Below are 288358 nucleotides of genomic sequence, written 5' to 3'. Positions count from 1 at the left end.
GTCAGCCATGTGCTCTGAGCTGCCTCGCCCCCTTTTGCTGAGCGTTGGCCAGTGGAGAACAGCAGGTTGTTTGGTACCTTAGTGAGACCTTTAGCTTACCACTTGGGATAATAACAACCATAATAATTATAACAAGTATTCTATCATACTTTTCACTTTTCAAAACAGCTGTTAGATCTTAAAGTTGGAAAGGCCTACAGAGTGAGCCAAACTCTTTCACTGACAAACGAAAAAAAAAAAAAGATGAAGCCCAGAGCACCGAATATCCTGAGTGACCCTCACAACACTGCTGTGGGTAGACCAGCTGCCCATTTCACAGAAAAGGAAATCGACTCTGAAAGTGACATGTCCCAAGTGACTCAGCCAATGTGAGGCAGAGCTGGGCCCAGACTTCCAGTTTCCTAACCCCCGGGTCTTCGGTGCCTCACCTGCAGGCTTGTCTCCTGGGCCAAGGAACCATTGAAAGAGGTACCTAAGAAAGTGGGTCATCTGTGACCTCGGATTTGACCTTGGCCTCTCCCAGGGTGCAGTCCCACTTCCTTCCAAAGGCCTCCCTGCTCTGGGGGTTTTCTCTGCTTCCCCCCTGGGGGCCCTTCTTCTTCCCAATCTGCCTATAGTCCTACAGTCTGAAAACCCTGAACACCCTAATCTTCTATTAGAGACAATTTCCAGCTTAAGGTTGATGAGTTTCCTATCACTTTAATGACAAGTACATTTTTTGAAGCTTCCTATAGCGGCAATTCCCACGAACGGGATGACATTTGAGCTCTCTAAGTGAAGGGAACATTTACGCAGCTCTGTATGGCCCTGCTTGGCTGGAGGGGCTGATGGGGAGCAGGGACCCCAATCAGGAAGTGGCCGCAGCTGAGCCTCCAGGGACACTGTCCAATCAGCAAGATAGTGAGGGCGCCCCCAGGTGGGAAGGTACAAGATGTCTGCAGTCCTTGGGGCACAAAAGGGAGAGTCAGTGAGAGAGACAGAAGAGACTGGACTCCAGTGGCAACTCCCCAGCCTCTTCCCAGGCAGGTCGGTGTTGACAGCTGCTCCCCGAGGGCCACACGCAGCAGCGGAAGAGTCCGGCTGACTGCAGCAAGCATTCTCCATGGGCTCCTGCTTGCCATGGAGGAGTCTAGACAAACCTGCCATCCAGGTTTTCAGCTTGAGGAATTTACATCTGGTTGGAAGTTCAAGAGATAAACCTCTGCTACTGTTTTTGCCTGCCTGACATGAAGTTCATTTTCTCTCTCTCTCTCTCTCTCTGTCTGTCTTTAGTAACAGCACCTTGATTTTCCTGAAAGGTCCCTCACCCCCTCGCCCCCGCCTTCATGTGGTTCTGCCCCCTCCTACAAGGCTTTCCAACCCAAGAAGCGCTCACTGAGTCCTTTAAAACCAGATAAACAATCTTCTTCTCGGAAGTCTTTCTTGACCCTGAAACGCAGTGACCCACTTTCTCCTGCGACATCCCCCCTCTGCACTCGTCACCCTGTACCACACTGAGTGTGTCAGCTTCCCTTCCACACTCCGGGCTTTGAGGAGCTAAAGCTGTCTTCTGATTATTTTTACATCAGAAGATTCTAGCACAGTACCTAGCACATGGTAGGTGCTCAATAAATGTTGGATGGAGGAAGGAAGGACAAGATTCACTCACAAACTGTAAATAATCGTGTAAGTACCAACTGAACAGATCAGATCCTCACACTCGTGGACATTTTCTCAGCCCCAAGTGCTACAAACCATGACCCGCCAAGGCTTTATTGCATTTATTTTCGAGGCAAGATAAACCCCTTCTGACAGATCCTCCTACTCGTATATCAGACAGACAATACAAGATTAAACAGTCAATGCTGGCACGCCCCCAGTGACCCTGAGGCCAAGCTACAGCTGGTACTAAGGGGCTGAGCGAGAGAGCTGCACCCCCGAACTGGAACGCTGCTCAAGGTCTCGCCCCGGCTCGGGGCTGGGCCAGGGAAGGCAGCCTGCAGAGGAGGAGAGCGGCACAGCTGCCCTCCGTTGTCTTGGTGTCTGGGTTAGAAAAATAAAACACTTGGCTGAGGAAACAGAGAACCACCCGGCTACAAAAGGCTGATGCTTAAAAACAAAATACTTTGCTATAAGAAACAGCTACACCATAAAAGAGATGCCTAGCAATTTAGGGCATTTCTCCTCTTGTAGATGCATGAAGTCAATCAATAAACATTCTTCCTCCACAGCTCAGCACTGCCAGGGCAACCTTGCCTCAACGGAAGAATGTCACCTTTGGTAGGAAGGGCGTGAACTCAGCCATGTTCTCAAGATAAGCAAACTCCAACTGAAAGGCAATTTTTCTTCCCCTTTTCTACCCCCTCCTCCGATTTAGAAAAACTATTGCATTTACTGCTTCCCCACGTTAGGACTCAGAGAAAGCTAACGCAAGAATTATTTCTTCATTGAGATTCAATATTCCTCTAAATCTACTTTTTGTTGCCCCAAGTCAAAGCCAGTTATCTTGTGATGGAAAGAAATTGTTTCAGTGTTATATGATTTGTATCTGGTAAATCCATGCACCCTGCTGATTATCATCATATCCCTGTCCTTTAGCCGTTTTCAAAATGACAGTCTATTGATCCAGCCATCTCCCAGGTTTTGAAGTTCATGCGAAAGAACGTCTCCAGTGTATTGTTCATTCCTGCTGTTCCTTGGGCTGCAGGGTAGAAGTGCTGCCTTTCATATTTCATGTACTTCCCCTGCCCCTTCAACTGAGGACAAATCACCAAGATTCTTTTGATGCCTACCAGGCACATTTTCAGGCACAGACTTGGCTCCCAGCATTTGCTGAGCTAAGTGGAGCTGAGTATTAACTGTCACTTCCAACCTCCATTAAGACTCTGCCCTTTAAGTTAAGGAATGACAGTATTGTGGGTCTTCTCTGCATAGGTGGCTGGCCTAGCAGGACACCCAGCATTGCAGATGCCTTCTCTTTTGTTTGAGCCTTGCAACCATCCAGTGGGGCTGGGAGAGGGTGGCCGCATAGACATCTTACACAGGTGGGAAGTGGGTTGTGTTGAGAAATTCTGGGAGCGACAGAGCTGGGCTCTGGCCCGGCAGTGCTGGCTCCAGGCACATCGTGCTCTTTCCTCTCTGCCTTACCCCCAAGTCCGTCTCCTGCATCATTCCACTGCAAGCCATCGTGCTTAAACAGCACCTTGCCTCTGCCATTCGGGAGCTATGGGACCTTGAGCAAGTTTTATTTTTCCAAGCCTTGGTTTCTCCATCTGCTACCTGGAGCTAAGAACGCCCAGTTAGCATTCCTCGGGGCTGTTGCACAAGCTAAATGACGTGATGCTGCTGAAGACTTTTTTTTTTTTTTTTTTTGGCTGTTGTTACTTCTCTATCTGACAATGTAAGAGAAAAGAGATCAGTGTCCCTGACTAGAGAGTCTGGTAGTGCATGTTTTAAAAATTCTTGCGGGCACACTGGTTGAAAATGGCTGCTTTGGGGCACCTGATCTCACTTTAGAAAAGAAGGGAAAACTTGTACTTGTTTCCACGGCGCTACAGACGGCAGACTCCCTTTTGTGCTCGGTCAGTGGACGCTTCCTAAGGAGGAAAGGAAGGAAAGGAAGGGAACTAACATTAATCGGACACTTCCTGGGTAGGCCCTAGGTGCTGGGTACTTTCCCTCAGAATGTCTCATTCATTCTGGACGCTCACACGAGGGCACCTGCTAAGAAATCAGAGCTCCGAGATGGCGAGTGATCTGACCACCTCGATTTGGGGGACAGTGAACCCAAGGTTCGAATCTAGTCCCTGTGATCCCAAAACCTACACCCTTTCTGACGACACTGCTTTTCTCAAAACAAAATCCTTACTAGTCAAATACTGGCAGAGTAGAAGAACAATGTTTTGGTGGGAGATGCCGAGTTACTGTAATCTCCTGCTAAGGGTGGGAAGCTGGACTCTGCGACCTGCTGCAGTTCTGTGGCCCACCCCTCTGGGAGACTCCCCTAAACCCCCACGACTAACATACAGTGCTCAGTTTAGACAGCATTTTCATGTCTGATCCCTGACCCTGCAGGGAAGGCAGCAGTGTTATTGACCAACTGTACAGATGAGGGGACTGAAGCCTAGAGAGAGGAGCATGCCCCAAATCACCCAGCCTGTGGGAAGCACAGCTGAGATTCGCACGGAGATTCACTGCCTCGAACCTCGTGTTGCTCCCACTGAGCAGCGGCGCCCTCTGCAGACTCCGTCCGGGCCCCACTGCCTTTGTTCTTCTGGGGTCAGGACCTCGATCTCTGCTTCCGCTCAAGACCTGCCCCAGCATCTTTGTCCCAAATCGTCCATGGGTTTGCAGTCTCTTCCACAACTGTACACTTTTTTCCATTTTGCTTCCCCTCCCCAAGTTAGCTCCTCTGTGATTCCACTTTGAGCATCTTATCTTGGGAGTCAAAATATTTTTTAAAAAAAGAAGTTTGCCTGCAGTTTCTTTTCTGTTGCCAGCAGTTTCTTTCTATTCAAGCACTAACTGAACGCTGCTCACAGATGCCCGTCCTTGTAATAACCCGTCTCCTAGTGCCCGCACCAAACAGTGTGTTTTTAAAACATCATCACAGCCCTCGGAACAAGGCTGCAAGCCATGCGCTATTTCCCATCCTTCACAGATGAAGTGGCCAAGACCTAGACGCCTTAACTCACCGAGGGTTACAGAGTTAGGAAGAGGTAGATGGAGATTCAGACCCAGGAGACTCAGCCAAGGCCTCATTTTTATCAGGCATCACATCTGAGAACCATGACCACACTGACCGTGAAGTGGGTGGGGTTTTCCTCAAACAATAGAGTCAAAGCGCATTATTCAAAAACTGGAAGGGAACCTTCACAGCTCCCCCCCCCCCTGCTGCCTCTGTGTCTCTGCCATGCAGTGCAGCTGGAGACTAGCACAGTGGTTGTCCCAGCCTAGTGACAAACTGCTCGTCCTGGGTGCAATGAGCAAATCGCCTTCCAGAGCACTGCAGCCTGTAATAGCAGTAACAGCTCTCATCTCTGAGCTCTCACCGTGGGCCAAGATGCTGCACTCAGTGCTTCTTAAAGCTTTCGGATCTTTGGAGGTAGGTATGGGGGGATCAGATTATTCAAACAATTCCTGCCCTTCCCTGGGGGATCATACTCCCCTCTCCCATTCACTTGGAGAGTGATCGGTGATATTCTCTCTCTCTCCCCTGCTTCCTCCGCGCCCCCCCAGCCCCATCCATCTTCAGCCACTGCACTGTCAAGGCTCTAGACTCGGCTGCATATAAGACTGGGCCACAGTGAACACGACAAGGACCAGCAGAGCCAGAACCAACCCACAGGGAACATGCAAATACACTTTTGCGGTTTCATACAGCCTGACCTGGTTTAAACTGACGTGACAATGGGGGAAACGGAGGCACTCATTGGCTTGTTGCCCGAGGTGGCACAGCCAGCAGGTGGCGGTCCTTCTAGGCACAGCCCGAGCGCTCATTCCCGTGCTCCCTTCGGCCACCTGCAGTCACTCGCTCTCATCCGGCTCCCTGGTGCAGCGCCAGGTCCCCTGGTCAATGCCAAAGGCGGCCCCCCCCTTGTCCCTTCACTGGCTTCTCCATCGCATGGGCACCAGGAGCCACTTTCTCACTCCTCGGACGCTCCTTGGGGGACCTCCGTGACCTGCACCCCTCTCTGCCTGCTCCTTCAGCGCCTCTCTCTCCCCCAGAGGCAGCCCAGTAGTTGCAGCACAGACTTGAGAATCAGACAGAATCCACAGGTCAAATCCCGGCCCTTCCCTTCACCAGCTATGTGGCCGTGGGCAAGCAGGTCATCCTCTCTAAGCCCTGGTTTTTGAACCAGAAGACAAATCAAAACACCTCCTTCTCAGGCTGCTGGGAGCATCGTTAAACTGGCCGGCCTGTGCGAAGGAGACAGGCCAGTCAGGGGACCACTCATGCCCTTGACTGAGAATCTCTCCTCCTTCACTTGCCTGAAAGCCCCTAGACCCCGCCCCACCCTTCTCCCTCTGTGGTCAGTTCATCCAACAAGTTGAACTAAAGATCCAGACACAGATCTGTTATATCCACTAGCAATCGTTCGACCTCCAAGTCTATCTAGAACCTGATCTCTACTCACCGCCTTTTCAGCTTCCAGCCGAAGCTGGTCACCCTGGTCTCTCCTCTGAGCACTGCAAAGGCCTCCCAATGGCTCGCCCAGGCCCCACGCGGCACCCGTGGCACTCCTGTTACAGCTCCAGTCACATCCTGTCCCTCCTCCACTCCCACCTCCCAGAGGCTTCTGCCTCCTGACTCCGAAGGCCTATGGGCTTCATGAGACGCCCGTCAGAGCTGACCTCCTCTGATGCTCCCCCTGGCACTCACACAAGCCACCCTTGTCCCCACGCTCTTCAGTGAACGCCTCGAGCGGTGCCCCCTCTCAGGGCCTTTGCCCACATTCTTTCCTTCACCTCAGGCGCTCTCGCCCCAGAGATCTGCGCGGACCACTCGCTCACTCACTTCTTCACGTCTCTGCTCCGATGTGGCTGGATCAGAGGGAGGCCTTCCCTGACAGCAGTTACAGAAGCAGCGCTCCGCCCCACCACCCCAAGGTCACGTTCCAGACCCTCACCTGGCTTCGTTCTTCTTCATAGCATTTTTGCCACCTTGTACCTTTGTTTGTTTACTATGTGTCTCCTACTAGAAGTTAAGAACCTCTTTGATGTCTGCTGTTACCCCAGTGCCTAAAATTACTGCCTGACGCATGGTAAGCATTTGGAAACTTTTATTGGATGAATGACTGGATGGATAGATAGTACTGGACTCTTGAACTGTTGTTAAAAGCTACCATAAGGCCAGAGAGAAGCAAGGAAGGCATCCAGTAGTCAGCAGAGCGAAGCAGGAAAGTGGAACAGATATATGGAGGAGAGCGGAAATGAGGTGTCTTTTATCCCAAGAAAGATTAATAACGGGGCTGCCATTCTTGACTTTAAGGTCACATTTCAGGTGGTCCAGCTGTTTTGTGCCCTTGGATATAGTAACATTACAAACTGCACACACACACACACCACAGCACACATGCATGGATACCACATACCACCCACACCCGTACACATACACACTACACCACATCACATACCACACACTTTACTGAAATGGCCTTAAGTGAGTTTCTGAGTCTTGCCGCTGAATGACCCCACACAATGGCAGTGTATACATGCCCAGCACAGAACCAGGCACACATTCCTGTTCACTAGTGTGAGCTCCCCTCCTCCCATTTAAAGCCCTGGCTAGAAGCAGTTCTGAGGCTGGGCACTTGCCCCCACATACATGTTCTGTAGTCTTTGGCTCCACCCTGCTGCATCCCCTCTTTGCACAGCATTTCCAGTCCCTCCCACTGGGAGGGACTCCCAGTTCCTCTGAACTTGCTTTGTTCTCTGCTGCTCCCCCTGACAAACTGATGCCCCCTCCCCACTTCTCTGTCTGATAAGAATGCCTTTGATGTGCAGTCATTCTGCTCAGAAACTCAGAAGTCATACTGAGCACCCATCACCCTGACGTCTGTCCACAGAGCCTGTTAATTCCTTGCAAACATTCCTAGAGTAACCTTTCTCATCCATTTCCCCGACTGGATCTTACAAGCACTTCATCCAGGAATCCATCTCTAAGCCCAGAACCAATCAGGTCCCCGTTTATCTCTAATAGGCCTGTGCTCTCCTTTCATAGCCTTGGCCATGGTTTGTAATTGCCTATTTTCGATGGTGTCTCACTCCCCCACTAGACTCTGAACTCCACAAGGACAGTTCTCAATAAATGCTATTGGACGGATAAATAGAGCTATTTTTTCCTTTGTTTCTTTGTCCTCATGCTGAGCTCTCATGTAAGTTTCCTGAAGGATGGAGCTGCCTTTACTGCTACCTGTACCTACCCCAGCCCCAGTGCTTAGCACGAAACCGAGAGCAGACTAGATGTGAGAGAAGTGCAGGCATATTGATTACTGGTACCCTGTCAATCATTCAGGCACTGAGTTTGTTTGGAGAAAGGCAAGATCTCACTCCCAAGTGACCAGCCAGGTAACCAGGCCTTGCAGACTCCAGAGCCCGGTACCCAGGGAGTCCGTGTCCGCACAGCGGCCCACCAGGCAGGCGGAGTCTCTTTCCTTTGCCTCCTGATAGGGCAGTAATTAGAAACAGCAGCTCCGCCACATTGCATTCCCCAGGGCTCCCTGCTGGACGCCCAGAACATGTGTAGCTTCGAGACCACCTGCCAGGAAGAGAATAGAGGAATCATTTGCTGAGCATAGCAGGGGTGTCGCGAAGGGGATGAGGCGCTGCATGGCAAATAGCTGTCCCATCTTCCCCAAAGCCCTAAATAATTTCTCCACTTGAAAAAAAAGAAGAAATGCACAATTAATTTTTCATATAGATCATCCCACTTAGAAGCTTAGGGAAGGGCTGCACAACCAAGAGCCGGGCTGCAGGGGCCCCAGGCGGCGGCTGAGACAACGCCAAGGACAGGGAAGTAGAGGAGGACGCCCTGCAGCTTTTACGGTGGCACCTCACGGACGTGGAGTGACAGAACAGAGGTGCCTGCTTGTGCTCTCTTACCTCTAAGTCTCGCTTTGGGCCCTGACGTGGTCACTGTCCCTGCCGTCTTTGCCACCACAGCCCTGGGGGAGGGCTCGTCCTTTTCTGCATGAGGAAACTGAGGCTCAGGGAAGTTGGGCACCTCAGCCAAGGTCACCCAGACAATGGGAGGCTGAGCAGGATTCCAAGTCCAGCTGGACTCCCCTCTGGCACACCTGCCCAAGGCGCTGATCCCCGCAGGTATTTAGGGAGATGCTGGGGGACCATCTGTCAAGGCGGTATGGCCGGCTGGCCCTCACTCCAGCGGACTTGCCCAATCCAGACTTTTCTGCACCTGTTAACCGTTTACACTCTCTGCCTTAGCTCCAAGGCAAAGAGCAGACAGGGGCAGAGGAGAAGGCAAGGCGGCTGCCTCTGCCGCTGCTCACGGCCTGCCATCCACCGGGGTCCCTCCCAGCACGACGCCCAGCACTGCTGTGGAGTGTGTTACCACGAGGAGAAGGCAGAGACCTCAGCTGGAGACACACGCCCCCGGCATAAGCCCTCTAGCACCTCGCTGGCTGCGAAGGCTTCGCCTCTCTGCATTTCGTTCCTAGAGCTGCTGGAACAAAGTACTGGGAACTGGGCGGCTTAAAACAAGAGAAATTTATCATCTTCTAATTCTGGAGGCTAGGAGTCTGGAATCAAGGTGTCATCAAGGGTCGGTTCCTTCTGGGAGCTCTGAGGGAGAATCCGGTCCGCGTCTCTCTCCGAACTTCCAGTGCTTTCCCCGAAACCCCTTGTGTCCCTGACTTGTATGTGCATCACCCTAATCTCCGCCTCCATCGGCACCTGACGGTTCCCCCGTGTGTCTCTTCCCGACTGGTAAGGACAGCGGTCAGAATGGACTAGGGGCCCACCCTACTGCAGGATGAGTCACTGAGGCCACTGCCCTTTTTCCCCAATAGGGCCCTTCTGTGGTACGAGGGGGGCCAGGGCTTCAACGTATCTTTTGGGAAGATACAATTTAACCCTTTGTGCCCCTGTGTCCTCTAAGGAAGAAAACAAGAGCACGCATTTCATAGGTTGTTTGTGAGGACTGGCTAAATTAGTGGTTGGAGAGGACTCACAGGAGCGCCTGGTATTATAAATGTGCCACAAACGTTATTTGTGATTAACAATGTCATTATAATTGTGCAGGGGCTGGAAGGGTCCCTTTTCCTCAGAGACACTAGCTGAATAGACTGTATTCGCATGTAGAGACTAGCTCTTTTCCCACAACCAGAGGTTTAAATGTTCAGTCGTGAGGGGTCTTCACTGCGTATAAAGGAAATCTAGTGAGGGCAGCATGGGCAGCGAGGGGAGAAGCAATAAAAGGGAGGAGAGGCATTTCCGGAAACGGAAGTGGGAGTCCCAGGAAGGCTGGGAAGCCACGGTCTGCGTGACCGTAGGGAATTCGGGAAGCCTTGTTTTCCGACTTTTCTCTGTGTAACTTCTCTATTCCTTCACCTGTCTCGGTACAGATCCTTACTACCTGTGTGATTTGGGGTAACACTTAACCTCTCTGTGCCTCAGTTTCCTCATCTGAAACAGGGGTGAGAATAGGGTAAAATGAGCTAATAGCATGAAGAGCACTTGGCATGGCACAGAGGAGCATTTAGCGTGTGTTGGCTGTTATCATTCTCGCTGCTTGGCTCTTCCTGCTCTTCTGTCTACAAGGTGGAAAACACAGCTACTGGACCACACCAGAGGTTCCCCCACCCTGCCTTCGAGAGAGCAGTCCAGGCTGTGACGACTATCCTCCTGGCTGAAGAGCAAATACCTCGTTGCTGCAGCGCCTCTGGCTAGCCTGGGTGGGGAGCCTGCCCTTGGGGTCAGTCTGATCCATGTCCAAGGCCATCCCCTCCCTTTGCCAAACTCCTTTTCCTACTGGAGAGGCCCCACAAGGACCAGTTTTGAGTTTGCTGCCTAGACCTTCTGTGTAAGCCAGCCCATGTCCGCACCGCCTTCTCTGCTTTCCCACGGCTCCCAGACGAAGGCCCGTATTTGTCACTCTGGTTTATAAGGACCTCCCAGCCCTGCCTGCCTCTCAGACCTTTCTCAGGCTCCCTTGGCCTTGCCTGATGTAGTGTCCTTCTTGCTATTTCTTCAGCACAACAAACTTCTGGCCTCCCCAGGACCTTTGCACATGCCATTCCTAGAGTACCTTTCCCCAAGATTCCCACACGACCATCTCTTTCTCACTGTCAGATCTCTGCTCCAGTGGTACTCACCTTCCCGGGGACATCTGCCCTGACCTCTTTATCTAACAGCAGCTCCTACCACCACTCCCAGGCACTCTATCCCCTCCCCCGGTTGTCATTTCTTTATAGCAATCATCGCTACCATTGTTTGTCTTAGTCACTCTGATGGCCCCCGTGCCCAGAGCAAAGTCTGATATATCCTATACACTAATATTGAGGAAATGGACAAATGTATGAATAAATGAATTCTGAGCCTAGTATCACATGAGTGGTAGAGCCAGAAGTTTCTCTCTGCTTTGGCCAGTGCCACTAGTGACTCCTTCTAATCTTGCACCACGCACCTCAGGACCTAACAACACGTTGTCAGTCTCTGCTGCACCATTACCTTCCCAAACCCCCATATTTTGCAAGATTTATGTCTTCTGGAAATTTGGTATCAGGTTTCTGTTTTCCCATTGCCCTAGTATAGTTCTTCAGTCACGATTGTAAACATCACCAATAACATTTATGAATATCAAAACCAAGCTGGATTTTCCCCCTTCGGTCCTGTGCAATCACAGAAATTCTCCAATCTTACAGCGTATTATGTAATTTTATCATCACCCAAGGATGCGATGTCATTTATTTGTTTACATAGATTCCTGTTATTCAAATATTCCTTTATCTGCTCTCTGTAATAGACATTCTTTTTCTGCTGCCTTAACTGTATTTTATCAGGCATCTTGGTTTTGTTTTATGCTACTTGGCCTCAGGATGCGTTTAAACATCCTCACACATACTTACATATATTGGAAGTCATTTATACGCATTGCCACTTGTCTACTAGTTAAGACCATCGTGGATTATTTTCTTGCAAAGAAAAACTAAACCAAGTGCCTTTTTCCTGCATCCTAATGTGTATACACCCAGGCTCTGGAAGGTTCTCTTCCTGCCTATCACCTTCCCCATGATGGACCTATCCTAGCACCTCTCAAGAGAAAGAGAAAGTAAGAAATCTCCTCGACCTCCCAAGAGAGTCTGAGCAGTACAGTGGCCAGAAGTGTCCAGGCACCGTCCCAAAGGGTTTTACAAACTCTTCCAATTACAAAGGATAATTGGTCTCTGGTCCTCAGAGCATTCGGGAAAGGGAAGAGGCCTGAGACACAACCCTGCCCCGTCCCCCGCCAGCCCTCTCTCCTTAGTTACTTTCTGGAGTTGGGTTCCTGCAGGTTTGATGGTTGAATGTTTCCTCTCTGTGTCCCCACAAATTGCTGAGTAATCAATCCACCTACAAAATTAGAAAGTCTAGTTCGAGTTAGGTTGCTATTAGAAAAAAACGGACCCCACCAGAGTCCTGGAGGTCTCCTCGGCAGGATCTGTCAGGAGAAGCCGGTCTGCCCCATGACTTCCTCTTCTGCCTTGCACCTCGCTGTGGCTGAAGGGTCTTCGTCTGGCGAGCCCCAGGGGTGGGGGGCCGAGACCTCATAGGTCTGGGGTCACTTACCCGCAGTAAATGCAGAAATGGACACCACTGCCCAGAGCAGCAACTCCCTTTCAATAGAAAAGACCCGAAATGAAGTCCCCTCTTCAATGAATTGCTCAGGGGACTGTCCTTTTCCAATTTTCCTTCTGGTTTTATTGTTTTTCTCAAATCCTTTTCCCTTTGTCGTTCTCTCCACACAGCCCCCCTCCCGCACCCCCCTCCACCCCAGGTCTGGAGCTGGAGAAATTCTTTCTTCTCTTGCTGAACCCTGCTGGTTTGTGGTCATTGGGACCGACGCTTCCCTGTGACCCAAGTTTGCCAATCATTTATTTCTTAATGGGAAACAGCAGGCTTAGAGTGGTGGCATTGTCTTCTTTCCAAGTCATAAAATTTTCTTCCTTCCTCTAGGACACCGCATGGGTCTCCCAGTAGACAGACGCAGTTAAACCCCAGCACGCGTTCTGCTGACGGATTCCGTGTTTACGGAGACCTGTGACCTGGTGGCTGAGCGGCCACCATTGGCTAGGGGTGCAGTGTTTTCATCTGAAGAGTGCGCCCTTCCTTCCTGAATGCAAAGCCTTTACAAAACTGCCATCTTCTCACAGAGAAGGGGAGAATGGTTTGTAAAAATGGGGGAAAAGCTAGGCACAGAGAGAAGATAAGATGGCCCGAGGTCAGATGTGGGAGTCAGAGACAGAATAAGAAATACTCACCGGACTTTTTCCAAACGTGTGGCGGCAGCTGCGGCGGTGAACTCGGAGCACGGCCCCCAGGGCGGGCCGTGGCGGGGGCGCAGCCGGAGGGAGCGGGCCTGGCGCCCGTCTTCGCTTGTGTTTTCTCCGGGCTTTCCACTGACTGGACCTCTTCCCGGCCCCGGGCCACACTGTCAGTTCCTGAGAAGCAGTCAGGGACCCTGTGCGTTGAATGACCTGCCACGTCACCACCAACCTTGGCTGACAATGCTGAAATCATCATTTCCAAACACACGTCACCATCAGGGCCCCAAACCAGGGCACCTGCCATTTACAGAGAAGAGGCTGCTCACGTAAGCGGCATCATAAAATGCAAAGGGGTTTAATTGTTTTATTGTCGCTCTGGCAGCAACACAAAATGACTTTTAACAAAATATTTAACAAGGTTTTTTTTCACGTTGAGTCCTACAAAATTCATCTTCTGGAGTAGCTATCCATGCACGAACAGTTCAGAGAAAATTTATGGAAATATAACCCAATACTCATAATTAAAACTGAGTAAAACGTTGATTTTGAAAACTGTCTTTTCTGTGTGCATAAGCAACGTGTACCGATGTGTGCAAACCAGCGTGTGTGCCCTGTGTTGTTGAAACATCGCCCCCCAGTGGTAGGATGAGTGGGGTGAGGGGAAGGCGATCGGCGTGGCGGTGCCGAGCCAGGCCCTGGCGGCGGCCTCCTCGGGTCCAGCCCCAGTTCTGCCACTTATGAGCAATGGTGCCCTGGGTGGTAATGTGGCCTCCCTGAACCTTGGTTTCGTCTCATGTAAAATGACAATAGTCATCTTCTCCCCTGTAGCACAGAGGCCTAAATGAATTAATTTATGTGAGTCTCTCAGCTCCACGCCTGCCACATACGCACTGGAGAAACAGTAATGATTATTATGAAGAGGAATGTGACGAATGGCAAATATGCCCATGCAAATCGGGACGGGGGTGCAGCCGGGGAGGGAGGATCGGCAGGCAGAGCTGTACTGGGCCGCGGCAGTCGGAGGAGGGAATACTTTATCTACGAATTGCAGACCGTGCAAGAGAAAGACGGTTGTTGACTTAGAAGAAAGCTCTATTCAGAAGAGTTCAAGAGACAGGCTGCCAAATTCTTTGAAGGTCATGACCCTAAGACCTATGGAGAAAACTCTTTGTAAAAGAGAGAGAGAGAGAGAAACTGTGAGCAGCTACTCAGACCACTCCAGCCCTTCACTGGTGTCACAGTATTTGTGTGGCATCTTGGCAAATGCAAAACTATCTAGGGACAGACTTCACTTAGGGCTAGAGGCCCCTCTGTCCTTTGGAGGTCATGCCAGGAGCCTGCTACTTGCCCGAGATCACGCTGTCTTGTCTGTCCGGAGCTGGAGACCCACGGGTCCTCTCCTCAGAGGACTTTCTGCGGTGGAGCAGCCCCCTGCCCCCTAGTCTGTAAGTGAGGTTGGTGATGGGCCACGGACAAATGAGGTGCTTGAAGAAGGCCCAGAGCTCATGGTTTTGAACAGGCCATGGAATAATTGTTTTCTTCGGGAGAAACTGATAAAAAATATAATTTTTCTTTTGTCACCATGTTTAAGATTCTCAAAGTTAAATTTTAATCTTTTGTTTGCCACTATGTTAACCCTCGTGATTCAAAGATTTGCTTTTTCTTTCCTTGGTCCTGATTTTCTATTTTATTAGTCTCGATATTTTTATGTCCTTGATTGTAAACTGCCTGGAATTCCTGTTGGAAGAGATGAGATATAAACCATAAAATAAAAATAAAGAGAAGACACTCCATAAAAGTTTGCTGAACTCATTGAAGTGTCCAATGTTTCCCTGTAAACCAGACTGCTTCTGAAAAATGAGTAAGCACAAGAGAGAGCAATAACCAAAACACATCCTTCTTATTTTCTTGTTTATGCATCAAAATTCCACCTAGGAGAGCAATCCCATTTCTCCTCTTTCCTGTAGCCATAATGCAAATCTTCTTTTCCTTATGAGAGGATCCAGGAGTGCGTGTGCCTGCGATGCTTCAAGAGGCTGATGGTACAAGTTACACGCCATCTGTTCATCCTCTGCCCGGAGGCATGTGCCATTTCTCGTCGGAGTGAGCAGCCTGAGCGGCTAATGTCAGCCCTGTCTCGTATCATCCTTCTACCACCACCCTGCCCTGCCTCACGGAGGGAACAAAGAGAGAGGGAGAGAGACAGAGAAAAGAGAAGAACAGAAAAGAAACAGAAGCACACCTGCATCCTCTAGGTTCAAAGAGATCTCATCTGAAGCCATTCCTGTGGTTGCTATGGTGATGGACAATTCTGATCATGGGGTGCAGGAGCCGCTGGTGCTGGGGAAAGCACTGAGTTGCTGAGTTATGGTCAGACGGGTGTAGAGAGAGTGCCAGAGTGGCTCCCCATTTGAGAAAATGACTGGCTTATTCAGCCCACTCTCCACGCTCCCGCAAAAGTGAAGTCAGCCGCTCCATGCTCAGATGAAACATTACCTGGCCCTTCTCAGCACGCTCTGAGGCTCCGGTGGCGTCTTTTTTCCATTACGCTCTAATGGGCCCTCCAAGGATGCACTGAACAAGTGAGCAATTTGCCTCTGAGGGATTCTGAATTCAGGTGGTTTGAAGAGGAGCCCGATTTCTCCTCTGATAGACTCCTGGGGGACTGCTTTTCCTACTGCTCCCCCAAAGCAGTAAACTTCTGAGTCTGGTCCACACCAGGACCGGCTCTCACCTGTTTGTTGAGTAACGAGAGTCAGACAACATTGTCAGACTCAGAATTTTAGGCAGACAGAGTTCAATGTCCCACCACACTCTGAGGCCGCCCTTCTCCACAGCTTTTCCTCCACGCCTTGCCCGGCCCTCTCTGCACACCTCTGTCCCCTACACAACTGTGTGCTTTTCTCATTTCTGAAAAAGATTTGCTAAATCCATTAGATAAAATTCACGGGGTCTAAAAACCGAACCTCTTGTCTGCACTGACTAAAGTAAACTGGCAAGGTGAACAATGAACGATAAATGGAATGAAGACAGAGGGTGTCTCCATCCCGAGGCTGCCGACCAGGAGGGAAAAAGGAAGGGTGGAGCCAACACATATTTCCCGCCCATTCTCCTGACTGGCTCTCCCGCAAATGAGGGAATGCCCGAGTCCCTTTTTTCCCAGCCTCCCTTGAATGTAAGATTAGTCATGTGACATTACTCTGGCCAGTGATGTCTGCTGGGACCTCCTGGAAGTTTACTGTTTCCCAATAAAAAAGCACCACCCTTTTGTTTCTTCTGCCTTCTTTCATATTTTAGAGGAGAAATGATGGCGTGAGCAGACTCAGACCAACCATGAGAGGAATGCCAGGCCATCTCCAAAACCACATCAGCAACAGCCTCTCTCCAGACCTGTTTGTGGAAACGCATCCCCGTGTCTTCGCACCATAGCAGTCGGATTGTTCTTTCACTTTCAGCTAAATGCTTTCCTAGGTGGTGCAGGCTCTCAGTTCCTCATGCTGACCCTTTCTCGGAAACGCAAATGTGTGGGGAGAAGCCAATACGAAAGACAACAAACAGTCATCTCTTGGAAATTTTAATCTCAAAGTTGTATCATTTAAATCATCTGGCAAGTGCCCTGAGGTGTTCCGTTCATCATGTCTGCTGTTTCTAAGCGCTGGCTGGGTTAGGGCTTTCTTAGGACCTCGGCAGTTCTGCTGCATACCATAGCACACAGAGCAGTACTTCAACTCCTCCTGGCCAAACCGTTTTGGAAGGGAGGAGAGAAGGAGAGATGGAAAGATATGGCAGAATGATAAAGTAACGTAGTCCTGTAATGTTCTGCCTGCATCCATGAAAATCCTCTTTAAGAAGCAAAATTCCTAAACGGTACAATAACGAAGAGAGAAACTGGACCCTAATTTTCTTTTTCCTTTTTCTGTGACAAGCCTCAATCCCAACAACTCAATCTGCTGTCGCTTTGAGAAATGTTCCACAAAGAAGGGACCTGAAGAGGAAACAAGGGAAGGTCCAACCCCCAAACTTGGTAATGGAAGGTTTACAAGACTTGTTTTTCCAAACCACCTTTATTGCAGTGTCTTCACCACCAGTGATGCTGGCAAATGTTGATCTTTCTGTTCCACCTCCTGGACCCTGGACCATGTCTCTATCACATCTCCTAACCACGCAATAATCAAACAAATCAACTCCTGTCCCCAGCTCTCTCATCATTTCCATTTCTCCAAAGCTCTTCTTCAGCTTTCTTCAAGGGCCTTTCTCTCTCTCAAGTTGTGTAGGTTCCTCAGGAAATTCTTTTTTTTTTTTTGTCATTGTTGTTGCCCCATATGCGAACCAGGGCTCTGAGAGAAATGAAGACCCAGAGCTCCTGCCAGAATTGTCGTCTTGGTCCTGCTCTCTGACCTAGAGGAAATTTTTCTCAGACGTTAGACACCAACCTTGTGCTTTAGATAAGGACAACTTGATACCTTGAGCCCCCAGTGCTAGAGAGCCTGAGTGCTGGGCCATTGGAACAGATCATAGGGGACCAGCTGGGAGCTGCTCTCAGAAGGACTTCCCCTTTGTGTCCCTTTAGCCTCTGGATAGAAGGAAAATCTGACACAAAACACACTTGAAAAACAGTCATATGGCCTGTTCATAAAAGGAAAGGGTAAGTCTTCTAATGATCTAATGAGGGACAATTATGTAGTCCTTGATTTAACAGAATGTATTGACTGACTACTATGTGCCAGCTACCAGGATAACAAGCAAGGCTTGGACCTTCTTCTCAAGTACCTCACAACTCAATGGGAGATGGAGAAAGAGACACATCATAATGTGATATGATAAGTACTATGATAGAGATAAATATATAGGAAGGACATGTAAGCTTCAAGAATGCTGAGTAGAAGTAAACCTACTGAAAGAGGAAATTCAGAGGAGAGGGAGAGAGGGACCCAGTCCTGATGCAAGGGTCACTGAGCTAGGAGTGTGGGCCTCGAGTGGGATAGGCTGCTCAGAAGGTGCTGGGTGCGGGGGCCGGGCGCGCTGTCACTGCCCAGGAGCTGCATGGGGTCAGGGCCCATGTCTGCCAACACCAGGGCTTTATGTCGCCTGCACCCTGGAATACTGGAAAAGCCTCTCCATTTAGACCGAGCTGCCGATAGCAGGAGCGAATGTGTCTTGCTCCAGGTCCGTATGTGTCTCCACTCCGCCACGTTCTAGCTGTCCTGCAGTGTGTCTCCACATCCCCTCCCTGGGTCACTACATGGGTAAACGAATAGACAGCCAGGCCGGGGGTGAATCACACCGGCAGAGTCATACTTCTATACAATCATTTCTTTAATGGCCGAATGGCCAAACACCACTGCATTCATGTGCCAGGCGTTTTTGAACCGGTTCCCCCATGTCGGCCCTTTGGACTGCTTGTTATTGCTGATGCTGTGATGAACACCCATTAAAGAAGCTTTCCCCAGTGGTTTATGCAATGCATTCAGATCGCTCATCCAAAGGATCCTTATTGTTCATCAACCTTCAAAATCTACTTTAGCTTTATTATAACCTATACCAAAACTATCAACAAATCCCACTTTGCCCAGTTGATTAGAGGCCTGATTTTGCTTCACTGTCATGTATAAGCAAATGGTTTGATTGTTCATTACAGGAATTTCTCAAAAGCCCATCAGCTTTTCAGTGAAAACACCGACTGACCGTGCCCTGAGGTTCTTTGAATCCCTCACCTGCCAACCCTCCCCTGGCTCTTCCCACCAGCCCTGGATCACTGTGGTGGTTCTCACCCGGTCCTCACCACGTGTCCTCTCCCTCTTCACCTCCACTCAGAAACTTGCCCTAAACCAAACTTCCATTGCCAGTAAGTTCCCCTTTTTGAGACATTTCCAAGCATTTCCGAGGCGGCAGTCTTCTTCTGGGAGTAAGCAACAAACTCCGCTTAGTCTTAGCCAACAGGCTGCATCGGGGACACCTGGGGAGCCAGCTTTTGTCAGGGTTCACACATGTTGCACTCTGATGTCTTCAAGCTACCCTTTGGAAAGGTTATACTGGTTGGTATCCCCAACACTGCACAGGTGTACCCATTTTTCCATGTCTCACCAATACAGCTGATATTTCTTATTATCTTTTATATTTGTTCATCAGAGAGGCAGAAGAACCGAACCCTCAGTGTTATTTGCATTTCTCCAATGTCTGGTGCACTGGATCATACACTGTGACCTCTGACATCAGTTTGGATCCTCTTTCCAAGAGCCATGTCAACCTTGGTTCTGTGCTTCGATTCCACTTCTGTGAAATTGGGTGTGTTAGTCTGAGCTCTCTAGAGAAACAGACCCATAAGACATACTTTTTTTCCATAGAGAGAAATACCTTTTTCAAAAAGAGAGACAGATTAGTTGATTGATTGACTGATGTACTACAAGGAACCGGCTCACGTGACTGTGGAGTCTGAGTAGTGCCGAGACCTGCAGCTGACTCACTGGAGACTCAGGAGAGTCCATGGTGTAAGCTCCACTCTGCGCCCAAGTCTGAAACAAGAGAAGACTGATGGCCCAGCTCAAAGACAGGCGCATAGAGAGAACTCTTTCTCAGTCAGACTTTACTCCATTTAGACCTTCAATAGATTAGATGAGGCCCACCCACACTGGGGAGGGCGCTACCAATGCAAATGTTACTCTCATCTAGAAACACCCTAATGACAAATCAGAAATGACGTTTAAGCAACTCTCTGGGCACCCCATGGCCCAGTCAGGCTGACACATAAAATTAACCACCACATGGAAATAATAATTGGTCCTACAAAAGAAAGGTTGTTTTCAGAATTAAATAACACAGATACAGTGCTTAGAATAGTGTCTGGCACACAGTAGGCACTCAATAAAGTACTTGAGAGATGGAATTCAACTGCAAAAGTCATTTAGTGTCAGAAGAGAGTCTATTAGAAACGTTGAATTTAGCTTTAACCTCTTGAAAGATTTTAATTTCACCATTTTCAAATTGCTTTAATGACACACCCCTGGCAGCCCTGTGCTCAAAGGGCAAATGTGCACCTTAGTCACGGGAAGGTCAGTGTCTGGGGAGGGAAGGGGCGCAGTCAGTGGGGAGCTTGCACTGAGAGAGGGGATCAGAAGATGAGTTCTTCATGATTGACCCCATTAGAGGAGAATTTTCTTCTAAATGCAAAGCCTGGGGCCCTGCACTAAATGACTTAATCTGAATGACAATGTTGTGGAGAAGAAACTGAAGACTCTTGTTTTTTTCATCACAGAGGAGGCCTCTATTCTTAAAGAAACAGCAAGGATGCCATGCTGGGAGAAAACAGAGAGTACCAAGCAAGGCAGGATTCCTGATGATTCAATGGCTGTCACGGCCCAGAAACTGCAATAAAAAGACATATAATGACAGCATCGAGTTCTCCAAAATGGCCCTGTACCTCCCCAGGAACGGTCTGAAATATTCAAGTATTCACGTACACAGGCTTTGAACTGGAAACGACATTGGAGGTCTCAGGCCCCAGTTGAAACCCATCCAGTGAGTGACTCCCTGCCCCCCTGCACGTGACTGAAATTCAAAGTTGTACGAGAGGCTTCCATCACCCACCTGATCAGGCCACGTTCCCATCTTTCATCCCTCCCAGATTTTGGAAAGAAACCTTAACATCTGTCGCATTCCCAGCCACCTCTCGAGTGCTCTGCCTGGGGACACTGGTGGGAGTTGTGCGGGTGTGAGGTCTAAGTCCTGGGGACGTTCAATTCACCTGGTCCCATCAGTGATTCTGGCTTCTGTGTCTGTGACAAAGGGCTTTTTCTGCTCTGTGACACCTCTCCAGGGGACACCCTTCCAGGTGACACCCATCTACATTTTCAGAGAAGGACACTATTTCAGATATTTTAAAGACGAGAAGAATTTTAAATGGAGTATCAACAGGTGTTTTATTATCATTTTACTTATTAATTAATGGAGTCAAGATTTTTTGTATACTGTGAAACCTCGGTCTCATTCTCTGGAAATCGGAGCTCAGACTAGATGGAATCCCAGGGGAACGCCCTCAACCATTTGTTTGGAATAATGAGACTATTCAGTGTGGGAAAGGGGAAGTTAGAGGCCATGAGAAGGGGGAGGAGGAGGCTCAGGAGGGAGAAGTTTGGGCAGTTGTGAAGTTAAGGGGGCTGCAGACATCTAGGCGGGGAAAGCTCATGCAGTACCCACCCCCGACCCTCTACTCCCTACTGTGTTCGGGGCCTCCAAGCCCACTCCAAGTTCAATGTTTTCCCTGGAGGACTCACATGATTCCAATAGTCATGCTCATGGCTAAGATTCATCCGAGCAAAACAACATAAAGCAAAATCAGCAGAGGGAAACCATTCCCAGTTCTTAAGAGTGTTGTCCTGTCAAGTAACACAGGACACAATTCCTCCAGCAACAACTAGTGACCACATGCAGGAGGATGATAGGGACTCAGGGCCCAGGATTTTTACTGGGGATTGGTCACATAGGCCCTTCTGCCTAGCCTGCCCCCAAATGGCAGACTTCCAGAAGGAAAGCAGTTGTTGAGCATAACCGACATTATTTGCACACACACAGGCACAGTGAACCCTTAGGGTCAGAACTCCCTGAAAGCCAAGTTCCCAGGGGCCAACCTTGGAAGCAAACCTTTCAAGAGAGCAGCCTCAGGCCTGCTATATTAACTCTCTCTGCATACTTTTCTGAGCCTGTTCAGTGTCCCCTGAAACAGTGGCCCCCACCAAGAGTCCCACTCAGAAGGCTAAGGCCACCGCGGGACCCCTCAGAACAGGGCAAACGACTCTATTTGGCAAAGTCATATGTTTGCACACACATACATTTCAGGTGACTTTCTCTTCCTGGGTGTCAGACCTGCTGACTAGACTTCTTTGCCACACTTCCCCCTGCCCCGCTTCTCCCTGCGTCACTGCACTGCTCTGCTCCTGGAGCCAGGTGCACTGGCTGGGTGAGCTTTATGTTCTACCTGGCCATCAGGAGTGCTTGTGGAAGCCCCCCGGCCGTTCCCACCCCTGGGGAGAAAGAGATCACCCACCAGGTACTTACTGGGCATCTCAGGACACATAAATGGACTGTAGAAGTCACCGGCAGGAGGGACCCTGATCAGGGTAAATCACTCTGGAAGACACACCTAGAAGCGGAAGGCAAGGGTGAGGGAGAGACCCTGGGGGCTGGGTTCAAGTTCTGGCTCTCCTCCTTACTAACCGAGGGGCTCCGAACTCTATGTTTGCAAACTGGGGGTGGCAAAGTCCCTCATGTTTATTGGGAGGATTAAATGAGATCCTCAACATGCAGTTAGCTCTCTTGCCCTTCATCTTTTCTCTGTTCTAAAGAGCACCAAATCATCCCTGCTTCTCCCCATAGCTAAATTCCAACATTAAAGGCATTAGAAGACAGCTCTGGAGTGTAAGCAATAACCTGGCCTCATCGTCCCAGCAAGGATTATCGACCCAGACCGGGTCTGTTTGCTCCACAGAAAAAGGCTTGAATATAAAAGGTTCACACAGAAATCCCAGAGCCCCAGAAAGCTAGATAAAAGTTTAAATAAGTTGAAGCTGAGAGTTCATCATAATCAACAAATATTTATCATAGCTCTAGTCCTGGGTCGGGTGCAGCAGGGACTGTAAGAGAAGTGGGGGCAAGACCTTGTAGTGTTTTTTGTTCCTGGGGAATTGGAGTTCTGTTATGAGGAGAAGCCTTGGGTACTAGGGGTAATGAGATAATTGTACAGAGTAGAATAAAATCAAAAGCCTGGTTACGGGGAAGACAGACTCCGTGGTGTGCTCAAGGAGAAAGTGGGTAAGGGGCAAAATGGTGACTGGGCCTCCGTGGTGGTCCTCAACATCCCCACCTCCTGGTATCTAGACTTGAATAATTCTGGTAATCCTCACCCATGTGGGCTGGACCGAATGACTTAGTTTGAACAAACAGAATCCAGCAGAAGTAATGGGATGTCCCTTCTGATATTAGGTTTATAAAAAGACTGTACCTTCCCTTTTGGGTGTTCACTCCTGCTGGCTCTCTCACCTGCCTGCTTGCTCCGAGAGGAGTTCGTTGCCTTCTTATAAGATGCCCTACGGAGAGGCTCACATGGTAAGGAACTGCCCACATGGCCTCCTGCCAATGCCAGCAAGGAGCTTGGAAGTGGTTCCCCCAAAGTCAAGAGGAGGCTGCAGCCTGGGCTCACAGTTCTTAGTTTTATGAAAGACCTTGGACCAGGAGCACCAACCTAAGCCACACATTTGCTGACTCATAGAAATTGTGGAATAACACATGTTTGTTTTTTTAAGCCACTAAGTTTTGAGGTAATTTGTTATGCAACAGTAAGTAACTAATACAGCTGAAAAGGATGAGCAGGATTACAGGGGGTGGAGCGTGTTGGGGGAAAAGGAGATAGAAGAGCAGATAGAGATGGAAGAAAGAAAATAAATAAGAATGAATTTCAAGTGAACACTGTGGTGAGGAAAGCTATTGAGGAGCCCAGCTCCCAGCTAACATCCTCTGTGCAACTGTGTGAGCAAAGGCTTTGCCTGGCAGGTCCGGGGGACCTGTCCTCCCCTCAGCAGCCTGCATGCACCTGCCTGCACCTCGGTCTCCAGAAGAAGGTGCAGTCAAACACTCAGTGTCCCTGCTGGTCACAGTCTTCACATATTTATACTCCCAGCTCAGAAGCCTTGGGCAGAAGTCACCTGCAGGCACCCATCTCTGCTGAGGCCTCTTAGCGGGGCTAGGGCATAGGTGTGGAAGGGAAAACCATGAACACACTTTCCTCGTTCTGTCTCCGCACCCGGTACTTTTCTTTTCCTAGCCCTTCCCCCTCACTCTGCCCACAACTGCAATGTCCATAAAACTGAAGTCATTTTTTCAGGAGCTTCCTCAACTACTAGACCGCTCCCATATCCCATATTTACACTGACACCTGACCCTGGACTGATGTTCATTTTCCTGGACGGGGGGGGGGGGGGGTGAGGTGAAGGAACAGGGAGGAATCATGATCTTTTCCAGTTCCAGACTCTTGCTTATACCATCGCAGTAGGTGATGAATTTTCATTTTTGGCCTGTCGATTTAATCAGCGGCTCCGACACCTCAGTGCTCTCTCCCGGCTCAGCTGAGCTCCTGACAACTGTCAGAGATACGCAGGGAGCAAAGCTTGTGACCGAGGCTGGATTCCAGCTGGGAAAAATGAAAAAGAAGAGCTCCAGAAAATCTCAGCCCATCACCGAAGGACAGCAATTCCAGAGGAGACCAAAGCCCCCCTGGATGGCAATGATGGATGCAAAGCGTGTTTTATATCATCTAACTGTCACCTTCGATAAGTCTCCACTTGGTTTTTAGGGCTACATCTGCTTACGGACAGGTGCAACCTCTGCCCTCTAGGACCAGCTGTCCCGATGACTTTGCTGTGCAGATCTGCTCCTTGGACCAGCAGCATCAGCAGCGGCAGGAGCTTGTTAGATATGCAGACCCGAAGCCTCCACACACACCCACTGCATAATCTGCATGCCAATGAGACTCCAGGTGATTGGTATGCACGTGGAAGTTGGAGCAGCGCTGGCCTAAAACAGACTGACAGACCCACACACTTAAAAACAAACAAAACCAAAGCCCTAAAATGATTCTGTTAATAAGAAAAGTTGAGAATTGGGATCAACTAATTAGTTTCATTGCTCGCTCAATTATTTTCTTATTTATGTATTTAAAAACCATGTGCTAAACATCTGCACTGAACATACCGAGCCGAAAAATGATACGGCCTCACCCACAACAACTTACAGCTGGAAGGGGTGTCAGACATGTAAACGGAAACAAGTGTTATAGGTCCCACCACGAAAGCAGTTGCAGGTACAGAAGGGCCCAAGCAAGGGGATGTTCCACTCTACACAAGGCATGAGGGGCCAAGTAAGGCTTGAGTTGGGTCTAATAATATGAATAAGTGGTAACTCAAGCAGGGAAGGACATTCCAGGCTGAGGCTTATGAAGCTTGGCCTGCTTGGCAAATAGGTTGGTATAGCTGAGGAGTGGGAATGCAAAGGAGGTTTGGCAACACAAACAAACAAACCAAAAAAAAAAGCAACGTTGGAGCAGCATACAGGGCAAACTTGCCAAGGCCTTATGTACCCGTGCTATGTAGTTGGATTTTACCCTACCAGAACCTGTGAACAAAGTCTTAGGTTGCTTTTGCTTGCAAGTGACAAAGGAGTGCCCACCTAAAAGTGGCTTTAGTTACAAGGAGACTTAATTTTCTCATGAAATATGAAGTACAGCAGTAGAAAGCTTCAGGAGCTCATCGACATGGGGTTCCAGCCAGCTTCCCTCCACCATTCCAGGGTGGGAGTCGAGGTGCAAGCATCGTGGCTTCGACACACAAAATCCCAGAGCAAGAAAGGGAGTTTTTCTCACTTGTGTCTTTTCTATGAAGGAAGATCATATTTCCTAGAAACCGTCAGAAGTCTTCCCCTCAAGTCCCGTTGGTGAGAACTGGGTTACGCCCTCTGCCCTAGCTGCAAGGCAACCTGGGAGGGCCAGCATTCGTCACTTTTAGCATCTTTCTCAGGAGGCCAGCTCTGCCAGCAAGGAAGAACAGCGTTAGGAATGGCTGAGGAGCAGCAGCTAATAGTAACTGCCACAGGTGGGAGAAGCGCGTGATAAGGTGGGCAATGCTGGCGGCAGCATGGAAATGTGCTGACCGCGGAGGGAAGAAGGTAATAGAAGGATACTTTGAAGGTAGGTCATGGGAGATGGCCAACCATTCGTGGCCCCTGGAGGAGCACATCTCTCCATGCACTCAAGTGAGACATCCCCTGGAGCCCTCAAATATAGTAAAGGGAGCACTTTCGGGCCTGAGGTGCTACATGTGCCACTGACTTCTGTGTCGTTACGATCCCTGTAATCCCAGCTCAGCCTGCCAGAGAAAGAGGCCTGGGGAAATTAGGACTGCGGAAGACACATTGGAATTCATTTCCCTTAAAATGACAATTACAGTCAATATGGCAGAGCTTTATATTGGAAAGCTCAAAAAGGCTTCCTTGGGCCCAATAGATGTAAATGTTTAAAATGGTTCACAGACTGGATTTCCAGGATGCCTTTCAGCCCAATGTCTCACCAGCTTTCATAGTTACAAGTTACCTGGAAAGATTTTTCAAAAGGCTGAGACATAAACCTCTGGCCTTGGAGATCTTGTTCCTGGCTGGGGGAAGAAGACTTATACACATGGATGGTACCAGATAATGCTCTGATTAGAGATCTTGTGATTGTAAGGGGCAGGGGAAAGTAAGAGGCAAGGGAAAACAGATTGTGAAAGTCATGCCAGGCAGAGGTAGGGAATTAAGTGACGCGTTGCCTCACAATACCGGAGGTCACCAAGAGCTGAAGCCTTTCCGTTTCTCTGGGCAACATGGAGCTAGCTTATGCCCATGTGTCCCTGTACTAATTCCATCCTTTTGCAGGCTTTTAAAAACCAGACTTTTCTGCACAAAGCCCAACATGGCCACCATAGTACCCAGATTGGTGCAGTGCCTTCCGAGTCCAGTGTCGACTGATCACTAACCACAATTTTGGCATTTGAAAGCAAGCCATGCCATTGGCAGATGATTAGTCTATGAATGGGATTCTGTAGGGTCAGGGGTCTCTCTCTTCTCCCATCAGCTGTACCTGGGGGTTCCATCAGGCTGGAGAGAGAAGCAATCCCAGATGTGACTCAGCCAGCCAGCCAGGATCCAGTACGTGTTGGAAGGGATACCTAGAAAGAGTAAGGTGGAGAGTTTGTGGAGCAGACGAGGAAAGAAAGGAAGAGTTTTCTCATCGTGAGACTCTGCAGTTTTCTCAGTGTGAGGCTCTGAAATATTGCTCTCTTTTTAAAAATCATCCCTTTTATGTATAATCTTCCAAGATGACAGAGCCAGATCCCCAAAGTAGGAACATAAAGAGCATCTAACTTCCCAGGTAAAGGGTCACTGGAACCGCATTTCCAAGGCCATGTTTTCTGAGTGTCCAAGTCGCTTCGCCCCTCTGAACCTCATTCCCTCACCTAGGAAATGAGAGGCCACACTGACTGATTCCTAAAGTTCCTTTGAGCTGGGTCATTCTGTGACTGTGAACTTTTGCCTTAAAGAGAGCTGCTGGGAAGATAAACAAGTAAGGAGCAAGTCTTCTCATCACAGGACAAAGATGCCATCACTCATTTGTTACACTACAATGTTTTATCGGCATTAATGACCTCTCATTTTCAGAAAATAATGTGGCATGGGAGGAACTAAGATCTTAACTCTGAAGTGTAATTTAAAAAAGTAAAAGACCCAGAAGGAGACCTCTGCTCCCTACTGCAGTCTTCTGCTGGCAAATTAAAAAAAAAAAACCTCTATCTGAGACATCTGCAATGATAACCCTGCATATCACAAGCAAGGAAAAGCTGAGGGCAGCTTCGGGGTCTGGAGCCTAGAGAACTGCAGTTAATGAGGCTGGGTGGCTCCCACGTGTCTCTGGAGGTCAGTGAAAGAACTGAGGCCTGGAAGGCTGGCACTGCAGCAAGCTCATCAGGAGGGGTTACAGACGGGGATTATCATCACTCTGAACTCTCACTTGGACTCAATCTCTCAGCCTGAAGCAGCCAAGCACCCTGGCTGCTCACCTAGAAGGGGTAGGTTCCTACCTTGGAGCTACTGCAACCACTTGACATCCATCAGGACCCAGTGGTCATCTGTGTCAAGCACAGTGGACTCTCTGACATGGGAGTAAATTAGCCTGACCTTTAGGAGAAAATGGAAATATGCCAGCTTCCTGACACAGACAATAGGCACGTGGCCCCTGTTATGAAGAATAACCTTGCTGTATTGTTTTTCACAGAGGTAGAGAAGAGTCCCCCAAAAGAGCTGGGAATAAAACAGAGGTCAAAGCAAAGGCACACAGCACAAAGTTTAATTTCCCTCAGCTTTCCATGATGCTCTCACAAGACCGTCCTCTTGGAATCTGATTTATCTCCATTCTTTCAAATCTTGTGTGGATATTGAATTAGATTAGAAAGAGAGCCAAGGTCTTTGTATAATTAAACTGGAGTTGGTGAGAAGGCCAAGAGTACTTGACAGGTTGAGCCATTTAGGAGGTGGGATGTAAAGGGACAGGGTTCTTTCTAAACAAGTGTCCAGGCCAGCGTGCTTGGGGAGCCTTGATGGGAATGATGAGAAGAAGGGGGTGGGGAGCAGTGTCTAATCCAGGGAAACATTTACTTACAAGCCTCCTCTTGAGTGAGCAGCATCGTTCAGAGAGTACAGTGGGACCCAACCCTGGTCAGGATCCTCAGCCTTGTTTCCAGACGATCCCTCCAGTCTAGGGGACATTTGTTGCCATTGCCCGGGGCAATGCTTAGCTAATGTGAGACAAATGGAAGGGACTAGAAAGGAGACTGCTCCAAATGGCCTCAAGGCTGGTGATATTTTGATCAGCCTGCACAGCTTGAGGCCTTCCTGGTTCCCTTGGCAGGGCTGTACAACATTTTGGAGTGCAGAGGTGGCTCGGACTCCTGGAAAGACTCTTCTGGCCTGGTGTGCGGGCCCACAAAGGTTTCCAGCTGTCAGGATGGGGTTTAAAGTCCATGGGAACAAAAAGAGAAGGTCCTTCTGCCTGCACAAACCCAACAAGTGCACCTCTTCCATGAAACCTTTGACCTCTTCCACCCTCATGGATCTGTCCCTCCTTTGAACTCCTAGTAGAATTTCTGCTTGAACACTTATGGGTCTCAGAGCTGAGAGAATGTTACTTACAGATCATCCAGGGCATTGAGGGTTGGGCTAACAGCATTTCACAGACGAGGGAAGTGATGCTTAGCAAGGCGTAGTGACTTCTGGGCTAGTTTGTGGCAGAGGTGGAATTAGAACCCAGGCTTCCTGATCCCTCTTTGGCACGTAGCGTGCATTGCCAAGCGTCACCAGTATGCCTCACTCCTGCTTTATGTCTTATATGGGGGGCTTTGAGGGGCAAAGGAAGCCCCTAGAAGCCTGAGGTGAAAGTCTACTGTAAGGAGCGCTCCATTCTCAGAGTGGTGAAGGGAAGGCCGGAAGCACAAAACCTCTGCGCTGTCTCCAAGGAAGACCAGGGAGCGGCAGCCTTGGTCACTGCCTTGCTCACTCGATGCCCTGAGAAACGGCTCCCTTCCTTCTTCTAAGTGCCCCCGTCTCAGTGTGGCTGCCTGGAGTCCATCCTGTCTTTGTGCCCAGCTTGTATTTGGATCTGTACTCTTGGAAGGCAGGGGTTCCTTCCCCAGGTCTCAGCTGTGGGATGGGGAAAAAACCCACTCTCAAGGTCTGGTCTATTTCCTCTTCTGAATTTTGTGGATTATCTCCTCTCACTAAAGAAGAAACATCTGCCCTGAGCTTCTTTTCTAGATTAAAAGGATTTACTCTTTTAATGCAAGTGAATACAGTTATAATAGCCAATCCTTATTAGTGCTGCAATATGCCAAGTAGTTATAAAGACTTTACATGTACCACTCCATCCTCCAACAACCTCATGAAGAGGATGTGAACTTGCTCAAGGTCATCCATCTGATAAATGGCAGAGTTGAGATTTAAATCCAGACTGCCTTGTTCCAGAGTCTAGTGATGTAAGCACCACAATTTAACACTGTGTTGCTACACAATATACAATGCAATGCTAGAATACACACACATCTTCATGTGATGGAGCCCAAGGTTTTTGTTTTTTTCCAAAAGGCTATTGGGATATTTTAGTTCTTTTCTTGAATAAAGGCCTAAAAAAGCTATTCTGGGGCTTCTGAGTATATAGGAGGTGACTCCTGCAAACACCTGAGTTAGATCCTGGAGGGTGGGCCTCTTATAGCACAGGCTTCCCTTGTTAGGTGAGTGTTCTAGAAACCCTTCTGTATCAGTGTATCAGCTGGCAGTGCTGTGAGAGTCTGTGTTTGGCTTCAGTGAACTTTTTTTGAAAACTCTTTCAGCATGTTTGCCCACATCATGACGGGTGATTTACCAGTGCACCTGCCCACACCACGCTGAGTGTTCAGCAGTTTTTGGACAATGACAGCATGGCCCCCGTGCCCCACCTCCCTATTCACCTGATCTCGCCCCTAGTGATATTTCTTTGTTTCCCGAGGAAAAAAAAAGTCCTCAAAGGGAAATGTTTTTTTCCAAGGTGGAACAGGTGAAACAAAAAGCAGAAGCACTAAAAGGCATCAAAATCAAAATATCAAAACTGTTTTGAGCAGTGGAAAAAACATCCCGATAGGTGTACTGCATCAAATGGAGAGCACTTTGAAGATGACTGAAGTTTAAATGTGTAAGAATAAATACATCTTATAAATAAATTCCATGGTTTTTTAGGGGCTTCCCCCGTTGTACTGCTGAGTCGGGCACCACGGATCAGGTGAAGAGTTTGTTCTAACATTTTCTGAGCACTTGCTAGTATGTCAGGCACTATGCTTAGCACTTGGCAGAGATTGTTTTATTTACTCTGAACCACAGTTTTGTGAAGGAAATCCTGTGTAATTACCCCCACTTGATGGATAGGGAAACTGGCACACAGAGAAGACAAGTAACTTGTCCAGGCATCCTCACTGTAATGTCGGAGTCCGCACTCCGAGCACCGCCATGGCACCTGCCTCTTCCAGAGCAGCATGCGGAACTGCAGCACTAACGCGATGGCTCTAGGACAGGGTGAAAGACCTCGTAGGTTCAAGACCGCCTTTCATAAGACGGCTGTTTCTCAGCAATCCATTGCTTTGCCCCATCCACCTTCCTGGCTGGTCACCCAGCAGAGAGGGGCAATGAAGTTCATCGTGGACTGCACCTATGGCTGCAGCAGAGGTTAGTCAGTTACTTTTAGCTATGGCTGTGGACTTGGATTGCATCTCAAGCCAAGAAGACAGAAGCAATTCAGTGGGGCTGAGGAAGGTCCAAGAGTAATTCCCTTTAGGCGATGATTCATTGCAGGTGGGCGGAGGCGAAGCAGTGGTGCAGAGAGGCGTGATTACGTGATGGTGAACCGTAAGGGTGTTGGAGCCAGGCTTCTTGGGGTGTAAATCCTCCATCTGCTACTTACTAGCTGTATGACTTTGGGACAATTATTTAATCTCTCTGTGCCTCAGGGACCTCATTTATAAAATGGGAACAATAATGGCATCTACCTCGGAGGATAAACAGATATTCTATTTATAAAGCTCTTAAAAGATTATGTGGTACTTAGTAAGTGCTGTGAGCTTGCTAACTAAGGACAGACAGCAGACCACATCTTCACTTGAAACGTTACGCCCTATCTTATCTTTGGTGTTGTTGGGAGAGAGGTGGGGTGCTTTTTTATTTTTAAACATTAAGTTTAAATGTTTAAACTTAATGTATATAAAATGTATATAAAATAATGGATAATGTATCCATTATTTTTAAACATGGATAAATGAAATAGTGTTTGGGCAGTAGAACTCACACTGATGGCTACTTGGAAGAATCATGAATGTACAAGCTCGAATAGGGACTGCAGCAGTCTGATCCTCACTGCCATGGTTTTCTACTTCCAAAAGAGAGCCTTGATTAAAGCATTCATTCCCCAGATTACTCCTACCTTTACTCCAGAGACCGAGGGGCTATACGCAAGAAATGAATTTATTTTCACCGTGTGGATAACATATTGTACCTCTCTGCCATTGTTACTTGAAGACCTTCCACATGAAAACAATTTAACAACAAATGTAAAAATTCAACAAATACAGAACGATCTTTCAGTACAGTCCTTTCAAGATGCATGTTCATTCATGCTGTTAACCTTGGAATCACAGTTCATAGGATCCAAATAGAAACAAGTTGGGGTGACTTTCAAAGTAATGTCACGTCCCTCACTTTATTTAGAATCCCACTAGAACTGGTAAGTTCATTTCATAGGCCCTTTCCGTGCATTAATCATCGGGTGGCAGGAGTTAATGAAAATTTTTCCCGTTCTGACGTCCATTGCTGGCAACGAACGCCCCCAAACCTCCCAGGATGTCATCATGATTGCACAATACATGAGGATCTGGAACTTTCCCAAAGGCTTAAAAAAATAAAAATAAAAAATGGAATTATATTTGACACCTCCTGACATCTATATTAATACTGCATGACTAATAAAAGCACATCAGTGGCCTGGACTGAACCAGCGATCAGCATGTGCCCAGGATGCAAACGAGTAAAAATGCAGTAAAAGGAAGAAGTCTTTGTTGCCTATAGACCACTTCCTGTCAGAGGTTAAAGTTCAAAGTCTGAATGATTAAAGTTCATTTTCTCAGTAGAACTATCTTCTCTCTGGAGGACGATAATAGTAGCATCAACAAGTATTGCCATGATACCGCCATTTTGTTTTCTTTGTATTCTTGTTACACGTTTGAATGTAAAAAGAATTATCTGGTAGTCGTCTCTTTTCTCTGCAGCCAGAAAGCATGCTCTTAGTGCCAGGGCAAACTGATCGGACTGAGAGCACTGGGGGACCAGTCTTCTGTTAGAATGAAGAAACAGATATGACCATCGCTATAACCATGAGGATGAGCGGGAATATTTTCACCAGTCAACATGACTTGAAGAGAGACTACTAAACTTAAATAGAAGTTGAAAATTTTCTCCTTCATATAAGGTACTTGGTGGGTCTTCCATGTCTATAGCCCACTGTGTAATCGAATTTTGAACAGTCTTTTCATTTAAAGTCACCCCAGGAGATGGGTTATTTTGCAAAGCAGACAGTTCTTTCTGTCGTCATTTCTGCATTGCCGCCTTGGTGGAACCATCCCCTCAAGGCTGGCGAGGCCAGAGCTGAGGTGGGATGCTTTGGACAGGATGCAGAGTGGGGAGGGGGAATAAACTGTGTGGCAATAAAGCAGAGGAGGTTAGAAAGTCCAAGCTTTCCTTGACTGATTCTCCCTCAAGTCATATTCTAAGCACCTAGGAAGTTGAATGACTCTCCAATACTCTTTATACTCTTATAGCTTCTATCCTGGTTTAGTCCCACATTCAAGTTCACCTCGATGGCTGAAGGTCCTCTAAATGGCCTCATCCCCATCTCCTGCTGTCTCTGCCAGGTGCCAAACACAGTTTCCCAACTGACCTTCCAGGGAACACACCACTCCAGTGCTTAGAAACCTTTGAGCACCTGTCTCTGCTCTCATTATAATGATCTTGACCTACAATTCAGGCTCTGTACAGTCTGTTCTCAGGCGACGTTTCTAAAACTGTTTCTCTCAACTTCTCTTTCAGCAGACTATTAACTAGCTAATAGACTTATAGCCAGACTATTAGCCACCATTTCCCCAGGGATCTCTTCCATGTTCCCATGTTTGACCCTTTTCTCATCTTCAGATGTCTAAATCCTGCCTTGCCATCAAGCTTTACTCAGATACTCCTGGATCCCCCAGCCAGAACAGGTTGCCCCCTTCCTTTGAATTTCACGGCACTTTGTACCTTGCCTTCCATACTTACCGCATCCTGGTCTAGTTATTTATGAAGGTAGATGATCTTCTCTGCTGACAGAATGCAAGCTCTTCATGGCAGGAGGTGTCTAATACACATTTGTGTCCACTACAGGGACTAGAAGTATTCCTCACAAATGCTAGGCACTAAACAATTATTCTCTGGATGGATGGATGGATGGATGGATGGATGGACAGACAGACAGACGGATGGACAGATAAGCTTTCTTGATGCTGAAAAATTTTCCATGGGGAACTTTTCCATGGGGAACATAGGGAGTCCTCCCTCTTTACTTTTTCAGAGGACACTTTAGTGCTGTGATCCACACTAAGTCACAAAGTAAGGATGACACCGAGACTCAGAAGTCTCGGTTTTGCTTCCCAAAATACATGTGTTAGGTGGCCTGCAAATTTCAAGATGGGACCCTGGGGGCAGAGAAGTGAAGGGGCTAATGCTTAAGTCCAAGACCTAAAGGAAATCCCTCTTTCCTGGTCGATATTCAATCCTTTACCAGGATGCTCAGGATAATGTGAACTGTCCACTTCCATTAGAGATTAGGCGATAGGTGCCCCAAACTGAAATTATTTACCAATTACTGGAGGCACTGACTTTAGAATTCACAGTTGGAAGAGAAGAGAGAAGGCACTTTTATTGATACCAACCCATTAAAATAAGTTCTCTATCCACAGAAGACCCTCATGAAATAGGCATTATTTCCACATTTTTCCAGATAAGAAAACTTTAAAAGGCAAAGTAATTTGTCCAAGATCACATAGGTATAAGTGCAGAAGCCTAGGTTTAAGCTTAAGCCAGACGTCCAAGTCCCTGCTCTTTTCACAGAGCAATACTGTTAAACTCTGTTAAGTGTTATTGCGGTTTCACCTGAATTAAATTATACCAGGTCTGTCCAGAAGGTATCCAGTCATTTAATATGAAAAATAGAGACATTTATTGAAGAAGATATGAGATACAAGAAACATTGTACAGAAGACAATGATGCCTCATTCCCCTTCAAATTAGGCATCTTGGAACCTCACACAGTTCTTCCAGTCTCCATCAGTTGCTCCACTGTCTTTTCCTGAATCTCACTGATGGTTTAAAATCTCTTCCTTTTAAAAGGTGATTTTAGTTTTGAGGAAAGGCAGAAGTCACAGGGCACCAAATCTGGGCTGTAGGGGGCTGAGTCACCTGGGTGATTTGATGTTTCCCCAAAAAACTGCATGAGATGTGATGCATGAACAGGCACATTGTCATGATGAAACTGCCGACTGCCAGTTTCCCATAACTGCAGCCTTCTGAGTCATCCAGATAATTTCTGTGGAGGAATGTTCAAGCTTAACACAAAATTTAATGCAGATTCATTGCTCTATAGTACACATGCTTACTCAATGGAGTCTATGGCCTCCACTGACCAGTACAGTGAAGTTCTCACTGTTCATGCATGTACATTCCAGTCCACTCTCCTTGGCTGCCAGGTTACTTCAATGTCACACAAACCATTCTCATTATATTAACAATGGCTGGACTTTTTCTGGACAGACCTCATCTGCTTCCTTATATTTATACCTCGATCCTCCATTGCTCTAGGTGGCATCTTCATTCAACATTTCCACTTAGTTAAGGTAATTAACCCTAACTGCAGTAACAAACCACTCTCAAAATCTCAGTGCACAACACAATACAAGCTTATTTCTCACTCATGTCAAGCTTATTTCTCAATCATAATACAAGCTTATTTGAATATGGTTGGGCAATTCCCCTCCAAGTAGTGACTCGGGGATCAAAAATTTTTTCCAACTTAAGGTACTGCAACCTTAACATATAGTTTATAATGTTAACTTGGAGGAGGAAGAGGGTGAAGACATTTGCACAGGACTGGGTGTTATACATCAATCGCCCCATTGGTCAGAACCCAGTCATATAGCCTCAACTTAAGTGCAAAGGAGAAAGGAAAATGTGGTTTTCATGTGTGTCCAGGAAAAGGAAATTGGATTGGGAAGCATTAGCCAGCCTCTGACACACCCACTATATCAATCAGTGTTCTCACAGGAAATAGATGGCACACCTAGCTGGGATTTTGAATTATTTTTAATTTGTATTATTTCTTATACTATTATATTTGTCCCAATTTTTCCCCTTTGACCCCCTTCACCTGATACCCCCATTCCCTCCAGCAATACCCCCTTTAGCCCATGGATCATACATATAAATTCTTTGGCTATTCTATTGCCCACACCGTTCTTATCATCCCCCTATTTTGTACCTATAAATTTGTGCTTTTTAATTCCTGCACCTTTCCCCCCATTTTCCCCTTTCCCCTTGCAGCTGATAACCCACCAAATGACCTCCATGTCTTTGATTCTGTTCTTGTTCTTCTTGTCTGCTTAGTTTGTTTTTTGGATTCCATTATTGACAGTTGTAAATTTATTGCCATTTTAATGTTCATCATTTTAATCTTTTTTTCTTATATAATTCCCTTTAGCATTTCATAAAATAATCACTTGGTGATGATGAACTCCTTTAGCTTTACCTTGTCTGGGAAGTACTTTATCTGCCCTTCAATTCTAAATGATAGCTTTCCTAAAGAGAGTAATCTAGGTTGTAGGTCCTTCCTTTTCATCACTTTGAATACTTCTTGCAAGTCTCTTCTTGTCTGCAGGGTTTCTTTTGAGAAATCAGCTGATAGTCTTATGGGAAGTCCTTTGTAGGTAACTCTCTGCTTTTCTCTTGCTGCTTTTAAGATTCTCTCTTTCTCTTTAAACTTCAGCATTTCAATTATTATGTATCTTGGTGTGGACCTCTTTGCATCCATCTTACTTGGGACTCTCTGTGTTTCCTGGACTTGTATGTGCATTTCCTTCACCAAATTAGGTAAGTTTTCTTTCATTATTTTTTCAAGTAAGTTTTCAATTTCTTGCTCTTCCTCTTCTCCTTCAGGCACCAGTATAATTCAGATGTTGGTACATTTAAAGATGTCCCAGAGATTCCTAAGCCTTTCCTTTAAAAAAAACAAAACAAACAAAAAAAAACACCTCTTTTTTCTTCCTGCTGTTCTGATTGAATGCTTTTTCCTTCCTTGTGCTCCAAATCGTTGATTTTATTCTTGGCCTCATCCTCTTCACTGTTCATTCCCTATAGATTTTTCTTTATCTTACTTAATGCAACCTTCATTTCTCCCTGGGTCTTTTTTATTCCATTGAGGTAACCAGTGAGTTCCTGGAGTATCCTGATAACCAATGTTTTGAATGGTGCACCTGATAGGTTGCTTATCTCCACTTCATTTAATTCTTTTTCTGGAGTTTTGTTCTGTTCTTTCATTTCACATTTCTTTGTCTCCTCATTTCAACAGCCTCCCTGTGTTTTTTTCTCTGTATTAGGTAGAGCTGTTTTGACTCCCTGTCTTAGAGCTCCTGTTAAGTTGTGTTAGGCGGAGCCTCAGGTAAATTACCAGGGTGGGGCAACCTGTGTCACCACTCTGTGGCTCTGTGTGGGGGAGGGTTTGCAGAGGGACAATGCTGCTGCCTGGCCTCTGGAGTTTTGCCCAGGAGGAAGCTGTCTCCCCACTTGGACTTCACTTTCTCCCCCTATTCCACTGATGCCCTTCCAACTGTTCCCCTGGCACTAAACCCTAGAGGGGGTGGGTCTGCATGAACCCTAAGTCTGACGTGGGCCCTTTCAGAAGATACAGTTTCTTCTACTGCCTCAATCCCCACTCATTTTTACAGCCAAAAGTTACGGAGATTTATCTTCCTGGTGCTGGGACCCTAGGCTGGGTGATCTGGACTGAGGCTGGGATTTCTGGCTCCTGAGGTATCCCTTCCACTTTTTATTCATCATATGTGGACGTGGGACCACCCATTCCTGTCTTCATGCCTCTCCATGCCTCTCTGTTCCTCTCAGCATCTCTGCGCCTCCTACTCAGTTTGGATGAATGTAGCTTCTTTAAATTCTTGGTTGTCAAACTCCTATGCAGCTTGATTTTCTGACAGTTCTGGGTGAAATTTGCTTTGTTGTCTAGTTGTATTTTTTGCTGTAGTTGTGCCTAGAGGTGAGGCATGTTTACCTACACCTCCATCTTGTCTGGAAGTGGGATTTTGAATTTGATGAAGGTACTATTTACAGAGGTATGAATGGGGTTAAGAGAATCTATGAGGAATTTTGAGGCATCCGGGAACTAGCTAGAACAGGAAGTTTACACTACCCTTATTCCAAAGGCAAAGAGAGGAAAACATATTCTTAGGGTCCAGTAAGATCTAAAACCATGGAAGAAGGGCTTCCTGACAGAAGCTGTAGTTGTTTGTAGAGGATAAAACCACTATCAGAACTATGTACCTAAGCAGGAAAGAAATGGAGGAAGAAATACCCTGAACCCTCTCTGTCTTTCTAACCTCTGATGTCCTGATAAGACCTCCTTATAGCCAAAGCCAACTGGAAGGCAGAGGACGAGAGAGCCTGTGTGATGCAGTCCACAGGGGTCAGCTTCCCAGGGCACAGAAATTGGCAGACAGTGAACCTTGGGGTAGGAATTCGAAAGACTAAACAGCACCTCAACTATTTCATCTGAACGTCTCCGTTCCCTGGGAAGCATTACCCCTAGATCCTTCCCTGGGTTCTCCCTCCCCTAAATTCTGCCTATCCACATTCATTTCCCCAGCTGGACACCTGCATTGCATGCCCCACACCCTCCCCTACCCACACCAAACCCTCACAAATGGGATAGGGGAGAATGCAGAATGACCAAGAACCCTTCAGGTTTTTTTCCCCGATATGACCTGTAGAACCCAATACAGGCTTCTATAGCAACTCATTATTTTACTCCGCAAGAATGAAACTCTCTGTGAGACGAGGGGAGAGGACCAGGGCCTAGAGAACTGTTCTGAGAGATCTTGACACTCCAGGCCAAGAGAACCTCAGCCCCTCACTCCTCTCCTCCCCCTACCTCCACTCTGTCCTTCTCCACCTTTAGCTACCACCCCCCTGAGACCTGCATCAGATATGTTCACAGGAACTCGGTGCTTTTGCAGGGTTTGGAGAAGCAGCTGCAGTAATTACAGTGGATTTCTGGAATGGAAACTAATGGTGCGGGTTCAGATCTAAAATGCTTTTGATCCTCTTCATTATTAAAAGACCATTAAAAGTACAACACATATATGCATATTACTGGACATCAAATCTACATTGATGTGGAAAGAAATTAGGCTGATAATTGTCCCTAAGGCCATTAACTCCAGTGAGTAAGAACCCCATGTGGTTATACAAAAGGACTTTCATTGACCCCGATCAGTTCAGCTGAGACAACACTGATTAAGCTTGGGCTATGTACCATCTTAATCAGATGTCTACTTCTGTGACTGCCCTGATTTAAAGTGTGACTTTCAAGGACGTGCACTCTGGTTTGCAGGCTGATCCCTGGGAAAAAACTTACAGGCCTTGAAAGACCACAAAAGTTTGTGGCAACAGCAATGCCTGGCTTAGGGACCCCAGCAAAATGGGCAAAACCATAATGTGTAAAATGATAAAATAGACTGAAGAACCATCTAACAGACTGTGCTGCATGTAATAGGTGGTCAATCAATGTCACTTTAACCAAGAAATTAACCAAGGGCCAAAAGGATATTCTCTTCACGGGCATCACGTAAGGGTAGGGATTAGGCCAATCTTATTGGCTTAGATCCTAACGACCTCTCCTGATCTACCACCAAAGAGATTTTCCTGAAGACTTACCATAGGCTGAGCCCTCCTCACTTAGTCCCGTACACCCGCCTTCCTAATCATTCAGCAGAACACAGCAGGTCCAATCCCCACCTCCTCCTGTCACTGCCTTACCCCTGGGCCTGACTCCTTATTGTCCGTGCACTCCATTTGTCACCAAGGGTGTAAGGTTAGGTGACACCAGAGTCCTATTTCCAGATACCCTGAGATAGTAAAGAGGAAGAGGGAAAGACCAAGGTGGGCAAGAAAGCTCTGAGATTCATGGGCCACAGATTTCTCAAGAGTAAAGACCGACAGTGGGAGACAGCACAGAATAAACAGTGGTGCAGAAGGAGCCTCACACAGGGAACAGAATATTGAGTACATGGCACATGGTTATAGTGCTTAGATCCCAGACAGATTTTCAGGACCATGCCAGACCCAGTCTCTGCCAAAAACAGAAATAGGTAAAAAGCCTGCAAACAGTATAATTTGAGCTGTAACTAGTAAAGGCCCTCTCAGAGGCCCTCAGCCTCAGAAGCAAAGGCCAAGACATGACTGGAGTTTATGGAGAGGGTGATAATTGCAAGCCCAGAAGAGACCGGAGGCAGGAGGTCATTCCTATAGTACAGACTGTCCCTGTATCGGAGGCCACCTCTGGAAGGTACTGCTGGGTTTTAGGTCCACCAATGGGGCAGGTTAAATATGATGGTGCAGCTATCACCATCAATTACTGTGATATCTGTAGATACTAATATGGAAAATCACCCCCCAAAAAGAATATAAAATAAAAATGCAAAGGGACATAAACTTAGTATGATATAACACCATTTGTGTAAAAAGAAGTAAAAAAAGTACATAACCTCATATGGTTATGTGTGCATACATTTCTTATAAATGATATGTAAAAAACCAATACCATGGGCTGTCTATAGGGAGAGAAAGTGAGTGGCTGGAGGTCTGAGGTAGGAAGGGGAACTTTCACCTTCGTATTTCTAGAAATTTGAATTTAACTATTATTTATTCAAAATGTAAAATGGTCTAAAATTATTTTTAAGTGAATATGAAAAGGAGCTATTGTTTATTGAAAGTCTATCAGGAACTTTGCACATATTATCTAATTTACTTCCCTCAGTCTTAAGGAACTCTACTTTTTATTTTTATATCATTTTTAAAATCTTACAAATGTAATATACACTAAATGCAGAAAATCTGAGACACTCAAATATCACTTGAAAAACAAACAGAAAGCAAACCCAGCTGTAATGCCAACTACCTCAGAGATAACCACTGTGAAAATGTTGGTATAAAGCCTTCCAGGCACACGGTGGTCTTTGTAGAAATGGGGTCACGGCGTTCAGACTGTTCTGCAACTTGTTTTTCTCACTTCCCACCATGTCATGAACATTTTCCCGTGTCAACACTTATTCTTCTACAAGATAATTTTATTATTTGGTAACATGGTTTAATATGGAGGTATCATACTTTCTTTAACGAATGTTGTATTTGCAAATGCTGTTGTGAACATTCTTTTATGAGGCAGTGGATCAGACACCTCTCTTTGCATTTCACACGTCTAATCTATCAGCAAATCCTGTTGACTTCATGTTCAAAATGTCCCCCAAACAAGACCACTTTTCCTCCACTATGACTGCTCTGGCCTGGCCCATCTCTTGCTCAGGCAGTAATAATAATAATAACATCAAATACAGAAGTGACATTTGCTGTGTGTTGTTACAAGTGTTTTAATTCATTTAATCCTCATCACAACCCTATGTTCTAATGTTTCACATTTATTAATGCATTTAATACTTACACACCCTGTGACGTATAACTATTATGCCCATTTTGCAGATGAGGAACCTGAGACACAGAGTGAATATCCAGTTTGCCCAAAGTCATTCAGGTAGTAGGTGGCATAGCTGGGATTTGAACCCAGGCAGTCTGGCTCCAGAGGCTGCTCTTAATAACTATGCTCTATCACCCCTCTAGATAATTCTAGTATCTCCTAACTGGTCTTCCTGCTTCTACCTTTATCCCCACAAGCTATTCTCAAAACAGCTACCGGAGTAAACATTTTTACTAACATAAGTCCAATGATGTCTAAGGGGGGTGTAAATAGTGGTGGAAGGGGACCCGACTTAGGGTGGTGATCACACAATACAATATACAGATGATGTACTGAAGAATTGTACACCTGCAACTTGTATAATTTTATTAACCAATGTCACCCCAATAAATTCAATAAAAAATAAAACAAGCAACTGTATAGTTTGTTTGTTTTTTAAAGTTCGATGATGCCATTGCGCTGCTAAAAAGTCTTCAGTATCTTCCCATTCCTGTTAGACTAAGTCCTGAGCTGGTCTGCACCACCCAGTCTTCGATGACCTCTTTGCCTCTCCTGCTGCCACTCTCCTTTCTGGTCACACTAGCCTCCTTGCTGTTCTTAAGCAGGCCAGGCCTGCTTCTGCCTCAGATCCTTTGCATTTGCTCTTCCCTCTGCATGGAATGCTCTTCCCTGCTTGGCCGTCTTGCTCACTCCCTTACCTCCTCCAGCTTCTGCTCAAATGTCAGTTTCTGAGCGAGGCCTTCTCAAGCCCCCTGTTTAATGTTAACCCTCTGCCTGCACTGAAGCACTCTTCATAGCCCTTCTCTGCTCTCCTTTCATAATTCTTATCATTTGACACCCTGTAAGTGTCATGTGTTTATTGTCCATCTCCCTCCTTGATTCTAAGCTCCATGAGGGCAGGAATCTTTCTGTCTTCTGTTCCGTTTCTAAGTCTTTGAACAGTGTCCCTCAGCGGTGCTATAGTCCTGCAGCTCACATGGGTAGGTGCCCAAACAGGGGCAGCTTTGAGGGACCTACTCTGACAGCCAATTGCCCCTCACCTCACTTCTCTTCCATCATTTTCAGGTCTTTCTTCCTTATTTTGTCACTTGCTAGCTGGGTGAGTTCGAACAAGTAACTTGCATACTCTGAGCCACAGCCTCCTCATTTATATAACGGAGTATATCAATACCTGGCTCATGGGATGCCTGTGTGGATCACATGGGATGTGCGTAAAGCACCCAGTAGGCTCTCAGTGAGTGAGTGGTGGCCACTGCTGCTACGAGGCACAGAAATAAGATGGAAGGCGGGCTGCGTGGCAGAAATGACCCGAGGGTCTTCTGGAGGCTCATAGCCCTAGGCCTCAGGCAGGTCGCTTTGACCTGGGGCTGAGCACACCAAGGGAAAAATGCCTGGTGGTGCCATCACCCCGGTTCCCCCTCATGGTCCTTTGCCCAGCACACAGCACGCATTGCTGCATCTTACATCCTTTCCTAGTCACCCCATTTTTCTATGAAAGCACTGAAGATGCAGATGTTATGGCCCCTCTGAGTTCAGTCTAATTGCCAAGCTCGTAAGTGCTCGGCACCGTGCTGGCAAATGAGGCAGTGGGGATACATAACATTTAAGCTCTGGTTATATTAATAAGAAAACATGGCCTAGTGATAAATAAGCCATCTCAAGATGAAAAATAGTATTAGGAAGGATACCATGGGAAAAAAAAAAAGAAAGACCGAGGTGGAGAGGAAAGGAGTAGCACGGGAGGCGGGATGGGGTGCGGATCTCCACTTGCTTCTATGGGAGCCCACACGGACAAGAGCATACGCTCAGAAGCCAGACCCAGGCTTCAATTCTGCCTCAGACCCATCAGCTATGTGTGTCCTGGAAATGATTAAACTCAGTTTTCTGATCTAGAAAAGTGAGACCAACAAAAATATACCTCCAGTAAACTGCTATGAGAATTAAGCATTGTGAAGCGTCCAGTACAGTTCCAGGAATGTAGTAGGTGCTTAGCAAATGTTATTTTTTTCTGCATGCTCTCCATTCCCATAGCCTCATTGTCACCCAGAAGAGGTGCCCTATCTGGCCCAGACTCTTAGCCTCACCCTCACCTTGGGGCAAAGAAAGAAGCTAAGCCTCTGGGAAGGCCAGGAGGTAATGGCCATGTTTACCCGCTAATCCAGACAGAGACCGTGCTGCTCACCCATTCAACCAAACGGCAGTTCCCAGGCCCCTAGGACACAAAGATGAATAAAATGTGGAGTCTACCTTAAGGGAGCCAGAGGCTGAGAGAGGGACACAGACACATAAACTCAATAGTTATGGAGTTGGGGCTTCATTTGTATCTGTGAACTCCGACATCAAAGAATCTGCTTCATTGTCCCCACCATCTAATTGGACCTGGAGTTTGAAAAAAAAAAAAAAAGTCCTCACTTTTTAGAGGTCTGAGCAAAGCGCTGCCCAAGTGCAGTGGGGAGTAGTGAACTCTGCTTAGGAGAATTGGTAGGTAGCATTTGAACAGGGTAACATGATGAGAGCTAACGTTTATGAATATTTACTGAGAACTAACATGTCAGGCACCAAGTGCTTCACACATATTAATTCATTCGTTTCTCCCAACAGGCTTGTGAGGGAAATACTGTTCACATTTTACAAGGATAAAGTCACATAGTTTGAGAGTGGCAGACAGAGTCTTACTCTAGTCCCCACATTCTTAATGTCTATGCCAGATTGCCTCTCTGAATCTTGAATAAATATTATGGCCATTCTGAGATCCAAGGTCAGTGTATTCCTCCTCTCCCTCCAACACACACACACACACATAAGCTGAAACTGCATGCAGACCGATAGAGACAGGCTCACCCCTCTACTCAGGCCATGTTCATTAGCATCTACTCTTTGCGAGACTCAGAACTATGGGACTTATGTGTGCGGGTGGGGACAGCAACCCAGAGCCCCTTTCTGCCCCCATGAGCTTTGTTTTGCTGCAATCTCCCTTGGCTCCAGAACCTAGAAGGTGGGATATTTAAAGTTGGAACAGTTAGCTAGGCTTCTATCCCACCTCTGCTCCTGGTACACAGGAATGATGGTACCTGAGAGGTTTAAGACACAAAGAAGGGCTCAAAGGATCTTCCAAAGCAAGGGTATTCTCTCTCTCTCTCTTTGAAGACTAGAGCAATTCTCTAAATGCAATCTTACATGGAGCAGACACAGCGGAACTGCTGTGAGTTGGTGGTTGGGGGTTCTGAAGCCCTACTCATTCAACACTCTCTATGTCCTTTTCCATCTTCTCAGGCGGCCCCTGAAGACTCTCTGTGGAGTGCAGTTTAAAACCCATCCTAGGTGGAGCACTGGCCAAAGCTTGCTGCTGCCCCGTCCTCGGGTCTGCTGGCTGTTGAGGACTGGCAGCATCTGCAGCCACGTGAGGTCAGAAACCAAGGGACTCACTCCTTACTCCTGTCATGTGGGGGTTTCGTGAACATTTACATGATCCTTTGCCCTAATATGTGCTTTGAATTGCCTGGAATAGAGAAGAGATGCAGGTTCTGGGCTACAATCAAGGGCAGGGGAATCCAAAACGATGGGCCAGGGTGGGGTGTGGAGGACAGGGAGATGCTAGTGGAGCAGATAATAGATATTTTCTCCTTGTGGCACATACAGGAGTGGCCACAGTTGAGTGGAGATAGAAGAAAATTAAATCAAGGAACCATTCAGAGTGAATGAAGGCCTCACAATTGCTTTTATCCCAGACGATCAAGGATACTATCATTAAATTCTGTTCACTAGGACATCTTTTACAAGGGCGGGCAAGAGCGGACTCTGGTCTGTTCTCCTCAGAGTGGGGGCCCAGCTCGGTAGGTGATATGTCATGCTGTTCAGATACCACTTCTTGCTGGCACTGACTCCCCATGGCCAAGTCTAAAATATTGAGGCAGCGTTGCAGGCTGGCGAGGAGACGGAGTCAGACCTGATCTGAATCTTGGCTCTGCCACTAATAATTTGCTTGACTTAATTCAGTGACTAATTCTTTCAGTTTCCTCTTCTACAAACGGGCAACAACACTGGTTTCTCCCTCACAGGATTGTTGTGAGGAATAAATGGGTTAATACATATAAAGCACTTAAAACAGCACATGGCATAGAGTGGCTAGTCAATAAATGTTAGTTTTATTATCATCAACATTATCATCATTTTCAGAGGTACTTAATTATAGCTTTGGATGTCCTAAAAGGTCAAGCAACCACTAAGAGTCTCCTCCCATGCTCCCATGTCTAGATAGGCTCAAAACCTAGTTTGCCTGATTATGGGCGATTCAATACTATACTTAAAAAAGACAGCATAATAAAGGCTTATCTCTCAGTCACGTCACAGTCTGTTTCAGCCGAGCGTGGGAGGTGGTTCTGCTCCCTGAAGTCACTCCCAGAGGCTCCAGCATTGCCTAGGAGTTTTAAGTTCTTCACTAGTTTTTGCATCCAGCCGAGAGGCAAGGGATGAGAGACAACTTAGAGGATCAGGCAGAATAAGGGTCACACTTGGAAGAGACTGATGTCACTTTTGTCCGCATTCTACTGGTCAGAACTGAAGTCACGTGGCCTGACCAGGAAGTGAAATCTAGCCTGGGCCTCAGGGGGAAAATGAGACTTTTAGGGAGTTCTGGGCCAGTCTTCACTGCACCTTTCAACATTTTTTATACTTAATTAAGATAGTGATAAAAATAATTTTATTATGGAAAATATTGAACAAAGACTAAAAGAACCTCCATTGAGATATCATCCAGCTTAGTTTTCATCTCATGACCAATCTTGTTTTATTTTACTTGCACCCAACACCCCCTTCCTCCCATATTATTTCAAAGCAAATCCCAAATATTACATCGTTAACCCTGTAACTATTTCAGCACAGAAGATGTCAAGCACTTGCTATGGGCTCGTCACTGTGCCTACATTAGGAATACAATGATAAGATAAAATGTTTGTCTTTAAAACGCTGTGGCTGTGTGAGGAGCTTATAGACCAAAGCTTATTGAGATAAGCTAGACCAAATCACAATGAGAAAACAGAACTCTTATTTGGGAAGACACATCCTCCAGCATGGGCTCAAATAAATATCCCAAGTGACCACAGTAATTAACAACCTGAGTTTCCCCTGACCTCCCTACCTCACCACTGGGTTTCCGCCAAGCATCTTTGCTCTTCTTGAGAAGCCGCTCCTCTGAGAGCTATTGTAGCACAGCAGCCCTGCACCTTGCAGGACAGGAGCCCCCTGTCAGTCCTAGAGTCTGATAATGGAGTGATTGCTGGCTCCTTCTGGCCCAATCAGCTCCTGGGACTTCTATTAAGCAATGACCTCAGGCTTTAAGTCTGTCTTTTCTTAGAGGTGGGAAAGATAAGTGGCCTCCAGGGGTTAAGAGGCAGAACCTTAATCAAAAAGGAACTGAGTGTTGACAGCTCTGCTGGCTCAAAGATCTCTCTCATCAGAGCCCAGGAACCTTAATGGGCCACTATCCTTGCCCCGGATGTCCTGCCACATATCACCACCTGCACACCAGTCATGCAGCCTGCCAGGCAGAGCCAGGAACACCATCTATGTCCTCTACCTCCTTCAGCTTTCCCCACCCAGCAGCAGCCTGGAGTGTGAAATTCAAATGCAAGTGGACTTGGAAATCACACAATTAGGTAAAACGCATATGTAATATCTGTATCTATAGATCTATCTCCAACTTCAGTCACAGGATATTCACCTGCATGGGGATGGTGGGTGATCTGGAGCACAGCAGGGTTATTGTTTCTGCTCAGAGGAGTGTCTTGTGAAGCACAGGAGGCAAACCCAGAGTTCCTTCTGCATGTAGGGGTTGGGCGGTAGCCTAAGCCGCCATTTATTATAATCTAGCACCTCTGGGTCAGTGCAGCAGGCTGAGCTGGGAACGGACACTCTGTTAGGACTCGCCTTCCCATGGAGGCAGGCAAGCGGGGGCCCAGAGGGAGGGCCCCTGCAGGTATCCGCGGGGCACAGGGGCAGTCTGCTCCCATCAACTCACTGAATCCTTATTTGTCTCCCTGCCCATCTATTTCCTGTTATGCAAGTTGGTTGAGAGTGAACAGAAAGAAGTCTGGGGTGCTAGTTCTAACATTTTTGAAGACTGGGGTGGGGGAACAAGGTTAATTAAAAACTATGGTTAGTAATAATTCACTCTTAGAGTGAGCCTGGAGGATGGAACTTTAAATCATCAAATACTCTAAGGATAAATGAAGTGTGACATAGTGTGGCTGTTCACTGCAGAAGAGCAAGACCGGATAGAGGCCAGGATAGATTTACGTGTCCGACATACCTGGGTTCGAGCCTTGGTTCTATTCAGCGACCTATCAGCCATTTGCCTGGCAGGCAATTGAACTCAGAGTTTGCTGGGCAGGACTAGACTGCAGCCGCAGCACAAAATGCTGTTGGTTGTAAATTCTTGGGTAATAATAAAACTTTTAAAGCGATTTATTGTAACTATTCATTTTATAATAGTTGAAGTCACATCTGAATACTATTTGGATGGCTCCCTGTGAGATTTCTTGAACACAGTCATTGTTATTTGGTTGCATACTTTACACATCAGTCCAGGGGGACCACGTCACCTCTTCTAATCCTCCACTGAATCATCTCAGTCAAGTTATTAGCCCCAGACAGATGCCTGGAGCCCTCTCCAATTTACCTCAGAATGCCAAACAAATATTAGAATTTTCTACGTGTGCTATCATGTGCAAACAATTGGAAAACACTAATTTAATCTCTGAATAATTTCCTCAAATGGAAGATGGGAAAAATAGTATATATCTCAGTGGATTTTGTGAGGATGAAATGAGTTAGAATATGGAAAGCACTTAGAATAGTGTGTGGAACATAGCAAATGAATAATAAATGCCAGTCATTATTTTTCTTTGTGAGATGTGGATAATACCACCTACTTCATATGGCTGATGTGAAGATTACACAGTGAGGTAAAGCATAGTAAAGGCTTGGTTCTACACCCGGCACACAGTAGGTCAGCAGATGCAAACCAGTGTTACTAGCCCTCTAACCAGTGCAAATGTACACAGCTTTTCAGGTCAGACTGTAACTTTCCAGTGCAGTTCGCATGTGCATGACCTCCGGTGAGACTGGGAACACTTTGAACTGAGTTCCTTCTCTTCAGGCCCTCCTCCAGTCTGGACTATAGGTGTCCAAAACATGGCTGGGGGGTGGTTTTGTAGAACTCTAAGCCTTTACAGAGTGATATTATGTCTGCTATTTTATTTAACTTCTCAAAACAACTTTAAGCTATTTCCACCTTAGAGGTAAGGAAACTGAGGCCTAGACAGATTACGTGGTTTGCCCGAGAGCAGCAGCTTTCAGACCTGGAAGCAGAGCCACGGCCCACTGACTCCAAACAGAGCATTTCCATCAGACCACGTTGCCACCCCAGGGCTGCTGCAGACGGTTGCACAGGGGAGCGCAATTCATGCCGTAGATGTTGCAGATTGGTATATTAATGAAGTACTTCCATGGCAGATGGCGGTAAGAGTTCTGTTATAGAAGTATATTAAAATCATTGTCTAAAGGAGCATTTTTATCCTATTTGTACAAAGGCACACTATAGAGACCCTACCACAGAAAAGCAAAATTTTCCCCTGATGATTAAAACAGTAATTTGGGATGCTGAGCCCCTTTGGATTATTGATTTGAGTCTAAAAGATAGACTTATATAGTGGCCAGCAAACTTTTTCTGGAATAGGCCAGACAGTAAACATGTCAGGCCTTGTGGGCCGTACACTTGCAACTACTCTGCTTTGCTGCCGTAGCCTGAGAGCAGCCGTAGACGATATGTAAGCGAACAAGTGTGGCTGTGTTCCAATAAAACTCTGCTTAGGGACAATGCAGTGGGTACAAACTTGCCAATGCTGACGTACAGAACTATGGTTATGTGAATTATCAATTAGAATTTTTTGAGAGAGCATTACCTCATTTAGATTGAACTTGTTAATAGGTGAGAAGCCAGAACTTGGAAATGGAACTGATTTCAAATCCCTTGTTCTTTAATCCTAACATACACCAGATGTTCTCATCTTGGCAAGTTGGTGACCCGCCAGTATGAAGCGATCAATTGGGAAGTATGTTTGCAAACAATCTGCAATGTGTGCGCATGTGTGCGTGTATTTATATACATTTTAATCCTCACTGAGGACATGCTCACTGATTTCAGAAAGGGGGGGGGGAGAGATGTGAGAAACACAGATCGATCACCTCCTTCCCATAGGCACTCTAACAGGGGATCAAACCTGCAACCTGGGTATGTATCCTGACTGGGGATTGAACCTGCAACCTTTTGGTGTATGGGGCCATGCTTTGACAAAATGAACCACCTGACCAGGGCAATTTTTATGGATATTACTTAAAAATAAATTGAAATAGCTCTGGCTGGTGTGACTCAGTGCCCTCAGTTAGGGCACATGCCTGGGTTTCAGGCCAGGCTTCTGGTGGGGGAGGCACATGAGAGGCAACCACACACTGATGTTTCTCTCTCTTTCTCCCTTCCTCCTCTCCCTCTAAAAATAAAAAATAAAATCCTAAAAAAAAATGGAACTAGATCAGAAAGGACTCACACTTGTTTTGATTTCTTGAATGGGAAGGAAGATCTAATCCAGAGGGAGCTGTCAGCCCCTCGCTTGGCCTCCAAGGAAACTGACTGCTCGGTTCTCTTGGCATTTATCTCCACAAATGCCTATTCCCTTCACTGAGATGAATACAGATGTGTCCTATGAAAGAAGCTTTACCAAGAAACAAAGGTAAGAAAGAAAACAAACTAATGGGAGATCTACAATAAGACCTAGTCACCTGGTCTAGCAAACTGCCCGTGTTCCTTTCCCTACCAGACCAAGCTGGCCAGACTGCTAACCACACAGCTTCAGCTTAGCACCACTTATGACCTTGTCGGAATATTGGCCTCTACAACATGACCATAAATCCATGACCTTGATAGACATATGGGGCTGGAAGTTAGGGGCTATCTCACCTGTCACATGCTTAAGGTTCCTTTCCTTTGTCATCCAATTCTCCTTGGACAGCCTTGCGAGAGCAGGCAGGTGTCACCTATATTAGCCTGTGTTCTTTATTATCAACAACATAATTTATTAGGAAGTTCTTTTCTATGTTGAGGCAAACTTATCCTCGTTGTTACTGCTTCTGCACACGTCTACAGTCACATAAAACAACCCTGTTTGCTTTTTCACATTGCAGCCTCACCAATATTTGGAGATGCTACCTCAGAATACCAAGCACAGGATTTAAGGTAAGATTTAACAGTCCAATACCCTCCCTGCCCAGAGACTTCTGTTTTTGAGGGGCCGGGGGAGTCCCAGCACACTACTGGCAACACCAAGTTTATGGCCAACTAACTTAGCTCTAAGTCTTTAGTTCCATCTCCCACAGGCTGAGCGGAGGCACACCTGGCCTTCTGGATCTAAGAACACACTCCATCCATAAGCCGTGCGGTATCTTAAGTGCTCCAGTGTTCATTATCTACTGCAGTGATGCTTAGCCTTGAATACATGCTAGACTTACCCCTTCATTTCAATTTTTAAGCAACTCTTAGGGATCCTGATTCTCTTAAACAGTATAATTTGCCATTATCTCAGCCTTTAGTCACTAAAAAATTTGATAACAATGCAATAACAATAGTAACAATGGCTCAGATTAGTTGAGTTTTTGCCAGGCATTTGGCTACGAGATTTTCATGGTATTTACCCCTCACAAAAACATGATGAAGTAGTTATTATAATTAATAGATAAACAAAGGTATAGAAATGCTGTTACTTGCTCAAGGCCACAGGGTCGATTGGTCGAGAACACAGGGTTTGAACCCAAGCAGATTGACAAGAGAATGCATACTTTTAACTGCATCACACTATTCCCATGAATGTCCTTTTTCAAAGCATTAATAAACTGTGTGAGCAAGTCTGTATGGAGCTCTATGGCAAACCAGCATGGCTTGAGTTAATCAGACCTGTTGAATAAATACAGCTAATTCTTAGCACAACTACTTGTGCTCGTGCAGCCTCAGTTAGTCTGTCTTCTCCACAATAACACAGTTAAGTGCCATGCTGAAATCACAGAGGCAGGATGCTCAGGTACAGTATTCCTTGAAGTGGTTAAATGCAAAGCAATTGGCATCCTGGCCACACCACTCTATAATTATTTAAGCTTTCTGTGCTTCAGAAGGTAATTAACAGTATCTACCTTGTGATTATGATGATTATAAAGTAACCCAGGTAAAGTGCTTAGGAAAACCCCAAGTACATAGAAAGTGCTCATTAAATGTTGGCTATTATTGTAATTCTCATATGGAAACAATAAATAGTCTGGTGTGTCCGGTTCTCAAAGTTATTACTTTTTAAATAATCTAGTCTAAAACCTTACTCATGACTTGTCAAATTTATCAATCTGTATGTTAGCAATCTCATTTTTCAAAAAGTATCTGCTCATCATTAATAATTCAGCACCTCATAGTTCACTGCGCTTTCTTAAAGACCACCAAGAGTCCTGATACCACTCTATACTTGAACCAAAGACTTGAAGCGTAACCTGATGCCTTGATATTTGGATGTAATGGAGAAAAAGAGCAGTAACTTCCCACGGGGGACAACTAAATTTGTGGCCTGTTGAGTCATCACCAGTCTGTGAGCCTGAGTGTAGAAAATCAGGAGTGCTGGTCAAGGCAATTGAGATTTGGGTCCTCAAGGCCAAGTCTGAGGGGGGCCCAGGGTGTGAACCATCGCAGCACAGCTGTCCTTCAGCATACTTGGTCACTGTTGAGCCCAAAGATGAGAGCCAGCCAAGCAGACATTTCCAAAGAACTGGGGTCCATGCAGCAACTGAACTTGAAAGCACTGTACAGCTGTTACCCCTCCTACTAATCCTTTTCACAGGCAGTCATGAAGTTTGATAAGAACCTTCTATATCCAGTCCAGAGGTTGTAAACTAATAGACTATAGACCAAAAGTAGCCACAGATGCTTTATTTGCCTCCCTTTAGTTATCTTTTAGTGAATTTAAAAATCTGAAGATTTAGCATAAAAATAGATTTTGCTCATCTTACAAAAAAAAAAAAAAAGATATGGCCACATTATGTCCTTTGAACAAGAATCAGCCAAAGCCAAGTAGTAGCTATTCACTTCAGATATGCAGAATCCAATCAGACATTAACATTTGCAAACCCTGATTAAATCCAACATTTCGTTCCACAGTTGAAGAAATTGGAGCTCTGAAAAACCATTTGACCTGTCTACATTTAATGGCAGTCAAAATTAGAAGGCCAGATGTTCTGAATCCAAGTTCAGTGATCTTTCGTGAGTCCTGTTGATCTTTCCCCTAAAGAATTTGAGATAAAGGGACAACACCATGGTTCTCCTTGGAACCATGACAAGGAGAAACAAAACAGAGAACTAGGTCTTCTGCTTTTGCAGCACTACCCTGCATTCCCTGCGCTGGGCTAGAAATTCTCAGGGGCTGCAATCCACTAGGGAAGTTACAACAAGCCAGAGACTCAAAGTCCCAGCATTCCTCAGGCTGCTGACCATACCCACAGTCTAAACTATTCCTGCTCTGGGCAGAAAGCACTGCACATTCCCAGCCTCCAGAGATGCTCTCAAAACCAGCTGGGTTACGCCCAACATGCTACTTTTTCCTTTGCAAATGGCCTTTTCCCTACCCACACAGGCAGTTAGTGGGAACAATAGCCTCTACGGGACATGGACTCAGGGAAGGGGGGGAAGAGGTTATAAAGAACAGTTACAGATGACAGGAGGTCAGGAGCTCTGAACTCTCTTCCTGGCTTTCTTCTCAAAATGTCAAATGACTATGGCCACGGCCTTCAACACATTGCTTTTAAAACGTACAGACTCGGTCCAAATTGACATAGTTTTATGCAAAGGATGCCCTAGCCATGCTCCTCTTGAGTATATTGACATTGATTTGTAAATCTTTGAAATCTTTAGCGTAAATGACCATGAATACATAATATCACAGCTTCATTGTATCTCAGGTCCAGGAATGTACTATATAAAACTGTCCAATGGGGTATTGGGTTCCCTTCATATCTCGACAATACCAAGGACACACTTATAGTCTATGCAAGTAACTAGGATTGGACTGTATGAGGAATGGAATAGTAACTGTGGAGCCCTTCACATGAGATCATACTCCATAAAAGTAGAAGGAATACAAATCAAAACTGCCTTATTTATGGAGGAGAGCAGGAGCGGGTGGCAACTGAACTGGACTGAAGATGACAAGGCCGAATAGCTGAGCAGGCGCTGAGTCAGAGATTCTGACTTGTACAAAGGACCAAAAACAAGCACACTATCAAAGGGCAAGTGCTCAAACATGCATAATGTCGATGACAGTTGAAGCCAAAGAACTTGCCAAGGTCTGCCTTTGCCCTGCCAAGGATCCTGGAACAACTTCCCCACGTTTCCATGAGAAAGACTGCTGCCAGGAACCAGTAAGTAGAGAGGCAAATTTCCCTTTGTGCTTCCCTCTGGGCAACGCATTAAAAAAAATTCCCTAGAGCCTCCATGTGGCATAAATTAAGGTGTTAGAGCCAAGTTCCAAGACTCATCAAAACCCAAGCCACACATTCATTCTGTTCAGGTCTATCCATCCTGGCTATTGCCTGGCCTCCTGGGAGCACAAGTGAAATATCAGGCTGTTGGCTGTGGTCAGAGACTTGTCTGCTATCCCTCAAGTAGGGAGATTTATTCTCATGGAGGCAGAGGAGATTCTTCTAGATGCATTATTTAGATTCTAATACTTTTCCCACTTGCTGAATATACAAGGACAGTATTTTCTCAGAACTAAATGATGATGACAATCATTCTATGAGATGGATTTTTAAATGTGCTTTTTCTCTTTTGATCCTCACCCTCCTCAGAAGCTGAGTCTGTTGATGTTCTCAACTTTCTTAAGTGGGAACACAGGAAACAGGCTAGGGTCTATGTAAAAGAAAAAACTAAGCTCAGAAAGGGAAGAAACTAGTCTCTTAGATTTGGGACACAAAGAAACACTGAATTAGGGCTGCGAGCCCACTCACAACAGGCATGAACTCTCCAGCGGGCACTAAATCAGACTTGAGTGGTAGGACAGGAAACCCTTGGGAAGACACTTTCATAACGGCTTTGTCACCGATACACAGAATTCTGGTACTCACATTCAGTGAGTCCAGGCTAGTAATTTGATTCTACACAAGGCTCTTTGAGAAATGAGTGTTGTAACCAGGACAAGACCTAAATCTTCCTAATCTGGGAAGCACTGGTCACTCAATTCCAACCATGCAGAGTTTTAAAGTACCAGGTCCTCATGGAGAAAATACCACAGGGTGAGGATACAGCAGCCCCTCCAAGGCAGCAGTGTGTAAAGGAGGGATCGTCACCATGCACATGACGACTTGCAAAAAATGTAGCTCAGGAAAGCTTTTCACTAAGATGTGGTCAGCAGTATTCATTAGCCCTTCGCACCTGCAGGTTGAACCAAACAGTTAATACATTTTCCTTCCTGATTGGAGCTACTGCTCCTTAGCTATTAAGGCTGGAGTCTGAACAGAAGGCTGTCATGGGACTGAGATCCCCCTCCCCAACTATGCTTTCTCATTTTAAGTCGCTGCCTCAGAGTTTCACCTCCTGTATGGTGTTTAAGTGTCTACTGGATAGATCTTCCAAAGAAAAACAACTATAAACTCCTGACAAAAATACAAAAATACCTGAAGGCATTGGTGAATAAACAAAAGAGCAGGCAAGTTCTGGAGAGAGGCTGAAACTTGGAAGAAGAAAATGGCACAAGGTGAGTTGCCGGTTTTATGGCTTTTAGGCTGATAGAAAACTGCGGCCTCTCTGGCTGAAGAATCAGAGCAACCACAGCTTCTGGAAAGTGAGGGGAAAAATCTCAGAAGAAAGAGCCTGAATTCGTGTATAAACTCTACCCACATCTCTGGCTCACCCCTGAACCATACAACCATACGTGTGAGAGAGGCATCAGCTAAAGCTAAAATCATTGAGATCTGAGCTGCTGCCCAAGACAGTTTACAGTCTAAGTTCAATGAAGTTAAATGCCTGCTAACAAACGAACAAAGAAAAAAAATCAGTACTCTTCAGAGAAATACAACAGAATGCACAACATAATCATGTATAACATTCAGGATACGATCTAAAATTACTCAACATTTGAAGAACCATAAAAACAGGACTCTCTCTGGAGAAAAGACAAACAAAGAAGTCTCACTCTGAGATGATTCATATGTTGGATTTAGCAGAAAAGAAACAGTTATTATAACTATGTTCAATGAAGTAAAGAAAAACATGTTTACAATGATTAAAAACAGGAATGCTACAGAGAAATATAAAGCAGTTATTACCAGTAACCACGGTTATTTATGCTCTGATGGCAAGTGAGACGGTAATAAGAAAACAACTCACATTCAAAAGTACTCCTGCTCAGTTGGAGATTTTTGTTTCAAGTGACATTTATGTGTACCAAAACTAAATTGAAAATTGCTTACTGACACTATAGGTACTTTTTGCTCTTTGGGAGACTTGACTGGAAAGGAACAAAAAAAAACTGAGCGAAGTTTGGTGGGGAAATTTTGCATACAGGTATTTTCGTTTAGCGAGGATGTAAAGGACAGAGATTTTCTGGCTGGGGTTCCGAATGTTCAACGCCAGGCCTGCTACTGGTTCTTACAAGGATCCAATTTTTTTTCTTTCAGAAGGCAGAGCTATGTAATGCTCTTGCCAGGCATCTAAAGGAGGCAGGCTACAGAAAATAGAAAAGTGTTTTTATGAAGGAAAAAGTGATCTTGAGAGAGAAAGCATGGAGAACATCAAAGCCTTGTCTTCTGAAGTGATTCTAACAGGGAATTACTAAAAGGAAGTAGTTGGGAGAGATAATCCCAAGACCCATTTGGGATCTCACACTGGTTCTTCTCTCCTTTGTTCACTGAATTTGATACCCTGTGAGACTGTGTTTCAGAAAAAGTGCCAGCTTCCCAACCCAAAAATTCCTGGTACTCTCAAAAGCAGGATATGATAGAAAAGAGAAAAACTGGTTCCTGGATAAAACAAAGGACACAAAACTCACAAAAAAAGTGGCAATAGCTATAGGAAGAAAGGTTACCAACAGGCCTGAAACTATTAGTTTTAGAATAAAGGTGACAGTTTCTCTGAGGGCAAGGAGCATAATTATTTAAATCAGTAAAAACAAATAAACAATGTCCAAACGAAGAGAATAAAACCTCCCAGAGTATTCTTAGCAACCTTGTAATATGCACCAAGTAAACTCAGTTTCCAGTGTCGAAAAGGAGCAATGACGCTTGACCCTGATCTGATTAGTCACTCGATCAGAAACAGGAACAAAAAGCAAAAAAAAATTATAAAACTCCTCTTTTTATCATAGTTTTTTAACTATAAAGCTGACCGCAACATTATCCAATGATGTAAAATTCTAGAAACTTTACAAAATTCCTCTTTTTAAAATTTATTTTTTGTTATCAAAGAGAATGTCCAAACACAGAATACTAAAGAATCTGCTCATGGCCTCCTTTTACAAAAGTTCCTAATGGAGTGTGAATATTTTATTCTGATGTATCTCCTTCACTTACTAAAGATGAGGTGAATGAACTGATGCAATTACTTAAAAAAAAATTCCAGACAAAACATCCATTCTCATTCTGCATCTGCTGATTAGAGTGCATTCAGTGGTTACAATACCACCACTGGCAAATAATTAACCTCCCCACCACGGGGAGCTATTCAAATGTTCTCCTTAGGTCTCAGAGGTCTCTCAGATATAGGCACCATGTTTGAAGTCTCACACAAAACTTCTGTGTCACTTAAATTACACAATGTGGCAGTGTTTTTTTCATGGAGACACAATCCTGAAAGAAGGCGCAAAGTAGAAAACAACCTGTTTTCATGTTATATGTGAGTACATTATTGGACCACCCTTGGGTTGTGGGCATCGCAGCCCTTGTTGGAGAGGAATTCCACCAACGAAGCATCATCTGTCAGTTCTAAGGTGCTCCCGGGGCTGACTGAGGGTGTTGCTCATACAACCAAGTGTGGTTAGGTCAGGGCCTTCCTTCATCTGCTGTTCGGCTCAAATGTTTTCAACTGCGTTTGGTTGTCCTGCTCATCCATCGTAAGCTCTATTTCTCAGCCTCGGGATATGTGGGGTACTTGACTGTCTCTATCTTCTCTCGGACTTTGTAGGAGGGATATAGGCCCGTCCTTCCCAGTTTCCTGTTGACACCTTTAGAATAGCCATCCCAGTGATTTCCAGCAACACCAATGACGTCTCCAGGTTCCATAGGAATTTCATCCGCAGTCCGAGGTTGGTGGGGATAAATAGCAATCTGGTTGTGGGCATTCTGGCCCCCAAAATAGTAGATGTCATCCAAAGAGTGGAAGTTTGCCGAGGCATCAGGATGCAGTGTTTGCATGATTTCATAAGCAACTCGACAGACCTTGGGAAAGAATGAAAAAAATTATTAGTATACACAAGACCTCCTTCCCTGCAGTCTAAAAGCCTTTGGATAAACCCTTGGATAAACAGACTAGGACTAGACCAGCACTAGGACTGAGAGAATGAGAAGTAGTGGATTCTAGTCGCAAGTTTTCACTCTATATGCTCTCTGATGATGGGGTAATATAAGTCTTTTTTTTTTTATCTCTGTGCTTATATCTTTTATATATAAAAGGTTATTACAATTAAGGCCTCTGAGAGAAAAATATACACTTTAAGAATATGAATCCGCTAATGTTACTAAACATTTATTAAGAGCCACCCACTACTCCATGTTGGGCACGGGTGGCCCAAAAATGAGTGAGACACAAATTGTGCCCAAGAAGAATTTCAGGTTTAGAATTAGGATTATAAATACTTCCCCCAAATGCTTGCTGCTCCCTTCCCTTCATTCAGTTAATCAATTACACACTCTCTTTCTGCTAATTTGGACTTGGTCTCAGAACTCTTTTCAATAGAAACTTATATAATTACTGACAATCGATTAGCACTGGCAAGTAAGGTAAAACACATCTACCATTTCTATTCTAAAGAGGTTTTTTTAAAGGTTTATTTTATTCTCATTCAAGAGAGAGGGGAAAGTGCAGGGGAGAGAGAGAGGGAGACAGAAAGGGAGAAACATCTATCGGTTGCCTCCTATGGATACCCTGACTGGGGATCAAACCCGCAACCTGGGCATATACCCTGATGGGGAATCAAAGTGGCAACCTTTTGGTTTGCAAAACAACACTCCAACCACACTGGTTAGGGCTATAGTCTAAAGAGTTTAAAGTGTGCTATGCAGATAGTAGCATTCTAGGACTGAAATAAGATGGACCAGTCTTCGGGGAAGATGCATCTACATGATGCATTTAGGGTTACTTGATAGATTCCTCTGTCAAAGAACTTCTGGCCAGGATGGAGGCATAGGTAGATATACTTGCTTCCTGGCAAAACCGAAAGAAGAACAACAAATTAAAAAACTAAAACAACAAGAACTGCCAGAAAATTGAACTGTATGTAAGTCCGACAACCAAGGAGTTAAAGAAGAAACATTCATCCAGACTGGTAGGAGGGGCAGAGTGGACACTCAGCAAGGCAACAGACTGGGTGGGTGAGGTGGTGACTGGTGGAGCAGGTGGTCCCATATTCATGCATAGATAAACCAGGAGGAAAAACTGGGGAGCAAGACAGACCTTACAACCCAGGGTTCCAGCACAGGGAAATAAAGCCTCAAAAACTCCCTGGTTATGAAAATCTTTGGGAATTGCAGTGGCAGGAGAAGAGGTCTCAGCCTCACAGAAAAGGTTGCTGGAGAGCCCCACAGGGTCCCAGAAGGTACACAAGCCCACCCACCTGGGAATCAGCACCAGAAGGAACCAATTTGCTTGTGGGTAGCAGAGGAAGTGACTGAAAGTGGGGCAAGAGCTGAGCAAGCAGCACTGTTACCTCTCTGACCCCTCCCCCCCATACAGTGCCACAACACAGTACAGTGACATAGGTTGCCCCAGCCTGGTGAACACATAAGGCTCTGCCCCTTACAACATAACACCTGTGCCAAGACAAAGAAATATGGCCCAAATGAAAGAACAGATCAAAGCTCCAGAAAAAGAACTAAGTGACAACGAGATAGCCAACCTACCAGATGCAGAGTTCAAAACACTGGTAATCAGGGTGCTCACAGAAATGGTTGAATATGGACATAAAATAGAGGAAGAAGTGAAAGTTATGCAAAGTAAAATAAAAAAGAAAATACAGAAAACCAACAGTGAAGAGAAGGAAACAGGGACTTAAATCAATGATTTACAGCAGAAGGAAGAAATAAACATTCAACCAAAACAGAATGAAGAAATAAGAATTCAGAGAAATGAGGAGAGGCATAGGAACCTCTGGGACAATTTTAAACATTCCAACATCTGAATCATAAGGGTGCCAGAAGGAGAAGAGGAAGAGCAAGAAATTGAAAACTTATTTGAAAAAATAATGGCGAACTTCCTTAACCTGGCAAAGGAAACAGACTTCCAGTAAATCCAGGAAGCTCAGAGAGTCCCAAAGAAATCGGACCAAGACACATCATAATTAAATTGTCCAAGACTAAAGGCAAGGAAAGAATCTTAAAAGCAGCAAGAGAAAAGGAGACAGTTACCTACAAAGGAGTTCCCATACAGCTATCAGCTGATTTCTTAAAAGAAACCTTGCAGGCAAGAAGGGCCTAGAAAGAAGTATTCAAAGTTATTAAAGGCAAGGACCTACATCCAAGATTACTTTATCCAGCAAAGGTATCATTTAGAATGGAAGGGCAGATAAAGTGCTTCCCAGATAAGGTCAAGTTAAAGGAGTTTATTATCACCAAGCCCTTATTTATAAGAAATGTTAAAGGGACTTATCTAGAAAAAGAAGATCAAAAACTATGAACAGTAAAATGACAACAAACTATCAACTATCAACAAATGAACCTAAAAAACAAAAGCTAAAAACAAACTAAACAAACAAGAACATGAACAGAATCACAGAAATGGAGATCACATAGAGGGTTATCACAGGGGAGGTGGAGAGGGGAGAATGGGGGAAAAGGTACAGGGAATAAGAAGCATAATTGATAGGTACAAAATAAACAAGAGGGAGCTAAGAATAGTTTAAGAAATGGAAAAGCTGAAGTACTTATATGTATGACCCATGGACATGAACTAAGAGAGGAGGAATGCTGGTATGAAAGGGGGGTGCAAGGTGGAGGGGGATAAAGGGGAGAAAAAATGGAGTAACTGTAATAGCATAATGAATAAAATATACTTAAAAATTAAATTCAAAAAAGCAAAAAATAAATTTGTGCCCTGGCTGCTGTGACTCAGTGGATTGAGCGCCAGCTCACCAACCAAAAACATTTGTGTTGAACGGTTTACATCTCTCAAATAAAGAAAACATAGTGAGTCATTAAAAAAAAAGATTCCTGTCAAAAGAATACCTACCATGCCCACTGGATGGATGGCAGCCCAAATTCTACAATCTGAGCTTCATTGCTTGAGCCTAATGCTTGGTGATTAAGTTAAACTATAACTATCCTCAGGGAGGTATAGCATTTTAAGCAATTAAGGAAGAGTCCTTAATAAATTAAGGAACATTTATTACAGCATAAATAGATTTCCAAAACTCTTCTAAGAATAGGTGAAGAAAGAAGAGAGTATACTATTGTTTTGCTCAGAAAACTCTTCCAGAGCTGGCCAGGTAGCTCAGTTGGTTAGAGCACTGTCTAGACACGCCAAGCTTGCAGCCAAGGCTGCAGGTTCAGAATTTCATCCCTGAGGAGCAAACAGCTGGGTTTGCATGAGGCTCCAAAGCTTTCTCAGAGCAGATGGGGTCTTGTGTTTTTGTGAAAACAGACAGGGCCAGGAGGATCTCCTAGTGCGGAGACTTGGAAGTGGGTTCTTGTCTCACTGGGGGATGCTGGGATATCTACAAACTATTTTGTTTTGCTCCTCAGTGAGAAAGCCGTACCCAGTGTTGCTTCCTGAGCCATACCTGGATGGGAATTCCAATCCAGAGCCCTCTATCTAGAATAAATGCAGTATCTGGTTTTTTTTCCACTACACTTTCCAAAATCTGATTGAAAGTGTAGTGAGGCCAGTTATACAGTGTGTGAATTTGGAATTAAACAACAAAGAGTGCCACAGAATATATTTTAAGTCACAAAGTGAAGTAGCACAGAGGGATACTTTATTTGGCTTAATTTTATAGCTTAATTTATTTCACTTTAGAGCTTTTATGACTAGAGCAGTGGTCTTCAACAAGGATGATTTTGCCTGTATGGGACGTTTGGTAATGTCTGGAGACATTTTTAATGGTCACAAACTGAGGCAAGGATGCTACTGGCCATGGATGCTATTAAGTATCCTACAGTGCCTCGTAACAATTTTTCTGGCCCCAAATGCCAATGGCGCCTAGACTGAGAAACTCTCTATTGGAAGAACAAACTTTAGACAGGGGCACAGTCTAGGCCCACAGAGGAGGCTGTACATATGAGAAAGTGACTCTTGACTTATTCATTCTTACCATATGCATTAAAAAATATGTGGAGGTTGTCACCAGTCATTTGCACCTGTTAATCATACAGACACACAGCCCAATTGTCAAAAACAGTTGAGAGAGACTAAGCAGCTACAATCGCCCCCCTCCACCCTTGAGAATAGAAAAGAGATCATGTCCCTCATCAGGAAGAGACACCGGCAGTGGATGCCTACATGGGAACCTGAAGGCCAAGTGAGCTTTCCCTTCCGACTAGGACTGCTGCCTATGGGACTCCTGCTCTGCGTGACTGTCTTTTTGGGGTAGTAAGTTGTATACTTATTCCATGTGGAAGAAACTCATATAGCCTCTGCTGTGGTAGGTCTTTCCAACAATCACATCGCCATCCCACTGTGACAATGTGCACTGTCACTTGATAAACACTGTCTATTTCTTTATACTCGCTGAAGTCTATTCTCATGAGGATGATGTGGCTTTCCTTTTCACACTTTTTCTCAACTTCTTCTAGGCTTTTAGGAATATATTATTCTTATATGATTTCTATTTCTTGGTAGTTATTTCATGTGAGTGTTTGCTTACTAGATTCTGGACCAGGGTAAGATCTGTATCTATATCTGCTTTGAAATTCCCTCTGCACTTATTATAATTCTGAGCACAAATAGTCATTTAACAGACTGTTGAATAAACTAGCCAATAATATGCACATAAATGAAAGAACAGAATAAAATCCACAATAAATATTACTATGCAGATATTCCACCGGGACATATAAGGCTGCTTGGACCACTCACAAAAACACATACACCAAACCCACAACACAGAATTACCTGCAACAATTAAACTCAAAGAATGAATGTAGTACAGTACTGCTTAAATTTAACATAGAAATGTAATAGGACTTGAAGAGAAATTACATTTACTGTTTCTTATTTTCCAAAAGCAATCAAGTGAAGCAAAATGCTGGGCATTTAAGCCTCTCAGTATCAGTGAATCAATGTGTAGCAATGGATGGATTCTGGTTAAATACTGACTGATGCAAAATCAGAAAGTATTAAGTAAGCTTAATTACTTGCTGTTTCTGTTAAATGCCATGAACAAGCCAACCACTTTACACAACTCCAATAGCTGGCTTCAGTGGAGATGTACTCAACCGTTGCTTCCAAATAACTAAATATTCAGTGCACTTAAATAGCTATTTTTGGGGAAATCTTCTCATACTTACACAAAAGGGATCATTCCCAAATATTAAAAAAAAACTTCACCTGAATCATGATAGCTAACATTTGAAAAAACACACAAACAACAAGAACTTCCTGACCCCAACATGACCAAAAAGTACTGGACACTTAAAAATACCCCATTATCACTTACCTGGGAGGAAAAAGTGCACACTAGGAAGTCTGCCTGGGACAGAAAGTGTATGTCCAGAATCACACCCCGAAGTGAATTTTCTGTGTATCGATTGTGTAGTCCAGCTGACCAAGAGATAGAATTATCACTGATAAATTCATAACTGGGGTACCTGAGAAAGAAATGAATTTATACATGGTCACTGAAATTACAGTATTCTATTAGGAGGAAGTGTTCTATCAGCAGGAAGCAAATCAGCTAGCTCCTTTGACCAAGAGTTCCTCTCCTTCTAACAGTAAACTGAGCTTTAAAAAGTTGTAACATTCAAGAAAGTAGCCAGTGAAGCATCTTTGAATCCAACAGCGGGACAGAAACCATTCTGGAATGTCCTGTGTGCTAAATGTCATTGGCATGCATATAAAATACACCTTGATGCATCAAAATATCCCTTCTCAATTCATCAGAGTTCAAAACAGAAGGTGCCTATTTTCTTTGTTATTAGTGATCTCTAAGAGGTTTTACAAGCTGCTTTCATATGTGATCACTGAGCTTTTCCTTTAGAATACAAATATCATGATTAAACTTCATTTAAACTTTTAATTCAGAATTTGTGATAATTCAGACTTGTCCCCTAACTTCCATCCTAGCCACCATTCTTGAAGCACCATCCTAACCAATAATGGTAATGTGAAACCATTCTAACACATTCATGAAGGCAAATTGCTTGTAGATGTCCACCCAAGTAACATTTTGATAGTCTTGAGAGAGGATGTTTAAAACTATTAAAACAGGATATCTTTAAAAAGTCTGCCATATGTTCAAATGATTCTACTCTGAGTTAGAAGTTTAATTACACTCCAGAGTAAATCAATTTTCTCAGCGCATGAGACAGATCTTCAGAGTTAAAAGGCAAACTTTGGGAAGTTATTTGAAAAGGAGATAACAACTGTATATACTTTATGTAATTCACAAGGATTAAACACACTGAGCAATGTGAAGTACTCAGAAGAGGATCCGACATGTAGTACATGCTCAGTCAACATTGTCTGTGACTGTTAAACATTTTTCCCCAGGCATCCATCTGGTTTTATTGCTTAACTTCCTTTAGATCTCTGCTCAAACACAGCCTCATTAGTAAGGTCTTTGGCAGTCTGTATCCCTTTTACCTGCTTAATTTTTCTCCATGGCTTTTATTATTTGACACAATATAGATTTACTGTTTATTTACTGCCTGCATCCATTCATTCACCACCTTCATCATCCCTAACTGACAACGGGCATTCCACCTGTTTTGTTTATACTCTTATTCTCAGCCCCTAGAAGAGGGGCTAGGATATAGAGGATCAGTAAGTATTTGTTGAAGAAATAATAGCTTCTATTTATAAATTCTGAAACATTAGGAGTCAGTTTACCCGTCCATCTCCCACATGGTTTTGCCCCCAAACTGGGACTAAGCCTTATTTTTCTTTGTATCACAGTACCTTGCATCCCATACAATGCTATGTCTATAAATACGGGAACGAGTGAGTGTTGGGGACTTTTTCCTAATCCCCTAAGAGCTGCTTCAGATTTCTCTTTATTTCACGGCCACCACGGGGCTTTCTTTCATTGCCTTTAATAATGACCGTGAAGCTAAAGTTTCTGAGCACTGTTTCAGACTGGTATTCAGTGTTCAGATCCATTTGGCCTCATTATTTTTGACATTTTGCCCTCCTGAGCTCCAAATCACAGAGATGAAGGAAATGTCACATTTATTCTAAAAAGAAAACAAACAAAAAAGACTTTTAATGTGATTCTTGCAAAGCTGCATACCCAGGCATAGAGCAGAAACAGCAATAAATAAATAGGAAAACACTGGAGGGCAGAGGAGAAGAGGAATTGCTAAAACTCACGAGTAAAGGTTTTATCCTTGATGAAAGACTGCTTTTGTCAGCATGGTTTGGGTGCTCAGTGAAACACTGGAAAGAGCGATCCTTCTACTGAGAAGCGACATTAACATTAATGCCCTTCTGAACTTAAAGGACCCTCCCTGAAACCAAACCAAAAAGGCACCTAAGTTCCTCAGGCCTTATCTCTATAAGCAAAAGATGACTTGATGAAGAATACTTAGAGTGGGAAAATCAAAGAAACAAAGTGAATAATGGGCGAGTGAGCATTTGCACCTCCGACAATGAGCATGGAACTTTCCATACAAACATGCTTCTTTCTTGTCTTTTGTCCCCAAGTATATCAGCAGAGGAATCCTTCCATTTTGAAGTTGCAGAGATTGGCAATAATAAAAAACATTTTTTCTTCTTCTACCTTATACAAATTCATTTTTATATCATCCACAAAGGACTAACTTGAAATTAAAGACTAACAGCAAATTTTCTGAAGTCCTTCTCCAGACTGAGGGAGATACTCCATGACTCAGAAAATTAAAATTAAAAGATTTTCAAAGAGAAAAATTATGCATAAATACTACATTTATAATAGAATGTGAGAGAAACTACTGCCTAGACTACAATGGGGAAAGGAGTGACCAGCTACTGACCACAAAAAGGAAATTCGAGTTTTATTAATCCCATAACCAAGTACTGCCACATATACTACAAGGGTTGCTTGGTGTAAAAATATAATACTGTGTTATAGATCTAAGCTGTAAGCACCTCAGATATTTTTATCTAAATACTTCTCTGTCCAGGAATGTAGCTTAAGGAAATAATGGGGATAATTTCAGGAACATATTGGGGCATTATTTATAAGGTTAAAAAATTATAGCCCTGGCTGGTGTAGCTCAGTGGACTGAGCACGGGCCTGCAAACCAGAGCATCGCGGTTCGATTCCCAGTCAGGGTACATGCCTGGGTTGCAGGCCAGTTCCCAGAAGGGGACCCACAAGATGCAACCATACACTGATATTCTCTCCTTCTCTCCTTCCCTTCCCCTTTAAAGATAAATAAATAAAATCTTTTTAAAAATTATAAATAACTATCCAATATTGGGAGAATGGTCAAGTATGCAATGGAATATCCTCATAGTGGCTACTTAGTTACTAAAAAAGATACTTATAATGATTTTTTTAGTGACCTGGGAAAAGAGACCTACTGCTATATTAATCCAGAGAGTTCATGTTATATAGAGTAAGATAAGCTACTAAAATGTGTAACTATATAAATGAAGAAAATATACCAAAATTTAAAAAGTTAAAGCCACTGAGTAATAGGACTATGGGTAATATTTTTTCCTTGCTTGTATACTTACCAACTTCCATATTTTCTAATGAGCATGAATTATTTTGCTAATCAAGGAAAAAAGAAAAAAGGAAAAAGCTTATAATGCATTCAAGAACAAATAAGAGTAGATAAAATTAGTATTTTAATATTTTTTCAACCAAGCTACAAATTCTGCCTGGTATTTTAATAAAAAAAGTGTGGTGAACAATTTCTACATCTCTGTAATAGGTCTAGATATCAAACTGGAAAAGCACTTGAGAATTTTTTTATTTTCTGTTTTGTGCCCAAATGTTCATTTAATCCTCAATTCTTACATAAGAATTATAACTGTATAAGTTGGCTTATACTTGGCTGGTGAATTTCTTGGTTCTTGTTTATGTGTGTGTGTGTATTCAATAGAGACTTAAGAAAAAAGCAACTTATGGTATATCAGATGAATATGAATTCTTTGGAGGCAGAATATTTAAAGTATTATCCAATGATGTGAAGAAACTCCTGCATATAATCCTCATTCTACATTTGTTTTTCTTCCTAACCCCCATTTGTGACATATAAAAGGGACCAAGACATAAACAAATAAATTGAAAAATCATATAGCTTAAATTATTAATAAAATGCTTTCGAACGGGTGGGACTGAAGTAAACATAATTCAGCAGGAACACAGCCCAGCGCCTGGGGATGCTTTTTGGAATAGATGGCGTCCGGGCCAAGCTACGACTAGAGTTTTCTTCTCCCCCTTCCCTACTTTCACATACATTTAGTACGTCCTTTACTTATTGGTACTAAATAAAGGCCAACTCTAGGTTTATCCAGATCCTATGATAAATTCCAAGTTAGGATCAGTGCTTCATGAGTTTTTATAACACCCAATGTTAATTCTCTAACAGCCCTGCTCATTCTGTAGACTACTTCTCTGTCCCCTCACCCTGCCGCCCCCTATTAGAAATTCCTTGAAAGCAGAGTGTCTTGCTTGCCTAGCACCTAGCACAGTGCCTGAAATATAGGAAGGGGTTCAATAAACGATGGTCACTAATACACACTAGTACTAGTAGTCCTTTTCCTGTGCTTATAGAACTTATCTTTTGATTCTTTATGTTTTTCTTTAAGTTTTCATTTATTTATTTTTAGAAGAAGGGGAAGGAAGGGAGAAACAGAGGGAAAGAAACATCAGTGTGTGGTTGCCTCTCACACAGCCCCCACTGGGGACCTGGCCTGCAATCTAAGCATATGCCGACTGGGAATCGAACTGGCAACCCTTTGGTTCTCAGCCCATGCTCAATCCACTGAGCTATACCAGCCAGGGCTGATTCTTCATGTATTTTAATAAAACTTCCAAATTCTAGAAATTTTTATAAGATGAAAGTTTTATCCTACATATGTTTTCAGTTGCTTATAATTGTTAGTGAAGAATCAGAGCAAACGGCTAAGTACCTGGTATGTTACTGCTAACAGTCCTATATAGTTGGTTAAGTGTTATAGACTGAATGTGTGCATCACCCCAGAATTTGTATTTAAGCCTTAACCCCCCAGTGTGATGGTAGCTGAAGACAGAGCCTTGAAGAGGTAATTAGGGGTAAATAAGGGCATGAGGGTGGGGTCCTCATAATAGAATTAGTGCCTTTACAAGAAAAGACTCCAGAAAGTTTGCTCTTTCTTCTAAGCACACAAAGAGGTCACGTGAATAAAAAACGAGATGGCAGCTGCCTTTGATCCAAGAAAAAGGGCTTCCAAATGAAATCTACACTTTGCTGGCAGCTTACAATTGCTTTGATTATATTAACAAGTTATACAAGTACACAGTTATTGGAATTAAAAAACCCCAATAGTTAGTAACAATATTATATCAAGAATCATAAGCCATGGGAATTAAGGATTCCTTTCAACTGAAGAGTTCCACTCTAGAATCACTACTTCATCTAACTTACTTTGTTTTTGCCTCCTTTAATAAAGAAGGGTCATCTGTGGCCAAATACACTCTTTTTTTATCCACTTGCATCCTGCGAGCGAGAAGATGAAAATGTTCTTCCACGTGCACCATGTACTCCTCAATGGGGTGGAAGGCAGCTTCGGTTCCCACTTTGTCTGTGCGTCTGACATGAACTCTGGGGGGTGGGGGGGGAACACAGGGACCAAGTCAGATTCTGTCATAATGTTCTGATTCACTGGGTGCTCTTAGGGTACTCAACTTCATACTCCTCTTCATGATGGCGTTATGAACATTTTAAACTGATTTGTCTTTCCTTTTTCACCATTAAAAAAATTTAAAAATCCAAACACATATATCTTAAATATATTTGTATGTTAATATAGTACAAAGGAAATTGAAAAATAAGTAAAGCCTTTAACAAATGCATTCTTATAAAAAAGTAATTGGCACATCAGAAACAAGGGGTAGATTCCACAGTTATATTCCATACTGGGCAGCAAAATACCAATTAGCCTTTCAGAAAAAAAAAGGATATTAACTTTCAAGATTTTTTTTACAATGAATGATACCAAGATTCACAATTGTTATTATAGAACATTAATGCATCATTTGTAACATTTTGATGTCGACTTTTCTTTTTCTTCATTTTACCCTGTTGGTCACTCTGTAACTGCCAACTTGTAGAATTCAAAGTTGCCAGAAGGAAACCCAGGCCTTGCACGCACTGTTCCCGTGGCACAGTCAAAGCAAGCAAACCTTCCAAGGGTCCTTACTATTTTTAAATTCATGGAGCCATTACAGCCCTCTCGTTGCATGCATGATGAATTTCCCTTCACTGTTTTTCACTCTTATCAAACACAAGCAGATACTGCTCTATCTCATCTTTCCTATTTAAGAAAAGCTCCAAAATTATAAAACTGGGGACACAGAGGTTTACACTGTCCTGCACGGAGAAAGGCATTGACTCCCACAGCATTATCCTCACATCTTACTGCTTTCAAGATGATTTTAAAGAAATGAGAACAACAGTAATCACAGCTTGTTTTTACAAATTACAACTCCTCTGAAATTAGCCTTTTCTGTATCCCTCCTCTTCCCAAATTACTAAACCACTATTCACATGCGGGAAAATGGAAAAGGTAGACTTGTTTCCCTTTAGGTCAAGCAAAGGCCAGCTTTGTATTATGAATCTGGAGCAGGGGTTTGATTTCACTGAAGTTGCTCGGACACCTTCATGGCCATTCTTTCCTTTGCATTCCAAACTATAGTCCAGATATGAATACTATTATTTGAACACTTCTATCATCTTTTCCTTCTCACATCCTTCTTAATCACTGCTTCTCTCAGGGAATTGGTATTGTTCATTGTGCTCCTAAGAAATGAAGAGGGGCAAAAAGAACAATTCCACTGAATTTCAGTGAAATTTTTCACGAGAGGAAAGACTGATACTGATTTCACCTTGTATTTTCTCTAGCTTTAACATTTGGAATAAGGGTCAGTAACTTCTATACACATGCAGACTAAGACACAAGAGAAGAAGCAAGGGTGGGAGTTATGCAAATGAAAATAAAAACAAAGAAGAGATATAACAGAAAGAAGGATCAAAGGAAGAGGAGCATTTGAGACAGTGGCAAGAACACTACACTAAGTAATTTTTCCAAGTACTCCTAGCAGTAGGCATGGATCAATAATCTGACAAAGGACCATAATGAAATCTCTGCGGAAGAATCAGAATGTAAGACCCGTGAAGGGTATTAGAAGTCATTTAATTTAATGTAAGTCTTTTATCTGACCATTAAGGAAACTGATGCTTCTGAAGACATTTCAGTGAGTAAAGACAACACAGGGCATTTCAACCCAGTCTTCGCAAAAGTAAAAGTTATTTGTGTACCTGACTGATTTTCACTAATAGATAGCAAGCTCTTTTGGCTCAGGGGATCTGATTTTATTTATTCCCAATGTCGCCAAATGAAATGGATAAATAAATGAATGAATGATGGGTAGATACTAAAATCTAACTGTTTAATATTGTTAGTAAAGACCCTAAATGCCATCTAATCTAGTGTTTTTGTTTTTAACAAATGAGGAAAGGGTGACGATTAGTGAAGGCCTCAAATGAGCAAGTAAGTTGCCCAAAGTCACATAACCGTTAGTGGCAGACGTAGATGTGACCTCTAAATCCCTAAATCCCAGCGTACTCCTCTTTCATTACAGAACACTACCGTCACTGTCTGTGCTATTTCAATTTTCTCTACCTGGCCAATTCTCAATATGGCGGATGGCTCATGGAAAATTAATAAGGGTTGCTTTCTAGTATGTAAAACCACAGGAAATCCAAAGTTAACAAGGTTCCAGAACTCTGGGCAGAGATTTTCTTTCCTTAGTTTCCTTACCTGTAATATAATTATCTCTTCCCACTTCACAGGACTGTGTTACAGGATCAATGAGATAACACAGTTGAAAATATTTTGGCAATTTAAATACTATACTGTTATCTTTCTCCATCTTCTATGAAGCCTTTCCTGATCCAGATGGAAGTACATTCCCCCCTTCCCTAACCTCTTGTAATATTTCTAATGCTTCTCTCATGTTATTTATCACATTCTACCCATGTCATGTTAGTTATGTAAGTCTCTTATCCCACAGGCTACAATGAGCTGGAAGAAGCCATTTAAAAAACATTAATCTCTGTCCCCCACAGCAGCAGGTATTCAATAAATGTTTTGCAAACAAGTGAATGAATCAGCGATGTATTAATATTAATCAATGGTTGACTTTATCAAAAACAGTATAAATTACAGAGGCCATAGTCTATTCTACAAGTCTATTTTCAGGAATTATTTAAGCATCAGTCTTTCTGAAATGTGATAATACTTTATAGTGCATTTTTCCCACAGAACAAAAATCTTCTTTTAATCCTCATATTATCACATCTTCATTTTTAGGGCAGGTGTTACCTACCCTGTTTTACAGATGGAAAAATCAAAGCCCAATACTACTATTAGGTAACTTGGCATAGGGGAAAATCAGGACTATTACCCAAGTTGCTTAACTCTCAGTTCAGTATTCTTTCCATAAGGCAAAGAACATTTCCCATGGTGCTGAAATCTTGCATCAGCACCCAGGCAATCTCCTTTTCCCACAATTTTTTATGTACATGTATAGGAGCATATACTTGTGAGCAAAGATTTTTTTGAAATTTCTTGCTCCCAGGATTTCCTGATATATCTCCCTTAACATAAAAGCACCAGATGAATACATATATATACTATAACTCCCAAGTGGGCCAAGAGATCATTTTAAATAATAATTTTAACATTACCTTACAGTACAAATGATACCCTTATTCTCAAAATAGCTTCCAGAACAGAAAAAAAAAAACCCTACCCAGAATATCAAAAAAGCAAAAGAATCTCCAGTGGTAATTAATAAAGCCTAAGAATAAGGTGTAATCGAAAAGTTATAAATTTGACAGCTTCATCTCACAACCCTGTTAGGGTCAGACAGGGTCATGTATAATATCCGAAATACTCCCAGTCAAATAAAATCTTGCTGGTTTCCTCAGGGGAGACAGCTAATTTCAGATATAGGGACTTAGTACATTTATTGAATGAATAAATAAAAAAAAGGGTGACAAAGTACAATGACCCAACTATCCTAAGTAAATGAAAGAAGAATAGTCTCCCTGTGGCTAAGGTAAACTGTAGATCCTGTTTGGGGGTAGAGCTATGGAAATTAAACTATATATTGTAAAGTTCACAATATATTATAAAGATAGGTATCCTTGCTACTCCATATCACTTTATGAGGAACGAGTCAGATTCTTACCCAATCACTGGATGTTTGAAACCAAGCTTCTTGGTGGCCTCTTCTATTTCCTTTTCCAGCCAAGGTTGTGGGCGGATCAAGTATTTGACAAACTGAGACACCCACCACACTGCAGGATCTCCATGGACTCGAACAAGTCGGTCTGCAAGGTCTTCTGGTACAGCCAGGGGTAAATATGGAGGACGAGGATGAAGACTGTCTACAATCGGGAGCTCGACCACCTGAACATTTTTGTCCTTTATTTCACCTAAAAGAATATAAAAACATCAGCATCACCACATTGTGTTGCTCATACAACTACCACTTCACAAGGGCTCTGGTGCTTTCATTCACAGTAACTCTAGAGAAGTATAATTTTCACTTTACACAGGTGTTTACACAGGTGCCCAAGATGTTAGCACAAAAGTGACAGAGCTGCAGTTCACGTTTCGGATGATGTGCCTCTCAGGTCCACAGCCTTTTCTTGTCTATCTTCACATGCTACTATATCAACACTTCTTTCCCAGATTAGGATGGTGTCTAGTACTCAAAGTATCTAATCAGAGAATAACCATACTGCCAGTGGACACAGCCAGCTTGGCAAAGTGCTAATTTTTGTAATTGTTTTTTTTTAATTAGACATAAAGTGTTCTTAAAACTTACAGCTTGTCATTATAGCAAATGGCTCTTGCATTACTTTCATGGCAAAGCAAACGACTCTAGAGACACCTAAAGATTACAATGATAAGCCAAGCAGCTATACCTTTTTAAGAAAAAAGACATCAGATAATTCTAGTCTTTTTTTTTCCTTGGTAAAAATAGAGCTATTATATTTCCCATTATGATAGTAATAGAATCTGTGTTTACCTGACTTTTAATTTAAAGTTACAACAGAGATTGGATGCTAATTTTTGCAGATGAAGATCAGTTTCAGAATCCAACTTTTATATGTCATTAATGTTACTGTTCTACTAATTTCATAATGCAATGAGAACCCAAATGTGATAACCAACATCCCTAAACTTTACATATTAATGACCATGTAGTAATAAGGTATGTGTTATTTAAGAAACAGGACACGTTCTTAAATAAAAGCAGCACCTGAGTAGTATACTACTCGGGAAGAAAATAATATTCTTGCTTTTGTTATTTTGTTACGATTTCACTGTACATTTTTTTAGGGTGCTGAATCTACTTTGGGAGGCCTACAAATTATCTTTGAGAGTTACAAACACGATACAATCTACTTTAGTTATTAAATATCAGAATTTATAGTTAATTTTTACATAATGTACTGAGCCTGATGAAACTGAAAATTATGGTAGGCATGTTTTATTGCTAGAACAAAGTCTGTCCCTTCTTCCAGAATTTTTTTGTTTCACATTGTACATTAACTTGAAATGGATAATGAAATTAATTTATAAAAATCTAACAGAATATTTCTATACATTTCTGGTCAAGATGGAGGCAAAGGTAAACACATTTCACCTCCTTGTGCAACCAGAGAATTACAAATGAACCTAAAAAAATAAATAACATCCAGAACCATCAGAAAAATCAAGCTTTATGGAAACCCGACAACCAAGGATTTAAAGAAGCCACATTCATCCAGACAGGTAGGAGGCGCAAAGACACAGAGAAGGTGGAGAGGCACAGAGGCAGAGCAGCTGGTCCCACATTCACATGTGGTGGATAAAATTTGGGAGGAATACCTTGGGAGCAAGTGATCCCAGTCCCAGACCAGGGCACACAGCTCAGGGTTCCAGGGCCAGGAAGATAAATCCCCATGATTTTTGGCTGTAAAAGCCAGTAGGAGTTGGAGTGGTAGAAGAAACTGCCAGATTTTTAGGAGATTCTGCTTAAAGGACCCACACATACTTAGAACATACACAGACCCAGCCCTTCTGGAATTCAGCACCAGGGCAACAGCCAGAAGGGTACCAGTCATGTACAGGGAGTAAATGAAGTGACTGGAAACAGGGTGAGTGATGGGAAAACCTCCCAAAGCCAGGCAGCGGCACTGTCCCCTCCCCACAGAGCAACAAAGTGGTGAAGCCAGTTGCCCTACCCTGGTGATTACTTAAGGCTCCACCCCACACAATTTGTAGGTGCCTTTTCTACAACAGGCAGGGAATCAAAGCAGCTCCACCTAATAAAGGGTAGAGCTGCCAAATAAACACAGAGAGGCTGCCAAATTGAGGAGACAAAGAAATATAGGCCAAATGAAAGAACAAAATAAAATCCCCCCAAAACAACTAAATGAAACAGAGATAGCCAACCTATCAAATGCAGAGTTCAAAACACTGGTGATCAGGATGCTCAAAGAACTCACCGAGTATAGCAACAACATAAAGGATGAAATGAAGGTTACACTAAATGAAATAAAGAAAACTCTACAGGGAACCAATAGTGGAGGGAATGAAGGTGGGATTCAAATCAATGATTTGGAACACAAGGAAGAAATAAGCATTCAACCAGAATACTAAAAAGAAAAAAGAATTTTAAAAGATGAGGATAATATAAGGAGCCTCTGGGCATCTCCAAATGTACCAATATCCAAATCATGGGATTCCAAAAGGAGAAGAGGAACAGCAAGTAATTGAAAACTTATTTGAAAAAATAATGAAGAAAAACTTCCCTAAGTGGGTGAAGGAAATACACATATAAGTCCAGGAAACACAGAGAGTCCCAAACAAGCTGGACCCAAAGACATCATAATAAAAATGCCAAAGATTAGACTTCTGCCAAGACGGAGGTGTAGGTGGAAACACTGTGCCTTCTTGTACAACCAAGTCTAAAAACAAAAAGTTTTAGCAACAAAGAATGCAGCCAAACCACAGAAAATTGAACAATACAGGAGTCTGACAACAACGAACCACTCAGCTAGACTGGTAAGAGGGGCGAAGCCAGCAGCGGAGCCAGTTGGGCAAAAATGACCCCCGACCCAGGCAGCCAAGGGCGAATCCCAAGTGTGGGGTCGTGACGGGTAGACTCGGTGAAGGTGCAAGGTGGCAGGCTGACCGCAGTCACACATTTGTGCGCAGATAAACCAGCGAAGGACAGAGCACTGAGACAGGCAGGGCAGGCCCCAGCAGTGTGAAGGAGCAGAGGGGACCGCCATTGCTCCCTCTCTGATTCTACCCCCCCATACAGCATCACAAACCAGCGACCTGGGTGGCCCTGCCCTGGTGAACAACTAAGGCTCCTCTTCTCATACATAACAGGTGCAAACAGATCAAAACATGGCTCAAGAACAACTCAGAGCCCCAGAGCTGATAAATCTAAGAGAACAAGAAATTGCCAACCTATAAGAGGCACAGTTCAAAACACTGGTGATCAGGATGCTCACAGAACTGGTTGATTTCAGCCACAAATTAAAGGAACATATGAAGGCTAAACTAATTGAAATGAAGGGAAATGCACAGAAAGCCAATACTGATGGAAAGGAAACTGGGACTCAAATCAAGGGAGCGAACCAGAAGGAAGAAAAAAATGACCAAACAGAAAAATATGAAGAAACGAGAATTCAAAAAAATGAGGACAGGCTAAGGAACCTCCAGGCCTTCTTTAAACGCTCCAACATTCGAATTATAGGGGTACCAGAAGGGGAAGAGGAACAGCCATGAGTGGAAACCTTATTTGAACAAATAATAAAGGAAAACTTCCCTATTCTGGCAAAGGAAATAGACTTCCAGGAAATCCAGGAAGTTCGGAGAGTCCCAAAGAAGTTGACCCAAGAAGGAACACACCAAGGCACATCATCATTACATTAACCAAGATTCAAACGAAGGAGAGAATTCTAGAAGCAGCAAGAAATAAGGGGACAATCACCTACAAAGGAGTTCCCAACAGACTATCAGCTGATTTCTCAAAAGAGACCTTACAGGCAAGAAGGGGCTGGAAAGAAGTATTCCAAGTCAGGAAATCCAAAGACCTACAACCAAGATTGCTCTATTCAGCAAAGCTTTCATTTAGAATGGAAGGACAGATAAAGTGCTTCTCAGATAAGATCAAGTTCTAGGAGTTCATCATCACCAAGCCCTTATTATATGAAATGTTAAAGGGACTTTACCTAAGAAAAAGAAGATAAAAAAGATGAACGGTGAAAGGACAGCAAACTCACAGCTATTAACAACCACACCTAAAATAAAAGTAAACTAAGAGGACAGCTAGATCAGGAGTGAACCATAGAAATGAAGATCACATGAAGGGTTAGCAACAGGGGAGTGGGAGAAGGAGAAGGGGGGAGAAGGTACAGAAAATAAGTAGCATAGACCATAGATAGAAAATAGATGGGGGGGGGGTAAGAATAGTATGGGAAATATAGAATCTAAAGAACTTGAGACACGTGGTCATAAACTAAAGGGGGGGAAGGGTGGGGGAGGGGTGTGCAGGGTGGAGGGGAATGAAGGAGGGGAAATAGAACAACTGTAATGGCATAATCAAAATATATTTTTAAAAAATAAAATAAAATAAAAATAAATAAAATGCCAAAGATTAAAGATAAAGAACGAATCTGAAAAGCAGAAAGAGAAAAACAGTCACCTACAAAGCAGTTCCCATAAGACTGTCAGCTGATTTCTCAAAAGAAACCTTGCAGGTAAAAACAGACTGTCAAGAGGTATTCAAAGTCATGAAAAGCAAGGACCTATATCTAAGATTACTCTCTCCAGCAAAGCTGTCATTTAGAACTCAAGGGCAGATAAAGTGCTTTCCAGGCAAGGTAAAGCTAAAAAATCATCATCACCAAGCCATTAGTACATGAAATGTGTTAAAGGGACTAATTTAAGAAAAAGAAGATCAAACTTATGAATATTAAAATGGCAACAAGTTAACAACTATGGACAACTGAATCTAAAAAAAACAAACTAAGCAAAGAGCCAGAACAGGAACAGAATCATAGTTATGGAGATCATTTAGAGGGTTATCAGCTGGGAAGGGCTACGGGAGAAGAGGGGGTGGGAAAGGTGAAGGGATTAAGAAATGTAATTGGTAGGTACAAAATAGACAGGGGGATGTTATAGAATAGTATAGGAAATGGGATAGTATAGGAAAAGAGTAGTATAGGAAATGGAGAAGTCAGAGAACTTATATACATGGCCCATGCACATGAACTAAGGCAGGAGATTGCTGGAGGGAATGGGGGTACTGGGTGGGGGGGAATAACTGTAATAGCATAATCAATAAAATATATTTACCAAAAGAATATTTCTCTATATAACATAAAATACAAAGATAAATTTAAATGTTATTTAAAATTAACATTTTCATATCCCTTGTTATTGATGTTTATGATTACTACTATCATTATAATAAAACACAATATACTTTTTCAATTTCAGAGAATTTTCACATATTAGTTCACTGTATTTGCAAAAGAGCTTGCTGTTCTCCTTAAGACTTGCTTACAAGGAAAACTATACTAGAGCCTAGCCTATTATAGAGGTTTTACCAAAGCCTAACCAACACGGGGAAAGGGGTATCCCATCACAGGTCCACTAAAAGACGGATCTATCAGAGGGCTATGGAATATTTCCTTTCCCCCATATATACCACCATATCAATATGGCTGAGTAGTAACAAAGGATTATAGCTAAAAGAGCTGCCTACTTAAGGAATCTTTAAGAAGATCTAAAAACCAAAGATACACAGATGGCAAATAAGCATATGACAATCAACATTATAGATCAGTAGTACGTTGCATCTTAAAATAGGATACTACTACATGCCTCTTAAGACTGGCTAAAATCTAAAACAGTGAGTGACAACCCCAAACGCTGTGAAGGATATGGAGCTGCAGGAACTCGCTCATTGCTGATGGGAATACAAATGGTACAGCTATTGTAATGAACTGAATGTCTGCGTCCTCCCCCAAATTCTGTGGAGCTCTAATCCCTCATGTGATGATTATTAGGAAGAGGGGGTGTCTTTGGGAGGTGATTAGGTGTAGCTGAGGTGAGGAGGGTGGGGACCCTATGATGGGAATGGTGCCCTACAAGAAGGGGAAGATACCAGAGCTTCCTCACTCTGTCAAGTGAAGATGCACCACGATGGCATCTGCCTGCAAGCCAGGAAGGGGCACTTGCCAAAACCTGAATTTGCTGACACTATGCTTTTGGATTTCTAAGCCTCCAGAACTGTGAAAAATAATGTCTGGTGGCTTAGCCACCCAGGGTATGGTATTTTCTTATGGTAGCCCAAGCAGACGATGCCAGCCTCTTTGGAAGGCAGTTTGCAGTTTCTTATACAGCTAAACATAGTCTTACCATACAACCCAGCAATTTCTCTTTGGTATTTACCCAAATGACTTGAAAACATATGCCCATTCAGAAATCTGCTCATAAACATTTGTACCAGCTTTATTCATAATTGCTAAAAACTGGAAGTAACCAAGATGTCCCTCAGAGGTGAATAAATAAAGAAACTGTGAAACACCCATACAATTCAATATTACTCAGCAATAAAAAGACATGAGCTGTCAAGCCACAAAAAGACATGGAGCAACTTTTTTTAAGAAAGCAGTCAGTCAGAAAAGACTTCATAATGTACGATTTAAACTATGTGACATGCTGGTAAAGGTAAAATTATGGAGACAGAAAAAAACAATTACTGATTGACAAGCTGGGGGTAAGAGGAGGGGTCAGTGGAAGTGGACATGGGGTTTTTAGTGCCTGACACTATTCTGTACGATTATGTAATGGTGGACACGTGCCACTATGCATTTGGTGAGACTCTTAGAACTACAGAACTCAAAGACTGAACCTGAACGGTAAACTTTAGATAACAATAACGTATCAACATCAGTTCACCAATTATAAGAAATGTACCACACCAATAATGCAAATGCTAATAACAGGGGAACTGGGCTATGGAAAAGGAGGGAGGAGGAACCAGAGAAAGAGGGAGCATTTGGGAACACCACGCTTTCTAATGAAATTTTTGGTAAATCTAAAACTGCTCTGAGAAATGAAGTATATCAATTAAAAAAATACATGCATTCATAAAGACTTAAAGAATATACATAGACATTTTACTTATGGTATTTTTATTTTCTTTGTTATATTTTCTATACTCTCTGGGTTTTTCAGCAATAGGTATTTATTGCTTTATATTTAAAAATAATTATGCCAAATAGAATTAATGAATTTGGCATTAACAGAATGACAATATCATCCAGTTAAAATTAAATTTGGAAAATTGTGATGTCATAGTCCAGTTAAAACAAACTTTAATCCTTCTTTTTTCTTGTCATATACTAATTAAATCTCATGCTACCAACCCCTTTGGGTTTTCTAGAGAGAATAAATGAGGACATTCTTTAAAAATTTTAAAAAGACACCACAGAAACTCTAAAAATTATAATGTTCGGCCTTGACTGGTGTGGCTCAGCTGGTTGGGCATCAGCTTGCAGGGTGAAAGGTCGCTGGTAGACACCCCATCAGGGCACATGCCAGGGTTTGTAGGTTTGGTTCCCTGATAGGAGCACATGCCAGAGGCAATAAATCGATGTTTCTCTCTCACATCGATGTTTCTTGACCTCTCCATCTCCCTCCTTTCCCCTCTCTCTAAAAATAAATAGATTAAATCTTAAAAAAATAAAAGAAAAGGTGCTTCTCCCAGCCACCCCCCACCTCCCTCTTTAAAAAAATCATTAATGATGGGAAAAGATAAGGTGTTTGCTTTGACTTAAGTGGGAGCTAGGCCTGGAAAGGGTTCCTTCCAATGAAGCATCTAACCAACTAACAAAGGCTAAACTGATCACAAATTAGAAACACAGAGTTTTTTTAATTAAATCAAAGGCTTTTCCAGTCCAACTGTAAGGCTATTTGGAGAAATAGCTTAAATTCAATAAAGTATGAGTCAGAGGCTACCTCATACCTCTCTCCTGGAGAAGAGACTTGTTTACCTGAATGTATTTAATTTCTACTTCAGTATAGATAATTTCAAGTTAACAACTGTAAGAATTTTCTGGTCAATATTGATATGAAGGCTATAAGTTGACATAAGTGAAAGGGTAGCTTTTCAAAGCCCTCTTTCTTTTATGGCAAACAGATACATGAAATGTGCCATCATGTTTAAGTTTCTTACTCTTTGCTAATTGATGAAATTTAAAAGAAATCAAGGTGATATATTAAGCTCTTTTCCCTATTTATGGTTTCCAGATTGTTGTTAACAAAGTAAAAACTCTCAATATGAACAATATTAATATGATATTTACTGAAATGTCTCTCATGTCATAATGTGTCATATCCATTAATAGTCCTTAGTCTTCCACTTAAGCCTATATAAGGAGCTGGGTCAGGTTCCAATACAATAATGCATGGTTTCTTTCATTCCAGCATGACATAGCACGGAGATTTCATACTGAGCTTAAAAAAGAAAAATGGACTCAAGAACAGGTGTCTCGGGCTAAATCGGGAACTGCAGAAGTGAGCTTTGTGTGAGGGAATGATAAGAAATCATTTAAAATTTTAATTGAAGAAGGCCAAGCACCAGAGGCAAATAGCATGCAATTTTTTAAAATGCTAAATAAAGCCAGCTGTCAAAAAGGGCAAGCTCACTGGTGGTTACAGCTATTCACCTTCATGCAACAAAACACAAAAGCTCTCTATTCCTTAGGGTGTGTTTTATCCGCATGGTGACTTCAGCCACTGCACGCCATTTCCATACCCTGGGGTTGAGTTGCCACAGCATGCGCATAAAAGTCAAAGCAAAGAAAAAGTGACTTTTTGGCTATCTGTTCTTTTAAATCATCTACAATTACATCTGTTTTCATTAATTTAGGAGAGAGTTGACTGCACCATTCTCACGGTTCTATGTAATGGCCAGTAAGAGAAAGTGAATTCTTTCATTTAGTGCTGCTAGGGAAAAATGTGTGCAGATCTCTCTTCTGAATTGAGACATTGAGTGGTAGGTTGAAAAAAATGTGTTGTGTCACATTCCAATGACAAAAGAAATTGTAAAATGACAAGTAAAAAAATAAAAGATTCTAATCTTTTACTTTCTCATTTCTGGTAGTCACTAACCTAAACATACAGAAGAGAAAAGCTAGGAGTAGAAGCAATGACCTTAAAAAAAAATCCACAAATTGAACAGTACTTTTCTGTAAATATTTCTTATTTGTGGTCCTTGATAGTTTTTGATTAATTTAAACCAAACTAAACATAAAACTGGATATCAATATATTATGTTTTACTTAAAAAAGCAATAGCTTTAAAATGATAGTTTGCCCTTGACAACAGATAATTTCATCAAAACAGAGCTGTGGAATGATTTCTTTCCCCATTATTTTTCAAGAGTGACATGGCTAGCCAGAGGGTTCCAGCTATTATTTTTAGCGGCAATGCAAAGACTGCTTTCAGACCTTCTCCACATGATTCTCCCGCCCCCTTTTCTTTAATTTGCTCAGCTTACTCTAAAGACACAAGCAATTTATTACCACGAGATAGAACTTCAGTTTTTAAGAAATGGTTTGGCAAATGTATTAATTTACAGAAGTGTTTTCTTATGCATTTGTAGCCACTCTGTTTTTACTCAATTACACAGATAATTGCATTACTAAAATAGAGAGGAGTATGTATAAATAAATACTTAAGGGCATATTATGGTAAAATATATTAGTCTTTTTGTTAAACAACTGAAAATGTCACCAAATATACATTTTATATAAAATTATAGGCATTTTATACACAATCACAGAAACTAAAATTACTATTTACCATTAACACATATTTCTTTTCAGGCTAAGAAGAATGGTAAAAAGAGATTTCATTTAAGCAAATGAGAAATATTTAATTTAAATTATATATCCACAGCAGACCAAGGAACAATGGTTTGGTCCTTATATACATTAGTTAGCTCAATAATTACATAATAGAATTAATGATATTTTTTAAAGTAGCTAAAAGCTATTATCAGATTTTTAAAACTGTCATGAATGTAGGCATAACATTTATTACTCATACAGGGGATGCTGGCCTGCACAGACTACAAAATTAGGGAATCTTTTATTCCTCTCCTGCCTTTATTTTTGATGCTCAGAATATTTTTCAACTGACTCGGAGTAACTTATCCCTTTCTTCCTTTCGGAAAAATTATTTCATATCTAACTTTGTGATTCTTTAACTGTCACATTTTAAATTATCCTAGCAAAAAATGCATCTCCCAATTGTCACTGAATACTTTCCTATGTTCCTAATTTAAAAAGACAAATCTTTCAGGGTAACGTTTGTTGCTTATATCCATGACACTGTTTACTATGAAGGGTTGAGTAATAATAATCATGGCAATCCAATGTCATTTCCTCAATTAAAAAATTTCCTAACAAGCAATTCTATATTAACTTGACTACCTTTTGCCAATAATCCTCAAAAGCATCATTGCATTTATTTACTGCTTTTCCCAAATAATTGCTAAGTGTTACAAAATGACACATTAGCCTTGACTACTGGTTAGCTCAGTTGGTTGGGGCATTGTCTGTATACCAAAAGGTTACGGTTGCAGATTTGATCCCTGGTCTGGTTGGGGCTTATACAGGAGGCAACTGGTCAATGTTTCTCTCTCAATCTCTCTCTCTCTCCCCCTACCCCTCAATAAAATCAATAAAAACATATCCTTGGGTGATGCTTTAAAAAATGACACGTTAAATTCCTATGAATAAAAAAACCTATCATGAAGATTGCAGTTATTCTGAATGTAAACCTTGGTTTATAACTGCACCTACTATTCAATGACAGTTAAGAATGAATATAAAACACAGGTTTATTTAACTGAAACACTATCATTTCCCTACTGCTACAGCTAAAAAAAATACTTGCCCTGAGCACCCTCTATCAGATCTGTTTTGGAGTACCTTGTGAAAAACAAACCTAATTAGACTGGTGTTTTAGTCACTTTCTACCAAAAGATAACTGAGAAGCAGATGGTTTAATGCTCTCTTCCACATAATTTAGGCAATCAGAGGCAGAAGAAGTAACGCTCAGGAGTTCTGATATGTCAACGCTACTCTACGTAAGATACGAGAGGCATAGAAGCATTTTTATCACCACCTACCCAGAACTCCAAGTGTGCAGAATTCTATATTTAAGATTTCTGGTCATTTTACAACTTTTTAAAAACCAGTTCAAATACCATTTCTGGCTAGAATGACTATACCTCCCAGTCCTTTGGGGTTTTTGTTTAAATATTTATAACATCACTAACAACATTTTACCTCATGAGACAGAATTTTTTGACTATTGTATTAATTTCCTATTTAGATTGGGTGCTTGTTAATTTGAGGCAAATTTTAAAAAACACTATGCACAAATTTATGATGGTTGAAACTATGTATTTGTTTGGTAACTATTACTGTAGAGTAGGAGTCAGCAAATTTGTTTTGTGAAGTTACATAGCAAATATTTCAGGCTTTGAGGGCTACATGGGGTTTGCTGCAATTATTCTACTCTGCCACTGTAGTATGAAAACAGCCATAGACAGTAAGTTATAAATGGGCACAGCTGTGTTTCAATAAAACTGCATTTATAAAAAAATGGCGAGCTGAATGTCACTTAGGACCACAGTTTGGTAGCCCTGTTATTGGAGCATAAAATGTTACTTGTAACACACTGCCAGAGAGACCTTAGTAGCTGTACCATACATTACCACCTGCCAGGAGATAATATGGGCAGTAAAAATATCTTTTAACATATGCTACGATGTGACAAAGTTTGATAAGCACTGCCCTAGAGAAACTACCGTGTACATGCATGGAGATGAGCACAAAGATATTCATTACACCACTGTTTATGATGGTAAAAACTTGAAATCATTTAAATGGCCATCAATGAGGGAATACAAAAGTCATGGCACAGATGTACAGTAAAATATAATAGATGAGTGAATTAAATACCCACTAATTAACACATATATAATACAAATGGGTACCTCAAAGATGGTCATTGATGGCAAGCATTAAGATAATCTTTCCTCTGAAAGAGAGATAGCACACCACTTTTAAAATGCTGGTATTATATTCTTAAAAGGCTATCTAACCCTCTGAACTCAATCCAGATACTAATGTCTAGACATCTCCAAAGGATGCAGGTGGATTGCCTATTGATTCTTAAAGCTCAGCGTGGTGGCCCCAGTTGGAATTGGATATAATCCAGAAAAAAAGGGATTCACAGTGCAGTGAATACTTTTGCCAATTCTATTATTGGATATTTCAAACTCCAGGGATCAAGACTGGGTAGCAACAGAAGCAGCTACCAACCCAGCATACTCCCCAGCTCCTGCCCCACTGTCTAATTTTTGCACATATAGTAAGACGGGCAGTGACAGCAGAGAAAGGAAAACACTGGTGTGATTCACCCTTTTATCAACTGTTCTTTCCACCATGCCTTAAAATCCCATTGGAGTATTCTAGCTAGTCCTTTCCTAGGCACAACCTAGACATACTGTACTTTCCCAAAATAATAATAGCTTCAAATATTTAATAGCCAGAAAATAGGAGAGGAACAAGTTACAGGGCTTCAGTACTATGTCTTAGGTTGCTTACCTAAACACAATCTCTTCTGGTCTGGCACATGTAGTTCCATCTAGTCAATAGACAGGTATCAGAGGATTGGTCAGTCAAAAGCCCTCACTTTTATGTATTGGGCTGGCCAAAAAGTCTGTATGGTTTTCTTGGTAAAATAAAGACACATTTTTCATTTTCACCAATAACTTTATTTATTTTTAAATATTTCTTTTTTCAAAAAGATTTTATTTATTTATTTTTAGAAAGAGGGGAAGGGTAGGAGAAAGAGAGGGAGAGAAACATCAGTGTGTGGTTGCCTCTCACTCACCCCTTACTGGGGACCTGCTCTGCAACCCAGCCATGTGCCCTGACTGGGAATCCAACCAGCGACCTTTTGGTTCACAGGCCGGCACTCAATCCACTGAGCCATACCAGCCAGGGCATCAAAAACTTTATTAATTTGAGTATTTTGAGTATGTTGGCTATCTCATGCATGAAATAGTGTTAATTGCTCTCAAATAAGGTCTCAATTTGGTTGCTATCAACTTCAACTGGTCTACCTGACCATGGAGCGTCGTCAGATGAGAAATCTCCAGCCTGAAACTTCACAAACCACTTTCGACATGTTCAATCAATCACAGCACCTCTCAATACACTGCAAAAATCTTTTTTTCTTCAGTTGCGTTTTTACCCTTCTTGAAAAAATAAAGCATAATATGCAGAAAATGCTGCACATTTTCTTCCATCTTCAATATTAAAGTAGCTATATAAAAATTCACCAATTTTGATAAATTTTTAAAAAAATACACACTGATAGGACAGCTGTCACAACAGAATCTAACAAAATTGTTTTGAATGAAGGTAAAGACAACTAAACACTACCAGAGCCATCTTACAGAAAAATCCAAATGAACTTTTCAGCCAACCCAGTATTTCTAATATTCAGATCCTTAAGATTTGCTCAAATCAATTGTGTTTTGAAAAAACTTCTTCACTGAAGCCTATCCTCCACTTTTAGGCAAGTTACGTGGATATTAACATCTTGAGTATGTCCAAATTCCTAAGCATTCATTTTGACACGGCTCCCACGACACAGAACCTTCACGGGAATTTATTCTTTGTTTCTCTTATCAGTATGCACATATTAAAGCTCCAGGACAACATGTTTTATTCCAAGCCCCTTCCTCCCTCCCCAAAGCATCATCCTATCGGCTTGGAAAGCTAAAGAAGTAACTGAAGACCAACTACTTTGTCAGGAGGGTTCCCTGACGGCGGTCAGTCACAGCTCAAGTTAAGAAGGCAATGCAGTCCCCACAACTGGGGAACTGCTCAAGTTTCTTTGACAGGAGCATATTTCCAGGGCCTTAAGTCTAAATACTGGGATTTTACTGAGCAATCTAAATAAAACCCAAGAGAAGTGATGATTGCCCTGTGGGCCGAGGAAACGAAGGAACTCTTCCAAGTTTCATTAATGTTGACTGTGAAATCTCTCAAGAGAAGCCTAACAAAAATCCCATGACCCAATCATGCTTTTATTGTTATTTTGCTGTTCCCATAAAACTAAAGTGGTAATAAGAACATACAAGGTGATTTAGAATACACAAAGCACTATCAAATGTATTATCACTCTGAATCCTCATAATAATTCTGTAAGGTACATAGAACGGGTATTAAGAAGGGTTGTGAGACACAAGTCACACAGCTAATAACTTCTGATTCCAAATCAACGCCATTGATCTGACCTTGTTATGCAGACTGTGCTTTCCTCACCCTTCAAAGGCCCACCTTGGGTTCCCAATGATGCCTTTAATTCCAGAAACAGCTTCCCTATCCTCTGACGACTCAAAGAACTTTTTATGTCTCTTATGACACTTAATATAGTCCACATTTCTCACATTTACAGATCTGTGGGTCTTAATACACTCTCAGTGAAAGTTCCTGAAAGACAGGGACTGGGTCTTATTTGTCTTTGTATCACTCTTAACATTGCATCTAGATCTTCATAGCATCTAGAAACACTCAAATTTTTATTTGATGACTAGTGTTCTTCCCTGTTTATGAGGGTGATCCACTTGCTTAGAAACTTTGTAATAGAACACTTTATAAATATAAATGTGCCTATTTATGTTTATACCTAATAAATACACAGTATTTGTGTAGCAATTGTACTTTTTAAAAACAAAGTTGTATAATAATATATCTTTTTGAAAATCAATTTGACTTATTGTATTACATTTACAATTTCTTGCTTCCACGAAATACAACCTGCATTGCTTAAAGGCTCTTATACTATATTAGTAGATTAAACTTTAATTGAAAAAAAAGGAGTACCTCTTCAGGAAAAGGTGGGAAACTCAATTCTAATCTTTTTCAATACTGCCAGGAATATTTTTATTCCTTGAATTCTGAGAAGTATAACAGGAGAAAGAATCCTAATCCCTAAAGTAACACTTAGGGATATTTACAATTCTGTAATCTGCTTTTGACCTTCTGTTAAAGGCAAGAAAAATATGAGAAGGGAAGCCCCTATTATTTATGTAAGTTACATACAAGTATATACAGAATATATATTATACTGTCAGCTGATGTATAAACCTCTATTGAGCTTTCTTATTGAGCAACATCCTTTTGGAGGAGAAAAAGGATGTGTATAGTATTACTGAAGCTCATGAACTATTACTATTTCTTATTCTAAGAAATTAGGCTATAATTTATATACACCTGAGGAAGAGAGAGAAGCAAATTTTAGATTTGTTGTATATCATTCCCAGATCTTTGGCATATAAAGCTAACCAAAAGGGTAGTAGGCATCCCTAACTTTCTTCAGCTTTCAACAATTGTCTTATATGTAGAATTATTCTAAACGTTCTTGAATGTGATTTATATGTTGTAAACAAGTAAGACTTCTCAAAAATGCTACTGAATGATTACATTCTTCTTGTTATATAGTTTGATGTTTGACTCAAAAGTTAAATGTGACTGAGCCTCAAAGACTTACATAGATATGCCTCAGGAAAACAGAAAAATCCAAATATTTAAAGAAAGGAGGGAGGGAACTAGTAATGAATCAGGAGACTACTAGCCTATACTAAAAAAAAAAGGATTCTTTACTTTATGAAAGGATTTCCTTTGGGAATCATTTACATAGCACAACTAGAATGTTTAAAACGTGACTTGGTATATAATAATTCAATTTGTAGCAAATCTTTAAGAAACCCATGTGTAACATAAAAGGTTTATCAGTATTTATGAAAACACTGATAATTTCTGAGACAGGTATCAAGGCTTTGTGGCCCAGCCATCCCACAGGAGATAAGAGCACCTGAATTCTCTTTCTAGCTCTAGCAACTCTGGATAGGCTCTAAATAGACTTAAGAGAACTTTTTGAAAACTTGTTAAATGAAATTGTTTCTACTCCATAATTACTTTGATGTTAATTTTATATTCCAACTTCCTAAATCATAACTTTTTGCTTCTAAAGTCATTCTGCCAGAACCTTGTCTAAAAAGGGCAGAATATATTGCTAAAAAGATTCATTCTTAACAAGAGATTTTTTTAAATCTACAATTTAGTAAAAGTGCCTCACGTAGCTTACAGGGTAACTGTTTGAGATTTGGACTGGGATACAGGAGAGGTGGATTTTATATGTTTCTTTTATTGCATTAATTGTGCCCTGGTCAAGTGGTTAGGCCCTGTTGCCACCTGGAGGCTCCCTTATGATAAAATAAACAGCTAAAATTCAATATAAAATGGTGCTTCTTAAAGTCTTTCACCAAAATGTGTTCTTAAACTTGGGAACCAAACATAGAAAATGAAAACAAGCTTCATGTGAAAATAATCTCGCTGCCTTTCATCCCTGTTAATCACTTTCCCTTGTGACCGATTAGGCCCCATACAGGTGGAGGGGGTCGGGGGTGGGGGGTAGGTACTGAGTATCATGAGTTTTTTTTCAGGGGGAGTTAAACTGGAGTTCAGAAGCTGAAGTTCCAAAAGCTGGTCCAAAGGTACAAACTTCCAGTTAGAAGATGAGTCCTAGGGGTGTAATATACAGCATGGTCACTATAGCTAAGAGTACTTGATGGTAAATTTAAAGTTGCTAAGAGAAAAAATTTAAAAAATTCTCATCATAAGAAAAACATTTGTAATGACACAAGGTGATGGATTTAAGTAAATTTACTGTAGTAATCTTAGTACAATATGTACATATATCAAATATTATGTTTTATACCTTAAACTAGTATAATATTACATGTCAATTATATCTCAATAAAACTGGGAGAAATATGATCAACTAACTGACTTAGAACATGAATGAACTGCCTTCCTATTCTCTGTATATAAAATGATAATGCAAAATTGTTGTCATATTGTGATCATCCAAATTTTAAAATGCAAGAAAAACAGCATTAGGGAAATGTTTTAGGCAGTTTCATTAATAAAAACATCTTGTTGCTTTTTTTCTGGATATTATGAGTTTACAGTATTTGTCAGCTTTTAAAAATGTACCAAGAATGAACCCTAAAAAATATTAAAAACAAAATAAATTTTTAATTTTTTAAAGTGTATAATGATTCCTAAATAACACCAAGAGCCAGCTGTCTGGAAGCATTTTGACTTCTAACTTTGCCCACTCTTGGCAGCAAAAGCAAAAGAAAGAACATTGACTTTTGAATTCAAACCTGTTGGTTTTTAGGGAGGAACAAAATCACACAACCATTCAAAAGCCAGTCCTGTAAGGACATGTGTTTTCAAAACAAAAGATTAACTGGTCTCTCAGTCTTTAAACTTTACTATGAACTACTTGTACTTATCCCAGTGATGCCGTGATCTCTCGCCTCTCCTTCACCTGCGTCCCTGATAGGGGACCACATCTCTACCTGGTCCGCATCTCTACCTGGCTGACTCCTATTCATGCTTTCTGTCTTAGCTTAGAAGTCACTTCCTCCAGAAGAACCCCTGATATGGGTTACATATGTGCTTCAGAGTATTATCAACTTACTCATATCACAATATATCTATTTTTCACAATATATTTTAATGTTCATTCAGCTGTCTGCCTTTTCCCATAGCCTGCTCCTGACAGGGCAGAGACTTGTCTTCTTCATGTAGCCCAGCATGGTGCCTGCACACAGCAAGTTCTTTTCTGAAATTATTATTATTTTAAGGTTTCTTCCACATACAAATGCCAAATAAAACACTTTGACCAAAATCCTTTTTTTAAAAATTGTAATTGTTGTTCAAGTACAGTTTTCTGCCCTTTACCCCCATCCCTCGCCAACCAAAAGCCTTTTTAAGTGAGGTATGGAGAGAAAGTAACCATCCAGTTTAGGTAACTAAATACAGCGAACGGCAGTCTACCTAAACACGTACTTAAATCGGCACCTTCAGGGCATTAAATTTTATCACATTCTAAACACTGTTTCTTATTAGTCATTATTTTCATTTAAAAGAAAATTTGCCAATTAGATTTATTAAAATAAGTATTTCAGCTCAGTTCATTATATATTTATTAAGACAATGGGGGAAAGATGAGAAGGAAATACAAAATAGCCAAAGTGGTTTAACTGCTAATCTGAATAAACGTTCAATTTTTAGAATTAAAAAAAAAGCAGTAGATAACTGCTTCAATGGTTGAGGCTTTCTGTTGCTAAGTCATCTATTCAAGAGTATTTATATCAACTATAAAAGCATTTTGGAAATGGACACATTTCTAGAAAAATATAATCTTCCAAAACTCAATGAAAAAGAAGTAGAACACCTGAATAGACCAATAACAGCAAAAGAAATTGAAGCAGTAATCAAAAAACTCCCATCACACAAAAGCCCTGGACCAGATGGATTCACAGGAGAATTCTACAAAGCATTTAAGGAAGACCTAACCCCCATTCTTCACAGACTATTCCAAAAAAATACAAAAGGATGGAAAACTCCCTAACTCCTTTTATGAAGCCAGCATCATCCTAATTCCAAAACCAGATAGAGATACAACAAAGAAAGAAAACTACAGGCCAATATCGCTGATGAACATGGACGCTAAAATCCTCAACAAAATATTAGCAAATCGCATCCAACAATATATCCAAAAGATTATACACCCTGACCAAGTGGGATTCATCCCAGGGATGCAAGGATGGTTCAACATTCGCAAAACAGTAAATGTAATTCATCACATAAACAAAAGCAAAGACAAAAACCACATGATCATATCAATAGACGCAGAAAAAGCTTTCGATAAGGTACAACACCCATTTATGATAAAAACACTCAGCAAAATGGGAATAGAGGGAACATTCCTCAATATAATAAAGGCCATTTATGAGAAACCTACAGCCAATATCATACTCAACGGACAAAAACTAAAAGCTTTTCCACTAAGATCAGGAACAAGACAAGGATGTCCACTTTCACCACTCCTATTCAATATAGTATTAGAATTATTGGCCACAGCGATCAGGCAAGAAAAGGAAATAAAAGGCATCCAAATAGGAAAGGAGGAAACAAAATTGTCACTGTTTGCAGATGACATGATAGTGTACATGGAAAATCCTATAGACTCTACCCAAAAACCTGCTCAAACTAATTAATGAGTTTGGCAAAACAGCAGGATACAAAGTCAATATCCAGAAATCAAAGGCATTTTTGTATACAAACAATGAATCAGCAGAAGCAGAAATCAAGGAAAAAATCCCATTCGATATAGCAAAAAGAAAAATAAAATATCTGGGAATAAACCTAACCAAAGAGGTAAAAGACCTGTATGCAGAAAACTACACAGCACTGAAGAACGAAATCAAGGAAGACACAAACAAATGGAAACATATACCTTGTTCATGGATTGGAAGAATTAACATCATCAAAATGACCATACTACCCAAAGCAATATACAGATTCAATGCAATACCTATTAAAGTACCAATGGCGTATTTCACAGACATAGAACAAACACTTCAAAAATTTATATGGAATCATAAACGAGCCCGAATAGCAGCTGCTCTTTTGAGAAAGAAGAACAAAGTAGGAGGAATCACAATACCTGATATCAAACTGTATTACAAGGCCACTGTAATCAAAACAGCCTGGTACTGGCATAAAAACAGGCACATAGACCAATGGAACAGAACAGAGAGCCCAGAAATCAACCCAACCCTCTACAGTCAATTAATATTCGACAAAGGGGGCAGTAACATAAAATGGAGTAAAGATAGCCTCTTCAGCAAATGGTGTTGGGAGAACTGGACAGCTACGTGCAAAAAAATGAAACTTGAGCACCAACTTACACCATACACCAAAATAAATTCAAGGTGGATAAAAGACTTAAATATAAGCCATGACACCATTAAAGTCCTAGAGGAGAACATTGGCAAGAAAATCTCAGATATTCCACGCAGCAACATTTTTACTGATATGTCCCCTAGAGCAAGGAATATAAAGGAAAGAATAAACAAATGGGATCTCATCAAAATAAAAAGCTTCTGCATGGCTAAAGAAAACAGTATTAAATTAAAAAGACAACCAACTGTATGGGAAAACATATTTGCCAATGATACCTCAGACAAAGGTTTAATCTCCAAAATATACAAAGAACTTACACGACTCCACTCTAAGAAGACACCCAACCCAATTAAAAAATGGGAAAAGGACTTGAACAAACACTTCTCCAAGGAGGACATACAGAACATTCAGAGACACATGAAGAGATGCTCAATATCGTTAGCTATCAGAGAGATGCAAATTAAAACCACAATGAGATACCACTTTACACCAGTCAGGATGGCTATCATAAACAAAGCAACAAACAACAAATGTTGGAGAGGTTGTGGGGAAAAGGGGTCCTTAGTTCACTGTTGGTGGGATTGTAGACTGGTACAACCATTATGGAAAACAGTATGGAATTTTCTCAGAAAAATAAAAATTGACCTGCCTTTTGACCCAGCAATTCCACTGCTAGGATTATACCCCAAGAATCCTAAAACATCAATTTCAAAGAACCTATGCACCACAATGTTCATAGCAGCACAATTTACAATAGCCAAGAGTTGGAAGCAACCTAGGTGCCCATCAGTAAATGAATGGATCCAAAAATTGTGGTACATATACACCATGGAATTTTATGCAGCAGAGAGAAAGAAGGAGCTACTACCTTTTGCAACAACATGGATGCAACTGGAAAGCATTATGCTGAGTGAAATAGGCCAGGAATTGAAGGACAAATACCATATGATCTCACCTTTGACAGGAAGCTAAAGAATAAAACAAACAAGCAAACAGAATAAAAACAAAGACGCTGAAATAGAGAACAAGTGGGCAGCGACCAGAGGGGAGAGGGAAGGGAACTTAAGGGGAAAAAAGGGGGAGGGATTTTGAGGAACAAGTATGAAAGACTCAGAGTTGAGGACTGGGGGTGGGGGGGGAATGGGAGGGAGGGGGGAGACCGGGCGGGGGGGGGGAAGGGAAAAAAAATGTACTTGAAAAGTAACTAAATAAAAAAATAAATAAATAAATAAATAAATAAATAAATAAAAGCATTTTGGAAGCTAGTTGTCATACATCGCCTATACACACAGTCAATGTTCTTTGAACAACCACTAATTGTTGAAAGACACTTCAAATCATTAAATACCACACTCACATTCTAAGTTATCATAAGAAATCTATTTGGAAGATTCAGGCTTATTATATGTACTTAGTTCAGGTTTAGGAAACATCTTGTGATGTAGAAAATTAAATCGACAATTTTATCAGCAACTTTAGAATAGACATTGACAGATGATAGAAAAGATTATTGTGATTTTTAACTGGAAGCATAATTTTTAATATTTTTGCTCACTTAAGCAAATTACCACATAGGATATGGTTCCATACACAAATACAAAATAATAAAGAAGAAAAATAGAACTCAACCTACAATAAGGATGACTTAGCTGTTGAAATGATCAGATGTGCACACTAATTACTGTGGTGGTGACAGATCTGAAGAGGAATCACCAAATTCCACCTGCGGGCACATCATGTCGAGTATGTACGACAATAATAATTTCATGACAGTTGTGCCAAGGGAAATATCCCAAAATTCTTTGTACAAGTCAGAATAAGAACAGATATCATTGATTTATGGCTAACTAAAGGATTAATGTCAAAGAGCTTATTAAATTTTATTTTAAATTTTATTCTGCTTCTTCAAATCTACAAATAAGTCAGTTTCTCCAAAAGGTACCTATGTAGATAATGTATTATATATAAACAGAAAGAGAAGTAAATGGCAACCATACTTTGCTATGCTCAGACATAATTCTCTTCCTTCTTTTGGATACAAGGCTAGTATCTAAATTATTTCAGTTACGCAAGCATAAAATAATCACTAGTTTAGTTAATTAAATGTGTTCAAAAGGTACAATTTAATTGATTAGCATGAAGAAAAATATATGATTTTATATAGTGATAAAGGAAAGATCTATTTAATTAAAATTATAATTCTGTTACCATGATAAAATATTGCAATGACTTCTTTAACCAGGGACTGCAAATGACTAAGAAGAAAATATTATTGACAGCTTTTCAGTACTGAAAATTATATGGAAGGCTTCGAAAAAGTTACAAGATAGGGGGAGGTAAGAGGGTAGAAATATTACATTAGTCATTTTATTTAATTCCTAGACTTAGGAATTTCTATGCCTCTAATCATTTTTCTCCTGGGTAAGGTGTCTGGCATGTGTTTACTGGGAAGAACTTAGACTGGAGGTAGGTAGAAGTAAATGCACTTACCAGAGTTGTTATTTATAAGCTGTATAACTATCTACTAGGTCTTAGATTCCACATATATTAATACAAGAAAGAATGACTTCTGTTTAATTATAACATTAAGAAATTCTGAATGTTTCTAATTCAAGCCATTTTAATCTTCATATCCTATACTTACAAAATATACACAGATTAAAAATAAAGCAAACCAAATAACTAGTTGTAGCCTATAGGCAGGGCCAAAATATATACTAAATTTGATAAGTCTAGTGAGGTCGACGTTTTACTTTTCTGTTAACTGGCTATTACCCAAAAAGCTTCCTTTCCCTAGAAGAGTAATAACTAAGAACCTTGCCCTACTCTAGCTATGCACTTCTGCAGTCAAAGAAGCTTAAAACTGAACTAGGTCCACAAAATGAAAAAGTGAGCCTCAGTCAGCCTGACAGAGTTGCTTTTCTTGTATCTTCCTAACCTTGAGATGTAAATGACAGAGTAGATCAATGGAAGATGTAACCTCAAAACTAAAACTCAGATTATAGGTTAAGAGGATCACTTTAAAATTAGAAAGTACAAAGAAAAACATGTGTTGATATATAGAATAAGGCTCCTAAATATCCTAATGAAGCCAAAACTTACATCAAAAGAATACTTTAAATCCATATAGAACCTTTTAAAGCACTTTCTAGAAATTATCCAATTAGATTTCCTGACCATTTCTATGAAGCCTAAGATATTATTTGATATTTTCCAAAGGACAAAAAGAAACAAAGGAAGTAAAGTTACTCACTTTGCCAATAACATAGCTTCCTATTCTACCACTAGTTTTTTATTTTAAGATTTTTATTTACTTATTTTTAGAGAGGGGGGAAGGAAGAGAGAAACAGAGGGAAAGATACATCAATGGGAGAGGAAAACATCAATGGGTTGCCTCTCGTAAATGCCCCAACAAGGAACTGAACCCACAACCCAGGCATGTGACCTGACTGGGAATCAAATCTATGACCTTTTGCCTTGTGGGAGGACACCCAACGAGCCACACTGGTCAAGGCCACATCTAGTGTTTTAACTTGTGAAAAAAAGGTGATCAGCCCCATGAGAAATGATATTAACTGAAATGCCTCAGCCTTTTGTAAAAAGTTTGACTTCCCACAAGATGTCAGTGCAGAGACAGTCTTGCTTAGAATTTCACCTGATACTTAGTTCAGTATTTTCCACACTTCAGGCACTCAATATGTATTTGCTCAATGAATAAAAGCTATTCATGGTAACTAACAATTACTAGAGCTCATACATCAGGTGCTGCGCTAAGTGCATTACACATACACTTTCATTTAATCCTACCGACAACTCAAAGAGGTATTTTACTGATGAGGAAACTAAAGTCTAGATTAAGTAACTTGCCCAAATTTACAAAGGTAGCCCAGTTTTAGATCTTGTTTAAAGATCATTGATTAGGAAAAAACCAGCAGACTTGCAATAAGAAACTGTCTGTATATATTCTATTCCCTCTACCACCAGATGTTAAGAGACAAGGAAAATTACTTGCTGATATTTGTAACTCTTATAATGCCTATAGTATAGTACCTTAATCACATTATTGGTCATCAAATATTTCCTGAGTAAAATGTAAAATTGGGTAAACAAATTAGGCTTTATCATCCTCAAATGTAAAATGCAGATAAAGGTACCTCAGTGGTTCAAAAGTTTGGTCTGTGTGTATGGAAGCTTTGTCAGAAATGCAAATTCTTAGGACTCACCCAGCCAGACCTACTGAATCAAAAACTAGTGTTTTAACAGGTGTTCCAGGTGATTCTCATGCACACTTAAGTTAAAAAACAAAACAAAACACCCAGGTCTACGTTACTTATAAGATAATTACAAGGATTAGCTGAGGTCAACAATGTGCAGCAGGGTCAGGCCTGGCTAGTACTTGGATGGGAGACCACTTGGGATTACTGGGTGCTGTATGCTTTTTACCTAGAAGTAAATCTAACCAAAGATGTAAAAGATCTGTACTCGGAAAATTACAAGACACTGAGAAAGATACAAATAAGTAGAAGCATATTCCGTGTTCATGGACAGGAAGAATTAACATCATTAAATGGCCATTATGACACAAAGCAATCTATAGATTCAATGTAATTCCTATCAAGATTCCAATGACATATTTCACAGAACTAGAACAAGTATTTCAAAAATTTATCTGAAACTATAAAAGGCCTCACATAGCAACAGCAATCCTGAGAAAGAAGAACAAACTTGTAGGAATCACACTAACTAATATCAAACTACATTATAAGACCATAGTAATCAAAATAGCATGGTACTCACATAATAACAGAAACGGAAGAGAATAGAGAGCCCAGGAATAAACCCATACTCTTATAGTCAATATTCCACACAGGGAACAAGCATATACAATGGACTAAAGATAGTTTATTCAAGAAATGGTGTTGGGAAAATTGGACAGATATGTGCAGAAAAGTGAAACTAGACCAGCTTCTCACACCACACATAAGAATAAATTCAAAATGGATTAAAGACTTAAATGTTAGACTGGAAACAATGAAAATCCTAGAAGAAACATAGGCAGCAAAATCTCAGACATAACTCATAGCAATAGTTTATCAGATAGATCTCTCCAGGCAAGGGAAACAAAGGAAAAAATAAATAAATGGGACTACATCAAACTAAAAAGTTTTTGCACAGCAAAGGAAAACATCAACAAAACAAGAAGGTACCCACAGAATGGGAGAACATATTTGTCGATACATCTGATAAGGGGTTATATCCAAAATTTATAAAGTACTTACAAAACTCAACACCAAAATAACAAGCAACCCAATTAAAAAATGGGCATAGGACCTGAATAGACACTTCTGCAAAGAGGACATAAAGATGACCGATAGACATAAGAAAAGATGTTCAACATCACTAATCATCAGAGAAATGTAAAAACCACAATGAGAAACCCTCTCACACCTGTCAGAATGGCTATCACCAATAAATCAATAAACAACAAGTGCTAGTGAGGATGTAGAGAAAGAGGAACCCTTTTGCACTGTTGGTGGGAATGCAGACTAATGCAGCCACTGTGGAAAGCCATATGCAGATAATTGAAAAAAATTAAAGATGGATCCTCCTTTTGACTCAGGGACCCCAGTTCTGGGAAGATACCTGAAGGAAACCAAAATGATAACTTGAAAGAACATTAAGCACCCCTATGCTCACTGCAACCTATTTACAATCACCAAGATATGGAAGCAGCTCAAGTGTCCATCAGGAGATGAGTGGATAAAACAACTATGGGACATTTACACAATGGACTACTACTCAGCCATAAAAAAGAGAAGAAAGTTTTACCTTTTGTGACAGTATGGGTGGAGTTATACTAAGTGAAATAAGCCAGTCAGAGAAAGACAAATACCATATGATTTCACTCACAGGCGAATCTAATGAATGAACACAAGCAAAATAGAAATGGACTCAACAGACAGAGGATGACAGCTAAGGGCGGGGGGCAGGGAGTGGAGGGATTGTGCGAAAAGGAAAAATGACTCATGGACATGTACAACAGTGTGGTGACTGCAGGGGTGAAGGGGATATAAGGGGACTACATGTAATGGAAACATGATATAAAAATCATTTAAAAAGTTACATGGAAGCACTCTAAAAAGTGAAAGGTATATCACCACCATCATCATTAAAAGAGTAAATTTCACTCCTTTGAAAGAGCTTAGTGATTTTCTAAATCCAGATGAAAATAAACATCAGAAATGAAATAGATCATGAGACACTTTTTAAAGAATATATTATTCTAGATAACTGGATGATGTACAGCATTCATGGATCCAAAGAAAAAGATGATTATGAGCCATAAAGTTGTACAAAGAAATCTGATAATCTGGTTATGTGGCAGTTCAAGCCAGAGAACCTGACAAGTTGCACAGACTTCTTACCTGACCAGTGTCCAGCGGAGATGCCAGATCTGTCTGTGCAGGTCTCACTTACAGGTCTGAACACAGTTTCCCATCCACCAGTAGCATAGCGCCAGTTCTGAGATTCTAAGATCAGTGTTCGCTGGGTGCCATATGCAATCATGAAGCAGTAGACCACGTGATGGAGTTGACAGCCATAGCCACAGCCTTTGTTGATATTACACACCAGCTTCTTGGCTTTGCTACAGTCCTTGGGATTCTGTCAAGGAGGAAGATAAACAAAGGTGAAGATAAGCTGTACTGAGCAACTTCTCTTCACAGGTGATAAGTGCATAAATCATGTAAGACAGGACCAACCCAGTCAGTATATTTTATAAGGCAAAGAATCCAGCTTTAAAAATAGAATTTCAAAGAAATTCTATGAGCATATTTAGGGAGACAGCAGTAGAAAAGAACAGTTACTTTGGAAACATCACTAAACAAATGTGAAATTAAGCAGTTACATTGAAAAGAATACTCTTTTCACTTCTCCATCATGCAGAACATGCGAGTGTGATCATCTCTGAACTCAAAGCTGCATATGTTGAGATTTTTAAAAAGGAGGTAAAAAAAAGTTCATTTATTTCAGCTTCAATTCAGCATTCTGAGTGTACCTTCCCTGATGAAACTCAAATCGTCTTAAAGGAAAAATTATAATACACCTTTTAACTCCACCTATCTCCCGAGTTCTAGATGTCACAAACAAAATCAGTATGGAAGTAAAGCCACTGAGTAAAAAGATATCTGAATTCAACAATTTCAAAATATCAGTAAGGGGACTTAATAAAAACCAATTTTGATAGCTACAAGTAATTTTCACAATGAAATGTAGAAAGCATTGTATACTAACTGTCTTGAGAATGTAATAAGCCACTTTTGAGTCAGAAGGTTTATTTTCCTATATGCATATTTGTTATTTGTAGCTGATCTACTCATCAGCTTCTGTGAACAGAAAGTGATTAAAACACTTAATATTATCTAATAATGGGTGCAATGGGCTCAGCTAATGTGAGGATTTTTTGTCCATTCTAATATCAATTTTGCTGTTATTCATATGAGCTGTTGGTAAATATCCCCAGGCATCTTAGTTCTTCAAATAAAAATCTGTTTTGACAAGGACTCCTTAGCCTGAGAGGTTTTTCAAGCTGTTTTGTCTGAAAGGGAAGAGAAAGAATGGGTGCCTTGAGGAACAGAATCTTCTCTCCCAGAAAGCAAGAAGCCAAGTAACTAGTTCTCAATTTATATGAGCCTTGAATAAAGCAATTGCCAAATCACAAACCTCCCACTATTTTCTAAGGATATTACCTATTCTGTCAAGTAAAGATCCCTAGGAACAAAAGTTAGGACAGTGAGGCCATAAAATGTCTCTTAAGGAAAAGCGGAGAAGGGAAAATGCAATAGTTTTCTTTCAGAAGAGGTTATCTTTCACATTCCAACACTGCAGCCTGGCCTTTTTAATCAAAGCAGAACCTATACCAGTGATTTTCAACCTTTTGCATCTAATGGCATATATAAACTAATTACTAAAATTTTGCAGCACACAAAAAATATATTTTTGGCTGATCTGACAAAAAATATGTATAATTTTTATTCATTCACACCAGACAGCTATTGTTATGTTGGCTGTTGTCTTCTTTTTTTTTTTTTTTGACATTGTAAGGGAAAAGAGGCCAGTTCCCCTGACTAAATAGTCAGGTATTGCATGTTTTAAAAATTCTTGCAGCAAACCTGTTGAGAATTGCTGACCTATACCATCAAGAGCCTTCTGAAGAGTCAGAGTTCTATGACTCCAAGACAGCCCAGATAAAATTCAGCAAGAATTGGTCAATACTACTCCTATAGTCAAGTGGTAGATTTGCTGATTCTTTTCTCCTAAGACCCTAACTCACAGCAGACACCTATAGCAATAAGAATTCCCATTCCAACTGTTACAGCCACAAAATATTTGAGATGGACAGGGGAGTGTGATATTATGCTCACAGGGAGACCAATATCATTTACTTTCTGTAGAACATTATACAAGCACCCTGGGAATAAACATCCTTCTGAAACTAATCCAATGCTTTATTTTTAGCTCAAGTTAATAATAACTCAAAAAGAAAACAAATAGATATTATAGAATGAATGGTACACCTGAAACCTATATGATTTTATTAGCCAATGTCAGCCCAATAAATTCAATTTAAAAAGAAAGCTAATAAAGAACACTGTCATTTGTCAAATTTTTCATGTTTTGTGTAAGAAATACAACACATGAATATTTTTAAAACTCATATAAATGACAAAGAAAATGTCCTTCATATAGTTTTCAATAAACTTTTTTCTTTTAGAACAGTTCATAGATGTACAAAACTATTGCAAGGATAGTACAGAGGTCCCATATACCTCACACCGAGTTTCCCCTATTATATCTCACATTAGTATTCATGTTTTTAAGGGAAAAAAAGAGTGAGGGAATATTATCATAAAAACACCTAACCCTAAGTTTTAAAACTATAGATTTATTTAAAGAAGACTCACTTTGGCATTTAAGAAAAGCATATATACTGTGTTTCGTAAGAGAAGAGTTAAACCACAGCCATTCTTTGTTACTTTGGCACTGCTAGGATTTAGAGGTTTCCACTGCCTTCACTTAATAAATTAACAGGAATTGTGAGTTAATGATGTAATATTACAAAAGAGTACCGATTCCACAAGTTTCACATCAAATCATAAGATAAAGCCTTTTGCCATGACTATTTATATTTTCTATACACACAAATAAAAGCCTCTTCAAAGGAAAGTTTTCCAGCCACAATGTAATTTCCCTCACTTCTCTGCCCAGTAACTACGGACCAAAACATGGCACAAAAAAGGCTAAATAAAAGCAAAACAAAACAAAAACCCATGCAGTCAAATAAGCCAAACATAGTATCTCCATGCATCTTCTGCAAAGAGTAAATGTTTAGTAAACCATCGTTAGTTCAACTGAATTTCATGTACAGAGACAAAAGCGATGCCATTTTTTGGTGGGGATAACACTAAAACTCTTGGCCAATTTCAAGCACACAATACAGTGTTATTAATTACTGCCACCATGCTATACATTAAACCTTTAGACCTTACCCTACATAACTGAGCCTTTGTTCCCTTTGACCAATATCTCCCATTTCCTCTACCTCGCTTTCTCTGGTAACTTCTGTTTGACTCTGTCTTTATGAATTTGACTCATCTAGATGGCACACGTAAGTGAGATCATGCAGCATTTGTCTTTTGTCTTATTTCATTTAGCATAATGTCTTCCAGGTTCATTTGTGTGGTCACAAATAGCAAGATTTTCTTCAATTTTTATGGCTGAATAACATCCCATCACACACACACATCTTCTTTAACCATTCATCCTTTGATAGCATGTACATAGGTTGTTTCCATTATCTTGGCAATAGTAAATAATGTGGCAATGAACAAGGGGATAGAGATAGCTTTTTGAGACAGTGATTTCATTCCCTTTGGATATATATACTCAGTAGTGGGACTGCTGTATAATATGGTAGTGCTATTTTTAAAATATTTTTATTTATTTATTTTTAGAGAGAGGGGAAGGGAAGGAGAAAGAATGAGAGAGAAACATCAGTGTGCGGTTGCCTCTCATGTGTCCTCTACTGGGGACCTGGCCTGCAACCCAGGCATGTGCCCTGACTGGGAATCCAACCAGCAACCCTTTGCTTCACAGGCCAGTGCTCAATCCACCAGGCTACACCAACCAGGGCGGTAGTGCTATTTTTTAAAGGAACTTCTATACTGTTTTCCATAACAACTGTACCAACTTAAGTCCCGCCAACAGTGCCTGAGGGTTCCCTTTTCTCCACATCCTCAACACTTATTTTTTGTCTTTTTGATAACAGCCTTTCTAACAGGTGATATCTCATTGTGGTTTTGATTTGCATTTCACTGATCCTTAATGATCTGTTGACCATTCATGTCTTCTTTAAGAGATACCAATTAAGGTCCTAAATCCATAGTGGGTATTGTGTTTTTTGTTTGATGGTTTTTTGCTATTAAGTTCCTTATATATTCTGGATGTTAATCCTTTATCAGATATATGATTTGCAAATATTTTCACATTCCACAGATTGCCTTCTCATTTTGTTCATTGTTTCATCTGCTGTGCAAGGCTTTTCAGTTTGATACAGTCCCATTTGTTGATTTTTATTTTGGTTGCTTGTGTTTTTGGTGTCGTATCTGAAAGAAATCACTACCAAGACCAAGGTCAAGGAGCTTTTTCCCTCTGTGCTCTTCTAGCCTTTCTATTGTTGAAGAACTTACACTTAAGGACTAAAAGTCCAAATTCTGGGTATCTTTCCAGCTCCTCTCTAACAACATTCCTTCTCTAGGGAAGCGTTAAACCACAGACAGCTCCTATTTACAATAAAGAAAAGTCAGTAAAAACCAAAGGAATGAGCCAGCTAGGTTAAGTTAAATTTTATTGTGCTCTTTATATGTTCTAATCATAACACTAAACAATTTCTAATTTGTTTGTTTCAAAAAAGTTGCAACATATAGCTTTGCGTTGGTAATGAAGGAAAGATTCACTAACAACACGGTGAAAGAATTTCATCATATTGGAAACAGTCTGATTTTTATTTCTCTAAAATTATTTTTGAAACCAAAGCAAATAAGAGAACTGAAATACTGTATAGTGGTAATTAAAATGAAAACTCTGGGCATAGTTAATAATCATGAAAGAGAAAGCTAAAAAGCATTCTCATTTTTAAAAGCCAAGACTGAAAATTATTGTCTCTAAACATAATAAACAAGAATATTTGCACAGCAAAGTTAAGATAGTATTGAGGTGTCCTTTCCACAACAGTCGTTTGCAACTAGTAAGGACAACATGATAGCTGAGGCACAAGTAGGCTACCAAGTGCTTCAGAAAATCAATTTCCTTGTGTGTAGTTTATAAAACTTTATGCGTAAAAACTTAATGGAGAAAAGATTTCAAGATACATAGTTTACAGACTGTTATCCTGATAGACTGAAGCAAAGGCAGACAATTACTATACAGATATAGAGGAGGAAAGCTTATCTTAGTAAGTACAGCAACAATTGGCCTGCTTTAAATGCATTCTCAAGACTTTTGCTCTTTGCTGAGAACTCTCTATTGAACATTTTAAAGGCATTTCTAAAAAGATGAAAATTTTACAAATTCAGTAGAATGCAACAAATAAATGTGGTACATTTCTTCCACTGAGGGCTTTTGAATCAATAATCTGTCATCTCTGGGTATTCCAGGTGGTCTCTAAAAAACCTCTACCCTGGGGTCAAGAGATATGCACACCACAGCAACCTTGGGAGTATTTTCTGCTATCATACAGGCCACACAGGAAAGGCAGGAAAAAAATGAGATGCATCCAAGTCTAATTCTCTCATTCAATAATCTAATGTAAACAAAATTCCTTCCAATGCTAGAAAAGTTTAGTTACCAAAGGTACCAGATTCCAGCAATCCTACATAAATGCACAGAAGATCTCATCAAGCATCTTTAATTTTTCTCTCTAAGTTTACACCCTGATATCCAGATCTCAGAACCAACATTACTAGTCATGTTAAAAACAGCATGCTTAAAAATTAAGGCTGAATTTCAGAAAGGTCCTTCACCATCATTCTACTTAATGGGACCCATTAGGCTCTTTTTCCTCAAAACCAAAACACAGGATGATACGGTACACGCTCTTTTAAAAAAATGAGGGAGAAGGGAAAAGGGGTAAGGAGGAAGTAGTATGGAAAAGAAGAAATAAGGGAAGGGAGGAAGAAAGAGGAAGGAAGGAAGGAAGGAAGGAAGGAAGGGAGGGAGGGAGGGAGGGAGGGAGGGAGGGAGGGAGGGAGGAAAATAGAAGCAAGCTCCAGAAAGGTTACCCTGTTTTACATAGGATCACTGAAGGAGATAGCAAACACAACCAAGAAACCCTGGTTGAAAACTTTGTTCTTGTTCAGAGGCTGCTGCACATGTTTTGTTTTGCTTTAAATAAAAGTCAGAATAATTTACATTGTTTTGCCAGCTCTTTTCATTCTGCAAAGTGCTATTCTTAGAGGTACTACTAATACTTATACCACTTTTCTATGCAGTGTTTTTTTTCTCTTAAATAAAACCATTAATAATAATTCAACCAGCTGTCAAATCTTGCTACTTCTTCTCTGGGATAGAGGCTGTGTCCCATTTCTCTATGCAGCTAGCCATGCACTGAAAATCCAGTGTTAACTGAGTATAAATTTCTTTGGAATCCCCAGGGGTTTTTTTTTATTATTATTAAAAAAATCCTTTCTCACTGCTTCAGTTTAATAGTGCTCTAACAGTGTTTTTGCTGTTTACTTTTAACTCATTTAAGACCCACAATAAATTGCAAAAACAGTACAGAGAGTTACTGTGTACCTTCCACACAATTTTCCCCAATGAGAACATCTTACTTAACCACAGTGCATTATCCAACATCAGGAAATTGACATTCCACAACACTATTTAGCTAAAATGTAGGCACTCTTTGGACTTAACCAGTTTTTACATGCACCCATTTTGTGGGGGTGTAGCAATATCACATTTTATAACATGTACAGACTCCTGTGAGCACTACCAATCAGGACACAAACGGCTGCATCACAACAGAAATCCTCATACACCGCCCCCGTTATAGTCAGACCCTTCCTCAAAACTTAATCCCTAGAAACTGCTGATCCGCTCTCCACAACAATAATTTAGTCATTCTACGAATGTTATAAATGGAATCAGACAATATTTAGCCTTTTGAAATTGGCTTTTTAAAATCATTTTGCGTAATGCTCTTTGAGACCTGTCCAAGTTATTGTGGGCATCAACAGTTCATTCCCTTTTATTACTGAGTAGTATTCTGTTCATGGGTTATACCAGAGTTTACTCACCCAGTGAAGGACAATTGGGTTTTTACATTTTGGTTATTACAAATTAAGCTACCATGCATGCGTGTGTACAGCTTTTTGCATGAACATGAGTTTTCATTTCTCTAAGATAAAGACACAGGAGTATAATTGCTGGATCTCACTGTTAGGGTATGTTTAGCAAACTACCCAACTGTTCTCCAGAATGGCTGTACCATTTTTACATTAGTATGAGAGAGCTGGTTGCTCTATATTCTCAGTACTTTTTATTTTACCCACTCTGATAGGTATGTAGTGGTATCTCATCATGTCTGTAACTTGCATTTCCCTGGTAGTTAATGATTTTGAACATCATTTCTTGTGCATATTTGTCATCCAAATAGCCTCTTTGGTAAAGTTGTATTTTGAAAACTTTCGCCCATTTTCTAATGCCTTGGATTGTTTCTTACTATTGAGATTACTGAGTTCTTAACACAGTCTGAATGTAACACCTTTGTTGGATATGTGATCTGCAAAGATTTTCTTTCTCAGTCTATGGCTTGTTTTTCCTCCCTCTTCAACATAGTCATTCATAAATTAATTTTTTAAATTTTGACAAAGCTTAATTTATTTTTTCTTTATGAACCATTCTTTTTGTGTCAGAGTTAAGAGATTTTTGTTTAAGTCACAAAGATTCATTCCAACACTTTCCTCTAAAAGTTTTATAGTTTTACATTGATAATTATTTTATGCCAGACTTACTATTTAAGTTAATTTTATATAAAGTGTGAGGTTTAGATCAAGGTTCTTTATTTCCCTACAAGATGTCCAATTATTTCAATACTATTTATTGAAAAGACTGTTTCCTCCATTGATTTGCTTTTGCACATTTCTCAATTGCCCACTCATATATTAAAAAAAGATAAAAACTGATATTCAAACAAATACGTGTAGAAGAAGCATGTCTATCTACAGCAGGGCTATTCTCATGTAGCAAAAGGTGAACACAACCCAAATGTCCATTAACAAATGAATGGATGAAAATTTTCTGGAAACACATATAATGGAATATTATTCATCCATAAAAAGAAATGAAGTACTAATACATGTTAGAATATGGATGAAACTCAAAAACATCATGCTAAGTGAAAGAAGCCAGACAGAAAAGGTCACATATTGCATAATTCCATTTATATAAAATATTGAGAATAGGTAAATCCACAGAGAATGCAGATTGGTGGTTTCCAGGGGCTGAGGAAAGGTAGAATGGGGGAAAAAGGGGGCAAATGCTTAATGCATATCAGGTTTTCTTTTGAACTGGTGAAATATTTTGAAACTGGATAGAAGTGGTTATTGCACAGCCATGTGAATGTACTAAGTTATCACTGAATTGTTCACTTTAAGATGGTTAATTTTATGTTATATAAATTTCACCTTGATAGAAAAAAGTTAGCATACATATGTGGATCTATTTTAGACTCTATTCTGTTCCATTGATATATATATAAGTATACCCCTCCTCCAATAGCATACACTATCTTGATAACTATAGCTGTAATTTAAGTCATTATATTAGAAAATGATTCTCCCAACTTTATTCTTTATCAAAATTGCATAAGCTATTTTAGTTCCTTTGCCTGTCTATATAAATTCTGGAATCAATTTATAGATATATAAATTCCAGAGAGAGAAGATCCTTGGGATTTCATAGGAATTGTGTTAGCCTACAGATTGATTTGGAAAGAACTGACATCTTTTCTATCTTGAGTTTTCCAACTCATGAACAGGGAATGTCCATTCACTCATTTAGGTCTTGATTGATTTCATCAGCAATTGATAAGTATCTTTACCTAAATATTACATTTTCATTTTTTAGAGCAACTGTAAAGGGCATTGTGTCTTAAAATTTTGGTGTCCAATTGTTTCTTGCTAGGATGTAGAGATATGATTAGTTTTAGTCCACTGATCATACATTTCATAACTTTGTTAAATTCACTTATTTACTCTATGAGTTTGTTATGCAGTTATTGTTTAGTAGATTACTTGAGATTTTCCTTGTAGACAACCATGCACCTGCATACAGGGATAATTTTCTTTCTTTCTACTACAAATGTCATTTATTTCCTTCTCTTGCCTTATTGCACTGCACAGAATTTCCAATAGTGTGTTGCACAGGAGTGATGATAGTGTTCATCCTTGCCTCATTCCTAATATACGGTGAAAAGCACTTAGTCTCTCATCACTAAGTATGATGTTTACCTATAGATTGTTTATTGAACCTATAGGCTATGAAGCCATCTGGTCCTGTACTTTTGTATGTTGAGAGTTTTTTGATTACCACTTCGATTTCATTGGTAGTAATGGGTCTGTTTAGATTTTCTAATTCTTCCTGGTACAGTCTTGAGAGGTTATATGCTTCTAGAAATTTATCCATTTCTTCGAAATCGTCAAATTTGTTGGCATATAACTGTTCCTAGTATTCTTTAACAATTCTTTGTATTTCTGTTTTGTTGGTTGTAAACTCTTTCATTTATCATTTTCCTTGGGCTCTCTCTCTCTCTTTTCATGATTAGTTTGGCTAGCGGTTTGCTGATTTTGTTGAACTTTTCAAAGAACCAGGTTTAGTTTCATTGCTCTTTTCTATTTTTTAAAATTCCTATTTCATTTATTTACACTCTGACCTTAATTATTTCCTTCCTTTGTTTGCTTGGGGTTTTGTATGTGCTTCTTTATCTAGTTCTTTAGGTGTAAAATTAGATTGTTTATTTGGGATTTTTAAATGTGTTTGTTCCTTGAGGTAGGCCTGTACAACTACAAACACCCCTCTTTGAACTGCCTTTTGCTGCATCCCATAAATTTTGAAAAGTTGTGTCTTCATTTCTATTTATTTCAAGGTAATTTTTGATTTCCTGTTTGATTTCCCCTTTGAGCCACTGGTTGTTTAGTAGCATGTTGTTTACAGTCCATGCATTTATGTTTTTTCCTGTTTCCTTCTTCCTGTTGTCGATTTCTGGTTTCATGCCATTGTAGTCAGAAAAGATGCCTGATATGATTCCAATCTTCTTCAATTTATGGAGGCTTGTTGGTGGCCTAATATGTGATCTATTCTGAAGAATAATCCATGCACACATGAAAAAAGTGTACTCTGCAGTTTTGGGATGGAAGGTTCTATAAATGTCTATTAAGTCAAGCTGGTCTAATATGACATTAAGGCCATTAGTTCCCTATCTGTCTGAATGATCTATCAAATTAGGAAGATTTCAGTTATTTTTTTCAAATCCTCACTTTTATTTCACTCTCCTTATGGGACTCCACAGACACAAACATAGAAAAGGTTTTGTTGCCCCACTAAAGGTCCCTGAGACTCTACCTTTTCCAACCTTTCTTCTGTCTGTTGTCAGATCGCTTAATTTCTGTTGATCTAACTTTAAGTGCACTGAAGAAAGGTTTCTACCATCTGCCATAGCTACTGTACTCTGAGCCAATTTTTTACTTAAGCTACTGTATTTTTCAGTTCTAAAATTTTCATTTGGTTTTTCCTTGTATCATCATCTGTTGCTTTGCTGAGGCTTTCTATTTTTTCATTTGTTTCAAGTCTGTAATTGCTTAATGGGGCAGTTTTATTGTTATAGCTTCTTTAAAATCCTTGTCAGGTAATTCCAACATCTGTGTCTCATCTCCGAGTAGTGTCTGCTGATTATCTTTTGTCATCTGAATTAAGATTTTCCTGGTATGATAACGAGTGTTATATTATGAGACTCTCTTTCTACTTTAGTAGGCAGTCTAACTGTTTAGATTCCTAGTTCACTTTCCTGGACTGTGGCTCAAATGTCAATTTAATGGTTAAAAGCCTTTTTCACTGATATTTTGCTCCGCCCCACTTGCAGGGTATTCTGAAACTCGGCTAATATATTAGACCAGAGTTCAGTTCTCAAACCTCTTTCTGTTTCCGATCAGTTTCACACACGGCACATTCAGAGGTCTGCCTCGGACTCCAAAGAGAGGTTTAAAACTCCGTTTCTTGGATGGCATCCTCTTCCTAACTCCCCCTCAAAGCTAGTTGGAAGAGGAATGGGAATTGCCTCATTACTGCAGTGTGGCTATAGTGGGTTTTGTCCAAAGTCTCTGCAGTTCTAATGCCAGCTGGAAGAGGTAGAGGTGCCCTCATTATTTCAGGGCAGATATGGTGAAAAGCCTGTGGGTTCAATCTCCACAGCTGTTCGCCCCCAGAAAGGGTAAGGAAGCAACTTTCCATGATGTTCATCTGGAATAAGGTAGGTCAAGGGGGAACCCAAAAAACCTAGAATTATCTTTTGGAAAGCAGGTGCCTTGAAGTATGGGCTTCCCCAGCTAGGTGAGTGTTCTAGGAACCCATTTGTGTCAATGTATCAGCTGGCATTGTTGTAAGAGGCTGTGTCTAGCTTTAGTGAACTGTTTTCAAAAACTCTTTCAACGTGTTTGCCCACGTCATGACGGGTCATGATGGGTGTTTTACGAGTGCACCTGCCCACACTATGCTGGGTGTTCAGCAGTATTTGACCAAAAATGGCAGATGGCTGTGCCCCACCCTCCCTATTCTCCCAATCTCACTCCAAGTGACTTTTTCTGTTTCCTTGGATGAAAAAAGTCCTCACAGAGAAACATTTTGCCCTGTGGAAGAGGTGAAACAAAAAACAGCAGAAGCATTAAAAGGCATCAAAATCAACAAATTCAAAAACTGTTTTGAGCAGTGGAAAAAACATCTCAATAAGTGTTTGGCTTCAAATGGAAGAGTACTTTGAAGACGACTGAAGTTTAAACACATGAGAATAAATACACAATTTTTTATAAATAAATTCTGGGGAATTTTGGCTCCGTAAACTGGTATTTTTAGTTTGAAAGATTCTCTAGCATCCCCAACTGAGATATACAGGAGGCAAAACAAACAAGCAACAAACAAAACAAAGGAAATTAACTCCGTATAGGATTTCTTTTTGTTGTCATTAGCCAGAAGAACAATGTATAAAGTGTTTTCTACATCTTATCCAGAAACAGAAGGCTGTAGTTTAAGCCTAACATATTTTCAAACATTTAATGCACATTTAAATCACATCTATAATGCTACTTACTTGTTGGCAAACTAATGATTTTGTGTTTTCAGTGAAATTTTGGCTTATATAGGTTCCTTTTAAAAAACAATAAACCAACTTTTATTTAACAATTTAAATCTTGGGGACAATATGGTACTGTATCTTCTTATATAAGGTAAAAGGAAAACATAACATTTGTTTGAAGAAAAGAACTCTAGCAATGAACACTTAAAGAGATTATTTAAAGCCTCTATGGGACGCAGGCTTTGAACACAGGAAGGATTCCTTATATTCAAAAGCTTTCTCTCAGGATTCAGCTTTATTTCCTTTCTCATCTATTATATAAGTACAACAGGCAGGACACTGAGTCATTTGGTTGCACAACCAAACACAGTAACTGTCCTATCCCTACCCTTTTAAACATAACCAACCCTCATAAGGCATACTATATAACCCCTCTCTTTATTTCTAATGATACTTGCAGCTTCAATCTATGGTCTCCTTTACAAACCCTGGCACTACTAAACCCAGAAAGTCCAGTCACTCTACTCACTCCGGTGGAAGAGGATTCATACCAAAATTCAAAATTAAAACAAAAAGCAAACAAACAAACCTCCAAATAAGCAAATAAACAAAAACCCACCAACCTCAGGTAGATCTGAGCAAGAGAAAAATCCAAAGCTATAGGGCTATTTTATTGGCAGAACATCAACTAGAACACTTCCAACAATCCTAGATAGCCTCTGATATGCATTGACTTGACAGGAGAAATGATGGTGCTGAAAAAAGTTGTAATGGGGAAAATGTAATCATTTTTTAAAAATCACATAAAAAGCTCTGCTCTTCTAATTAATCCATTTCATTAAACCAGCAAAAATACCACTCTTTTAAAATAGCTCTCATGCTTAAAAATATAATGGGAATAAATATTCCTGTTAAAAGTGTTCCTTAAAAATATGTATGTTTAATTTTGTTGGAATGGGAGAAAGGACTCTTATTCACCTCTATTCAGAGAAGATGAAGAGTGACTGTTATCTTTAACCTCTAACAAATAAGGTGTTAAAAATATAGTCCTTGACTTCACATAAACTTTGACTACATTAAAAAAATGACCATGAATATATTAAATAATTAAAGAAAATTATTTTCTAAAACTTTTTTTCTAATAAGACTTTCACTGTCTCCTTGAATACTGAAAATCACTTTTCCCCTGGGGGAAAAAACAAAGCGTGAAAGTAAGAATTTGTTAAATAGTAATAACTGAAACTAAAGTTAAGGTTCACGTGAAATGCTGTTTAGCCAGTGCCTAAAAAATTAAAAAGTCAAGGTTGTTTTAAATCATTAGCAGGACTTACAAGTGAGATTGTCTCACACAGAACCAGAGAAATCAGCAGAGGGTCAAATTTGCACTATAGGTAAGAGTGCTCGGTCACTTAAAAAACAAGAGAAAAAAAACTAAACTAGTTTCTTGTTACAGTGTGAGGAGCTGAACTATGAGCAAATCATAGTTTAAATACAAATTTTGCTGGGTGAAAATTTAATAAATATGTGGAAATGGAAGAAACTCAGAAACCACAGTTTTTCCATTTTAAATGAGATGATAGTTCTGCACCACCAGCTGTTTATAGTTCATTGAATGAAGTTCTAGTTGATAGGAGATAATTACCTCTTCTCTATAGGAGGCAAGTGTTTCCCATTCTACAGACACCTCTGATGAATGGACATAGGAGTATGAGACCAAGACAGCATGCCAAGATCATTTCGGTTTTCAGTGATCTCTTTAAACACTTGGTTTTCTATTTTTTCCTATTTAAGCATAAGAAAATGTGCACCTTAACATATACAGAATCAAGTCACTGCTATAATTCTCCTTTTAACCATGAAAGGAAAGTAGAGTGATTGGACATTGGAAGCATACATACCATCAATAGTATTGAAAAGAACAGGCATGTGCCCTGGCCAAGTGTCTCAGTTCGTTGGAGTGTTGTCCTGTACACCAAAAAGTCATGGGTTCAATTCCCAGTCAGGGAACATACCTAGGTTGTGGGTTCAATGCCCAGCAGCGAGGCAACCAATTAATGTTCCTTTCTTTCTTTCTCTCTTTCTCCTCCCTCCTCCTGCCTCATTCCTCTCCCCCTCAAATCAGTAAACATATCCTCAGATAAGGATAAAAAAAAGGATAAGCATGATAATTTCAGCTGAGTACTGAAGAATTCTACTTATTGACATTGCTTTCCCCTGAAGACTATTCTATCTGTAAGCTCCTTGTCAATTAATGATGCTTCCATTATCCCAGTTCCTTCAGCCATTTCACCTACTCGGAAGGGCCTATCAATTCTGCCTTTCCAGTCTCTCCAATTTGTCTCTGCGCTTCCAATGCAAATTGCCACATACCTCAATATTTACCACTTGCTGAATGATCCTCATATCCTAAATGGTCTCCTTGCTGCTAGTGTCTTTCAATACTAACACAGTTTAAACAAAACTCTACTTTCGGATTAATATCACTAAAGCACCACTCTCGTCATCCCACTCTTATGAGTAAAAACCTTTCAAAAGTAGGTTGTGACTCCAAAATAGAAAAAAGCTTGCAGCAGATGAAGAAAAAAAAAGAAATCAATTCTATCCTCACAAATATGTTAGAGTAGATATGCATATTATTAACTAAAAGAGAACAAAACATGAAGAGAATAAAGTGAAAAGGGCTTGGGACTTGGGGTTTACCCTTGATTTTTACTTCCTATTTCTTGTTAAAATGATTTTTATGCAATAAATAACGTCTCAGTGACCACTTACTACTTAAAGCTTAACCTATAAAGCTGAACCTGCACCCAAGAACCTCTGCAATCTAGCTCCCAAACCAAATAAGCCTTTCCAGCTAATTTTCCATCCCTCCTTTCACATAACCCAAAACTCCAGACAAACTAACATATCCCACATCTCATTATGTTCCTGTGTTGCCCTTTCCCAGCTACAGACCATTACCCACATCATATGCTTCAACTAGTGTGCTCTTCTCCTGTGTGTCTAAATCTTACCTAACTATCCTTTACTACTAAATTCAATAAACACTCTTTCCACAAAACTACCCCTAAAATCTCCATCTTCCAATGAGGATTTCATCTATATCTCTTGTATAAAATGTAGAACTTTCTATTTTGCACTGTAGTTGTGTGTGTCACACACACGCACAGAAGTAGCCCCCTTTAAGGCAGGGGGCTTATTTTGGCCATCTTTGTCTTCTACTCAAGGCATCACAGAGAGTCTGTCTGAATAAATGTGTCAAATGAGTGAGTGAGTACTGTCAAAAAGCAAGGGCTAGGAAGACTAAAAACCAACAGCAACTCTTATTATGATTTTCCTTCTTTTTCACTCAAGCCTGTTTCTTTTTTTTTTAAAGATTTTGTTTTTATTTCTATTTAGAGAGAGGAAGGGAAGGAGAGAAACATCAATGTGTGGTTGCCTCTTGTGTGCCCCCAAGTGGAAACTTGACCTGCAAATCAGGCATGTGCCCTGACAGGGAATCGAACCCGTAACACTTTGGTTCGCAGCCGGCACTCAATCCACTGAGCTATGCCAGCCAGGGCTCAAGTTTATTTCTTAACCTAACTTTCTTACCTGAAGATATGTTATTCTCCGCTGGACCAGTTCTGTCAGATCTTTGGCCTCTTTTTCCCTCCAATCACCTGCTCCATCTGTTTGACTGAGGTAGTATAGATCCGTCATTATTGACCTATTATAAAAGCAAACAACATTGGAGGTCTTACTTTTTTGTACTTCACCAGAGGATTACACAACCATAAGAAGAAAGTAAAATTCTTAATAAAGATTGGTGTTCACACTGAACATGAAGGATGTGAAGTTCAATTAGTCTTTAACATCCAAGATTCATTACTATTATACATTTTTACTGGTAAAAATAACCTACTTCTAGCCAGTCAACTGTACTTATTTCCCAACACAGAGCACTACAGAGACCAGGGGGAAGTGGATAGTCATGGATGGATGGATGGATGGATGGATGGATGGAAGGAAGGAAGGAAGGAAGGAAGGAAGGAAGGAAGGAAGGAAGGAAGGAAGGAAGAAATATAAGGGAAAGAAATTAAGTTGCAGCCAGGATTTGAATACTATCTTTTTGTTCTTACTACTGTCATTTCCTGTCCCCTCTTAAATTTTCTCTTTATACTTTTAACACTGAATGGCTGAAAAAGGAGATCAGAGAAAATTTTTGACATAACTCTTAAGTGATGGTCTAACCCAAGGGTCAGAAAACTTTTTTTTCTATAAAGGGCCAGGTAGTAAATGTCGTAGGCTTTATAGGCATCTTTTGCTTTTCTAGGAGGAAAGCTGCCATTGAGGATATGTAAAGTAATGGGTGTGTCTGTGTACCAATAAAACTTTCTTCACAAAAACAAGCTATGAGCCAGATTTGGCCCTTGGGCCATAATTTGACAATTCTTGACCTAAACTAATAAAATAATTATGAAGATACTTCTCATTTGCATGTAGCATGCGCAGTTTCAATTATAATATGGTTAATTTGCTACAAAGTAAACTAACAGACCCAGGACATTACATTACCAAGAGAAACTTTAGGGCTGGTGCAGATGGTTTTATTTGTAGTGCATTAAATAAAAGTCATGACTTACATTTACCATAAAAAAAGCAAGACCCTCTCTTTCTGTAACAACCCCCACCAATCTATTAGCAACCATGTAGTCAATTTCTAACCACATATCACCCACTGGCATTGCCACCAGTGAACACTGAGCCATCAACTGAGCCACAATCTTTTCTCATCTGATTTCAGCAGTAGCCTTTGAATAGGTTTTTACACCCTGCTTCCACCCTTGCCTAGCTCTATCTATTCTTAACAGTAAATTAGAACAGTGAAAACATAAAAGTGAATGTTTTTACTATGTTACATCAGTACTATGTCTTGGCAATTAATTATTCATATCCGTTCCAATCTGTCTAGGAAGTGGAATAACCAAGCTTATAACAAAAAAGCCAAACACCAAAAAGAGAAGCACATAATAGTCAACTAAAATCGAGTTTGCTTTTTAAATATGTTTTTCTTGGCCTGCCCACTGGAGGTCATATAAGGAAGACCAGACCAGAAAATGATGTTAAATTCAAACTCGTTTTTTGATGATTCAATAATGTTTAGAGGTTACCATCCTGCATAATTTATCATCTTTTGGCCAAAGACATGAGAATAATCAAATAGAAAGTTTCAGCTGTGGCCCATTATTGGGAAACATAGTGATTGAAAACCATTTTACAAAAATGCTCAGTTTTCAATGACTCCACTCTGAAATGAAATCTCCTAACAGTGTCCCAAAAGCTGGAAATCTGGCTGTCTTGGTTTTAACTAAGAAGATATCAAGAAACATAGAAGGGAGCTGGTAAATCTAAAGGCCTGGTATGAAGCCAGGTGAAAGCCTGGGAAATACAAATCCAGGCAAAGTGCCAGCAGAACAGAGTTAGTCCTGTGGGGGGCAGTGTATAGGTGCCTGAAGACGACTGGTAGAACAGAACAGAATCCAGGACTCTGACAGCAAGCCAGCAATGTCAGGCAACAAATCCTTTACTTCAAAAGCAGGGCTACATTTACGTTCCTTGTATTTTCTGTTACATTCCTGTTTTTGTATTATGATATTCATAAAACTTGTAAATGTCCTACTCTGTTCTCAACTGTGCCACTGAAGAACCACAAGAAGAGTATTTTGCTTATACCTGATTCAAAATGTTAAAGAGAGAAATTCCCTGGGGACTGGCACAGAACAGATGTAATTCAAGCAAGAAAATCCCAAAGTGAAGGAACTAATCCTTATTAAAGTAAATGTCACATGAACTGTAAACAAATGATTAGGTATATTGAGTAACAATATTTTTTATCATGCACATTCAATTAAAAGAAAGTCCATTCTCCATTGTTGAGCATCAGAATCATATTCCAAACCAGAAACAATATGTTATTTTTACGGATTTGTCTATAACTGTGTCTTAAGACTACTTTTACATACAGGGATCACTTAAGTCCTCCAAAGTGACTCAAGCATGAAGTGAAGAATACTGAGTACAAAAAGACCCGTCAATGTCAGGCTTTCTTCCAATCCCATGCTTCTTATCAGTATGATCCCCTGCATTCACTAGCTGACTTCTAACAGATACACCCTCTTTTGCAGAAACCACTGTTGAAATTAACTAGAACTTCCAGGTTTATTCAAGGTAATTGATTTTTCTTCGTTGGTCTTCACAATTTTTAGGATTCTCAATTACTGACGAATATTTTTACCTCAATAACATAATTTTCCTTAGCTGCATAATTTTCATAAATCCTTCAATGGAATAAAATTTTGTTTTTACAAAAAGGCACAAAGTAGAGTATGGAATAATCAGTGAAAGAGTGCACATACCTGCCTCCCCACCAAAGAAAAAACATAGCTTGCTGAACACTAACTAAAATAGTGAGTGCTTAGCACTGTGAGGTAGAGATGATGTTTAAACTAGAGTTTCAGGTCTCAGGAGATTACAATTTGCCAGGGAAAAAAGCCAAATTAGTACACAAGAAACAATAATATCCATTAATGAAAGCTATTCTCCTAGCAAAATGCAAGTCCTCAATTACCTCTGACTCCCCCTTCTCCCCACAACAGATGTTACCAAGTCCTGCAGCTTCTCTTTTTCACACATGCATCCCTTTCTCTCTATTCCCACTGCAACTCTCCAGATCCAGAAGCTCATTATCAAAATTCTTCTAATTTCTTGGCACCAAGTTCTCTTTCACATGGCTGTTAAAATTAGCTTTCTAAAATGTACAATAAGACTTGTATCCAGAATAAGTAAAAAATGCTTTGAGCTCAATAATAAAACAAACAATTCCCCCCAAATTAAGCATGTGATTTGATCAGACATTTTATCAAAGATGATAGATGAAAGACAAATAAATACATTAGAAGATGCTCAACATCATTAGTAAGGAAATGCACATTAAAATCACAATGACATACTGTTACACTGCTATTAGAATGGTGGTGGGTAGTGGGGGAGAATGTAAAAATTAAAAAATACCAAGTGCAGACAAAAATACAGAGCATTTGGAATACATTACTGGTGAGACTGCAAAATAGTACCATTACTTTGTACAAGAGTTTAGCACTGTCTTATAAAATTAAACACACACTCAACTTATGATCCATCAATCCCACTCCTAGATATTAATTCAAAATAAATGAAAATATATTTCTTCAAGAAACATGTGTGTTACTGTTCATAGAGGCTTTATTCATAATCACCAAAAAATGGAAAACAACCCAAATGCCTTTCAGCTGGTGAATGGATAAACTAACTGTGATATAACCATGCAATGGAATATTATTTTGCAATATAAAGGAATGCATTACCTCTACACAAAACAACATGGATGAATCTCAAATACATTATGCCATGTGAAATAAACCACACTCAAAATTCTACACAGTGTATGACTAATTGCATTTACATAAAATTCTAGAAAAGGCAAAATTATAGGGACAGGAAGCAGATCTGGTTACTGCCAGAGACTGGTGGTGACGAATGTGCTGACTACTAGGGGGCATGATGAGATTTCTTGGGGCAGGAGCAATTTTTGTATCTTGACTATGGTGGTGGCTCTAAAACTGTGAACATTTGTCAAGGCACACAGAGCTACAGACTAAGACATGCATGTGTTATCACATGTAAGCGATACTGTAATAGTTACCATATTTTTGCTGTGTATAATGTGCTCTCACATATAACATGCATCTACCTTTTTGTGCACATTATACGTGGGATTATTATACCCATGATATATAATCAATATACCCATGTATATAATGTGCAACCTTAGTTTTCCCTCAAAATTTTGGGCAAAAAAAGTGTACATTATACTGGGCAAAATACAGGTGATTCGGAAAGGAAACAAACAAAAAGAGAATAAATGCTTCTATCAGACAAAGTTCTAAGAAAGAAAGAAAGCCCTTTGGAAGAAACAAAATTCATTAATTTTTTTCCCTATAATTGATGCCTTTCTGAACCCCCCCCCCCATCACACACACACACAGAAGCTGAGTGATTCATAGGGAAATCTGAACAAGAAAAGTGATCATCTCAACCTTTGATTTCTCAGACAACACAGGCTTTCAGTCTAGAGATAACCTAACACTATAATTTGGGTACTTATAAAAATGAAATAAAGATTTTTGTGTAATGTAAAAATCCCCAAAGGCAAACATAAATGCTTGTCTTAATTCTTACACTTAAGGACCCTGAAAATTATTGGTAAGATGGCATATTGTATACACATATGTGTATACACACACACACATATTCACATGCACAAATCTCCTCTATTTGTACATTCATTAAGTGTTATTTCTCTAACGTTTAATTGTGCTTTGCTCATTATCTGTACCACTGTGTTCTAATCTGGCTGCCTGGAGTTAATTTACTACCCTGTGAGGTTGTATCCACAGTTCATTATACTTTCTTCAAAAGACAGCAAGAGAAATTGACCTTGTACCTTAGTAAGAAATGTTACTACTTAACATAAGCATATACTAAAAGGCAGTATCAGGAAACGTATTCAACTTCCAAAAAATTTAACAATGATGTACATAAACTATTCAGGACCTGGCTTTTCTCATTTGTACATCCGTACAGCATTTCTACATATAGTAACAAGTATATGCAGCAAAAATATTTTTTAAATAATTTTTTTATTTACAAAAGACCTAAAAATTAAATTCTCAAGCAATCTAATTAAATCACTCAAACTTTAAACATTCTAATATTCTATCCATTTGGTCTAATGGTCTAACTACTGCTTGATTGCAACTAGGCTAAAAATTTTAAAGGGTCTGTCAAATGTGTGGCATAACAATTCAATATCCCTTAAAATTTATACTGTCTTATTTCTGTAGATTCATTAATGTTGAAATGATTCCAATAAACTGATAGATTTTATTTGTAATTTCGCTTAAAACAGTAGAGCGATATTTCAAAAGCTCTAGCATATTGCTGATGATGTTAATATATATGAATCCATTGCTTGTAGGGTAATTCTTTTCTTCTTCACAGTGGTAGGTTGTGTTACTACAACAATTTTTCATTTACTGTTAACTAATGAGATTAGTAATTGCCATCACACTCCTACTGGGAATACAGACTTATAAATATAATAGAGCTAAGGACAGTTTCCACTGTATTTCTAATGACTCTCAGATCCATTCTGTTTCACATGAACCCACCAGCACCAAAATCCTTTCTTTTCTATGTAATATAAACTGCATACTTTCAAAAATGAACAAACAGAAGAAACAAATTTAATTAGGCAGATTTCAGTTTCTCCTTTCTAGCAACTAAATGGAAGGGTAATGAACAGAATGCTCTGTTTCATCAAGAATCTATGAATCTTTAATTAGACACTCTAAAAAAGAGGCTATTTTAAAGTTTTTAGTGTTTGAATTAGAAACATAATTGCCAGCCTCAGTATGAGTTCCAATATACTGTAACAGAAAACTACAGACTCCACTTCAAATACTAATTGTATATGAAGGGAATTTACAGGAAGATTTCCAATGTATTGTTAGCTGACACCACCACCTTCAATTTATTTAGGGTATAGGGTATAAAGATTCCTAGAAATATATTTTAAATAATATTTTCCAGGGGTATATTTTTGGTTGATGAACTGCATTTGATAATTACTGCCCTTTAAGATCTCATGTATTCTCCTACTCATGAATATGGTAGGTATCACTGACCATTCAGCAGGGAAATTACCAAAAGTTTTAGTTTCCCATTCTGAGATTATCATCTTGACTAAAATTAAAAAAGTACCTGTACCTTTCATGATGTCCCAAATCTGACAGAAATTCATCTGCATGTCTTTGGAGTTCACTCCCTTCTAAATTCTTTAATTTCTTCAGTTCACTTTGTAGAAAAAACCAAAGTTCTTTAGCTCCATTTTCAATCCTCCTCCTTAGGATTTCATGATCCTTTCCTAAACCTGCAGACAAAGAATAGGGAGTATCAGCATTTTCAATATTCTAATGAAAGAAAATTCTCAACTATTTATGCTAATATCAGTATGTCGTAGAGAAAAATATTCTAAAGCATCTACCATTTCTCGTTTGTTTCTTATAATTTTCAATTTGTTCTTTGGCCTTCACAAGTTGCTCTTCTAAAGCACGAATCCTTCCAGAAGCTGGCCCCTGATCAATGGGGCCTTCTGGTATCCTGTAGTTCAGAAAAGAAAATGTAAACATTTAGCTTATAAAATATTCAACAATACATGCATACTAAAGTTACATACTAAAACATATTTATAGATAACTCTAGAAGTCACTGAACCATATATCAGAAATGCCAAATAAAATTTTCCCTCCAAAGATATATGATAAAATGTAAACACTGGAACAGAAACAGAAAAAATAATCTAGATCAGAGATCAATGATATTGTAGGAATCAGGGAACCTTTAGAACTCTCTCCTACAAGCTCTCATCATATTGCTTAGAAAAACTTTGGCATCAGTGACAAAGTGGCCAATCCTTCATTAGTGTTGAGAATAAGAAAGGTGAAGAAGAGGATAATAAAAAGGCTTAAAGAAAATAAGAAAGCACATATTTGAACATGTACCTATGTTCAAATATGAAATATAAATTATTTCTAAATATATTATCAACCAGGAAATTAATCAGGCTATGTAACCCATGCTCCAACTTAGGAACTCATGACTTTATATTACTAAGCACTGGTTTCATAGGGTAAGATGAGTAGAAGGTGAAGTACATCAGGAAAAATCTGAAGATTAATGCCCTGTTGTTTCTACTGAAACAAACGAAAAAATCAGTCAACAATATAAAATGTTGGAAGTTCACAGAAAAACTCCAAGACCTCTTATATTATCAATCTATCTGTAAAACTTCTTTCCAAACTGTACTGGTTTCTAACATGTTTTGTTTTTGTGTGACTTTGGCAGGACCCTGTACTTTGTTTTGTCATAAAAGATATCTACACCCTAATCCTGGAATCTGTCTATGTTTCCTCACATGATAAAATAAACTTTAAATGTGTAATTAAGTTAAGGATCTTCAGGTCCAGCTACGACAAAATTGTAATCACAAGTGTTCTTATAAGAGGGAGACCTTACAACAAAAGAAAAGTCAGTGTGGCTAATAGCTTTGAAAATGGAGGAATGAGCCATGAGCAACAAATGCAAGGAATGCACCTTTAAAAAAGGCAAGGAAACAGATTCTCCCCTAGACCTTCCCCAGGGAATGTGGCCCTGCCAACAGGTTGGTTTTGTCCCAGTGAAACTCATTTAAGATTTCTGGTCTCCCAAAATGTAAGAGAATACATTTCTATTGTTTTAAGCCACAAAGTCTATGCTATCTGTTACAGAAGCAATAAGAAACTAATACAAACCCACACATACATACATGATCTATATATACATATATACTTTTGCAAAATTATTGTTTAAATATTTTTTCTTCTAAAATCTATTTAAATGAGAAAAATGTTTATAGCAGTACTTGGCACAGAGTAAACAAGATATTCTATAATTTTCCATGGAATTGTATATATTAACATTGAACAGAAGCATGAAAAATAACTATGCCCCAATCATGAGTCCCAGGCCACAGAACTTAAATTTAAAAGTCTTCATTTTTATATATACAAAGTGAATAATGATAAAATGAATAGAGTTGTTAGGTGTATAATTACCCAATTTATGAGCATAAATGTGTATACATTCATAAATGAGGCATTTCTTGGTATATAGATTTTAAAACTCGGCTCTTTATCTCTTCCTGAATTAAATGACTGGTTTCTAGGAAATAACTTGAAAACAGAATAAAACTGCTACCTCTTGAAATTTATTTTGATAGCAAAATGCCACAGGACAAGGATGCCCTTTTCCAGAACATACATTAGTGGTACAAAATTTCAGGCAATAGAAAGGTATGTCTAAGTTCTCCTCTTTATCTCATTTCTTTGTATTGGTAGAATAACATTAGGGGAAAACAAGCATGAAAAATAGCATAAAATCTTTTCAGCAGAGTTCCATTAAGTACTAAATATAACCTAATTCTAATAAAACATAAATGTATTTGTGATTTATATTACATTATTATATACAATAATCTAGTCCAACTGTGGATAAACTGTAGATAAAGAAAAGTATTGGAAAAGTCAATGTAAAAAACACTTATACAATAGGGCCATTCTTTCCAAACCATAATTAGAAGAGTCAATCTGCAAAAATAGTTTCTTTATTTAAATATTTAGGGAATTAATTTTTTATATCATATTCGCTATGAAAACAATATGTAGAACATCTTCTGGCTAAGATGCAATAACAGAGATAAGACTTACCATTATGCTTGAAACAACTGAATATGGAGACACCACGTATGAAAAAATGGTTTAATAAAACTGGAACCAGAACACTGATGTCAGACAGACAGCAAAACAGATAGTTCCCTCTCAGGGAAAGGGCACGAGCCACTATCCATTGACAAGATACCTTTGTAAAGATCACAGAACACAGGGGTAAGGCTGAAGCAACACCCTGGACTATGAAAGCAGAGAAAAACTGCATTAGGAAGGTCAAGAGGAGCACTTTCACTTTGCCCATATCGCCCCTCCCCCAGGTCAGCACAGTGCTGTGCTGAGGCGGTCCTCCTGGGCCTACAATTTCTCCAATGGGAAAAGGACAGCACAAGGTGGACATCAAGCTTCCCTACCACTCTGGATGAATCATGGGAGGCCCATTTAAGTATGCTTCATGAGGATTACTGAAAAAGTCAGCTAGAGATAGAGAAGGCAGGAGAGGCTCACAACAAGTGCATGGATCTTGACAGACTGTGTTCCTGTCAAGTGGTGGTGTCTGAGAAGAGATTCAAATCAGTGGCTGTGATATTTGCATAGCTGAGCCAGTGGCCCCAGCTGGACAGGGAATTTGACTGACAGTTTTGCCTGGTTTGAGTCAGCAGCCAGAGAGCTGTCTTGGTGATGGAGGAGCTCATTCTAGAGCCCCTCCTAGACAGGGAAGCAAGTCAGCAGGGCCTACACAATGCAATTGCTGAGCATAGCCTTCAGCCCCACTAGAGAAGGAAGCCTGGCCTGAGATGAAACGCAACCATGAAGCACAAGCTACAGCTCATCATGTAGGGAAGCAAGTCACTGCCCACACCCAATTGCTGAGCATAGCCTCCTGCCCCACTAAACAGGGAAGCCTGGGCAAAGATGCTAAGCAGCTTCAGGATACATTCTATAGCCTCCAAGAGCAGAAAGTAAGGCAACGGCCCCACCCAACATCTAAGCATAGCCTTCAGCCCAACCTGGCCAGGAAATCCGGCCAAGGATTCTAGGTAGCCACAAAGCTAATTCCTGAAGAGCATAAAACAACTGTAAGTATATATGTACCACTCATCAGAGAATCTAAATATATTAAGCAAATACCATCAGATCTGAAGGGAGAAATAAATAACAATACAATAATAGTAGTGAATTTCAGTACTACTGGGGGATCCCCCACTTTTACCAAGAATCGATCATCCAAAAAGAAAATCACTAAAAAAACACTGGACTTAAACTATACTTTGGACTAAACGGACCTCAAAGACATATACAGTTACATACCATTTAATGAGGACATGTTCTGAGAAATGTGTCATTAGGCAATTTTATCATGTGCCAACATGATAGAGTACATACGTAACGCAAATCTGTAAAGTCTGCTACACATGGAGGCTATGTGATAAAGCCTATTGCTCCTATCCTACAAGCCTGTACAGTGTGTTACTGTACAAAAGCAATGTGAGATTAAATCAAGAACAAAAGAAAATGATGCAATCAAGAGATACAGTGAACAGGAAATGTATAAGGCTGCTGCTGGCATAATAGCATACTGTGTTACAGAAAACTTTTTTTCTCTTTATGAATGGAAAAGACACACTCTGAAACAACCATAAAAATATAGCCTAGTAAAATACATAAACCAGTAAGAGTCATTTATTACCATTATTCATTCTTATGTATTATAGATAACTGTATGTGCTATCCTTTTATATGACTACCAGTACAGTAAGTTTGTTTATATCCATACCACCACAAACAAGGGAGCAATGTGTTCGCTTATGACATTAGCATGGCTCTGCCATCAGTAGGTGATAGGAATTTTTCAGTTCCATTATCATCTTATGGGACCATTACCATACATGCAGCCTGTTGCTGACTGAAATGTTGTTACGCAGTACATGACTGTACAGAACATTCTATCTGAATGACTAAAATAGTAATAGGAATTTCTAAGCAGTTAAGTTTATAAGCAAGTCACAGATGGAGACCAAGATGATAGAAAATATCTAGTTCATTATCTAGCTTATATAAAGAACTCCTTCAAATCTATAAGAAAAAGACAATCTAATAGAAAGTGTGCAAAGTATATGATCTAGTAATTCATAGATGAGGACTTTATTGATTAATAATCATGAGAAGTGGTCATTTTTTAAATTTTAGTAACTGGGATATTCAAATTTAAAGAGCTACCATTTCTCAACTATTAGCCTAACAATTAAAAAGTGTGATGTTGAGTGTTGGTGAGGATATAGAGGAACTGGAACTCTCATATATTATATTAGTTTGCTAGGGTTACCCTAACAACATACCATAGAGTGGATAGCTTATACAACAGAAATTTTTTCCCCACTGTTACAAAGGCTAAAGGTCCAAAATCAAGGTGTTGGAAGGTTGGATTTCTTCTGAAGCCCCTCTCTCTGGCTTACAGAGATGGTTACCTTCTCCTGTGTGCTTACCAGGTCTTTTCTCTGTGTCAGCAATTCCATGATGTCTATTTTGTGTGTCCAAATTCCCTCTTCTAAGGACACCAGTCAGGCTTAGGGCTTTCCCCAGTGGCCTCATTTTAACTTAATCAGCTCTTTAAAAGCCCTACTCCAAATACAATTGCAGTTTGAACACCTGGGGGTGAGGACTTCAACATATAAATGGAAAGGGGGTGTACACAATTCAACCCACAGTGTATACCAAAGGCAGAAATATAAAATTTAAACAATCCACTTACAAAACATTGTGAAATCACTCCAAAATTTAAGATGCATGTATATTAAGACTCAGCATGTGTCCTAGGTTATCACCCTAAAGAAACTTTAGCACATGTACACAAGGAGACACTAGGTATTCATCAATAGAGGAATGGATCTATACAGCTATCTGTGTACACATGGATATATGCAGCTATATGTGTACACATATATTCACATATATATACACAGATATATGTATATAAATATACACACACACACACTCACAGGTTTCACTCGTATATAATGTGGAATGAAAAAAGTCGCAGAAGAATACAGGGTCTGTCCAGAAAGTATCCAGTCATATAATATAAAAAAATAGAGATATTTATTAAAGATATAAGATACAAGAAATACTGTACATAGGGCAATGATATCTCAGTCCCCTTCAAAGTAGGCACCTTGGCACCTCACATGGTTCTCCCAATCACCATCAGCTGCCCCCTCATATCTTCCTGAATCTCACTGATGGTCTAAAATCAGACCATCAAAGGTGGTTTTAGAATCACGCAATAAAATTAACTTTCAAAGGTGATTTTAGTTTTGAATAAAACTCAGAAGTTGCAGGATACCAAATCTGGGCTGTAGGAGGGCTGAGTCACCTGGGAGATTTGATCAACACCAAAAACTCTGCATGAGACATCATGCATTAGCAAGTACAGTGTCATGTTGAAGGTGCTAAACACCATTTGCCCCCAGCTGTGGCCTTCTGAATCATCTGAATAATTTCCGTGGAGGAATGTTGAAGTTTAATTCAAAATTTGTTGCAAATTCATGGCTTTATTTGCTTAATCATTTTGAACACAATGGCCACACAGTACACATGCTCACTCAACATCGTCTACTGCTCTGCCCCCACTGACTAGTACAGTGAAGTCATCATTGTTCATACATGCACATTCCGGTCCACTCACCTCGGCTGCCAGGTTACATCAATGTTGCACACACTGTTCTCGTTATATTAACAATGGTTGGGCATTTTCCACACAGACCTCGTATATGTAGTATAATATGTTCATGTAAATTTTAAAAACACATAAAACAATATACTTTCATGATGCATACTTACATAAGAAAGAATAAAAGTGTGGACAGAAGTTAATACACATACTCAAAACAGTGATTACCTCTGGGAAGGAAGGAAAGAAAATATGATTCAGGAATGGAGTAATATCTGTATTTTCTAGCGATCTGAGCAAATATGGCAAAATAGGAATATTTTTCAATATGAATAGAAACATGGGCTTATATTATTTTATGACTTTAATATATGTATTGGAAATGCTCTTCATTGGCAAGACATCCCTTAGTAAAACTAGATGAAAATCAGGTAAATGTTCATCATTAATGTTAGTTAACTCCCAACTTCTAGAATCATATAATACTACATGTTAGAATATTATTATAAAATATCAACTGGAATGTCTTAATTAAAAGAGATTAACCAACATAGCTATTTATCATCTACCTAAGAAACCAAAGGCAACAAAATCTTGGACAAAGGTCATAGCAACTTTTAAACAGATATATCTCCTCAGGCAAGGGAAACAAAAGAAAAAATAAACAAATGGGACTACATCAAACTAAAAGGTTTTTGCAGAGCAAAGAAAATCATTAACAAAATGAAAAGACAACCCACAGAATGGAAGAACATATTTGCCAATACATCTGGATAAGGGGTTAATATCCAAAATTTATAAAGTACTTACAAAACTCAACACCAAAATAATAAACAACTCAATTAAAAAATGGACATCTTTTTTTTTTATTTTTTTATTTTTTATTAAATAAATTTATTTATTTTTTTTTGAATTGTTTATGCTGTTACAGTTGTTCTATTCCCCCCTTCATTCCCCTCCACCCTGCCCCCCCCCCCCCCCCATTACCCCCCCCTTTAGCTTATGTCCATGTGTCTCAAGTCCTTTAGGTTCTATATTTCCCATACTATTCTTGCCCCCCCCCCCATCTATTTTCTATCTACTGTCTATGCTACTTGTTTTCTGTACCTTCTCTCCCCGTCTCCTCCTCCCACTCCCCTGTTGCTAACCCTCCTTGAGATCTTCATTTCTATGTTTCCACTCCTGATCTAGCTGTCCTTTTAGTTTGCTTTCGTTTTAGGTGTGGTTGTTAATAACTGTGAGCTTGTTGTCCTTTCACTGTTCATGTTTCTTTAACTTCTTTTTCTTAGATAAGTCCCTTTAACATTTCATATAATAAGGGCTTGGTGATGATGAACTCCTTGAATTTGGTCTTATCTGAGAAGCACCTTATCTGTCCTTCCGTTCTAAATGAAAGTTTTGCTGGGTAGAGCAATCTTGGTTGTAGGTCTTTAGTTTTCATGACTTGGAATATTTCTTTCCAGGCCCTTCTTGCCTGTAAGGTCTCTTTTGAGAAATCTGCTGACAGCCTGATGGGGACTCCTTTGTAGGTGATTGTCCCCTTAGCTCTTGCTGCTTCTAGGATTCTCTCCTTCGTTTTAATTTTGGCTAATGTAATTATGATATGCCTTGGTGTGTTCCTTCTTGAGTCCAACTTTTTTGGTACTCTCTGGGCTTCTTGGATTTCTTGGAAGTCTGTTTCCTTTGCCAGATTGGGGAAATTTTCTTTTATTATTTGTTCAAATAGTTTTTCCACTGGTGGTTGTGTCTTTCCCCCTTCTGGTACCCCTATAATTCGGATATTGGAGCGTTTATAGATGTCCTGGAAGTTCCTAAGCTTCTCCTCATTTTTCTGAATTCTTATTTCTTCATTCCTTTCTGATTGATCATTTTTTTCTTCCTTCTGGTTCACTCCATTGAGTTGAGTCCCAGTTTTTTTTTCATCTCTATGGGTTTCCTGTGGAATTCCATTCATTTCCCTTAATTTAGCCTTCATATGTTTCTCTAATTTGTGGCTATAGTCCACCAGATCTGTGAGGAAGCTGATGACCAGTGTTTTAAACTGTGCGTCTGAGAGATTTGCTATTTCTTCGTCACTTAGATTTATCTCCGGGACTTTGAGGTCCCCCTGCGACATTTTTGGTCTGTTCTGGCCCTTTAAGTGAGAGAAGCGGCGCCTTGGAGTCCCAGGTCGCTGGGTTGTGACGCTGTATGTGGGGGCGTGGTCAGAGCGGGGGAAAATGGCGCCGACGCCGCTGCCGCCGCAGCCGGTCCCACCCCGCGTAACCGGGCACCCACAGTCAACTCGCTGCCACCGCCTCCCCACTGACTCCTCCGTAGTCGCTCACCCGGTGGGCTGCTCACTAGGTCCAATCCTGGGTTTGGAACCCGTGCGACTGGATTCACGCGTCTGGATTCCGCGCCAGCGCCCGGTCGAGTTCTCCTTTGTAACTCCTCACCCGCCACCGGTTTCGCCCCTTACCGGTCGGGCCGAAGAATTTGTTGTTTGCGGACTTCCGAAAAGTTCAGTTTTCCGTGTTCTGGTTGTGTTTTCTGATGCTAATATTTAGTTGTCCTTAAACTTGGTTGTGAGAGGAGGCAAGGCACATCCACCTTAAACCTCCATCTTGGCGGAAGTCCAAAAATGGACATCTTTAAACGTTCCAACATCCAAATCATAAGGGTACCAGAAGGGGAAGAGGAAGAGCAAGAAATGGAAAACTTATCTGAAAACATAATGAAGGAGAACTTCCCTAACCTGGCAAAAGAAACAGATTTCCAGGAAGTCCAGGAAGCTCAGAGAATCCCTAAGAAGTTGGACCTAAAAAAGCACACACCAAAGCACATCATAATTACATTACCTAAGATTAAAGATAAGATGAGAATCTTAAAAGCAGCAAGAGAAAAGGAGACAGTTACCTACAAAGGAGTGCCCATAATACTATCAGCCGATTTCTGAAATGAAACCTTACTGGCAAATAGGGGCTGGAAAGGAAGCCAAGAAAGGCAAGAACCTATAGCCAAGACTACTCTATTCAGCAAAGCTACCATTTAGAATGGAAAGGCAGATAAAGTGCTTCCCAGATAAGGTCAAGTTCAAGGAGTTCATCATCACCAAGCCCTTATTATATGAAAATGTTAAAGGGACTTAGTCTAAGAATAAGAAGATCAAATATATGAACAGTAAAATGACAACAAACTCACATCTATCAACAATTGAACCTAAAAAAAACAAAAACAAAAATGAACTAAGCAAACAACTAGAACAGGAACAAAACTACAGAAATGGAGATCACATAGAGGGTTATCCACAGAGAGGGGGAGGGGGCAGAATGGGGGAAAAGGTACAGGGAATAAGAAGCATAAGTAGTAGGTACAAAATAGACAGGGGAAGGTTAAGAATAGTATAGGAAATGTAGAAGCCAAAGAACTTATATGTATGAAGCATGGACATGAACTAAGGAGGGCAATGCTGGTGGGGGTGGGTGCAGGGTGGAGAGAAAAAAAGGGGAGAAAAAATGGGACAACTATAATAGCAAAATCAATAAAATATACTTAAAAATAAAGATTAACTTAAAAAGATTGTTAAAAATACCAATTGGAATGTCTTTTAATTTAAAAAGATTAACCAACACAGTTTTTCATCATCTACCTAACCTTTCAATCATTGCCAAACAAGACTAAGGTTGCTATAATAAGATCACTTAACTCTATAAAAAGAGTGTTGTTTTACAAAGAAAACAATCTATAGAAAAAAATCTATAATAGAGGCATTCTTTCAATTAACTACTAGGATTAACATAAATCTGGAATATTTATAAATATGAACTGAACTGGCTTAAAATTGGAATTGTACTTAATAAATAACAAATGCTTTTTTTTTCCCAGTTAGAATCTGAAGTGGCCACTCATGGGACTACATTATTCCCAGCAAAAACACGAAATGTAATTACATTTATTTAGATGCCAAGCTTTGCAAAGAGTCTGTCAAATTAGATTAGATGGAAGAGCCAGCCCTCTAGTTACTGAGAGAAAATATCATTTTATTGTCTTGTGGCTACACTTATTCCTTTTTACCTATTATGCAAAAATTTGAAATGGAACCCAAAAAGGAGTAAAAGAGTCAAGCAACAATGTCAGTTTTAACAGAATAATCATATGGGATAATTTGCATCTAAACTCAGCTCTAAGATACTGTGATATTAACATCAAATAGGTCTCAGGTTCAATTCTCTAAGGAACCATGACCACGTTTATCTAGACAAGAAAAAATATAAACTAGACCATTCTTTTATCATTCAGCAGCCAAAAACAGAACAATCTGACCTGAGAGTTGTCCCTACTGACTTCAAATATGATAACAGCATCCTTGTCATAAGAAGGTGTTTTGAACAAAACTTACAAATCAAGGTAATAAGTGGTTTAACAATTCAAGGTTTTTACCTGCAAATTTTTTCTCTCTCTCTTTTTTTTTCATCCTCACCCGAAAACATTTTTTATTGCTTTTAGAGAGAGAGGAAGGGAGAGAGAAATACAGTGATGTGAGAAACAAGAAACAATTGGTTGCCTCTGTACACACCTGGACCAACCAGAAAGTGTAAGCACCCAGACCAAGGATTGAACCTGCAACCCAGATAGGTGCCCTGGCTGGGAATTGAAACCATAATCCTCCAACTGAATGCTCCAAACAACTGAGCCATACCAGCCAGAGCACCTCCAGAATACTTTTTTGACAAAAGTCTAATTGCTTATTTGGTTGTTCACTGTGCTGCTACTTTCTTTAAATCTTATTTACTCAGAGTTACAATGAAGATATAATACACAAATAGAGGTTTCTTTCTTTTATATATATATGAATATATATGAATATATGTGTATATATATGAATATATATTCATATATATATGATTATATATAATGAATAACAAATCCAGCCCCCATGGACACTCAGTCAAGGCAATCACTGATGACAGTGTCTTATGCATTCTCTAGAAATGTTTTATATATTTGTGTGTAAGTATATATCCTGCATATATTCTGTATATAGCTAAATATAATATATATAGCTACAAAATATTTGTTTCATGGAGACATCATAATCTATTTAACCCATCCTCTACTGATGGTGATTTAGTTTGTTTCTACAACCACTTATTTACTCTAAGTGCTTATATGTCTCCTCTACCAAACTCGAATCTGTCAGAATGCTATTTTATATTGAGCACCTGGCACATTTTCTGACACATAGTAGTTGTTTCATTTTTAAAAAAATAAAGGAACTAAAAAACAAATCATCGGCTATCAGAGCCAAGGGAAAAAAGAAGAATGAAGAAAAGGCAGGGAAAAATAACAAAGCTCTGTCATGTAGCCAGCTAAAGATCAGACAGAAGTGAAAATAAAGCATTTATAAAATTAAAATATGAGTAAATGGAAAATCCAATTACTTAGTCAAAAATCCCACTGACACACTTTCTACAGACTCGTGCTTTGCATTAAGAAATGAATAGCTTTATATTCCTTGCTCTAAGGGACATATCAGTAAATATGCTGCTGCGTGAAATATCTGAGATTTTCCTGTCTATGTTCTCCTCTAGGACTTAAATGGTTTCACAGCTTATATTTAAATCTTTTATCCACCTTGAATTTATTTTGGTGTATGGTGTAAGTCGGTGCTCAAGTTTCATTTTTTTGCACATAGCTGTCCAGTTCTCCCAACACCATTTGTTAAAGAGGCTATCTTTACTCCATTTTATGTTACTGCCCCCTTTGTCAAATATTAATTGACAATAGAGGGTTGGGTTTATTTCTGGGCTCTCTGTTCTGTTCCATTGGTCTATGTGCCTGTTTTTATGCCAGTACCAGGCTGTTTTGATTACAGCGGCCTTGTAATACAATTTGATATAGGCATTGTGATTCCTCCTACTTTGTTCTTCTTTCTCAAAATAGCAGCTGCTATTCGGGCTCGTTTATGGTTCCATATAAATTTTTGAAGTGTTTGTTCTATGTCTGTGAAATATGCCATTGGTACTTTAATAGTTATTGCATTGAATCTGTAAATTGCTTTGGGTAGTATGGACATTTTGATGATGTTAATTCTTCCAATCCATGAACACAGTATATGTTTCCATTTGTTTGTGTCTTCCCTGATTTCCTTCTTCAGTGTTGTGTAGTTTTCTGCATACAGGTCCTTTACCTCCTTGGTAAGGAATATAAAGGAAAGAATAAACAAATGGGATCTCATCAAAATAAAAAGTTTCTGCATGGCTAAAGAAAACAGTATTAAATTAGCAAGACAACCAACTGTATGGGAAAATATATTTGCCAACAATACCACAGACAAAGGTTTAATCTCCAAAATATACAAAGAACTTACACGACTCCACTCTAAGAAGACAACCAACCCAATTAAAAAATGGGCAAAGAATTTGAGCAGACACTTCATGAAGGAGGACATAGAGAGGATCCAGAGACACATGAAGAGATGCTCAATATCACTAGCCATCAGAGAGATGCAAATTAAAACCACAATGCGATACCACTTTACACCAGTCAGGATGGCTATCATAGACAAAGCAACAAACAACAAATGTTGGAGAGGTTGTGGGGAAAAGGGGACCCTAGTTCACTGTTGGTGGGACTGCAGACTGGTGCAACCATTATGGAAAACAGTATGGAATTTTCTCAGAAAAATAAAAATCGACCTGCCTTTTGACCCAGCAATTCCACTGCTAGGATTATATCCTAAGAATCCTAAAACATCAATTTCAAAGAACCTATGCACCACAATGTTCATAGCAGCACAATTTACAATAGCCAAAAGTTGGAAGCAACCTAGGTGCCCGTCAGTAAATGAATGGATCGAAAAACTGTGGTACATATACACAATGGAATTCTATGCAGCAGAGAGAAAGAAGGAGCTACTACCCTTTGCAACGACATGGGTGGAACTGGAAAGCATTATGCTGAGTGAAATAGGCCAGGTGTTGAAAGACAAATACCATATGATCTCACCTTTAACAGGAAGCTAAACAACAAAACAAACAAGCAAGCAGAATAAAAACAAAGACACTGAAATAGAGAACAAGGGGACAGTGACCAGAGGGGAGAGGGAATGGAATTTATGGGGAAAAAAGGGGAGGGATTTGTCAAATATTGGAGGGATTTGGAGGAACAAGTATGAAGGACACAAGGACAAGAACTAAGTGGGGTGGAAATGGGAGGGAGGTGGGGAGCACAGGGCAGGTGGGCTGGGATGGGAGAAATAGACAGAAAACTGTATTTGAAAAATAAGTAAATAAAAAAAATGAATAGCTTTAGCCCTGGCTGGTGTAGCTCAGTGGATTGAGCGTGGGCCTGTGAACCAAAGGATCTCGATTTGATTCCCAGTCAGGGCACATGCCTGAGTTACAGGCCAGTTCCCAGCAGGGGACTCACGAGAGGCAACCATACATTGATGCTTCTCTCCTTCTCACCTTCCCTTCCCCTCTAAAGATAGATAGATAGATAGATAGATAGATAGATAGATAGATAGATAGATAGATAGATAGATAGATAAAACCTTTAAAAAAAAGAAATCAATAGTTTCAAAAGAAGCCAATGCCTAAAATACAGGTTTGCTGTGCAAAATTTAGACATTAGTTTAGGTTTTCTTGTTTAAAATAAGTGTTCAATAATGGCCTTGAGATCAAGTTCTACTACTTTTAACATTTATTGGTTTGGGGAGAATTTCTACATTCCAATAACATTTCTCAATAGTAAGTAATAGCTAATTTTCTTTATGTACTCAAAAGGGCAAGAAGAATCTTTGGTGAGAATATCTTCTGGGCACTGGATTTATAGCAGATTACTGAATTTTTATCAGAGCTTATGTACCAAGTATACCTGATAAGTAAACTATTGTTGGAAATCTCTTCTCACAAATTAAGAGATCAGTGAACAGGTTTAATAAGAAATGAAAAGACCTTGGTTGTCTGCCAGTTCGTGTCACTGAAAATCTTTTAGATACAAGGTTCAAAGGTAGGATAGAATGATAACACTACGATCACTATTTTACTAAGTGACACAGAACCTTTGGGATAAAGTATTAAAAGGAGACTAGAAAAGCTTGTAAACCAGAGTACTGCTGACATACTGCCCAGGAGCATACACTTGAATTCTTATAAGCACAGGCTTCCTGCAACATGATGGTAAGGCCCAAACTTGAGTAACTTGCTTATACTCTGTACCATCCACACCCTAGCATGAGGAAGAACACAGAACATTTCACAAAATACTCATAACAAACTAATAAGTAATAATATTAAAATAAATTATATTTTTTTAAATAAAATTTCCAAAGAGTACTTTTGTCTCCTAAGGGACACTTTAGATTTTTAAGAAATGCTTTCAGGTAAAGCAGAGTTGAAACACTGTTAAAAGTGTGCAGGAAAAGAGAAGAAAAACAAAAGTAGTTCTCATTGGGTTTAGATTGTTTTCTTTTCTCCTTGCCTCCTTCAATTTCCTTTCAGAAAACTGATTATCTTACTAATATGCCTGATACTAAAGTGAACAACATTTCTGAAAACATGTTTTTTTCTGTTTTATTAGTGCCCATAACTGATTTTGGTTTTGCTTATTTCTCATTTATAAGGTGGGAAACTGTACTTAGGCAAAAATTAAGTTTTATGTTCAACAGCTTATAAAAAATTATTTTAAAAACCATTAAATATTTGTGAATTTTATGTTAGCTTGTCAATAAAATATATCTTCAAATGATATTTCAGTCTTTGGAATAGGCAAATGTACTATTATGGAAACAACATTATTTTCTCCAAAATTCAATGATGAAGGTAAACTAAGTTGAATTAAAAAAATAAGGATAAGACCACTGCCACCTGGAAGTTTAAAACCAGACTACGGTATATGGAGTATGGAAATGAGAAAACATGGTATTTTCCTTTTAAGAAACATTAAGTCAGCCCTGGAGAGAAACAAATTTTATCATTTCACCTTAAAAAAGAAATTCTAATATTTTTAGTTCATATTAAAACAAATAGACACAACAGGGTTCAAGGAAAGTCCCTATCTAAATACTTTTGAAATCTGGATGATGAAATTCTAGTGATTATATCCACTCATGTTAATGATACTTAGACAATTAGGGGAAATTTGAGGGTTATTAATTAATAAGACACAGTAAATATAACGTGCTAGATAAATGCCACTATCAAAAATTAGATATTCTAATTTATATTCTAAGAATTCACATTTGAAAGCTGTTTTTCACTTTAATTATTTTCTAATTGTTTTTAATAGAAATTTCTTAAAAATAAAACTTGCACTGTGAAATTCACTAGAAAAGCACAACATCTCACAACTATTTTAACTTCTGTATCAATGTAACATTCCCTTAAATTTCCCCTAACTGTCTATATCCTTACTCTATGAAATATAAAAACTATATAAAATCTGAAAATGTCAAGAACAAAAGAAAATCTGGTTTCTTTGGTGAAGGAGCAATTATCTCTGTTTCAAAATAAATGTAGTAGATTCTCCGATTTAATTTCAAGAATTTTGGTTAAGTTATATTATCCTTTATTAAAAATAGTAGACACTTTCCTTACTCTACTTTTTCACTCAAAAAATAAATAAAAAGCATTGACAGAAAGACTCACAAAAGGAGTGGTGTGCAAGTGACTGTGTTTTACATTGACTCAAGTGATTTAAGAAAAATATATGGTAAACATCAACAGGCAATATGAGATTAGATTTGAAATCCTACAGAGTCATGTTGAGGAATACAAACATATTGAAGCCTAGAAATATTTACCAATTGCCTAGTTGTTAAATATTTACCAGAACACTTGTGGAAAGAAACAAAGCTGTATCAATGACATGTGATAAAAATAGAAAAGAAACTGCCAAAATACCATGCACAGAACTTGCTCTACGGAGATTATGCACTTACGACCTGTGCATTACTGTTAAATCAATGTTATTATTTACAGGAATGCATCCTTCCCTAAAAAGTTCATTTATATAACATTTCTGAATGTCAGGATTCTGGAACCCCACTCATTTAAACTAATCACTCTGCTTTCTGACATATTCTATAGGTGAGATGATCTCCACTGACTAATAGCCTCAATATGGCCTCAGGATGGCTTCAAAGTACTTTACTTTCTTTCTGTGTTTGGTTTTCAGTCCAATTCAATTTTATACCAATTCAATTTTTTCCAATAAATATTTATTGTGAGCTTTAACTGTACCTAACATTGGGGCAACTACTGGGGAGTACCAAGCAGGTAAGACATGGATCGTACTTTAACCCATCCTTAAGAAGTTCACAATCTAGTAGGGACAGGCAAGCAAATAAGCAAACACTCACAATCCAGTGTGAAAAGTGCAATAGCAGATTTGGGTTTCGGTAGAAGAGAAGAGAGTGATTAACATGGGCAGTGGCCAGAGGGACTGAGGAAAGGCAAAGGTGGCTTTACATAGAAGACAATGCATGAGCTGTATTTTAAAGAATAAACCAAAAAATAGGCCAAAGTGAATGTAAAGCAATCTAGGCAAGAAAAACAACATGTGCAAAGGATTGGTGGTGTGAAATGAAATGTTAGAGTAGTCAGGACTGATTTTAGAGAGGAAGTGGTAGAAAAATGCAAGCAAAGAGATAGATAAGAGCCAGCTCATAAAAAATGCCATACAAAGGTTAGATTTTATTACTGTATGCAATGAGGGGCCATTGAAGGTTTTTAAACAAGTAGTGGTAATATAATGTCAAGAATATTCACTTCAGCTGTAGCATGGAGAATGGAAGACAGGAAGGGAAATATATCAGTTACTATGGCAGGGAGTGTTAGAATTAAGGGAGCAGTAATCATGGCTAGAGATATTGAGGAGTTCGGCATACCACATAGAAAGAATCAGGGGAAAGTCTCTCTCTGCTCTCCTACTTCCATAACAAGGCCAGAGTAAAATAACAGAAGTGGAGTAAAACAATGTACAAGAAATAAAAAAGAGCTAAGATCTCAGGAAACTTCCCTCTCAAATCAATTTACAGAATTAGATTCCTGAGTGAATCAAGGAATTTTATATGAAAATAATGGATGGGGGAGGGGAGTGATCAGGATTTCCTCCTTCACAAACAATATTAATCCTTTAAAATGGTTCAAAACTCTGTTTTTTAAAAATAGAGAATTCTGATCATCAGCCAAATTTTAAATCAATGGTACTGAATCTAACATGAAAGCATGCTAAGGAAAATAGGGACAGGCTAATATGATACTTCTAAACTAATTATACCATATACTGGTAGTTCATAAAGCCTGACCTATTTGGAACTCAGCTGAGGACCACAAAGTGAGACAATCTTCTCAGTAGCAAGATGGATGTCAAGTCTCAGCACTGGAACATACGTGGTTAGTAACTTCCAGCAAGACATAGAGAATGGGCAAACGATAACCTGCCCACTAAGAGAGAGGAAAAAGTGCTGGTCGACTGAATCTAGATACTAGTAGTAACATTATTTACTCTTCAGAGCCAAAAAAGTATCCCAAAAGTATTTGAAAAAAATTTATGTTTTTTGAATCCTCATTATTCCTATCCATAAAAAGAAATATAATTTGTGGAACATGATTGACTTGCATTTAAAAAATAAAATCAATATTTATTAAAAACAACCATGTCATCATTGCTAAGGAATTTCTGGAAGACCCAGTGAAGATATCAGCAGCATGTGAAAGGCAATATACCTGCAAATTTTAGCTGTTGCTTTAAAAAAGAAGAAGGAAGGGAGGGAGAGAGGGAGGAAGGGAGGGGAAAAGGGAAGAAAAGGGAGGGAGGGCAAAACACCCAATATTTACCCATAAATAGCAATTCTACACTTACAAAGTGACTACTATGTCCTGTTTAATATGGTGAATATAGGATGGCCCAACCCAAGTGCTGGCATATAGTTAGTGCTCAAAAAATGCCTACTGAATGAATGATGCATTAAAGAATGACTACTGTTTCCAACAAATAAGAGAAAGAAATATTTTCCACACAAGAAATACATGACATTCACTATTCCCAATGCCGATAATCTACTCAGGTCCAAAGTTGCAATAAATCAGTAGATAACAGATCCACATGGATTAGTTTAGGAGAAGAGGTGATTGAGTATGCCTGAAAATTTTACAGGTTGAATTCTAGAGAATAAACTGTCTTTTGACAAATTAAAATGTCAGTTAGTATCATTATTAGATAGAACTAAGGTATCTGCATGAAAGAATGGCATTCCTAAATGTAAGCCCATCCTCTGGTAGAGTCCTTTTTTGGTTCAATTTTGAACAACCCTTTATATCTTTGATAACTAAAGAGGCCCTCACCACTTGCGTATTCATTCCCTAAGAGGACACAATCACACCCCTACAAGAAGCCATTGCTTGAATGAAGGAAAAAAATTGGTAATAGGTTGTACGCCCACTCCCCATCAAACCCAGTCATTCTTTTGTCCATAAATCACAAAATATATACTTTATTTGAAGTCACACACACAATCATTTTTTGTGAACTACTTTCCAGCAAAGAAACAATTATTTCACAAAATCAAAGAGAAAAATCCTCATATATACCCAAAGGTATCCAGTGCCTGTTTTGAAAATGGAACTGGCAAAAAACCAACTGCACATAAGGCTGCAAATGCACAAAACTGCAGAAAGTCTTCATAATTAATCTGTCAGTTAATAAGCAATTGGAAAGTTCCTGAAGACCTAGGGAACGTGATCTAGAAGCAATGACATTATTCACAGTTAAAAAATATTTTTTATTATCTTGCAATGGATTTTACACCTTTTTAGTTAAAACCAAGTCACGCAAAGACTTGTTATAATTCATCCATGACTTGCCTGCCGCGTTAACCATATCAGTAGAGTACGCTGCTACTAGACTGTTCATCTCCTGCTCCTCTCTCCCTCTTCCTCCATTCTCCACCCCCGACCCCCGCAGGCACACCACAAAATCCTGCTTCAACAGTGTGCATGTTTCTTGGTTAATGTCCCATAGTAATTTAAGGCAACAACTAATTTTTAGCTGACGTATTAAAGACAGGACCCAGTTGATAAAGAATTCTAGCTTCAAACTATACTACCTGAAAGAGAAAGACCAAAGTAAAGTTCTCCTCAGCTATCTTCCCCTCATATAACCTATAAAAAATAATCATTGGTTTGCAAAATCACACTCATAACAGTACTATGCAACCTTTAATAACTGCCTTTCATCCAAGGGTATCGAGCTGCTTTACTAAGGCTAATTAAGCTATACAGAAACCCTGTGAGGTACGCATTATCAACAACTGAGGGTTAATCCTTTCAAAGACTTGGACTTTTTCTGTATATTGTCTTGCTACCTGGTTAAGGTACAATACACCTGTCAGAACAAGGAAGTTCAAGTTCAAAGATACAATGTATTAAGCTTTCAAAAGTAGAACCTTAATGCCCTTTTCATGTTCTTAAATATGTTTAAACCTGAACTTTTTTTTTACCTTCCAATGAAAACAATGACAATAGATTAAGAGAAGTCACACAGACTATTAACTAATTTCAAAGGTAAATTTGAACTTCTTCATGGTGAAATGGGAAAACTTTAAGCTGCTTCCACATTCATTTAAGTAACTGATGTCTTCGACACAGCTATTGTTAAGAACAACTCATCTTTTGCCCAAAAACTAGGCTTTGCTGTTTCCAAACTATCAACAAAGTATTTTCTTCCATGATTGCACAACATTACATGTTACATATACAGGGTCCAGCACAAATGACACCCCTTCTTTATTATAAAATAATAAGCACATAATTCTGTAACATAATATCACCCTCAAGCATACCAAATGACAGTTTAGGTGAAATGCTCAAATTAAAACTATGAATTGTTACACCCATATTATCCTACCAACCATGCTCAAGCAGGTGCTACCTCTGTCGGACCCTGTATGTGTGTGTTTTAATAATATATAGATAAAAGCAGGTATAGAATAACATATATTTTAATAATTCATAGATAAAAGCAGGTATAACTCAAAAAGCAGATACAACATTTTCCCAAGTCAATATAGAAAAACATTTTTCCCTTACAATGAAACAACAAATGTTTAAAAATTCCCGAGAGCACTAATACCACCTTTCTCCCCAAGCAAATTTTCATCAAGGCAGATAGAGTAGCAGAAGGAGACAAAAGAACATTACTAGCCTTTGCCCTCGGACATAGAATCTACCCTGAAGTATAAAACCTATTTCCAACAAATAGCAGGAGACTAGGAAAACAGAGTTTTAAGTAAGGTTTCACTGCAGTACTGAGTCAAATTACATGGTAGTGTCTTGAAACCTTCTGTCGGAAGGCAAGAAGCATAGGTTTTTACTGTGTTCCCACTTCACAGAAGGACTATAGTTCGCCCACATACCCGATGTATTGCAGATACTAACCCCCAATTAGGAAATGGATAAACGACATGCCAGGTTCTACCGGGCTGCCATCTAGGCAATGAAACCTTTTCCATTAGTCAAACCTCAGTTCAGGAACATCCTGGTTCTCGAACAATTCAGTTCTCCACCAACTTAATCACATAAAAAATGTCTCAGTTGCCTAACAAAATTTCAAGTCTCAATTCTCTACCTGATAACCCTTTCATGCTAATACCTGTATGATCAGTCACATGTCTCTCAGGCGACAAATAACGGAGGTTCAGTTTTTGAACAAATTCCTTCTCCATCAGTTTCCCAGAATGAATTAAGTTCAAGACATGAGGTTCCAATGTATTCCGAACTTGCTAAAAAGGAGACAGAGAGACATCTCAAGGATTTTCCCAATGGTGTCTATTTTTCTTGGCCCCACAATGCTATGATATAAGAACAATTCTGCAGGTTAAGTCAAGATGTTCAGATTTCAGCAAAAATATAAACTTTTCTTTTATTAATCCCAGCGAGGAATAAACTAGCTTTACTGGGTTGAAAAGACCCACTGCAAAGTTATTTCCAATTCCAAAGTCTTAGAATTAATGTTTTTCATGTTTTAAGTGACTAATAAAATATTAAATTTCACCCTGGCTGGTGTGGCTCAGTGGCTTGAGGACCGGCCTGACAACCAAAGGGTCGCGGTTGGATTCCTGGTGAGGGCACCTGCCTCAGTTGTGAGCCAGGTCCCTGGTGGGGGGCACATGAGAGGCAACCATACACTGATGTTTCTCTCCCTCTCTTTTTCCCTCCCATTCCCTCCGTCTAAAAATAAATAAATAAAAATCTTTAAAAATATATTAAATTTCTTCCCATGAACTCATGGTCAACAAGTGATTCTCTGTGTTACAAAGAAAAAAATGTGAACTTGAAAGGACAAAATCAAGTAAGCAAAATGTTCAAGCTACTAAACACATAGTTAAGAGATTACTCCAACAAGTGAGGTGATCCCTATGTCATACATTTGTCTATTCCCTCACAGATAGAGAGGATATCTCTGAAAGGACATATGAGAAGTTGATAGAGGGAACTGCCTATGGGAAAAGGTTGGAGAGGAGGTTAGAAGGGGAAATTATTTGCCACTGCATATGCTTTTGTACTTTTAGAATGTTTTACAATGTCTACAAGTCACCTTTTAAAAACTGAAATCTCTTATGTCAAGAGTTATTAAAGTTTAAGTTACATATAACTTTATTACTATGAGAAGAGAAAGAAATGAGAAGAAGGGTCTTCACCCTAAATGAGTGAAGGCAGAACAACTTTGAGTCAACACATTTATGGCAAGGCCCCTTGACAAGCAAAGAGTGAACATCAAAGAAAAGATCTGAGAACCACCATGATTTGTAAGAATTGTAAGCCTCTGTGACAATCCTTACGTTCAAGTTTGTATAAACTCATTATTCCTTATTGCTTTTATGTGCATACTTTTAAATAATGCTATTAATATACTTTAATATTTAGGAGTAAGTTTCTAGTGAAATCAGGATTCTTTTTCTAAATGATGTTTCAGAATAAATAAACCCAGCCAAATTATCTGTAAGAACAAGGAAGTAGTATCTGTTGGTAGATTTTATAACACTTTTTTTTTCTGGTAAACACTTACTACTGAAATGGCCTTTTTTTCTACATATTATTGAAGAAAAGAACAAAACTGAGGAGGAGGCAGGAGTGGAAAGTGGGACAAGATAAAAAAGGGGTTGGAGAGTAACAAGAAGTGAGGAAGGAGAGAAAGGAAAAAGAAAATCTGATAATATGATCTCTGTAGGACTAAAAATCACAATTCATTCAAAAAACAAATTGGCCAAGTGCTTGTTACATGCCAGGTACCTAACAAAAGAAACATAAATCAGCAATAGCTACTACCCTCAAGGAGCTCACAAACTGTTGTAAAAGTAGGACACAAATGATGAAAGAGGAATTACACTACATGCAATAACAGTTATGATTCAGTATGAGGTTTTAGACTAGAGCAAGAATAAACATCTGGTGTAGCTTAGGAGCTTAAAAAGGGCAGCCACACCTGAAGCATACTAAAAAATTAAAGAAGTGTTTGTAGGACAGTGAAGGGAAAGACATTTCTAACAGAAGGAAGAGCAAGATCAAAGGATCAGCAGCATGAAAGAGCACACTGCATTCAGGATGCATGTCTATAATTTTATATGACTAGAGTATATGGCACATGGAAGACTAGAAAATAAAAAGGAAAACGGAAGTTAAGGTGGAAGACAGGATAGTGGGAAATTAAGCTTAAAAAATGAGTCAGATTTTTTAAACCACAAATGCTTGTATTAAAGTAAACTGTTTATAACTTAATATATAATACATAAGTATATTAAATATTTATAATATATAATATATAAATAGTATATCATTAATTGTATAAATAGTCATTGGGGTGATGGTTGGGGGTAGTATTTTGACTTTCAGAACCAAATTTTTTCAAACACAAATATATTAATTAATGGTGTATAAATTAATAGCTCCATTTACCAATTACCCTTATCTATTAATTACAGCAGGTAGAGTAGGCTCCCTACTTGGAAAGTTTGTTGGACCTATTTTGGTTTACATGAAGTCAAAGCAGTACAGCAGTATTTATCATCAAAAATTATATACAATTCACAATTATAATTAGTTCAGATTGATTACCTTTGCCCCAAAAAGCAAATTACAAATGTTTAATGATACAACTAATACACTGGCACATTAGCTTTCATAAATCAGGCATGCATACATACAAAGTAAGTGTGCAAATCTAAGCCCCAGTAATACTTATATTTAGTACTATTTTAACAGTTCAAGAATGCATGAGATTCTGTGTTAAAATTGTGCATTGCCCTGGCTGGTGTGGCCCAATGGATTGAGTGCTGTTCTGAGGACTGAATGAAGGGCTGCCAGTTCAATTCCCAGTCAGGGCACATGCCTGGGTTGTGGGGCTAGGCCCTCAGTTGGGGCCATGTTAGAGGCAGCTCTGGCACATCGATGTTTCTCTCCCTCTTTCATTCTCCTCCTTCCCCCTCTCTCTAAAAAATAAATATATAAAATCTTTTAAAAAAATTGTGCTACCACCATTTACACCTACTTTATAAAAGTTTTCTAAATGTTACCTAAACAACATAATTATTGTTAATGTTAAGGTACATTAATATTTTGTTCACAAAATATTAATAGCACATATACTACAATAAGCAAGTTTGCCTTACTAAAATTTTCTAGCCTCTATGATAGATATACCCAGTCTGTCCAGAAAATGTCCAACCATTGTTATATGTCAAGAATGGTTTGCATGACAAGGATGTAACCTGGCAGCCAAGAAGAGTGGACTGGAATGGGCATGTGTGAACAATGACAACTTCACTATACTAGTCAGTGGGGGTGTGTTCTGTGCAGCCATCACATTCAAAATGACGGAGCAAACAGAGCAACAAATCTGCCTCAAATTTCTCAATAAGCTTGGACATTCCTCTGCAAAAACTATTAGGGTGATTCAGAAGGCTGCAGCTACGGGCAACTGGTGATTGGCAGCTTCATCGCAATACGTCCACTCATGCATCATGTCTCGTGCAGTTTTTGGCAAAACATCAAATCACCCTGGTGACTCAGGTGTCTACAGACCAGATTTGGTGCCCTATGACTTCTGGCTTCCCCTGCCCCCTCAAAAAATTGGCTTGAAAAGGAAGGAATTTTAGACCAATGATGAGATTCAGGAAAATATGACAGGACAGCTGATGGTGATTGGGAGAACTGTGTGAGGTCCCAAGGTGCTTACTCTGAAGGCAACTGAGGCATCACTATCCTATGTACAATGTTTCCTTATCTTCTTCAATAAATGTCTCTATTTTTTGTGTTACATGGCTGGAAACTTTCTGGAGAGAACTTTGTATACGCATTATAACTCTCTTTGTGATAAATTGTGGATCTATATACTACTGTGGAAAAATCTTAATTCCATCTATTCTTAGTTGTGTAAGAGAGTAAAAAGGGCAGAAGACAAAGAATTGGAAGACTGGAACCCTTGGCCTAGTTATAAAACAAACTAAATATCTGATTTAATTCATGTCATTTCTGGATCTCACTTTTTAGCCATCTGTGAGAGCCATGACTTTTTCCTAAATATATAAAAAATTTTATTTTATACTAAATAACTATCCCCTAAATTTATAAATATTTACTAAATTTTGTAAGTTAGTACATACTCTTTGAATGAAATTTTAAAAGAGTATGTAGAAAACAACCTCAAGTATTACCACATAGAAATAGCTATCATTTACACTAAGTTAATGTAATTCTAGCCATTACAATGCATATGTGAAAACAGATACAAAAGCTTTTATAAAAATTGGATGATCTTTTCTGTGCTTTTAAAACATAACACACTTACTATAAGAGACGCACAACTTCAGTGAAAATACATGAATTTTTAAATATCAAATGAATATTTTCTTAAAAATCTAAGGTTAAAAATCATGAAAAACATATTAATATATTGGAGTAATTACATCTTTATAAGCCCATTTTTAATTATAGGTGTTATTAACTCGAATATGAGAATACTCATTCTTCCTCCCAACTCCGAATATTATTGGCATATTATTTTTTACACTGTCCAAGTTCATAACAAATATATTAGACCCTGTAATCATAAATTGCATAAATACCTAGTATTTCATATAACATGACATCACTTACCAATTTTGTTACCAATTTGTTTTATCTTTTAATTGGCTAGATTTCATAAAGTGATATTTTTTCAAGAAGAACTCATGGGTATTTAGGAATGTCTACCTTTTAAATTTATACTTGAATGATATACACGATGGAATTAAATTCTTGAAACACATGTTCTTTCTCTCAAAAGCAAATAGACATTGCTACATTGGTCTGCAGTACTGACGGTTCCCGGGAAGATGCTTACTGACAACTTGATTTCTACCCCTTTGAAATGACATGCCCTTCTTTTCAGATACCTGGAAAAATATTAAAGTTCTATCATTTCACCTAGATATGTCAATCAATCAAAATCCCTAGAATCTATAATATTATTTTATTTTACAAAGTCAGCATACCCTGATACTATATAAAAAATACACTATAGGCCAATATCTCTGATGAATATGGATAAAAAAATTTCAACAAAATATAAGCAATTCTAAATCAAGAGAATTAACAGGTTCATGACCATGATCAAGTGGGATTTATTCCTGGGCTGCAAGGATGGTTCAACATACGCAAGTCAATAAATATAATACACCACACATTGATAGAATCAAAGATAAAAATCACATGATTCTCTCAATAGATGCAGGAAAAGCATTTGACAAAATATAGCATCCTTTCTGATAAAAACATTCAACCAGTTGGGAACATAAGCAGCATATCTCAACATTTTAAAAGTCACATATGACAAACTCAAAGCCAATATCATACTCAATGTGAAAGACTGAAAGCTTTTCCTCCAAGATCAGGAACTAGACAAGGATACCCACTCTTACCACTCCTATTTAATATTATAAGGGAAATAGTAATCAGAGAAATCAGGTAAGAAAAAGAAATACAGGCCATTCAAACAGAAAAGAGATAGTAAAATTGTCCTTGCATATGAATGATCTCCTATATTAAAAAATCCTACAGGCTCCACCAAAATACTATCAGAACTTCATCAACAAATTTAGTAAAGTAGAATAAAAAAAGTCAACATGCAAAAATCAGTTGTTTCTATAGACTGACAATGAAACATCTAAAAAAGAAAGGTTTTTAAAACTCCACTCACAACAGCATCAAAAACAATAAAACACAGTTTGAACTGCAAATAAAATACAGTCTGAACTACTTATATGCAGATTTAGAAAACTTTGCATTGATGTGGACTCATCAGACAGTTCAAAGCCATGTGTTCAAGAGTCAACTGTATTTTCAATAGTAGTTGGAAATCTACATGTGCAAAAAGCCATGAAGCTATACTCACATTTTCAACTAGATGGGTGGTCCCTGTACCTGATGGGTAGTCCCTGTACCTAACTCCCACATTATTCAGCAGACAATTATACCTAGGAATAAATTTAACCAAAGAGCTCAAATCTGTACACTAAAAATTATAAGACTTTGATAAAAGAAACTGAAGAAGACACATATGAAAAGATATTCCATGTTCATGGATCAGAAGAATATTGTTAAAATGTCCATACTACCCAAAGTCATATATATACTCAGTGCAATTCCCATTAAAATTCCTGTAACATTTTTTACAGAAAAAGGAGCAATCCTAAAAGTTGAATGGAACCAAAACAAAAATCCCAAATAGGCAAAGCTACCTGAGAAAAAAAGAACAAAGTTGGAGGCACCACCCTTACTCATTTCAAACTATACCACAAAGCTATAGTAATCATGCATAAACTAACGGAAAAGAATCAAGAGCACAGAAATAAACCCACTTATATGGTCAACTGATATATGAAAAGGGAGCTAAGAATACTTATCAGGGAAAGAATAGTCTCTTCAATAAGTGGTGTTGGGAAAACTAGATAAGAACTAAAACAAATATTTCAAAAATGTATACAGAACCACAAAAAACCTGGAATAGCAACAGTGATCTTCAGAAAAAACAAAGTGGGAGTAATCATGCTGCCTGATACCGAACTGTACTACATGACCACAGTAATGTAAACAGCATGGTACTGGCATAAAAACAGACATATAGATCAACAGAACAGAATAGGGAGCCCAGAAATAAACCCATGCCAATTAATATTTGACAAAGGAGGCAAAACCATACAATGGGCTAAAGATAGTCTATTCAATGAATAGTGTTGAAAAACTGAATAGATACATTCAAAAAAATGAAACTAGACCACCTTCTTACATCACAGAAGAATAAACTCAAAATGGATTAAAAACTTAAATGTGAGACTCAAAATCATAAAAATCCTAGAAGAAAACATGGGCAGTAAAATCTTCTTGTCACAATATTTTTTCTGGTATGTTTCCTTGGGCAAGGGAAACAAAAAAGGAAAAATAAACAAATGGGACTACATCAAAGTAAAAAGGTTTTTTGCACAGCAAAGGAAGTCATCAACAAAATGAAAAGACAACCATGGGAGAACTGTTGATACATCTGATATAGGGTTAATATTCAAAATTTATAAAGAACTTATAAAATTCAACACCAAAAAACCAAACAACCTGAATAAAACATGGGCAAAGCACCTGAATAGATGCTTTTCCAAAGAAAACATACATATGGCCAATACACATGTGAAAAGATGCTCAACATCACTAATGATTAGAGAAATGCAAATTACAACCACAATGAGATATCACCTCACACCTGTCAGAATGGCTATCATCAATAAATCAACAAACAAGTGCTGATGAGGATATGGAGGGAGGGGAACCCTCATGCACTACTGGTGGGAATGCAGACTGATACAGCCACTGTGGAAAGCAGTAGGGAGTTACCTCTAAAAACTCAAAATAGATCTGCCTTGTGACCCAGTAATTTTACTTTGGGAAATTTATGCAAAGAAACCTGAAACACTAAATCGAAAAAATACACATACCCCTGAGTTCATTGCAGTATTATTTACAATAGCCAAGATATGGAAGCTGCCAAGTGCCCATCAATAGATGAGTGGATAAAAAAAGCTGTGGTACGCTTACACAATGGAAGACTACTCAGCGCAAAAAAACAAGGAAATTTTACCCATTGCATCAGCATGGATGGACCTGGAGAACATTATGCTAAGTGAAATAAACCAGTCAGAGAAAAAGAAGTACCATAAGATTTCACTCATATGTGGAATCCAGTGAACACAATGAACTAAAGAGCAAAACAGAAACAGAGATAGCAGGCTGATAGCTGCAGGGTGTGGGGAGAGGGATTGAGCAAAAAAGAAAAAAAGAGAAAGAACTCATGGACAACAGTTTGGTGATGATTGCTGGGGATAGAAGGGGTGAGGCAGGTGGAGGAGGATATAGTGGGAATAAATGGTGATGGATAAAGACTTGATTTGTGTGCAGATGATGGGTTGCAGAACTGTATGCCTGAAACCTGTATAATTTTGTTAACCAGTGTCACCCCAATGAATTTAATAAAAAAGTAAAAAGAAAAGGTTTTACACAAAATATGCAAGAGTACCTCAACTGACAGAGAACATGGACTTGGTTACCATTACAGAACAGATTCTGTGATCATTTTTGCATGTCTTTACACCTGCTTGCTATTATTTGCGTGTGGCAGAATTTAATCTGAGTCTCACCTTTACTATACCGTATAAAATGTTTGCAAAATTATGGGAGAAGCCTACCTTCCTCACTGATCTCTAATTTTTGGAAGCTACCAATAGCTATTAAAAATAATCAAATAATAACAACTGATCAACTGGCTTAGGTTGGTTTGCAACAAACATGTGTGTGTGTGTGTGTGTGTGTGTGTGTGTACTTTATGGCACTATCGGTTCTGGAGAGATGTACTCTCCATAATGCTGGGAAGCGCGAGCCCTCTTTATTATTGAGATACCTTTTGCTTTCTTCTTTAGCATCAGAATAGGGCTTTCATGATGTTATATTTGGCTTAAGAACAAATCGATCCCACAGTATGTACATATTTCCTTAAATGGAAATGTACAAATTGTTTGTGTACATTAGAAGGTGATGTTAGACCTAGGTATAAAATGATTATGGTATAACAGGAAATGAACATAGGTCTGGCAAGACATTACCTTGCACAGACAATTGCACAAGGACTCTAAATCATCAAGGGAAGCTACATTTGGATATACTACATTTATTCATGTTCTATGTGGCCACTTCCAATAAGCTTATATTCAGGGTCTGGCAAAAATAATGCACCTTTCTTATTACAAAGTCTTTTACTACAAAATCATAAGTATGTAATTCTGTAACATATCACATTTAAGTATACCATATGACATTTTAGATTAAATGTTCAAATTAAAACTATAATATTATTACACCAACCACACTCAAGCAGGCCTCACTTCTGCTGGACCCTGTAGAACTAACCAAATACACTGAGAACTTAATCTAAACTTATAGTATGTGGTTCTTCCCACAGATCCATGATCAACATGAAATGGTGCAAATACTGATCTTAGCAAACTTCTGTGTCAAATGTGCCATTTGTATTTATTTATACAGATTATAAGGGACTACTAATAATTAATATCAATAAATATTAAACATAGTCCCTATATGCTTTTACAGGTATATCTATATAAAGGGATAATGATTAAAGTGGCCATTTCTAATACTGATATATGGAAACCTGTGATTACACTTAGTTACCAAAGGTAATTGTAATATGAAACAGAATCTTGTGTCATTATCCATAGGCTAGTAAAATAGTCTGTCCTGAGTTAATTCTTACAGGAAGAGAAACTTGAAAAGGTATTAAAAAATTACAGCGTTGGCAGTGTACTGAAAATCAGATACAACTTCATAATTCCTTGGAAGATTCTATATGCTTCTGCCACGGACTTGCAGAAAAATGACTTAAGTCACTTAGCTTCTGTACATATCATGTGGTAAAGAAGGTAATATTTTTAAGTGCCACTGAATATAAATGAGAATTATATTACTTATTTAAACTATTAAACTATGTTTTTGAATGTCTTTTTTGTCTTTATTTATCTACACACATAGCATTCTATACGTATTAAGTATACCTTTCTCTCCAAACCTTATTAGAATCTCATGCATTTCTGATGTGAAACATCTCTGCTAAGCAATGGCTTTTGCAAAACAAAAGGACTAAATTAAACTAAAATGTATTTTATTTGAACCAGCAATAACAAGAAAATCATAGTGTGCTATTTTATCCTATACTTTCTTTTAGCGTTGTAATTCAAAGGCTAACTCTAATATGTGGAAATGTTTTTTATATTTATTCCCTTTCAGATAGCTTTGTCTAGAATACTGACCTATCAAACTAAACAACCACTTTGTTTCATGATTTCATCTAAATGAATTATACATGTCCATATGACAATCTTAAAAATAATTCATAGCGATATGAAAGTCTGCCTAAAGGAAACATGAGAAATAGCTCAGGCAAGCTTTTTTTTCCTAAGCAGTTACCAGATTATGTGCCACCTATAAATCAAGTGACAGTGAAATAAATGAGCCACTAAGGTCGTATTTCCTGCAATTACAGTAATACCCCCTTACCCATGGGGCATATGTTCCAAGACCCCGGGGATGCCTGAAACTGCAGACAGTACCAAACCCTATATATACCATGGTTTTTCCTATTCACACATACCTATGATAAAGTTTAATTTATAAATTAGACACAGTAAGAGATTAAAAAATAACTAATAAAGTACAAAAATTTGTAACAATATACTGGAATAAAAGTCATGTGAATGTGGTCTCTCTCTGACAACCAATCTGGTAACTGAAGTGGCTAACAGGCAGGTAGTATTTGTGGCCTGCAGACATGGGACAAAATTCACTTCCTAGGACGGACAAAGCAGGACAGCATGAGATTTTATAATACTACTCAAAACCACACACAGTTTAAACCTTATGAATTGTTTATTTCTGGAATTTTCCATTTAATATATTCTGGCCATGGTTGACTACACATAATAAACTGCAGAAAATGAAACCATGGATAAATGGGGACTTCTGGATTTATCTTCAATGATTACAATAAGAAGTGTGTGAAGCCATTATTAGAACAGTAATAATAGGATAAAAGAATAAAAGATAAAATATAAAAAATGTAATCAAATCCCTAAACTCAAATTCATATGCACAAGTTATAAAATATTTAATGGAAATTCACTTTGTCTGTATGGCATTTATATGTGGGAGAAAATAAAAGTTCATCCACATATAAAAGTTTAAATTTTTTTTATTAGTTAAGATTTTAAATATTATATAGCAGTGTTCTGTGTGTGTTTGTGTATATGAGGGGAGACCCAAAAAACAGAATTTATGAATAAAAAGTTGTATATTTATTTTTACATGTTCAACACTTCAGTCACCTTCAAAGTACTCTTCATTTGATCCAATACACCTATCAAGATGTTTTTTCCACTGCTCAAAACAGTCTTTGAGCTCATCAATTTTGATGCCTTCTAGTGCTTCTGCCATTTTTTGTTTCACCTCTTCCACATCAGAAAAACATTTCCCTTTGAGGACTTTTTTCATCCAAAGAAACAAAAAAAAGTCACTCGGGGCAAGATCTGGTAAATAATAAGGGTGGACACCACAGGGGTCCTGCCGTTTTAGTTCAAAAACTGCTGAACACTTAGCATGGTGTAGGCAGGTGTGCTCACAAATCACCCATCATGAAAAGGGAAAATGCGCTGAAAGAGTCTTCAAAAAAAGTTCGCTTAAGCTGAAAGCAGCCTCTCACAACAATGCCAGCTGGTACACTGATACAGATGGGTTCCTAGAACACCCACCTAGCAAGGGAATCCTGTACTGCAAGGGTCCTGCCCTGCAGAAGATAATTCTGGGTTTTTTTTTTTTTTGGTTCCCCCTTCATGTATATATCTCTGGGTATAAATAAGAAAATTATGACAATAAATGATGATGAAAAGAGCAAAACATTCTCAGTGCTCTCTCATCCTACAAAGATTCTGTTCTCATAAAAGCTACTAATGACACTAGCGTGAAAAAATATGTGGTCTTATGCTTTTGTGCAACATTACCCATTGCTATAGTCATAAAACAGGTGTAGTTTATTTTTACAAAAACAAATTCATCGAACAATAAAAGTTTCTGCTGTGTTAGATTGCTGCTGGCTCACCAAGTAAAAGTGTGTTAATCCTATTCCCAGATTTCCTCTTCTCCATGACAACCATGGGTCATCAAAAGAATGGAGTAATTTCTTCTTCGTATAACACATTTTCTAGCAATCACTTCTATGTGGATAACCCCCAAAGGTATCTTTCTCTCTCATCCTGACTTTTCCCCTGAGTTAGACTAACTTTCCAACTTTCTACTGCATAGGTTCAACAAACACATCAAGCTCAATCTATCTGAATTTCACCTTGCTATCTTTCTCTTAATAGATTCACTAAATCAGTCAATGAAGCAGAGATTAAAGACATAGTTAAAAATTGCCAATTCAACTAATTTCCTCCTTTCCTTTACCATTCAACTAGGGGTACAATGGGAGAGAAAGGTAAAACCTTAAGAACTTGGTCTTTAAAAAGGCAAGAACAAGAACAGCTCCAAGGATCCTGCTATAGGAACTAATGAATATTTGTTTATGGCAACAACATCAGTATAATTGAACTTCAGCCATTTTCAATCCAGGTAGAGTACTTTTAGTTCCAAGTAGAATATAGTATATTGGCAAACCCTATTCTTGTTGTAATAATAACAATAATATGAAAAATAACTTCTAAACATAACAGTTTTAAAAGCCATCAGAGAAGTGTCTCAGTACATAATTAAAATAATTAAAATTTCACAGGACAATAGTCTATAATAAGTGATGCTCTTGCTTGGGGAGCACCTGCTGATTCTGTAGAGCACAGGCCTGGATCCCATAGAGCACTGGTGTGAAAATCTGGAAACTGAAGGAGCAATAAACATATAACCAGTTTTCTCCCTGGTATACTTGCTGAGTTCTGGGGCTCCAAAGGAGACTAGAGAGCAGTTGTTAAAGACATACTAAAATTTCTCATAGCCTTGTGATATTACAAGATAAAGTCTTGCTGAGGCTTACCTTAAACTCACTGCTAATCATTTCTTCAGTGTTTGCTAAACTTAGATACTAAATGGGGCAGAAGGACAGAAAGCAAAGCTTACAAATTCTCAAGGGCAGACTAAATTTCTCATAGTATTTCAAGCCTTAAAAGAAATCAATCTAGTTCTCAAATTAAAATCATGGAAGAATTATGCCTGAGTAACAAACAGGGTAGAGGTGGGCTAAGTTTTACTAAAACCACAATGCAGCCATGACCCAGCTCAATCACTGATTGCATTGGGAAAAATAAATAAATAAATGATAATATAACCTGTTGGGAACTGCTCTGCCTGGTTTCAGGAGTTGTAACTGCCCCCTATGACTAAGGCTGAGTGAGCAACCTTTGGACTGCAAGCTACTAAGGAGACAAAGCGTATCTCTGGCAGCAATACTGCTTCTGCTTCATCCCCTGCCCCCAACGCTCGGTCAGTTAGTCAGAGACTGGTAACACCCCTCAGAGGAGGGGCAACCTAAGTCAAACATGATCACTTGGGAGGCCCTCAAGGAAGGACTCAGGGGGCTGCAACAAAGAGGGAGTAATGGACCCTCGCCGTGCCCCCCCCCGCTATTCTGACATAGCCTGAGTCCCCATTTCCTTCTGGGAGAAGCACTTTCTGGCTCTAATCCATTTAAGCCTAAAAACCTATGACTGGGAAGGCGGTTCATCCCTTTGCCAGCTAGAGTGTGTTCCAGGGTAAATGGGCATAAGAAAGAGTTCACAAAGTCGTATGAAGCCTGCTTTGCTAAGAGTGCTTTCATTCATATGATAAGGGTCTGAGCAGGAACTGAATACATCTCCCAAAGTTTTTGCAACGCCCTTACCTGACAGACACTGACTCACACTAAGCCCTCAGATTTCTTTGAAATGTTACCTATTGTTTGATCCTTGCCACCTGACACTGACTGATGAGCTTTACCTGTATTCCTGTGTATTACAAACCTAACCTAATAAAAGCCCTTAAGGAAGGGGCTCTTGGTCTTTCTCCTCTGAGAGACTGACCACCTCTCCTCCCCAAGCAGATCATGTCTTAGCAGTTTCACTTTTGTCCGTGGTAGACGGGGGGACTTGCGAGCAAAGTTGCCCCCACAATAACCCAGTGGGAAGTCTCCACAGAACAAAGAGACTAAAAATTTAACCAATAATCAAAAGAAAAATCAAGTTGACCAAAATATGATCCAGATATCATCTACATATTAGCACATTATATAATATATTAGAAAAACAATGTATTTAAATAAATTGCAAGAAACATAAACAAGATAAATAAAAATGGAGAATTTACAAAGAAATTCTGAAATTATAAAAATAATCACTTAAAATACAGAATCAAAATATATGAAAATTATTAACTGTGTTCAACATTACAATGAATGCAACAGAAGATAGGTTAAATAAATTGAAAGCCAGTTTAAAAGAAAATATACACAATGAAGTACAATGAGAAATTTAGAAAGACATAAAAAGGCATGAGATACACCATTAGGAAGTCTGCTGATGTATATAATTGAAGTTCCCACAAATAAAAAGATAAAGCACTGTCCAGAAGCAGTAGCTAAGCATATAATCGCTGAGGATTTTCTAGAACATATAAAAGACATAAAAAATCCCAGAATTGAAAAGCTAAGTTAATTTTTAAGCTGGAGAACAATAAAGCCATATGTAGGCACATCATGGTCAACCATACAACATAAAAGAAAAAATTAAAATGCAAATGTAGCCAAAGTGGGGCAGGAAGAAACACTTCAATTAAAATTGCTGACTTCTCAGTAGAAACTATGAAAGCCAAAAAAAAAAACAATGGAAAGACATTTCAAGTACTGTAAAATATTACAGTAGTCTCCCCCTTATCCACAGGGGATACATTCCAAGACCCCCAGTGAATGCCCAAAACCATGGATAGTAGCTAACCTTATATGAACTATATTTTTATCTATATCTATATACCTATGATAAGCTTAATTTATAAATTAAGCACAGTAAGAGATTAACAACAATAATAAAATAGAACTATTATAACAATATACTGCAATGAGTTATATGAATGTGGTCTTTCTCTGTCTCTCAAAATATCTACTGTACTGTAGTTACCCTTCTTTTTCTTGTGATAATATGAGATGATTAAATAAATACCTACATAATAAGATGAGCTGAGGTGAATAAGACATAATTAAGTAAAATAAGGGTTACTTGAACACAAGCAATGCAATATGCGGACAGTTGATCTGATAACTGAGATGACTACTAAGTGACTAAGTAGCACATATAGCATGGACACCCTGGACAGAGGGATGATTCATTCCAGGGTTGGGGTACGGAACAGGATGGGGCAGATTTTACCACACAACTCAGAAGAGCACACAATCTAAAACATGAATTGCTTATTTGTGGAATTTCCTATTTATTATTTGAGACCACAGTTGCCTATGAGTAACTTAAACCATGAGAAAAGCTAAATGGCAGATAAAGGGGGACTACTGTGCTGTGAAACTAAATTCTACACTAGCAAATATATCTCTCAAAAATGAATGCTAAAAAATACTTTTCATAAGAAGAGTAACTAAGATAGTTTATTGCCATCAAATTTATACTATAAAGAATTCTAAAGGATATTTTTCAGGCTGAAAGAAAAGGATTGAATGGAAAAATTAAACTGCAGGAAGGAATAAAGAACATTAGAAAGAATAACTATGTGGCCAATTATAAACAATTAGGACAAATTAAATCAAAATTATAATAAGATAATGTGCAGGTTCTAACAAACAGTGGGTTAAAATATATGACAATAAAAAGACCAAAAGTAGATTGGGAGGATTAAAAGTTTTAGGATAAAATTCTTATATTAATCTAGAAATGATTAAAATATTAATTCGTGATAGACTACAATAAAAAAGGCTATTTTAAAATAACTAAGGCAGCCATTAAAAGAATAAATTAAGCCCTGACTGGCGTGGCTTAGTTGGTTGGGCACTGACCTGCAAAGTGAAAGATTGCAGGTTCAATTCCTGGTCAGGGCACAGGCCTGGGTTGCATGTTCAGTCCCCCATTGGGGCACCTACAAGAGGCAATCAATCTATGTTTCTTTCTCACATTGATATCTTTCCCTCTCTTTCTCCTTCCCTTCCTCTCTCTCTAAAAATAAATTTTAGAAATCTTAATTAAAAGGTATAACTAGAAGTCTGTAAGTGAAAAACAGAATAATAGTAAGAAATTTTCATCAATTCAAAAGAAGGCAACGAATGAAAAAATAAGGATTAAAAAAAAACCATGGTCCCTTCCAGCTCCAGCCCTGAATTTAGCAGCTGTGGCAATGTTGATGCCCAAGAAAAACATGATTGCCATTTATGAACTCCTTTATAAATAGAGAGTAGTGGTGGGCAAGAAGCATGTGCACATACCTAAATACCCCAAGAGGGCAGATAAGAAATTGCCTAATTTTCACAACATGAAAGCCACACAGTCTCTCAAATCATGAGGCTACATGCAAAAACAGTTTGCCTGGAGATATTTCTACTGGTATCTCACCAACAAGGACACCCAGTATCTCCATGATTGCGCCTGCCACTTAGTGCTGCAGTGGGCCTGAGACAGGCAGGCCAAAGGTCTGGAGGGCAAGAAACCTGCAAGACTCACCAGTGAAATTCTAACAAAGATTTAATATAGAATGAATACCAATTTTACACAAATGCTTCTGGAGGATAGAACTGGACTGTACAAGAAAAGAAAAAAATTATAAGAAAAAATTACATTAAATGTGTCTTGTTAACAGAAAAAATCCAAAATAAAACACTGGTGAATTTAATCCAGCAATATATTAAAAAGTTGATACAAACTCCTTGAAGAAAGCATCTAATTGTCAGGCTGGGAAGGCTAAATATCTTTACTAAAAATCTCACTACAATATTCTAACCTAAGGAAAAATAAGATATTCATGATAGCATAAGGAATAATAGATGCTGAGTTGCAAAAATAAAACCACATTTAGCGGAAGGCTATGCTTGTAGACACATGGCAAGTGCACTATGCATTCCAACCCATCCACTTGCTCAGAAATAGTAAGTACACTCTACATGAGAGATGAGCAGTTGCAGAGAAGAGAGCAGTGAGCAAATTCTCCAATCAACCAATGAAAACAAAGGCATCCCCATTTTCTAATGCGAGCTTCTCAAACAGAGGAAGGTATGACCTGTGAAACGGCACATCAATTATCTTTCTACCCATGACAGTGTTCCATACTTCTACTGTCTGGGACAAATTTTTCTACCGGAAGATTCATGCTTTAGCTCTATCATATTTGGAAAGATTTCAGAGCTCAGAAAAACATAAGTTAATTATACATTCTTTGCAGTTTGTAAATTTACAGTTTACAGCTGACATCTAAAATCCAGAGGAAATTTTTTCTGCCTTCTTGCACCAAGCAAAAAACAAAAGAAATAGAAAAAACATACCAATAGGTTACAAAGTCACATTTGCATTTTTTAAGTTGTGTTATCAAAATTAATGGGCCTAGAATAACAAGGATTTAAGTTAAGAGGAAAGGTGTCAAATAAGTACTCTTTAGATTTTACAAATTCTGTCCAGTTTTGACATCTGTCTAGTTGAAGGTTCATAGCTCAAGGGGTTTCTGAACAAGTTCCAATAATTTTTCAGGTGTTCTCTGCTAACTTTCAACTCTGACTGAGAGGCAAAGTGGCAGGTTCAAATCCCAAAAAGCAAAGATTCTGTGAACCAATAGCAATTTCACATTACTAAGGGTTAAAATGAAACAAATACGAAGCGTGGAAGTGGCAGGCCAAAAAGTGACGATTTCTAAGTTTTTAAAAGGAAGCTTACTGCATGAACACCTAATGTGCTGGCAAATAATGAGAAAGAAAGTGATGTCTGGGGAAAGCCAAATAAAAAAGCATGTAGGAAACATGAGTAAGCAAGCCCATATATGTTGGTACAAAAACTAACAGTCAATCATTAATTTAATCTAGGTCAGTGTCACTTCATGCCTAGAATAATACTGTGTCTCCCAGTTAATTTCACTCCAGTTAGGCACATGCCCCAAATCCATTTGAAAATCTAGATCTTCCTAAGCCATTTTCACTGTGTCGTTCCTCAGTTGTACATCCTAAGGCTCCCTATTATCTAACAACCAAGTCTAAACTAAATTCTGGTTGTTGAGGACCTCCATGATTTGACCTAATCTGATATATTCAATAGTACTTCTGGAGATGAGAATGGTGGGTTAATTATGGCTCCAAATTCTCTGTAGTTTCTCCCTTCATTTCCTGAATACAGAGTTCCCTTTGATTTGCGCAAACTAAGAGAATGTGCTCAAAGTAGTATTTACTGTGTGACTTCTGATGCCTGGTCTCATGAGGACTTGTTGTTCCTGCTCTTGCCCTTAGAACAATACTAGGTAAGAAACACGGGCTATCCCGCTGGAGAAGCCACATGGAAGGGGACCAGCTGATGGCCCCCACTAATCACCAAACCTGTGAGCAAAGGCCATCTGGACTTCCTTCTAACAGATGTCACATTTTTTAATAGACTAGAAGTAGCAATGATAATAATTCTCTAGATTCCAGACCCAGTTACTTTATTTAAGACTAAATTTTTGTTTCTTTATTTTAATGTTATAGTTTAAACAAACTCAGTCTCTCAATGATAGTTTTTGTTATAGTCCACATGATAAAAAATTTAATATACACTAATTTAAATCATATAAGGTTTGCATTTAATATATCAAAATTGTCAAAATGCTGAAGATAATTATAAGTGAAATATAAGTACATAAATTAAATGGCATAGTTTTTCTACAGTAAAATACATATGCAAAATAATATTTGCCACTATTGAGGAATTCTGTTAGGTATATAGATATTTTTAGTATAAAAAGTACCTTACTAAGACATTTAAATTTTTGCAAAAATAGTGTATAGAAATCATTTTTTTTTAAGCTGAGTGAAAGAAACCCTGCACCTAAAAACAAAGTACAATATTTCATCACTATTCCTTCAGTTCTTTAGAACCTACCGGAGAGATTCAGCCATTCGCCTCAAATCTTCATTTTGCTGTTTTAAGCGTTCAAGCTTTGCCAGGATCTTGGACAGTTCTCGGCTAGAGTGATCAGGGTGGTCATTATCTCGTACCAAATGACCACCTATATAAAACAGCAAGGTCCCCCAGGCAAAAAGAATGAGCATAATCCAACGCCAGGAACCAGTCCATGGCCGCATTTTCAGATTTTCAACTCACTCTCCTGGCTTTCTAGAGTTCAAAGAATTGCAAACATCGTAATTCTGTTTCCTGTTAGTGCAAAGGTAGTAGTGTCCTACTGTTTCAACACATGATGATTCAAATTAGTGTCTCTGGTAGTCCTGTGGTGAATCTTTCGAAGAGATTCTCTTGGTTGTGTAAATAGGAACCTTTATTGTCCTGTGCTTCATGGACTCAACATGCTGTGGAAAGAAAAAATACATATTTAAATCATTTAGGATATATAAAAATACCACATACTGAGATTCTTGGAGTTAAATGAAACACATTGGTGTTGACTGGTCTACAGAGTGGCAAATAACTTAAGTGACTATAATAAGGAAAAAACAAAAGCTTTTAAGTCTGCATATTAAATCAACCATTTTTAATTAGCTCTAAGACTGAAAATCCTCTAAAAGCACCATTATCATCTTTCTTACTTATATCATTGTAAAACAGGTCATATATGAAGATTAAAAGATTGTACCTTTGAGTAATCAATCAAAACCAAACAAAATGTATTCAAGCACATATTCTGAACTAATCTTTCCATTATCTCAAAAAGAAACATTTTCTCTTTATGAGTGAATTCATTCTTACAAGATTTCAACTCCATCCCCCTCTATCTCACTGCTCAACTACCATTATACCACTTAACTTTGCAGGTGACAGGCAAATTGTCACTTTTAGGATAAATTTTAAAAACAACATACATACTAGCCAAGCAAGTTATCACCGCCACTAAGCAGCTGGCAACCACTCTAAACATTACAATCAAAGGTTCATATGGATTAGGCTAGATTATTCCTTCCTCAAATTTATTTTAAAGTACTAACAACTGCAAGAGAAGTCTAGTATCAGTTAAATCTGAGTTACTGTGCATCTTAAAGTACAAATGCTTTCTCAAGACTGGTTACTGGTTTCATTTGTCACTTCTCCATGATTAGGCTTAGAATTCCCTTAGGAAATAACACAAAGAAAATTTGCAAGCAAAGATATATTATTAACACAACTTGATAATTCCAGGGCTACATAAGAAAAGTATTATCTCCAAGCACATAGTTCCTTGTAAAAGAAAAGAAATGGTTTCTATATACAAGACTGAACATGATGGAGACTTTACTACTAATTAAACAGTTATTAGACGAGATAGAAAAGTCAGAGAAGAGGCTTGGAAAATTAAGAGCACAGAGCTGCTATTTTTCTATTTTTGAACCTCAAACCTCAATGGTTTTTAAATGACTAAGTATTTAAAGAAAAAAAAATCTCTTTAAATGAGATCCTGGAAACATTCTACTTACTTCCCATTTATTCTTACACTATTTTTTCCTCATTGTTACTGGATCACACTACTTAAAACACATAATGAAAATAATTATCCTCACAGAGAATTGTGTGAAAACTAAGTAAAAAATTAATAATTCAAATAAAAATTCAGTGTTTTGTGTGTTAATAACTATTCTTAAGTCTATTGAGAACACTCTTTTTACTGACCACTCACTGTTCACTGTCTCTGGCTCAAACTCCTTTTTAAAACCCTGCTCCTTTAACCACAGATACCCTCATCTATCCACTAAACATAAGAATAATTAAAGTCTATTCGATATCTCAGGTAAAAATCCAGTTATGTGAGATCTATTTTTCACGTTATACAGGAAAAAATGCACATTCAGAGCTTCCTAGTTAAAAACAAATTTAAAAAGTGCATCCACTCTGATGGTCTAAGGGATGAATTTAATTAAGTCAACAAAAGAATTATAATGTTTGTGGCAACATATACTATAAAATGCTATTATTACCATATGCTGAAAATATACCCTAGGTAATTTCATCCTACAGTAATAAGATATTAAAAAGCTTTTAATCGTTCCCTTTATAGTAAAATTTAACTAAGGAAAATAACTGTGATAAAAGAAAGTAAAGAGGTTTCAAAACAAGAATCATTGAAATAATAAGATGATGTGCTGTAACACTGTACCTAAAATTACAACAAAAGCTATCATAAATATTCAAAGCCAAGAAAAGTATAATATAAATTGAATGGAAACAAAAGTTTACAGAAGCATACATTTTTGTCATATAAAGTAATTTGGGATTTCATAAACCACCATCAAAAAGCCAATGTATTAAATTTTATATTTTACAGCACTACTGCTCTTACATGAGTTGTAAAAAGTAAGACATTATTGTAGGAGTAAAAGTACTCATTTTCTTAATTAATATCATTTTAAATGTTTCTAAAGAGAATGTTTCCCCAAATTTTATTGTTCTTAGCAGGGTTTATAAATGGAATTAACAAAAACAAGCCAAGCTAAAAATGAAGTTGCTTTCCATATAATTTTCCTTAGCATGATTTAAAAGAGCAGTTACAATTTTTTTCCCTATCCATAATAAATGTCTGCTTTCTTGGATGTCTAATGTTTGAGCCATGCCTACAAAAATGTAAACTTCACAATTTTTGTCGACTTAGTTCACTGATGTATGCCAAGTACTCAGAGCAATGTTTGGCACTTAGTAGATACTAACAAATATTCTTAAATAAATGAGTAAGTAAATTAATGAGTGAAGGATCTGATGCATGACATAAACTAGCATGACAAATGACATAGAATCTGTGCATATCAGCTTCAACTACATTTTATGTCCCACTTAAGAAAACAAATCTGGATGTAGAAAGTCAGACAGTGCTATTTTATAGAAAAAAAATAAAATCATATTTTTATAGTTCAAAAATAACATCATTCATAAACTTTAGGATTTACTATTGTCAATATAAATCTTGCAAGTGATTAAAATAGTTAAAATAAACTGGCCAATAAGGCTTAAGATCAACAGACTTATGGTTACCTTTTAACCATGAGACAATAATTTCTCTTTACTTTGCCTTATTTTCCCCATCTAGAAGATTCACTTTGCAAAACAATGGGAAGAATGAAGAAAGTAGGTACAGCCTTTGATATAAAAGCCACTCAATTTATTTGTGGAAGAATTTATTAGTGAAAATATTTCAAATTTAGTGTTAAAATATTTCAACATCATCTACATGAACTAATTTCTGACTATATTTTATAGAATGAAATATTATTCAGCAGTAAAAAGGGATAAACTACTAATATACACAAAAACATGAATGAATCTCAAAAATATGCCTGGCAAAAGATGCCAGGAAGAAAAAATATATATTTATGTGAAGTTCTAGAACAGAGAAACAATATAGTAACTAAAATCAGAACAGTGCTTACCAGGGAGCAATCACATAACTAATTAAAAAGGGAAATGACAATTACATGAAGATACAGATTTAAGCAAAATCATAACTACATACTTAATATGGGTACATTTCATTTGTATAAATTGTGTTTCAATAAAGTTGAAAGATGATATTTTTAAAGTTTAAACTATATTTTGTGAATGTAATTGAAATATCAATAATTTGAAGGTTGATAATTTATTAAATGGCTAAATTATGTGCCTTTGTTTTGTATTTGAATAAGACACTTTTTCAGCCAATTCATTATTATAATTCTTACTGCTAATGAAAAAATTTCAAAAATTACTCTATAGCAATAATCAACTTCAATACAAATGTTAATGTGAGAATTATATTTTCTACATACTTCATAGACAGTAAAAATCAACTCAAATAACAAGTAATATAAATAATAAACACTGCTGAATGTTCTTAGCAGCCAGACTAACCTTTTCTCAAAGGAAAGAAAATGATCATAAATATTCAAAATAATGATTCCCTGAATTATAATAAATATCTACTATAGAGAGCTACCATCTTTATAAGAATTTATTTCCTCAACAACTGGAAAAAGTAAAATGAAAATTATTATCACAGGTTCCTTCTTGAGGTAGCTCAGTGTAGTAGAATAATCTAAAAAATTTAATAAAAAAATGTAACCATTTATTCAGCAAATTTAATAAATGACTACTATATTATAGCAGAGGTTACATAGACTATTATATCCTAAAGTCATCAGGTTGATAAAGGAAAATATAAACTGCTAGAGAAAAGCTAAAAACCAACTGTAAAGTACAAATATTTAAAAGAGCCTATATGTATATAATTCAATTCCAGATTAACCCACACCCAACAGTATGTCTTTAAATATTTTCTCATTTGATCTCAATCCATTTTCAAAGTATGTGTTATTACAACATTTATTTTAAAATTTTCTTACTATTTGGCTTCCAAAAATGAAAAAATAGTAGTTTATAAAATTATATGCTTACTAACTTAAGAAAGTAGAAAAATCAAGTAAAAATAGTATCAGAAATTAAACTGGCCTTTTAATACTAGTTGAAATTAACTTTTATTTATGTAAAAGTGCTTAGTGAAACCAACTAAACTGAAGTGTACAAGAGAGGTAAAAAAATGTCATATAGCCCCTACCTAGATTATAAAATTCAATATTCTCTCTCATTACTTAGAGAGTCATCTATCATACTTTCACATTGCTTATCAGTAAGGTCACAATATATACACATATGAATGAATTTAAAATGCCAGGCATCCTGAATACATAAGCAGAAAATACTCTTATTATTCACTGAAACCAGTCGACATCTCAGAAATTAATCATCCTATTTATAAAATACAAATATATAAACACATTTATGAGGTTTCAGTAGTATCTTATTCACATTAACTCAAAATAATATGCCAGGTTATGTTTACTAATGCAATTAATTTATACTATTCAAATGGGTCAAAAAATCTGACCTTGGCATCTTTATGTTCAGCTCTGCAATATTGTCCCAAATGGTAATACCAATAAACTCAAAGTAAATACTTTACTATTTTATCTGGTTATCAAGTATGTACATAAGATGTATTTGATTGGCAGCATGACATAGTAGAAAGAGCAACTATTTTAAATCAATCATTAACGATATGGGCAGTTTTCCCAACTATAAAATGGAAATAAGAGTATATCTTCATCACATAAAATAATATATGTAAAAGTGATTTGTACTGCAGTTTAAAAATATCAGTTACTATTATCTTTTCCTTGTTTACTAGAAACTAACTATACTAGCATCCTGCCAGTTTCCAGAATATATCAAGTTATTACCTATCTGAATTATAATTGCTTTGGTTCATTCTTAAAATTCGGATCTCTACTTCATAGTCATCTGTTTTAAGAGACAGTCCTTGATCAGGTTCAGAAAGCAAGATGTTGGGACTTCCGCCAAGATGGAGACGTAGGTGGAGGAACCACCTTGCCTCTGTGCACAACCAAATCTAAGAACAACTATTTTTAACAACAATCACAACCAAGCCACACGGAAAATCGACAATACGGAGTCCAAAGACATCTAAATGCTCAGCTAAACCGGTAAGAGAAGCGAAACCAGCAGCAGAGCAGGTTAGCAAGAAAAAATTCTCAGGTGGTGCGCGGAGCGCAAGCAGCCGAAGGCGCTGATCGCCAGCTAGCTACGGAGCGCACAGGGAAGAGGCGAGGCGGGCTGTCTGCGGTTGGTCGATCATCGCGCATCTGCGTGCGGAGAAACCAATGAGAAGGGAAGCCTGTGCAGGGTGGCAGGCTCGCACAATTCCGATCGGATAAACAAGCCGGGGCGAGTGCTGTGACTGGACGGGTTGGGCTAGCGGAGAGGACCGCCATTGCTCCTTCTCTGACCACGCCCCCACACACAGCGTCACAAACCAGCGACCTGGGTCGCCAGGTCCTGGTAAACAACTAAGGCTTCGCTCCGCTTACTTAACAGCACGAATAGACCAAAAATGGCTCTAGGACAACTCAGAGCTCCAGAACCGATAGATCTAAGCGATGAAGAAATAGCCAGTCTTTCAGATGCACAGTTCAAAACACTGGTTATCAGGATCCTTACAGAACTGGTTGATTTTAGTCACAAATTAGAGAAACATATGGAAGCTAAACTAATTGAAATGAATGGTAATACAAAGGAAACCAATAGTAATGGAAAGGAAATTGGGACTCAAACCAAGGGAATGGACCACAAGGAAGAAAAAAATGATCAAACAGAAAAGAATGAAGAAATAAGAATTCAGAAAAGTGAGGAGAAGCTTAGGAACCTCCAGGACATCTTTAAACGTTCCAACATTCGAATTATAGGGGTACAAGAAGGGGGAAAGGAACAGCCACCAGTGGAAAACTTATTTGCACAAATAATAAAGGAAAATTTCCCCAATCTGGCAAAGGAAATAGACTTCCAGGAAATCCAGGAAGCTCAGGGAGTCCCAAAGAACTTGGACCCAAGAAGGAACACACCAAGGCACATCATCATTACATTAGCCAAGATTCAAATGAAGGAGAGAATCCTAGAAGCAGCAAGAGATAAGGGGACAGTCACCTACAAAGGAGTTCCCATCAGACTGTCAGCTGATTTCTCAAAAGAGACCTTACAGGCAAGAAGGGTCTGGAAAGAGGTATTCCAAGTCATGAAAACCAAAGACCTACAACCAAGATTGCTCTACCCAGCAAAGTTTTCATTTAGAATGGAAGGACAAATAAAGTGCTTCTCAGATAAGACCAAATTCAAGGAGTTCATCATCACCAAGCCCTTATTATATGAAATGTTAAAGGGACTTACCTAAGAAAAAGAAGATAAAAAAGATGAACAGTGAAAGGACAGCAAACTCACAGTTATTAAGAACCACACCTAAAACAAAAGCAAACTAAGAGGACAGCTAGATGAGGAGCAGAACCATAGAAATGAAGATCTCATGGAGAGTTAGCAACAGGGGAGTGGGAGGAGGAGAAGGGGGGAGAAGGTACAGAAAATAAGTAGCAAAGACAGTAGATAGAAAATAGATAGGGGGAGGGCAAGAATAGTAGGGGAAATACAGAATCTAAAGAATTTGAGACACGTGTGCATGAACTAAAGGGGGAAATGGGGGGAGGGGTATACAGGGGGGAGGGGAATGGAGGGGGGGAATAGAGCAAATGTAATGGCATAATCAATAAAAAAAATATAAAAAATTAAAAAAAAAATAAGAGACAGTCCTTGACAACTTGCATCAATTACATGTCAGGATACAAGAGAAAAAACACTCAAAATACTTTTAGAAACAAGAAAACTTTAATTTATCAATGGAGAAATATGTCGTTAATTCAATAACTTCATGGAATAGTCAAAAATCTCTTTTCATCCTTCTATTCTATGCACTCAGTGTGTCAGTTTTTGTACTCAGGCTAGCTCTCGTCATGGTAGCAAATTGGCTGCCTCAATTTCAGCCACTTGTAATTATGGGTAAAAAGAACTATTGATAATCTCTTCTGGTATGTTTCATTTTAAGGAAGAAGAAATGTGCACATTTTACTAGCCAAGATTTAGTCATCTGTCCCTTGCAAAATCAATCAGTGACAAGGGAATGGGATTTTTATTAGGGTTTAGATTAATCAGAATTTATCCCTAAGGGTAAATCCCAGAACAAAATTGACCCTGAAAACAAGAATGAAAAAATGACTACAAGACTCTAGAAGAATGCTACAACATCATTTTTTAAAAACCATACCCCCCATCCCCTACATCCCCCATTATTCCTTGTCACAATACTTACTGACTTTTTTATTTCTTATATTAAAAGATATGTACCAGTAGAGCAGGGTCTTAGAATACAAGCCCTTTATTAATACTGGTCAAATGTGAGTGATATTCATATTTGACCAGTATTAATATGTACACATTTTATTTAATATCTGTAGTATAAATCCAAGGCAAAATAAAAATAATATTAGCCTTAGAAGAATCAGAACTAAAATTCAAAATCATTTTCACATGTATATTAATTTATTTTTATACACAAAAAAGTATCAAAAGTAGGTGCTCAAAAAATATGCAAATATAATTTCAAACCAAAGACTTGCATTCAAACCAACTTCTGATAAGTTGCTTAGTCCTTAAATAAGCATTTCACTTCATAGTTAATAAAAGGAATGGATAAAAAACTTAAATATAAGTTGTGATACCATAAAAGTTTTAGTGGATAACATAGGGAGTAAAATTTCAGATATCCCATGTAGCAATATTTTTTCCAATATAACTCCTAGGGCAAGGAAAATAAAAGAAAAGATAAACAAATCAGACTTGTCAAATTAAAAAGCTTCTGCATAGCTTGAAAACCACCATCAAAATGAAAGGGAATTGACCACATGGAAGAACATATTTGCCAATGATATATCAGACAAGGGTGTAATCTCCAAAATGTATAAAGCACTCATATGACTCAACACCAGAAAGACAAACAATACCATTAAAACATGGGCAACTTCTGATCCAGATGGTGGTGTAAGCAGACATGGCTTGCCTCTTTGCACAACCACAAAAAAATTACAACTAAAATATAGAACAACCATCACTCAGAATCATCAGAAATCATGTTGAATAGAAGTCTGACAACTGCCAAATCAAAAACAACACATCCATCCTGACTGGTAGAAGGGGCACAGACATGGAACAGGCTGGTCCCACACCCACATGTGATGGATAAAAATTTGGGTGGGATATCTTGAGAGCAAGGTGTGTCAGCCCCACACCAAGCCACCCAGCCCAGGGTTCCAGTGCTAGGAAGATAAGTCCCTATAACTTCTGACTACAAAAACCAGTGGGGATTGAGTCAGTGGAAGAACTGCTGGAACTGCAAGTAGTTCTTCAAGAACCCACACACAGACTCACCTACTCACATTCACTCCCTCGGAACTCCAGCATCAGTGGCATGCTGGGAGAAACTGAAGTGTCTGGCATTGAGGTGCACAGAAGTCATTGTCCCTTTTCTAAATACTCCCCCTACAGAACCACAAAGCCACAGATCCAGCAGGCTGGTGCCATTTGTGAGACTCCATCAACCTGGCTAATACTGTCTGACCTGCCTGGGAGATTCCCAGAGACTCCACCCCACCCAAGCTACTTTTCCATATGAATGGCTGGTCTTGCTCATATTGTACAACTTCCTAAATCCTCTCAAACAAGAAACAGCTGGCCTCAGTGAGCCCCAGGCCCTGCACTAGCAGCAGCCAGCCTACATTTACAGTTTGGCTTTCCCTAGGACTCTTCATACCCAGCTCAAGTATTAGCCATCTCACATTGCTTTATAGCTCAGGCAGGGTAGCCCAAGGTAGAACACAGATGAGGGTTGACCTTGGCCTGTACCACCCAGGAAATCCTATGGCTTAGCACACCCAGTGGACAGCTACAGACCATGTCAGAGTACCATCACACTGCGCCTGCATGGCTGATCCTCCAGGGATGGCAGAGGTGGGTAGTCTGTGGTCATAGACAGACCTTGCAGATGACTGGCCTGGATAAACCCCTCATTTGTCCTGCCAAGAGCAATTAACGCTCAATCAACTACAAGAGGAGGGTGTACTCAGGCCATACAGAGGATGAAATATGGCCCAAATGAAGAGAACAGATCAATACTCCAAGAAAAGAGCTAAACAAAATGGAGATAAGCAATCTATCAGATACATAGCTCAAAAACGCTGGTTATAAGGATGCTCAAAGAACTTAGGACATCAACAGCATAAAAAAGATCCAGTCAGAAATGAGGGATCCACTAATTGAAATAAACAACAATTATGGGAAATAAAAGTAGAATGAATGAAGTCGAGAATCAAATCAATGATCTGGAACATAGGAAAACAAAAAACAATGATGCAGAACAACAAGAAGAAAAAAGAATCCAAAAAAACGAGGGTAGAATAAGCAGTCTGTGGAACAACATTAGGAGATCCAACATCTGAATCATAGGGGTGCCAGAAAGAGAAGAGCAAAAATTTTGAAATCTATCTAAAATAATAATGAAAGAAAACTTCCCTGATTTGGTGAAGGAAACAGACATGCAAGTCCAAGAAGCACAGAGAGTCCCAAACATGACAGATGCAAAAAGGCCCACTCCATGACACATAATAATTAAAAAGCCAAAGCTTAAAGATACAGACTTAAAAGGAGCAAAAGAAAAGAAGTTAGTTACCTACTGGGGAGTTCCCATAATACTGTCAGCTGATTTCTGAAAAAGAAACTTTGCAGGCTAGAAGAGATTAGCAAGAAATATTCAAAGTCAAGAAAACCAGGGACCCACAGCCAACATAGCTCTAACCAGCAAATCTATCATTCAGAATTGAAGAGCAGTTAAAAAGCATCCCAGACAAGAATAAACTTAAGGAGTTCATCATCACCAAACCATTACTATATCAAATGTTAAAGCGACTCATTTATGGAAAAGAAGAAGATCAAAACTATGAACAATAAAATGGCAATAAATACATATAAATCAATAACTGAATCTAAAAAAGCAAGAACAGAGACAGAATCATGGATACAGAGAGAATTTTGATGGTTGCCAGACAGGAGTGGGGTGTGGGGGAATTGGTGAGGAGGTGAGGAGATTAAGAAGTACAAGTAGGTAGTTACAGAACAGCCATGGGGATATAAAGTACAGTATAGGAACTAGAATAGCCAAAGAACTTCCATGTATGACCCATGGACATGAACAATGGTGGAGGGTGGGTGGAGGAGGGCAAAGAGGAAAAAACAGGACAACTGTACTAGCATACTCAACAAAATTTATAAAAATAAAAAATGAGCAAAGGACCTGAATACACTTTTCCAAGAGTGACATACAGATAGCGCATAGACATATGAAAAGATTCTCAACATCATAGCCATCAGAGATGCAAATTAAAACCACAATGAGATATCACATCACAGGTGTCAGAATGCCTATCATTAATTAATTATCAAACAACTAATGCTGGCTAGATGTGGAGAAAAGGGAACCCTAGTACACTGTTGGTGGGAATGCAGACTGGTGCAGCCACTGTGGAAAACAGTATGGAATTTCTTCAAAATATTAAAAATGGAACTGCCTTTTCACCCAGTGATTCCACTGCTGGGAATATACCCTAAGAATCTCAAAACACCAATTAAAACAGTTATGTACCCCCATGTTCACAGCAGCACTGTTTATAATAGCCAAGTGCTGAAAATAGCCTAAGTGCCCATCAGTAGATGAGTGGATCAAAAAACTGTGGTACATTATTGCATGGAATACTATACATCAAGAAGAACAAAGGTACTCCTACCTTCTGCAATAATGTGGATGGAACTGGAGAATATTATGCTAAGTGAAATAAGCCAGTCAGTTAAAGACAAATATCATATGATCTCACTCATAAGAGGAATCTAATGAACAAAATAAACTTATGAGCAAAGTAGAACTGGAGACATGGAAACATGGAACAGACTGACAGCAGCTAGAGGGGAGGGAAGAGTAGGATAATGGCTGAAAGACAGGGAAGGGACTAGTCAAAGAACATGTATGAATGACCCATAAACATATACAACAGGGTGGGGAGTGACTGTGGGAGCTGGAGGGTGGGATGGATGGAGGAGGGTAAAGAGAGGAACATTGTGACAACTGTAATAGAATAACCAAAAAAAAGTTAATAAAAAATTCACAATCTTTCTAGAGAATTCTTTCTAAAGAACAATATACACTCAAACACTCAAACAGAAGTAAAACTGTTTCCATAGAACAATATATTCAAAACTGTAAGGAACATTTTATGCTACTGAAAATTTTAGTGAGAGTAATTTAAAAAACAACACATTTCAATCTTCATGTAAGAGGCATGAAATCCCCATAACAGCTAACATTATTACTGCATGTATGAAGAATAATAAAATAATATTATTGGCTAGTATTTGATTCACTAATATGCAAGCCAGATGGGTGGCAGACACAATTTATATATCCTAAAATAAGATAAATTTAAATGAATTGTGGTACAACCACTGACATTCAGTAAAGATCCATGAAGAGAGGCCCACTTTGTAATGAGACTAAGGAAGTAAAAGAGTACTGGTTACTCTAGACCTGCCCTAGAACACCTGGAAAAATATTAACACACATGGAAATGGAAGACAGAAGGAAAGAAATTTGCTGCTGCTGAGCATGTCTCAGAAAATCTCGGTCTCAAAACTCTCCCACCCAAGCAGTTCCACTTTACACCACATGTGACTTTGTCTTGAATCCCAGCACAGGAAAGAATTCCAAAATGCCAGTAGGCACTGCCATGCCTATGAATAAAGGTAAAGGAGGTAAAAACAGGTGCAGGGTAAGAATGAGAATAAACCCAAAATAAATGAGTTGGTGTATAAAGAGGATGCATAAAAGTACGCCCAGGTATTTGACATGTTGAGGGAAAGACTACAAGCAGTATGCTTTGATAGTGTAAAAAGGTTATGTCATATCAAACAAAATTGAGAAAAATGGTTTGAATAAATACCTGACATTACAGTGGTTGGTCTAACAGACCATCAGGATAACAAAGCTGATGTAATGAAAAAAATGCAGATGAAGGTGCAAATCTGCAGGCATATGATAAGCTTCCAAAAGATGCTAAAATCAATGAGACAAATGCATTTGATGATGCAAATGCTAAAGATGATGATAAAATTAAGTTCGATAATACTGAATATGATGAGAAAGACCATAATGATATCTAAGTTGAATTTAATGTGTTATGCTCCAAGTTTTCTGAGGATTAACCCCAAACATGATATGCCTTCTCTGAACTTTAGAAAGTTAACCACTTTCTATGTAGCTTCACAGTTTTATCTAGGCATCTCTTTCCTAAATGTATACATGCACTACTGATGTTCAAATACTCTTGGAAGCAATTTTTTGTCTTCCTGATTGTTCCCCTCATTAGTTAGATAAAACTTTAACATATGTTAACAAGTAACTTTAAAAGAAAGCTTTTATTGAGCCCAAGCTTGTCAGATTCCAAAGTCCTATGTTCTTAATAACTCCTTTTTAAAAAAAGAAAGACAGTCCACATCAGTATACTGCAAAATTAATGAAAAAATTCTCACTATGCAAGAAAAACTCTTTATGGTGCAAAGAGTACTGGAACAGGAATACCAGTATGTGTCTTACAGATAAAGAAACCAAGGCATTTAAGGGTGAAGTAATGGAGAGAGTGGGGGAGGACGGTGTCACAGCAAGTGTCAAACAAGAATTTCAACCCAGCTAACTGACTGCAGATTGTAACGGAAGGTTTTCCAAGGCCAGCATCTTGCCATGTCTAGATCAGACACTGGAAACCAAAAAATACCCTATCAATCGTTAGAATAAGAGATAAAAGTCATTGCCATCCAAAGAAAGCTACTACTACTAACTGTGACTTTAAGAAGAAGCATTCTAGGTAAAGAGCTCTCTTGTTTTCTTATGACCTATAAAGATGTTTGCAGCTCAAAATATTGTAGTAGCAATATAAACTTTAAAAAATTCCTCCTCACTCCTGAATTCTTTCGAATTGATTCACTGCTCCACTGCCTACCATGTCTTTGGCACTAAGTGCAAAAGATAGAATGATTATCAAGACAAAGATAATCCCCACTGTTTCAGTGCATCATAGAATCTACTAGAAAAGCAAAAATGCAACAAAAAATCACACAATTAATTTCTTATACTTCTAAATATAATGAGCCTGCATTCAATATAGGGCTTTTGAACTTTCTGAAACACACTTGCCCAAATATCTACCATGGCTGTCCCTTATCAAATTTAGGTCATTCCTCAAATACCACCTTCTCAGTGAAAACTGCCCTGACCATTCTGTATAAAAATGGGATGCTCTCTACTCCAACATTACCTAATATGTTTCCTGATGTACTTACTTTTCTCTAGAACATATCACCATCTAACATACTTATTGGTTTAGTATCACTACCATTATAGAATATAAACTCCATGAGATCAGTAATTTCTACTTCGTTGACTAATATCACTCAGAATCTAGAACAGTGCCTATATAGAAGATATATAATATTGTTCAATAATGACTGAATACAATGAAGGGAACTATAAGTATCAATGAGTATATAAAAGTAGAAATCATTAATTTCATTTAGACTATGTACCCATTTTTAATGTCTTTTTTTATCCTCACCTGGGGATATATTTATTGCTTTTTCTTAGAGATAGAGAAAGAATAACAACAAATGGTTGTCTCCCAACTGGGGATCAAATCCATAACCTAGGTAAGGGCCATGACCAGGAATTGAACCCACAACCTTTCGGTCTATAGGACGACACTACAACCGCCTGAGACACCTGGCCGGGGCTGTACACAATGTTTTTATCTATATAAATGTATTCATGTAACAATTAAAATATCAATTATAAATGCTATTATTAGTGTATATGGTTTTTAGGCATTTGTTTCAGTTTTTTATAATTCTCTTATAAATCATTTTTAAACATTTAAGATATTTATAATAAAATGAAATACTGCTAAAGAGATTCATGTTTTTATACTAGAAGGCAGTTAACGTCTAACAATTTATTCTTCATTCTATAAACTATCTTACCTTACAAATTAAGAAATGATGAAATCGTCTACCTGGATTTGATATTATCATATTAACTAAACATGACCAGGAATCTTATTTTTCAGAAATAAAAAAAAAAGAGAAAGAGTGAGATATAGAATCACCTTCTAAGGTTCATGGTTTGATGTCTGGTTTGTATACCCAGTCTGTGAAGATTTTACACAATCATGGCAGTCATAGCTAAATATCTAGAAAAAAACCATAGTTCCAAATTTAGTGTATAACAATCCAAAAGACTACGTGGCCTGACAAAACTCTTATTTTGAAGAGGAATAATACTTTTATTTATACCTAAGCAATGGGTTAACATTATCAGTTAAACAATTACTTAACAATATCATTTAAAAAGAAAAACAGATTCTGAGACAATATTCAAAATATTGTATGAAATTCTAACAAGTCATCATAATCTTTCAGATAAAGAAAAGAAAGTTGCCATAGTATGTCTAATACATGAGCTTAGTATGAATAATCAATCTTCACATAGAAACATTTTTCATGAGTCCATTAATTCTTCTGATGAAAATACATTATTGCTAGAAATTTAAAAAATTATCATGAAGTAATAATTGAATATGATCTGCCCTATTATATACTACGAAAACCTGAGACTATTGACCAGATATAACCAGGACTCCCAAAACGCATACATTCAGTCCCCTAATTTAAACAAAATCAGTTGTCATAATAAACAAAGGAGACAGCAAAAACAAATCTTCAGATAAAAAATCCAACTCAGTCTATTAACTACAACCAAACTGTTTTCAAATGCACAAAAAAGCTAAAGAACTCTCTCGGTTCTCCATCACCTAACTATCTAAATATTCCTCGAGTACCTACAAAACAAAATTAAAATTACCATTAAATATTTTATCATTACAAACATTAAAAAATGTTGCTGTTCATTTTAAAACCATACCCTAAGTAATAAAGGTAAAAGTAAATATTTCCCTGTGGTTAACTATATACTTCCAGAAAGAAAATGCAGAACTCCTTAATGTAAATACATTCTACATTTATAAGACAATGGACTATCAACACCAGGAAATATGTTTGATACAGATACTAAGTTAAAAAACAATTTATCCAAAAATCTTTTAAATTAGCCTAATTATTTTTAAGTGGTGGCACATGGTGTTAAACAAAAAATTTTAACTTCCACAGAGAAAAGTCTTTTTCAGAGAAAGAGTTCATTAGGCCATTGCTATTTAGCACCACCACCAACAAAAAAGATCAGTCCTGGGGCATGGGGTCTAAATCACCAGCAGCATGGCCACATAGGAAAGACAACATGTCCGTCATCCTGAAGTCTTCACAGCATTTTTAAACATCAGGTAGTGGGGAGAAAGAAGTAAACCAATCTACAGACAAAGGGAATGGGAGAAGGTGAAGTGGAACTAGTTCTGGGGACCTACCAAGGTCCCCAAAGAAATGTCCATTCCTGTGGACTAACTGTGGGTAGCAAATTAGAATTTCCTATGTAAAAAGCACAAGAGGATTTTGAGGTTCCATAACACCTGGCTATTCTCTCTTCTGGATAACTGTAGAAATAGCCACCTGAAAATTCATACTAAATTCCAACAGATTCACAGGCTAAGGCAAACATCCTAAGATCTCCTTCCTGAAGCAGGTTTCTCAGTCTGAATCTCTTGGACAGGAAAGGGGGAGGGTCAAGGGTTCTTTCTGAATCTTGTTTTTTTTTTCTTTTTCTTATTGTTGTTCAATTACAGTTGTCCCCATTTTTCCCCCATTACCTTCCCCTGCCCTACCCCCCCCGCACCTCCCATTTTCAATCCTCCCCCACCCCCACCCCCACCCCGTCTTTGTCCATGGGTCCTTTACACATGTTCCATGGAATGCTTTTCTAGGAACCCTGTGAAAGAGCCCTACTTCCACTGGCAAAGTAAGGATGTCACTGGAAAAGATTGTTTGGAGGACTGTCATGATCTAACGTCCATTTAAGTATGATCATGCCAAAATTTATCCTTTCAGTTAAATGCATATGTTAAAAACACTGATTATGGCCATGAATTTTGCTCCTAACTCCTAACTGGTTAGGATGACATGTAAAAATCCTACTACACATTTGAACAGATACTCACACACCAATGCTAATAACGGCATTATTCACAACAGCCAAGAGGCAGAAATCTTGATGGATGGATAAACAAAATGTAGTATCATCAAACAATATTAGTAAGTCTTTAAAAGAATAAGATGCTGATTCATGAAAGAACATAGATAACCTTGAGACACCACATCAAATGAAAGAAGTCAGCCAGAAAAGGACAAACGCTGTATGAGGAACCTAGAGTAGTCAAAATAAATAGTGGTTATAGGAAATGGGAGTAAAGGAGAATAAGGAGTTAGTGTTTAATGGGTAGAGTTTCAGCTCGGGATAATGAAAAAGTTCTGGAGATGGACAGTAGTGATGGTTTGTCAACAATAAATGTACTTAATGCCACTGAATTATATACTTAGAATGGTTAAATGGTTAGGTTTTACTTTATGTGTATTTTACACAATAAAAGAGGAAAAAATATATATTACTACCATATTATTTTATAAATGACTTGCCCAAATAATACTTTGTAAAAGTGCAATCACAGAATTCTAAGTTCTTAACATTAAATTATTAAGGAAAAAAGTGGTTAAAAAGTAATCACCCAGTTTTTTACTTAATTATCAAGTTTCTTAAAGAAAAACACAATACAAAATAAACAAAAAACTTGATGATTGCAGCAACACCCCAGTAACACATTTATTCGAACTCTCCAAATCCTTTGCCTTACAGCAAAAATACTTAAACATGGTCATAATCCACACATCCATGTGTCCTTAACACTCACACATAAATTCATCTCTATTTTCACAGCAGAAGGTATTCTGCACTTAATGGTTTACTTTTTTTCCCCTGCAGGTAAAAGCTATGGATGCAAAGACTATTCTCTACTCTGCAACATTTTCAGTTTGGTTAACAAGCATCTAACAAAGAGCTGTAGCATGTCAAAGAAAATGAATTCTTGAAAATGATTAATACTCTGTATGTCCCATTATTTCCTAAAATTTATATTCATTGGAATAGACACAAAAGCTAACTTAACTTCTATAAAATAGGAAGGCAGTGATATTTTGCTGGCTATTTGTGAAAGTGATTCACATTCAAACAAATCGAACTGAAATTCATGGAACTATAACATACTTAAAATTACAAACTCTCTAGTTCATCACTGCAAGCCTTCAATACAGTATACCACACACATCAATTTCAATTCTGTGATTATGTGAAAGAAATATTGATTTAAGACATAGTTAAATTCAACAATAATATTGATTTAATTCATAACTCATTTAACATGATTCATTCATGAGTCTTGACCTTTAATTTACCAAACTAAGCTTTAATACTGATGTATTATTTCTTTCTCTGGAAATTACCTAACTAGAAAGTTTTCAATACTGATGAATTTTCCAAGATCTTCCCACAAAACCATTACTGGATATTAAAGTCTCTCATTAAAAAATGAAAGCTACCTAACATATAAATAAAAAAGCAAAGAATCTGACAGACCCAGGTAGGCCTAGGAGGAATGGAAAATCACCAGGCGGGAAAACTACCGTGGGAAACTGTAGCCTAAGAAAATGCCTGCCTGGGAAACTGCCTGCCGACCCTACCCAGGACAAACAGATGCTCGGCTAAGACTGGGGTCTGGGGTCGGCCTATCCAGCATAACAGGATGTAGCTTTAACTTGAGCCTGACAAGATGTATCAAAAACACTGGTCAGCAGAAATGGCACCCAGCAACCAGCTCTAGCCAATCAGACTCTGATACCCCCAACCAGTTATCCTTCCCTGGTTTTTGCATTTAAAAACCCTGCCCTAAGAACAACAGAGTGAGTCCTAACCTCCGTTGGTTGGCTCCCCAACCTCCCTAGGTTGGCTCCACTTTCCCCCATGAGTCTTAACCTGCCTCGGTTGGCTCCACTTTTCCCTCTTATTCCTCACTAATAAACCCTGCTCTTTAGCTCGCTCCATCCATCTGGTTCCTTGAGCAACTCCAACCTATCAGAGTTTGATTGTCTTAGTGCCCTATACGTAATTCTTTCTAGAGATAGCTATTTCAAGTAAAATAAATCCTTTGATCCACAATTTCCCTACTTTCCCAGTAAATTACATTAAAATTAAGTAAGCTAAGTAAAATTGAGTCTTCTCATAAAAAGAGAAAGATTTACTTTTCCTTGTTTATATACCTTCTTCTGTATATTACTAAAAATATATATTGTAGATTTGATATCAAAAAGATCTATCCAGAAAAAACCTGTATTTATATAGCTTTTTATATCCATTTAACATTCAAATTTGGATTCAATAAAAACTTCCTAGACTACGCTAGGAAATGAATTCCAACCACAACTGTATAAAGAGGGTACTGAAAACTGTATGATAGACAAATGACTTTCAGAGAGTAAATAATTTGCTGTAATAACTGGTAACAAGTGAATTCAAGAACTGGGAATCCAGATATTACTGATGCCAAAAGGAAAGAGGAAGAGAAGTAACATTCACTGCATGTCAGTTTTGAACCAGGCACCTGCACAATTTACTCACTTCATTCTTACCTAATATAGGCACTATCTCTGCTTTGGAGATGAAGGACACTGAGGTAAAAAGTGACATAACATGACTGATACAGGGTGCAGCCAAGAGGGGGGCCCCAAATAAGGGACTGGAATGGGGTCCAGAACTCAAGCTGTCTAGGAAATACTGGAGAGACATGTAAGATGTCCTCACCACTTCCCCCACAGGTGTGAGTTGGGGGAAGGGACACATGGAGCAGGAATATGCAGGGCTATTTTGTACAGCCATAGCTTTGCAGCTAATCTACAGCATGGTCATTTAACATATCTATATCCTTTGGCGGGTCACTTAGAAATGTTAAATAGCTGTGGCCATGCTTGGAGCCAGGGGGATGGAAGTCACTTCCTCCCAAGATGTAACTGGGGGGCAGGTCCCCTGAGTTACAGTGCCTGCATGGGAACTTGGGAGAAGATTGGCTCCAGGACATGGGCCATACCTTCTCAGACTCACAATGTCAGCCCAGTAAACTTGGAATAATACAGGAATGCTGGCAGGTGTAACTGATTGTGAGAGGAGTCGGAAATGGGGGTATAGAGGAAGATTGGCTCGGGGATTTAAACCCAGATATTGCAGCCACTGGGGGAGAGCCACGCCCTTTTGGCAGAGTGAGGACCCCTCTTGGCTCTGGTGGAAGAAGGGAGAACCACGAGGTTTGGCCAGAGAGCAGACCCCTGCAGCTTTGGTAGAAGAGTTTCACGTGGCTTTGGGGTGCTCCCTTTGACTACGTGGCCTGGGACACAGGAGAGACTTTGCCTGGAAAATGGGAACAAAGAACTCTTGCCAGTAGACCATGAGAAGGTGCCCCATGGCTTTGGATTAATTAGAGATCCTGCCTGGATGGCAACACAGCTGATGGTGCCAGCAGCCTAGAAACACGGACATGTGCTCTTTTCCTGAGTCACAGTACCCTGAATTAAGACAGGGGAAGAACAGAGCACTGTATGTGTCTGTGGATCTCCTAAAGGACTTTGATATTTTAATGAAGATGCTTTAATAATAAACATTTCTTTTCCTTTTCACAAATCTCTGGCATTGAGAGATGTCTTGCCTATTGGCGGCAGACAATCGAGCCCAGTAGGTGGTCCAGATGGTATTAGCATACCATTCTCCAGAGTCCAGGCCCCTGTATGTCTGTTTTGTAACATGACCAAGGTTTGTTTGGCTAGTTAACAGTTAAGATAAATCAGAAACTCTGGAATTACACACTGATAGATTTTGTCCTCAACCACTACTTGTCATCCAAGGCAGGAATGATGTTTTATTTTTGTTTTCAATCTTGTTTTGTTCCTACAAAGAAGGGAACAATTTCACTGGATCAATTTTAACAAGATTTCCAATTCCTTGAGAGAATCTTATCTATATTGGTAATCCTTTAGGGTAAATACTGAGAAACACCGGCAGACAAAAAATAACATTGACAATAGCACCCAAAAAATAACATTGATAATATCAATATCATGTTATTATTGATAATAACATGAAAATAAATGTCAACACAATAAAAATCCAATAATCTAACAGAAAAACATTGTGAATGCCTCATGCCATTAGAATAGCTTTGCAAAGAATTAGCCCCCTCTTAAACCAGGTGCCAAATCTTGGAACACCAAGAAATAAGAAGTAAAGTTTAGAGAAAGACACTGAAATACTTTTCCCCATTTTATCCAATGCTCCTATATTCCACTAATTTAAGCCCATGATCCTGTTCCATGCAAGCATAGCTCTAAAGGGCACTGGGTAAGAAAAGAATAGTCTTGAAATGGGAAAAAACTGTGGGGACTAAAAAGAAAAATGCTTTTCCTCCCATGCTCTAAAGTCATCTATCTAGACTATTAATCAAATTAACAGAAAGATTAACATAAGAAAATCAAATTTTAATATTTTCGCACAGGAAATTCACGTATATATGAAAATTCCAAAGACAGTGAGGTGAAACTGGGTATATATATAATTTTGGACACAGGAGAAAGCAGGGAAGGTAGGATCTGAGATTTCAAGAGGAATTAGGCACTTTACAGACAGCTAAGGAAGAGCAACCCAGAAACAATAAGCCACAAAGAATAATCTAGTAAACAGGCCCTTGCTTGGAACACCGTCTTAATTCAAATTAGTCTGCTAAAGAGAACATCCTAACATCCCCTTAAGACTTTCCCTTTGAATCAGAGAGGCAGGAAAGGGGGGAGGGTCAATGTTTGTTTTTTTTTTTTTCTGAGCCTTTTGTTTCTTAATAACTAGCCTAAAATCAATACCCCAAAAGGCAAAACTTTGGTCCCCTTCAAAACACTATCATTTCAAACAAAAAATAAAACGTAAGTAATTTTCATCATTCCTTTAAAAAGTTCAGCAATTTATCATACAAAGTATCTGTCTTCGATAACCTACACAATTGCCCTCTAAATCCAGTTAGAATATTCCCTTCCTTTTTAAATTCTTGCTCTCTTTTTCCCCCTTATCTGCTTCTGCTCTTCTACTAGATCAATCAAAAGAATAAGGCAGTGGGACATTGGAGCTATGTTATTCAGGAGCAAAGGTCAGTAATTATAAAATACTGACCAGGCTATGAAGGATTCATATTTCACAGTAGCTTTCATTTATAAAAGTATGAGGGAGAACCCAAAAAACCCAGAATTTATTTATAAAAATTGCGTATTTATTCTTACATGTTTAAACGTCAGTCACCTTTAAAGTACTCTCCATTTGATGCAACACACCTACTGAGACGATTTTTCCACTACTAAAACAGTTTTTGATTTTGATGCCTTTTAGTGCTTCTGCTGTTTTTTATTTCACCTCTTCCACAGGGCAAAGCATTTCCCTCTGAGGATTTTTTCCTTGGAGGGGGTCACCAGGGGTGAGATCAGGTAAATAGGGAGGGTGGGGGATCATGCTGTTTTTTGGTCAAAAACTTCTGAACACTCAGTGCCATGTGCTCAGATGCATTCATAAAATACCCATCATGAAATGGGTAAACACGTTGGAAAAGTCTTAAAAAAACTGCACTGAAGCGAATGTAGCCTCTCACAACACCACCAGCTGGTGTGCTGACATAGATGGGTTCCTAGAACACTCACCTAGGTGGGGAAGCCTATACTACAAAGGGCCCACACTCCAAAAGATAATTCTGGTTTTTTGAGGGGTCTCCCCTCGTATATAACCATATATCTATTTCATTCATTATTCTAAATGAGGCAAAAAAAAAAGTGTATTACCAAAAAAAAATCAGTTTTAAAATTCTTACCCTAGAATATATAATACATAGAGCACAGGAAGGTGATAGTTTGTTGTATTTTTTTAAATTTCATCTTTCTTTTCTCTGATCACTTGTTTTTATGATGCAAATACTACAGAAAAAAATTAGTCTAAAAGAACCTGAAGTTTGTCAATAATTCCTTTTTCATTTTTTAGAACATGTATCTGCTGTTGTTGGGTGAAGTAGTCTATATATCTCAATCATATCCAATCTATGAAATGTGCTGTTGAGTTCAAACTTAGTGAGTTTCTCCCTGATATAAGAGTTGACATTTCCAACTATAATGGGGATTTTTGGTAGGCAGACAGACATGAGTAGAGCCAGGATAATGGCCAGGTACAGAAGGTCATTGGGATGGCAAGTCCCCAGTGCCTAGCAAAGGGCAAAACTGGAAAACTAAGGACTTCGTTTTTCTGCTAGGTTACCCCAAGGTAACCTTTCCTCCCCTAGCATATCCCCGGTTACGCAGTTTAAACCCTTTGACCTTTCCTATTGCTGATCATGCAGTCTGGACCCTCCCTTGTACTTTCCTCCCCTGACATGTCACTAGCCATGCAGGAGACCCCCTTAGAGGAAGAACAAGGGGCCAAAAAGTGGCCTCGTACAATTCCCAGGTGGGCCCTTGCACAGACACTCCCTTAAGCATTAACCCACAGGGATAACATCTAGGCCTCACTTATATTTCAGCCCCAGGCTCAGAAAAGCAGCAAAACCAGACAAGCAATGCCATAGCTGACATCAGGACCAGCTGCACTGACTAATGATCCCCCTGCCCTGGCACCAGGCAATCAGTAGAGACCACTGAAAAGATACAGCTGGAAAGCTGATAAATATTCTATTGTGATCCTACCCACCTCCAGACAAATACCCTCAAGACAGAGGATCCACTATGGTTCTCTCTATGTAACACGCTCACACCTTTCCTCACCTCCTTCCCCAGGAGTGTTTTCCTTGCCTCTGTTTTGCCTAAGCTCCAAGGGTCCTTCTTTTGCCCCTATAACTTGTTTCCTGGGCCCACTTCTTCTGCTGTTCACTTCTACCTTGGGGTCTTTCTAAATAAATTTTCTCAGAGTTTGAGTCTTTGCTCTAAATTTTATCTTAGCCATAAGTCAACTACCAAGGTTGCTGAACCAACATCTGGTCTGACTCCACAGGTCTAACACCTGGTACTGTTTCACAACCAACAGATTCATCTAATCCTCTTTGCAATTCTATCAGGTTGTTTGTTTTCATTTGTTTGTTTGTTTGTTTGTTTGGCCTCACATATATTGATGACCTACTGTTAGGTGCATTCACATTAAGGATGTTATATCTCCTTGAAGAATTGACCCCTTTATCATTATACAATGCTCCTCTTTATCCTTAAATTTTTTCCTTGTTCTGAAGTCTCCTCTGTCTAAATTTAATAGAGCTAGTTATTCTGGTTTTCTTTCAATAGTATTAGCATGCTATTATTACCAGGGTTAGGGTTCTTGGGTTCCCAAAGACAGAAATTAAGAGGAAATCCCAGAAAAATTTCCAGACAGGTATTTATTAAGCTTATGCTTAAGCACGAGGGAGGCAGCAAAGAGAAAAGGATGGTCCTCTGATCCCTAGCAGCTGGAGACAGAGTAGGCTAGCAAAAAAAGGCAGTCTTTTTGAAAAAGAAGGACTTTTTGAAAAAAGGCAAGCTTGTGGAATTGTCCATGTCAGGATAGAAAAAGGAAGCGGTAAGAAGGGAGATAAAAAAATGTTTTTTAAGCAGGGAGTGGAGGGGTGGTGAGTTTCTTGCAGTCAGTTTCTACACCTTCCACCTGCTCTTAACTTGGCTTCCTGGCCACCTGGTATTTTTCCATTCCTGGGCCCAAGTCCCTATACCATGTCAGTATATCCTTCTCCAGGCTTTCAATCAACTTTGACAGTCTCTGTCTTTTTATTGATGTATTTAAACCACTGATATTTAAAGTAATTATTGATATACTTGGATAAATATCTACCATATTTGTTACTGTTTTCTATTCATTGCCCTCATTCTTTGTTCTTATTTTTGTCTTCCACTCTTTTTCTGTCTTTTGTGGTTTTAACTGAGCATTTTCTATAATTCCATTTTCTCTTCTTAGCAGGTCAATTATACTTCTTTTCTCACTCTAATGGCTGCCCTAGAGTTTGCATTACACATTTACAATTAATCCAATTCCACTTTCAAATAACACCATATCACTTCATGGGTAATGCAAGTATCTCACAATAGAATATTCCTAACTCTTCGCTCCCAACTCTTGCATCATTGCCAAAATTCACTTCAATATGTGATAATCACTGAATATATTGTTGTTATTATGAACACATAATGTTATCTGTTAGATCAATTAGGAATAAGAAAAATAACCCTGGCTGGTGTGGTTCAGTTGACTGGAGCGACATCCCCTAGGATCAAAAGGGGGTCATGGGTTCAAATCCTGATCTGGGAACATACCTAGGATGGAGGTTCAGTCCCTAGTAAGGGCACATACAAAAGGAAACATCAATGTTTCTCTCTCACATCCATGTTTTTCTCCCTTTTTCTTTCTCTAGTATTGTTCCTTTCTATAACATAGATCCAAGTTTCTGGCCTATACAATTTTCCTTTTCTGAAAAATGTCCTTTAACATATCGTGCAAAGCAGAACCACTGCCCACAAATTCTCTGAAATTTTGTTTACCTAAGTGTATCAGAGAATTCAGTCTCTCTGACCGAGTCTTGTTTGGGCTTTCTTTGCTCTCATAGCATTCAGGCTAATAGCTCCTGCTTTGGACATGCTAAGTACAGAGGAATTCTGTTCAGGCTTAAGTTTTTACAAAACAGCCCCTTCCATTTTTCCTTCCTTTGATTTAAAAGAAACCTGAACTTTGTGCTTGCCTAAAACAGATTTCAGAATTTGCAAGCACCTCCAACTTCTTGAGCTGGTGCCTCTCAATCAATAAACTTTTCCTTACTTTAATATTTTGAATACTGCCTTTTTAAAACTGTGGGCACTGCAAGTTTTAGACTGGTAACATAATTCTTTATTCTCATTCACTTCTGAAGAATAATTTTGTAGGATACAGAATGCTAGACGGTTGGAAGTTTTGTCTCAAAGTTTAAACACAAAACACTTAACTGTTCCTGTTTGCATGGTTTCTGAGGTCAGATGTTATTCTTACTTTTGCTTCTCTATAGTTAAGGTGGTTTCATCTGCCTTTGTCTTCTTTCAAGATTATCTTTGTGTTTGATTTTCTGTACTTTGAGAACTTTTAAAAGATTTTATTTATTTATTTATTCATTCATTCATTGAGAAGGGAATGTAGTGAGAGGGAGAGAAACATCAATTTGTGGTTGCCCCTCGTGTACCCCCTATGGTTGGGGGGGCCTGGCCCTCAACCCAGGCATGTGCCTTAACTGGTAATCAACAGGCGACCCTTTGGTGTGCAGGCCAGCACTCAATCCATTGAGCCATGCTGGCCAGGAATATGATTACGCCTAATTGAAGTTTTTGGGGGTACATACTGTCCTTGGTGTTTTCTGAAATTACTGGATCTGTGACTTGAAATCTGACATTAATTTGGGGAAATTCTCAGTTATTATTGCTTCAGATATCTCCTCTGTTTCTTTAATTCTTTTTCTGGTATTCTGATTATGTGCATATTATACTTTCGGTAGTTGTCTCATAGCCCTTGAGTATGTTATCTTCTGGGGGTTTTTTTCCCCTTAGTCATTTTCCTCATTGATTTTCATGTCTATTGACCATCTGTATGTCCTCTTTGGGGACACATCTATTCAGGTCCTTTGCCCATTTTTAATGGAATTATTTTTTTGGTATTGAGTTTTACAGGTTCTTTAAAAATTTTGGATGGTAACCCCTTATCAGATATATCATTGGCAAATATGTTCTTCCATTCAATGGACTGTCTTTTCATTTTGTTAATGGTTTCCTTTGCTGTGCAAAAACTTCTTGGTTTGATGTAGTCCCATTTTTTTATTTTTCCTTTTATTTCCCTTACCGAAGGAGTTATATCAGAAAAAATATTGCTATAAGAAATGTTCAAGATTTTACTCCCTATGTTTTCTGCTAGGATTTTATGGTATTCAGTCTCACATTTAAGTCTTTAATCCATTTGTGTTTATTCTTACATGATGTAAGGTAGTCTAGTTTCTTTTCTTTTGCATGTTATCTATCCAATTTTCCCAACATCATTTATTGAACGATCCATCTTGAGCCCATTGCATATTTTTGTCTCCTTTGTCAAATGTTAATTGACTATATAGCCGTGGGTTTATTTCTGGGTTCTCTAATCTGTTCCATTGATCTCTGTGTCTGTTTTTATGCCAGTACCATGCTGTTTTCATTACTATATCCTTGTGGTATAGTTTGATATCAGGTAGCCCGATTCCTCCAACTTTAATCTTCTTTCTCCAGATTGCTGTTGCTATTTGGAGTCTTTTATAGTTCCATATAAATTTTGGAATATTTGTTCTAGTTCTGTGAAAGATGTCACTGGTATCTTGATAGGAATTGCATTGAATCTGTAGATTGCCTTAGGTAGTATAAACATTTTAATGACGTTAATTCTTCCTATCCATGAACACAGTACATGCTCCCACTGATTTGTATCTTCCTCAATTTCTTTCTTCAGTGTCTTATAATTTTATGAGTACAGGTCTTTTACACTCTTGGTTAAATTTATTCCTAGATATTTTATTCTTTTTGAAGCAATTGTGAATGGGATTGTTTTCTTAGTTTTCCTTTCTGATAGGTCACTACTTGCATATAAAAATGCAACTGATTTCTGGATATTTATATTGTATCCTTCTACTTTACTGAACTCATTTACCAGTTCTAGTAGTTTTTTGGTGGAATCTTTAGGGTTCTCTATACACAGTATCATGTCATCTGCAAATGTCAGTTTCACTTTTTCCTTTCCAATTTGGATGCCTTTTATTTCTTCTTCTTGTCTGATTGTTATGGCTCGAACTTCCAGTACTATGTTGAATAAGATTGGTGAAAGTGGGCATCCCTGTCTTGTTCCCAATCTTAAGGGGAACTTCTGATGGTACAGCTTAAGAAAAACAGAATGCCTTGGCATATTTCCAAATGGTTACTTTCCCCCTCCCCTACAGAAATCACTTGGGGATTTTTCTCTGATACTCACTGTGAAGACATGGAGGTAAAACCATGAAAGTGTGGCAGTCCCCTATTACTGGGTACCCTAGAGTTTTTAACTAATTACACTTTAGATTCTCCTACCTAGTACTGTGTCCCTTCGAGGTTCCCACTCCTGGGTTTCTGCTAGGGTAAGCTGTCATTCTCTGTATTCACCTGTCTCTCCAATTTGTGTGTGTGAGCTGGGGAGGGAGCAGTTTGCTTTGTGACCTTACTTCTCTGACATACCTAAAAAAGTTTGTTGATTTTTCAATTTGTTCAGTTTTCTACTTACTAGAACAAAGTGATAATTTCTAAAAGCTCCTTACATGGTAAACTGAAAACCACAAAAGAAAATCTCCATTTTCAATCTTCACTAATTGATAAAGTGATAATAACCTCATAGTATTAAGATGAAAAAAATGCAAATCTGAATTTGTCTCGATGGCATACAAATTGCCTAAAATATGATTAATCATAGTGTTTAGTCTCTATGTAATGCTAAAATTCAAGTTATTAAATAATATACTTCATCCTTTCTGAAGCAATTAAAACATGTGGACAATCAAATATTGTAGAAATCATTATTACAAACTAATATATTTCCTAAATAAACACCTAAATATTGAATTTCCATTAAGGACTTAAAAAAAATCAATCAGGGATACTACAATTCACTGGTTACCCTTAGTGCTCAATTAATTTTTGTAGAAAAATAAAGCCTGTTTCTTAATTCCTAAAATACCATTATAATCCCATCTAAACTAATTTAAAGATTCTTTCTCTGGAGAAAAAAAATTAATAGAAAACAAAAACCTGTACATGAAATTTGATATTTGGGTGGCAAATTCCCAACATTTGCTATAATCATGGAATTAACCTGTATCAAACTTAATTTCCTTAGGACATCTTTATCCACTATAGAGTGCTGTCTGTTCTTATAGAAAGAAATAGTTAAAAATTTTTCAATATCACACTGTAAAACAGCTCATTACTTTTTTATATTACTAACTTAAATTTTACTCAACTGGGTTTTATCATATTAACCAAAAGCATGCTGCTTAAATAAGATGAACATATCTAATTCACCTGAAGGAATTTCAAGTTATGTTGCAAAAAAAGCCTCCAAACATAGCAAAAAATGAAAGAATGGCCAAACCCAAGGGAACATATTAGTATTACTTCACTTTACACATATGTAAATTTTATTTTATTATTTCCACATTTGCAATGCATTGGGTCCAAAAGACATTTCTGAGCCCTTTATGCAGTGAATAGATGGTATACCATTACAAAATTAGGAGCTAGGGTAACATCCTAAGGAATTATTAATAATCTTGTTCTTCATTCATAACTACAGACTTGAATAATTTTCCTATATATATAATGAGGAATTAGAGTGAGATACTTGTACATGGGAGATGATTTGGGAATGGTAACAAAAAGAATTGGGAAATGTGACCTTAGTAACAAGTGAAATATATAAAAACTCCTAGAAAAAAGATTAATCAGCCCCCAAAAACAGTTGTCAAATGAGAATAATGATGGATGCTTGTGAAATATAGAAAAGAATGCTTTAAAAAATTCCATACTTAATCTGCTAAATATAAAATATATTACTGAAACCCCAAAACAAAGTCAATATGTAAGTATTAAAACTGAAATTTAGTATTTGAAATAATTTCTAGCTAAAGTAATAACCAACAAAATTAATCCTATTTGTCAGTTCACAAGAGATAAATGAAAACATCAAAAGCAAAAAATAAAAAAATTAAGAGTTAGTCACATTGGGTGATTACATATGTAAAAATAAACTATTCAGGTAAGAATGGCTATGTAAAAAAGACAAGAGTAAGCATAAAGCACAGAATGTAGACCTGCTCCAAAAAAAGTCATCACCATCAATAAATAATATAGTGTTTTCTGGATCCAAAGAAAAAAGAGTTTCCTAATTTTTAAAAAGAGAAAATTTTGATTTATTAACAAAGTTATTTCAGTATTAACTGTGAAAAATGGCTTACCTTCATTCCCCTAGAACATATGAAACTGACGAAACCACATATTTCCAGAGAAACATAGTATTGCTTGAATCTGGGTCACTGATATTATCAACTGTTCAAATGAGACAAAAGAAAGGGGTAACATTACTTATCAATAATTATACATTTTCTTTGTTGACATATCTCATATAAAACCTTGTAAGACCATTCAAATGAGATACTTGTCTCTAGGTTTAAGTTCTCCAGGGATAGCTCTTTTGAAACAAACTGGACAAATAATTAAATCATTTAAAAATTCTTGATCACTCAGTGTCTACAGGGGTGTTTTTAAATTTTTTAAAAAATTTTCCATATTATGTACCATTATAACCTCCCTTAAAATTGTTTTCCCTAAAAAGTCTTGGCTGGTGTAGCTAAGTGGATTGAGCATGGGCCTGCAAACCAAAGGGTTGCCAGTTTGAATACCAGTCAGGGAAACCCATGCCTGGGTTGTGGGCCAGGTCCCCAGTAGGGGGTACATAAGAGGCAACCACACATTGATGTTTTTCTCCCTCTCTTCCTCTCTCCCTTACCGTCTCTCTAAAAATAAATAAATAAAATCTTTAAAAAATTTTTTTCCCTAAAAAAGAATATTAAAGTTCAGAAAAAGAGAGGGTGCAGCAGGACAGGGGAGAGGACAAGGATATCCAAACAGCTTTAAGGTTTGTTTGGATATTCAAGGACAAAACGCATGTCCCACACCAGATCATATTTACAGTTCCTCATCTAGAATTCAACTATCATACAACTGCAGTAATCAGCCAAACTTAGTAAATTAAAATAACAGTAATTTTGACAGATTACCTTCTATAAATATTCAAATATGGACATTTGTGTGCATGCAAGGGTCTCTCTCTATATGCGAGGAAAAATGCTTTGGTTTTTTTCACCTCTTTTCCATAGGAATTCCCTGAATTGTTAACTCCCATTTTAACTCTTTCATCTCATCTGATAAAAGACCAATCATTTCTCTATTTATAGCCTGAATTATTATTCACTGCCTGAATTAAAAAATTAAAGATAACATTCATATAAAGAATCAACAGACAAAAAGAAAGTACCTAGGATCTCTGAAAATCTATCTGTAAAGACAAAAGGAAAGACCCAATAAAGCTGGAAGAAAGGGACAGAGACAGGATCTTGAAAGATGGTAACTCAATAAGAGATTAACTTTTTGTTTAAGCTATCAGGTATGCCTTGAGTTACAGTAAAATCCAAATGCAAAGAACAATTAACAGCTTCATAAATTTGGGCTGCATTCAAAGTTCCATTAAAATAGACTACCACCCTGGCTGGTGTGGCTCAGAGGACTGAGCACTGGCCTGTGAATCAAAAGGTCATAGAACCAAAAGGTTCAATTCCCAGTCTGGGCACGTGCCTGGGTTGCTGGCAAAATCCCCAGTTGAGTGCATGAGAGAGGCAACCAATGTTTCTCTCACAGATGTTTCCTCTCTTTCTCCTCTCTCCCTTTCCCCTCTCTAAAAATAAATAAATAAAATCTTTTTTTAAAAAAGAGAGACTACCATTTATTTGGCTCAAGGCAAGACTCTACTTTCAATAACAAGTTTAAATATATGAAAGTGTCAAAAGTGGGGAATACATTTATAGTTGACACTTACATAACATGGGTTTAAACTACATTGCCCCACATATATGCAGAGTTTATTCAATAAATACTGTAAGTGTATTTTCTCTTCCTTATGATTTTGTTAATAACAGTTTCTTTTCTCAAGCTTATTGACTGTAAGAATATAATATATAATATATATAACATAAAATCAGTGTTAATCTACTGTTTATGCTGTCAGTAAGGCTTCCAGTCAACAGTAGTTAAGGTTTTGGGAAGTCAAAGTTTTACGCAGATTTCTGACATTGTTCAAAGGTCAACTGTACTATGAAATTCAAACCAAGTGCAATTTTTTAATCCACAGTCTATTTAATTAAGGCAGGACATGATGCATGAATCTGCTCATGTTCTTCTAACCTATTTCCTATTGGTCAGTTTCCCTTAAACATATACACAATTATCAAAACTCAGTATCCATGATAACATCTAAATTATGGAATAAAAGGGAACTTATTCAGAGGTTTCTGCCCTTCTGTTCCCACCTGGAAAGAAACAACTGTTAATACCTGGCAGGCCTGCAAGAAACTCTTAACTTTATGATTGTTACTATAGGTAGTTCTAGTTATTAATAAGAAAGAGAGCAAAGGGAATTAGCTATTGAGTTTAATAAACTGGAGAGCATAAGCCTGCTTGCTTAGCCAGAAAGCTATAGCATTTACAGACTCATTCACACACTCCAGGGGACTGCCACCAAGGAGACAATCCTCAGAACACAGAAAATCTCAGCAGCACTGTCACCCTCCAGTACCAGATTGTTGGTGGGCACAGGGAGAAGTGCTTGACCATAAAGGCCTGTCAGTCAAACTAGGGGGTATGGACCCATCATAAGCCCATAAAAGCTTGGGAAGTTGATTTGTTATTTTGAAAAAGCTTCTGGTTATAACCTCAGGGGAACAAAGAAGCATGCTCGCTTGCTCTCTCTCTCTCTACACTCACCCTGTGTGCTCACATGTTCTCTCTCCATAACCCTGTGGCCCAGGCAAACTCTAAACACAGGCCCCAGGAGGGAGCCTGGATGCAGCAGCACAGACAGAACACAGGCTAAGCTAGCCAAAGAATGAAAAAGACTGGATTGAACTGGCCTTGGCATGCACAGGATCTCGGATACTTGGTCTATTTCTGACCCCAATTTTCCATGGTGAGATGGATAGAAATGGGACATTGGGAGCCCAGAAGAGGCACTCTTTTGACTTTGAATCAAGTAACCAAATAAATTGTACCACCAGATCTCATACTTGTTTGTGGGTCCCCAAAAATGCTTTTCCTCACAACACCACAAGGACTCCACTTCCATCAGCAGCATGATCACTCACCATTCAACCACCCAAACCCAGTTCCAAAGTGTACCCAAGCCAGACGAGTGGTTCTCAAAGCAGGAAAGGAAGAAGAAAAGTCTTCTCTAGGGTTCAATAGCTTCAGCTTTCCCTAAGGGCTTATTAGAAATGCAGAATCTTTGGCCCTATCCAGGGACATATTCAATCAGAATCTACACTTTAACAAGATCCTCAACTAATTCACATGCACATTAAAATCTGAGAAGCTCTTAAAGAAAAATAATATATTAGAATGGGAGAGCGGGTATAATTTGTTTGAAGATTGGTTCCCACTAAAGGCCACTGTTTGGCCACTAAGCAACCAATTTTTAACCTCTGGTTGATACCACTTTCATTCCTGCCACAATTTTTCTTTATTTTTTAAATAAAGAATATTGAAAAACAGAAACCCCCTGAGACTCCCCCAAAATGTGTATCTAATGACTAAATTGCAGGTCCCAGGAAAGGCCATGACAGGGTAACCTTACAGCAAAGGTCTCATGCCCCCAAATCACATTAACTAAACTAGTTAATTTTAAAATAATAATAATTCCTCTCATTCCAAATGCAGACACTAAGAGCATGTGGGATCCCAGTGGCTAAAAAAGAGACCAAAAAACCCGAAGCCCATGCCTTTGTGTAAGCAGAGAGGAGAATGCTGTTAAATGCTGGTTATTCAGTTACTGTCTCTCAGCTCCAAATTCACCCTATAATACTCATTAAATATTTTAGCAATATTCAGTAATGCTAAAAATAGCAGTCTGGAAATAATTTTTCTTTTTTGCCAGCTAGCTAGCTTTCTCATACTGCCAATAAGGGCATTAGAAGGAGAAACTCGCATTTTCCACCAAGCAGAGCCCTAACATATGCCCTCAGTCCCAGTAACAACAGTGGTAACAGCCACCAGTGTTTTACGGCACTTTCAGAAGTACTCCTCAGAAGTATCAGCAACATCCAAGCAGTACTTCTCCAAAGGTTTTGAGCCCCAAATCTACTCTAAATTTTTCTTTGTTCCCCCAGCCCTATGGGTGGTTGCTGCTTTCTGCAATTATTGTCTGTTATTCCAGTGCTCCCCTTTTGCTTTTTAAGCTCTCCAAAACCTATATAACCCCACTGCCCATATTAAATTTTCTTGGTATGTCTAGTATGGATTATTTCCCTGTCCAGAGTCTAACTGATATACATCATGGATGGATGGAATAAAATTCACCATGATCTTGCACTTTGGAAAACTATTTCTCTGAAACATGATCATCCATGAGAAAAAAAAATTTACTTCTTCTCCCCTAAAATATGGGTGCAAGATGGGAAATGTATGCAAGAAACACAGCTGAGAAAGAAGGAAGACAGACACAAACTATGAAAGTAATATATTGAAAAAAATACCATGGTAGCAAACACATGTTAGCCTCCAAAAACAAAGAAAAGGTCAAGAAAAAGTCTGAAACAAATAAGTTTCTCCCTTACATAATGAAAAAAATCAGAATTTGGTAAGTAGAAGGAACTTTATTCTCCTGACACTGTCATTGTTTAGTATGTGAAAGCAGTTTTTTACTGAGTTTGAGTTACAATACTTTCAGGAAACTGTTGGAAAATTAGGGAGAACCCAAAGATCTCAAAAACAAAAGCAACAGAGAACAGGATACCTGAAGAAAGGGTTCAATGAATCAAATGTTTTAGTCCAATCAAGTGAAAAGACAACTTCAAACAAACAAAATAACTGCCTCCCAGTTTAAGAGTTCTGACCAACTATGCTTCATCATCCCTATAGGTACTTAAAATGATGGAAGATAAAGTAAATAAAAATATAAAATGGAGCTTCTTAGGTTAGTGACTCTCCTCAAAATCACTAAAGCAGTAGCTCTACATGCTGTTTATACATAATGACCTAGGATATTTTTTACAAAAATAATGATGATGTTCATGATGATGATGCTCAGAACACTAATGTCAGAGACCTAGTTTAATGGGTCTGAGATGAAGCTTAGGCATATTTCTTCAGAAAAACAAAAACAAAAAATACCCAAGTGTTTATACTGTACTGACCAAAGGACTGAGAACCACTTCATGGAACATTCCATAACTGTACTACTCAAGGTAGTAGTACAGTTATGGTCTAAGGACTACCTACATCCAGATTACCTGGAGAGATTGTTAGAAGGCAGCATCTCAGGCCTATTCCAAAACCTTTGGTTAAGACTCCACATGTCAACAAGATCCCCAAGTATTCTGTATGCACATTAAAGTTTAAAAACATTGTTTTATTTCAACTGGAAAAGGCTGAATCTTTTCAGAGAAGTTGAGAGTCCAAATTCCAGCCTAAAAATAACTTTCTAAATTGACATTTTTGTGAAGTTTTAATTATCAATTTTTTTTTACTTTTAGGGTCTATTAGAGCTTACTGAGAATACTATTTTAGTGAATGAATAACTAATATTTAATAATAACTATTACTTATTCAGTATGTAGTATTTGCAGGCATTGTTCTCTAGAAAATTATTTAATCTTCAACAGGAGTCTGTAAAGTAGATAATTTTATAATCCCTTGTTACAGATAAGAAAACTGAAGTAAGAGTTACATTAAAAAAATAATAACTGTTCCACACACAACTAGTAAGTGGCAAAGTTAAAAACTGAACCTGTACAGTCTTGTTTAAGAGCTTATACTCTTAACCACAAAATAATACTATCTTTATCAATACGGTCCCAAAACATTCTAAATCGTTCCGGAGTAAAGTATAATTATTGGTAATAAAAATGATATAAAAGTAAAGAAAAAATCAGTCTGCTATTCTCCAGTTTAAATAAACAGAGTTCTAAAAATTATATAATTACATCAACACTGTCACGGATCTGTGGCCCACACTCAAAACAGGAACATGAGGAAGAAGATAGTAACTTGGGAGATTATGCTAACATTGTCAGTGTTTTGGAGTAAGTGATAAAGATACCAATACTACACATGAGACTATCCTATGGAAGAAAAAATTTTAGTAATAACCACTCTGTTATCTACGTTTAGAAATGATGAAACCCCATGTTAGGAAATAGTCTCCTCAATGACTCCCTAATTTACCCCCACAACAGCTGCTCCTACTGCTGCAACACCCCTGTAGAAAAGTAAGTATGTAAGGCTATGATTACTTCTCACAGTGAAACAGGCACAACATACATTTAGTCTGGTTTTACTTCTCTTCTGTATCCCTCTGCTCCCAACTTCTAAAAAAGTTCAATCACCTGGCTGGTATAGCTCAGTGGATTGTGCGCGGGCTATGAACGAAAGGGTTACAGTTCGATTCCCAGTCAGGACATAGGCCTGGGTTGTGGGCCCGGTCCCCAGTGGGGGCCATGTGAGAGACAACCACACATTGATGTTTCTCTCCCTCTCTTTCTCCTTCCCTTCCCCTCTCTCTAAAATAAAAACATAATAATAATAAACAAATAAGTTCGATCAGCTTCTTTCATTATAGAAACAAAAATTCTAGCCCCAGTAAGACCCAAATGTTACTTCTAAAAACGTGAAAGACAACTCTTAAAGGAGTGGTCAGACAGAGGCTAGCAGCAAAAGGCCTATTAGGAAGTTTAATAATTCATGTGAATTCTAAATAGTATGATAGAATAGCCAAAGTTCCCAGAAATAAACAATATTATTGTACTGGAAAATAGAATGAGCTTAAAATATGCAAAATTATACCCTATGAGTATTTGAAGCAGAACAATAATTTCTAAAATGTTTTAGCTTCATTCAGCCCAAGCATGCTCCTAAAAAAGCATACAATACCATTTTCATTAACAATGACAAAGCCCTGATGACCTAGTTTCTCAGAATGAACAGATATTAAAAATAGAGTTCCTTAACTAATAAGAGTTATTAAAGTGGATGCTGGAGACAGAATGATGTGGGACTAAAAATACCAATGCAATGACTCATTGAAACGTAGTCTTCAGAACCTCTAAGTTTAAAACTACAACTTGAGCAATTCATTGGTCCCTTTGAGTGAGGTTTTATGTAAAAAATTTTAAAAACTGAGGTCCATATGAAGAAGCACTGTAGGTTTGTACCAGCACTTCCCAAAGAGTGGAGTATGACTTGCCGGGAAGCCAACACAGACAAAACCCAAAAGAATGTTCTTAGGAGGCAAAGATACTTGTCAAAAAACACAAATGCTGAGCATTCCTGGTATGACTCTTTCACTAATCATTAATTAGTATGACTAACAAAATGACCCATATCAAAAATTCTTACAAAATTTCCATCAGGTTTTAATTATTCATATTAGTTATGCAAATTATTTTAGTTAATTTTCTCTTATAGTTAGCACTCTCCTCACCTCTCATTTAGTTTCATAATGGTATGCCCTCAATCTCCCTCCCTTTTCTACCCTATTCAAAGTAATTATTTAAATAGTAAAGTAAAATATAATATATTTGATAAATAAAAATATATATCAAGTGATTATTTACTAAACATTGGTTGAATGCATAAATAGCACCACCCCTAGTACCCTCGTAACACAGAAAATATGTTCTACATATTATACACTTATTATACATCATGTATAAAAATTTAAATGAAAAAAACTTACCACCTCCATCACCACTAATATAGAAAGATTTTATATCAGAGAAAACATAACTATTTAAAAATCAATAGAATTATTTTTTCATCATAAGGAAGAATAAATTTGGAAGATGATTCTCAAACTTTATAGCAAGTAAGAATTATATATTAAGCTAGTAAAATTTGCAAAATATGGGCTTCATGACCAGAGATTCTAATTCACAAAATCTGAGTTCCTGAGGATGAACTCCAAACTCTACGTCTTAATAAGCTTCCAACGTGATTAGCATGAAGATTATCCTTGAACTACAATTTAATATAACCATATATTTCACCTTCGAACCACCGTCAACTTTCCAGTAAGCCCTTCACTTACTGGAAAGGACTCTGCAGTCCTATCTTCATATTAACAACCTCAACTTCTGATTAAACCACACGCTTGACACTAACACAGAAAAAAATGATAACAACCAGTTACTGGACATATATTATTATGGGCCATACACTCTACATAATCTATAATATACTCAAGAATTAAATAATATACTGCAAATAAAGTGTATAACACAATATATGGCTAAAATAAATAAATGTTCACTAGAAGTAGTTATTAGCTGAAAACTGACATGCACACAAAAACCTGTACATGAGTGTTTACTCATAACTCCCCCCAAAATGAAAACAACCAAAATGTTCTTCAGCAGGTGGAAAAATAGGTGAACTCTGGTACAACGAGGCAATGGAATATTATTCAGTGCTAAAAACAAATGAATTATTGAGCCATGAATAGACATGGAGGAACCTTAAAGTCAAAGGAGCCAGTCTGAAAAGACTACATATTAATATGATTCCTACTGAAGAGAAAAACGTATGGAGTGAAAAGATCAGGGGTTGTCCAGGACTGGAAGTTGAGGGCTGCAGAGGAATGATGAATAGACACAGACAATTTTTAGGTTAGTGAAAATACTTTGTGTGGTATTGTAATGATGGATACATGTCATTATATATTGGTTCCAACCCACAGAATGTACATGACAAAGAGTGAACCCAAAGGTAAACCAAGGACTTTAAGTGATTATGATATGTCAGTGTAGGTTTATCAACTGTTACCAAATGTTCCACTCTGGTGAGGGATATTTTAATGGGGAAGGCTATGTATGTGTGGGGACAGGTGTTACACAGGGGAACCCCACCAAAAACAGAATTTATTTATTTAAAAAACTGTATTTATTCTTACATGTTTAAACTTCAGTCACCTTCAAACTACTCTTCCATTAGATACAATAAACCTATTGAGACCCTTTTTCCACTACTCAAAGCAGTTTTTGAAGCTGTGATTTTGATGCCTTTTAGTGCTTCTGCCATTTTTTGTTTTGCCTCTTCCACATTGGCAAAACATTTCCCTTTGAGGACTTTTTCATCCTCACAGGGGGAGGGGTGGGGAAGAAACTGCTTGGGGCAATATCGGATGAATAGGGAGGGTGGGGCACAATGGTCTTGCCATTTTTTGGTTTTTTTTCTTTTTTGCTCAAAAACTGGGGAACAGTCAGTGTGGTGTGGGCAAGTATACTCATAAATGGCCCATGATGAAATGTAAAAACATGTTGAAAGAGTCTTTCAAAAATATTTCACAGAAGCCAAATGTAGCCTCTTACAACAATGCCAGCTAGTACACTGATAAAGATGGGTTCCTAGAACAATCAACTAGTTGGGGAAGCCTGTACTAGAAGGGGCCCACCCTCCAGTAGATACCTTCTAGTTTTGGGGTCCCCCTCGGTATGCGAAACCTCTATACCATCTTCGCAATTTTACTGTGAACATGAAACCACTCTATAAAACTAAAATCTTTACTATAGAAAAAAAACAGTAAGCTTAAATTATTCCTAATAAATGACTTACTATTTTGTGTGGGTCCTCATATGACCCTATGGAAGTTATTATTATTTCCAAGTTGCAGTTAAGGAAATTAAGGTTTAGTAACTTGCTGGGGGATAGTTAAGGAACAGAGAGACACAGGGTTTGAGATAATGCATGTTAACTCCAAAGCCTGACCTCTTTAACCTAGGCTAACTTTCTGAAGCAGCATGGCAACAACAGTAGGCACAAAACCATTCCACAGTCATAACCACCCTTTATAAGAATTTTCCTGAGTCATCCCCAGGTCAATCACATGTTAAACAACACGTTCTCACAAAGGTGTTTAGTCTCTAGTCTCCTAAATGACTAGAAATTAAAGGCATAAGACTATGATGAGTGACCAATCACAGATAAATATAATAGCCAATATTAAGTACAGGTTAATGAAGAAACTACTTGGTGTTAGGAAATATTCTAGTAGATAGAATACTTGATATTTAAAGAATAATGTTTTCAGAGCACTCTAGAATTATTAATTAGTAATAACTCCATGACAAAGGTCAATAGGACTATTAACCTTCCAGCAGAAAACATAAACAAACAAGTTAATGGAATCTAGTCTAACGTCATTCAACTTTAGTTGTTTAACTCAAATATATTACAAAATCAGTGTTGTGACTTTCTATATCTAAGAACTGTGATCCTTAGTTAACAGTCTAAGAAGCCACAGGACAGTCAAATTCAAAATAACTAAGAGACTTCTATATTTCAACCACACAAAATATGAACATAATAAATATGAAATTTAAAGTTCTCTAACATGATGTTTCCTACCAAATTTTGTAAAATCTGATTATGTTCTTGATGGCTGTTTCGTATATAAATCACTTGTTTGTTTTTTTTTAAACACTCTGTGAGTTCCCTCGGATCATGTTTTTCATCTCATCTCAAGTTCCTACTAAGTGGCTATTGTTTTCTTTCTTCCAAGTAAATTTCTAGTTTGCCTGTTCCACCTCCCATCACCAAAATGGTAAGCACTGGTCTCCACAAACCTCCCTTACCCCCACTTGAACCAAGACCACATTCAAAACAAATAAAACTCAATTGGTCATGGCAAAAAGACTATATTCACATATTGATAATATCAGCATATCACTAAAACTACAAATTCAGAAAATTGATATTACTAATGAAAAAAGCACATTCTATTCTATTAAATTGTACAGAGCAGAACTTACATTTTAACCTGATATCAACAAGTTAATTCAAGTCCTGCGGCCATTCAAGTTTGGTTTTATAAATCTTACATTTTACAGACAACTCTCGAAGAAGATTTTTAATTACTTGCATTAAAATGAGGCTCTTAGACAAATAAAATGACATATAATATATAACAACATACAAATATAACTCAGCAAGAACTCCCATTTGTTCATGCTATCCTCAAATGAAATAAAGTCTTCAATGCCTGTCCCATACAAAACAGAGAGGCTCTGAGTCAGTGGAGTGCTACTGCCCAAGAAACCCCAGCACAGCAGCAGCAGGTCAGAGTGAAGACATGAGAATACTTCCTTCTGCTGGAGATCTGTTCATTAAATAGGTATTAGTAGGTACCTCCATTACCTAAATTTTTACAAAGAATACATATTATATTTTTATAGTTAGGAAAGATTTATAGTAATTTTTAACGTGTTAAGTTTGTTTTTTGTTTTTGAGGAAACAAGATTTTAGAAATCCCTGCCTGAGAAATGTAACTTGAAATATATTAAATCCCACAAAAAGTAAGGGTTCCAGTCAAAGACACAGAATCCCTGAACAAATGAACACCCTGTTTAAAGAGTTTTAAAAACTGTGTGCTTCTCCAAAGCTCTGTCTACAGAAAAAGCACTATCCCTCTAACTAAATAATACCCATAGTACAAACAAACACCAGTGAGCCTAAACACTTGATAAATCTTTTCTTACCCCTTCTGACTAAGTATAAAAAATATGTTCCCCTCTTGAGCAGATTCTCTGGATACAACTGAATGGTGATGACTTTTGAACCCAGACTGCTCTTAACTCATTTTTTGCTATACAGAAGGAAAATAAGCCATTTATTTGTAATCCAATCACAAATTTTTAATGAATGTATCAATAGCATCAACTTTTTATCTTCTAATGGTATATAAATTCACTGTCCAATAAAGTAGTCAGTAGGCAAATATTGGCATTAAGCATGTGAAATATGGCTTCCTTAAACTGAGAAACAGTCTAAGTTTAAAATACACACCAATTTATTAAGAAATGAAAGAATATAAAATATTTCATTGATATTTTTATATTACTTATTGAAATATTTTAATATATTAAATAATATATATTATGAAAACTAAATGCACTTGTTCTTCTTACTGTAATATGGCTATCAGAAAATTTATCATTATATGCACAGTTTATATTTTATTTCTATTGAACAGGGCTAATCTGTAAACCACTGATCATAAGCTCTTACTAAACTATTCATATGTCGAGCTTTCATACTTATACCATCATAAAACTTAGTCATTACAATAGGCTAACCAAACTTGCCTTGTCCCCCAATTTACAAAGTAAATTATATTCAGTTTCCTTCCTTTCTAATATGTTCATCCAATCTTAAAATTCTGAATAACTTTCACATTCTTCACTACCCCACCCCAACCAAGTTACTGGCTCTGAAATATTCATTTTTTTTGTCTCTAATGGCCATCACACTTAGAGACAGAAAGGCAGAAAATGTTTCCCAAAGGAGCCTCCAGATTATCTCTAAAAAGCAATATGTGGTAGTGTTAATAAAGGTTTAGTCTCTAGAATCCAATAGCCTTAGCATTAGCACACCTCCCACTGTGCAAAGCACTACAGCTCAGTTCCACAGTCTGTAACTAAAGTAGATACTATTAAGTTACTATTATTAAATTGATATTTCATTTAAATATTTAATATTAAAATATCAATACTATAGGTTATTGTGATATAGTATAAGAAAAGCATTTGGCACCTGGGACTTCAGTGCTAATAAATATTAGCTATTATTATCATCATTATTTTATTTTTTATACTGCTTCCTAAGGCTACTCTACCAACAGGTCAATCTCTCCCCTTGGTCAAGCCTGTAGCATATCAAATAAAAAGAGTACAACAGATGGAGGCAGGGGTCACTTGGGCTGACCAAAACACGAACCTCCACACACAAGAGCCCATAAGAAAGTTTACTACATCACATAACAAAGATTCTTCAGTGTGAAAAATAGTCAAGCTAATTCAGGATTCTGGAAATGGTATCTTCAAGGGGGATAGAATAAATGTTCCCTAAGCTCCCCCTTATTCTTCTAGCCCTTGTCAAGGTATCCAGGTCAGATGTTAAAACCTGGCACATATCCCACTGACAATACTCATCAAGTCTAAAAACTGCAAATTCTTTGTGGCAGTTGACTTAGCTACTGACTCCTTACTGTGCATCTAAAAAGTCAACAAGCACCTGTCTACAGCTATTGGAGAGCCCAAGTTTAGACTTTCACTATATGTCAACCCAAATTTAAAAGTCCATCTACTCACACCTGAAACTAATGTAGTACTGTATGCCAACTACATTTTATTATTAATAATAATAATAAATCCTTTGGGGGGAAAAATTCATCCACTCCTACCTAAGTGCTCAAAAAGCAGAAAATGTATATGAAAAGGTCAAAATGAATTCTGTTTTCTTCTTTCTCTTCTGAATGCTTGTTTTTCTTTATTATATTCCAAACAGTTAATTTGAGGCTTGGCTTCAACCACTCTACTATTGATTCACAGTAAATTGTTCTTTATTTCAATTAGTGTAACCTTCAATTCTGACTTGACCTTATTTATGCTGTTGAGGTCTTCACTAAGTTCACTGAGAATCCTTATAACCAGTGTTTTAAACTCCACATCTAGTAGATTGCTTGTCTCCATTTTGTTTCATTCTTTTTCTGCAATTTTGTTCTGTTCTTTCATTTACACCATGTTTGTCTCCTCACTTTGGCAGTCTCCCTGTTTCCATGTAGTAGATAGAGCTGCTATGATTCCCTGTCTTAGTAGTGTGGCCTAATGTAGTAGGTGTCCTGTAGGGTCCAGTGTACAGTCCCCTATTACCCAGGCTGGATATATACCTCAAGGTGCATCGACCATGTAGGCTGTGTATAACCTCATGTTGTAGTTGAGCCTTGACTGCTATTGGCATATCCAAGATCAGCCACCACCTGTATTCTGTCCAGGGTCACACAACATAAGCTACAAAACACTCTGCAAATGGCTGCTACTTGTGCTGGAATTGGAGGTGCCCAGGAGAGGCCAGGCTGTGAACTGAGGCTGGCTGCTGCTAGCACCAGGCCTGAGGTCACTTAGTGAGAGTATGGAGCTTGTTGAAGCCAGATGCGGCTTGTTTGAGAGAATTTAGAAAGATCTGAAGCATGGGCAAAAAGAAGCCACTTGAATGGAAAAGCCACTGAAAACCACTTGGGTGGACCTGAAAGTTGGGTGAGTCAGGACCTCAGGGAATCACCAGGATGAGGCAAACAGTGTGAGCCAGGTTGATGGAGTCTCAGATATGGCACCTGCCTCCTTGCTCTGTGGCTCTGTAGATGAGGGTTCAAAAAGGTACAGTGGCCTCTGCCAGCACTCTGTCTGGGAAAAAACTGCCCCCTCCACCTCTCACCAATTCAGTTCCTCCCTATATGTCTCCAATGCCTTTCAATCTACTGCCCAGATGCTGGAGCTCAGTGGGAGTGAGTACAAGTAAGTCTATGCACAGGTCCTTTCAGAAGAACTGCCTGGGACTCCAGAAGTTTCTGTCTTCCACAACCTCAATCCTCGCTGCTTTTTATAGCCAGAGGTGCTGGAGACTTATCTCCCTGGCACTGAAACCCTGGGCTGGGGGGCCTGGTGTGGAGCTGGGACCTCTTGCTCCTGAGGTATACCTCCCAATTATTAGATGCCTACAAAGGAGCTCCCATAAGAATGTCAGCTTGTTTCTGAAAACAAACTTTGAAGACTAGAGAGGACTGGCAAGAAATATTCAGTCATGAAAACCAGGGACCTACAGCCAACACTGCTTTACCCAGCAAAGCTTTCATTTTGAATCAAAGGACAGATAAAGAGATTCCCAGACAAGAGAAAGCTAAAGGAGTTCATCACCACCAAACCAGCATTATATGAAAATGTTAAGTCTTCTTGAAGAAGAAAATCCAAAACATGAACAATAAAATGGCAATAGATATATATATCTATCAATAATTGAATCTAAAAAAACACAATAAACAAGCAGAACAGAAACAGAATCAATGATTCAGAGAATAATTTGATGGTTGCAATGTGGGAGGGGCATTGGGAGGATGGGTAAAAAAGGTGAAGGGATTAAGAAGTACAAATTGGTGGTTACAGAATAGTCATGGAATATAAAGTATATCATAAGGAACAGAGTAGCCAATGAACATGTATCACGACCCATAAACATAGACAACGATGTGGGGCTTTTGCCTGAAGGAGCTGGGGGGTGGTTGGGGAGGGGGACAAAGAGGGAAAAATTGGGACAACCGTAATAGCTTACACAATAAAATATTTTTAAAAAAACACAAGGAAAAGAAAAGGTCAAATGCTCATTTTGTTACTTGTGGCATACCAAGTCTCACAGACTTTTGGCAAATTCAGATGGGTAGCTCTTTAACTAAAGCCAAAATCTAGGTTAGCTAAACCTCTCATTATCTTCTTCATTTTGTCACGTATTATAGACACTTGTAAATAGTACATATTTTATTTCCTTCTTCTCCAAATTAGACAGAAAGTATGTTAAAGGCAAGGACTACGTATCTCCCTGAATTTGAAAAGTTACACCCCTTATTCTGACTTACTGAATACCCAAATATTTGTCATGCTGATTAAATCTATAGTTATAAAAACAATACCATTTTCCCTGGCTTTGTGGCCCAGTCAAAGCTGGCTGGGCCAGTTGAAACACTGGCCCATCGACCAAAAGGTTGCAGGTTCAGTTCTCAGCTGGGGCACCTACCTAGGTTGTAGGTTCAACAGTCAGGCACACACCTAGGTTTCAGGTTCGATTCCCTGTCAGGGTGTGTATAAGAAGCGATGGATCAAGGTTTCCCTCTTACAGCAATAATTTCCTTCTTTTCTTTCTCTCTCTCTCTCTCTCTCTCTCTCTCTCTCTCTCTCGCCCTCCCTCTCTAAAATCAATAAAGAAATCTTCAGGTGAGCATTAAAAAAATAACACAATACTATATACTTTGTGAAGTCCTCAGTTCTTAAAACATTTTTATGTTAATTCATTTGATTCTCCCATCAATCCTATAATTACATCAGAAATGTAGTCTCTTTTTGTAAAGTAATTGAACCTCAGACGTGTAAGTAACTAATTCAAAATTATTCACTTTTGTATGTCTTCACAGGCAAACTTTTGGTCCTAGACCCGCTGCTCCTCAGTGACAAGGCCAGCACTGCACACACCACAGCACACCACAGCACACTGGCGTCTGTCTCAGAGAATCAGCAGGGAAGGGAGAAGGTGAAGGACAGTAACAACAAGCTTTGATAATCAATGTATCAGCAGTCTCTAAAGAAAGTGAAATTGCTTTTCACATTTCACTTTTTCCCATCTTATTAAAATCACGAAATTTTATTTTCCTCCCTAAAAGTTTGTCTGTTAAGCTTCTTCCTTCTCACATAATTAGTTGTGCCATCATCATCAAAATTACAATCCATCTGAAATTTTACCTGCTATCTTCCCTCATACTTAAAAGCCAATCTATGTTTTAAAAGTTATGCAATTTTATTAATCGTTTCCTTATTCTGTCTTAATGAATGTGTTTTAGCATTCATTTGAATTCATCAATATTCTCTGAAATGACTTTTGTTTCATTTTACCCCCTCTAAAAATACCCTGCTATATTAGTTCACATTCTGCTGCTATTCCCACTAGACTCATGAGAAGACAACCAGCATTTTCTCTATAAAGTAACTACAATGAACAATCAATCAACATCACCTGACATTCAAGATCATAAAAAGCAAAGTTAACTTACTACCTATCACGTTTGAGTTCCTTTTTAGAATGTCCTAAAAATCTCCTATTTAATCAATGACAAGGTAATTCACGACTTTTCCTTATATATTAAATTAAGAAAGTTGATGTAGATCTTTTAAATTTAAAATCTAAAGAGTTTCTTAATCTGAAGAATTAAATTGAAGTTTATTTACCCTCTAAAAGTTGATTTGTTATTTTAATGTACATATTTGCACCTTTTCTACTCAGGTTAACTTGAAGGTAAGGACCATACATCTCTCTACCCTTATCACTTTGAACATGGTGCAATGCACATATAGGTATGTTTCATTTGCTTTTCTACCTGAAAGTGTTAAATTACTAACTTTGGCAAAAAAGACTCTAAATTTCCTTATGTATGACTGAACAACAAATCATTACAATTTTGAATGAAATTCTGGAAGGTACCACTGTAGAATTCTGGTAAGAATGCAAGTTATGTTATTATAGCCCCTGATCAATATTAAGCATAACTAGCATTTGCCAACGAGATGGTAATTAACCGGGACAGGGAGACTGGCCCCAAACCTTGCTCTTAGCCACAATTCTCCTCAGTCCTTACAACCAATCCTTGACTGATGAACCAAAAACCAGATCTTAGAATTACACATGCCTGGATCATAAAGCTACAGGAAAGGAGAGTGAGCAGAGCACTAACATGAATGTGTATTTGACTTCTGATTTATTATAAGAAAACTTGCTCCAAAAATTAAGAGATTTGACAAATTTGTTTTAAACAAAGTTAACAGGCAATTCTATCAGAGTAAAATTTGAAGAAAAATTTTTTAAAATAGATGTAAGGTTTGAAGATAATTCCAGTGAATTTGTAATGGCAACATTAGCTCAAATTTAGATTGAAAAACGATATCCCTATAATTAGTTTTAGCAGATACCTGAGCCCTGGTAAAAATTACTAAACTGTGTTTGGAATAACTATAAAATACAGATCTATATCTATAAAATTCAATGCAGAAATAAACTGACAAAAATCATTTAACTGTAAAGTAGGAGGACCAAAAGGTTCCAGGAACTTCAATGGAGTCCATGTAATAATCAAATCTGCATAAAGTTAGAAAACATAGCAATCCAGTTTTGAGTATCCTGAGCTTGCCAAAACTTTTACAACTACATTGAGTTACTTGGGATGAGAGCAAGAGATGCAAAAGAGGATGAGGAGTCTTTAAAAACCCCTATTTTGACTAAATACGTAGCTGTAATTACAGCTGCTCTGAAGTTTTTCTTGGAACTGCCCAAATATACATTTTTAAAATCATAATAACCAACAGTAGTTGTAGTAAACTGAAGAACTTAATAGAATGACATCTTCATAGTTAAAAGCTATTTTTTACTATATAATTAATTATATTCTATTGTTTTTTGTTCTTTGACTAATAGATCAGAATTGTTATATAAATGCAAGAAGCATTCTTAGCTTTCTTAGGTTTGGAGTTCCTAACTTTTTTTAACATTAAAAATGTATGTAAGAAAGGACACTGGATTTCTTCTTTTTGGTGTTTTTGCAGAAGCTCACATTATAAATTTCTTCTCCCCAACCCTGCCACCTATTTTATGTAACAATGAAATAAGTCTGTGACCCAAATTACATATATGTATCTTCCCAATAAACAATACATAAAATGCTTTAGATAGTACTCCAAATATATTTCCTTATATTTAGTTTAAAAAATTACATCATGCACCAACACAAGTGAAATTATACAAATTTTAAGAGCTATTTTTGTGTGATACTTTTGATATGATCAGCATCTAGGTTAATTCCCTCGATAATTATTCATTAAAAGGGACAATTACTTAAAAATCATGAACTAATTCTGGTCCAAGATGGTGACACCGGAGCTCCTGAACTCACTTCATCCCACAGACACACTGAATAAGAAACAAGTCCCTCTGATAGAAATCCAGAAAGTGGCTGAGCGACTACTACATATGAAGAAAACAAGAAAAAACTGACATCAAACAGCAAGTAAAGGTTAAAACACACTCTCATCATAACCTTACTCCCAACATACCAACATAGAATTTGGAGGGAATTCACAACTACTAGCCTTTCCCTGAAGAGTGAAGGGTTTGGACCCAACATCTAGCACCTCAACTTTTAGGACTCCCATCAGAGGAATGTGCCCCCAAAACACCTAGCTCTGAAACTTAATGAGGCGAGCATCCAGGAGACCCACAAGACTTCATGGCAAATAAAGAAGAACTCACTATAACTAACCCCTAGCACTCAACTCAGAGGCAAGAAACAGAAATGCCCATCTCCCAGTGTTTCCCTGAAAAAGGCTATCTGCATATCTTAAAAGCGACAGCCTGGAGGTCAGGCTTCTTATTGAAAACTGTTCAGGGGCTGAGATCCTCTCTGAAGACCAGGGAAGCCAGAGAATGTCATCTTGAGTAACCCATCTGCCTAAGATTTTGCTTAGGCTCCAGGTACCCAGTAACTCCCTGAAAAGAGTTCATTCATGCACATGTCTGGTGCCTGGATTTTAAAGCTTCTGCCTAGAGTACAAACTTCCTGACAACCTGGCTTGCATTCAGGCTCAAAAGGAGTGCAGCAAAGTACTTCTTAGTTGGCTATCCCACCAGGGCTCAACAGAAAGCAAACTGAAATACCCATCTCCTAGTCATTCCTTTACATACTTTAAAAGCAGCTGCCTAAGGATCAAGCTTCTAATTTAGTAAGCATCTAAGGACAGATGCTTTCTGGCGAACAGAAAGCCATCTCTGCATTCTCCCTATAGACTTCTCCAAATCACAAATATTGCCATGGACAGAGCTATATACACATCTGGCACCTACCCAGGGCATGCACCCTTTGATTGCCTGGTTCTGGTAGCAAGTAGAACTTGCTTTCATAAGTCTCATAAGACCATAGCAAAAAAAGCAACAGTTCTTAAGTGGCTAACACCCAGTGTTCAGCACAGAGGGACTACACAAAAATCCAGATCCCGGTCTTTCCCTCTACTTGCAGAATTTAAAAGCTGATACCTGAGGGTCCAGCTTCCAATCACCCTGCATATAGATGCTAACTGGCCCTCCCCTTTTGGACACTGACAAGTCTTAGTATTCCCCTACGACTGAGAGTCACAAAGAACTTGGACACAACTTGCCACAACCTGTATAATCACAAATGTTTGAGAGACACCCAAGAGCTAGGGCCAAGCTAAACAATTTCATTATCTACCCAAGACTACAGTGTCAACTGGGAGAGCTGGCTATTTTATCTAATGAAAATAAAATAAAACAAAACAGCTAAGAAAAGTGAGGAAACTCAGGACTACATTCAACAAAACAGTAGAACTCCAGAAACAGACTTTAATTAAATAGAGATAAGACATTTACCTGATAAAGAATTCAAAATAATTGTCATAAAAATGCTCACCTAGATCAGGAGAATAGTGCATAAACAAAAGAAGACACTCAAAAAAAAAAAGAAACCAAAAAAAAAAAAAAAGAGAGAAAGTACCATACAGAAACCACAGAGCTGAACAATACAGTAAGAGAATTAAAAAAAAAAAAGCAATAGAGGGGTTAAACCATGGACTAGATCAAGCAGAAGAAAGGACAAGCAAACTTGAAGACAAGGCAGAATTCATCTGATCAGAGAAGAAAAAATAGTGAATATAACATAAGGGAATTATGGGACACAATCGAGATCACCAGTATACACACTGAGGGTCCAGAAAGAAAAAAGGTCAGAAAGATTCTTCAAAAAACTAATAGCTGAAAACTTCGCTAACTTGTGGAAGAAAAACAGGTATACAAAAATCCCACAGAGTTTCAAATAAAATGAATCTAAACCACAACACATTATAATTAAGTTGTCAAAAGTTACAAAGAAGTAGAGAATCTTAAAAGCAGCAAGAAAAGACATGTTATTATAAAAGGGAAATAAGATTATCAACAGACTTTTTTTTTTTAATTCTGAAAAATCTTTGCAGGATAGAAGATGGTGGCATGATATGTTCAAAGTGCTGAAAGAAGCAAAACAGCCAACCAAGAATATTCTCTCCATCAACACTGCACTTCACAATTAGAGGTAGCATTTTCCAGGCAAATGAAAACTGTAATAATTCACCAACATTAGACCAGCTTTACAAGAAATGTTAAGAGGATCTCTTCAAGCTTCAACAAAAGAATGCTAATTAATAACATATAAATCTTAAAGTATAAATCTCACTGGTAAAAATAAATACACAGTTAAGATTAATTTGTAACGGAGTAGGTAAATCACATTAATCTAATATGAAGGCTAAAAAACAAAACTAGTAAAAATAGATATAAATTATGACACCAAAATCATAAAACATACAGGGATAGAATAAAAATACAGAGTTATAGTGTGTTTTGAGCATAACTTGTTACTAACTTAAAACAGACTTACGCCCTACCTGGTGTGGCTCAGTGAATTGAGCACCAGCCTGTGAACCAAAGGGTCGCTGGTTCAAGTCCCAGTCAGGGCACATGACTGGGTTGCAGGACAGGTCCCCAAGTATGGCGTACCCTAGAGGCAACCACACACTGATGTTTCCCTCCACTTCCTCCCTTCCCCTCTATCTAAAAATAAAATAAATAAAATCTTTTAAAAAACAGACTAACAAATGTTTTATATATAATTCATAGTAACCATGAAGCAAAAACCCATAGCACATACACAAAATATTAAGAGAAAGGAATCTAAACATGCCACTACAGAAAATCATCAAATAGCAAAGAAAGGCACAAAGAAGAAAAAGAGAAATTACAAAACAGACAGACAACAAATAACAAACTGGCAAAAGTCCATAGTTCCCTACCAATAATTACTTTAGATGTAGGTGGACTAAGTTCTCCAATCAAAAGTCAGACTCGCTGAATAGATTTTTTTAAAAAAATTAAAAAGCAATGGCCAACTATATGCTGCCTGTAAGAGATATACTTTAGCTTTAAGGACACATACAGACTGAAAATAAAAGAATATAAAAAACATTCAATGCAAATGAAAATCAAAAGAAAGCAGGGGTATCTACACTTATTATTAGATAAAACAGATTCAAGCCAAAAACTAATAAAAGAAAAAGAAGGTTATTATATAATGATAAAGGGATCAATACAAGTTATATTATGTAAATTTGTATCCACCCAACATAAAATCACCTAAATATATAAAGCAAATAATAACAGATCTAAAGAAGGGAAAAGACAGCATAACAGTAAGTGCACAGGACTTCAATACCCTACTTTTAACAAAGAATAGGTCATCTAGAAAGAATATCACGCCCTGGCCAAGTGGCTCAGTTGGTTGGATCACTGTCCCATTCACAAAAAGGTTGCAGGTTTGATTCCAAATCAGAACATATACATAGGTTGCGGGTTCGAACCCCAGTCATGGTGCATGCGGGAGGCAACTGATCCATGTTTCTCTCTCACATCAATGTTTCTCTCTCTCACATCAATATTTCTCTCTCTAAAATCAATAAACATATCCTTGGATGAGGATTCTAAAGAAAAATAATATCACTTAAATTATACATTTAAACCCAACAGACTTAACAGACATTTACAAAATATTTCATTCGATAACACAATTCAGTCTTCTCAAGCACACACATGGAACCCTGTCCTGAACAGATCATGCATTAGGCCACAAAACAATTCTTAATAAATTTCAGAAAGTTGAAATCATATCAAGTATTTTTACCACAACAGTATGAAACTAAAAATTAATTATAAGAAAAGTGAAAAATTCACAAACATACGAATTTAGGAACATGCTTTTAAACAAATAAAGGTTCAAAAGACAAGGTTGTTCTTGAACCCCAGCCATGGCACATGCAGGAGGCAACTGATCCATGTTCTTTCTTTTTTTTTTTTTTTTAATATTTTATTTATTTATCTTAAGAGGGGAAGGGAAGGAGAGAGGGAGAGAAACATCAATGTATGGTTGCCTTTCATGCGTCCCCTGCTGGGAATTGGCCTGCAGGGAACTGGTACATGTTCTTTCTCACATTAGTGTTTCTCTGTCTCCCTTCGCCCCCCCTCCTCCCCCCTCCTTTTCTCCCTGTCTCCTCCCCCTTCCTCTCTCTGGCACCATATGGAGTTACTACAAAATTACTGACTATACTCCATATGCTCCCTAAGATTTTAAGATAAGACAAGAAACCATAAAACTCCACTCTCACCACTTTTATTCAACATAGCACTAGAAGTCCTAGCCAGAGCAATTAGACAAAAAAATAAATAAAAGGTATCCAGATTTTTTAAAAAGTAAAATTGTCACTATTGCAGATGGCATATTATATATACAAAATCCTAAAGACTCCACCAAAAATCTTAGAACTAATCAACAAATTCATTAAAGTGACATGATACAAAAATCAGTTGTTTATGTCACTAAAAACAAAATATAAGAGAAATTAAGAAAATAATCCCATTTACAGTCAGATTAAAATAACTATGAATAAATTTAACAATGGAGTTGAAAGATATGTACACTATAAGACACTGATGAAAGAAAATGAAGACAGAAATAAATGGAAAGCACAAATAAATCCATACTCATAAATTGGAAGAATATTGATTAAATGTCCATAGTACCCAAAACAATCTGCAAATTCAATAGAACCTCTATCAAAATTCCACTGGCATTTTTCAAAGAACTAGAACAAACTATCTTAAAAGTTGTATGGAACCACAGAAAACCCTAAATAGCCAAAGCACTCTAGGTAGGGGAAAAAAAAAACTGAAGACATCTCACTTCCGGATTTCAAATTGTGGTAGTAGAATAAAAAAACGCACACAGACCAAAGGAACAGAATAAAGAGCTCAGAAATAAACCCAGGCATATATGGTCAATTAATTTATGACAAAGGAGCCAAGAATATACAAAGAGGAAAAGATAGTCTCTTTAATTAATTGTGCTGAAGAAAATGAACAGCCACAGGCAATAGAATGAAACTGGACCCCATCTATGACACAGACAGAAATCAACTCGAAATGAATTAAAGATCTGAACATAAGACTAGAAACCATAAAACTCCCAGAAAGAAACAAAGGAGGTAAGCTCCTTGTCTTGACAGTGATTTTTTGGATTTAGGTATACCAAAAGTAAAATCTACAGAATGGGTGAAAATATTTTTACTTTATATTATTTTCAATTACTGTTTACATAGTAGTATTTTGTTTTAGTTTCAGGTGGACAACATAGTGGCTAGACAACCATATAGTTTACCAAGTCCTGATATTTCAGGTACCCATCTGATACCATGCATAGTTATTACAATATTAACTATACTCCCTATGCTATTATATACCCATGACTGTTCTGTAACTACCAATTTGTACTCCTTAATACCTTCATCTTTTTTTGCCCAGCTTCCCAACCTCCCTCCCATTTGACAACCATCAGTCCTTTTTCTGTATCTATGAGTGTGTTTCTATTTTGCTTGTTTATTTTGTTCTTTAGATTCCACCTCTAGGTGAAATGATACAGTATTTGTTGTTCTCTGTGTGACTTATTTCAACCACCATAATGCCCTCTAGGTCCAAATGATGTGATTTTATCTTTTTTATGGCCAGGTAATAGTCCCTTCATGTACCACAGCATTTTTAGCCCCCTGTCCATGGGGCACTTGGGTTGCTCCCAGAGCTCAGCTACTGTAAATAATGCTGCAGTGCACATAGGGGTGCATACATTCTTTAGAATTAGTGTTTTGGGGATCTTCAAAAATATATCCAGAGGTGGAATCACTGTGTCACAAGGCAGATTCAGTTTTAATTTTTTGAGAAAGCCTCCATACTGTTTTCAACCGTGGTTGCCCCAATCTTCATTCCAACCAACAGTGCACAAGGTTCCCTTTTCTCCACATACTTGACCAATACTTGTTTGCTGATTTATTGATGATAGCCATTCTGACAGATGTGAAGTGGTATCTCATTGTTGTTTTAATTTGCATTTCTTCAATGAGTAGTAATACTGAGAATCTTTTCATATGTTAATTGGCCATCTGTGTGTTCTTTCTTTTTTAAATAAGAACCATTTCTTTTAAAGATTTTTTTTTTAGAGAGAAGGAAAGGGAGTGAGAAATTGAGGAGAAGAAACATCAATTAGTGGTTGCCTCTCATGTACCCCCTTTCAGGGGGTCTAGCCCACAACCCAGGTATATGCCCTGACTGGTAATCAAACCAGTGACCCTTTGGTTCACTAGCTGGCACTCAATCTACTGAGCCACAGCAGCCGGGGCTGTGTGTCCTCTTTGGAGAAGTGTCTACTCAAGTCCTCTGCCCATTAGTTTATTTTTTTAATTTAATTTTTAGAGAGAGGGGAAGGGAAGGAGAAAGAGAGAGCAAAACATCAATGTGTGGTTGCCTCTCGTGGACCCCCAACTGGGGATCTGTCCTGCAACCCAGACAGGTGCCCTAGACTGGAAATCGAACCTGCGACACCTTGGTTTGCAGACCAGTGGGGCTCAATCCACTGAGCCACACCAGCCAGGGCTCCACTTTTTCATTAGACTTTTTGTTTTTTTGGTGTTGAGTTGGAAGAAAATATTTTTAAATCATATATTTGATAAGGGGTTAATATCCAAAATATACAAAGAACTCATACAACTCAACAGAAAAAAATTCCAATTTAAAATGGACATTTTTCCATAGAATACATACAATAGCTGACAGGTACATAAAAGGTGCTCAACATCAGTGGTCATCAGGGAAAAATAAATCAAAACTACAATGAGATATCACCTCACACCTGTCATCAAAAAGAAAAATGATAAATGTTGGTCAAGATATGGTAAAAAGGGAACACTTGTATGCTATTGGTGGCATCATAAATTAGTGCAACCACTACAGAAAATAGTATGGAGATAACTCAAAAAAATTAAAATAGAAGTACCATATGATCTAACAATCCCACTTCCAGGTTGATATCCAAAGAAAATGAAAAGAGGACCTCAAGGAGATATCTACACTTCTATGTCCATTGCAGGATTATTCACAATAGCCAAAATATGGAAAGAATTTGTGTCCAACAGATGAATGAATAGAGATATGATCAGGAGAGAGAATGGCGTATTATTTGGCCATAAAAAAGATGAAAATTCTGCCATTTGCAACAGCATGGATGGACCTTGAGGGCATTATACTAAGAGAAACAAGTCAGAAAAAGACAAATACTACATGGTATCACACATGTGGAATCTAAAAAAAAAATTAAACAGTCAAACTTACAGAAAAAAGAAAGTAGAAAAGTGGTGGGGGAAATTTTAAAAAGGCACAAACTTTCTCAGCCTAAGAAGAATAAAATCTCAGGCTCTAATGTAAAACATGGTTACTATGGTTGATAGCACTATGTTACATATTTAACGTTTGCTAACAGAAAGATCTTAAATGTTCTCATAAAAGATAAATGGGTGAGGTGATAGGTCAATTAGATGGTGAAAATTCTTTCATAATGCATTCATATATGAAGTCACTAGGGTATACATATACTTTAAATATCTTACAATTTTGCCTTGGCCAGGTGGCTCAGTTGGTTGGAGTGTCATCTCACTCACAAAAAGGTGTGGGTTCAATCCTAGATCAGGGCACATACCTGAGTTGCAGTTTGAACCCTGGCCAGGTTGCATGTGGAGGGCAACTGATTGATATTTTTCTCACATTAATGTCTCTCTACCTCTGTTTCTATCTGTCTCTGCCTCTCCCCCTTCCTCTCTCAGGGCAGGGTTTAAGATATGTGTGTGTATGTGTATGGTCTGTCCAGAAAGTACCCTGCCATGGAATATGAAAAATAAAGACATTTATTGAAGAAGATACAAGATACAAGAAACACTAAACATAGGACAATGATGCCTCAGTCCCCTTCAGAGTAAGCACCTTGGGACCTCACACAGTTCTCCCAATTGCCATCAGCTGCCCTGTCATATTTTCCGGAATCTCACTGATGGTCTGAAATCTCTTCCCTTTCAAAGGTGATTTTAGTTTTGGGAAAAGCCAGAAGTCGCAGGGTGCCAAATCTGGGCTGTAGGGAAATTAAGTCACCTGAGTGATTTAACGTTTCACCAAAAAACTCTGCATGACATATGATGTATGAGCAGGTGCATTGTCATAAAGCTGTCAATTACCAGTTGCCCACAGCTGCAGCCTTCTGAATCATCTGAATACTTTCCCCAGAAGAATGTTCAAAATTTGATTCAGATTTCGTTGCTCTACTCAGTCATTTTGAATGTGATGGCCACACAGTATACATGCTCACTCAACAGCATCTATGGCCCCCACTAATTAGTACAGCGAAGTCGTCTCTTTTCACACATGTGCATTCCCGTCCATCCACTTTGGCTGCAGGTTACTTGGATGTTGCACAAACCATTCTCATTATATTAACAATGACTGGACTTTTTCCAGACAGACCCTGTGTGTCTGTGTATATACAGAGGGTCAGGCACAAATAATGCCCCTTTTTATTATTTATTTATTTATTTTCAGAGAGGGAGGAAGGGAAGGAGAAAGAGTGGGAGAGAAACATCAATGTGTGGTTGCCTCTCACATGTCCCCTACTGGGGACCTAGCCTGCAACCCAGGCATGTGCCCTGACTGGGAATTGAACCAGTGATCCTTTGCTTCACTGGCCCATGCTCAATCCACTGAGTTAAACCAGCCAGGGCGCTCTTTTTTATTACAAAATTATACGCATATAATTCTGTAACATAACAATATCACACTCAAGCACATCGTATGACATTGCAGGTGAAATATTCAAATTAAAACTATAAATTATTACACCTATATTACCCTACCAATCACACTCAAGCAGGAGTTACTTCTGCCAGATTATATATTTGTATATACACATACACACATTATATACATGTATATATCTATGTACACACACACCCAATATACATATAATTTTATTTGTCAATTATATCTCATAAAGCTGAAAAGGTGAAAAAAATCACTTATCTATGGAAATTTTTAAATAAATGATTTGTTAATTTTTAAAAATGTCCTCAATAGCTATTTTACTTTGCATGTTTTCATTTCTATCTGTGGGCACCAGGAATTTCTACAAAAACATCAAGAGTACATGAAGATACTATTTTCTTGAGTAAAGAAAGTTTCAAACTTTCTTTGAAGTTTCAAACTTTATCTTTTTCTAATATAAAAGGATAAAGAAGTCTTAGGTTCCCAAGATTTAAAGATATCAAGACTAAGAAATATATTTCCCATAAATTAAAGATAGTTAGGATAGTAACATTTGCTTCATATTGGAAAATGTTACAAGTGGAGGTAAATGAGGTTTAAGGAGTAAAGTAATATATTACAAAGAATAGATTCTTTCCAGTATTTACTATTTAGTCATAGATAAATCTGTATTCTAACCTTCTCTAAATATCAAAACTAGAAAGCCACATTATTGAAATTTTCTGATGTTTTGTAGAACAAAAAAACATAAACAACTTTCTCATAATTTATAGAAAAGTATTTAATTATACACAACAATGCTAAAGTATTGATTATATATGTCCCATTTAACCTGATAGCCTCACAGTAAATCAAATATATTTTACATAGCTATGATAAGTATATACATATATAACTAAAAGATATACTACTCTTCATTTATCCTTTTCCCATTGAAACTGGTTTTAACAATATGGTGAGCCTGATTAAAAAACAAGTAAGAAACTCCTTTCTATACTCTGAAAAGTTGGTAAGAAATGCCCCAATAATCCTAAATATGGTGGCCAAATATTCATATTTTCCTAATATCTGCAGAGGCTAGTGTTTTCAATGGATGCTTATTGTAGTCAACTAAAAAACCAAGCAAGCATTACAAGAGGAATACAGGAAGCCACAAAGCAAAAGGTAAACTATCAAATAATAATTTACATATTAAAAGAGAACAAGGACCATTTAATTTCAAAGCATAAATTATATCTGCAAGAGATTAGATCCACCTGCAGTCAAAAAGTACCTCATAAAAGCAAAGAAATCATGTGAAGCTCAGACACAATTCACCAAATTCAAGACTCAAGAGTGTTAAACACCAGCTACTTGAAACCATTAATCCATTTAAAAAGGTACAAGAGAATAGCTGATCCATTCAGTCACAAGCTGAACTCCCTGAAAAGCACAAGGTAAGCTTTGGAAGATTGGCTGCACATACCAAAGTTTGCAAATCATCTATCAAAAATTACCTCATTTGACTTCTACTAGAATCATCACAGAAGGATGAGGCAGAATTTAAAAAGTCAATTACAATTTAAGTTGAAGATTTATCATCAACTAAACAAGCTGCTGCAAAACCCTATTCAAATCTCCCTCCAGCCATATGTATACTTTAAAGTTTTTCATTATCATACATTATTACTGTTTCTTCTACTGCAGAGCACCTACATAACAGGATCCAAAACACAGTGCAAAGAAGGCAGGGAGTAAAAACTGAGAGAACTTTCCAGCACTACAAAATACTTAATTCTTTGTTCTTTGAAGTTTCATAAAGATACTGCCTTCTGAAAACAAGAACTAGAAACAGTCTAAAATCATGATCAGGGTAAGGGGACTATTTGGGGGGCAAGGGGAAAGTTGGTGAGGTAGTTGGGAGAAGACTGCAAGATCCAATGATAGGCCCTGACTGCTATGGCTCAGTGGATGGAGTGCCAGCCTGCCAACCAAAGGGTCACTGGTTTCATTCCCAGTCAGGGCACATGCCTGGGTTGTGGGCCAGGTCCCCAATAGGGGGCATGCAATAGGCAACCATACATTAATGTTCCTCTCCCTCTCTTTCTCCCTACCTTCCCTTTCTAAAAATAAATAAAATCTTTTTAAAAACTCCAATGACAGAAAAATCTACTGTGAAAATACTAAAAACCTGAGAATTTCTACCCTGGCCTTCTGTCCTTGTTCCCTACAGCTGCTTCTCCCCAACCCTCCTGATAAAATCCAAATTGTGCAATGGCCAATAATCAATAAGATCAATTCTTTGACAGTCTTCATTGACCAACTATTCCCCAAACTAGATGAATTATGCTTGACCCCCTACTGCTAAATGCCTATAAAAAATTCTACCATCGTTCCTCCAGTTACACCTCTCTTCCAGAGCCTTTTCACACCCAGCATTATCTTATGCCGAGAGTGGCCTGGTTAAATTTCTTTCAAACTGGGAAAAGTTCTAGGAGGTCAACATAGTGAGAATTTGCTTCATTTTTATTTTCTTACTGGGCTCCAAGATAATAGTGAGCACTATTTCTGTGTCCATATAGACTCACCAGAAAAATAGACAATAAAAAAGTAAAGTTTCCACTGATCATTTAAAAAAATAATAAAGACATTTATTAAAAGTCTACCTCTACTGCTATGTACTTTTATCTAATTAATTCTCTTTAATCCTCATTACAACCCCTGGGATAAATATTCTTATGTTCATTCTACAGATGAGACATCAGAAACCTAGATGGTAAATTTTTTATTATGAATATTTTATTACACACAAAAAAGTATGACTGCAATAATTACCAAAAACTCCCCAATGTGCATCAGCTGGTGAGTGCATATGCTCACTGTAGTGTATAATAATAAAAATAACATTTTTTTAAACCCTACTAGTATGCACAATATAGATGAATCCACATCCATTATGCAAAGTAAAAGAAGCCAGATTTTAAAAGGTACATGCTGCTTCTGGTCAAGGTGGCAGCATAGGTAAACACAGCTTGCCTCCTCACACAACCACATCAAAATTACAACTAAAACATAGAACAACCATCATTACAACTTACAGAAACTGAATTGAATGGAAGTCTGACAACTATGGAGTAAAAGGGACCACATCCATCCAGACTGGTAGGAGGGGTGGACATACAGAACAGGCTGGTCCCACATCCATGTGTGGTGGATGAAAATTCAGAACAGATATCTTGGAAGCAGGAGTCCAGACCCAAACCAGGCCCCAGCCCAGGGTTCCAGTGCCAGAAAGATAACTCCCCATAACTTCTGGGTGCAAAAGCAGTGGTGATTGAGTCAATGGAAAAAACATTTGGAATCCCAAGCAGCTCCCCTTAAAGAATCCAAACATGAACTTAGTCAAACTCACTCCCTCTGAGCTCCAGCAACTGGGTAGCAGCTTTAAAGGCACCAGTGGCATAAAGGGAGTACCTGAAGTCTGTGGCATCAAGGCAAGAGCTGGGGGACAGATTTCTCACTGACAGAAAGGGGACAGAGACCAATATTCCTCTTCTGAACCCTTCCCCAACAAAGCCACAGAGCCAGCACAGGTCCACCCAAGATATGAATGTCTGGTCTTGGCTCATATCACAACTTCCTCAGTCCCATCAAACAAGCAACTGCCAGCCTGAGTAAGACCCTAGCCCCTACACCTCTCACAAAGTGGCCCCAGGCCTGGCACTAGCAGCAGCCAGTCTAGATTCACAGCTTGGCTTCACCAGGGAATCTCCAAGCTCAGCACAAGTAATAGCCATCTCAGATGGCTTTACAGTTCAAGCAGGATGGCCCCAGGCAGAATACAGGTGGAGGCTGACCTTGGCCTGCATCACCCTGGGAATCCCAGTGGACAGCGACAGACCACATTGGAGCATCACCACCCAACCTTGCAAAGCTGATCCTTTATGGAGGGCAGAGGTTGGTGGTCAGTGGTCACAGCCAGTCTTTGTAGCTGACTGGCCTGGGTAAATCCCTCCCATTGACCTGCAAACAGCAACCAAGGCTCAACTCTAAGAGGTGGGTATTCTCAGTCCACACAGAGGATGCACCTCAAGCACTTATCTTGGGTGATAGGAAAGGCTGTACCATTGGACCATACAGAACACCTACTACATTAGGCCATGCTGCCAAGACAGTGAGTCATAGCAGCTCTACCTAACACATAGAAACAAACACAGGGAAGCTGCCAAAATGAGGAGACAAGGAAACATGGTCCAGATGAAAGAACAGATCAACACTCCAGAAAAAGAACTAAACAAAAGGGAGATAAGCAATCTATCAGATGCAGAGTTCAAAACACTGCTTATAAGGATACTCAAGGAACTTAGTGAGGACCTCTAAAAAAGCATAAAAAAGATCAGTCAGACACAAAGGCTACACTAATTGAAATAAAGAACAATTTACAGGGAAACAACTGTAGAGTGGATGAAGCTGAGAATCAAATCAATTAACTGGTACATAAGGAAGCAAAAAACAACCAATCAGAACAAGAAAAAGAAGAATCCACAAAACACAAGGATAGTGTAAGCAGCCTCTGAGAGAACTTCCAGCGTTCCAACATTCACATCATAGGGGTGCCAGAAGGAGAAGAGAAAGAGCAAGAGACTGGAAATCTATCTGAAAACAACAATGAAGGAAAGCTTTCCTAATTTGGTGAAGGAAATAGACAAGCAACTCCAGGAAGCACAGAAAGTCCCAAACAAGATGGATGCAGAGGCCCACTCCAACACACATCAAAATTTAAAAGCCAAAGGTTAAAGATAAAAAGAGACTCTAAAGAGCAGCAAGGAAACAGTAGTTATTTACCTACAGGGGAGTTCCCATGAGACTTTCAGGTGATTTCTGTAAAGAAACTTTGCAGGCTAGAAGAGACTGGCAAGAAATATTCAAAGTCATGAAAACCAGGGACCTACAGTGAACACTGTTTCACCCAGCAAATCTATCATTCAGAATCGAAGGGCAGATAAAGAGCTTCCCAGACAAGAAAAAACTAAAGGAGTTCATCATCACCAAACTATTGTTCTAAGAAATGTGAAAGAGACTTATTTTAAAAAATCAAAACTATGAACAATAAAATGGCGATAAATAATATTTATCAACCACTGAATCTAAAAAACAAACTAAGAAAACAAGAAGAACAGAGACAGAATCATGGATATGGAGAGAATTTTGGTGGTTGCCAAATGGAAGGGGGCGGGTGGAGAATGGGTAAAATGGTGAGGGGATTAAGAAGTACAAATAGGTAGTTACAGAATAGCCATGGGGATATAAAGTACAGTACAGGAAATGGAGTAATCAAAGAACTTACACATGACCCAGGCGTGCTGGGTAGAGTGGGTCAAAGGGGGAAAACTGGGACATTGTAATAGTATTATCAATAAAATATAATTTTTTAAAAAGGTACATGCTAAGGTACATATTAGGAAAGTCATTTAACTATAGAGACAAAAAAATACATCAGTGGTTGCTCAGGATTGAGGTAGATTTGAGTGAATTTAGAAGATTATAGTGATAAATGATAAATCTGTCAAAATTCAGACTGAACCCTAAATGCAAATAAATAAAAAGTTTAATGTATGGCTAAAATCTGGACAAGTAACAAACTGTTAAAACTCAGCTACTGTCAAAAATTTTAAGATGAGTTATTTTTAGCACCAAATACACCACAGAACAATGCAAGAATACGATGTACCATATTCAGCTACAACTTGATTTTTGTTTATTTTTTTTTAAATCCTCACCCCAGGACATTTCTTCACTGCTCTTCGAGAGAGAGGAAAGAAGAGAGGAAGGGAAAGAAATATACATGTGAGAGAGAAGCATCGATTAGTTACCTCCTGGCATGTACCCAGTCTTGGTACGGTTCACTCCTGGATTGGAAATGGAACCTGCAACCTAGGTATGTGCCCCGAACAGGAATCGAACCTACAACCTTTCAGTTACTAAACAATGATCCAGCCAACTGAGCCACATCAGCCAGGACCAGCCACAACTTGTTTTATGCAGCCCTTTTACTTTAAAGTACTAAACTAAAAACCAAAACTATATGAAATAAAACATTTTTCATTTTATGCATGTCGTATTATACATAGTAGGTAATCTGAAAATATTTGTTAATACAGAATTCAACAGAGTTTAGACTGGCCTTTCTACTTCACTGATACATACATATGTAGCTTCAAACACAAAATCATTCATTTCTCACCCTGACTGGTGTGGTTCAGTTGGTTTGGCAGCATTCCACAAAGTACAAGGTTACCAGTCTGATTCCCAGTCAGGGAACATCCTGGGTTGCAGTTCGATCCCTGCTTGAGGTCCATACAAGAGGCAACCAACTGATGTTTCTCTCCCTCTCTTTCTTCTTCCCTTCCTCTTTAAAAATAAAATAAATTCTTTTGTAAAGTATTCATTTCTCAAAATACTAATATATAATTAGAATGGGTAATTGCTGTGCATAAAATTTACTAACCTGAATTTGTTCAGTTAATCAGTAAGGGCAATAGAGCACTTTGTTGTGAATGAAAACACCATCAGGGTCATGGGTATTCTCTTAACAAAAGTAGCAACCTAGAATAAAAGAAGAAAATACGAAATTCAGCCCTACTCAAATTTCAGTTAGTCTTAATATAGTTTCTTTTTAATCCCTTTTTTCTTTCTTTATGTAGCCAATTGTGATATATAAAATGTTTGTACATTCACTTATTCTGCAAGCAGTGCCTTTCAAATCCAAATAAGGAATGGGTTTTCATTTTGTAAATCACACTAAAATGCAGTAACATTCAGTGCTTTAATCTCTTTCATAGTTCATCTTAAAATAAGTCAACACCCATAAAACTTCCTCTCTGAACACAAAATTGTTTAATTTTGTCTATTTTTTAAAATACAGAGCAATTGAAATGTCTCTCTTTTCACATTAATGCTTAACATCTTCTATATCCCCATAATCCAATTAGCTGTACAACCTAATTTGTGACTATCTTCTACACAAATTTCCACTCAAGTCAATTCAATTTGCTCACTTTCCACAGAACAACTTTGGTATTCTCAGCTGTCACCCCACAACATACCATTCCTTCTTTTTAGAACAGGGACTTTTTCTTCCTTATCCTCTTTGTCAATCAATGCACATCAGTCAACTTTCTCAAAATCCTGCCCCTCTCTTCCTCCATGAGAGCTGATATAGTCATTCTGTACTCCATTAATCCTTGCTAGAATATTTTGCTGCCTTATATAAGTGCTATCTCATTGTGTCTTCTGATTAGAGACCCTATCTCCTATTTTTCTTGCTTCTTCTCCATCATCTCAGACCATGTTTGACACACAGAAGTATTCATTATGACTGACCGAAAAGTGAACTGGTCTTAACTTCCTAACTCTATGTTCTACAAAGCTGGCTAGATATTTTAAGTAAGTAATACCCTATAACTAATGTTCTCTAGGCATCTCATATTTACTATGACCTAGCCAAATATTATTAAAGTGAAGCATTTATAATGAAGATGAACTTGTCACAAACTGTTTTCCGTATTGAAGGCCATTATCCTTTTCATTTAATAGTGTTTAGTTTATCAAGCTGAAAATGGACTATAAACATATTACACTAGGTAAGCTTTTATGTTTATATCATCAACTTCATAAAAGAATAATTATCAAATTTATTTACATTGCTAGGTTTCTACTTCACTTTCAATGAAAACTTTGTAGGTCATTATTGGCATTGATAAAATACATTTGAATTCAGAAGCATATATGCACTTCGAAAGTTTACTATTTCATAACAGGAAATAAAAATTTAGCCAATAACCCCATAAAATAAGACTTCCTGCCAAAGCAAACACTGCTATGTAAAATAATTTGAAAACTAAATAGCACAGTATTTTATTCATTGTTTTCTTCCTACTCAAGCTTTCATTAATATATAAGACTTAATAAATGCTTTTATGGGTATTATAAAAATGGCAAAATTAAATAAACCATCCTTAATTAACACAGCCAAAGATATATAAAAATGTTATCATACCTATTTACTATTAGCCTTTTAAAACACAATTCTATGCTGTAACTCAGTAAAATGATCACTTTTATGTATGTCAAGTTAAAGAACTAACTGCAAGGAATTAAGAATCTAATGATATGCTACTGAGTCGTTAATGTGTACCAAATGCCTTAACTAAGCACTGTACATGGGACAATGTTAAATCATTTAAAATCTCATAACCACCCTATAATTATCATCTCCATTTTACAGTTGAAGTAACAAATTCAGTTAATAAATGGTGAGGTTAGAATCTGAACCCAGATCTGACTCCAAAACCATAGTTTTTTCCACTCTACCAAGTTACAATCTACATTAAATGTTGGTTTTCAATCATTTATTAATAAAATATCAGTAATATTATCATTCAGCCTCAATTGCACCAAAATGTAAACTATCTGTAGTATATGGTTTAACCTGAAACTCAGATATACTTATAATCCCTGATGGTTACAAGCTAGTAAATGCTTGTCACCTGACAAGCAGTGAGGAACACATATATAAAAATAGGCAGGCCATCATGAATGAACAGGCTATTCTGAAACCTGTTGAGAATTCAGAATGCACTACCCTTTTATATAAAAACAATGATAAAAATAGTAATTCTATTCCCAGGCTAGCCCACACTGAAAAAGTAATTAATCAACTATTATCTACCTACCATTTATAAATATTGGGAAGTGTGTGTGTGCGTGTGTGCGTGTGTGCATGTGTGTGTCCGTCCATGGAGAGGGAGTGGTATTAATATTCTAAGTTCCAAATTGTGAACTCAGGAATTCATCTGCCTCCCACTTTGTCAGTGAAAGCTGAGATGTCCCCGACATCCATAGCACCATGGCAGCCTTGCAAAGAGGCGGGTACTCAGCAGCAGAATCTAGGGTCAACAAGATTAATAGTATCTGCTGAAAAATCTGATCACATAAGAGAAAGTATTCCCCCACACAGGAATCACTTCAGGGGAAATTTCTGAATTTCTACACTATAGAGCACTTAAAAAGTATTTTACAAATTAATTTGGTGTACTACAGAAAACACACCTTTACATTCCTTTTTGTCTATTTCTACTTGAGCATAAAACTATCAATTTGGCAAACATTAAGGTTTAAAATATTAATACAGCAACTACATATTATCTCTACATTCATTTTTTAAAATCTATGATTATTAAATTATTATTAAATTATTTCACTTAAACCTCACAACAGTCCTTTGACCTTGTTGTTAACCCATTTTACAAATACAAAAACAGAAGTTTAGTAAAGTAACTTCTCTCTTCAAGGTCACACAACAAATATATGGTAGAATAAGCTCTGCTAGCAAAGATCGTGATCTTATTCACTTTACTATATTTACTGAGCACCTAGCAGCAACACTGTAAAGGAAAAAAAGAGGTACAAAATCACAGACCTTAACCAGAGATATTCACATTCTGACAACCATTCAACAAATAATTCTTGAGTCCCTATTACGTCCCACATACTGTTTGAAGTTAAATCCAAGATATTTGTACTGATGGCTCTTCATTGAGGTTCTCCTTAAATAATATTAACTCTACTATATAATAATCTCCATTGCCAGGGATTTTTGGAGAAATGGCTGATTCCACAGAATCATCAGAAACTTACAAAGCAAGCATGGAACAACATTATTATACCAGGAGCAGAAAGCTATCAAACACTACTACGATCACATAAATGGATTCGGAAATCTCTTAAAGCGGCTCCCACTGGCCAAAGATAGGACAACTCGAGCTTCATTAACCATATTAATTGTAATCGATTAAAATCTAAATATATCTAAATTTATGAGTGCATAGCAATCCTTTAAAAAATAAACAAAAACACCTTCATTTTTAAGGAATAAATTTACTATCTCAAAAACTGGTAAATAAATAATTAAGTATTTATCCTATTTTTCCTTATAAATTGTGCTATTTGATAACAAAATAACAGGTGAGGACAGTATTTTACAGAAGTATCCTAAGTCACAGTAAAAGAAAAATTATTTAGAATATCAACACTTTGCAACCCCCAATGAATCACTGGATGTAGGCATTAAATATCAATGGCTCATAACATCACATACACAAAAACAGACTCATGCAGATATCAAGTACCTCCTGATGAACACAACACCAACTACATACAGTTCTGCCAAAGAAATCACACCAGAGTCTGATCAAGCCTCTGGATACTTAGCAAAACCTGCAAGACATATAGAGAACAGACTAGCATGCTGAATTACACCATTGGTATGCAATTCACGGAATCCAAAGAATGGGAAACCACAAGTCAAAATGTCCAGAGTTCAAATGCTGAACTGTAGGGAAATGAAATGAGAAGAGGGACTTAAAGATTAAAAGACTCAAAAAAAACATTTCAAATTCAAAAAGGAAAATAGGTAAGATTAAATTATAGTGTCCAGAGATACGTATTTGGGGGATGAAACTGGATACTGTAAAAATAAAATAATACTTAGTACTGGGGAGGAAGGCAGTTCTGATTGGGATAGAGTACATAGAAAGCAGCTGGGGTAGCTGGCCAAGTTCTACTTTTTGACTCAGATGGTAGTTATAGTTGTGTTTACTCATTATACATTAAATACATTTGGTTTTTTTGTGTGTGTGGTTTTCCGAATCTGTGCTTTATTTTACAACAAAATGTTTTTTTAAAAAATTCTGAATCTAACAGACAGTTAAAATCCTAACTCTATCACATTCCTGTTGTATGATCCTAGGAAAGGCACTTAATATCTCTATGCTTCAGTTTCCTCATGTGTAAAATAGGGAAAATAATACTTAACCATAATTATGAGCAAAGTATAGTTAAAATGTTCAGCAAAGTGCCCACTGGATAATATTATTTCAATAAATGAGTTATCACCTATTCAAAAATGTGAAGTTGTATTGAGTAACCATGCAAATTCTTTGTATAGAATGATTACAGTACTATTTCCTTTAATATTAAAGATTTCTGCATTATCAGTCACTCTGCATATAAATTCTTGAAAGTTAAAAAAATCTAATAGAGAAATCAGAAAGTACTTACATAAGATTATTTAGTCTGTAGTGAGACCAAATGCCTTAAAAAGCAGACACATATGATTTTGGATTTACTTTTTCAATTAAGATACAGTAAAATTGACTTTTGGGGGGAGGACTGGGAGTATACAGGTCTATGAATTTCAACATGTGTATAAATTTGTGTAATCACCACCATACTCAGGAAATAGAACAGTTCCATCACACCACCAAACTCCCTCATGCTATCACTAGTTTATCCTCCTCTCCCCACCCATAATCCCTGAGCCAGTGATCTGTTCTCCATGAGTATAGGTTTATATGTTTGAGAATGTCATATAAATGGAATCCTGAGACTGTTTTCTTTCACTAACCATAATGTCTTTAATATTCATTCAATCTGTTGCATACACCAACAGTTGGTTCCTTTTTACTGCTGAGTACTGTTCCATTATATGATATATCCATTCACACATTGACACTGGGGACACTTCCAGTTTTTGGCAATTATGAAAAGAGCTGCTGTAAACACTAATGTAGTAGTTTTTGAGGTGACATGGTTCCATTTCTCTTGGGCAAATACCTACGGGTGGGATTTCTGGGTTTTATGCTAAATGTTATGTTTAACTTTGTAAGACTGCCAAACTGTTATCCAAAGTAGCTGTACAATTTTGCATTCATACCAGCAATGTGGTAGAGTCTCAGTTGCTTCACATCCTTGCCAGCTTGGTATTGTCAAAGTTTTTTGTTTGCTGTTTTCGTTTTGATATTCTAATAGGTATATAGTGGTATCTCTTCGTGGTTTTAATTGGCATTTGCCTACTAGCTAATGATGCTGATAAACTTCTGATTTTTTTTACTACTACATTTAATTCAACTTGTTAAAGAACTAAGTTTAATATTTTATCATTCAGCCTGTTAGTGGAATGAAAAAGTTTTATAAATTAAACTAAGCTTGATGTCTTTTCAGAATCATTTACAACACTGAAGATTTCAAATTGGCTTCACAAGCAATAACAGAAAGTATATGCAAACATTTTCGATGCACTGGGTATAAAATGTACTCAAATAAATTCAACTTATACTAAATTGAGTTTGTGTAGCTTCTTAATAGAAATTGAAAAAATTAACAGCTTCTTTTTCAACTTCCTTCTAGGACTCATCTTTCCAGAAGCTCCTTCCACAAAATAACCTAAGTGTACTGTTACCACTCAACATTTACTGAGTGTTTGTTTTGTGCTAGGCAATGTTAAACCTTATCTATCTATACAAATATTACTATGTCAGATGACCTTGTTCTCAAACAGTTTATACTATTCATTATTTTTTTAAAGTAACTACTTTCTTGTTTTCTAAATAGCCTTTCTCTTTTAGAACAGTTTAAAAGAAAAATTCATAAGATAGCAGAGTTCCAATATACCATACTCCCTCAGTTTTCTCTATTATTATCTTACATTAAAATGGTATATTTGTTAAAATTAATAAATCAATAATACTAACATATTATTATTAACTAAAACCCACAGTTAATATATTCAGATTCCCTTCTTTTTTACCTAATAACCTATTTCTGTTCTAGGATCCTATCCAGAATATGACATTACATCTAGTTGTCATGTCTTTTTTTAGTGACTTAACCTTTTTTAAGGACTTGATGGTGTTCATGAGCACCAATTAGGTATTTTGTAGGATGCCCCAGGGATCGAAGTAGCAACCTGGGTATGTGCCCTGACCGGGAACTGAACCTGTGAACTTTTGGTCTACAAGATGACACTCCAACCAGCTAATCCACAACAGCCAGGGCATACCATACTCATTTCTTTTTAAGATATTATTTATTTATCTATTTTTAGAGAAGGGGAAGGGAGGGAGAATGAGAGGGAGTAAAACATCCATGTGTGGTTGCCTCTCACTCGCCCCCAACTGGGGTCCCTACCAGCAACTCAGGCATGTGCCCTGACTGGGAATCAAACCAATGACTTTTCTGTTTGCAGGCCAGTGCTCAATCCACTGAGCTAGATCAGCCAGGGCTCATTTTTAAACTTAAAAAAATTTTAACTCATTATGAACAATAACTAAATAAAATTTTTTAAAAAATTTTAACTCATTAAATGAATCTCATTGTAATGCAAAGCTTGGTTAAATTTTTTAAATTATTAATCAACATATATGTTTATTTCTCTACGAATACATGAAAATAGAAAGCGAGCCCTGGCTGCTGTGGCTCAGTGGATTGAGCACTGGCCTGCAAACAGAAGTCACTGGTTTGATTACCAGCTGGGCACAGGCCTGGGTTGCAGGCCAGGTCCCCAGTCAGGGGTGTGAAAGAAACAACCCGTCAATGTATCATCTCTTGCATATTGACACTTCTCTCCCACTCTTTCTCCCTCCTTTCCCATCTCTCAAAAATTTAATTTAAAAAATCTTTAAGCCCTGGCTGGTGTAGATCAGTGGATTGAGCACAGGCCTGTGAACCAGAGGATCGCAGTTCAATTCCCAGTCAGGGCACATGCCTAGGTTGCAAGCGAGTTCCCTGCAGGCCAGTTCCCAGCAGGGGACAAACTAGAGGCAACCATACACTGATGTTTCTCTCCCTCTCTCCTTCCCTTCCCCTCTAAAGATAAATAAATTTTTTTTTTAGATCTTTAAAAATAGAAAATGGTCATTATTCTAAGGTGCAGTAATATAAACTACAATTAAACTGACATCTATATTTCAACAATCCTGATCTCTAACTCCCCAACCACAGTGTACACTAGGTCTCCACATATCAAGGAAGGAAGGAAATAAATTACAAAAATTATAAAGAAAATTAGTTACCTGTCAATTTATTATCTCTGCAAAAAAATACCTTGCCGCTTATCCAAGATGTGATCTAAATAGGAAATTAATGCCCTGGCAGGGTGCTCACTTGGTTGGAGCATCCTACTGCGCACCAAAAAGGTTGTGGGTTCTATTCCAGTCAGGGCACACACTTCCGTTGCAGGTTCTACATCCAGTCGGGGTGCATATGGGAGACAATCAATGTTTCTCACATTTCTCTCTCTCCCCTGATCTCTATCTCCTTCCCCTTTCTCTCCAAAATCAGTCAACATATCCTCATGTGAGAATCAAAAAATAAGTACAAAATTACTAAAAATTTGTGCAAAACACATTTACTTTTCATAATTTGCTTGTATTTACTCATTTTTCCTCTTCTATCCAAATGGCAGGTATGATATTTGTTATATCATAAAACACAATTCTAGTTCTGTAACCTTGGGTCTAAAATAATTACTACAAGATTCTACTATTATAACTGCTGCATAGGTAAGTTTCTCCTCAAATTCACTTAGGTCAAACGTACTTCTCATCTACAACAAGTGAGACAACTGGACTATGACATATATGATAAACTCTAATGCTGTGACTTACATACACATACCAGTCACAGATGTAATAAAATCTAAGAGTCAAAAACAAAAAAAGATTTTAAACCACCTGAGAAGTCCTTCCAAGCAAGAGGGCTTTTCTGGGCAGATGCAATGCACCTTAAGGTAGTTGTTAGGACAATTCACTTAGGACACAGAAGTTATTGATAAGCTTGGTAAAAAAGGTTTTATCAAGTGAAGATAATACAAATCAAATGTGTTGCAGGAAGTATCAATTATTCCAAATCTAACTACAGTAAATTCTAACTAAAGTAAAACTTTATTTCTTAAACAAGTCAAAGGCATGGGAATAAGAAGGGAGGTAACTATTCTAGATTTTTTTAAAAACTTATAACAGATATTACACAACCAATTATAGTAAGTAGATCTCTCAGGTCTTCATTCAAACAAACCAAATGCAAAATGACCTTTTGTACAGTAAGTAGAAAGTTTAACACGAACTGAGTATTAGTCAATTTGAAAGAACTGAAGTTAATTTTTTTAGGTATGATAATTGCACTATGGTTATACTACAAAAAAATTTAAGTTTCATCCTCAAGTATTTATGGATAAAATATCATTTCTGGAATTTTCTTGGAAATACATCAACCAAAAAAGTATTGAGGGAGGGTAGAGGTGAAAGTCAAGTGATGATACTCTACTTTTGTGTTTCAAGTTTAAAATTTCAAGTGTATTAATAAATAAAATAAGCAAAACTTTAGTACTTAGTTATTAAAATGTCTTCCCTTCAAATAAATTAGTAACTGGTAGCCATATGACCAAGACCTAACACAGTGCCTGTCATATAGTACTTATCTGCTCAACAAACAAAGATTTGCTGAACAAATTACTGAATTGCCGAATTGCCTAACAAAGAACAGACCCCTAAAATTCAAAGGAGGTAACACGAATTCCTAAGAAAATGTGCCTGTCAAGTCTGGGCAACAGTACTCATAGCATGTTCAGGAAACTGTCCAGTACAAGGGCAGGAATTTCAAAGACAAAAGAAAAGCTATCTAAAAATACCCTCCCTAAAGGAGTAGGCAAAGTTCAAAAGTATATAAAAAAGTTGGCAATGGGCAGCAGAAAAGATAATCTGGTGTCATGAGGGGGAACCTGGAATGCTTTAGAAGCTAGGTTCATTCTCAGGAGTACCATACATATCCTTAGGGTGATACCTAAGATATCTAAAGTGAACAAGATAATTTCTTTCTGACTTCAAGGCCTTTTCCTTTCTCTGTACCACAATCTAGATAATTCCTCATCCATTATATTTAAACCAGTGTGACACTACTAACAGTATTCTGATCACTCTTTACAAATATTCTTTCATTTTCCTATCTATTCTATGAACAACTAAAACTTTAGAAAAAATTGGTAGTTCTAGTTTAGAAAAGTATATGATACTGCTTAAGAAACCACAGATGACTGTGCCACAAAATAAATAATTACTGCATTAGGAAAGAAACAAATATTAAATTAATTATAAAAGACAGTATTATCAATGGTAGAGAAAGAAAAGTGTTACAAGTACTAATCAAATTCCATTACTTACTATCCGCATTTAAAAAGGACCAGTAAAGCCATTGGCTCATATAACATTTCTATACAGTATTCCTAAAATAAAATAATTTTCAACTTATAAAAGAGGTACAAGAGCAGAACCAGAGTGGTTTCTTAGCACTAGGAGGTTGTTGTACATATTTTTCTGTTTAGGAGGGTATAGGTTTATCCCTTTAAAAATCCTCTGCATCCATAAAGAAAAACTTGTAGCTTCTCTTTTTTTCAAAACACTCTAGTTTACCAAGTACTTTGCTTGAATAAATAAGACAACACAATTTTTGTACCAGGCAAGAACTTTAGTCAAAGTGACAAAGAACACAGTGCTTCTAACACCTTTAAAAATTTTTTAATATATTTACTTATTTATATTCAGAAATATGGTTTTAAAGAAATTTCTGATCCTTCATTTGACCATCCAGTTCAAGTGCCTAACACAGTCTGACTTGAAATTATGTCTTAATTGCAAATTACCTGAAGTTACTAGAAAAGAGTCTAACTAGCCCAGATGAGGTACAATATCCATTTTCTGAAAAGACTGAATTGTTTCCCTCCATCTCTATTTGTGCTTCTCCCTGAGTATTAGTGTGATTCTAAACATTCTGATTCTAAAGCTTTTCTACATCTTTGCAACCTCAAGACTAGAGAGGACCTCTTTCCCTGATAGGCTGACTTCCAAAATGCAGAACAGAATTAGTATTTGCTATCTCACATAACCATCCTTGAATTGATAACTATGATGGTAATAACTAAAGTACGGGGTAGGAGACATTCTCCAAAAGAGGCAGGTAAAAAGAGGGGGATTAGTGACCTAGACATAATCACTGGAGGAGTTGCCGGTAGCCAATAAACCAGTGCAAAGAACCTAATAGCTACGCGTTATTTTTTAATTATATCTTTTTAATTTGGAAATAAAATATTTGTAACTGCACTTACACATTCATTTATATTTCTGTCTAAAATATTTCTTTAAAGTAATTAAAATTTCAGAAACTAAGTAACTAGCCTTTACAGCAACTTCTAATTACAATGTTGTACCTGTGGACAAATATAGAAAATGTTGGGAGCAGAGACTACAGAGATTCAGAAGTAGAGAGTGAAAAGGTACCCAGAGTTCAACCACAGACCAGGAAGCAGAAGGGGAACTAACTGCCTTAGAATGTAGTGGGGGAGAGATGGAGAGTGTAGTAGATTCACCTATACATAAAGAAAAAAAAACTGTGGCATAAACAAAACAGAAGTTCATTTCTCTATGACATAAAATAATCTGAAAATAGGCAATGGAGGGCTTGTTCTACCATGTCATCAGCATACAGTGTCCTCCTGCTCTCCATTCATTCCACCATCCCTGTCCTCATGGTCTCTGCTGGCAACTGGAGAAAAAGATAAGGGTACATCTCTCCCTTTAAGTAAAATTTTGGGAAGTACCACACACTTTCACTTACATATATCATTTCATTGATCAAAACTGCTTCACAGGTTTATAATTTGATGCAAGGGAACCTCAGAAAATTAAGTCTTTCAGCAAGTGAACAGAGTGTCCACTAAATATCTAGGTTTTAACTTGAGAAAAACAGAACCTAACAGTAGATCAAAAGCAAGAAAATGCAGATGAAAACTGGAGATGTGAATACAAACTTTCCTTCTTTAACTTCAAGCTACAAAATGGCTAGAATGAAATATTGTTGATTATTACTTACCTGAAAAAGGAGAAAATAAAGAGGAATGGGACCTTTAATTCTACTTCTTAGACTATTTCTTATTCCACCCCATATTATTACAAGAAGTTCACTTGAGAAATAACAAAAAGTGTGAACCAAAAATGGGAGCCAAAATAATTTGGCTCAAAGTTATTAAATCTCCTTACAATACAAAGGTATGAAACTATTTAACAAACAGAAAATACCAAGATAGAGGACAGTTTAAATCCAAACAAAATCGCACCACCACTCTTCTACAGGTAAAACTTTTAAGTTACTTCCCAGGACTAGAAACTCAGCCTAAACTCCTCTCCATACCCACACCACTGCTTGGTAAACCTCTCTCCTTGCGTGTAATAAAGCAGATCTAATCTCCCTGATTCTCCTTCTTAATCTTTTAATCTTTTAAGGATTTTACTGCAATCACAATGAAATCACAAGAATAATCTCATTTAGAAATTATAAAGTTTTTAAAAATTTCATAAAGTCCCCTGGAACCTCAAATATTCTCACTTTACTAGACAGAACTAATGATGTCAACTAGTATTCATTCACATACCTTATCTCAAACATGTAAATTGCATTTCTAAGACCCTAACCATTATGTGATCTATTTCAAAAAGCTCTTCTTTAACACAAGCACAATACAGTGTTGGCCATGGTGATGGTGGTATTAGAACAAAATTAAGAACTTTAGAGGCTCCAAGTACAAAAAACAATAGTATAATCCTCTTTCTCCTCCCCATTAAATACTAAACAAGTTAATACAATAAAATTCTTATTTCTTTTCTGATTACTACATCAAAATAATTTTTTAAATAAAATTCCATTTTTTTAATTCCAATTTTAATGGAAAAAAATTCCAATAAAAAAATGGAATTTTTTTCAATGTTTTCTTCTACTTTGCTGATACCCTAAGCCTTTGGTAGCTATGCCTTTTGGGTAATCAACACTAAATAGTCATAAGAAATAAAAGTAAAAGCAGTTGCAACTTGAGGGGTTCTACTCTGTGTCAGGTATTTTATATGCATTACTGATAATTCTTACCACATCCACAAATGATTGATATAACCAATCCTAGTATGGTGATAAATGGCTCCAAAAAAGCCAGAGGTCCAAGGTCACTCATGCGGTAAATAGCAGAGTTGAGTATCTGAAATAGGCCTTTATATCTCCCAGGTCTGATACGCTAGACATACTGCCTATAGGACATTTCAGGAAACACCAAAAACTAATTTTTAAATGCATCATTTGATTCAAGTCCTCAAATCTTCTTTGGAACCTAATCACCAATAATTCTAGACAATGAATGTAAATATATAGCCAAGACCACTTTTTAAAAATGTGAATGGTCTCCTCTGGATTGTGCCATGTAGCAGCTGTAACGCAAATGTTTGTCAAAGGCCTTGTCCAGGCCATTTACTGTTCTGTTTTGGGAAAAAACTACAACCATTTTCTAAAAAGTAGATAAGCATTCTCAGAATATTAAAGAAAAATATTTTAAAGTACATAAATATATACTGAGCATAGTCATTAGGAAAATGCAAATTAAAACCACAATGATATATATGCATATTATAAGAGCTAAAATAAAGAAAACTGATTCTACTAAGCATTAGCAAGGGTGTAAAGCAACAGGAAATCTCATATATTGCTGGTGGGAATGCAAAATGATCGAGCCAACTTTGGAAGAGTTTGGTAGTTTCTTACAAAATTAAACATACACTTACCATTTGATTCAGCAACCCCACTTTTTGGTGAAACAGACTTAAGTTCATACCCACCCCCAAAAAAACGATTCTCAAATGTTTACAGCAGTTTTATTCATAATTTCTAAAAACTAGAAACAATCCAAACATCTCTCAATACGAAAAGAGATAAACCATGGTACATCCATCCATACTATGGATTATTACTTAGCAATGAAAAGGAACAAATTACTGATACATACTACATGAATCTCAAATGCATTTTCTACATGAAAGAGGCTGACCAAAAAGTCTATATAATTCCATGGATAGGACAATAACTTATAAACAGAAAAAACAAAACAACAGCCAAGGAGAACAGATAAGTTTTTACTAGGGGGTTAGATTTAGTGGGAAAAGCTAACTATAAAGGGGCAACAAGAGCTCTGTGTCTTGATAATGGTGGCAGATACATGTACTATGCATTTGTCAAACCCATAGAATTATATATCACAAAGTGTGAGTTTTACTGTACATAAATTTAAATTTTTAAAAATTAATATGCTTAAAAATAAAATATGCCAAATGAGAAAAATAATAAAAGAAAGAGTATTTTTAAATGACTAGTTCTAGAAATGATTTTCATCAGGAGATAATATAGCTGGCTCGACTGAGCTATGGAGATAAAATCCAAAGTGTTTAACACATGGTTTACCATGTAGTGAAATTCTGAACTGATATTGGGTTCCCTTCCCTTTACCCACTTCTCCCTCTTACATAGGCATTTCTCTCTCCCTGTGTCTACCCTTCATTTCTTTCTTCCTCTGAAGTGGTAATAGATTTTTTTGTACTATTTCATATTCCTTTCCTATTTCTTTGGTTAATAGAGTAGCCCCCCAAAACTTATCCTCATGGGATATGTTCCAAGACCCCCAGTAGCTGCCTAAAACTATCTATAGTACCAAACCCCACTTAAACTTTGTTTTTTCCTGTACATACATACCTATGAAGTTTAATTTATAAATTGGCACAGTAAGAGATTAGCAACAATAACTATTAATAAAACAGAGCAATTATAACAATATACTGTATTCAAGTTATGTGAATGTGGTCTCTCTCAAAATATAGTCACGTGTGCCTTAACATTAGAGATCTGAGAAATGCATCATTAGACAGTTTTGTCATGGGAACATCATAGAATGCACTTATACAAACCTAGACTGTATAAACATTCTGTAATGAATAATGAGGCTTTAATCATTTAAACCACCCACAGGTGGCAGTAAATTCAATATCATAGTCAGGCCTAGCCTTTTCTTTCAACATTATGAACAAACATTTTGCTTTGGCCATGACTGTCATGGTGCAGAGAAGGATAAGCTTCTATTGTCTGGTCTTCAATCTAGGTCATTAGAAATTTCTCCATACCTTTGAGAGGCCCTTTTCAAAATCTGTTAGTCTTACTGATTTCAGCAAAGCAGATCCTTAAACAAATTCCATCATTTGTTCTTGCTCTTCAAGATCATAGCTATGATCTGCTTGACTGGCACATACACTGATTTTCCACCTTTGTAGTCCTTAACACTTTTAATTTCATTTCCAATTCAGTCACTTGACATGGCTGCTTACTGGCAGCACTAACAGTAAATTGTCTATTCTTAGGAACTATGATGAACAAAACAACACAAGATTAAATCAAGCACAAGAGAAAATGATGCCATCGATATAGTATAAGATGTATGACACTGCAGCTGGCATAACATAGCATACTATTTTACAGCAAACTTTTTAAGTAGAAAGAGTATACTGTAAAATAACAATAAAAAGTATAGTATTATAAATACATAAACTGGTAAGAGTCATTTCTTATCACTGTCAAGTACTATACATAATGGTATGTGCTACAATTTTATGATTGACAGCTCAGTAGGTTTACACCAACATCACAACAAACACCTGAGTAGTGCACTATACCAATGACAGTGGATAACTGAAACTGTAGAAAGTAAAACCTGGATAAGGGGGAACTACTGTATTCTCATCCTTTGGGACACTGGCTCTCCCCCATTTTATGTGGTTCTGATAACAATGCCAATGTCATCAATCCCACAATGATTAGGCCAAGGATGGGCCCCACTAGAAACCGTCCCTTGGAAACATCTCAGCATTCTGAAGCATGCATCTCTGACATGAAAGAAGCCTTCTAAAACATAAGCAGAATATAAGACCAATGCAGAGAAAAAAAGTGAAGTTAGGAAAGGAGACTATCCTGAAAACATCTTTTAAATTCTGGATTTGGCTGTTCCTGGACTGCTCTACCACTGTTCTTCCTCTTTATAAAGCCATTAAGTCATCTTTTTCTTTAAGTCATTTTAGAATTGTTGTTGTTTTTAATGCTTCTCATGGCAAAAACAGTAACATTTTGTTTCCCTAAAAGACAAAAAATAGTAAATTATCTCTTTACTTCTGTGGCCTTCATTAATCTACTTTCATTATTAGTTGTAATTAATATAAAGCTATTACACAGTCCTGCTGTAAGGAATCACACAACTATGAAAAGAGAAAGAAATTTTTTAAAAAGCCATATATAAGCAGACTGAAAATAGCTGCCCACTGAAGATTTACATTACAAGTATCAAGAATCTTAAAGACAGGTTTCAACGTAAATTTTAGTCAGATTTTTTAAGTCTTCAATGCAGGTAATGCTCACTGTTCACCATATTACATCTCACCACTCTTCTCACTCAAAGCTAAGCACCATAATAAAGATACCTATTACTCTGAGTCACTCTGGGTTTACATCGTTTACTCACCATTCTTCATCAATACCTGAAAGGCAACAGCATATTGCCAACTGGAAAAACATGTACATGCAGTAAGGATTAAGGCAAAAGTCTTATGCATTGACAACATATAATAATTTCTAATAAGACTTTTTTCAGTTTATCTGCCTAATTTCCTACTTATTCTTTGATGCTAAACTTAAATGTCACCTCCCTTCATGTACAGTGTCTTCCCATCACATCCTAGTAAAGATGCCTCTGCCTCCTGTCCCTCCATCAAATTATAATTATTTATATATTAGTGGTAATGAGAACCTAAAAGTCTATAGTAAGGAATGAAATAGAGAAGGACAGATGAAACACTGCAGTAACAAAATTCACAGTTTGACAACTGAATGAATCTGATGCAGAATTCAAAGAGGATTCGTAATTCAAGTTTGGAAAATAGAAGGGATAAGCCAGTAATAGAGAAATTAAAGTTAGAAAGAAGAATACATTTTAGAATAAAGAAAATCCATATATAAGCATACTGAGCTTGATGACATGACAAACAGGCAGAGCTCTCCAGCTGGAAAATGAAGTTCAGATACAGTTTGGGAGTCATCTGAAAGAGGTACTCAATGAAGCCAAAGGGCCAGGTAACATTACAAGAAAAAGAATCTTGATTAAGAAAAATGTGTAAGAAAAATGCTTAAGAAACAAGCTGATCTTGTGAAAAGAAGAGTGACTAGAATATATAGGAGAGACAGGAGAACTACAAAGTTATAAGTGGAAGGGAGGAAGAAAGGGGGTTCACAATGTTGGACATGAAGAATTAAAAAGCAGAAATTAAGACTGAAAAAAAATCCCCATTTGGCAATTCAAAGGTCACTGGTAACAAAAGAGAACAGTTTTAGTTAAAAAAAAAGTAGCAACATCTAAACAATAGACATAATTGGTTTTTTTTTTCCTTTGGACTGCTGTATAATTCAAAGAAAAAGCAAGGAAAAGAGAGAAGAAGGAATAAGAAAAGGTATTTGGGGGCTTTTTGGTTGATTGGTCATTTTGGCCATTAAAGATATTGTTAAGGGAGCTGGATATAAAAATAATGAAGGAGTTAACTAGTCAACCTATATATTCCAACAGATAAAAGAAATAATAGTAGCCATGAAAACCTAAAGGACACATCCCTAAACCAAATGGTAGAAAGGAGAAATTATACAACTTAGAAATAAAGGAAAGCAAATCTGAAGAAGCTTCTGTTGAAGGTAATCTTACTCTTTTCCAAAAAAAAAAAAAAAGTAAGTAAAACAACATACAAAGTCTCTCACATCAATGTTTCTCTCTCCCCTTTCCTCTCTCTCTAAAAGCAATGAAAAAATCCTTGCGTGAGGCTAGAAGAAAAAAAAAGAACAGCATTTGTCTTCTCATCAGAAGCAGGCGACACAGATGGGCATTTTGTAGGCATGATGGGATTTAAAAAAAATACAGTATCCAAAAAATGCTGGCAACACAGTACACTGTAGGCTTTTATGATTACCGTGATTGCATGGCTAAGTGGGAGCTGCAGCTTGCATCACAAGAGAGTATCTTTCCACATATTGCTAACCCCAGAAAAGATCAAAATTTTAAATCTGAAGTACAGTTCTACTAAATGCATATTGCTACTTCACCATTATAAAGCCCCAAAACTCTTAAGTTGAACCATTATAAACTGGAACCAGTTGTATATGGAATCAGGGGCTAGGAAAGGGATAAAATAGATCTGTAATAACCCTGTAGTCAGTCAATTAGGAAAGAATTGCAAACCAATATAAACAAGTATTTGAAGCACAATTTCTAAACAATTGTTCGTCTCATTTTCACTTAGCTAGCAGAAGGGCACAAATTCTTTAGTCTATTTGACTTGTTATTATTTTATAAAGACAGACTTCTATATTCTGGTCTGTATGTCTTTTCCATTGTGTATTTCTTCATCTTTTTCTTTATGTTACGAAACTTTTAAATTCATTTTAATGTAGTTTTAGTCTTGCTCTGACACTTTGCTTAAATATCAAAGTAGCATTTGATTACTCAAGAAATTCTTAATATCTGTTTTCTAGAAGACAAGGATTTGAGAGAACTATATAAAGAACAGCAATTCTGAGGCTAGAAATGTCTATTATCTTCTGATAGCTGCTCATTTATTATGATTAAAAATAAAATGCCTTGGGAAAATTTGAATAAGGACTGTCTTCAATATTTTGAAGCTTCAGAAGTTACAGAAAGAAGTGCTTGTTTTCCTTTATACTGAAATTTTTCCCATTACATAATTCACACTTAGGTACTTTATATGTATTACAAATTCAGTGGGACATTTCAAAATAAATATGGCATAGTATATACAAAAAAATATTGTTGCCATAAAAACAGTAACCTTAGAAAGCTCTATACTTGTTCCTACAATGCTGTCATTACACAGAAAGCTTAGGGATTAAACTTTTGGAACTCCTTTAAAGTCTTAACATAATCTTTACAATACTGTCAAAAGTGACAACTCTTTCATTAAATATAGCATTGATTTGGGGATATTTCTAGTTACCATAAGGTAATTTATCTAAATTAGAAATACCATTTTTGAACAGAAAGTGTGACTATAATGCATGAAATAAATTTTCTTATGCCTCTATAATGACATAATCATTAAAATATACTTTTAAGTACATTCTTCTCCTCCATAGTGTCTGTTCTGTGGGTTACCACTCATACATTCTAATACATTGGGTAAAATGTAAGTTAAATTATTTTATAAGCATGCTTCTTATTATTGGATAATACAAGAAGCTCTTATAGTTTCTAAGGACCAAATTATTGAATATTTGAAAGTAGTTAAAGCACTCTCATCTCTAAATTTAGCTAGTTGTTATTCAATGCCCTTTTTTCATACTAAACTAAACTAAAAATGTAAATTATCCTTTTGGCGTATACCCAACAGGACCCCACTCAGTTGTCTACTCACATTACACACAAACAGGGTCCAGCAGAAGTGAGGTCTGCTTGAGCGTGGCCGCTAGGGTAATAATATGGGTGCCATAATTTATTGTTTTAATTTGACCATTTCACCTGAAATATCACATGGTGTGCTTGAGTGTGATCGTTATGTTACAGAATTACATGCTTATTTTATATTAAAAGGTTTTATAATAAAAAAAAGAGGGATTATTTCTGCCAGACCCAGTATTATAACACATACACACCCCTATTTTTTAATATGTGTATTTTTTTCCTAGTATGTCACCTAAATGTTACCTGCTGGCTTTGCCCCCAGATGAGCCCTAGTACAGTCTTTCTAATGGTACAGCCCTAGTACAATCTTTCAAAGATAAACCATTTCCTTTGGTTTATCTTTGAAAAACAGTCTAAGCCCATTCAGCTGCCTTAAGTCTAACTTGGTTCGAACTTAACTGAAATCAGTCCACCCCACCTTCTACTCCCAAAACAAAACATAACCAAAAAACAGTTTTTTGTTATATTCCTAAGAGGCTTCAATTGCTTTTGAAGCCCTACCTCTGTGAATTATTTAACTTTGCCTTTATTCTCTTCAAAAATCTTTATTAATTCAGCATTTAAGATTATCTCTGTCTCAAAGTTGTGCATATAAACTAAAAAATTCCCAAGAAAAAGTTTAATTAGCCATCTGGATTCCTCAAGACAGTCCCAATTTGTCCATTGTTGAATCATCTGTTAGACCATAAGCCATGTTTCTGATTCAGAAAAAAAAAAAAAAAAAAAGAGTGACTGTACATAAGGGAAGGGTTAAAATACATTCCTTTTCCTAAAAGGTCAAAGAATCTCTACATAGTGGTGAAAAGTCAAATACAAGAAAATCAAAATAATTCATTTTATAAAGAAAGAAGTAGAGGCCCAGGGGGGTAATTAGCCTACTCAAGTTCATATATTTGGTGGCAGAGCCAACACTAGTACCCAAATCTTCTTGATTCCAAGTTCAAAGCTTTTGTACCTTATCCAGTCATTCAAATTACTAAACAGGATTATGTCCAATGAAAGCAGCTAGACACAAAAGAATACATATTGTAGAAGCAGGGAATGGGCAAACTGGCAAGAGGGAGCTTTTTGGAGGGTGAAAGTATTTTAAAATTGGATTGTGATAATTATTGTACAACTGCATAAATTTGCTAAAACTTGCACTGTGAATTTTATAGTATATAAATTATACTTTAATAAAGCTATTCAAAAAATTACTAAGAAGGAATTCAGATTTTACCTTTAAGTCTGTAGAACTCTCAGAATATGCCACAATATCACTAACACACAAAAAAACCAACTTCAGATCCTTTTCCCTTCAGAATTTCCAAAAGGTAAGGACCTTACCTTCTAACCTTACATGTGCCATGGAAACCAAAAGTTACAGGTACTGCACAAATATACACATAGGGAATGTGCAAAATTTCTATGAAACACATTAGCTATTGATCATTATTTCCTTTAAGGTAGGACCTACACCACTCTAAGGTAAGCCTCTGCAGACAGGTATAGAATAGATGTGCTTTTTTTTAAAGATTTTATTTCTTTATCTTTAGAGGGGAAGGGAAGGAGAGAAGGAGAGAAATATCAATGTATGGTTGCCTCTTGTGCATCCCCTGCTGGGAACTGGCCTGCAACCCAGGCATGTGCCCTGATGGGGAATGGAACTTCGGTTGTTTGGTTCGCAGGCCCACGCTCAATCCACTGAGCTACACCAGCCAGGGCAGAATAGATATGCTCTTATCTGTTATCTGGTCTGACAAATTGCTCCAAAACAGAATTCATTGGTGATTTCATTTTCATAACATCTTTATACCATTATAATTTTAAACATTTAAAGAGTTGTTTTATTAGTAGAACTATTCCTATTTGCATATAAGCAAGTTTCTTTAGTTATTACTTATGCATCCTTAGTAGGCATTCATCTCTTCAGCTGACTCAGGATTGACAGCATGTTCTCATGCTGCTGAGGCTCAGTTTACCAAGGCTAAGGAAGACCTTTTGGCCTCAAGAAATTCAATTACCACCTTCCTAAGCCCTAGAGTTTCACTGAATCTTCTAAAAGAGAAAGAAAAATCAGAAACTTATAAAAAGAAACCAAATGTTTACCCTGGCTTAAGTTCTTATTTAAAAAGATTTTCTCAAAATTATAATCTTTTGACATTTGCTAAACTGTATGGATTAAGTACTTATTCAAAGAAATCAAGACATGAAAAATATAACATAACCTCTACTGAATATATCTCTTTCATGTACAATTCCATGTGCTACAAAAACTGAATCAGTCAGATCCCAAATGATTAGAGGCCTGAGTATCAAACACACACTTTCCTCCCTGTGAATTTTTCTAAACAATAACTGGCTTAAACCTGCTAACAGTACTCCCATGAATGGAGAACACTGCTGTTAATTTTAGTTTAGCAGTTAGTCTCATCAATGGAAGTAGTATTTTTTTTACATTATATTATGCAATGAGGCATGGAAGAAAATGAAGAGATATTCTGAAAACCAATTCCTTATAGTCAGAAACTCCACAGATGAAGACAGAAATAACACAACAGGCATGAGAATGCATGCCAGGAAATTGGGAGAGTGTACTGTAATACATAAAATATTAAGCAGAACAATAATGACTGACACAGGCCCCTGAACCAACATCTCCCATTTCTCTTTCCATATGGAGGCACAAAATCATCTTTTAAATAAATAATATTAAACCTTATACCAACTGAAGTTCTTCTAATCTCTTTCCTACTACCTCAAAAGGAAACGAACTCATTAGAATAAACCTATTGTAATATAAAAGCTAATGTTTTTCCAGGACACGTTCTATGAACTCTAAGAAAAAAATCCTATGAAGATGGACAACTCCCATATTTCCTACCACTGTTGGGAGAGGGAGGATGACAAACAGGTCGAAGAATGTGGAGGCAGAGAGAAAAACAAGAAAAAAATTTCCCTCGCCTCCAAATAAGGCCAGCTCATCAATCAGTACAATGCTCTGTCTCCCTCAATCTACCTCCCTTCACTGACTGCCCCAAACACAGCTAAGGTCTGTGACAATGGATACAATATAAAAGCTACAAATTATATTTCTCTACCTTTACCACTAATCAAGATATTATAATCAATAATATTTTTAATTATAAAAATGATTTTTAAAAGTAGCTTATGAAATGTTGACATAAGCATTACATAACTTTGGTATGCTTTTACAGTTTGATAGTTTATAAATATTGTTTTTGCTAAGGCAAATTTATTCTGGCTCTCAGTATTAATGAGATTTGATATTTCATTTAAGAGATATGATATAAATAACCAGCTAAAAAAATTGTAAAAACTTAAAATTCATTCATGGTTCACTACCAGTCTTGATTGAATAAGATTTACTTAGACACAAACAGGTTCATTTTAGTGTAAATTTGAATAAATCAAATAGAAGAATCTTCCATTTTCATTTACTTTTGTCCATTTATAATCAGAAAGTTTTAGCATTTAAAGTTCATAATATGTAATGTTTCTCTTAAGTCAGATTCTAAAATAAACATTAGCTTTTCCCACTTATATCTAAGATTAATAACAATATTTTATTAGTTTATAACAGTGATTTTCAACCAGTATGCTGCAAGAATTTTTAAACCATGCACTACCTGACTATTTAGTCAGAGACACTGACTTCTTCTTCCTTAGGCTGTCAAATAAAAAAATGACAACCACCAACACAACAGCCATCTGATATGAATGAATCAAAAGTACACCTATTTCTTTTGTCAGATCAACAGAAAATGTATTTTATGGTGTACCTGAGAACTTTAGTAATTAGTTTATGCGTGCCATAGAAATAAAAAATGTTTAAATTAGAAAAGTCCAAGTTCTAAGATACAACAAATATATGGAACATTTCAGTAGTAGACTTTAAAGTTTTATTCCAGGGTTTCAATGAAGGAATACAAGAGAAAAAAAAGAATACAGAAAAGGCAAGTTTGGACCACATCAGCACTAGACTTATATTGATATAATTTGTCAATTTTTTAAAAAACTTAAAATTCAGCCCTGGATGGTATATCTCAGTGGATTGAGCATAGGCCTGCAAACCAAAGGATGGATTCCCAGTCAGGGCACATGCCTGGGCTGCAGGCCAGGTCCCAGCAAGGGATGCACGAGAGACAACCATACACTGACATTTCTTTCCCTCTTTCCTTCCCTTCCCCTCTGAGGATAAATAAATAAAATCTTTTTTAAAAAGCTTAAAATTTGGACTTCCACCAAGATGGAGGTGTAGGTGGAAGCACTGAATCTTTTCGCACAACCAAGTTCAAAAACAACAAAGTTTTAGCAACAAAAACATAGCCAAACCACAGAAAATTGAACTATCAGAAGTCTGACAACAACGAACCCTTCAGCCAAACTGGTAAGAAGGGCAGAGCCAGCAGCAGAGCGGGGTTGGGCAGGAAAGATCCACTGGACCCGGGTACAGGACCCAGGCACACTGGCAGCCGTGGGCAAATCCCAGGTGTGGCGTAGCGGGCGGACCCACTGAGGGCGGACCACGGTCACACATTCACGTGCAGATGAACCAGTGAAGGAGCAAAACGGTGAGACAGACCAGGCAGGACCCAGTGGCAGGAAGTAGCAGAGGGGACCGCCAATGTACCTCTCTGACCCCGCCCCCACATACAGCGTCACAACCCAGTGACCTGGGTGGCCTCTCTCTGACCACGCCCCCACATACAGCATCACAAACCAGCGACCTGGGTGACCCCGCCCTGGTGAACACCTAAGGCTCCACTCCTCATACTTAACAGGTGCAAACAGATCAAAACATGGCTCAAAAAGAACTCAGAGCCCCAGAGCCCATAAATCTAAGCAACAAAGAAATAGCAAAACTTTCAGATGCACAGTTCAAAACACTGGTGATCAGGATGCTCACAGAACTGGTTGATTTTAGTCACAAATTAGAGGAACATATGAAGGCTAATCTAATTGAAATTAATGGAAATGCATAGGAAACCAATAGTAATGTAAAGGAAACTGGGACTCAAGTCAAAGGAGTGGACCAGAAAGAGGGAAAAAATGACCAAACAGAATAGGATGAAGAAACAAGAATTCAAAAAAATGAGGAGAGGCTTAGGAATCTCCAGGACATCTTTAAACGTTCCAACATCCGAATTATAGGGGAACCGGAAGGGGAAGAGGAACAGCCACGAGTGGAAAACTTATTTGAACAAATAATTAAGGAGAACTTCCCCATTCTGGCAAAAGAAATAAACTTCCAGGAAATCCAGGAAGCTCAGAGAGTCTCAAAGAAGTTGGACCCAAGAAGGAACACACCAAGGCACATCATCATTACATTAGCCAAGATTCAAATGAAGGAGAGAATTCTAGAAGCAGCAAGAGATAAGGGGACAGTCACCTACAAAGGAGTTCCCATCAGACTGTCAGGGGATTTCTCAAAAGAAACCTTACAGGCAAGAAGGGGCTAGAAAGAAAAAGTATTTCAACTCATGAAATCCAAAGACCTACATCCAAGATTGCTCTATCCAGCAAAGCTTTCATTTAGAATGGAAGGGCAGATAAAGTGCTTCTCAGATAAGATCAAATTCAAGGAGTTCATCATCACCAAGCCTTTATTATATGAAATGTTAAAGGGACTTACCTAAGAAAAAGAAGATAAAAAAGATGAACAGTGAAAGGACAGCAAACTCACAGTTATTAACAACCGCACCTAAAAAAAAAAGCAAACTAAGAGGACAGCTAGATCAGAAGCAGAACCATAGAAATGAAGACACATGAAGGGTTAGCAACAGGGGAATGGGAGGAGGGGAAGGAGGGAGAAGGTACAGAAAATAAGTAGCATAGACGGTAGGTAGAAAATAGATGGGGGGGAGGGCAAAAATAGTATGGGAAATATAGAATCTAAAGAACTTGAGACATGTGATTAGAAACTAAAGGGGGGAATGGTGGGGGAAGGTTGTGCAGGGTGGAGGGGAATGAAGGGGGAAATAGAACAACTGTAATGGCATAATCAATAAAATATATTTAATAAATAAATAAATAAGCTTCAAATTCAAAACAGATTTTCTTTCACATACTACTTTTTGACTAAAAAAACTATCACAAAAGATATTTTTAAAAAGCAGTAACTGAGGTATTACGTTTTGGCAAATAAAATCTTTTAAAATAAAAACTTAAGTGAAATTAACACCATAGGTCTGCAAATAAAATCTTTATAAGCCTTGACTGGTGTGGATAACTGGGTTGGACATTGCCGTGTAAACTGAAAGGTCACCAGTTTGATTTCCAGTCACAGCATAAGCCTGGGTTGCAAGACCAGGTATCCAGCTGGGAGCATGCGAAGCAATCAATCAATGTTTCCCTCAACATTGATGTTGTTCTCCCTCCTTTCCCCTCTCTCTAACAATAAACAAATAAAATCTTTTCTAAAGATATTTTCAAAGAAAACTTAATTTAATGCTATAGTTCTGCTTTCTATAAAGAGTATAAATAACTCTTATATTGACATACATGGTATAATCCCATAGGCCCTATTTGCTCTTCTTCCATTAAAAAGAAAATATACAGTATCATATAAAGTTTATATGGGTTATAGCTCGCCTCTTCACACAACCACATCAAAATTACAACTAAAATATAGAGCTACCATCACTCACAACTCTCAGAAATTGAGTTTAATGGAAGTCTGACAACTACGGAATTAAAAAAACAACACCCATCTAGACTGGTAGGAGGGGCAGAAACAAGGAACAGGCTGGTTCCACATGTGGCAGACTGTGGCCCGCAGAGCCTATCTGTTGTGAGTGAAGATGAGAACAAATGCACAGGCTATAGCAATCCTGTGGAGAAAAAGGGACGCCACAGCCACTATCTCAAGGGGAGAGTGCCTCTGAGTGCCTTCACCACTCTCTCAAGAAAAGAGCGCACTGACCCTTGCCTGGACAGGCTTTTATTGTTTTTGCAGGGCTTGTGCACCCAGTGGACAGCTATAACCACATCAGAGCATCACCACCCAGCCCTGAAAAGCTGATCCTTTATGGAGGGCAGAGTTGGTGGTCAGTGGTCACAGCCAATCTTTATAGCTGACTGGCCTGGGCAAATTCCTCCCACTGACCTGCAAACAGCAATCAAGGCTCAACTCTAAGAGGTGGGTGTTCTCAATCCACATAGAGGATGCACCTCAAGCACCTATCTTGGGTGATAGGAAAGGCTGTACCACTGGACCATACAGAACACCTACTACATTAGGCCATGCTGCCAAGACAGTGAGTCATAGCAGCTCTACCTAATACATAGAAACAAACACAGGGAAGCTTCCAAAATGAGGAGACAAGGAAACATGGTCCAGATGAAAAAAACAGATCAACACTCCAGAAAAAGAACTAAACAAAAGGGAGATAAGCAATCAGATGCAGAGTTCAAAACACTGCTTATAAGGATACTCAAGGAACTTAGTGAGGACCTCAACAGCATAAAAAAGATCTAGTCAGACACAAAGGCTACACTAATTGAAATAAAGAACAATTTACAGGGAAACAACTGTAGAGTGGATGAAGCTGAGAATCAAATCAATTAACTGGTACATAAGGAAGCAAAAAACAACCAATCAGAACAAGAAAAAGAAGAATCCACAAAACACAAGGATAGTGTAAGCAGCCTCTGAGAGAACTTCCAGCGTTCCAACATTCACATCATAGGGGTGCCAGAAGGAGAAGAGAAAGAGCAAGAGACTGGAAATCTATCTGAAAACAACAATGAAGGAAAGCTTTCCTAATTTGGTGAAGGAAATAGACAAGCAACTCCAGGAAGCACAGGAAGTCCCAAACAAGATGGATGCAAAGAGGCCCACTCCAACACACATCAAAATTTAAAAGCCAAAGGTTAAAGATAAAAAGAGAATCTTAAAAGCAGCAAGAGAACAGCAGTTATTTACCTACAGGGGAGTTCCCATGAGACTGTCAGGTGATTTCTGAAAAGAAACTTTGCAGGCTAGAAGGGACTGGGAAGAAATATTCAAAGTCATGAAAACCCGGGACCTATAGCAAACATTGTTCCACCCAGAAAATCTATCATCCAGAATCGAAGGGCAGATAAAGAGCTTCCCAGACGAGAAAAAACTAAAGGAGTTCATCATCACCAAACTATTTTTCTAAGAAATGTTAAAGGGACTTATTTAAGAAACAGAAAATCAAAACTATGAACAATAAAATGGCAATAAATACATATCTATCAACCACTGAATCTAAAAAACAAACTAAGAAAACAAGAAGAACAGAGACAGAATCATGGATACTTAGAGGGTTGTGATGGTTGCCAGATGGGAGGGGATATGAGGAAATGGATGAAAAGGTGAGGGGATTAAGAAGTACAAACAGGTAGTTACAGAATAACCATGGGGATATAAAGTACAGTACAGGAAATGGAGTAGCCAAAGAACTAATACATATGACCCATGGACGCAAACAATGGTGTGGAGATGTATGAGGGAGTGGAGGGTGCTGGATGGAATGGGTCAAAGGGGGAGAGACAGGACAACTGTAATAGCATAACTAATAAAATACTTTTTAAAAATAAATAAACTTTATATGGGTTATACATGGTCTGTCCAGAAAAAAATCCAGTCATTGTTGCTATTACAACAATAGTTTATGTGACATTACTATAATCTGGTAGCCAAGAGTGGACTGGAATGCACATGTGGAACAATGACAACTTCACTATACTTCTCAGGGCAGTGATGCTGTTAAGTGAGCATGTGTACTATGTAGCCATTGCATTCAAAACGACTGAGTGAACGGAGAAATGAATCTGCATCAAATGTTTCATTAAGCTTAAACATTCCTCCATAGAATCTATTTGGATAATTCTGAAGGTCACAGCTATATGGGAGACTGGTGATCAGCAGCTTCATGACAACACACCCACTCATGCATCATGTCTCATGGAGAGTTTTTTGGCAAAACATCAAACCACCCAGGTGATTCAGCCCCCAAACAGATCAGACTTGGCACCCTGTGACTTCTGGCTTTTCTCAAAATTAAAATCACCTTTGAAAGGGAAGAGATTTCAGACCATCAATAAGATTCAGGAAAGTACAACAGGGCAGTTGATGGCAACTGGGAAAACTATGTGAGGTCCCATGATTCCTACTTTAAAGGGGACTCAGACATCATTGTCTTACGTACAATGTTTCTTGTTCATAGAACATCTTCATACTACATGGTGGATACCTTCTGGAAAGATCTCCTTTGTTTAGAATATTGTACAGATTGATATATAAAGTTCTTTAATCATGAAGAAAAAAAACTATGTCAGGGGAGTGATATGGTTCATTTCATTGGTTGGATTCCTAATTATGCCAAAAAGGAAACTGTGGGATGATGGAGGGTAATTGAAGGGGGGATGTAGGTAAGAGAGTACACTGTAAAGAGAAATTCTGAAGTGAAAGTAATCCGTTAAAAAATACTTTTAAATGTATAAATATCCCTATATAACTTTCGTCTGTTGTGAATTTTTAAAGTTTGTTTTTAAGTCAACGGTAAATATCTTTTACTTTTAAACATGTTTAATTATATCAATATCGAACTACAACTTAATAACAATTCAAATTGCAACAAAAGAAACTATACATTTTATGGTAAAGAATATATATAAGCCAGAGAAGCATAGAACAGAGAACCAAAGGAAATCTTGTATTTGTCCTTTAAATGCTACACCTATTACATGACTATTGACTATCGAAGACTAAAAGAAGATATCTCAGCTGTAAATTACTAAAGAGCCATTACTGATGCAGGATATAAAAGCACTATAATAGTAACACTTTGTTTCAGAGCTGTGTAGAATCTTAGGTTTGTTGATTTTTTTAAAAAATTTATTTACAGTATATATTTACTCTTATGACTATAAATGGAGATTCTCTGCCCTGACTGGTGTGGCTCAGTGGGTTGGGTGTCATCCTGCAAACCAAAAGGTCTCAGTTCAATTCCAGTCAGGGCACATGCTTGGGTTGTAGGCCAGCCAGGTCCCGGGTTGGGGGCATGCAAGAGGCAACCAACTGATGTTTCTTTTGCACATTGATGTTTCTCTTCCTCTCTTTCTCCTTTCCTCCTCCTCTCTCTAAAAATAAATAAATAGAATCTTTTTTTATTTTTTTAATAAAAATCTTTTTAAATTTTAAATGGTCTTTTACTTTTATAAATGTGCTATAATATAAAATGGGTGTACTTGGCCCTGGCTGGTATAGCTCAGTGGATTGAGCGCGAGCCTGCGAACCAGATGATCTCAGTTTGATTCCCAGTCAGGGCACATGCCTGGGTTGCAGGCCAGTTCCCAGCAGGGGACGCACAAGTGGCAACCATACACTGATATTTCTCTCCTGTCTTTCCCTTCCCCACTAAAGATAAATAAAAAAAATTAAAAATCTTAAAAAAAAGAAATCTAACCTATAGCCTAAAAATTACTAAAAAAATAAATAAAATGGGTGTACTTACATTTAATTAAACCAAGAGATTCACTAACGGCAGTTTTTAGTAAATCAAAAATAATAATTAAAAGGCCACAGTAATTAAAGCACAATGGTACTGGCACAGAAACAGAGATATAGATCAATGGAACAGAATGGAGAGTCCAGAAATAAACCTATGTCTTTACATTCACTACTTGACAAAAGAGTTGAAAACATACAATGGGGTAAAGATAGTCTACTCAATAAATGGTGCCAGGAAAACTGCAAATAGGTATTGACATACATGCAAAAAAATGAAACCAGACCACCTTTTTACACCATACACAAAAATAAACACAAAATGGATTAAAGACTTAAATGTTGTACTCAAAACCATAAAAATCCTTGAAGAAAACATAGGCAGTAAAATCTTAAACACTTCCCACAGCAATATTTTTTCTGCTACATTTCCTCAGGCAAGGGAAACAAAATAAATAAATAAATAAATAAACAAATGAGACTACATTAAACTAAAAAGCTTTTGCGCAACAAAATGGAAAGATGACCCACTGAGTGGGAGAACATATTCGTCAATGATGTATCTGATAAAGGATTAATATCCAAAAATGTATAAAGAACTTAGAAAATTCACAATAAGAAAAAACTAACCATTCAATCAAAAAATGGACAAAGGACCTAAATAGACACTTCTCCAAAAAGGACATTCAGATGGCCAGAAGACATATGAAACGATGCTCAACATCACTAACCATTACAGAAACTCAAATTAAAGCCACAATGATATATCCCTCACACCTGTCAGAATGGCTATTATCAATAAATCAAAAAAACAATAAGTACTGACAAGGATATACAGAAAGGGGAAACTTCATGTATTATTAGTGGGAATAAAGACTGCTGCAGCCACTGTGGAAAGCAGTATGGAGTTACCTCAAAAAATTAAAACTCTAATTGACTTAAGACCCAGTGATTTCACTCTGGGAATAAATTCAAATCAACCCAAAACATTCATTTCAAAGAATATGTGCACTCCTACGTTCACTGCAGCATTATTTACAATAGCCAAGATTTGGAAGCCGCCCAAATGCCCATCAGTGGATAAGTGGATACAAAAAGCAGTGGTACATTTAAACGATACTACTCTGCCATAAAGAGGGTGGAAATTTTACCCTTTGCAATAACATGGATGGACCTGGAGAGTATTATGTTAAGTGAAATAAGCCAGTCAGAGAAACACAGGCACCACAAGATTTCACTTATATGTGGAATCTAATGAACAAAATAAACTAACAAACAAAACAGAAACAGACTCATAAATACAGAGAACAGACTAACAGCTGTTACAGGAGCTGGGTGAAAAAAGTGAAGGGATTAACAAAAACCAAAAACAAACAAAAAACCCTCATAGACAGACAACAGTATGGTGATTACCAGAGGAAAAGGGGAGATGAGGGTAAGTAGGAGAGGGTAAAGGGAGGTAAGTGGTGATGGAAGGAGATTTGACCTGGGGTGGTGAACACAAAATACAATATACAGTTAACATTTTGTAGAACCGTACCCCTGAAACCTATAATTTTGTTAACCAATGTCACCCCATTAAATTCTATGAAAAAATAACAATGAAAAACAGAAATGGTTCATTCCTGAGGCTCAGCATTAAAAAAGGGTAAAGAGTATATGAAACTATTCTGGCATGTCTTATAAAATTTTTAGACATGTTTAATTTTTATCATTAACCCCTTAATTATGGTAAACACATCACTATTCTCACAGATACTGTCATTCCTTTCAAAGAATCTATTTTTTATTTTATCAGGATTGAGATTCTATTTCATGATAAAGAACAATGGAGAACATACAACCCAACTGCTATTTTCAGAAACTAAATATTCTAATGATTTTAATAAACATATTATCAATTTCTAGCCTTAACTTTGAAGAATGTGAACAGTAAGAAATAAATTCACATCTTACTGATTACAGTTTAGACATCTAAGTAAAGTGCCAGAAACCAAAAATAAATAAACAAACTGCTTCATTTCAAAGGCGCAAGTTCAATTTAGTAGATCAGATGGACTCACTGCACTATATTGCAGGAGACAGGTTAAGAAGTGACCTTGGGATCCTTGCTCTACCAATGTTTCCAGGGCCCATTTCTTTATTGAAAGTATCTCTACTTTTAATAAATACCTATATTACCACACAATTTATATCTTTGCTGATATGACTCTACTTGAAGCTTTTTGATATTTAAGACTATAGACATTAAAATTAAAATTTTTAACAACATGCAATATGCACAAATGGTCAAGATATACTCCTTCCCTTCTGATATTCTGCAAAAGAAGTTTAAGTAACTACTATCACACACACACTCTAAGTTTAGAGACATATTTTCGGAAATTTCAAATGAGAAATTCAATATATCTTAAGTACTTTTCATTATTTCAGATCATAAAAAGATATTTTAATTAATGTGTAATATACAATATATAAACTCCACAAACAACTATGAACAGATATATGCCTATATCAATTCCCTAACTCTTTTCATCAAAAATGTTTCTTCTGGTCATAAAAATCTGATTTGGCGTGTTTTAAAAGTTCAAACATATTAAGCTACGCTTTGCTTTGGCACTAGCTCCCCCTCCAGACCAACCTGCTAATAATACAACTGCACTTAAAAAAATAAACAAGGAACTCAAGTTTTTCCAAGCCATCAGAAAATTTCAAAATTCACCACTTTTAAAGACATTCCAATTCCTTAAAATAACTATATAAAATTTGTAACCAAACCTTGCAGAATATAATCAGAATTAGTGTATTTTTCAATTCCATACATTTCAAATAGAATTGGCTTGTAGACAAACAACTCCAAACGACACTAAAATTTAAAAACATCCTAAAATAAATATAGTGATATACTTTATGGAAATTATTTTGAGCCACTATCCTAATAAACCACAATATACTCAGCTCACTACTCAATCAAAAATATATTTCTACATGTTTCTGCAGTCTATGCAAGTTTCATTCCAGTTGTTCAGGTTCTTCAATTCAAGTAGAATTCTCAATTTATAATGCAGCAAAAGGAAAATCCATGCATACAAACTACCCTCTATTTTCCTTCTAAATTGCCCATTTCTAATTCCCTACATTCTTACATATTAAACTATAAAATCACAATTTCGAATGTTTAAGTTCCCACCTTACTTTTACTACTGTATTTATAAATCAAGTAATCAAGACTTTCTATATGCATTTTATAGTATATTTCACAAGGCTACGAACATACAGGGCCTTAATATTTTGGCATTAACATTTTAGGTTGTTTGTTTTTTTATTTTAAAGAAGAGAGAATACAACTTACTCCAGTATTTCAGTGTAGCTTTGACATATTTAAATATTAATAATCTCTCCAAAAATGATTTTTATATGATGTACCCTTTAAAAGAACTATGCATAAAAACATATTAATCAACAAAGTAAATATGCACTTAATCCCAGGAATAACAAGGGGGGAAAAAAACTAGTATAATGAAACCTTGCCTACAGTTTCTAAAGAGAGCTAAGCCAAACTTCAGTCGGTTATGTGTGATGAGTCTTATTCTAAACTGATAAAAAGCACTTTTGTTGAAATTTGTTCTGTTACCTGAAAGTTTCGGATTATCTACTAGAGATTGTGGCTTTCTAGGTCCACCTTCTTAACTTGGCTTGAGTCAACTGCAAACTAATTCAAATACAGCAAGTCAAATGACACCTCTCCCTACCTTTATCCAAGACCTCAATCAAAAAGTTAATATAGAGATGGAGAGCTGCTATTGCCACCACCAACATGAAGATTGTACCAGTCCCATTCTTAGAGCTGGAATGCCCCAACCTGAAGCTGAACCTCTGGGTGTTTGCTCTGGTGTGGTGGCATTTGCTCTGGTGGTGGTGTCTTACTTATTCATCACCAGAGAAATAATTTATTATGTTATTGTTGAACCTCCAAGTGTTGGCTCTATGACTGATGAACATGGGCATCAGAGACCAATAGCTTTCTTGGCCTTCAGAGTAAAATGGGCAATATATTATGGAAGGACTCACAAGCAGCTTCCTGGTTTAGGTTTCATAATCTTAGACCGACCCAATGCACCAAACATTCTAAAACTCGGTAGGTTTCTTCTATTCATTGGATTCATCTCTGTCCTATTGTGGGTTTTTTTTAACTGGCTAGAGTATTCATGAGAATGAAACTGCCAGGCTATCAGATGGGTTAGAGTGCCTTTTGACAAGAAATCTATGGATACTGGATTTCTTCCTGTTAATAAACTTTTAAAAGCTGTACCAAATTCTCCTATATGAAATATGGAAAAGGATGAAAAACATCTAGTAGAAAACATGGGAAGCATATTGAAGCTTGGGCTAGAATATGGTATCAAAGAGACAAGCTTATCAGTATTTTCTCCTGCTGACCTATACTGACATACCAATGACGTTAAGTGGCATTTCCTTCTCAGTTTTTAATTTCTTAAAAAACATATACTATATTTCTACAACTACTAAATAAATAAATAAATAAATAAATAAATAAATAAGTAAGCAGCTAAAACATGGCAAAACGCGAAAAGCTCCCCAGGGATGAACCCTAACCACGACATTGTCATTGAACTTAAGAAATACACTGCGTCTCTGGCGTTCCGTATAGCTTCAGATTCCAGTCCCCACGGTGAGAGAACAGGTGCTGCGACCCAAAACCCACTCACTCTTGCAGGACAAATCTTCTTTAACTAATAAAGATGGAATCATTTAACCTTCCCAAGTAAGTTTAGATACTCGAAAGCCGCCAGATCATCATTTCCAGATCCAATGGGGGGATGTGGGCGCACTCGTGCCGTTAAGTGCCCAGGCATTGGCCCCTCGCTGGGAGTGGATCCTTGTACGGGTCCACTCCCTGATTTCTAGCCCGAGAACCCCTCTGGAAAAGTCCACAACGCAAAAGCATCCTCCTCCCCGCAGTCTGTGACTGCTGGGACAGAGCTGCTGGAGAAAGGACAGGTAGGTGTGGAGGAGAGAAGAGGACACCTCTTACCCTGCCCCCATCCCTTCTCCTCTTCTCTGCTTCTGCCCCTGCCCTATGCAACCATGGGAGACACAGAGGGCAGCTGCTGTGCAGCTCCATGTCCCGGCCCGGGCGGCGGTCGCCCCTCACCCCCTGCCCGCGCCCTCCCGACCGCGCAAAGGCACCCGCCAGATAGTCCCGAGGGCTCCCTCCCCACTTTTCCCGGAGCCGCTGGATAAGCAGCAGCAGTTGCAGCAACAGGCCCGGAGATCGACTGAGAGAAAAGAGCAGCGACAGTCTCCAGTCACATCCCGGGAACCTCAGCGGATCCCGCGCTTGCTCAGCCCCAGACCCCGAGGCGCTGCAGGGCCCGGCCCCCAAACGCCCCCTTACCCGAGGCGGAGCAGAGGCGGTCTCCGCTGTTTCCCAGTTGCCGCCGCTACAGCCCTCAGCCGCAGCTGCCCTGCGTGTGGGAGTTGGAGGGGTGGCTGGGTGGAGGATGCTACTCTCGACTGAAGGGAGAGGAAGAAACGGAAACAGGAACCACCGCCGCCGCTGCTTAACGGAGCCTTCGGCGCCAGAGAGTGAGGGAGAGCGCGAGGCGGCGCGAGCCGGGCAGTCGCTGACAGCGCGAGACCGAGCGCGAGTCGGGTCCAAGGCGCGCGACCCGGAGCAGCGCCAGCCCCATTCCGTGAGGAAGGAAAGGGGACAGCTTGACTGGGGACTCCGAGGGAGCTGCGAGGGGCGGGGGCCTGGAGCAGAGGGAACCGGGCCACTCGAGTCCGCCGGAGATAACGCGCGCACGCGCCAGAGCGCTTTGACTACAAGAGCAGGCGGGGAAACCCGGGTAAGCGCAAGCGTGCGCGCGCGAATGTGGGCGCGCGCCCCTCGGCGTTCCAGGCTTCTGGGAGAGGGCGCGCATGCGCAGACCGCTGCCACCTACGGCGACCCTGGGGTGTACCTGGGGTTCTCCCCTCCCTTTTCTCGCTCCCCCAACGGGTAGAGTAGCGGCAGTATCCGCGGCCAAGGAGAGCTGTGGACCACAGCGGGGCCGGAGACTTTCAGTAGTGCAGCGTCTGCACACGTGGGCGACGGTTCGAACGTGAGTGTAGGCCGCCCTCTACTGCTTGAAGGCCGGAGGCTGATGGGGCTGCGAGTCTAGCTGGCTCCCCGTTCCTGGGAGCGCCACCTCCAGGGAATGCCATATCTCGACCACCAGGACGGACAGACCCCTGCTACTTCAGCCGTGGCCCAAATGAGCGCGGGGAACTGGAGATTGGAAGCAGGCTCCCTGCCACTTGTTAGGGGTGATTGCAGCTTGCAACGCGAACAGATTATGGCATCGCACCCACATGGGACCAGCAAAGTCGTGCTTTATCTTGAGAGAGCTGTGTTTCCACATTCGCCTAGACAGAAAGATCCCCCATGAAGGCCTGAGTTCGATGCCTGGCCTCTCCCCCACCTGCTGCTAAGACAGCCCCTCGGCTGCAGCAGCCCCTCTGGGGCGGAAGTTTATTCAGTACGGAAAAACACGGGACAGAGGGGTGTGGTGGCTTTTCCTTAGTGTGCTTCCTACCCGCTCAGACTCGGGACATTTGTGGCACCCGAGATGCAGAGCAGTGGGCCGAAGAGCTAACTCACCAGCCGAGCAGCCCAGGGAGACTGAAGACCTGAGCACGCAGTCCGGGCACACAAACTAGTCGCGGGTCGGGTGGGGTGCCACAATGGCCAATCAGACGCGAGCTGCGTGAGTGGAGTATGAGCCGACCAATCAGAGGGTGGGAAAAATGAGCTTCCCTTACCAAACTCTTCCCGGTGCTTCCAGACCCACACCCCAAGCCTGGGATGCAGTACTGCGGGCAAGAGAAATGGTGCCCTAAAGACAGAAGAATTATTTTCCTAGACTTGGATATTTTTAAGTAAATGCCTTGGGTATTTATCCTTGAACAAATAACGGTGGCATTTTAGATGCTGAGTGTGAAAAGGATCATAGAGAAAAGGTTTGAGAGGCAGTGGCCTGACAAAACTCTAATCTGCCTAGTAACGTACATAAATTTACAGTATTTACTGAAACATTTTTAAAGGCCACGAACTGTGTTACAGAAACAAATAAGATACTGCTGACTCAAAAGAAAAAAGTTCCCTATCCCTCAAGAAGCTCGGCTTCTGAGAGAGGTTTGTGAGACCTGTGACTCCGGTATTTATGGGCACCCCTTTAAAGTTTTCCATGAAATAGTTTAGTAATTTTTGTTACTATTACCCTGTAAGGAGAGAAATTTAAGGGAAAAGTGGAGTGACTTATCTAAGGTCAAAAAATACACTGGCAGAGCCAGAATTACGTTCCAGCTTGGCTTAATCATCATTTGACAATCATGGTTGACACCCTCCACTGCACTGTTTATCAAGAAAACAGAATTATGCTCTAAGGTCTGCAGCCTTTGGTTGTTGGAAACAAACAGAAATTTTAGGCTTATGCCATAGTAAGATGGATTATAGGCCAAAGTCTTATCCATCATACTCTACATAATTTTTAGAAATCAGAAGTGAGGTAGATACTTGCTTTTTAGTTTAAACAGCATTTTGAAAAGTATTTTAGTAAACATGTTTAAAGCTTATCTTGTAGAATACCTCAAGATCTCCGAGTTAAAAGCTTTACATTTACCTCAGAACAACAGTTTATCTGGTCTTTATTTTTCCTTTCCAGAATCCTAGGGATTAAAATAGTTATCTTCTCTATCTCCTGCCCAAAATAAAAATAAAAATCTAACCAAGGAATATTTATCCAAGATTTAGTATATTTTTATAGCACAGTATAATATGTATTAAAATACCAAATAACTGGTGCCTCTAGCAGAAACTAGTTCTTCAGTAATTCCAGTTGTGCTCTGCTGTGTCAATGCGCTTCTCAGCCTGTGACAGAACACTGTTACCAAAGCCCTTTCCAGGACATGCCTAGGATTTAGCTGCCACCTCAGAACTGGAAGTATCAAATAACTGACTTTTGAGAACAAATCTTTACACGTTAAGATCAGGCCAATAATGTGTTTACAGAAAATTCAAAACAATCCCAGCATTTAAAAAAAAAAAAAACCTTTTACACTCTCTAGAAAGGAATATTACTAAACCTTTGCTTTTCTCTTGCTAGGTTACGGTAAATTTCTGAAAGTATGACCAAAAGGTTCTACACCTCACTGGCCACCAGAACACACCTCTGTCAAAGGGTGTTTTCTCCACCGGTTCCAGCCTCCCTCTCTGCTACTAGGCCCTCTCACTCTCTATTCTGACCCCAGCTTCCTGCCTGTGCCTCACATCACTCCTAGTTTCAGATATTTGCTTAAGAAAGTAGAAGTGTTCCACGGACTTCCTCCACCCCTCCCTCACCAGCTAAGCTTTAGGCCTATCTTTGCTTATGCAAAAATTTTTAAGTTCTGCTCAGTAAAACATTGTACAGAACATTCTTTATGACATACTGAGAACTACGAGAAACTTCGAGAAACTTCTAAGTACAGTCAAACCTCGGTTCTCGAACAATTTGGTTCTCAACCAAGTAGTTCACAGAAAAAAATGTCTTGGTTGTCTAACAGAACCTCAGGTCTCGCTTTTCTACCCAACAACCTTGTCATGCTGATACCTGTATGATCAGTCATGCATCTTTCAGGTGACAAAGGAGATTTGGTTTTTGAACAAATCGCTTCTGAAACAGTTTTCCAGAACAAATTAAGTTTGACAGCTGAGGTTCCACTGTACATCATATTCTTTTACGCAGCCTGGGCCAAATGCTTACTCATCAACCAGAGCTGCATGCGGGGTTCTTTCAGGTGGGACAAGAAGGAGTCCACCATTAAACAATGGAAACAATTACTACCTAAGTAGTAATTTTATTGAGACATTAGCTAGATCAAAGTTAATGAACTTGAATACTATCACATTTCCAAAGTTGTGAACATTCTTATAGGAACTAGTTTGAAATTTACTACCATTTTATTAATGACTATAATAAAGTAATTGCCAAGGTGTAATATTACTGAGTGCCAGCCTCCATAATAAACTCTTTACCCCCATCATGTAATTCTCTAATCAACCCTTCATGGTAGACCCTGTTATTTCAGAAGGTGGAGATCTGTGGGGTCACAAGGAATGGTTGAGAAGGCTCTTAGGAGGTTCAGCAGCAGCTACTCACCAAATAGGTTTAGAAATTTTCTCATCTCTACCAAGGTAGACCCACAGGATATCAGCCTTGGAAACATTGTTAATAATTTTTATTGTTCTGTTTTCTAATTGTTGCTGTAGTTACATTTTGCTTAGAGGATTCCATTTTGCAGTAGGTCATCCAAAAGACAACTCTTATTGCTATATACAAGAAGGTGTGACTTTGAAATAATTATTTTACCCATTTGGGCCTTAGTTTTCTCATCTGCAAAATAAAGGGATTGGACTAGATAAATTTTAGTTCATTGCCAATTCTGAACTATAATCAAACCAGCTTGACAATAACTACAAAAATGAAATATGAAAAAAACCTATATTTTCTAATTCAATGAATGTTTTAAGTTACTTTTGAGCCAACTCCTTAAATAGAAACTGTCTTTCTACACCCACTCATTAAAGAGCTAGAGCCAATCTTTTCAATCAGAAGAGTAAATGAAGTGCTTGATTCAGAGGCTGATCAAACTACCCAAACTACCCCTCCCTGTGAATAGCCTCCATGGCTAAAGTTTCTTCTCTTTTGGGATAAGGTATCATATAGTTTACACTATTGATTTCTTACTCAACATCCAGTCCTATACTTTCCTTATTAATAGAGCTGCTTGTTTTGTTTTTGTTTGTTTTTTAGGTAACCATTGAACCTCCAGTTACAAAAGGGCAACTCAATTAGCCTGAGTCGATCAGTAAATGAATTCCCTGGTATGACAGAGACTTGTAATGCTTACCCTGTCTTTCCAGGCATATACAGAGATTATATTTTCACATGTACATCCCTGCCACCACCCGCTCCCTTGTAGTTGGTTGGGCCATGTGACTAGTTATAGTCACTAGTCTACAGTGGGTTGTGCTTTGAAGTAATATGTGTGACTTCCAGGTAAAACATTTAATTGCAAATGTAAGTCTTTACATTTTTTACTCTGCCAAAGCCTAAAGACTAGTATTGTTGAAGTTTTGTCAGCCCAGGTCCCCAAGAAAGGACAATGTAATACAGCCTACTTTTCACCCTCATCAAGTCAGGATGGACAGTCTGAGTAAAAAATATCTTTGTTGTTGAAGCCACTAATATTTAGAGAGTTTTGTTTTTATTGCAGTATAACCTGGAACCTAAGTTATGCTAGGTCCTACACTATTCTAATTAAAACACCTGCAAACTGTTACAGTCCTGGAGTAAATTGGCCCAAGCAAACTGAAGGGAAAGATTTTTAGTCCATACTTGGGTGAGGATTCTCCTTCCTACGAGGTATGAACAAGTCAGCCTATAACTGAGATTGCCACTGGCAGCAACCTAACAACCACAAAAGGAACTAATCTTAGAATAAAGTCAACACACTAAGGATGGCAAATGGAGAGAAAAACCCTTAATGATATGATTGAACTGATGGCTATATCACTCCTGAAAGCTAATCCTCTCTAAACTTCTAATTCTGCAAAATAATAAATCTGTCTCCATAACACATAAGCAGAAATATATCTTTATCTTTGTATATCTTTAATTGCATCAGAGGTCTTAACATAGATCTAGCTCAAAAAGCACTGAAAAAATATTAGATGACTTAAAATTTTTAAAATACAATAGCTCGCACTCCTGCTTTCAGAAATAAAATATTACCTGCAGTAGCAAAGGGAAAAAGTAATTTGATTCAACCCCATCTTTTTACAGATGAAGAAATTAAGACCCAGACAGTGTAAGATTTATCAAGTTCATATAGCTTTGCTATAGCAGAACTGAGGAAAAAAATAAAAACTAATAATTGCTTCATCAAAAATGATGATAGTTTTCCACTCAAGATAGGGTTGCAAGCTCTGTCCCTGGTCAGGGGCAGAGACAACCAATTGATGTTTCTTTCTCATATCTGTTTCTCTCCCTTTCTTTCTCCCTTGCTGCTTCTCTCTCTAAAACTAAATGAAATCTTTTTACAATTTTTTTCAAAAACACTCTCCTTTATCATTTATATAAATCAGGCCACTGACCTACATTTTTCCATCATGTATAATTATAAGGATAGCCTACACAACTGTATAGCCAGCATTCACCATTCTTATGGGAACTTCTCCTTCCATTTCCACACTTTTATTATGTTATGGCAGCAAAAAAGCCATGTTACTACTGATTGTCCCTTGGCCACAGCTAATTGGTCAGGAGCTAGATGGACACCTCACCTAAGATGGGCCACTGTAGTCATTCCTCCAAGATTTTTAGACATTAGACTTTAGACTTTTCTTGACCATTGACAAATCTTTGCCTTTCCTTCCCCTTAGGCTTACTTTTTCCAAGAATTTCTCCCATATCCTTCCAATATATTCTCCATTGTGCATAAGCTAATTCCAAATGGTTTTTTTGAGATGCAATTAATACAATGATATGCTATATTATTATAAAGCAAAAAAGAAGAAGAGGAAAAATTCTTACTCATTTTTATTAACTAGAGCAATAACTCTAAGAATATGATTATCAAGTTTATAAAAATAAATCAAGAAACCCTTATCAAATACCTACTATATCTAAAGCACCTGTGATAGAGACTTGAAATTACCTCCCTATATCTATTTCCTTATTCTTCCATAATAACCAAACCATAATTTTTAGATTGTCCTATTACCACTCAGCTAAAATCCAGTACTTTCCAATATCCTCGTATGGTTATAGCCACATGACAAAATTCTGGCTGTTGATATCTAAGTAGAAATGTTGTGTAGTTACTTCCTCTTTATTAAGTCATAAAAAGGAAGAAGATGTATTCTTCTTATCATTTCTCTCCATCCTGTTACCTAGTTGTGATGTGATGACTGGAGCCCCTTCAGCCTTTTTAGACTGTTTATAGCTCTGCAAAGCCCCTAAGCTGAAGCAAGGCTTTGTGGACACTATTGTTGTTACCTGATCTAAATCCAAAGTCAAAAATAACATGAAAAGTGAACCTCAGGAAGGAAAAGAAATAGGTGATTCACAAGGTTTTAGGAGCAAAAGCCAAATGTAATTTTAGTCTGTGGTACATGTTGTAACACAACAGTTGGTATTTAAAACGAAGAGCAAAGGTCCTAAAAACAACCCCTTATAAATTCTGTTGGCACAATTTACAAGTAGATTTGTAAACTCACACAGATAGGATCAAGTGGAGCTAACGTATTTATTTCAAGGCTGATCATTTAGTTTAAAATACATTCCTAGTCTTAAGGGCTCTGGCTAAGAAGTCCATCCAACTTACTTGAGCTCTTTAAGGTTCAAGGAACAAAGTAACTCGGGTTACTTCACAGAAAAGAGGACTTTGAACTGTTTTCAGTTCAAAACACGTGGACTGAAACTTACCTAGGGCTGAACTGCCACCAGATACTGAGGCAACTGGAGACCTGCTCCTCCACATCTCCATCTGTTACATTCCTCCACGTCATTTTCTGCTCTTCTCTCAGTACCAACAGACTTCCATTATTTATTCCACCTTTAGGTTTTTATTTGTTCATAATTTTTGTTTCCTTATAATTTCATCTTTTTCATGGCATGACACAATCTTGACTATCTAATTCTCAGTTTCTTTGGTTCACATTCTCCAGAGAGAGAAATCTTATTGCATCTTAATATGTGTCTCTACTAAGTCATATCGTAGGTCTTCTGGCCTTCAGTCACGTGTTAATTCTGACCCAGACTACCTTGGCAAGGTGGTAGTGGCTGCCCCTTTAGCAGTGGGTATGGGTATAAGCATGAAAGACTCTTTAGTAGAGGTAGGAGGAGACAGACACAAGAATTGATATCTCTGATACCTTGCTAGACTACCTTGAAGCTTGCATTTAAACTGGAATAAGCTGGAGTAGAACAGCCTTAAGGGCTAATTTGGCCTGATTATGAGGCAATGCCTTTCTGAGTACTCAACTGGATGCCCAATGTGTTAGAAAGACTTGCTAGACTCCTTTCCCTTGCTTCCCTTTCAATTTTCTTTTTTTTAAGATTTTATTTATTTACTTTTTAGAGAGGAGGAGGGAGAAAAAGGGAGAAAAACATCAGTATGTGAGAGATACATTGATTAGTTGCCTCTGGCATGCCCCCGACTGGTGAACCTGGGCTGTAAATTAGGCATGTGCCCTGCCTGGGAATCCAACCTGCAACCTTTTGGTTTACAGGCCAATGCTCAATCCACTAAGCCACACCAGCCAGGGCTCCACTTCAATATTCTACAATTCTCCTAATCCTTGTAATAATCACATAAAGATCTTACCACTCTTCTATTCTCAGTATTTAGCAATTCAGTTCAATCTCGGCCTTCATATTGACCTTTGCAAATTCTTCAAAGTTGGTCCTGGTTTTATTTATGAAGTCAGGTGGGCTGTGTCAAAGTTCCTCTCCACACTGAACATCTAGCTTCTCACCAATTTAATGACTCAGCCCCCCTTACATTGGTTTGGTCACAAGGTGAACTAGGGAAAAATCATGTTAAGTAAATATGATATTCACTGCTCCTTTTAAAATCAGCAAAAAAGTGAAAGCCCTATGATAATGGGACAAAACTGTCTTCACATAAGTAAGACAAACATTTTAAAAGCTAACCTCTAGACAAATATTATGAAAACTAATGCTATGATACATTGAAACAAAGAATTTATGAATGTCTAATATGTAAGTAGTGGAAGTAGAAGTCCTATAGCTCTGAATTAACAAAAGGGAAGCTGGGAAGTATAGAGGAGCACAGGGCTGGGTGCTGAGCTCTGATGGCTCTGCTGCACGCAGTAGATGACCTACACAAGCATGTGGCATGACTCCGGATGCAATAATTTAAACAAGAAGTAACTGGGAGAAGAAATGGATGGCAGGAGGAAAATGTCAAACTGTGAAGGATGTGCTAACTGGTTAGATGAAAAAGTGACTAAAGATAAATGAGATTTGGGGTTTGGGTAACTAGTTATTTGATACCATTAATATAATTCATGGTTCAGTATAATTGCATTTAGAATCCAGGTCTTCTGATTCCAAAACCAATATTCTGTTCATTCTGTCAGTCTCAATGTTTCATTTAGAAAAAAACAAAATCCTAACAAAAAATCATTGAATCAGAGAGATATCCCCAGTGTCAAGAATAGTGCCTGGTCGATGGCAGATGCTCAATGAAGTTATTGAATAAATGGATAAGTAAATGAAGAATGAAGAAAGTACACTTTTTTCAACAGAAAGGATTTGACTAAATAAAAGAAGTTTTGTCTCTGCATGTTGCAAGATACTGCAAATGGATTATAAGAAAGTTCTAATACCTTCTCATAGCTACTTCTAAATTTTTTTTATTGATTTTAGAGAGAGAGGAAGGGAGGGAGGAAGAGGCGGGGAAAGAAAGAGAAAAAGAAACATCAGTTGGATGTTCTACTTATTTATGCATTCATTGGTTGCTTCTTGTATGCACCCTGACCAAAGATTGAAGCCCCAATCTTGGCGTATCAGACAACACTCAAACCAACTGAGCTACCCAGCCACGGCTAATAGCTATTCTTAAAGTACCATAGGAATTTTATAGAACGTATGTCCACATTGCTGAATAATAGAAGAAACCCAATTAACTTTCTATTCCTTATATAGGAATATTATTCATTTTAAAAATAAGAGCCTAATAAAATCATCCATGCAGCTCTTTAACTTTTAATAATCTGTTTGCCTCTAAGACAAAATACTTGATTAGTTTTCCTCCACAACTCCTCCCAGATATATGACTGTGGGAAACAAATTTTTCTCACCAAATGGAGTGAAACTAAATCTAGTACTTAAAATCTGAACTTTTCTGGAAAGTCTAAGATACTTGGATACCATACTTATAGAGATATTTATTTAAACTCTGGCATATAGTTATGATTCTTCATGATCTTGTACTTAAAGTATCCTTGGCTACATATCACAACTGATGTTCACCAAGATGGCAAAATTCTGATTGGTCAGGCGTCTATTTTGATTATCCGAGACAATGTAATAGTGTTTTAAATATTCAAAGACAATCTTTGTCTTCTGTGAGCTTAGCTTGGTAACAAGGAGGCTCAGTGAAGCTCTGGTAGAGTTGCACACAGATAGTTTTGATTTTGTGGTAGGAAAGTTTATATACTTCTTTCACTGTCTTCCAATGACCACTTCCCATTTTGCTCACCAAAGGACCTGGGATGAATTTTACATTCATCACATCTAGAACTCCAGTATCACAGGCAAATGAAGTAAGATAAATTTTTACAGGTAAAAACTAACTTAGATGTATATTTTTTTAAATGGTTTTAGGCTTGTGTCAGTAATGCTCTAACAGAGTAGCATGGACCATTCAATGCCTTGAAGTCCCTCCTGTATTTGTGTCTCGTAATTTTGCACAAATACAATTCTAAAAATACCAAACTGCTAGATATAGATGCTCATTAAATTGTTTTGTACAACAGATATTACTTTTTATGGTCAAAATGAAAATTGAATAGAGTGTATCAGATTTCCTGTTACATCTATAATCCTTTCCAACTGCTAGAATCATCTTCTAATGCTTTCTCCACTCAGAGCAGCACATGCTTCTGCCCCTGTTTAGATTTCCCAGGCTCTTGAGCAGTCAGATAGAGTTGTGTTCCAACGATGGGAGGTGGACAAAAGTGATGTATATATCACTCCCAAGTCCAATCAAAAGTGTCTCTGTGAGAACCTCCAGTGCTTTCTTTCCCTGCTTGGTGATCTTGGAGGTTAAATATTCTAGGTGGTCTCACTGTGAGATAAAGATAGGTTCCCTGGATTCCTGAACATCCACTAGAAGGAGAGCCACCCTACAGGCATTGGACTGTGACATGGGCCAGGAATAAACCTTTTATTGCATTAATCTACTGGTATTAATTAAACAACTACTATACTGACCAAGGGGATAATAGAGGGCAAAAATCTAGCCTCTCATGTAGTTACCAAACTAGGTGCCTTGGCACAATCTTTTGCCACAATGGATGCCCTCATCTGCATTCCCTGAGAGGAGGTAGCTTTGGTAATTCACAATACAGATGCTACATGGATTAGCAGTAGCCCTGTATCTCCTCTCAACTGATTACTCTGTCTCCACTTTCTTCCCTTCACAATCACTATATAAAGAGCTGCCAGATTAATATTACTAAGGCACCACTCTGACTGCATCATTTTCGGCTCAGAAACCCTCAGAGAGACCCCACTACTTCATGGATTAACCCCAAGATCCTTAGCAGTCTTCAAGACCCTCTACAATTCATTGAGCAAATCCTCCTATGCATCCCAATCACTACCTTTGTCTTCTCACCTCCATGTTCTCCATGGAAGGTAGCATGGCATGAAGCCGGGAGCTCCCTCAGCCAGATTCCATATAGCAGGTGCATTCCATCTCATATCCAGCATTCACTGACCTAGCGTATGGAACCTCTACCTTCACTTACTCCAGTAATTTCCATAGTATTGAATTTCTTCAAGTCCTCCAGCCTTCTGGAGTCACCTTTACCTCTAATATATAAATTAAAAGGCTCAACTTTCATCCTATATATTTTAAGGGGCACCTCCATCTGGTTTATTTGGGGGGAACAAGGGGGTTTATTCCCCAATTGTTCTTGAGTTAATTCACTCTATAGTCTGTTCCTCCATTCTGTCTCTGCAGCACAGCAAGAATTCACCTGTGTTCCTACCCCTTAGTGAATCCTATTTTTGTGGAGGGTGTCAATAACAAGTCGTCTTGCCATGAAGAAACCAAGAGGTGAGAGAACGACCATACATAATGCATCTACTCCTACAGTGTAGTGACTCAGATTAGAAGATTAAATATAGAATGTCCAAATAAATTTGACTTTCAGATAAATAGTAAGTCATTTTTAGTGTAAGTATATATATGTCCTATATATTGCATAAGACACAATTATGCAAAAAAAATGGTTTGTTGTTTGTCTGAAAGTCAAATTCAACTGGGCATCCTGCGTTTTTACTTGCTACATCAGGCACCGCTAGCTTGCTACATCAGGCACCGCTAGTAGTGGCCTCCTTTTGTTAAATCCTTGACCTTTGGCTCAGATTGGGGGTGAAAGCAGGACTCTTCCTGTCAATTTAATCCACTAAAATCACGGCTTTTAAGTAATATTTCCCTCCTCAACAGCAATGTTTTCCTTCCTATTGCTCATGTGTTATAGTAATTTTTACACAATAATATCTCTCGTATGACAAAAATAAGTTTCTTGAAGTCAGGAATCTTAATCTTCATATTCTTTTATTGGCTAGCTGGATCTTAGAGGCATCTTTCTGGCATTATCTACTTGCTACATTGGCATTTCAAGAATTCTAAACCACCAGCAGAGCCAGAAATTTTAAAGCAGATAACAGAATTAGAAGAAAATGCCTTGGGCATATATAATTGCAAATCCTAGCAGTTTTTCTGACTTGCATAATGAGCCATGGATTTTTCATCTTGGATTTGGGCATATGTTTCCAAATATCTCCCCGTGTTTTCCAGGAAATACTTGGCTGGATTTTACCTGAGGGGATCAGATACTCATAGGAACACAGATTATGGCTAAAAGTCATTCTTTTAAGATAGCTTGCCATAGTTGTAACTTTCTCCCTAGAACATAAAAGGTAGTGTCTCCACTTGGTGTGTTTTATTTCACTCTCTTTTAAACCCATTTACACATTTCCTGTAGCATTGGAAAGTAGCATACTGGCCACAAAGTTTTGTGAATCACATGGCCTTACTATCTAGCTCCTGCACCCTTTAGTTTATGGATAACTTCTCTGGCAGCCAGAAGGATGAATGGGTCAAAATAAAGGTTAATTGGCCCTGGCTGATGTAGCTCAGTGGATTGAGCGCAGGCCTGCGAACCAAAAGATCACGGTTTGTTTCCCAGTCAGGGCACATGCCTGGGTTGCAGGCCGGTTCCCAGCAGGGGATGCACAAGAGGTAACGATACACTGATGTTTCTCTCCCTCTCTCCTTCCTTTCCCCTCTAAAGATAAATAAATAAAATCTTAAAAAAATAAAGGTTAATTAAATACCATAAAATGTATATAAAATCATTAGAAACAAATAGCCTTGTTCTTTCTCTAAACACCCATATTCAAGCAAGCACTATCCTCCCAATGGCAGTCACTTAGATTTTTAGCATGATGATTCTTTTCACAAGGAACAGGGAATTAAACATAGCCAGAGAGGTGCATAGCTCTATACTTTCCTGGAGAAATAGTAGAAAGAATGGGTGTGGTCTGCCTCCCTTAAACATATAATGTGGAGATGGGGACATTTTCTGCTGTATTGAAATCTAACCCTTTAAGACAACTTCAGTTACTTCAATTAAAAAAAAGTATATATACATATTCATATCTATATATACATATCTGTCAATGGCAGCATTTAGAAAACCAACATATGCACATGGCTTTAAAAATTCAAAGGGAATATAAAAGGGCATAAAGGGAAAAGTCTCTCTTCCACACTGTCCCCTAGTCCTCCTCCCCCAAGGCACCAGTGTCACCAGCTTGTATCTTTCTAGATGTATTCTCTGAATATACAAGCATGTATGTATATATTGCCTTGAAACAGATTTTATTGACATATAATATATGTAAGATATAGAGTAATGTGCTATTATGCACATTAAATCTATTAAAATCTTTTTATTGTGTAATATATAAAATACTAAAACTATATAAAAGTGTAAAATTATAGTGACCTTATTTTCTTCATTTCACACTATATCTTTGAAAGCATTCCATATTAGCACATACCACTCTGCTTCAGTTTCATGGACCAATATATAGCATTTCATTATATGACTGTACCACTAACCAATGCCCTCCCACCCCCCCACCCCCCAAAAAAATTTTTTTTCAACATTTACTACAGTGGAAGCTTGTAAATTACTTTTATCTGTTAGGAAAATGGTTTCAAGTACCACTGAGATATTCAACAGATATTTACTAAACACTTAACCATGTCCAATGCACAATGCCTGGGCCCCGTAAACAATAAAGAAACTAAGAATATTCCTCTCTTAAAACTGTTTGGTCATTTTACATGTGTGTGCTATGGGATTTGTCTTGTCCCTCCAAAATTCATAACTAAAGACTCCTTCATCTATTAAAACACAAATCTTCTCTTCTAAATTTACTTTACTATGGCAAAACGGGAGTTCCATAGTTCTGAATCTTTAAAGTATCACTTTGAAGACTATATATCAATTATCTCTGCAAAGATACACCTGCACTTTATTCTAGAATGACAAAGTTTTAGAGCCAGAAAAGAAACTAATGATCATATAGATGAAGAATGTACAGCTAAGAAGAGGATAAATGACTGGACCATGCTCATACTTGATCTTATTTTCCTGATATAAAATTGGTTCAGCATACCTCCCCATGTCCCACTGAAAAATCAAAACTGTGATTTTAACTTGTGGCCATGCTAGAATAACAGGGACCTAATTTACCCTTTACCTTAAACAAATGAAAAACAGACAAAAATGTATAAACAACTATTTTCAGTTATTGGATAAAATGCAGCACGAAACAGTGATCTCTGAAAGAATAAAAACAAATGCAGTGACCCCATAATCTCCCCAGTTTACTTCCTGGAGAGATTCCAGGCTGTAGCACAGGCAAGAGAACCCCAACAAAGCCTGGAAGTTTCTTGAGTTGAAGAGACAGTTAAGAAGAATTCAGATTGGCTAAGGCAGCCAGAATCCGTGGGGTAGATTACCAGGGAGGAGAAAGCTGGAGAGAGGGCGAAGGGGAGGGACAGGGAGAGAAAGAGGGAGATAGAGAAGTAGATCATTTTCTGGAGATCTGCAGGGGCTGAGTACTGATCAGCACACATGTTTGAGGAAATTACCTGCACCCGGGGAGAGAAACACCTGCAAGGATCAATTACTGGCATTCGCACAGGGCTGGAAATAGTTCGTATTCCCAACAGCCCGAATGGAAAAATTTTCTAACACATTGGGCATCCAGTTGAGTTCTCAGAAAGGCATGGTCTCATAATCAGGCCAAATTAGCCCTTAAGGCTGTTCTACTCTGGCTTATTCCAGTTTAAAGGCAAGCTTCAAAAGGATCAAAACTGTTTCCAACTACCTTAACTGTGTCCCAGAACATAACTCAAAAATATTTCATGGAAACCATTCCCCCCACCACCAAAACAAACAAACAAAAAAAATTCAGCATCCAGCAATGTGAAATTCACAATGCCTGGAATGCATTTTTTTAACTGGTACTTTTTTTAGCCAGGCATGCAAATTGAAGCAGGAAAATACAACCCAACTCATAATAAGAAAAACCAGATCAATCAATAAACAGATCCAGATATGACATAGGTGATACAATTAGTAGACAAAGACATTAAAACAGCTATTATAACTAAGCTCCATATACTCAAGAAAGTAGAGGAAGTAGTGAGCATGTTCAGGAGAAAAAAAAGCTATAAAAAAATAAAGTTGAAATTCTTATAATAAAAAATACAATATTTGAGATGAAAACTCAGAACTGCTCTGGGAATTAGAATTGTTGCCATTATTTCTATTATTATCAATACCACACATATAAAATAATATTTTCATTGTGTCTAAAAATACTCCTTTATATAAAAATCTCAAAGCCGCATACCAATATGCCTTAAAACCATCAGTGTAGAATAGTCTTTGCATAGTAAAAATATGTTAGCTGCCCTTGCTATTGGTGTTTATAAAGAATAGAAGAAGAACACAGCCTTTACTCTATGCAAAACATGTTAAGCCAAACATAACTTCTATTCAGAAGAGTTTAAAGTTCAATGATGATGATAAATTAGGTTCTATGACTTCACTTTGAAGCTTGTTGCATGCATAAATTAGAGGAAAAATTATATACACAACTTAGAACATGGACTAAAGCTAGAGATTTTTGGACCCTTGCCTGGATTAATGACAGTATTTCCAAAAATTTGTTGGTGAGCTGCAGTTTGAGGTATCAGGTTAGATAAAGAAAAGTAAGTCAGAAGGAGAAAACTCATACAAGAAACCAAAGTAGGACCCTAAAAGGAACTCTTATGCAGAGTAGGAATGTAAAAATTGTGAGAACTATGGTTTACAAGTATATATGAATCTCTCTGGCAGAGGGTGAGAAAGAGATAACATGAAAATGCAATTAAATTCAACCAGCAGTTATTGAGTGGCTGTTACCTACAAGACACTATACCAAATGATGTACTATCCCTTTCCTCCAGCAACACAAAATATGATGCAGGAGATGAATGCAGATACACAAATAATTGTATCATAAGTCAGACCGATACCTGCAATAATATAGACATAACAACAGCTAAGGGAGCATAGAGGAGTGAAATAATAACTGGATCTTGGGATAGGAAAATGAGGGAAGACTTCATATAAAAGGTGACATTTGAACTGTGTCCTAAAAGATGCAAGGGATTATACTATATATAAATGGGGATTATGTGGTTATTCATCATTTAATATTACCCTTCCTATACCACAATTCATTTTCCACCTTTCTCTGCCCTGCTTTGTAATCCACCTCATTTGACCATCTTTGGTGGTTGGATGGCTGCTAGTGGAGTTTGGTCCATCAAAGACACTTACTAGAGATTAGAGGGCAGGAGAAGAGAGAGTTTTGGATGTTTATCCACTGTCCCCTCTCTGCTTCAGCCCAGTGTATGCAGCCCTCCTGCCTAAAGCTGCTACTGATGGGCCTACTCCCCCCACAGCCCCAGTTGTCAATGAGGTGTGGTAAACTATTTCATGCCCTTGGCCCCTCAAGCCTAGTAACAGTATGAGCTTCTTACTCTGCTAATCTCTGTTGTCTCAATCACTCTTGTGGCTTCCCTTTACCCTGTGTTGTAGCTCTGTAAACCATCTCTTCATCTGAACCATCTAAGTTGAACCCAGTTCTAGACAGAGAGAATAGTATAAGTAAAACCAAGAAGGAATACAGATTCACACCTAAATTATGGGGATCACATGGAGTAAAAATTGGAGCCAGATTGTGGGTTTTGCTAAAGAGTTTGGACTTTATCCTTAGGTAAGAGTAATACAATAATTGTTATTGAGTGGACACAATGAAATCTGTGTTCCACAAAGATCTTCCTATTAGTATGTGGAGGATGAAATGAAGAAGGGAAAGACTGAAAGCAGAAAGGCCAAGTAATAAGTCATTGCAATAAGGTCCTAAAACAGGGCATTGGATGATGGCAGAAAGAATGGATTTGAAATTGGTTAGCAATAAAATATATACAGAATGGTAAGTAAGTAAATTGAGGGGCAAAGCAGAAGAGATTTGTATGGATAACTTTTAGGTCCCTAACTTGGGAGAATGGGAAAATGGAAGCCTTATAAACATAGAAGAAGAGGTTCTTAGAGTTGGGAACATGAGTTTGATTCAACTAAAAAGTGAAGTGCTATGGAGTACTCAAGCTGAGATGCTCAGCAAAGAGCTGGAAATTTGGGGATATATGTCAGGAATAATGCAAGAACTGAAGATAAAGTAGATTCTAGAGCTATGTTTCTCAGTCCCGGCTATACTTGAGAATCCCTCTGTAGAGCATTTAAATAATAAACACTAGGGCCCAACCCCCAGATCAATTAAATCCAACTTCTAAATGGGATCAAAATCAGATTTAATTGGTGTGTACTTAATCAGATTCAATCTGGATTTGTATTTTGCAAGAGTTCTGAAGTTAATTCTTATATGCATCCAGACTGAGAGGCGTTGATCCAGAGCAAACAGAAGCAACTAAGAAGGGGCACTTGAGGAACCAACATTTAAGGGAAGGACGTAGGAGAGGACAAAGGGTGGCAGATAAACATAAGTGCAGTCAGAAGAGTTTATCAGAAGAGTGTATAAACACATCACATGTCACGGAGGTTGAAGAGGAATGAGAAGAGGCCAGTGGATTTGGTAAATAGGAGTCATTACTGATTTTTGGGAAAGTGGTTTTAGTAGCTGGAGAGGTCATGTTGCAATAGGCAAAGGGCAGATTTTCAGTGAGGGTGTGGAGGGACAGGGTGTAACCTACCCTTTCAAGAAGCTTGGCACAATAGTTAGGAGAAAACCGCCAGTAACTTAAGAAGAAAGGAGGTTGAGAGAAAGCGTTGTTGGACTGTGAGATGGAGCACATCAATTAACTAAGGTAAGGGAACATTAGAGTGGGAGAGAATGAAGACACACAGTTGAGAAGGGGTTACTGGCAGAGTGAGGCCACAGAGAGGTGACTGGAGGGGTTAGCGTTAAGATTATCAGTGGAGTCAGACCAGGAAAGGAATACTAAACAGATAAGCTTTAAGTTAAGAATAGCTGAGAGTTCAAGACATTATTTTCATAATGAGATGGATGGTATGGGTAACTGCTAAGAGCAAAGAAAGTAAAAGGGAGAGGGGAACGGGACAGAAAACACTTATTGAGAGCTTTCCATGTGCCAGGCACCATGTTGAAATTCTCCCAGTTTACCTACTCAGTAATTAAATGTGCTTTTGAAGGACAAATGTCAGGTGAGATAGGAAGTGAAAATTAGGTGTGTCCTGCCCAAGTTCAGCCATTTAGTCACCTTGCCCCTCTGGTTCCATTACTAATTAATGGCCCATACAAGCTTGGCCTACAATGTGTTTTAAGTTAAATGCTCATTTCTAGCTGAATAGGGAACAATTTCAGTTATGATAATATTTCCTTGGTTTAGAGGGAAAAGCTGTAGAAGAACATGTGAGAGAAAAAGCCTATTATTGAGAATGCTCCATTAGTGAAGGCAGAGAAATGGGGTTTCAAAAAGATAATGCTCAAGGTCCGAATTAATAGCAACCAATAAACATTTAGGGAATGGAATTAATCTCTATATATTTAAGTTCCTCTTTTAAACATGTACCTTTAGATTACAAATTTATCAAGGGTTAGGGCTGTGCCACCTCTTTCTACACCGGTGGATACCAACTGAGGATCAAGCCATCTGACATTGCCAGACCCTCCCATTACTATCCATGCCACGTGGTACAGACCAATAGGCTGCACGCTAGATGGCTTCCAATTTTCCAGATGCCAATGGAGCCTCTACGTGGGTGTGAAAGGCTATCCTTTTCTCTTGGAAACACTTTCCAAAAATGAGATCAGTAAATTCAGAATACCTACCTAGTGTTGCATTCATTGACAGCCCAGTGAACTAAGTTGTGGAGTGGGCATTGCTGCAAGCAAAGACAGGACATTTGACCAGCCTGCCTGGAATGAGCCTCGGAGGACCCTAGAGAATATCCTTCAGCTGCCAGGAAGCCAGTGGAAGTGGAGGTGGGGATGAGGTTGCAGAGGGCTGGGAATGGCTGGGATGAAGTTTGGGTATAGCACTCCTACTATGGTTCTCCACAGCTTGAATACTGAGCCACTATAAACTCTTTCCAAAGCCACACTTGGACGTCTTGACATAGGCTGCTAATCCCTGCCTTAAAAGACTACTTTATTCCATCCCTATTCCATTTATTATATCTAGCCTACTTACAAAAAAAAACATATTTCAGGTGATTAGGCCTTTCTCTCTATACTTTTAAAAAAAATTTTTTTATCCTCACCCGAGGACATCTTTTCATTGTTTTTGGAGAGAGAGGAAGAGGTGGTGAGAAAAACGTCAATGTGAAAGACAAGCATCACTTGGTTGCCTTCTTGTACGTACCCTGACTGGGGATCAAACCTGCAACCTGGGTATGTGCCCTGACCAGGAATCGAACCCGTGACCTTTCAGTTTATGGGACTACCCTCCAACCAACTGAGCCACACTGGCCAGGGCAGGCCTTTCTCTCTTGAACTCAGAGAAGCATGTAGCTTTTAATTTCTGTGAAGAGTGGATCCTGGTTTACTTCACTCACCTCTGTGATTCTGGCTCCAAACACAGGGCTGGTACATAAGGCCATGGAAGCTCACTAGATAGCTATTGAATATTTGAACTTTGCTTATACGATTCTGCTTTCTAGTCCTTCTATGTACTATTTGTTTAAAAATTTCTTGTAAAGTGTTTTTCAAAGTACTACTCTATTTTTTTTTCATAGTTCTTTATATGGAACAGTCAAAGGAAAATGTCGATGCTGTAAGAGTCACTATGTAGACACACATTTCATTTGCCTACTTCTCCCATGGACTTAGTTTGCTTTAGTCCTGGAAATGTTCTAACATAGATGCACCAAGGGAGTATTATTCTTAAACTTCAGGGTTTTCTGTCCTGCTTCCTAAATAAATAGCTTTCAAGTGAAATTGTTATGGCTCAAGGACCTTCAAGGGTTATATCTTCTGACATTTACTTAATGTATTTCTTTAGGGGAGTCTCCATTTCACTCTTAGAGTCTGTTCTTCTCTATTACATCCTGGGCAGGTAGATACAAGACAAACATTCTCATTTCTACTCCATTTTAAAAGGTCAAAGTAATGACAAAATCAGAAATAGAACCCACATTTTTGGCTTCATCGCAGATTTCATCCTTTTTCCTCTGTATCCACTGGGCCCCTGTTACTGGTGGCTGCGATTACAGACAACTAGCTTGAAATCAGCATCAGTTCTTTCTCATTCTCTTCCTTAGCAGCCCACCTTCTTAATTTATGATTATACTGGCTCAGTAGCATGACTCCCAGACTATAATAACAAGAACAGTAAACTTAATTTTATATAGGCTCTTTCACACAGCTCCATTACAAAATGCTTTGCCAACTTAAGAGTTGTAGAATTACAGAGCAGCAGTGCTGAATTAAATAATAAGTAACAGCTGATACTAATAATTAGCTTAATTTATAGTCTAGTGGAACTGTCACAACCGAGGCAGCTTTCCCTCCGCCCCTCATCTCCCTGTCTTTTCTTCCTCCTCCCTCCTCCTTCGGCAACAGCAACCAAGAAAGTGCTGAAATTGTCGGATCAGTCAACATAAAGTCAAGTCACTCCTTCCTTTACTCAGTAGGTTTATGACCTTATTATTTTCAGACTTTTTGGAGTTGCATCACCCCATTATTGTTTAATTTCACAACTGCTTCTCCCAATGCCATGCACTTTGTGGGAGGGGTGCACTAGCATAGATTGAAATCTCTTGAGAATTTGCAATGACCTCAGAAAGCCTTTTGCTTTTTGCAAAAGCAAGGGTGGCAATTATTGCTCTACATGGTAACCTTGTAAAGAGAGTTCTCTTTTCCATCTAAAACCAAGGAACTAAAATTCAAACACATCAGCCACCATACTGGGAATGACTTTTTCCAGCGTCTGTGCAGGGTAGCTTTCCATGGATACTCCGACCGCTCTGGTAATTGGAAAGAATTCAATAACGTTCTTATATAAGACTTCCGCCAAGATGGAGGTGTAGGTGGAAACACTGTACCTTCTCACACAACCAAGTTTAAAAACAACAAAGTTTTAGCAACAAAAACCCAGCCAAATCACAGAAAATTGAACTATATGGAAGTCTGACAACAACGAAACCTTCAGCCAAACCAGTAAGAGGGGCAGAGCCAGCAGTAGAGCGGGGTGGGGCAGGAAAGATCCACCGGACCCACCCGGACACCCGACCCAGGCGCGCAGGCAGCCATGGGTGGATCCCCAGTGTGTAGCAGCAACAGGCGGACCCACTCAGGGCACAAGGTGGCAGAACCACTGAGGGCTGACCGCGGTCACACATTTGTGCGTAGATAGACCAGCGAAGGATCAAGCAGAGAGACAGACCGTGCAGGCCCCAGCAGCAGGAAGCAGCAGAGGGGACCACTATTGTCCCTCTCTGACCCGCCCCCACATACAGCGTCACAAACCAGCGACCTGGGTGACCCCGCCCTGGTAACATCTAAGGCTCCACTCCTCATACATAACAGGTGCGAACAGAGCAAAACATTATGGCTCAAGGAGAACTCAAAACCCCAGAGCCCATAATTCTAAGCAACAAAGAAATAGCAAAACTTTCAGATGCACAGTTCAAAACACTGGTGATTAGGATGCTCACAGAACTGGTTGATTTTAGTCGCAAATTAGAGGAACGTATGAAGGCTAAACTAATTGAAATGAAGGGAAGTGCACAGGAAACCAATAGTAATGAAAAGGAAACTGGGACTCAAATCAAGGGAGTGAACCAGAAGGAAGAAAAAAATGGCCAAACAGAATAGGATGAAGAAACAAGAATTCAAAAAAATGAGGAGAGGCTTAGGAACCTCCAGGACATCTTTAAATGCTGCAACATCTGAATTATAGGGGTACCAGAAGGGGAAGAGGAACAGCCATGTGTGGAAAACTTATTTTAACAAATAATAAAGGAGAACTTCCCCAATCTGGCAAAGGAAATAGACTTCCAGGAAATCCAGAAAGCTCAGACAGTCCCAAAGAAGGTGGACCCAAGAAGGAACACACCAAGGCACATCATCATTACATTAGCCAAGATTAAAAGGAAGGAGAGAATCCTAGAAGCAGCAAGAGATAAGGGGACAGTCACCTACGAAGGAGTTCCCATCAGACTGTCAGGGGATTTCTCAGAAGAAACATTACAGGCAAGAAGGGGCTGGAAAGAAGTATTCCAAGTCATGAAATCCAAAGACCTACATCCAAGATTGATCTATCCAGCAAAGCTTTCATTTAGAATGGAAGGGCAGATAAAGTGCTTCTCAGATAAGATCAAATTCAAGGAGTTCATCATCACCAAGCCCTTATTATAAGAAATGTTCAAGGGACTTATCTAAGAAAAAGAAGATAAAAAAGATGAACAGTGAAAGGACAGCAAACTCACAGTTATTAAGTACCACACCTAAAACAAAAGCAAACTAAGAGGACAGCTAGATCAGGAGCAGAACCATAGAAATAAAGACACATGGAGGGTTAGCAACAGGGGAATGGGAGAAGGGGAAGGGGGGGAGAAGATACAGAAAATAAGTAGCATAGACGGTAGGTAGAAAACAGACAGGGGGAAGGGCAAGAATAGTAGGGGAAATATAGAATCTAAAGATCTTGAGACACGTGGTCATAAACTAAAGGGGGGAATGGTGGGGAAGAGGGTGTACAGGATAGAGGGGAATGAAGGGGGGAATAGAACAACTGTAATGGCATAATCAATAAAATATATTTTTAAAAAAGAATGTTCTTATGTAAACCTGATGTAAATATTTGTGCATCTTAGATTTAACACAGAATGCCCATTTTAACCACATTTATTCATCACCTATCTACTGACCTTTAGGCTCTAAGATCTGAAGCGGGTATATGGATTTTCCTACAATCAAAATAATGTAACTTGGTGACCAAACTCTCCAGGGCCACCAAAGCTATAAGATATATCCTTCTATAAGATATATCCGTCTATAAGATATATTCTTGGCACCAGAAGAAATTAGGACTTGGAGGCTTTTTATATCAATATTTCTGCTGCAGCACAAGGGGCAACTGTCAGTGTCCTCTATGCTCTCATAAAATTGCCAACTTACCTGAATGAAAGCTGTCTCAACACTTGGGGCTGGGGAGGAAGCACAGAGCAGGAAGCAGCACTAACATTTTACGCACCTTTTACGCATAAAAAGTGATTAACTGACAATTTATTACTAGGTTAAGACCTGAAAACAATTAAAATGAACATAAATATCTAATATTTCCAGACTCTTCCAGACTACCTGAGATTAACTGACATATCCATCTCTCTCCCCCTCAAATGAAACTGTGTAGGAACTAACCTCTCTCTCTAATACCTCCCTGCCTGGAGGTAACAGCCAGGCCCAGGTCAGAGTCCCACAAGCTTGGAGTTATCTTTTCGTCAAGGGAAGAGGTGTCCTGGTATCCTGGTTTTCCTGAAGATGAGCTTGTCCACTGTTAACCTAAAAATAAAAAGCCAAAGTGAGAGGTAATAAACCTTTATCTGAGATTCATAAAAAAAAAATAGCTCTTCTGAAAGCACTGATTCAGGCAGAAACTTAAATAGTGCCCCAATTAGAGGTGAAGGCAAGGGAAATTTATGAGAAAGGGAAAGGAAACAATTACATGAATGGAAGGAAGGAGTTTCTATAGGTGAAGATAAGCTAGCATAGTGATGTTAATTCTAAAGAATGTCTTTAATGTTAGTTGTTTTCAATACAATGCTGCTTTAGGCAGAATCTGGATTATTTTGCCCAGTTTTGAGGTGCAAGAGAAGCAACCTACTTCTTCCTCTGGGATGGCAGCTCTGACTATTTTAAAGCAGCTCTGCTTATATCATTTTTCACATCACTATAAAAGAAAATCAGCCCTGGCTCGTGTGGCTCAGTGGCTTGAGCACCAGACTGTGAAGCAAAGGGTTGCTGGTTCGATTCCCAGCCAGGACACATGCCTGGGTTGCAGGCCAGGTCCCCAAGATGGGGCATGTGAGAGGCAATCACACATTGATGTTTCTCTCCCTGCCTTCCCCTCTCTCTAAAAATAAATATATTTTTTTTAAAAATTTAAAGAAAGAAAGAAAATCAGTACTCTTTAATTGCGAACTGAACCAAGAGAGATTTCCAGTTCTTGCTTCTTGCCACCATATATTCTTCCTGATTTTGTTTGGCTGATATCCCCACCCAAACAGAAGGCTTTGCTAACAACTGTCCAACTGATCCAACCGCCAGGCAATATCTGCTACAGGAACAATTCATTGTGAAAAACCATGTTTGGCAAATAGAACAGGAAATTTCCTTCTGCTGAAAGTTCTTGGGTTTTCCCCTTTGCTTTCCCAGAATGAATACAGGCCCTTTAGACTTTTAAATTCAGAGACGGTTTAAATCTCTAAGAGTCAGTGTCTGACAAACATGAATTTAAATACCAGTGGCACTAGTTATTTACTACAAGGCTCTCTGAACCTATTTCATCATCTGTAAAAAAGGCCAAGTCCAGTGAGGGTCGTGGGTAGTCTGCCCCATTTTTGCCATTCACTTCTATTCCTTGACTATGGTGATTATCAGCTTGAATTTATTGCTTACAATATTTACTACATGTACCAACTCGTTCAGTCATGACAATATGAGTTGGTAGAAAATACAATAATTTTTTGGAAGTAATCAGATTTGTTTTGAAATGTCCTGGGCTCATTTCAGAGGGAATGTCCAAGGAACTAGGCAAAGTCCAGAAAAGATTTCTCCGTCCTCACTCCACCCTGAGTCCTGGGATCCCTCACCTTCCAATGAAACAAATGACCCGGGGTGATTATTTATTAGTGACAGAAGAGCTTTTGTAAACCAATTACCAGGAACAAACAGCACTTATTGTAAAGCAATAAACAACAATAAACCCTGCCTTTATCTAAATTCATCGTTCTAAGCCACAGACCTACAGGGAATGGTTAGGTTATAACTCACAGTTGGTTAAGATTGAAGATTTATATGAACTACCTAGCCCAAGCGTTCCTTGGGGAGCCAACAGTACCAAGTCTGGAAGGTCCAATAACTCACATAAGGGTCACCTCTGGTCTTTCACTGGGGACAGAGGAGAAAAGGGAGAAGAAAAAAAACCCTGGGTTTATTCAAACACCTTTTACCCAGGACATTTGAGTATGCAACACATTAGAGGCAACTTTTCTCCTCCAGGTATATTGGCCAATAAAATAAATGGAAAAGTCATTGTTATCCAGTTAGACATGGCAGATTGATCATATTTATCTCTATTCCACAAAACTAATTCAGCAAAGGAATTTTTTAATGATGTGAACGAAAAAGGGACACTATAACAAATCTAACCAAAAGTAACCTCACGGGGTCATAAATTCATAACCTGGCCCTGACTGGTGTGGCTCATTGGGTTGGGCATTGTCCTGCAAATCACAAGGCCACCAGTTCAATTCCCAGCACATGCCTAGGTTGCAGGCCAGGTGCCTGTTTGAGGGGTATGTGAAAGGCCACCAATGTTTCTCTTACTGATACAGAGAGATCTGATCAGATCACTGAGGAGAAGGGAGGGGCCATAGGAGGAATTTGCCAAGGCAACGATGGCAAACTGTCTAGGGCTGGATTGGCTGGGAAGCTATACGCCTACAGAACGTATGGAATTATGAGCTAGAGGGTTTGAAGTAAAACTAGGGATCTCAGGCTCTCTCCTGGTCTCTCTTCCTCAAGGCTGCCTGGATGGTTATGCTGCAGCTGCCTGCATTTCCCAACAGACAGCATTTTGGATGGGAAGGATCTCTGGGCACAGTCCAGGATTGGGCTGGCCTGGCCTAGAGCGACAGGGTTCTTCTTTGGGTGTTCCGAAAGGGAGGAGCTCTGAGGCAGAAGTCTGCCATTCTTCCAAAATTGTGTGGCTTTTGTATTTTATGTTGTTTTGGTTTGCAAACTAGCCCTATAGAAATAAGATAATTAAAAACAGGAGGAACCGATAGAACTCAGGTGTTGAATAGTTTAGCCATTGATAAGCTTAAGTGACTAATGAATGTGGAAAGCTGTTATTTCAAAACTGTGAAGCCTTTGAATAAAGACTCCTTTCCTTTATCAACAAACCTTTGCCTCTGGAATTTTGCCTGGAGGGTGGCAGAGGGCAGCAGGCCCTCACCTCTGCTGTTCAGTAACGTTATCACATCCACGTTTCTCTCTCTCTCTTTCTCCCTTCCTCTCTCTCTAAAAGTAATTATCCCTGGCTGGTGTGGCTCCATGGGTTAAGCACCTGCCTGGGAACAAAAGGTCACTGGTCTGGTTCCCAGTCTAGGGCACATGGTGGATTGTGGGCCAGGTTCCCAGTTGGGGCATGCGAGAACCAACTGATTGATGTTCCTCTCCCTCCCTTCCCCACCCTGAAAATAAATAAAATCTTTTTTTTAAGATGAAATAAATTCATAACCTGGCCGGTCACGATGCGTAGTCATGCCGCAGGCCTGTGACTGCCCTGTCTCTGCCTTAAGCAAGCCCTGCCCAGTGTTTTTGTGCACCTCGGTTAACACTCCTCTTTATCAGACCCGCAGGAAATGTGACTACCTCTTGACAACATATAATTGTGTAAAGCGTCCTGTAATCCAGTCCCAGCCTTGCTTTCCCCTGCTTGATAGTAATCTTCCTTATGTCCCCTCCTTAATTCCAATGTATGAAAGAAACTGCAAAACTGTCATTCACTGGAGCAATTGAGCTCTTGCTTCCCAGAAATATCCCCAGTTTGGCTCAAGTACATTTTTTAAATGTCATTTACTTGGGCGACATTGGTTAATAAAATTATATAGATTTCAGGTGTGCAATTCTATAACCCATCATCCATATATTTGGTTTTGTGTTCACCACCCCAAGTCCAGTCTCCTTCCTTAAATAAATTCTTAAGTAAAAATGCTGTACAGATTTGGACATTCTTCTATCAACAATGACATAAACCCACAAAGGCTAAAGGAATACTAGACAAAGACACAGTAAATGAAGAGAGATAAACAATACTGAGAGAAAGCAGAAACCTACGCCCTCAGGAGAAACAGATCAGTCTCAGAATCCCAGAAAGAATCAAGACACTGGGGGCCCTGGGTATCTCCAAAGGCTGGAGAGCTGGGCAGGCCTAGAAACGGGGGTCTGGTTGAAAACTTGTATAACACTCATTTACCACACTTCTGTTCTCCCCCCAAACTCTGGCTGGCAGGCAACCGCCCCTCCCCCACTCCAAATTATGTTCAAGACTGGGACACCAGGCACAGTTTGAAGACAGGTGGACAGACAGTGGCACTGAAGACAGTCTGCACACTTGTCCCTTCCCACAGTTGGCTTGTGGCATATTAGCAGTTGGGCTTAGAGCCCCAAAGGGCAAACTGAAGGATTTTTCTCTGAAAAAACTGATAGGCCCGAGAAAAGAAAAACTGAGGTTGCACTAGTTGACTCTGATCCCACCAAAGTTTCCGGATTAACAAATAAAAATACTTGCTCAGGTAGATTTAATCAGCTTAACAATAAACCACAACCTTCTGACCAACTCCTGCTCAGGTGGATTTAAAGTTCAGATAAACAACAGATAATTTCTTAACATAAATATGTCCCATAAAATATTTGGGACATACTTACATTTAAAAGTTACTTATTGTTCATTTAAAATTTAAATTGAACTGGGCATCCTATATTTTATCTGGCATCTCTACCCGCCACCCCAAGTTCCTATTGTTTCTTATTGCCTCGTGCTTATACAGGAACACTTGTTTCTTTTTTACTTTTTAAAATGTGGCTACTAGAAAAATATTTTAGACTTTTTAAAAATTACATATGTGGCTCACATTATATTTTCACTGAACAGCACTGCGCTAAGGAGAGCTCTGTCATTTCAAATCAGAGTGCAAGCTTTTGCTATGCAGAGCTTGGAGATAAGAAAATAGGCTTGGAGTGGTGGGAGGAAAGAGAAGGGGAATGAAGAAGAGCAATAAATGCATGGTCTGAGTATAGGGGACAATTTGGGGGATTTGGTGGGTAAAAGTTGCTGTCGGATACAGATTGAAGAGAGGAAAGGGAATGTGAAAGGAGTCCTCTGGATTATGAATCAGATCCCCTTTAGTGTCCTTTTAGAGATTTGCATCTCTAAAGATTGGAATGCAGGTTTAATTTCTTTTTGGCTCCTGGATTACCTTCTTTGATTATGATTCTGAGAAACTGAGCCTCCTGAGGACCTCAGGATTTCTTCATGTTACTTTAATCTTCTAATTTAGTCCACAAAGCTCTTTAGGACTTTTTTTTCCATTGCCTCTCCCCTTTCTTCCCACCCTTCCGATTGAGGCCCAGGGCAACAAAATGAGGATCAGTTGTCTAGAAGGACCCCTCTAGATTCCCAACCCCACCGCATCCCACCCCATTTCCTGCCCGGTTAGACCTCACACAGCATTTTCATGGGATTGACAGGTGATGATGGTCAGATACGAATGGAGGTCTCTCATCCCATTGAGGCTTTTAGAAAGAGGGAGGATGTGGGGGAGGAGGAGGGGAGAAGGTGATATGGGAAACTTTGAAAAACCTCTGTTTAACCTTTATTTGCCCAGGCCCCAGGTGCCCTGGGGAGAATGATGGGGGCTGTCTAGGATAAGTAAACAACAGTGCATTAGCTAGGACTGAGATTAACACCCCTGCTGTTAAAAACTGACCTTCAAGTTTGGCCTTTGTCCTCTGCTTCTGCCCCTTAGCTAGAACTAACTTCCGCATTCCGCTTCTGTATCCCGCCTTGCCACGTAGACAAGAAGACCCTGTAAACTATAAAAACCCCAAGAATCCTTTGTTCATTGCTCAGAATTTGGAAATGATTCCTCTGGGCCCGTGCACGTTAAACAGTAAACCTCGTACTCCAAAATCCCTCGGTGTTTGGTCGCTTCATTTCCCACAACAAAGGGAGGAGAGAGAGAAAGGGAGAGAGAGAGATTTGCTCTCCCACTTATTTATGAATTCTTTGGTTAATTTTTGTATGTGCCCTGACTGGGTATCAAATCCATAACCGTGGCACATCGGGGAGGAGACTCAAGCTTGGAGAAGTCGAGAGATCCTGCAACCTCTCAGGGAGTAAATTGCTCAAGGACACGCAGCCTTCCCGCCCTTCCCTTTCCCCTAAATTTCCTTTTCTAGTTCTCTCCAGTACATGGCTCTTCCTCTCCCCTCCCTTTTCCTTAAAGGGTCTGTATCCTTTGCACAACCATAGTGTGTACGTGGGGGCCAGTTGGCTACTTCTCCTGAGGGTGTTGCATTTTAAGCCTTTAACTGGCTACAGAGTGAAGAAATCTGATTAAGAAGAATTTCAATCTCCAGTGTATAGTTGGAAAGATCAGGATATATTGAGGGGTAATAGGTCTTTCCTGGGGTTCTAAAAGCATAACACATTGGTAAAATGCTTAATTTAATTGGATAAAGTAGACTTTTTAAGTACTCTATTCCGAGGAATCCTCGGTTCATTTGCCACTACTAACCAAAGTGATGCTTCAGAGCTGTGGCAGGCTCTATGCTGAGTACCGACTCTGGTGTGTCGTGGTTTACGTCCTAGCAGTAACGTATAATAATGTCATGATCAGAGAGTAAGACTTCCTACGGATTTCTTTTCTCTGAAAAATGACACAGAAGCATTAAAGGGAAAGCTTGTTAATAGCTTTCCGGTGCTTGGTCTTTCCAAGGCTGGTTCATTTAAGGCTCCCCTCAAATGTCACCTCCTCAGAGATGCCTTTCCGGGTGACCCCAGTCTATAGTAGCAATTCCCCAGCCTCATTCACTCGCTGCATAGCATGACAGTGTATCACTTTTTCATTATATTTACCATTATCTTAACTTTATTTATTTATTTATTAACTGCATTACCTGTGAGGAAAAAAACTCCATAGGTTAGGAATATTGCCTCTCTTGCGCTCTCTTTAATGTTTGGCTTGTACCAGGCGCTCGATAATTACTTGCTCAGTGAACCCGTGAAGAAATGAGAGAGTAGAGTTAGCAAGGGGAGGAATGTGTCAGGCCTTAGGCAGGGAATCACGCCCCACTTTGCTCTTTAGTGGGGCAGGGGAACTGCAAACACTCAGACACTCATCAGAACTTGCAGAATATTCTGGGGCCAAGTGGGTATCACTCCGTAAGTTATATAAATGTCTAATCACTGTGTTGTACACCCGACTAATAAAATATTGTATGTCAACTATAATTAAAATTTTTAAATAATTTTTAAACCATAAGGAAAAACTGACAAACAAAATAGAAACAGAGGCATGAACACATGGAACAGGCTGACAGCAGGCATAGGGGAGAGGTAAGGGGGGTACTGATGAAAGAAGGTGAAGGGATTAGCTGAAGAACATGTATGCATAACTCAGACACAGGCAACAGTGCGGTGATGGCGTGAGGGAGGGGGAGGTGAGGGCTGGGTGGAGGGGGGCAAAGAGATAAAATGGAGACATTTGTAATCATGTATACAAGAAAAATTAAGAAAAAATAAATTTACAAAGGCATAATGAAGAGGGGGAAATGAAAGAAAGAAGTTATTTCACAAAGCCACAAGCAGCTAAAGGCCTTGCAAGTAGGCTGCCCTATATATCTAAAAGATAAGGGCAGTGTCTTTAACTGAACTTTTAACTTTGTCTTTAACTGGAAATAATACTCCCATTATTTTATTTCTAACTGAATGTGGCCAGAAGTGTAGAATACCCTAGAAGAATTCTTGCCAAAGTGATTAGAGTAGATGGAGAAAAGATAAATGTGAAGTTGATCACTCTGAACTTCAAAAGGTACATACTGTACCTGGGAACACAGCCAAAGCACCAGGGGTGGGTGTGGCCTGCAAGCCCTCAGGTGTAAGCCCGGGCTCAAAGAGAAGACCTGTGCGGGCCCAGGAATGATGGGACGTTGTTGAAAATGAAGTTAATGGGATCGTTAATGATGCAGGTGTACCTAGATTTCAAGGAGGACTTGGGCCCATCAGGAGGGTCAACCAGATCCATTTTTGGCAGTATTGCCAACAGAAATGGGTGTGGTCTTGTAGCACTCTATTGAGAAAAACATGAACCTGGGTGAGCCTGTGTTAACC

The 288358-nt window shown here is 38.5% G+C and overlaps 1 protein-coding gene and 3 pseudogenes across 5 annotated transcripts; 2 read left to right on the top strand and 2 right to left on the bottom strand.

The window, feature by feature from the left end:
* Positions 1-32274: 32274 nt before the first annotated feature.
* On the bottom strand, positions 32275-33000 carry LOC119034812 (ubiquitin-conjugating enzyme E2 W-like; annotated as a pseudogene).
* Positions 33001-49160: 16160 nt separating this feature from the next.
* Positions 49161-280740, bottom strand: FUT8 (fucosyltransferase 8). 5 transcript variants are annotated; one of them, XM_053673294.1, is made up of 13 exons: positions 257172-257556; positions 222523-222620; positions 222259-222425; positions 188864-188954; positions 159201-159625; positions 120114-120229; positions 119837-119999; positions 113582-113696; positions 98010-98247; positions 71835-72081; positions 68005-68181; positions 62886-63036; positions 49161-57456 (listed from the first exon to the last, which is right to left on the bottom strand). In XM_053673294.1, exons 5-13 carry the CDS (start codon positions 159401-159403, stop codon positions 57139-57141), a joined length of 1728 nt encoding a protein of 575 aa, XP_053529269.1. In that variant the 5' UTR covers positions 159404-159625; positions 188864-188954; positions 222259-222425; positions 222523-222620; positions 257172-257556; the 3' UTR covers positions 49161-57138. The 5 variants fall into 5 exon arrangements, with proteins under 5 accessions (XP_053529269.1, XP_036981833.1, XP_036981832.1 ...); XM_037125938.2 differs by lacking the exons at positions 222259-222425; positions 257172-257556 and adding an exon at positions 280600-280740; XM_037125937.2 differs by lacking the exon at positions 222259-222425.
* LOC119034805 (eukaryotic translation initiation factor 1A, Y-chromosomal-like) lies at positions 171494-171926 on the top strand (annotated as a pseudogene).
* Positions 255570-255996, top strand: LOC119034813 (oligosaccharyltransferase complex subunit OSTC-like; annotated as a pseudogene).
* Positions 280741-288358: the final 7618 nt, after the last annotated feature.

Source organism: Artibeus jamaicensis, unplaced genomic scaffold (assembly GCF_021234435.1).
Source record: "Artibeus jamaicensis isolate MK-2021 breed Jamaican fruit bat unplaced genomic scaffold, CSHL_Jam_final contig_851, whole genome shotgun sequence".
Taxonomy (NCBI): Eukaryota; Metazoa; Chordata; class Mammalia; order Chiroptera; family Phyllostomidae; genus Artibeus; species Artibeus jamaicensis.
The sequence above is the reverse complement of the archived record's forward strand: the minus strand, read 5'-3'. Positions and strand labels throughout refer to the sequence as shown.

Excerpts from the sequence above, each read along its gene's own strand:
- FUT8 (XM_037125938.2), bottom strand. The coding sequence starts at position 159,403 with ATGCGGCCATGGACTGGTTCCTGGCGTTGGATTATGCTCATTCTTTTT. Across the intron at positions 120,000-120,113 it reads TAAGAAACAAACGAGAAATG|GTTTAGGAAAGGATCATGAA; the intron begins GTAGATGCTTTA and ends CTTTGTCTGCAG. Across the intron at positions 98,248-113,581 it reads GGAGAATAACATATCTTCAG|AATCCCAAGGACTGTAGCAA; the intron begins GTAAGAAAGTTA and ends CCTCCTTGACAG.